General features: G+C 36.0%; 1 protein-coding gene across 4 annotated transcripts; it reads right to left on the bottom strand.

Annotated features, from left to right (window-relative positions):
- Nucleotides 1-12,056: 12,056 nt before the first annotated feature.
- BAZ2B (bromodomain adjacent to zinc finger domain 2B) lies at nt 12,057-154,478 on the bottom strand (the record flags this gene model as incomplete). Of its 4 annotated transcripts, none has more annotated exons than XM_080719844.1 (35): nt 12,057-12,210; nt 14,836-14,979; nt 15,234-15,499; nt 20,794-20,940; nt 26,533-26,668; nt 27,158-27,363; nt 29,970-30,130; nt 30,524-30,679; nt 30,860-31,133; nt 31,542-32,194; nt 37,146-37,290; nt 38,713-38,775; nt 43,322-43,565; nt 44,552-44,626; nt 45,981-46,195; nt 47,603-47,857; nt 51,782-51,922; nt 58,289-58,354; nt 59,884-59,928; nt 62,025-62,090; nt 63,754-63,819; nt 70,395-70,456; nt 70,567-70,659; nt 77,794-78,004; nt 94,426-94,527; nt 94,797-94,905; nt 95,996-96,056; nt 97,420-97,710; nt 100,127-100,733; nt 107,767-108,162; nt 108,685-108,882; nt 114,102-114,295; nt 115,061-115,228; nt 119,922-120,110; nt 154,334-154,478. In XM_080719844.1, the coding sequence occupies 35 exons, from the start codon at nt 154,476-154,478 to the stop codon at nt 12,057-12,059; spliced, it is 6,504 nt and encodes a 2,167-aa protein (XP_080575970.1). The 4 variants fall into 4 exon arrangements, with proteins under 4 accessions (XP_080575970.1, XP_080575972.1, XP_080575971.1 ...); XM_080719846.1 differs by lacking the exon at nt 94,426-94,527 and adding an exon at nt 59,614-59,640; XM_080719845.1 differs by lacking the exon at nt 119,922-120,110 and adding an exon at nt 59,614-59,640 and having other exon boundaries at nt 27,053-27,363.
- Nucleotides 154,479-251,040: the final 96,562 nt, after the last annotated feature.

Below are 251,040 nucleotides of genomic sequence, written 5' to 3'. Positions count from 1 at the left end.
TTTTAATTCTACTTTGAAACAGGATCTCACTAAGTTGTTGAGGTCCTTGCTAAACTGCTGAGTTTGCTAAACTTGCTAAACTGTGTATGGGAGTCATTAGCCCTCATGGCCACAGCGCTCTTCGGCGCAGAGTGAGAGGCCAGGGTGCACGTGGAACAGCAGAGCCTGCTTTCCGAGGTGAGGCTGTGGACCTCTGCCTTTGGAGGGAAGACAAAATTTATTGCCACTAGGTATTTGGGGTCCCAGCTTTTGCAAAAGACATGCTCTGCTTTCTTTCTCATATTAAAAAAAAAAAAAAATGGCCAGGTGTGGTGGCTCATGCTTGTAATCCCTGGGCTTGGGAGGCAGAGACAGGAGGATTGTGCAGGTTCGAAGTCAGCTGTGCTGGCTTAAGAGACCCTGTTTCCAAATAAAAGTATCAAAATAGGTCTGGAAGAACTCCGGGGGCGGTGGCACATGCTTGTAATCTCAGCGCTTGAGAGGCGTAGACAGGAGGATCACACTGGTTTGAGGCCAGACTCACTGGCTTAAGAGACCCTGTCTCCAAATAAAAATAGATATTAAAAAAAAAAGTCAGGTCTCCAGGAGTGTAGCCTGGAGGTAGAGGGGTTTACCCCAGTACCACCAAAAAAAAAAAAAGGAAAAAAGAAAAGAAAGTGAACATCTGTAGACAGCCTGCTCATAGTGACAGAGACCAGAGCCCAATGCACAGCAAGGCTGATGCCTGGGACTCTGAGGCCAGGATAGGAGCCTGCCAGGCAGATAGACAGGTGCTGGAGCCAGGGAGGCCGGAATTGGAGCCTTCCGTGAGGCAAGGCCAGTGTTGGGGTCTCTGTCCGAGACCGGGATCGGAGCCCGCCAAGGGGTGAGGCCGATGCTAGGGCCAGTGAGGCCGGGATCGGAGCCTACCATGAGGCTAGGCCAGTGCTTGGGCCTCCGAGGCTAGGATCAGAACCTGTCGAGGGGTTAGGCTAGTGCCGGGGCCACCGAGGCTGGGATCGGAGTCTGCCATGAGGCAATGTCGGTGCTGGGGCCCACGAGACCGGGATCGGAGCCTGCTGAGGGGTGAGGCCAGTGCCGGGGACAGTGAGGCCAGGATCGGAGCCCGCCATGAGGGAAGGCCGGTGCTGGGGCCTCCGAGGCCGGGATCGGAGCCTGCTGAGGGGTGAGGCCGGTGCTGGGGCCAACGAGGCCGGGATTGAGTCTGCCATGAGGCAAGGCCAGTGCTGGAGCCAGTGAGACCGGGATCAGAGTCTGCCGGGTGGCCAGGCCACTGCCGGGGCCTTCAAGAGTGGGATTGGAACTTGCAATGCGGCATACACAGAGAAGTATCACAGAAAATAAAAAATCAGATGCTTTCCCTAATATGCAAAAACAGGAAGAAATAGGTAATAGGAGGAGATCTAGTTGAAGAAAGGACCCTATAGAGGAGCAATTAAGGTGGCCAATCAGAGGGGATGGGATGGGGAGGATGAAATCTCTTTAAAACTCATGATGTATGTGAACAAATGTATCAAAATTAATCACCAATCAAGCATGGGATTGAGGGAGGGGGAGGGAATGGGATGGGGATTGGATAAAGGCTAATTGGATGATGTGTGCTTGTATATCCTCACAAATCCTGTATTCCATTGTGATGTATGACTACAATGCACCAATAAAAAATATATATATATATTTTAAAAAAGCAAGGGACACTTTCTCTTTTTTTATTTTTTATTTTTTGGTGGTACTGGGGGTGGAACCCAGAGGCTTTCTACCTCCGGGCTATACTCTCAGACCTATTTTATATTTTATTTGGAAACAGGGTCTCACTAAGTTGCTGAGGGCTGGCTTTGAACCTGTGTGATCCTCCTGTCTCAGCCTCCCAAGCGCGGGGATTACAAGCGTGCGTCACCACGCCTGGCTAAGGGACACTTTATTTAAAACCTTTCTATTTTCCCTTCACTCTTAACAAACAGTGAACATTATTTCTGGGCTGGGGATGGAATGCAGTGGCAAAGTGCTTGCCTAGCATGTGCAAGATCCTAAATTTCATACTTAGCATTGCAAGGAAAATGTAAAAAAGAAAAAAGCAGTGGATATTACCTAAAGTCCACTTCATGAGACTCAAAGCTCCATGAATACAGGTACTATTTTGTTCACCAGGGATTCTCAAATATCCAGCAAAGGCTTCAAACTGTATCTTTTGAATGATTAAATTAGATATCATGGCTTATTAATATAATTTATACAATCATTTTTATTTATTTTTATTTTTATTTTTTATTCTTTTAGCGTCACTGGGGATAGAACCTGGGGGTACTGTACCTCCAAGCTACACCCCCACCCCTATTTTATAGTATTTTTATTTTTTTGAAACAGTGTCTCAAAGAGTTGTGAAGGGCCTCCCTAAGTAGCTGAGGCTGTCTGCAAAACAACAATCCTCTGGTCTCCTCCTCCCAAATGATGGGATTACAAGTATATGCCACCATGCCGCAGCCATGATCATTTTTTATAACAACAACTGGATTATATGTGTCTACCAATAGAGATATTTCTTAGAATAAGACCTTACAAATGTATGCTAATATTTTCATACTGAAAATGAGAAATAAAAAATAAGAGGCACCACCTTGGCCTGGCTGCTCCAGCAGGGACTGCTAAGCACTGTGGGTATGATGGCCAGAACCTGTAGCAGCAGCAGGGGCAAGGGTACACAGTCCACCTTGCCCTCCAAAGACACAGAGCAGAGCTCCACGGTAAGTTAACTGCACTTCTCAGCAGGAAACTGCCAAGTGTGGCTGTGGGGACTCCTTCGGCAAGTAATAGACTTGCAAGGTCTGAGATTTTGCGGTCCACCCCTGAGGAGGTGGGGTGGGAGGCTGCTGCCCAACACAGCAGAGGTGCAGAAAAGGCTCATGGTGCTCAGAACACAGCAAACACATAGGCTCTGCAGAGATCACCCTGAGACAACCCTGTACACTTGCCACCAGTGTAGATGCAAAGAGAGATCCAGACCCTGGGTCTGAGGAAAGCACAGAGCCCTGCGCTTACACAGGGTCCTTTTCCAGTGACACCTACTGCCTGCATTGACAGAGGCATATGAACAAGACTTGTGGAGAGCTTAGAGAACCAAACATTCAGTAGGAAAGGTACCAGCTGTGTTCAGCACTTGCACTGACAGAGATAGACACCAGCTCAGGGTCCTAATCATTGCAGGAGACTAAAAAGTGGGGTGGCAGATTGACATCACTACTATAGGTTACTGAGCAAATGAGAATGCTTGGAATAAGCACAAAAACCTACTATAGCAAGTAGATGTTAAAAGGCTAAAAGTATCTGTGTAGACCCAGGAGGACTGCCAAGGCCAAGTCTACTTTTTACTTCTATATTTTCAGGATTTGTTGTTGTTTGGCTGATTGGTTATTTTGTTATTTTCTGTGTTTTTTTGTTTGCTTTTTTCTCCATTCCTCTTACAAGCTTCCTGCTTTTTCCCTATCTACTCTCTTTCCTCCAAACTTTTTTCTTTTTTCCTTTGTCTTATATTAAATTGATTTCATACCACTATACTGAAATACTCTACATTGACTACAAGAATCCTCATATATGTTCATAGCTCTCTTCTCTCTACCATATATGACCTTACTATAAACTCTCATTCAAATCAATTATATCATCTACTTTACTCGACTCCTCCACCCATCACTCCAGCTCCTACTCCCTTGCCCAACCTTCACCATTGAATACAACACAAATTCCCCTTGTATATATCAGTTGACACATCTAAATCCCTACTGCTGAGACTGATTCAACCAGAGAGGTAAGCCACCAGAAAGGACTGCCAGAAACTGAGGAAAAACTAACCACAGCCGACAGAAGGAAACACCCAACAGCCTATTGCAGTTTAAAAAAACATAGGTTACAAACTGTTTTGCTCACACCTCTGAGCCAACTCCCTATAAAGAAGGTGACAGAACAACTGACCTTAACACCTGAAACCCTCAATACCACCACTGCAATAGACAGAAAGAAACTCCAACTCAGTATTGATGATCTATGGGTAGAACAACAAGGGGTGATAGTAGACAGTTTTCAAGGTTGTATCAAAGGGTGATAAATACACATCAGAGAACATAGAATAACCATATAATATAGGGTATTCAGTTGTAAGGCATACCTGGTGGCGAATATCTACCTCTCTAACAAGATACTATTAAGAAAGAAAAAAAATAGACATAAGAAACTTACAGACTGAAAGAAAGCTATCATAAGCAACAAAGATATAAACTTAAGAAACCAGATATCATAAGAAAGAAGAATAGCAAGAAAACAACGAGCTCCCATAAACCCCACAACACAGAATGGCATAGATTGCCGGAAGGACAATTCAGAACTTTAATAGTAGAAATGATAAAAGACTTCTGAAAAGAATTCAGAGAGACAGAGAAAGAAAGAGAGAGAGAGAGAGAGAGAGAGAGAGAGAGAGAGAGAGAGAGAGAGAGATGAATGAAAAAAATGAAAAAAAAGAAAAAAAAATGAAGTAAAGAATCTGACACCTTGAATAGTAATAAAAAAGAAGCCTTAGAGGAAGTAAAGGATGCAGTCATTGAAGACATCAATAGAGACATCAGACAAGACCATATGGAAAAGAGAATCTCACTTTTAGAAGATGACCACTCAAAAAAAATGAATGCATAGTATATAATTTAGAAAAAACAATTTCAGCTGAGCAAGCTTATAATGCCAGGATTTGGGAGGCTGAGACAGAAGAATCACAGGTTTCCAGCCAGCCTTAGCTACTTTAGTGAGACCTCTGCAACTTAGTGAGACCCTGTTTTAAAATAAAGAAATGGGGCTGGGGGTGTAGCCCAGAGGTAGAATGCCCCTGGTTCCATCCCTAGTATCACACACACAAAAAGGAGGCCAGGTGTGGTAGCACACACTTGTAATCCCAGCATTCAGGAGTCAGAGACTGGAGGATCGTGGTTCACGGACAGCCTCAGCTACTTAGTAAGGCCCTTTACAACTTAGTGAGACCCTGTTTCAAAAACTAAAAAGACTAAGAAATAGGGATAGGAGTGAAGCTTGGAGGTAGAAGGCCCCTGCAATTCCATTCCCAGTACCGAAAAAAAAAGAAAAAGGAAAGAAAGGAAAGAAGGAAGGAAGGGAGAGAAAAAAAAGAACAATTCGACAACATAGATTGGACATTGAAGTGATATGGGCCAATTTTAAAAGAGCTAACCTAAGAATAACAGGCATAGTGAGGTAATAGAAGATTAAATCAAAGGAAATAGCAATCTTTTCCAAGAATATCACAAAAATTTTAAAACATAGAAAAAGAGGTCCACATACAGGCTCAGGAAACATATAAAATCCCCGTTAGACAAGATTAGAGGAAAGGTTCACCACATCACACAATAGGAAAATGGACTAACATAGAAGGCATGGACAGAATCTTAAAGGCAACAAAAGCAAAAGACCAAATGACATTTAAAGGCAAACCAATTAGAATCACTCCAAACTTCCCAAACCATGTCATGAAAGCCAGGAGGGCTTGGAGCAACATATTCCAAACTCTAAAGAATAAACAACTTGCATATCCAGGCATGGTGACACACACTGGTAATCCCAGTACTTGGGAGGCTGAGACAGGAGGATAGCAGGTTTGCAGTTAGTCTCAGCTACTTAGTGAGGCCCTCCTCAATTTAGTGAGACCTTGTTTCAAAATAAAGAATACAAAATAGGGGTGGGAGTTTAGCTTGGAGGAAGAATCAATCCCCAGTACTTCAAAAACAAAAAACAAAACAAAACCTTGCAGCCAAAAATTCCCTACCTAACAAAAATGTCTCTCAAATTTGACAGGGAAATAAAAATCTTTCATGACAAACAGAAGCTGAAAGAATTTATGTCTTGCAAAGTAGCACTAGAGAAAATATTCAGAGATTAGTTACAAAGAAGTAAGTAATAAATGCCAGAACCAGAGAAACAATAATTTCCTTTAAACAAAAAACTAAGCAAAGAATACTATCTCAAACAGAAGTTAAAACTCAAAATGTTAAAAATTAGAAATCATCTCTCAATAATCATGCCGAATATAAATAACCTCAACTCCCCAATAAAAAGACATAAGGTGGTAAAATGGATTAAAAACAAGAGTCCATCTATGTGCTGCCTTTAAGAAACACACCTTACAAGATACTCATAAACTAAAGATGAAGAGATAGAGCAAGGTAATCCATGCCAACAGCACTCAAAGACAAGCAGGAATAGCAACTATGATATCAGACAAATTAGACTTCAAGGCTAAACTTATCAGAAGAGACAAAGCAGGTCATTTTTTAACTAGTAAAAGAAACAATACAGCAAGAGAAAATAACAATAGTCAAAATTTATGCCCCTAATATAGGTACAGCCACTTTCATAAAACAAACTATTTGTGACATTAAGTCACACGTAGATCCCAATAAAATAATATTGGGAGAATTCAAAACTCCTCTCACATTGCTAGACCAATCTTCTAGACAAAAGGTCAGTAAAGATGCCTCAGATAAAAACACATACATAATATTCCTATTAGACACATACAGAATATTCCACCCAACTACAGTAGAGTTCACTTTTTTCTCAGCATCTCATGAAACCTTCTACAAAATAGACCACATCCTGTGTCACAAAGTGAGCACTAGAAAATTTAAAAGATGTGATATACTTACATATATCTTTTTAGACCAAAATGAAATGAAACTAAAAATCAACTACAAGAAGACTCAGAGTAACTACATAAAAACATGGAGACTGAACACTGAGCACTGCTGAATGAGGAATGGGTCATAGAAAAAGTAAGGGGTGAAATTAAGAAGTTCCTAGAAACAAATGAAATTAGAGACATAACATATCAAAACCTCTGAGACATGTTGAAGGCCATATTAAAAGGAAAATTCAGCAGGCATGGTGGCACATGCTTGTAATCCCTGAGCTTGGGAGGTGGAGACAGGAGGTTCCAAGGCAGCTTCACTGGCTTAAGAGACCCTGTTTCCAAATAAAAATGTAAAATAGGTCTGGGAGTATAGCCCGGACATAGAAAAGAAAAAAGAAAAAAAAAAAAAAAGAAAAGAAGGGAAACTTCCCAGCACTGAGTGACTACATAAAAAGAACAGAAAATCACCAAATAAATAACCTAACAACACACCCAAAAGCCTTTGAAAACAGGAACAGTCGAATTCCAAAGCCAGTAGAAGACAATAAATTATTGAAATCAGAGCAGAAATGAATGAAGTAAAGAATAAAAGCACAATATAGAAACTCAACAAAACCAAAGGCTGGTTTCTTGAAAAAATTGATAAGATATATAAATCACTAGCCAAGAAGTTAGAGAGAGAGAGAGAGAGAGAGAGAGAGAGAGAGAGAGAGAGAGAGAGAGATATCCAATCCAAATTATTACAAAGATAACAGATATTACCAATGACAGTGTAGAAATCCAGAGGATTATCAGAAATTACTTTGAAAATCTATACTCCAACAAAATGGAAAATCTGGAGGAAATTGACAACTTTCTAGATAAATATAACCTGCCTAACTGAGTCTAGAAGATATAGAAAATTTAAACCAACCAACAGCAGTCAAAGAGACTGAAGCAGCAATAAAGAGCATACCATCAAAGAAAAGCCCAGGACCAGATGGTTTCGCAAGTGAATTTTATAAAACCTTTATAGAAGAGCTAATCCCAATACTCCTCAATCTATTTTGTGAAATAGAAAGAAATGAGACTCTAACAAATACATTCTATGAAGCCAACATTACATTAATACCAAAACCAAATAAAGACAGTTTAGGAAAAGGAAACTATAAGTCTATATCCTTGATGAACTTAGACCCAAAACTGCTAAACAAAGTACTAGCAACATGCATTCAAAACCACATCAAGAAAATCATATACTATGACCAAGTAGGGTTCATCCCAGGGATGCCAGGGTGGTTCAACATACAAAAACATCTATGTAATTCATCACATAAACAGAACTGAAGACAAAAATAACATGATCATTTCAATAGATGCATTTGATGAAATCCAGCACACATTCAATCTAAGAGCATTACAGAGAATCAGAATAGGAGGAACATACCTCAACATCATACAGTCAATATATAAGTTGGGCCCATAGCCAACATCACATTAAACAGAGAAAAACTGTGAGAGCTCCTCTTAAAAAGAGGAACAAGACAAGGATGTCTGTTATCACCACTTCTTTTCAATATAGTACTTGAGACTCTAGCCAGAGAAATAAGGCAAGAGAAGGAAATCAAAGGAAGAAAAGAGGAAAAGAATAACTAAACTATCCTTATTTGCAGATGACATGATAATCTACTTAGAAGACCCAACAAATTCAACCAAAAGGCTTACAGAACTGATAAAAAAAATTCAGCAAAGCCAGGTGTGGTGGCACATGCTTGTAATTCCAGTATTCGGGAGGCTGAGACTGGAGGATTGCAGTTCGCGGACATCCTCAGCTACTTAGTGAGGCCCTTTGCAACTCAGTGAGACCCTGTTTCAAAATAAAGAATAAAAAATAGGGCAGGGGGGTATAGCTCAGAGGTCGAATGCCTCTGGGTTCCATCTCCAGAACTGCAAAAAAAAAAAAAAAAAATCAGCAAAGTATCTTAATACAAAATCAGTCTTAAAAATTCATCACTTTCCTGTATGCCAACCATAAAACCACTGAAAAAGAAATGAGAAAAACACTTCCATTCAGGATATCCCATGAAAAAATAAAATACTTAGGAATAAGCCTAACCAAGGAGGTAAAAAACCTCTACATAACTTGACAATGTATGGAAGAATTTATCTCTAGGCTTTTATTTAGCTCCAATGGTTTATATATCTGCCTTTAGAACAGTACTACACTGTTTCAATTATTGTAGCTTTATATGGTTTGAAATCAGAAAATATACATCTTCTAGCTTTGTTCTTCTTTGAGACTTTTTTGGGTATCTAGAGCCCATATTCCATATCAGGATAGATTTTTTTTCTGAAAAATAAATAAATAAATGTATGATAGTTTCACCTAAAAAAAAAAAAAAGAAAAAAAAATATTCTCTGGTAAGAAAGAAAGCAAAAAGAAATATTGAAATGTTATCTTTAAGTCATCAAAAGTTTGGTACCAGACAAATGAAACTGTTATGTGAGATTATCAATGTTAATATTGTATAAATTGCTATAATACTAGATGTCAACCACTAAGCCAAGCGTGGGAAGGAGGGATGGGGAGGGAATGGGGTGGGGATCGGGTAGGGGCTAACTGGGCGATGTGTGCATGTATGTCTACAAAAGTATCTTATTTATACCACTATGATGTATGAATACATTGCACCAATAAAAAATAAATTTAAAAAATAAAATAAAATAAAATAAAATAAAAAAAAATAAAAAAAAAAAAAAAAGAAAAATTATAAACCCCCCCCAAAAAATAAATTAAAGAAGACCTTTGGAGATAGAAGGTCTTCCATGCTCTTGGATACACAGAATAAATACCATCAAAATGGCCATTCTTTCAAAAGTGCTCTGCAGATTCTATAAAGCAAAGTAACCATCAAAAACTGTAACAGAGAGCTGACAGAATGGGAGAAAATTTTCACCAACTACTCCTCTAACATGTAGAATATACTGAGACTCAAGACTCACCTCTAAAATGACAAATAACCCAATCAAAAAATGGGCAAGTGAACTAAATAGATACCCCACAAAAGAAGAAATTCAAATGGCCAATAAATGCAGAAAAATGTTTAACATAATTAGCAGAGAGATGCAAATCAAAAACACCTTGAAATTTCACCTAATTCTAACTAGAATGGCATTCATTCAAAACACAAACAACAAATGCTGATGAAGATGCAGAGAAGTGGGAACTCTAATACACTGTTGGTGGGATTGCAGGTTAGTGCAATCACTTTGCAAAACAGTATGGAGGATCCTCAAAAGAATGAGAACGAACCTACGATATGATCCAGCGACACTTCTGTGTATCTACCCAAAAGAATGGAAACCAAACTAACAAACTAATACAAGTGTATCTATGTTTATGGCCGCACAATTCACAATTACCAAATGTCCATCAACAGATGAATGGATTATAAGAATATGGGATGTGTACACAATGGAATTTAAGTCAGCTATAAAGAAAAACAAAATTATGCCATTTGTAGGGAAATGGATGGAAATGTAGAACATTATGCTAAGTGAGATTAGACAGCCACAAAAAGTAAAACATCAGGATGTTCTCCCTAATATGTGAAAGCTAGAGAGAAAATGGGTCATAGGAGGAACTCTAGATGATGAGGAAAAAACACAGATAAGCAAATAAGTCATCCTAACTGAGGGGGATTTGGGGTGGGGGGAGAGAGAAATCCCCTAATGCACATGCTGTATATTCACAAACACTAAAATCAATCACTAGGTCAAACATGAGCAAGAGGGAGGGGGAGGGAACAGGGTGGGAAGCGGGGGAAGGACTAAGTGATGTGTGCATGTATGCCTCTATCATCTTGCACCTCGTTAAGATACATGACTATAATGTAGCAATAAAAAAATAAGATAAGGTTGAGAATTTACATCCTTTTGAAGCTCAGAGTCAACTTAAACCCATCCTCTTCTACCAGCCCAGGGCTCTGAAACACACTTCGCACACTACTCCTTTAGGACTCCATAAATAGAACAATTCAAATTAACTGGCTTTTAAAAAATTCATAGGTTCATTAAGAAAAACTAAAGAACTAGTTTGTAAAAGCTTTTATTGTATCCGTGCCACACATAGTACTGAAAAATAACACTCCTAAAAAAAGAATGCTACCTTTTCCACAACATTTTATTTTAAATAAAACTTCAAGTACTCTTACATAGGTACAAAAAAAATTCTGATCTATTTGCCTCCAACAGGCCACCACAACACACAGTAGATAAAACACAGTGGTTACAAATGTCTTTGAAGTTTATTTCTGAGGCAAGGCAAATGGGAGGGAAATGTCTCTATGAAAAAATACTGTGTGTGTAGGAAATTGTCACGATTTTCTTCCACATGGATACAAATGATTATACTTTAATTTAGGCCCTGGTGGCTTAAAATTATATAACAAAATAGAAAAATGGAAAACTAATATCCTCTACACCCTGTTTCAAAGGCAGGCACTACCAAGTTTAGGGAGACGCCACAGTGTTGGTAGAGGATCATTACTGTACAGGCGGTGTAGCTATTGTCACCTTCAGACTAAAAGAAAATGCTACAATCGTTCTAAGGCATAAACAATAATGTCTGCAAACAATATATACACATAATACATATTTAAAACAAGACTTAATATAAACAATAATGAACAGTATATACACGTCAATCTTTTTCACCGTCTTGAAATACAATTTAACTACACAAGTGATGCAGCAACATATATATATGTATATATAAATGTACTTGTAACTCTACAGTAAAGTTTATTTTTGGTGCTTTTATAGCACATCAGTGTAAACAGTTTAACTTGGCTTTGTTTTATATTTTAAAACATTCCTTGTTGTATTTTTCAAGATTTAAAGCAATTTTCTAGTTCTTCCTTTTCACAGAAAACGAAGATTCTGGATGTGGTTTAATCATAAATAATTCATAAAATTAAATACATTCACTAAAAAATAAACTACAAAGTAAAAAAATGAAAAATATATATTTATTGAAAGGGAAATGACAACCATTTCCCACATTAGAGCTCTGGTGTTGAATATTCAGTGCGATTTGATATATTTTAATTGCTATTGCACTATAACACCCTTTCCTCTGAAAATTCTTTGGGTGTGCTTCCCTGTTCTACCTAAATTAGCTGATAAATCACACAAACCAATAACCACGGGTCTTGGTTTTTGTAGGAGTGAAGCCTTTAAAAATGGTATCATTCTTCTGATACTTTTTTTTTTTGATACTTATTTTAAGGAAAAAAAAGTCATTATGTATGTGCCTTGCACGTTTATGTAAATATAGTTCACATTGCTGGTCTTATTTGTCTTTGTTTAAAAGGGAAAAAAAGAAATTATTATAACTTCAGCTCACTTTGAAAGTATCTGTCCACTTTTTTTCAAAATACTTTCTCATACTGTGGCCAGCTCTGCCTATATCAGAGTCATCTTCATTAAATGTTTCACAGTTGTCAAAAACAAGCCTGACATCTAGAGCAAAGGTTTCAAGGTTGGGATACCTGAAAGAAAAACAGAATTAGAGATTGGTTTTGTAAGCAAATAAAGTGGTGATAAAAGGTAAAATAAAAAGTAAAACTGAAAGGAAAAAGACTAGGATAACTGTGTTTAAACTGGTATAAAACATATGATACCCTCTTAAAAATGTAACATTTAAAAAATGTCACATATTCCAGATCATACTGGATTTACAGACAGGTTAAATGTGAAAAATCTAAAATCTAAAATCTGAAAAAACAGGTTTCTCTGAATATCAAGATATTTTTAATTAACTGACATTTCCCCCACATACCTCTTGTTTGGCCTATATCACAACTGTGTTGCAGGACGCTTCCTATTTGAAGTTAACTAATTCATTTGACCAACAGTATTACTTTTATACTCTATTACCACATTCAAAAGTGTAATGTAATCGAAATAATGCACATGCTTCTTATGCCCTATAAAAATCACACTTCTCCTGCAGCTTTTACATATATACCAGGACAGGCCGTTTGTTACATGTAAGCCCAGCTCCTTCTGGGCTAGTTCTATGTATATGAGAATATATGTAAATAATGAATGTGGGAGCTAGGTACATGCCTATAATCCCAGTATTTTAGAAGCTGAGACAGGAGGATTGCAGGTTTGAGACCAGCTTCGGCAACTCAGTGAGACCCCCAGCAACTTACATAGACTCTATTTTGAAAAAAAAAAAATTAAAGAGGACTGGGGAGTATCGTTCAGATATAAAATATACCTGGGTTTGACCCCTAGTACTACTACCACCACTACCAACAACAACAACAAACAAAACAAAACGAAACAAAACAGGGACCTCAGACTTTGTAGTCTTTTCAGTTATTCGGTGTTAATTTCTAAACCTATTTGGTTTGGGGATTTTGAGTAGTCAAGTCATTTCCCAGGAACTGGAGAGTCATGAAAATTAAAGTCAAGAGTTCAACACTGGTAAAGTCTTGGTGTGTAGGTGTTTCTGACCATGTTGATTATAAATTCCACTTAAAAAACAATCGGCTTTTGGTAGACATAAAACAAAAGACAGCTTGTCTCTAGACAATAGCTTCTGTTGTTTGCTTCATATTGGAAACAATAGTTTTAATAGTTTTAATGTTTTCCTGTATTGGGCAGGTTCCTTCTATAACTGAAAAGTAATAATAAAGCAGACAGAATTCTTAGATAGTTATTTCAGTCTCCCAAGAAATAAATTACTATAGTCATTGGATTAATTTAGTAAATCATGTGGCATATGTGAGAGGGACATTGACTATTATGAGGTAAGTTCTACTCAATTCTTCTAAAACAAAAATAAAACCTTATATAGTACAATAAAAACAATATAATTTAAATATATATTGTATATATTTATTATTTACTTAATCTCGCAATGTAAAGTCCCTTCATTGTACATACTTTTTGTGATTTCGCCTAAAATAATGGGCACTGATGGCATTAAGCTAAACTGATATATAGGAATAAAGAAAGCTGGGGGAGAATAGGGAAGGGAATAGACCCCTGGACCCTGCCCACATCTCTTGATGTGGGATGCCTTCCTATGGGCTTGTTATGCAAATGAGCAGCCTCATTCTTGTAGCTCCAAAGTGGGCAGATGTCCTGAAACATCAAAAGGATACTATCTAATAGGTGTTGCTCTCTGAGAGGAGTGGTCTACCAAATATCATTAACTGTAATCAGAAAAGCACTTTATTTTGGAGATAGGAGCTCAAGCAGCACATGGTAGAAAAAAGTAATCAATAATTATCTAATACAGTAAGTAAATTGATTTTAGTCCCTCCAACAATTCATAATAAAGCTTATTTATTTATTATTGGCACATTGTAATGATACATCTTAATGAGATACAAGATGCTAAAGGCACATATGCACACATCACTTACTTAGCCCTTCCCCAATGCCCACCCCATTCCCTCCTGGCTCCCTCCTTCTCTTGTTTGGCTTACTGGTTGACTTTGATATGTTTATGAACGTATATTATATACATTAGGGAATTTCCCTCTTCCCCCCTCCCATTCCCCTCAGTTAGGTCGCCTTATTTGCTCATCTATGGTTTCTCCTTTGTCTAGAGTTCTTCCTATGACCCTTTTTCTCCCTAGCTTCTGCATATTAGGGAGAGCATCTGATTTTTTACTTTTTGTGACAGACTAATCTCATTTAGTATAATGTTCTCCAGTTCCATCCATTTCCCCACAAATAATAAAGCTTTTTAATTTTTAAAATTTCCAATGATCTTCTCTTTAATACACTGCAACATCTGAAAACAGTAATTTTGTAATATCCACAGGAGGTGGTGCCAATACTCAATGCACAATGTGAGCTAGCTTATACGTCACCTACTTTGGGAGGGTCCCCTCTCACTTTTCCTTACCTCCAGATCTGGGGGGGGCTGCCCTTCAAACACAAAAAGTAGGTTTATCATACTGCTTTTAATTTCTTAAATAATTTTAACTGACTTATTTTCCATACCATATTACCCTAACCAAACACACACTCCTCTAAAGGTACAGCTTATATCTTTGCTGCTAACTAATATGTCTTTAGCTTACTAGAAAAGTGCCCAGCACATATCAGGCATTCAATAAATATTCATTGGACTGAAATGAATTACTTACTGTCCATTACTTAGTTTCTCTCTAATTGTAGAAAAATCCATAGGCTTCTTAATAACTTTCTTATAACCAGGTACAAGTTTCAAGTTTACAGGAAGTAGAAAAGGCCAAGCATCCTCATGAGTTTCCATTTCAGTCAGGATCATCCTGAAGAAAATAATGTTTGAGAGATTAGAATCTATACCTTAAAATTCTCTATATTCAAATTAACCTTCTGTTATAATATTTCAAAAAATAATGCAAATTTATTAAAAAGATGAAGGAATAGATTTACTTACACTTATATTTTACATCTTCCAATTTACACAAATTTCAGAAAGTAATTTTTCATATAGTAAAACATTTCTAAACAAATAAAAGGGATGTTATAAATACATTATACATGAAAATTGAAATAATACCCGCAAAGTGCTAGGTCCTTGGATTCATCTCTTTTAGGTTTTTTAACAGAAGCAAAATTTTCTTGTTTGGATAGGTTAATAGAACTGTTTTCCTCCATTTTCCTTTTTTTGAGGTCCTTGTTTCCTCTTTTTAGTGAACTACTAGTAGACGCAGAGTCTTCATCTTCAGTATCCCCTGTTAAAGTTGCTTTCTTGCTTTTCTTAGACTCACTGCTCTTTTTTCCTTTGACATGAAGTTTTTTGGCTTTTATTGTTTGACCACTTGCCTTTAATTTAAAAAAAAAACAGTAAAAGAGGCATTAAAAATAACTGTCTATCAATCTTGTATTATTTTAAGTTATAAAAACTAGACAGGCCAAACAAACAGCAAGAAATAGGAACTCCGATCTAGAAGGCTGATGATTCTTCTTTCATAATGTAAGGCTAACATCTAAAGAAAAAGGGAAGGTCTATTTATCTGAACAATTCTGATCCATCTCTAGTACTAAAGAACTTACCACCAGTATTCCTTTAGTCTAGATGATAAACTGAATGGGATTAAAGCTAACAAAAGGACTCTCTTTTAGAGTACAAAATAAGAACAAAGGTAAGTGTAAACACTAACACAGAACTTATTAATGAGAAAGTTGAAGAGGTGATAAAAAGCTAGGCTGAAATGTGAAAAAGAGCTCATGAAGAAAAGTCCTTTGTACGAGGCCATATCTACTAGAAATTTATTTATTTATTTATTTTCTGGGTAAAGAATTAAAAAAAAAACAAACATGGCAACACATTTCTGTAATCCCAGGACTTAGAAGGCTGAGATGGGAGGATCACAGGTTCAAAGCCAGCCTCAACAATTTGGTGAGATCCTTTCTCAAAATTAAAAATAAAAAGGGCTGGGCCGGGCATGGTGGTGCACGCTTGTAATCTCCGTGCTTAGGAGGCTGAGACAGGAGGACCACATGGGTTCGAAGCCAGCCTTAGCTACTTAGTGAAGCTTTCATCAACTTAGTGAGACCCTGTTTCCAAATAAAATATAAAAAAGGTCTGGGAGTATAGCCCGGAGGTAGAAAGCCTCTGGGTTCCACTCCCAGTACCACTAAAAAAAAAAGTGGGGGGGGCTAGGGGTTTAGTTTGGAGGTAGAATGGCCCTAGGGTCACTTCCCAGTACTAACATTAAATTAAATAAACAAATGTACTTGTGATAAAAAGAGAGTACTATAAACTTGTGCTTCAAAGCAATAGTGAAAGATGTGGGGAAAGTAAGTCTTCTTTAGAAAACAACATAGAAAGAGATGGAGTAAAGGACAGTATATCGGGGATAAAAATATAAATTTTAGATATGGCAGGTACTGCCATTTGTTGGGAAAAATATACATGGGGTTTTGTTTTTAATTTGTCAAATAAATAAAATGGGTCACATATGTGCTAAAGTCATCTAGCACTAGAACTACATAAAAATATCTTTATGTGGCCTTAGGCAATTTAATTACAAATTGCCAGTAGCATGAAGATTTTCTGCTTTCAATTTAGAAGTAGGGAAATAAATCTCTTTTGAGAGTTAATGTTATAATAAACATATCATAAAAGAGATAGATAAGGTCACTAATAATATATAATTTTTGTTTTGAATTTCCAAAATGGTACATTCCAAATTCTTTTAGAAAACTAATTTTAGCTAGGCATGAGAGGTGTCTTATGCCTGTTATCTCTACTCAGAGGCTGAGACAAGAATCAGGTTTGCAGCCAAGTCTTAGCAAGAGAGGCCTTCTGCAACTTAATGAGACTCTAAAAATAAAATAGGGCTGAGGGTATAGCTCAGAGGTAAAATGTCCCTGGGTTCAATACCCAGTACAAACAAACAAACAAGTAAATAAATAGAAAAAAAAAACTACTTTCTTACCCAGGTTGTTAAGAAATCTTAGACTATAGAAACTTATGTATAACCAGTATGGCAATAATTTAAAGTTGGCAACATTCCTGAAATTAATTTGGCTAAAAACATTTCTTTGGAGTATTTCATAGCAATTTCTTTGAGAATTTCATGACCTTTGCCAGCAATATTAGTAAAGCATTCTCTTAAACAGTTAAAATTATTTAGTTCTCCATTGGTAGGTTACAAGTATAGCCAAGAAGATATTTTAGTTCGCAAAATAATAAAGCAAACCATAAATTCAATACTTTCCCCATACCATATCAAAGAAGCACTACCCCTTGTCATTAGCTGAATGAACATATTACTTTTCTATTTAGTTTTTTATTCACTAAAATCTGATTATGCTGGGTTTCCATCTCACACTAAGCTATTAAGCATTCTAAAATCATTTAAAATCATTATGTTAGGAATGTTTAGCTGGGTGTGGTGGCGCACACTTGTAATCCCAGCATTCGGGAGGCTGAGACTGGAGGATTGCAGTTTCCGGACAGCCTCAGCTACTTAGTGAGTCCCTCTGCAACTCAGTGAGACCCTGTTTCAAAATAAAGAATAAAAAATAGGGCAAGGGGTATAGCTCGGAGGTTGAATGCCTCTGGGTTTCATCCCCAGATCCGCCCCCCCTCCAAAAAAAGAATGTTTAACATAATGAAGAAAAATTCATTTAATGATGACTAAATTAAGTAGATGGAATAGTTATATTATTTAAAAAGAACAACATTTTGTGTTGGATGTGGTGGTGCACGCTTGTAATCCCTGTGCTTGGGAGGTGGAGACAGGAGGATCACCCAGGTTTGAAGCCAGCCTCACTGACTTAAGAGACCCTGTTTCCAAATTTTTTTAAAAAAGTATAAAATAGGTCTGCGAGTATAGCCCGGAGGTAGAAGGGTTTCCAGGAACCCCAGTACCCCCCCCAAACACACACACGAACATTTCATGAGGAATAGCCCAAAACTTCTAGTTTCTATTTGCACTAAAGTATTGCTTGGGATAATTTTCTAACAAATTAATACAGTAAGAAAATATGAAATTAAAGTCAAGAGTCAAAGACTTTTGTGATGTTTCAAAAAAAGAAAATGAAATCTTTCTATTTCTTTAATAAATAGTGCTTATCAGTTCAAGGGTGGTCTACCATTGACCTATACACTAGCTGTATTTTATTTTTAATTTTTTGTGGTACTATGGATTGAACCCAGGGGCATTCCACCTCTGACCTAGACCCCTAGCTCTATTTTACTCTTTTTTAAAAAAATGTCTTAAGTTGTGAACAGCTCTCAATAAGTTGCTGAGGCTGTCTGTGAACCTGCAACACTTGGGATTACAAGTGTGCAATACCATACCCAGCTTCATTTCTTAATTTTGAAAAGGTCTCTCTAAATTAGCATTCACTGATTTTAAAACTGCAACTCTCCTGCCTCAGCCTCTCAGGCATATGCCATCGAGCTCAGCTAATTTATCCGTGTGTGTGTGTGTGTGTGTGTGTGTGTGTATACTAGAGATTTAAACCCAGGGGCCTTTTGCCTTTGAGCTACACCCCCAGCCCTATTTTATTTTTTTTATTTTAAAATAGAGTTTCATCCTGGTGTGGTGGTGCACGCTTGTAATCCCAGCATTTGGGAGGCTGAGACCTGGAGGATCGCGGTTCGCGGACAGCCTCAGCTACTTAGTGAGGTCCTCGGCAACTCAGTGAGACCCGGTTTCAAAATAAAGTATAAAAAATAGGGCAGGGGGTGTAGCTCGGAGGTCAAATGCCCCTGGGTTCCATCCCCAGACCTGCAAAAAAATAAAAATAAAAATAAAATAAATAAATAAAAAAACAGGGTTTCACTACGTTGCTGAAGACCTTGCTAAGTTGCTAAGGTTGGCCTCAAACTTGCAATTTTCCTATCTCAACCTCCCAAGCACTAAGATTATAGTTGTGTGCTACTGCGCCTGGCTTAAACACATACTTTTTAAGTACCTCATCTATTTGTTTTAGACACAGATCCTCCCTCTCTTTCATCTAGAGGCAAATTCATGGATTTCTATTTCAAATGTGACTGGACAGTGACCTAAAACAGATGCTTATTGCCATATGACCTAGTACTTCTATTTCTCATTATGTACCCACAAGAACAAAAAACACATGTTTATGTAAACACTTGTGTATGACTGTTCATGGCGGCATTATTCATAATAGCTGAAAGAAGGAAATAACTCATGAATGGATAAACAAAATGTAGTAAATCTATACAATGAAATATTTGACTGTAAAAAAAGAAAGTGTGCAAGAACATGGATGGATTATAAAAACATCGTACTAGCAGGGTGGCATGGTGCACACCTGTAGTCCCTGTATTTGGGAGGCTGAGTTAGGAGGATCACAGTTTCAAGGATGGCCTTAGCAACTTAGGAAGATACTCAGTAATCTAGTGAAATCCTGTCTCAAAAACAAACAAAAAAAAATTAAAAAATATCTGGAGGTGTATTTTGGAGGTAGAGTACCCCTGACTTCAATCTCAGTACCACAAAAACAAAACAAAACAAAACAAAACAAAAGCATTGTGTTAAGTGAAAGAAGACGTATAAGTTTGTATGTAATGACCAGAATAGACAAATCCATAGAAAGTAGGATAGTGGTTGCTGAAGGCTGGGGTGGTTGGGTGGGGGATTGCTATTAGTGAGCACAAAGGGTTCTTCTTAGGGTTATGAAATGTTTTAGAACTAGCAGTTATGATTGTATAACGTTGTGAATACATCAAAAACCATGAATTATTAAAAAAGTAATTTCTTATATTTTATTAAATTCTAGAAGCCTGGTGTGGTGGCACACACTTTGAAATCCCAGTACTTGGGAAGTTGAGACAGGAGGATAGTAGGTTCGAGGACAGCTTCAGCAACTAGTGAGACTTTCATCAATCTAGCAAGACCCTGTTTTAAATAAAATAAAACAGGGCTGGAGGTATAGCTCAGAATACCCCTGGGCCCAATCCCCAGTACCACCATCACCGCAAAAAAAAAAAAAAAAAAAAAACCAAAAAACAAAAAACTAGAATACAACAAGCTAAGCATCGAATTTATTGTTATCTTATATGCTTCTAATTTCCTCATAATTTTTATTTGAACACTGGAATTGTATATGATTGTGAGATTCATTGTGATAACATTTATATATGCACATGAAGCACATGACATTATTTGGTCTGTTTCACTCCCTTACTTAACTTTTTCCTCCTCTCCTCCCTCTCTTAACTCCCTTCTACTACACTACTGGACTCTCCTAATTTTCATGAGAGTTCTCTTCTTTTAAAAAGGTAAGTTTTGATCTGGGCGTAGTGGTGTACACTTGTAATCCCAGCACTTGGGAGGCTGAGAGGAGGATTGCACAGGTTCGAAGCCAGCCTCAGCTACTTAGTGAGGCTCTCAGCAACTTAGTGAGACCCTGTTTCCAAATAAAATATAAAATAGGTCTGGGAGTGTAGCCTGGAGGTAGAAAGCCCCTGGGTTCCACCCCCATTACCGCAAAAAAAAAAAAAAAAAAAAACCCACAAAAACAAAAAGGTAAGTTTTATGTTATGTGAATTATATATCAATAAAATAAAACTTGCCATAAAAGAATACATTTTGATCTGAGAATTAAAAAGTTAAGTTCTCCATCTGTCTTACCTTAGCTATGCAAGCTGGACAAAACCAGTCCCCATCTGGTATAGTTGTAATCTTGGGTCTATGACAATAGGTATGACATCCTTTGTCACAGCCATCACAAAGGAGAAGCAGTTCTTCATTATCTCCCTTTCGACAGATTTGGCAGTACTATAATATACGAAAAATCATTTAGAATTATCCCTCTGCTATAAATAATAGTTACTGGGATGTTAAACACACCATAATTCCTACTTTATTATTAGTAATGAACATTCCGCTTGCTAACAAATATACAATAGCCATACACATCTATGTATCTCTCGTTACACAGATATGGACCACATGACGGGGTGAGCAGTTCTATTTGGGGTAAATGCACATTTCAGGTACACTGCAAAGAACAAAGCTAGAGGTTGGATGCCTGCACACACTTTAGAAGCATGTACACATTACATATGAAATCATTAACATGACATCAGAGCACATAAAGCAATGAAAGCTTTAATACATGATGTTCTTAAAAATGTGTTTCAGCTTTTGCTTATCTTAGCATCCTCATGATATTCTGAGAAAAAAATAAGAGTTAGAGTAATTTTTAAGATCAAAATTAGGACATCTGTATTAGTATCATGATTATATATAATAATAGAAAAGATAGTCCTGGATGTTGATTAAATTATCCATCTTTTTTGTAATTGACTGAAAATTTTGTCTAAACCAAGCAATGTAGAAAATCAACCCAAATCAAACATGTGCCACAAGTATATAAAGTGGAACTTATAAAATAATTTCTAAGGAAAAATATAGACTGCAAAAAACTAAAAAAATTAAGGTCATGATTTTGTTTTCTAGAATAAAAGTACAATTATTTCTTCTCTATTTAAAAATGTATACTATTTCTAAGAACTGTAAGTCTGCAGAGAATTTTTCTATGCATACATATACTGTACAACAAGTTTAACAAAGGAAAAGGAAAAAGTTAGACAAAATATTCAAGATAGCTTTAGAAAAGAGCAAGCACTAGGGTTCTTGACATTTAGTTCATATTTCAATCACAGTAAGAACTGTCCTGCAGTTAATATTTTTAAAATGAACATATTTAAACTAGAATTCATTTATACGAATTTAAAGCTAAGTATAAATATAAAACCTTAGAAAAATAGTTTGGCTGTTCAAACTTAGTTCTTTTTTTTTCTTTTATGGTACTGGAAATTGAACCCAGGGACATTCTACCCCCAAGATATGCCCTAGCCCTTTATTTACATTAAAAAAATAATTTAATTTTGAAATAGAGTCTCACTAAGTTGTGAATACTGCTAAGTTGCTGAGGCTGGACTCAAACTTGTGATCTTCCTCTTTTAACCTCCCAAGTACTAGTATTACAGGTGTGTGCCTGGCTATCTTTTATTTTATTACAGCATTATCTCTTAGTCTGGCAAAATCCAAAATAGTTTTATATACCTTGATATATATGCCAATCAATGATGGTTTAAGAACCTTATCAAAATGGTAGATGCACACTATTCAAGTTAGCAAATATCAACACCTCTACTATAGATGTAATATTAAAATTGGCATGGCTACTAAGAGCAAAAGCAGTAGTTTCATATTCCAGACATAATTAGTCTATTTTATGAGTTTATTTAATACCACACTACTAAATATATTATGATGCAGTTATTTATTTCACCAAATAAGTTACATCTTTAAAACTATTGTGAAGCCAGGCATGGTGGCACATGCTTGTAATCCCCATGCTTGGGAGGCAGAGACAGGAGGATCACTCTGGTTCGAAGCCAGCCTCGTTGGCTTAGGAGACCCTGTTTCCAAATTAAAAAAAAAAAAAAAATATATATATATATATATATATATATATGTCTGGGAGTGTAACCCGGAGGTAGAAGGGTTTCCAGGAACCCCAATACCACCTAAATAAATAAATAAATAAATAAATAAATAAATAAAACGATTGTGAAAATACTAAGAAATAACATTTGTAAGTTTATATTTGTCCTATATAACCATATTTAAAAATCAGAATCATGAGCCTAAGTAAATTCTCACTGTTTTCTACAATGGATAACTAAAAATGCTGCAAAGTCTGTTTTACATCTCATATTTCTCACTTAAAAATGAAATTATTTTCTAGCCAGATGCAGTGGTGTATACCTATAATCCCAGTATTTGGGAGGTTCAACCAAAAAGATTGTAAGTCAAAGGCCAGACTCTGTAATTTACTGAGACCCTATCTCAAAATAAAAAATAAGAAGTCCTGGAATGAGCTTAGTGGTAAAGCTTCTGGGTTCACTTCTCAGTAACACACACACACACACACACACACACACACACACACACACACACACAAAATGACAAAATAAGATTATTTTTATTTTTAAACACATTTAAAGAAAAGGTGACATATCAAACTCATATTTATGGAAAAATCATAGTATCAGCTCACAATATATTAGAGAAAATGTATCAGTGTTTGATTCTGCTATAATAAAAATAGTGGATGTTACTGCCTATTATTTGACATCAACAACAGTATAAAACATGTTATGGGCAAAAAATTTTGTAAAGGCAAATAGCTCCCTCTCTCCTGGCAAGCTTAGTATCTGAGAGAATATTTCTAAAGGTATTGAGCACTTTAAGATTTTGTTTGGATTTATTATGAAGACTAATATAGGCACTGTTTCCTCTCCAATTAAAGGTTAAAAAGTGCTTGCTAATACTATTATTTTTTTCTTTTGCTCTACTGGGGATTGAACCCAGGGTCACTATACGACTGAGTTACACTCCCAGCTCTTTTAATTGGTAAGTTGCCCAGGTTGGCCTTCTGCTTCAGCCTCCTGAGTAGCTAGGATTAACCGTTGTATATATTATGCTTTTTGATAACTATAATCGTGTGTGTGTGTGTGTGTGTGTGTGTGTGTGTGTGTGTGTACGCACTATTGGGGACTGAACTCGGGGGTTTTCTGCCTCCAAGCTAGACTCGCAGCCCTATTTTATTTTTTACTTTGAAATAGAATCTTGCTAAATTGCTGAAGCTATTCTTGAACCTAAGATCCTCCTATTTCAGCCTCCCAGGTGTTGGGATTATAGGCCTGCACCACCACATCTAGCTTCTTGTTAATCTATGAATACAAAATTCTGCCTTCTTTTCAAGGTAGTTTCATAGCAAATAGTGTATTTTTTTTTTAAGGTTTGGGGATGAAACCCAGGGGCATTCGACCTCCGAGCTACACACCCTGCCCTATTTTTATTCTTTATTCTGAAATAGGGGGCCTCACTAAGTAGCTGAGGCTATCTGCAAACATGATTCTCTGGTCTCAGCCTCCCGAATGCTGGGATTACAAGCGTGTGCCACCATGCTCGGCTGCAAATAGTGTATTATTATTATCATTATTTGCTTTTCTTTCTTGTGGTTCTGGGGATAAAACCTGAGGTCTTTGTTTTGTCAAGAACTTTTCCATTGAACTATAGTCCCAGCCTGAAAATAATGTATTAGTAAACTTTTTAAAATGAAGATTATGAGGCTGGGCATAGTGGCGCATGTTTGTAATCCCCGCACCTGGGAGGCTGACACAGGAGGATCGTACAGGTTTGAAGCCAGCCTCAGCTACTTAGTGAGGTGCTCAGCAACTTAGTGAGACCCTGTTTCCAAATAAAATATAAGGAGAGAGTTAAATGATGATAAATGCATATTAATAACATGGGAAAGATTAATGAATCTGTGAAAACTGAAGGAAAGCTTTAGATTGCACAAATTAGGTATATTAATACCAAAACAAGTTTTAGAAGTTTTGGAGGATGTTTGTTAGGTTGACAGCAAAAGTGACCACATCATGATGACTGGATAAGAAAAAATAAGGTAACCTAATGGAGGGTGATTGAGGTCAATTCCCTAATGTACATGTACATTCACAAATGTATCAAAGTCAATCATTTAGCCAAACATGAGAAGGGGGGGAGGAAATGGGGAGGGAATTGGGGAAGGGCTAAATGAGTGATGTGCGCATGTGTGCCTCTACCATCCTGTACTCCATTAAGATGTATAACTACAATGCACCAATAAAAATATTTTAAAAAAGAAAAAATAACTGCAATTTTATTTTTATATAAAAATAAATCTTTTTGATAACTATACCCTAGATTTCACCAAATATACTTGTCTAAGGTAACTTTAAAGACTTGTTCTAATAATAACTTTCATAAGAAAAATGTTTTTACCTGGTATAGATGCTAACAGGTAAACTGAACAATACCTTAACACAGTTAATATTAATCTGGGTTGAGAAAACAGTAGATTTGAGCACACTGTAAACACTTCAGATTAAAATTTCATAGGCATTTTAGGAAGAAGTAAAAAAAAAACAAAGGAGGAACAAAAAAACAAATTTATTTTTTATAAAGTCTAAGTTCTTAAAGCATGGAAATAAAGATGAAGGAAGAATGGTAAATAAGGATCTCTTCTTTTCTTTGGGTAATGACTTTTTTTTTTTTTGGTGGTACTGGGGTTCCTGGAAGCCCTTCTTCCTCCGGGCTACACTCCCAGACCTATTTTATATTTTTGAAACAGGGTCTCTTATGCCAGCGCGGCTGGCTTCGAACCTGCGCGATCCTCCTGTCTCCGCCTCCCAAGCGCGGGGATTACAAGCGTGCGCCACCACGCCCGGCTTGGGTAATGACTTTTAAGTAAAGGAATTTCATTAACCACTTATAAAAACAAATTTTTTAAATTAATTAATTTATTTTTTTGGTGGTACTGGGGTTCCTGGAAACCCTTCTACCTCCGAGCTACACTCCCAGACCTATTTTATACTTTTTTATTTGGAAACAGGGTCTCTTAAGCCAGCACGGCTGGCTTCGAACCTGCGCGATCCTCCTGTCTCCGCCTCCTAATCACGGGGATTACGAAAGTGTGCCACCATGCCTGGCATAAAAACAAATTTTTTATGTTTGAATTTTAAAGAAAGTCTGTAATTTAAAAGTAAATGTTATAGTGATTAATAAAAGTCTACATATAATGAATACTCCTATATATAATACACAAAACACATAAAAAGGGGCACTGAACATGATTTAAATATATATATCTCTGGAATATGTGAACTATTGCTCTTTTTTGAATTCACAGCATTTTAGTGCTTGTCACAAAGTAGAGGCTCACTACATATTAATAAATAATTGGGCTTGTATGAAACAGGTAAAAAGCCAAGTTAAATCATTATAGAAAAGACTAAAACAATCTACTCTCAATGTAACATATCTGATGCAAATATATATGTGCATAGTCAAACTGTATTTTTTTGTATTTATTTCTCTGAGGATTTCTAAGCATTAAAAGTTATGAAACATAATAGAAAAATAAAACATGTTAGAAATTCAATAATGTTACAGGTAATGTTAGCAACTGGAATGTTTACAAGAGTAAAGGGGACTTCAAAATATTTAGCTTAAAAACTGCTACACAGCAAAATACAGGTAACAACTTTAGTTAGAATTATAAACAATATTCGAAGGAGGCAGAAGAAAGATTTAAATAATGAAAGATAACAAATTTGGCAGGTTCCTTCAAAAGAGCTCAAGATAAAGAGAAAAATATTAGATTACATTGTATTTAAGAATCATATAAACTCAAATATAGTATAAGTTATTGTGACAATAGATAATGTATAATTAAGAAAGATCTGGAGGTTGGAAAAAAAACAGGACAAAGTAACTTAGTTATAGTATTTCTTAAATAAAAACACTTACAACTTTCATAATTGATTTTTCCCATGCTATTGATTTCTGTAACTGCTGAATGCACAGAGCTACCTGTGCAGCACTGCGAGCTTCTGACAATGCCCTTCTCCATACCCTGAGCCCTGGAGCAATATCCTCTTCAATTCTGCATTGAAATATAGAAAAATTAAGTAGGTCATGTCCACATTTACAGTTACCGAATGTGAAACAATCATCACACTGAAAGCCAAGCAATGACAAAAACATATAACAGCCAATAAGTATAAAGTTTAAGCAACTAAATTTGATGTAGTGCACAGACTGTGGCTACGTGCCTCAAAGCTTAGTCACAACCAGGTAAATGTAAGATCACTTTGCAGGATTATCAATGCACATAACAAAAAAAATGTTTTTACAAAGCACCATGCAAATAGCATGATCCGTATGGATCACAGACATACAAGAAGATACATAGATAACAGGCAATAGAAAATAGGCTCCAATTAGCAAAGAAGCACAATAATTTTTCAAGTTAATCTCAATAACCTACCCGTCACCATCACCACTAATGGATGGTGCAGGAGCAGGGACAGTAACTGTGCCCACATTATCCAGTTTGATCTGAATGGTGGTACTTAAGGGGCTCTTCAGATACCTTCTTTCAATGTTCCGCTCCAAATCAGCCAGCCTGGTTACAGCTATATCTAGGGGGTTGTCATTCTTCCGATCTAGAGCATGTGCAACATTTCCTTCTTCTCCAGTAAGTTCTCCATCATGATCCTTGCATAATTTAGTAAATGACTTATGTTCAAAATATACCAAGTCCTCCCTTTCTGATGCAGGCTCTGGACACATCCAACCCTATATGCCAAGAGAATAATGTTGTTATGCTTTCTTCTTAAAATGCCCGGTAGGCTAGTTACCTTTACTTAAAATACAGCAGGAGACACCAGCAGACCTCAAGGACCTTTAGTAAGACTTTGTACCTTGTGTTTCCTAATGCTAGGTTAAAGCAAGAACAAAAAAAATTAAAACAGTTGTAAAAAAAAGTTCAAAGAAGAAAATTTGTCAACTTTTGATATTATGAAAGATATAATGAAAATCAGCAAGGTATTCCCAAAGATTTTGGTCTAACATATTAATGTTATGAGTAGATGGAAGTATCTCAGTGGCCTAGGAACTTGGCTCTTCCTTTCTGTTTTCATACCTTCCAGTACTTTTCGAAGAAAGGTCCCTGTACTCACCAGTTTTCCTTTAGTTGCAGGAGCTTAGCATAAACTGTTACCTTTGTCTGTATAGTTCTTCCCTGTTCTTCTTTGCCTACTTAATGTTATGGTCACAATTTCAGACTAACATGATCAATTGACTGACCTCTTCCTACCTCGAACCTGTGATCCTCCTGTTTCAGCCTCCCAAGTACTGTGATGATAGGTATGTGCTACCATTTCTGGTTCATATAATTCTATTTTCTTTTCTTTTTCTTTCTTTTGTGGTACTGGAGATGGAACCCAGGGGATTCTACCTCTGAGCTATAACCCACAGTCCTATTTTTTATTCTTTATTTTGAAACAGGGTGTCACTGAGTTGCAAAGGGCCTCACTAAGTAGCTGAGGCTGTCCACAGACCCCGATCCTCCTGTCTCAGCCTCCCAAATATGGGATTATAAGCATGTGCCACCATACCTGGCTTCTATTTTCTTTTTAAGAAGAAAATTAATAAGTACTCTAAAGATGTTAAAATAATGTTTTGTAATTATTTTCATCACTAGTTTTCTTAGCCTCTTTAAGACTTATATAATTACAACTCAATTCTTAGAACTAATACAAAAGAATTCAGTAGTAACTTATTAACAGAATGTTAAAATACCACACTCATTTATCTACCAAAGACACAGACAACAACATGTAAACAGCCAGAAATGTCATAAGGTCAATGGACCAAAATCTAAGTAGATCAGTAGAAAAAAGTTTCAAGCCCACACTGACCATAACTCTTAAAATCTTGACGATATGCTTTCCCCAACATAGAATCAATTAGATGGAAAAAATTGGAGGAAAACAAGAAATATTTGAACTGGCAAATAGTAACAAATGACCATGAGAGAGGACAAAAACAGATAATATGGAGCAGATATAAGAGGGTAGAAAGCAAAACATACTACATTTAGTGTAGGAGCAAAACCTTTTTGCCTGTAAGGGAATCACTGTCTAATAATTGGTCTTCATACTAAAAATCATGTCATCAAGGTAGTTGGAATTACACTCATTATTTTTAATTTAAGAAGGCAGTGAAATACATAACCTAAGAGATCCAACAAACATGCTTAAAAATTATGGCCCTGAATGGAATAATTTTCATTTCTCCAGTAAATTAACTTGTGTAGAAGAGTTCATTTATTGAAGATCCCACCAAATGAGGCATTTTTATACTGTATAATAGAACCAGGAGGAGGAGACATGTAGGATGTTAGCACAATAGTTTCAAAAAATGGTAGATTTTGATTCCCAATGTTGGTAATAATGTTTGCAGCAAGGGGATATTTTATTAGCTCGGGAAAACTACAATATGGGAGATCCTTAAAACTAATTATTAAACAAAATTTTAAATATTAGATAGTGTTTTACCATAGATTTCTCAATGAGTAAAATATGAAATATCAAGTCATATTGCATACAGACTAAACTGACTGAACCTTTGCAGTTCTCTACCTTTCATGCTTATCTATCATCCACTTATTTATTACACAGATAACCATTTTATTATCAATTAAGAAGACATTCACACTCCTCCTTGCAAGACCTAAAGCTATTGCATGAAGGTATAAGTTTCCTTTTGTCTATTCATTGGAAACTAGTGCTTATCATTGCCTGTGAAACAGCAACACACAATAGCTACATACATTTCTACTTTACATATATACATAGGGAATGTGTGAATGTGACTATGTATCATAATATAACATATATAACATTTGGATCTATATTGTTCTCCACATTTAAGACATTTAAGCTATATAGAGAAAAAGTCTGACATAATAACATGACATATATACAAGGGAGTTCCTGCTCTTCTATGAAACACTACAGCAGAGTTTGATAATATTTGTACTAAAGCATTTACATTTATCCTAGGAAAAACTATGACACTTTGTTTGAGATAAAGAACCCCAAATCAGAAATAATATTTGTGAATACCATCAAGGAGGTAGCAAGGTTTAGTAAAACCATGTAGAATCTTAAGTTGGCTCCAGACTAAATCCACTTACTTAGATGACCATTGGTAGGTTACTTACTTTGAGCTTGGTCTCTTACCTGTAAGATGAGAAAAGTTAACCTAGGATTGTTTTGAGAATTAAATGAAATAAAATGAAAAAATTCAGTATAGTAACTTGCATATACTAGGCATATAATAAGTATTAGTTACCTTTCATTCGCCCAAAACCAGATTTTATTCCAAGACAATTTTACCTTTACTTGCAAACTTGCGGATGCAACTCTCCTTTCTAGATCTTCTACCTGTTGAAGGATACTCAAATCCATCTCCATTGCTTGTTCTTCCACTGACCAGTTTTCCACAATGTCTCGAGTTACCTGGTTTTCTTCATTTTCATTTAATTCAATAATAGCAACTATATTTGAAAAGAAATTAATTTTAAAATCCATTTTATTCCCCCCCAACTCAGTGAGCTCTTCCAGAAAGTGAATAAAATTCCAGGGACATCACGTTTGAAATTATAAGTTAACATACATCATGTTATAAGTCAATAAACATGAACACATGGGTTCACATGCAGGCAGCTTACTCTTAAAAGAAGCAGTCTTTCTAAAAGACACAAGGCAATATGTATATATGTGCTAAAACTTATAAGAAAATAATACCAATTTAAGAAATGCAAATAGTTACTGGTGAGCAGAAGAAAAAATACTAGTAACAAACTTAGAATTAAAACATATTAAACTATGTCTTAGGATAAAATAATTCATTTTCATAAGTAAGCAAAGAAGCAGAAAATTTTACATACCATCCTTATTCTTGATACAGGCTTGCGTAATGTAATCCAAGTGTTTCTGAATTTGCTTTTGTAATGCTTTTTCTCTTATTCCTCTGAGATGTAGCACTTTGAGCAAAGTTTTTAGATCCTCTGGGTCAATAATTCTCCACCAACCAAACTGCATTTCTAGGTCAAGATAAATATGTAGCTCTTTTAGAAATATTTTGAATAGAAAATAATGGCCTCAAATAAACCTAAAAAATTATTAACTACATATAAAACCATGAGAGATTCAGTTCTCATATAGGAACCCATAATAATGAATAACAAACAGTAAGTGGCTAGAAGCCATCTCAATGTACCTACCCTCTGGAATAGGTTTTGGACTAGGAAAATCAACTGGTTTTGCTACTTCAATAGATGTAAGTTGAGTTGAAGAGGCCTTTTCATTCTGAGGTACTGGAGATTCACTTTTACTTGAAGCAACATTGGAAGTCAAGAATGAGTTACCATTTCCTTCGGATAATCCCAACCCTGATCCCAGACTAGGTAAAGGTGATGTAAATGGAATATTGGAAGTAAGAACACCAGTGGGCCACCCACAAAACTGAAGTCCCATCATAGACACTCCACTTTTCATCTGTTAAAAACAAAAAGTTTAAAAGGAAGATTAACCTAAGAAGTTAAGAAAAATGTTTAGAATCTGAAATTGTTGTAAATTTTGAAAAATATCATTTGTTCAACACAACAGAAAGAAAATGAAATACATCAGCAACAATGAGGATAAATGTCATGTTCTTATTTGATTCCAAAAGTAATTTCACTTTTAGATAAACTATAACAGCAATAAATTAATTAAAGTAAACTTAGACATAGAAATCAGTAGTTCTAATAAAGCTTGGGGTAGAAATTCTGACTTAGATTGTTTTTAGACTGTGGCAGGGATACTGTAACTATTTATAATAACTGACCCCCCTTGAGTGGAAATCTTTACGGGGGTCAGAATTTAATAAGTGTATCACAATGAGTTTAAGTTAGCAGTACTAACCTGAAGAGGTGATAAAGCAAATGGATTTAGACTGACAGGATTCTGAGAAGACGATGATCCAAGAAGAGGAGCTGGGGCAGGTGAAGGTGACTTAGATGGTGGCTGAGACTGAGGGGTCACCAAAGAGGCAGTTGACATATCGGCATGGGTAAGGGAAGTCTCATCACAGGGTGTTCTTGGCAGAAGGCTAAACCATTGCCTATTCTTTTCTGTCAGTGTTTTTAGCAACTGGTCATTGGGGAGAGGACTGTAGAACTTCCCTGGACCACTTGAACTGGTGTTAAAAAGATTAGCGTCTGTCTTTTCTATGTTGTTCTGTGTTGCTGTGGATGGAATGCTGCCCAGTGAGTGTTTCCCACTGTTCTGATAGGACAACGTGCACCCATTTGCACTAACATTTGGTTTGGGGGACACAACATCTGACTCAGGAGGCATCTTAGCTACTTCCAAAAGCTTGCTTAATTTGGAAAAAGAGCCAGGTTTCTGAAGAAACAGATTTGTGTTATCTTTTTCTTTAAGATCTTCCTTTTGTTCACAGTGGTCTGTATTTGAATAATTTAAAGTATCCCCAGAGGTCTCAAATATTTCTTCTTTGATTTGAGTGCTTTCTGCCTTTTTAAGTTTTTCTCTTTCTTTTGCAATTTCTTCTAGTCCTGCAAAATCAAAGAGTTATAAAAATCAGTTGCTCCTCATTATATTAATACTATAATTAAAAATTTAAATTTATCAAATTATATGCATATTTTAAAAAATTTCAGAATTACTTAGTACTCCCCATACTTTCATTTTTTATAGATTTTTTTTCACTCACTGGAAAATTAATGTGTATTCATTATAAGAGATTAAAATATAAAACGTGAAAAAGCCCTACTGAGCAGCAAAAATAGTGATTGATGGTTTTATAGAACATTTCAAGGAGTTCTCTATATAGCTTAGCCTAAATAAATGAAAAAGAGAAAAGGAGAATCTTATCATACACAAATGCCTAGACCTAGAATGTTTTACTAAATAGTACTTTGCAAACATCCGGAAGTGTCAATAAATATATAACTGTCTCGTAAATTTTAACAACTACAGGGTATTCACTGGACCACACCATAATTTAGATAACCAATCTACTGATAGACATTAATAGGTCTCAGTTATTCACTGCTAACAAGGTCTTAGTTATTCACTACAACTTAGCGAGACCCTTTGCAATCCAGTGAGACCCTATTTCAAAAATAAAAAGACTATAAAATAGGACTGGAGGTATAGCTCAGAGTTATAATGCCCCTGAGTTCCATCCCTGTGCTGGAAAAAAAATGGGTGAAATTTAGATGAATGAAGAAAAGGAAAATTATTATTATAATGGCCAGGATTTGGCAAAGCACAGTTTGCAAAGACACAAGAGTAGCAATTCACACGTGTTGAACAATAGTGAGCAGACTGGTCTAGATGAAAAAAATTTTTTTAAATTTTGGAGCAATACAGGGTGTTCAACCCAGGGCCTCATGCATGGTGGACGAGCATTGTACCAAGCAACATCCTCAAGTGCCAGCCCCTCCTTTTTTTTTTTTTTTTTTTTTGCCAGGGGCATTCTACCTCCAAGTTATAAGTTATACCCCAGTCCTTTTCATTTTTTTTTTTTTGAAACAGGGTCCCACTAGGTTGCTGAGAGTTTCTTTACATTGCTGAGGCTATCCTCAAATCTGCAATTCTCCTGTCTCAGTCTCAGGGTCTCACTGGATGGCAAAGGGTCTCGTTAAATTGTAGTGGGGTCACAGGCAAGTGGCACCATGCCCAGCTTCATCCTCAGCCCTTTTATTTTGAGACAGGGTCTTGCTAAACTTCCAAGAATGGTCTCTAATTCTTATTAGAGAACAGTGTGAAGATAACTGGAGGAGAGATTTGTGTACGCCTTGTATGTTGAGTACAGATATATTACAACATCTCACAGACAATAGGGTGTCATTCATGGTTTTGAAGTAGAGAGGTGATGACAGAACATAACAGAATGGGGGGGACTATATATAGAGAAGTTGAGGACAGTTATAATAATAAAAGTATATATTGATAAAGAACTAATTTCAGTAGTGTTGCAGAAATTTTGAAAGAAAAGTTGATGTCCTAGGTAACTTCAACTTTACATACACAGGTGACTGAGAATGATGTGGTTCTTAAACTGAAGAGTACTTAATTGGTCTGGGCCTAGGGCTCAGGTGGGACTTGTTCTGGTGATTCTAATTATAGCTAAGGTAAAGAGGCACTCACCTGGGCATTTATTTATCTGTTCTTAAGTTTTACCATGCTCTGCAACTTCAAGTGACTCTTAGTTATGTCAGTTTTAATTAATTTCTATACTAAAACTTTAATTCCATTCCAAAAGATTCTTCTTCTTGACTCTATTCAGTTTAAGGCATCACAATTTTCCTACTGAGGATTAAGTTATCCATTTTTTTTTTTTTTTTTTTTTTTTTTGGTGGTACAAAGGATGGAACCCAGGGGCATTCTACCTCCGAGCTCTATCCCCAGTCTGATATTTTATTCTTCATTTTGAAACAGGGTCTCACTAAGCTGCAGAAAGCCTCATTAAATGCCTGAGGCTAGCCATGAACCTGAAATCCTCCTTTCTCAGCTTCCCAAATACTGCGATTACAGGTGTGTGCCACCACATCTGACTTAAGTCATCAAATTTATCTCTGATTCCATTTTTACTATATTGTACTTCTTCCTTCCATCCCTCCCTCCTGAAGGGGGAGTTTATCTGAGCTACACCTCCAACCATATTTATTTTTTATTTTTTAATTTTGAAAAAGTGTCTCAGTAGGTTTCTGAGGCTGTCTTTGAACCTGTAATCCTCCTTGTCTCAGCCTTCTAACTACCGGGATTACAAATGTGCGCCACCATGCCTGCTTCATATGCAAAAATTCCTGATAGCAATTCTATCTTTAAAATCTCTCTTTCTGTGTTCCTTCTACCTCTGTTACACTTAGCTTTAGGCCCTCCCTATTTTTCAGCTGAGCTATTGAAATTGTTCCTCCAACCTTTCTTATTCCAATCCAATGTGACATTGCTGCCAGGTTATTTATTTTAGTGTAGTTAACTGTCTAAATTAGTCTCTGCTCTCAAAGAACTCACATTCAATGGTAGAAATGGCCATGTGTACTCCAAATTACAATGGAATATTAAGTAAATTAGAAAATATTTGCCTCCCTTGAGCCCTCGAGGCATTTTACTTTTATACCTTTGATGGCTCTGAGCTTAATCTCTAATTTTGGAGTCCTAATATTCACCAGAGTTGTCTTGGGGGCCACCTCTGCATTGGAAAGCACGTATATAGAACAGAGATCTTATTTGGCATGGCTGGGAGTTCCCCCAATAGACTGATCACAACAATTCTGTTCTTATTAAACACTGAGCTTAGCCGGGTGTGGTGGTGCACGCTTATAATCCCCGCGCTTGGGAGGCTGAGACAGGAGGATGGTGCAGGTTCGAAGCCTGCCTCAGCTGGCTTAAGAGACCCTGTTTCCAAATAAAATATAAAATAGGTCTGGGAGTGTAGCCTGGAGGTAGAAAGCCCCTGGGTTCTATCCCCAGTACCACCAAAACAAAAAACAAAAAACATTGAGCTTTTGCATATAGTTTTAACTACAAGGGTGATGCTAGCTGGGCATGATGGTACATGTCTATAATGCCAATACTTGTGAGGCTGAGACAGGAGGACTGTAGGTTTGAAGTCAGCCCCAGAAATTTAGCAAAGCTCCCAGCAACTTAGCAAGGCTTTTAGTAAATTAGTGAAACCCTGTTACCAAGTAAAAAAGTAAAATAGGGCTGGGGGTGTAGTTCGGGGGGAGAATGCCCCTGAGTTCAATCCCCAGCACCACAAAAAAATTTTTTTAATGTAGTTCTATTATTAAAACAAAAAGCTTAAAAATGACTAACTATAATTTCTTTTATGATCATCTACCTGATTATCCAATCCTCTCATAATGGACTATAAATTTCAACATAGCATGGATTGTGTTTCACGTAACTTTGTGTCTCTTTAGTGCCTATAATAGTGCTTAGCATATAGTGGGTATTCAAAAAATGTGTTGAAAGCAGTTTTTGCCTCTTAGTGCTATCATGGATAAACAGTCACATCCCAAAACTCATATGCACTGGCATAACACTTTTGGCCCCATCAAAATTTAGAGAATTGGAAATGCTCAGAACATAGAACACAGAGTTCGTGTGTGTGTGTGTGTGTGTGTGTGTGTGTGTGTGTGTGTGTGTGCGCTTTTTACTGGGGACTGAACTCAGGGATATTCTACTTCTGAGCTATACCCTCATCCCCCTCATGTTTTTTTTTTTTTCTTTTTGTTTTAAATAGGGTCCTACTAGATTGCTGAGAGCCTCACTTAAGTTGCTGAGGCTGGTTTAAACCTGTTATCCTCCTGTCTCAGCAGCCCAGGTACTGGGATTATAGGCATGTTTCCCCATGCCTGGCAAAAAAATTCAACTCCAGAAGGTTTATTGCATAAATATACAATATATTGTGATAATTAATGTAAGAGATAGGAAGCTAGCAAGATAATTACCTAAAAAATATCAAAGATTGGTGATAACACAAAATTCAAGAAAGAAAGAGATTTACAAGCCAGGCATGGCGGTGCACGCTTGTAATCCCAGCATTTGGGAGCCTGAGACAGGAGGATCATGGTTCACAGATAGCCTCAGGTACTTAGTGAGGCCCTTTGCAACTCAGAGAGACCCTGTTTAAAAATAAAGAATAAGCCGGGCGCGGTGGCGCACACTTGTAATCCTCGCGCTTGGGAGGCTGAGACAGGAGGATCCCACAGGTTTGGAGCCAGCCTCAGCTACTTAGTGAGGCTCTTAGCAACTTAGTGTGACCCTGTTTCCAAATAAAATATTAAAAAAAATAGTTCTGGGAGTATAGCCTAGAGGTAGAAAGCCCCCTTGGGCTCCACTCTCAGTACCACAAAAAACAAAAACAAAAACAAAAAAACCAAGAATAAAAAACAAATAAGGCTGGGGGTGTGCTTGGAGGTACAATGCACCTGGGTTCCATCCCCATCCCTAGTACTGAAAAAAAAAAAAAAAAAGAGAAGAGAAGAAGAGAAAAGGAAAGAAAAGAAAAGAAAGAGGTTTACAGGAGGTGATCTCAAATTTCAAATGTGAACAAGATTTTGAAAAGAATGAGGATTGTAATGAAAATCTTAAAGTGATGCAGATTATCTCCAGGGGTATTGCCAGGTGGATGTTTGTTGTAAAAGTACAAGAGTAAGCCACATGTTTAAAAGTTAGACAATATGAAGGAAGATAAATCTGGAGCAGTAATTAAATACAATATAAGTGAAAACCTTTGCCCACTACACACAAAAAAAGAATAGTTTGATGTCAGAAAGAGTAGCAGAAGAAAAATAATGGGCAAGGAAAAAAGACCTATCTGTGTAAAGGGCATTATGGGTTCAAACAGAATAGAAATCAAGGCTGTAAAATGTTTGTTTACTGGCAAAACACGTTTGATTATAAAAGCACAAAATATACTGAAGTAATGGGGTTTGAAAAATACAATGTCTGATTTAATACTGTATTTTTAAATAGATTACTAGTTCCTACCTTCACCACTTTCCATGCCTTCTACAAAAATCCCCCCACACTGGGGTAGAATCCAGTATCTGCGTCTGTAACGATCTTGGCCGAACATCATCGAACGTAATGAGTGAGAAGCATCAAAGAGCTTCCTTCTGTACTGACTTTGTTGCTGTTAAAAAGCAATATATATAATTAAGTTATGATGCTAAAGGCTTTAAAATTAACATATCGGTGACTTCAAACTTACTTGCCTTTAAACAGAATAAATTTCACTACTGGGAAAAGAGAGAAAAAGGGTTAAATACTATATGCTTCACTTCAGTTTTAGTAAGATTTATCAAGTCAAATTATTTTCAAGAAAAATTGAATATTTTTATTGCTATAGATTAAAATGATAAGTTTTACTTTGTCAAGTATCTTGTGGTAAACATAATCTTATGTATGTGATCAAGTATCTTATTGAGCTGAAGCAAACTGGCTCAATTCTATTGGTTAGAATATATAGCCAATAATACATATATAATTGACTAAGCCTATATTTGCCTATTTTTATATCCAAGCTGTGAACCTAGATGACATATGACTAAATTTTTGAGGTCTGTGAATTGAACATTGACATAATATACAGGAATATCAGAATATTATGATGTTTTATTCTTTCTTTTTTTTCTAGGGATTGAACCCAGGGGCATTCTACCTCCAAGCCATGCCCTCAGACTTATTTTTTTTCCCCTTTATTTTGAAATAGGGTCTCACTCAGTAGCTGAGGCTGGCCGCAAACATGTGATCCTCTTGTCTTAGCCTCCCAAATACTGGTATTACAAGTGTGTACCACCAATCCCAACTCCTCATAATACTTTTAAAGATTCAATTTTTTTTCTTTTTAAAAAAAGCTCCTCTTAGCCGGGCGTGGTGGCGCATACTTGTAATCCCCGCATTTGGGAGGCTGAGACCGGAGGATCGTGGTTCACGGACAGCCTCAGCTACTTAGTAAGGCCCTCCGCAACTCAGTGAGACCCTGTTTCAAAATAAAGAATAAAAAATTGGGCAGGGGGTGTAGCTCGGAGGTTGAATGCCTCTGGGTTCCATCCCCAGACCCCCCACACACACAAAAAAAACTCATCTTGAATTTCATTAGGATGTTACTTTTTAATAAGTACATAAATATGTATTGCTTAAAAGTCCAATGCAAATAAAATCCATAAATATTCAAATGTAAAATAAAACCTATGATGCTGAAACTATTTCTTTGACACTCAAGTACATTTTCTGAGTAATTAATTCTAAGATAAAACTATATTTTGATTGATACTTTGTATATACAAGGAGAGTTGAGAAATATAGGACCTTTATAGATTCTGTTTAGGTTCTATATCAGGATCTTAACCTTGGCATTAAAGTTTTAAGCTTTAATTGGAAATTGTTTCCACAGCTTTATATTTAAATTACAAAGACAAGTAAGCAAACAAACAAACAAAAAACCTTGTTTTTACTGAGCACTCAGAAAAATGAATCCTGTACAATATAGGGTTTTTTTTTTTTTAAAAAAAAACTGTTAAAAAAAGACGTAAATAATATGAAAAGTACTTACTTTACTCAGCTTTTCAATCTGTTTTTCTAGCTCTTCAACACTTGCTGTTTGGTCACCTTCATCCTATACATAACAAAATACAGTATCATTTATCTGTTTATAAGATTTATTCAATCAGCCTCCCTAATGAATGCCTCCTTTATGCAAAGCACTAGGAGAGGCACTGAGGAAATGAGTAAGACTCAGTTCTTGTTTCCTAAGTTAATAATTTGGTAGGAGACACATAAAACATGACTTTTTTTTTTTTTACGGAAGTACCTCAAAAGAGTAACATATTAAGAGCCATGGAATCTAGTTTGAATTTATACCAACAGAGGTTGTGTGGAAGGAGTCACGTTTAGCTACTAAAGTACTGTTAAGAATTTATGAATTGCCGGGTGTGGTGGTGCACGCTTGTAAACCCCCTCCACGCCCCCCCACCCCCGCGCGCGCTTGGGAGGCGGAGACAGGAGGATCGCGCTGGTTCGGAGCCAGCCTCTCTGGCTTAAGAGACTGTTTCCACATAAAAATGTTAAAAAATAGGTCTGGGAGTGTAGCCCGTGGGAGTGTAGCCCGGAGGTAGAAGGGCTTCCAGGAACCCCAGTACCACCAAAAAAAAAAAAAAAAAAGAATTTATGAATTAGAAGCCAGGCATGGTGGTGCATGATTATAATCCCAGTACTTGAGGCTGAGACAGGAGGATCGAGGGTTATGGCCAACCTTAGCTACTTAGTAAGGCCCTCCACAATTTAGTGAGACCCTATTTCAAAAATAAAGAATAAAAAATAATGTTGGGGGTGTAGCTCAGAGGTAGGATGCCTCTTGGTTCCATCCTCAGTACCACACAAAAAAAGAATTTATGAATTAGAGAAAAGAGCAGAGCATTCCAGAAAGTTGACATATCCTGACATGAAAAGTACATGAAACCATAAGGTGAGAGATGAAAAGGATGAGTCTGGAGTCATGTTGCGAAAGCTGTAAACTCCTGGCAGTGGATAGCAGTATCCTTTGATAAAAGTTAAATATCAACATTATGCTTTAAAAAGATTAAACTGGCAATAGTTGTAAGATGGCCTGGAGCAGAGAAAATACTAAGATTGGCAAAATTAACTATTAGATTAATGCGATGAATTAAGAGGTAGAGAGAGGGGGGGGCTTTCAAAAGTAAAATAGGCAAAAATGGGGAAAAAGTCAAATAGAAGTAAGAGATATTACATAGTTGTAAAACTGGTAGGTCTTGGTAATTCATGAATATAAAGCAGGGAAGGGCAAGGGAGATGAGAGAAGGAATACACTGTGATACTACGGTTTATTCTAGGAGACTGGAAAAATACTGGCACTATTAGTGGAAGGAGGTATTTTTAAAGTGAGATAAATTATATTTTGAGCACATTAGGGCTTTTAGATTAAAAATAATACCCTATATATTGTACTAGTTTTATAAATAGAAAGCTTGTATATGATTATATGAAAATTTTCATTATGTAAAGTAGAAATAAAAGAAAGACCTCCAAATTATGTTTTAGAGGGCTTCTTTGGATATAGGCAGATGACTGACATAGGCAGATGGCTGAACTTTTCTAATACTATTACGAACTATAATTTGTGATGACATTATCTGTAACACAGGATTTCTGTGTGGAATAAAAAGAATAGATTTGTAAGCAACTAAGAAAAATAAGATTTTTGTGAGGACGAAATAAGAGCTAAATAAGCAACAGAGTTCTTTAATCAGAAGATGTAGGTACATATTAGATTAAGTGTGTGTGTGTGTGTGTGTGTGTGTGTGTGTGTGTGCATGTATGTGTGTGTGTAGTGTGCCAGTACTCACAGCTACCTAGCAGGCTAAGGCAGAAGGAATACTTGAGCCTAGAAGTTTGAAGCCAGACTTTCCCTTAAAAAAAAAAAAAAAAGAAAAGAAAAGATTGCTGGACATGGTGGCACACCCTTGTAATCACCGCGCTTGGGAGGCGGAGACAAGAGGATCGCGCAGGATTGAAGCCAGCCGCGCTGGTTTAAGAGACCATATTTCCAAAAATAAAAAGGTATAAAATAGGTCTGGGAGTGTAGCCCGGAGGTAGAAGGGCTTCCAGGAACCCCAGTACCAGCAGAAAGAAAAAAAGAAAGAAAGAAAAAAGTACAGTCGGGTGCAGTGGCACATACCTATAATCCCAGCAACTCAGGATGCTGAGGCAGGAGGATTGCAGGTTTGAGGCCTGCCTCTGCACCTTAACAAGATCACACCTCAAAATAAAAAATAATAAAAGACCAGGGATGGGAACTTAGCTCAGTGGTATAGTATCTGTGGGTTCAATCCCTAGTATCACAAAACAACAACAACAATGAAAAACAAAACAACCCCCCCAAAGTACATTATAGGATAATATAAATTCTTGAATATGATAACAAAAGCACAATGAAAGCAAGTGGGACTACCTATCTAAAAAGCTCGACAAAGGCAAAGGCAACATCAAATTGAAAAGGCAACCTGCAGAATGGGGAGAAATATTTGCAAATCATATATTGGATGAGGACTTAATATCCAAAGTATATAAGGAATTCCTAACAACTTAAAAGCAAAACAAAACAAGACAAACAGCATCCTATAGCCTCATTCAAACAGTCCCCCCAGATAAACTCATTAACACCAGGCAAAGAATCTTAATAAACATTTCTCAAAGACATTCAAATGAGAAAGTTATATGAAAAGATGTCCAACATAACTAGAGAAATACAAATCAAAACCACAAAAATTTATCACATCATACCTTTACAATGGCTAGTATAAAGAAAAAGAGAAAAAGGAAGAAAAAAAGGAAAGGAAAAAAAGTGTTGGCAAGAACACGGAGAAACCCTTCTGCAGTGCTGGTAGGTATACAAAATGGGACAATCCCAATGGAAAACAGCATGAAGGTTCTTCACAAAAATAAACATTTAACTACTTGCAACATGATTCCACAATCCCACTACCTATTATTTATCCAGAAGAATGGCAATCAGGACATTTAAGAGATATTTGTGCTCTTGCGTTCTTCATAAGCATTACTTACAACAGTCAAAAAGTGGGAGCAAAATCCAAGTCCACTGACAGATATTTTGTATCTGTCAAATACACACATTAGAATATTATCCAGACTTTTTTTTTTAACAGTACTGGGGATTGAACCCAGGGGGATTCTACCTCCGAGCTTCACCCCCAGCCCTGATTTTTATCCTTTATTTTGAAATAGGGTCTCACTAAGTTGCTGAGACCCTAAGTAGCTGAGGATGGCAGTGAAGCTGTGACCCTCCTGTCTCAGCCTCCCAACTAAGGGGATTAAAAGCATGTGCCACCACACCTGGCTTATCCAGACTTTTTTTTTTTTTTTTTGGTGGTACTGGGGTTCCTGGAAGCCCTTCTACCTCCGGGCTACACTCCCACGGGCTACACTTTCAGACCTATTTTTTAACTTTTTTATGTGGAAACAGGGTCTCTTAAACCAGCGAGGCTGGCTCCGAACTAGCACGATCCTCCTGTCTCCGCCTCCCAAGCGCGGGGATTACAAGCATGCGCCACCACGCCCGGCTTATCCAGACTTTTAAAAAAGGAAATCTTGCTATACAGAACAATATGAGTAGCCGGGCGTGGTGGCGCACGCTTGTAATCCCCGCGCTTGGGAGGCAGAGACAGGAGGATCGCGCAGGTTCGAAGCCAGCCGCGCGTGCTGGCTTAAGGAGACCCTGTTTCCAAATAAAAAAAATGTAAAAATAGGTCTGGGAGTGTAGCCCGGAGGTAGAAGGGCTTCCAGGAACCCCAGTACCACCAAAAAAAAAAAAAAAAAAAAAAAAAAAGAACAAAATGAGTAAATCTTGAAGATATTATTTCAAGTAAAATACGACAATGATAGGCGCTCTACTGCTAAGCTATATCCCTATCCCATTAAAAAAATTTTTTTTGAGACAGTGTCTCTCTAAATTGCCAAGGCTGGCCTCAAATTTGTAATCCTCCTGCCTCAGTCTCCCCAGTTTCTGGGGTTATAGGCATGTGCCTCTCTGCACCACCCGACAGTACTTTTAAAGCCATGAGGTACTTAATTTACAAACAAAACACAGTATGTTAAATAAATGAGAGAGAATATTTGAAATTAAGAATCTGCATCGCTCTTTGGAGAATTCTCAATTACAGTTATAAGTTACTTAACAATGGAGATTTTACAAAGTGCATTATTAGGTGATTTCATTGTGTGAGCAGTATAGAATACGCTATGTAAAATGATTATAATGTCATTATGTTATATAATCTTATGGTACCAATATTATATATGCTGTCAGTTGTTGACCGAAATGTCATTATGTAGCAACCTGACTTTAAATGCAAGGAAAAACTTAACTTCTCTTAAGCAGTCTAAGTTGCTTTCTCTCTCTGTCTCTATCTCTATCTCTCTCTATATATATGCTATTCATTATTTGCTTAACCATCACAAAAAAATTTGATGAGCTAAATATAACATTCATTGTTCAGAGGAAGAAACTGAGGCAAATAAATGTCAAAGCTGAATTTGAATTCAAATCTATATGATTCCAAATTCTGTTATTTTTCCACATTCTATGCTTCTAGGTAGGTCTTAAACATCACCCTAAATTTGGTTACCTCATCTTCACAGATATCAGTCTTTTTTCCTTTTTTGTCATCTTTATCTTCTTCATCCTCATCATCCTCATCAGCCTGGTCGTCACTATCATCGTCATCATCATCATCAAAGTCACTGTCTCCTCCTTTTCTTCTTCGCTTGCGTCCTGGTGTAGGTGTGCCCAAGGGATGCTGTTCTTCACCAAGATCAATGCCACCCGAAGTGTCTCTTTTGCCTGTTTTCTTAGCATGGATGATTCTGAGCCTTTAAATGTTACAAAATAAATGATGGTATGGAATAAAAAGCTAGTCTCTATAGAGTTTAAAGTGAGTTTTAAGCAAAAATACTATTACTTTTCTCATAGTAATATATACCCATTGCAATAAAAATGAGAATTAAAGAAATTTAAGAAATGTTTCTATAAGTTATAGAATATATTAATTTTCAAAAGTTTTTTTTTTTACCTTTTAGTAATTGAAACACCTTTTAAAAACCATGAGAGCTGAAAAGATTAATTCTGACAATGACCAGGTGAACATTCCTGATTCCCACTTTATATGACTAAAAATAGAAAAATTATTTTGGTACTAGGGATTGTACCCAGGGACATTCTACCTTGAGCTACACTTCCAGTCCTATTTTACTCTTTATTTTGAATCAGAGCCTCACTAAGCTGCTGAGGGCCTGCCTCACTAATTGCTAAGGCTGGTCTTGAACCCAAGATTCTCCTGTTTCAGTCTTCCAAGTACTAGAATTATAGACATGAACCACCAAGCCCAGCTACTAAAAAATTTCATTTCAAATTACTGCAAAGAAATAATTCTCTTAAGAGAGAAGTGAAAATTTTTACCATAATATTTCTTGGCAATAAGATAATTTTTAATATTGAAAAGGTTTGGTTACAGTCTGTAAAAGCACATTTTAGTTAGAAAGTAAGAAAAATGGGGTAGTTCAAATTAGTTCTGATGTATGATAAAAGTTACCTGATAGAAACTGTAATTTTAAACAGTGTGATTGCTTGATTTCTCTAAAATTAAAAAATCAAATTTACTTTCTTTTAAGTTTGAAGCATATAAACTCAATAAATCTTATGTTTTGTCCATCACAAAGTCTGCCCTTATGCCATCTAAATTAAGCACTATCTTTCCTTTAGAAAAAGTGAAGTTTAAATTCAATCTTTGCAATTCATGTTTACTAGGAGTTTATACAAAAGAAAAATAATATGTAAGTTTTAATAAAACAGGACTTACTTGCGAAGTTTACCTTCGACTACCCACTTATCTCTCCTCAAGTTTGACATATAATCAATGTTCTTGTCAATTTCACTGTCAATATGAAAATTTATTAAAGATGTAAGTTAATCCACTTATGTAATATATTTAACATACAAATTAATGCATTTTTGGTAAATAAAAATGATACAATTGATATCATGTATATACATGCATATACATTTATATATGCATATACATTCATGTTGAAAAGTGATCATTTCTTCGGTGAATACAACATTAGTATTAGAAAATTCATTATGGTTTCTACTTTAAATAGAGAAAGAAATTTGCCCCAATTGCCTTATCAAAAAAGAATTCTGTTTTGGTTTCCATATATTTAAGATGTGATAATTTCCAAAATCAAAGCATAATAGCACATATGCAACTATGCACAGATGATATCTGAGTGTGTATATTAAATGTTTAGATGGAAACCAATATTATGACATCTGATGATGGTAATAAATGCAGAGTGGTGTCTTCTCCTTCTAAGGTAGAAAACACTAATGAACTGTTTATATTAAATTTGTATGTGTGTGTATCTTAAAAAATGCTAATCAGTATTACTATTTGTTATCATGCTCATGCTTAATAAAATTATTTCATGCAAAAATAAAAAAAATTATTAATATTGTATCATAGCTAAGATATATACAAAAAGCTTAAACCTGCAATGGTAGAAGTGTATGGCTCTGAATATTCAGATTGAGCCTTTTTTCTAAAAAGATAAAAGACTAACAGAAACATAATTAAAATATATGTAAAATTTAAGTATGAAGTAATCTATAAATTGATAAGGTAATTAACAGCAAGAATAAGATGAATATGGATTTGTTTGCAAATCTTGAAATGCTAGCATATTAGTATTCATATTTCATTATTACTAGAGAGTAGGATCTACTTTGACTCTTAAATGAGATTAAATACTTTTGATAAAAGTCTGAACTAATACACTGACAAACTAATAATAATTTAGGGTTACATTAGCATGTGGCTAGGTAAATTCTATGAATGACTACTAAGGAAAATCATCTAACCATCTGTCATCAGAGATATCAAGGAAAAAAAACCTCTACATATCTGTAATGGTGTTCGATTCCGGAATTATAGCAGAAAAATATTAAAAATTCCAGTATGTAAAAAATTAACAAAATAATCAGGCAAAAATAGATGACAAAACTATAGATTACATATATAGAGTATGATCCTTTTTTTTTTTCAGTAGACTGTAAAGAAGTACCTCAAAATAGTATTAGTGGCCATCTCTGAATGACAAAATTACAGAATTTAAGTTAACTTCTTGGTACTGGTTTTTAACTTTGTCTCTAAGCAAATTGTACTCCTTTATGATTAGACAAATTCTAAACAGAAAAGGGACACCAGAAAAACCTGGGCAGAGGCTTACCTCACCACGCTTTTGCTGCACGCCAGTTCATTGATGAGGAAAGCCAGGACTGAGGCTTTCTCTGCTGGAGTGTGAGCCTGAAAAGCTTTGGTCTTCAGGCTTTCAGTTATCTCAGTTTGTCCACAGTGGGCCTCCATAAAAATCTGCAAAATCTCAGACACATTGTCTCGGTTCACACCAACGTTCAGCAAGTGTTCTCCAAGAGCTGTTTTGGCCTATAAAAGTTTGGTGCTTTTGTCAGTATTTATTATAAACATTCATAACATAAAAAGTCAGATTTAAAACACTGGTTTATATGCTCTAGATATTACTGAAAAGACCTTCAGCTACCATTTGGAAGTGGAAATAAAAATAGGCAACAAATGATAGACAATTATTCAAGTGCTGGTGCTGTTTCTTCTTTCAACCCTTGGTTTAAAGTCAGGCAGGGAGGAAAGTATATATACTACAGGGTAGCAAAAATTTGAAATCATCTACAAAGCTTTCTTTGCAGAATATAGTCCCAAGTTTTCCTCAGGATGTACAGAAGCATTTATCTGTAATGGCAGGGTGGAGAGGTTTAAAAGCATAATTATTGTTGTTTAGCTCCATGGTGGTGTATGTTTTATTACCTTGTACATGAAATGAAGAGGGATATGAAGAAAAAACAAGTGCATCTGGAAGCTTCTTTATTTACAGTATTATCTGGAGTGAAGCTAACTCAAACATATTACCTTTAGTGGAACTAAGAGAAATCTTTACTTTTTGAGTATCCACTGAGCAAAAGAGTCTTAATGTGTTGGTCTCTATAGGCGCCTTGTTTATTCATAGTGATTAAGTGAGACAAAGTTAATTTCAGAGGGCACACAAAAGTTCTAATTGTTTAAGAATTACGAATTCTGTTTTGATGAATACTACTAGGCATTTCCTTAAATCAGCTTGGGAGCCAGACAAGTGGTACACACTTGTAATCCCAGGACCTGGGAGACTGACATACCAGGATCCCAAGTTTAAAGACGGCCTCAGGAAGTAGTGGGACTCTCAGCGATGTAGCAAGAGTCTGCTCCGAATAAGAAATAAAACCGGGCTGGGCGTGCAGCTCAAAGGTAGAATGCCTCTGGATTCAACCCCCAAACTCCCCCAAAACACATTTACTTTGGAATTTGTCTACAGCTAAAGAAAAAAAAAAGAGTAATTGAAGCCGGGCATGGTAGTGCACACTTGCGATCCCAGCATTCAGGGGCAGAGACCAGAGGATCACCGTTTGCAGACAGCCTCGGCTACTTAGCAAGGCCCCTGGCGACTCAGTGACATCCTGTTTCAAAAATAAAGACTAAGACTAAAAACTAGGGCGGGGGTGAAGCTCGGTGGTACAATGTCCCTGGGTTCCATCCCCGGTACCACACACACACACACACACACACACACACACACACGCACAGCAATTGAGAATGGTCTTATGATAAGCTTTATAGCCAGGTTTACATCAAGTGTAACCTAACATAAATCTACAAATAACTTTGACAGACATTATGAGGAATGAATTGAATAAGTCTACACAATCTTCTGCTAATATGTTTAATTATAAATGTACTGCAGCATAAATTAAAAACAACAATAACTTATGTACTGTTTTCTTTTACCTTGAATCCTGTAATTAGACCTGGATCACACACAGCAGCTGAGAGGAGCCTCACAAGCAAGTCTTGTACTTCGCCCATGCTGTCCCCTATATTTAGCAATCCCTCTTGAAGAACACTCAAGTTTGGAACATCAATATTCACATCAAAGCCCAAAACTTTACCAAAGTTTCGTAAGAACTGCACCACCATGAGACAGTCTGAAAATGTACTTCCAGAGAGAACAAGTCCTGGAATACGAGGCAGCTCTGGCAAAGGCTGAAACAAAATAAACAAATATGTGAGTAACATTTAAAATAACTTAAAAGATAAAAGGGTCATGATTTCTATCTTCTGAAGTAAGATAAGTTGCTATTTTTCTCTTATACTAGTGGTCTTCTCTTTGAGTTATAAATTTTTTACGGGCATTTCTATAGCCGCACAGTGTGCTGAACATAAGTAACTATCAGTAGATTTTACTTAATATGAACCTACATCTTTGAAAAAGAGACTGATTTTAATTTATGTACTGATAAAACATAAATTATGGGTTATTCTCTATTAGCGATTTCTCCCTGTGTGTGTGTGTGTGTGGGGGCTGCTTTTTTCTTCTTTCCCTGACTTAGAAACTATCATATAAACAACAACAAGAACAACAACAAAACATAAATTAAATAGCTGTAGTGGAAACTTAATAAGAAATAAAAATTTCAAAAGTACTTTAGCTGCTGGGCGTGGTGGCTAAAGTTTGTAATCCCAGCATTTGAGGCTAAGACAAGAGGATCATGGTTTGAGGACAGCTTCAGCTACTTAGCGAGGCCCTTTGTAACTCAGTGAGAGCCTGTTTCAAAATAAAGGATAAAAAATAGGGCTGGGGGTGTAGCTCAGAGGTAGAATGCCCCTGGGTCCCACCCCCAGTACTGTAAAAAAAAAAATGTACTTTAGCTTATACATAATTAGTAGGGGGCACATGCATTGGCAGCACATGCCTATAATCCCAGTACTTGGAAGGCTGAGACAGGAGGATCACAGGTTCGAGACCAGCCTCAGCAATTTAGCAAGACTCTCAGCAACCTATTGAGACCCTGTTTCCAAACAAAAAATAAATTAAAAAAAAAGGGTTAGAGATGTAGCTTGGAGGTAGGATGCCCGAGTTCAATACCCAGAACCACAAAAAATAAATAAATAAATAAAAAATTCACAATTATTTTGTAGGTCAGAAACTAACAGCATGTGTCATGGGCTTTGTAGTCGAAGAGAGTGGTATCACCATAGCTAATAAATAAAGATAAATGATTAGGGCCACATGACCAGAACTCATGACTCTAAACACAGCAAACCCACTTATAATGTAATCTAAGGTCTTTAGGTTGCCTGGTATTTAGTGAAATATTAAGAGGAGTTTTATTATTAAAGTTAGTAATCTAGCTGGGTGGGGTGGCACTGCCTGTAATCTAAGACAGAAGGACAGGTTTGAGATATGTAATAACTTAGTAAGACCTTGTTTCAGAATAAAAAATAAAAAGGATGGAGGTGAAGGACTCCAGGGTTCGATTCTCAGTGCTATACACACACACACACACACACACACACACACACACACACACACACACACACATTGAAATCTTCAGTTGTTACTTCTCAAATATGCTCACATAAGCCGGGCGTGGTGGCGCACGCTTGTAATCCCCACTCTTGGGAGGCAGAGATAGGAGGATCGCACAGGTTTGAAGCCAGCCTCACTGGCTTAAAGAGGCCCTGTTTCCAAATTTAAAAAGATAAAAAATAGGTCTGGGAGTGTAGCCCGGAGGTAGAAGGGATTCCAGGAACCCCAGTACCACCAATATATATATGCTCACATAATAACATTGTAATAATTATAGTATTAAATTACAGAAAAACTCAGCAAATAGGTAATATATATTTAAAAAAAAAAACCCTTGCCTATTGATGAGATTCAAAAAAAGTACTTTAGCTGGGAATGGTGGCACACACTTGTAACCTCAGCATTCGGGAGGCTGAGACCAGAGGATCGCGGTTTGCAAATAGCTTCAGCTACTTAGTGAGGTCCTTTGCAACTCAGCGAGAACTTGTTACAAAAATAAAAAGACTAAATAATAGGGCTGGGGATGTAGCTCGGAGGTACAATGCCCCCAGGTTCCTTCCCTGGTACCACCAAAAAAAAAAAAAAAAAGTACTTGAAATTTTAATTTTAATTGAGCCAGGACTGGTGGCACATGCCTATAATCCCACTACAGGCAGGCTGAGACAGGAGGATCAAAAATTCAATCTCAGCAATTTAAAGAGGCCCTAAAAAACCTAGCGAAATCCTGTTTCAAATTTTTTAAAAAAAGGGGTCTGGGGGTAGGAGAGCTCAGAGGTAGAATGCCCCTGGTTCAATCCTCAGTACCACACATGCGTGTGTGTGTGCATGCGCGCGCGCACACACACACAGAGGCACACACACAAATTAATTTGGAATGACTTATATTTTTATTTACCTGAATTGCATTAAATTTTTTCTCTAAACTTAATAAAGTAACTAAATACTTTTCTATTAATATTGTATGGAAACAAAGGACTGTGGATAATAGCTAATCTCAAACAAATATTTTATGCTCCATTTGAAAACCAGTTAATTCTGAGTCTTCCTTTCTCCTGAACCATATTACACATATATATTTCCATATAATTCTAAAAAATCTTATAACAAAGCTAATAAAATTATGGTTTAAAGTGGACTTATAATTTGGAGTATACATGGATTTAAGTTAAATTAAAATAAAAAAATAAGGTCTACTTGGGATTAAAAACACTTGTCCACTATAAATTTATTAGCAGTGTTAACTAAGTCACACATATATCCCTTCTCTACATAGGAATAAAACTAGTAAGTGTGCATTCACTGTTATTTAAAAGCACTGTGCTAAGTAAATAGAGTTTTAATATAACTCATTCTATTAGGGTATTAAAAGCTTGCTTTAAGCACACTGAATATGAGCTTTTATAGATTAAAGGATGATCATTATTTGCATAACAAATGAATATAGGTTATGAGAAAATACAGATGCTACTGACCATATATAATAACATGTTATGGGACAGTATTATGGAGATGATATGCATTATTGATATAATTTTCTAGTAGTATCATCGTCTTAACTATAGTCAAAACAAAATTGATTTTTCTACTCAAAAGTACATCATGTCATGCTGGCTGCCAAGAGTATTATGATCTTATTCAACTTCTACTTTTATATATTATAGCAATATTAATTGTCTATAAAACACCATAAAAGAGAAAACACACGAGGTGTGGCTGTTGGACACAATTTCTTGGTTTTCAGGATAGTAAACAGTATGGACTCTAACAAATTATTGCTTGAATACAAACTGCTACTTATTAGCTGTATGGACACTGGCAAATTTCTGAAATTCCATGTCTTAGTTTTCTCATCTGTAAACAGAAATAAATACTGACTCCACAGGATTGTGTTTAGGATTGCATGAAATCATACAATTAAACGAATCCATGTAAGCACTTAACCTAGTGCCTGGCATGTATACATGCTTAATATAGGTTAGCTACCATTACTAAGCACTGGAGAAAGTTACAGATGATGAATCCTAACTTAATATTATTATTATTTTTTGGTGGTACTGGGGTTCCTGGAAGCCCTTCTACCTCCGGGCTACACTCCCAGACCTATTTTTACATTTTATTTGGAAACAGGGTCTCCTAAGCCTGCGTGCGCAGCTGGCTTCGAACCTGCGCGATCCTCCTGTCTCTGCCTCCCAAGCGCGGGGATTACAAGCGTGCGCCACCATGCCTGGTGATAAATCCTAACTTAAATAAGTATCCATGGGGCATGGAGAGAAATTAGATCTTTCTATCCCTTAATATCTGGAAAGGACCAAAAGAAACACGGAAATATCATCTACTTCTATGGTCCTTCTTTGTAGATTTCTGGAGTATATCTAAAGTTAAAAAGGCTGGGAGCGCTCCATATGTATAATAAGAACTGTCCTTGTCAGCACAGGAACTGAAGAGGGGTTTACTGGTGGCTACCCAGGAGAGGCAAACTGACCTATGATTAGAGATGTACAGCTCTAGACAGAATTTAAAGCTTTCATAATGGCAGTCCTGTCAAAGGAATCTGTGAGAAAACTGGAAAAAATTAAACATCTTAATGAACTTGGTACCTTTTGGTCTGCTAAGCACATGTCTTCATTAGGCTTCTTTAGTTCCTTTGCCATTTCTAATTCTAATCTTCTTTGTTCTAGTTTACGCTCCTTATTTAATCTTTTCTCATCACGTTTTTCTTGCTTCAATCGTTCTTTTTCCTTAAAAATAAAATCATGAATACATAAGTTTCCTTAGTTATTGTAAATATTTGAAAATCCCATTTAAAACTTAAAAAATGATGAAAATGCTATTAATTCCACAAGCAAATTCAGGAATAAGTTTTGAATTACATAGAAACAAAGAGTTGTTTTGATTTTCAGTATTTTCACCTTTGAATTTCAAAATAATCTTCTGACTATTATATATAAAGTATATACAATAAAAGATAAATTTTAAAAACCTCAACTCTATACTTTTATTTCAGTATTAAATTAAATGCAGACTATTCTATTGTTAAAATATGGTCAGTCCTTTGACAGGTTTTGAGAATAAAATTTTTAATAATAAAAGCAAGTACATAAAATGTACATAGTCAACTACATATTTATGAAATAAAGTTAAGTAAGATCAGTAAAAAATTTTTGTGTGGCTACAGGAAGCAATAGAGGAGTCACAGCAAGAAATGGACGCAGTATTTATTTATTTATTTATTTATTTATTTATTTATTTATTTATTTATTTATTGTGGTACTGGGGTTCCTGGAAGCCCTTCTACCTCCGGGCTACACTCCCAGACCTGTTTTTACATTTTATTTGGAAACAGGGTCTCCTAAGCCAGCGCGCGTGGCTGGCTTCGAACCTGTGTGATCCTCCTGTCTCTGCCTCCCAAGCGCGGGGATTACAAGCGTACTCCACCACGCCCGGCTGGACGCAGCATTTATGATTTAGCAGAGGTAGTTTTGTTATTTCCTTTGAGGTACTAGGGACTGAACTTGAGGGTAACTTTGCCACTGAGCTACATCCCTAGCCCTTTTAACTTTTATTTTGAGAAAGGGTCTTAAGTTGTCAATGCTGGCCCTGAATTTATAATCCTTTTGTCTCCACCTCCAAGTGGCTAGGATTATTGGTGTTCACACTCATCTTAAAAGCAAATTTTTCAAAATGAATAGCTAGTCTTGAGATAGCATCTGTGATGAAATGAAAATTTTATTCAGCACCATAGACAGTATTTAAAAGAATGTAAAATGGCAACTCTGAAGGCAATTTCAAAAGCATTAAAATGTTTTGGTAATGCCAACAATATAGAAATAACTATCTTTTCTCCTTGTTTTTTAAAATATACTTATTGGTACATTATAGTCTCACATCATAATGTAAATCATGTTGACAGTGATGCATATAAAACTTTTTTCCTTGTTGTAAGGAGTAACAACATTCTCTCAGAAGAAATTTTCTATTATGATACCATTATCATTATTTTATTATCATGTATCAAATAGAATTGTCATTTATTTAAAGAATAAATATAAGTAGAATCAAAGGGCAATTCTTTTTTGGCATTATGGATTAAAGCCAGGGGCATCCTACCTCCCAGCTGTACCCCCCCATCCTATTTTATTTTTTATTTAGAAACAAGGCCTTACTAAGTTGCTGAGGCTAGCTTCAGACCTGCAATCCTCCTATCTCTGCCTCCCAAGAACAGGAATTAAAGGTGTGTGTCACCATGCCCAGCAATAATAAGACTTTCTATATCAAAATTTTATTAATATCTTAGTAGGTCATTAAAAGCTTCATTTCAAAGTTGAAAAAATATATTTAGATTATTTTAAACAGTCAAAAAGGCATAAGGTAAATATTTTAAATTAATTTTTGTACTCACTTGAAATGATTATTTGGGGGACTCTAAAAACATGAATGAAAACATAATAACAACTATATAAATACATTTAGTTTATCCTAGAGTTGTATATCCCAAAATCAAACACTGAATATAGCAGAATGACATTATTGTGAGGTTTACAACTTATAAGATTGTAAAACAGACCATTTTTTAAGAGACCATATTGCAAAGAGCCCATGGCATTTGGATTTTATGATTCTATTGGGTCTCTTAGGTGTTTGTTATGGGCATAATTAGAATCATACATTTCTTTTGACAGCAAATTGTATTCAAAAGGTTTACCTCAGGGTACAGAAAGAATAAAAGTTTAAGTAAGATTAATAATACAAACCATTTATAGAAGACATATAAAGAACAAAAATGATATTGTTTTATGGGTCATATCATCAACATGAGTAGGAGAATCAGATAAATTTTTCAGAAAGACTATTATTTTTATATTTAAATTTTGCATGTAAGTTATTATGAAAACTAAACTTAAAGGAAGAAATTATAACTCACATGACTGAAGGTACTTCTAATATTTATAGGTATAAAATAATATTTAAAAGAAATAAACTGCTAGTTATCAAAGTTCCGTAAAGCCGACCAAAGTATTATATGAAACATTTTGTACTCAAGAATAACTATCTTTAAATATTATGTAGGACAGCTACTATTATACAAATGTCTCCTAAATTGATACCAAAATTATTAATCCTCAAGTCAGATAATTAGAGACTTCAATATACTGCAATGAGTAACAATGCTTTCCAAAATCTATTTTATCAAATGACACGTAACATTCTATTAAAAGTTAATATAAAACAATTTTACATTTGTTCTCAAAAGCTTTAATTTTAAAATGAAGTACATTTGTGTAAGTACTCTTTCACTGCCTTTACTGTGTCTCCAACTGAAAAGTGGATTTGCTTAAAGTCTACATAGGCAATTCTGCTTTGTATTTTTATTTTTTTTTACTAAGTAACGACTGGTTTGAATACAAGATTATGAAATATTCTGAGGACTTGAGTCATTGGGGGACTATATGTTTTTCTCCTTTTCAAATCTAGTTTATTAGATGACTTGTGAAGCCTGAGCTACTGCCCCTATTTTATAGCTTTGTCTCCTGAAGTGCTGACATAGTCACTCTGTGATAGATGCATGTTTAGCAGTCTTTTGTACTTTACTGATTCTTTGGGAGTAAAATGTTCTTTCCTGTATTACTTAAACCACTCCTGTTTCTAGTTATAAGTCGTAATGAAAGCAGATGTTTTTCATATAACTTGAATTATCCTAGGAAATAAGCCTTTTTTACTTGTGAGGCTACACATTTTTAGTTATTACATTGTTATTATATATCTATAAATTATGCCCTTTTGAAATTAATATACAAGTAACCATTAAGATAATTTATATAAATCTGAATTCTTTTTATAAATTATAGATTTATATAAAGGAAGAACTATTAAAATTATATTTCTAAACTGGAGAGCCAATAGTAATTTGGGATTTTTTTTTAGTGAAAAAATAGCAAAGTAGTACCAAATAAAAAAGAAAGATCAGTACTATGTACATCAAGAATCATACAAGTAGTGTTTGTTTTACCTCTCTACTTTGATGGGTGTGGAGAATTTCTTAACATAATTTCAGATATTGTATTAAGTGGTATTATTGTATTAAGCTGTATATTGTATTAAGCTGTATTATTGTATTAAGCTGCCATACTGTCAGATCTTTAAAATTTTTTTTATTTTTATGTGGATCATATTGAAAATGGCATATATTCAGACTGTGCTTGGTGCACTCTCCTCCCCAACTTCCCTTTTCTCCCTCCCAACAATGAGTTGGGTCCAGGTTAACCAGGCTACATTCATATTTTTACACATATTCGAATATAGCTCCTCCATTAATCAACCTCAGCCTTCTTCCTCTCCTATCCTTCCATTCTAGCTTTGCTGAGGTTTCCTATTGTCAGTTTTTTTTTTTTTTTTTTTTTTTTTTTGGTGGTACTGGGGTTCCCGGAAACCCTTCTACCTCTGGGCTACACTCCCAGACCTATTTTATACTTTTTTAAATTTGGAAACAGGGTCTCTTAAGCCAGTGAGGCTGGCTTCGAATCTGCGCATTCCTCCTGTCTCTGCCTCCCAAGTGCGGGGATTACAAGTGTGCACCACCATGCCCTGCTTATTGTCAGATATTTTTAATAAATAAGGTAACAGCAATTTTTTAGCTACATAATTCTTTTAAAACTACTTGTAATATCTGCATTTTTGTTTACCCTACTTTCCTTTCTTTACAATTAAAGGTAAAAAGTAATTAAAGTTTAGAATCAAGAGTTATACATAGGCTATTTACAATTCTAAACTGTCCCTGGCTAAGTACCAGATAGTCTTCACTTTATAATAAGGCTTGTTCTTGTAATAGTTATTATTGACATTTTACTAGTTGCTACAGCATCTCATGCAGACCTTGAGAAAGCTCGGTCAGAGGACTTGCAAGGGCATAAATCCCCCATGAAACATGTCTAGCATTTCCTTCTTCAAAAAATTATTTTAGGATTATTTGGATCAATATGTATAATTGGAATTTTATGTATAAGCATTATAACTAAAATTGATGGGCAGCGGCTTGTGAAAGACTCAGGCAGCAAAGATTTTTCTCCCAAGGATAAAGTTTGGGCCAAAGATTAAGTTCAAACTGACCTTAGTTTGGGCCAACATATAAGATTAAGTTCAAGCTGGCCTTGAGATGAGACAAAGCATACTTTCTATGATTATTTAAATGTCTGGCACCCTGCCCTTAAGTCTGTTAAAGACTTTTTCTGTCCTCGAAGTTCCTATTTGCATGACTATAAAGATTGTAACAAATCCTGAAAGAGAGGAGTAAGAAAAAAGTAAGAGAGAAGCTGGAGAAGCTTCCATCAGAATAAAGTTTGAGAAGCTGCCATTCGGTCTCGTGTGTCAGTGTCTTCTCTCTCACGACCTCGACTCTCCTCTCACCGACACACGAACCTCGACTCTGGCTAGGGCTGGACCCCGGCAGCTAGTTATTGTCTTTTGCATGTTACATGACAATGAAGAAATGGACAAGTACATTTAAGAATGGTCTGTTTATACTGAAGCAGAAGTTTATGTAAAAGACTGAGCAAAAGTTTGGATTGTCTCTAAAAAGTATGTTTCATGACCCAGTAATCCCACTACTGAGTATATACACTACTGCGTTTACTGTGGCACTATTCACAACAGCCAAGAAATGGGAACAACTTGAGTCTCCATCAACCAAGGGATGGGTAGAGAAAATGTGGTACATACATACCATGGAATACTCTTCAGCCATAAAAAGAATGAAATCCTTTCATTTGTGACAACATGGGTGTCCTTGGAAATTACTGTTCCACTTTGAAAGAAACAGTTTGAGGAGGAGAAACAAGTTGGTGACAGAACCAGTCTGGAAATCTCGGTCTCTCAACTCTCCCAAACCCTGGTTAAAATGGCTACACCTATGCCAGGTGTGGTGGTGCACACTTGTAATCCCAGCATTTAGGAAACTGAGACAGGAGGATTGTGGTTTTTAGACAGCCTTAGCTACTTAGTGAGGCCTTTTGCAACTCAGGGAGAACCTGTTTCAAAATAAAGAAAGGTTACACCTAGCTGGGCATGGCGGTGCACACTTGTAATCCCACTCCTTGGGAGGCTGAGACAGAAGGATTACAGGCTGAAGACAGTCTCAGCAACTAGTGAGACTTCCATCAACCTAGTAAGATCCTGTTTCAAAATGAAAATAAAATAGGACTGGAAGTGTTGCTCAGAGGTAGATTATCCCTGGGTTCCATCCCTAGTGCCACATACACACAAAAATCTACCTCTCCCTACTCAACTGTTTAGTGCATAATACTTGCTTTTGGAACATTTATTTTAACCTTTAGCTGTTTTCTATTAAATTCCAATCATTTCATTTTGGCTTTCTGTAATAATCATTTTTTATAATCTGTTAAAAGTCTGTCTTATGGGAAATCCTCATGCCTAATTTTATACATAGAATGCTAAAGATTAACTCTATGGCTTAGAAGTCCATGATTAGAATGATTAGAGTTTGAATTAGGGTACCTAGGCCTCATCTAGGAATGCTATATTAGTTTTACTTTATCTAAGTCAATAATTAATAAACAATACATTAAAAAAAGATGATTAGCAAGTTATGGTGGCACACTTGTAATCCCAATACTTGGGACGTTGAAACAGGAGTACCAGGCTTGTGGCCAGCTTCAGCTACTTAGTGAGACCCTGTTTCAAAAAAAAAAAAAAAAAAAAAAAACGGGCTGGGGGTGTAGCTCAGAGGTAAAATGCCCCTGGGTTCAATCCCCATGAAAAAAAAAAAAAAGATTAAAATCTCACCCAGGAAAATTAATACATACATTGAAACCCTTCCACACAGTATGCAAGCTTGGGATCAGAGGCAATAAATGAGATCCTGAATTCTAGAGAAAAATAGAGTCAGGGCTAAAAAAAAAAAAAAAAAAAAAAAAAAGAAACCCTTCCTATATTATTTTCTAAAACTCAGATACTATTTTTAACCTTCAGCTTGTTTATGAAAGCAAATCAGGACAAACCCATACTCAAAAACATTTATCTTTAGTAGAGCCATGCTTCATGGAAAAATATTAATTGATGTGGTCATGTTTTTCCTAGAAACATCCACTTACTTCTGCTTTTTTACGAGCTTCCATAGCTTTCATAAGCATCATGTGTTGTCGCCTTCTCTCTCGTTCCTATTAGGCCAGATAAAATTAGAAAAATAACTCAACCACCAGTAACCGTTTGGTTTTCAAATGGAAAACAACAACAAAACAACAACAACAACAAAAAATAAACTCAGTATAGCATGTTTAGCATTTATAGACAAGTCACAGTAAATACTAAATATAAGACAAGAATGGCCAGTCTGTGCATGTTTTAGTTCAGGTTTAGAAAGCAAATACAAGAACAACCAAAAGCAAAAAGGTAAAGCAATGAACATGGAGACAGTGTAAACAGAAGCATACAAGATTTACTTATGGTCAGTTGTGATGCTCCTTCAAAAGCTGGCAGAACAAAAAGCATAATGGTTGGCTGGAACAGGTCAGTTACCTTACATCTGCTATTAGAAAAACCATAAATACTTACTATAGCCAATTGAACTAAAGGTTGCATTGTTTGTAAATTTTTTTATCAGGCAGAAATTGATCTATAATCAATTTCATATGATATTTTTAGAATTGGTTAGTTTTATTGTAAGTACAAAACTGTTTTGTAAATCCAATAAGCCACCAACAAATTAGAAGTTTTTTTTAAGCTTTGTGTCAATTTATAAAGTTAAACTAGTCTTACTTCATATACAAACACCAATGAAATGGGATATTCCTATTTACTGATGTCTCCACTTGATGCACTGTTTAAAGCTACAAAAGCTGCACCGTGGGCTAAAAGGTGTAATCTGAAACGTACAGTATGAAAATAAGGTAAGCACTAGCTTACTTTGGTAATTTTGTTTCATTTTAAAATATAAAATCACATACAAATAATATCTCTATTGATTTTTGAAATATATTTGGCCCTCCAAAATAGTTATTTCTAAAATTACTTCTAAAATTTGTCTATGAAATCAGAATCTTTTTCATATTCTCTCACCAAATAAATTCAAAATTCCCATTGTACATAATGGAATTTTTGCATCTAGAATGATGGGAGAATATGGGTCACAGTGTATCTACTTGTATAGTGATCTGACTTTCCTTGTGACATCAGTAATGTACTTTTTTGGAGAGTAGCCTTATTTAAGACTCACACAATTCAATGAAAAATCTTGGCGATGTATCATACTTCTTTATAGACAGACAAGCAGATGTATGCAATGCACTGTGCTGTAAAGCCATGCAGCAGTATGTAATATGACAGCAGCCAGTGCTACACTTTATGCATTGCTATGACAACCATATCACAACCAAATCACAATGCGGTGTTAGATGTACAAAAATAAACATACCCATACCATATCTAGTCTATGCCTCTCCAACTCCTGGTAGAAAGAGTTGGCACAACATTATGAAACAGAAATCACAGAGTCATAAAACCAATTTTTAACCCCCCAAAAGACACCAATACCAAAGCAAGGCAATAAACTATAAGATGAAGGAAAAACTTAGGCAGAAATTATATCAGAAATTTAAAAGAAAATATTTTGAAGATTTTCCCCAAAATAAGTTTAAGCAAAATTTTAAAAGGTACATTTCAACAGTTGCATAACTGTATGTATACAGACCTGATGCTTCAGAAGTACAGCTTGTTGTCTTCTCATTTCTTTTTCCTTAAAAATAAGAAACTTTTAATATAAATTTTAGAGAAGATTTAGAAAATGCTAAAAGTATAAAAGTTCCTTTTCTAAGATGCTACATAGTCTTCCTTTAGGTTGAACCATACAAAATTATCAATATTCAATCTATTTTTACTTATAAAGTGGGAATTCAGAAAGAAAAGTAGAAAAAGTTTAGGAAGACCAGTTTTGTAGAATATGAAGATGAGAAGGAAGAAGTAGAGGAGGGAGAAGGAAGATACTGGGGAATGAAATTGACCAAACTGTAGTATGTGCATGTACAGATATGTAACAATTAATCCTACTATTATGTATAGTCATAATGCACCAATAAAATATATAAATTAACTTAAAAAGGGCAACTCAATTTCATATGGTTCTACCTAATCTTTAACATTAAAATTATATGATATAGTAAACCCCTTCAATAGACATTTCAGCTCAAAATTCAATGAATAACTGAATGACATACTTCAACATTACATTCAATGAACTGACTAAATTTGTGAAGATGTCAGATGCAAATCACACGTGTGTTTTAAAAATTATTTTAACACAGTATGTTGTAACTCTTGAATCTAGCTGATTAGAACCCTCCCCACTCTGAATATAAACTCCTAATGCATTCTATAATTAACATCTTTTTCAATTCTATGAATAAAAGTGACAAAGAGTGTGGTGACTGGATTGAGATTTCCATACCCACCTACGGTTCACAGCAGCGTCCCAAGGGGCATAGGGCTTAATGCAAACAATTCTAGAAATGTCACCAATTTCACTATAAAAAAAGGTGAAATCTGAGATGGGTGGGCATGGTGGCACATGCCTGTACTTCAGTACTTGGGAGGCTGAGACAGAAGAATTGCAGGATTAAGGCCCAACTCTGTAACTTTGCAGGGTCTTCAGCAACATCGTGAGACCCTGTTTCAAATTTAAAAAGTAGGGGTTGGAGGTGTAGCTCAGAGGTAGACCATCTCTGGCTTCATCCCAAATACCATAAGAAAAAATAGATAAAATACGGATGAAATTAATATTATGAGTAGGCATTAAAAATCATGGCAGTCTAAAGAAAAAAGTAGGAGAGTCTATGTTGAAAAGATAAACAGTGTCTGGGGTACAGCTCAGAAGTAGAGCTTAGTATATGTGAAGTTCTGGGTTCAATCCCCAGCACCCTCTCCTACTTCCAAAAAAGAAAAAATAAGTTTCCTGGCTTTATAAGGTGTAGTTGTGATGGCTATTTCCAGCACCACCAGGTGCATACAGCTGCCCCATTTAAGAGTTCTGTTAAGGTAAGGGGTGGGTACGGAGCAAAGGGAACATATTTCTTATACTTCATGCCAGGAAATCAAAACCAAAGCACCTCCAAATAATTTAAGTTACAATAACAACAATAGCTAATGTTTATTGGTAGTAAATGGCAGCTGATAACTTTTTGTTTCTAGACCCTTTTCTTTCTTTCTTTTTTTTTTTTTTTTTTGGTGGTACTCGGGTTCCTGGAAGCCCTTCTACCTCCAGGCTACACTCCCAGACCTATTTTTACATTTTTATTTGGAAATAGGGTCTCCTAAGCTAGCATGCGCGGCTGGCTTCGAACCTGCGGGATCCTCCTGTCTCTGCCTCCCAAGTGCGGGGATTACAAGCGTGCGCCACCACGCCCGACTACCCTTTTCATTTATTAATAGATAAAACAGTTGCTGGACCTCAACAAAGAGAAAAGTTAGGAAGGGAGAATCAGATTTAGGACACAGTTTGAAATGTAAACATAAATGACACAGAAAATAGTTCTAAGGGACCATTCTTATCAAGCAAAACCATATACAGGTGTTATGTAATAATTTGTATTTGTGATTTGCTGTTGTCTTGTTTAAAGAGCTCAAAGCATTACATAAAACCTGTATAATGAAATAAAAATATACATAATATACATACAAATACATACATACAAAAGCACACATTTACACTAGGTATTTGCTAAATGTATTTTTAGGTAATCGTTTTAAGGAAAGTTGTTTTTTCATATAATTGATGTTGGTATAACAAATAGTTTTTATTTTTGGAAAATAAAAACTCTGATTCTCATCTAAACTAACCTTTATTCGTTTCTCGGCCTCCAATAATTTGGCATTTGCCGCTTCTTCCTTCTTTTTCTTTTTAGCCTGTGCATGCAAAACAGGTCTCAAAGTCATGCAACAGCACCACTACAACTTACAAATTATCTCAGACTTGAAATGAAGCTACATGCCTCACAAGGTACAAAACAATATGTAACATATATGTGGACAATTACATATTTTCTCCCAGATAACGTATTTAATACACTAATTTTATTTTTACCTAAACATTAGCATTAGGATATATCAAATATTCTTAAATTCATAAGAATGACAGCTATTCTTATCTTTTACATACTACTAAAAATCTGTAATGATTGTTTATCTGAAAAAATCACAGAAAAAATGATTTTGTGTCATGTATTGTTTTCTGACTTTAAAAGAAATATAATAAAAAATTTAGAAAAATATAGATTTAAGCCAATAAACAGAACTATTTGAAGAATTAATAAGTAACATTTAAAATGTACATGTTTACTTTATTTAAAATTTATTTTAATAATTGAAATTTTAGATAAAAATCCATTATTTGACTATGACCATTAAATATATGACACTAAATCTGATTTTCCCTATCTCTATATTGTAGTTAAATGTTCCTTATTTTGATAGAATAGAAACATGTGAATCTTCCATGAAGCACATTTTCCCTATTACACAGGCTGTCAAATGTGAGCTTCATAATCTTTAAGTCATCAGCTACCTAGTAGTTTTGTAACTAGTAGTGGTTGTTAACTTACTTTAACCTAGTATTTTTGATTTGGGAATTTTGAAATTAATGTGAAATAAATAATGGATTATGTATGTATTTCTAGAAGGATTAACAAAAAGAACCCTAACATAGAAAACTTCAGCTGTCTGGAGCCCTCAGGAAATAAACTGTTCTATAAAGCAACAGTTTCCTGAATAGCTGAGAGGTTATAATAATTTTAAACATTAAAACTTTATTTTCACTATGTTAGATGGAAATAATTTTGAGACATATGCCTGTTTAGACACAGAACACTAAACATAATTTGGCTTTTTCTTGATGACTCAGGGCAATTATTTTGAACATCAGTTATTATACTGCACAGTTTGATAGAGTAATGCCTTTGGGCTATTAAGGTGTTGAAAATTGCTTGCTATTCAACTAAAAGATTACAAACTCTTGCTAGGCTTTTGAGTTCTGGTATATGCTAGCTGGAGCTCTTCTGTATTTTTCCTTTGCTGCCTTTTTGTTATTTTTCAGTTGCCAACATATGTCTTCTATCCTTATTCTAGTCAGCTTGCAGAGAAGAGAGATATGCTGGAAACAAGCAAACCCCAGGAGTAGAAATGGTCCCGCATTTAAAATTTAAATTACTTTTAGGATGTTTACTTTTAGTTTGTTTCTAAATCAAAAGTAAATATCTGACTATAAGCCTTTATGACATTTCTAAGAGAAAAGAACAAGAGTTTTATTAGCACATGAACATTATGACAACTTTATAGGCCACTCACACATCTTCCTTTTTCTTGTGTCTCATTTCCTAGCTTTTTACTGCTGAGATGAGCTTGCTAAATAAAGTTCAGAGAAGTTCTACTCTATGTATGATGTTTGAATAGAATTTATGAGGGATATAATGATTTGTCTGGATAAAAAACATGCAGGCAAAATTTATATTTCTTTCAGACTTTATAATATATGAGTATATTACTTTAGTTATATTAAATTAAAAAATTCTACCTCTAGAATTTGCTGGGCTCGAAGTTCTTTTTCCATTCTGATTTGCTGTATTCTCTTAATTTTCTCCTATAGAAAAAATTATATTTATGATAACAAAATAAATATCTAGGTAAAAATATGTAACTGGAATCAAATTATTTAAGATATAAGCACAAAGTTATGAAAGGCTATCCAGGCTGGATACAAAAATTTAATTATTAGACGATCATATATATTTTATGTCTTAAATTTGTATGATTTTATACAATTCCTCATAATCTATCAAATATAAATGCTAAATGAATAGATAGAAGCCAGGTCAATAAAGCTGATTAAACTCATGCAGCCTGAGAATCTTAGTAAATATTTACAATTACAAATAACACTTAATTTGAAATAAACGCAGGGTAGAACAGTAGAAAAAAACAGTGGCTCAGCATCAGAAAATATAAGGCTCATTCTGGGTTAGTGTCATTTATTGAACAATCTTGAACATATAACTGTGCTTCTATAGAAAAAGAATGAGGAAGCCGGGCATGGTGGCGCACGCTTGTAATCCCTGCACTTGGGAGGTGGAGACAGGAGGATCGCGCTGGTTCGGAGCCAGCTTCGCTGGCTTAAGAGACCCTGTTTCCAAATAAAAATATAAAAATAGGTCTGGGAGTGTATCCCGGATGTAGAAGGGCTTCCAGGAACCTCAGTACCACCAAATAAATAAATAAATAAATAAATAAATAAATAAATAAATAAATAAGAAAAAGAATGAGGTGCTTGCCCTTTCTCATCTTTGTCACGATTAAATAAAAATGCTTTAAAAAGCATACAGTGATACTATATGTGTAGTAGATTAAAAGTAACTTACATTGTGAAATTTCTTATGACACATGTTGAATAATAAATATGACTCACCCCTCTTATTTTTTGCTTTGAAACATGGTCTTGTTAAGCTTGCTGAGATTTTCACCAAGTTGCTGAGGCTGGTCAGCAACTATCAGCCTGTCTCAATCTCCCAAGTACTGGAATTACAGGCTTTACAAATCTAAATTTAATGAACTGGCTTCTGTGTATGTTTTAATTAGCAAGTGAATAAATTTTGATAAGAACTTATATTGTGATTAAAAATTACTTTCTATTCTATACATACATTTTTTTTAGCAATTTTAAGTTCATAACTTCTTTTTAGAAGTCCTAAATGGCACTGATTAAAATTCATAATTTTCAAAAATGTATCTGAAATTTCCTACTTCAAATTATATTTGTCCTAGAATTTCTAGAGCAAACACATTTGATACTGCTGCATATTTCAATACCTCATTCAGTATTGAGACAATAGTTCTACCTTTTAAATCTATACTTTACTAAATATTTCTTTTCTGTACACTGATGTTATGGATTTCCTGTAGGGAGTCTAATGCATGATAATGAGCTTTTAGTAAGTACTGCTCTGATTTTAAAAAACTGATTACAGTCCACAAATTTGCTGTTAGTTATCCTCTCTTGGTGTTAAATATTTTTTTCAGCTTACCAAAACAAAAGATTCAAGTCACCCTTTCCTATCATTTCCAGGTCTTAAAGAAGACTATATTTAGTTCATAGTTGAAACATTTAATTGAATTAGCACTTGAGAACTAGGAAAAGCATAATGCCCTTTTCACTCATCAGATTTTACAGTGGTACCTTCAAATCAGCAAAAGTTATTCACTGCTCTCATATACAGAGAGATGGGGAGAGAATCGTGGGCTTAAATACATACAGTCTAAAGATTTATCTTAATCATCCAAGTAATTTACATGTACCATATATTTAGTAGTGATGTAAATATCATACAGATAAACACTATTTATAAATTATTATAATACAGGCTAACTTTATAATATTCAGTACCTATAGCCACTGAGATGGCCACTTTAAATACTTTATAGAATCTTGTTCATAAAAAATTACAGAAGATAAAATTATCTTCTTTTCATAAAAGTAAAAATGAGGTATCTAGACAGTAAATATTTTGCCTGAAGTTCAATAACTAGTAAATACTGAGCCTGGCTCAGATTCCAATACCTGAGTTCCTACTGCTTCATTAAAATATGTCTGCAACCTTCTAGAAAACTGCCTTAATGGTTCTGTAGTGGGGAGACAGGGTTAGGAGCATAGGTCAGTGGTAGAGTGCTTACCTAGCATGCAAAAGGCCCTGAGTTTACCCCTCAGCACTGTTAAAAAATAAAAAAGTGGAGGGGGCTCTCTGCCTATATTTCTGGCTTACTGGGGGAGAAAAAGCAATCCAAAGAATGCAAAACACATGCTATTATTTTATTCTTGATTTAATGCTGACTTTAAAATATATCCAGGAGTGGTGACACAAAGCTATAATATGATCTGCTCCAGAGGTGGAGGCAAGAGAATTACAAATACAAGCCCAGCCTCAGCAACGTGGCAAGACATCTTGCCTCATCGCAAAAAATAAACACATACATAAAATGGTCATTATATACCAGACGGTGTGAATGGGATTATTTTACACTTTGATTCACTTTGAAGGAAAGAGGAATATTCAGATGGTATTCTAAGACGGGTTCATTTGCAGTAATGTTGTCAAAAGCTTTGGAGCCTCGTGCTTTTTCAATGACCAGCAAAGATCATGTTGATTTAGGTTGCAATACTTTAATACTTTAGGATCATGAATCTGAATTTAAAGTACTAATGGGAGACAGGCATGGTGACACACTCCTATAATCCCAGTACTTGAGAGGTGGAGACAAAAAAATGATAGGTTCGAGGATAACCTCAGCAATGTAGTAAGACTGAGACTCTCAGCAACCTAACGTGACCCTGTTTCAACATAAAAAAATAAAAAGGGCTGGGAATGTTGCTCATTCTCAGGTAGAATGCCCCTGGGTTCAAGTTCCAGTATAAATAAGTAAATAAATAAATAATTTAATTAATAAAAATTCCTAATGGTGTCTGATGGATCTTTAGCCATTATGAAATAGAATAAACTAAACCTGCATAGTGTTGCACACCTATAATACCAGTACTTGAGTATAATACCTATAATACCAGTACTTAAGCCAGCGCGCGCGGCTGGCTTCGAACCTGTGCGATCCTCCTGTCTCTGCCTCCCAAGTGCAGGGATTACAAGCGTGCGCCACCACGCCCAGCCTAAAAATTATTTTTAAAGAATAGTTCTTGACTACCACTTCCTTTATGCTTTAATTTCCAGTATAAATAAATAAATAAATAAATAATGTAATTAATAAAAAATTCCTAATGGTATCTGATGGATCTTTAGCCATTATGAAATAGAATAAACTAACCCTGCATAGTGTTGCACACCAGTACTTGAGTGGCTGAAACAGGAGGATCACACCCTGCTTCAAAATAAAAAATAGAGCTGGGGAGTATAGCTTGGAGGTAGAACATCCCTGGGTTAAATCTCCAATACAAAAAAAAATAATAATAAGCTATTAAAAAAAGTATAAGAGAAAAAGTAATATTTTACTTAAAATGAGATATAAACTTATATACATATATACTATTCAGTAAATACTTATAATAAAATACATTCGTTAGCCACTTTTTTTGTTTGTAGTACAAGGAATTGACCCCAGAGGAATTCTACCTCTGAGCTATACCCCCCACCCTATTTTACTCTACCTGCCTGCCTGCCTGCCTGGCTTCCTTCCTTTCCTTCTTTCCTTCCTTACTGTCTTTCTTTACTTTTTTTGGTTCTAGGAATGGAACACAGGGGCATTCTACCTCTGAGTTCCACTCCCAGCCCTATTTTTTATTCTTTATTTTGAAACAGGGTTTCACTGAGTTGAAAAGGGCCTCAATAAGTAGCTGACACTGTTCGTGAACTGATCCTCCTGTCTCAGCCTCCCAAAAGCTGGGATTACAAGTATGTACCACCACACCAGGCTCCTTTTATTCCTTATTTTGAAACAGGGTTTCACTAAATTGCAAAGGGTCTTGCTAAAGTAGCTGAGGCTGGCCTGAACCTGTGATCCTCCTGACTCAGCCTCCCAAGTACTAGGATTACAGGTGTGTGCAATCATGCCCAGTTAGTCTACTTATTTTAAGTCAATCTTACAATCTTTGGCAGTCGCGATAAGCTATGAAAGGGATTCATGTTTACAATTTACTGCTCTAAGTTATGCTAAAATAATATGTGGTAGAGTTTAAAGTTTTATATGTATTTTTGTTTGGTGCCAGCATCATCATCTCATTTAATCCTCACATGTTGTAGTTATATTCCTTTACAATGGAAGAAATACAGACTTAGAAGTAATTACTCCAAAGTCATATTATTAAGTGGCAGGGCTCATATTTAATTCTAGGCTGCCTGAAACTAAACTCAAACTCATAGAACCCAGCTCTCTCTTCTCTAGTGTTTCTTCACTGTCGTCTTGCTGTAGACAGTGCTTGAATGAATCTTAGAGATAACCACATCAAATCAAGCCCCAGCCATTCACTTAGCAGCTGTTTACATACTGAAACAATGGATTCTGTTTCCCATTCAAAAATAACTGCTTATTCTTTAAAAATTATTTTTATTTATTTATTTATTTATTTGGGTGGTACTGGGGTTCCTGGAAGCCCTTCTACCTCCAGGCTACACTCCCAGACTTATTTTTACATTTTTATTTGGAAAAAGGGTCTCCTAAGCCAGCGCGCGTGGCTGGCTTCGAACCTGTGCGATCCTCCTGTCTCTGCCTCCCAAGTGCAGGGATTACAAGCGTGCGCCACCACGCCCAGCCTAAAAATTATTTTTAAAGAATAGTTCTTGACTACCACTTCCTTTCTGCTTTAATGTTATATCAATATGTAGATGTAGAGATTGGAGAGTAGATTATACACTTTAATCTTCTTTTTTTTTTTTTTTTTTTTTTGGTGATACAAGGGATGGAACCCAGGGGCCTTCTGTCTCTGGGCTACACTTCCAGACTTATTTTATATTTTATTTGGAAACAGGGTCTCACTAAGTTGCTGAGAGCCTCACTAAGTAGCTGAGGCTGACTTCAAACCTACGAGATCCTCCTGTCTCAGCCTCCCAAGTACTGGGATTACAAGCGTGCGCCACCATGCCCGGCTACACTTCAATTTAATGAGGCTGAATACCTTGTTATTTAATATTTTACATGTAAGGATTTTAAAAATTACTTCATTATTCAAACTTAATTTTGAAAACCTCAAAGGTGAGGGATATAGTAGATATAAGGCAACTCTGAATATGGTAAAATAAGATTCTTTTGTCTTTTTAAAATAGTTTTTAAGTAACCATAAAAACATTCAGAAACAAGGGCAAATCTTTTTCTATACAACTTGAATATGTGTGCATATAGAGCTGGGGATTTACTCTAGGGTCATTCTATTGCTGAGCAATACCCCAGCCCTATTTTTATTTTTTATTTTGAAACAGGGTCTCACTAAGTTGAATAGGGCTTCACTAAGTTGCTGAGGCTGGTCTCAAATCTGTGATCCTCTTGTCTCAGCTTCCAAAGTACTGGGATTATAGGCATGTGCCACTATGATTAACTCACTTTTTGAATGTTTTAGAACAACCAAATTTCCTTACTAAATTTGAAAGCTCAAGCCATTTAATTTAGTATACACTAATTTTAAAAGTCTGCTAACTGTCTAGGATGTCAACTTGTATTCAGAGTCTACCAAGACATTAAAATACTTAATACAAGTTCTCTGTTGGCAACCTTTCACACTCCCTGTTTTTCTTTTACTGTAGATTGAACCCAGGGGTACTCTACCACTGAGCTACATTCCAGCTCTTCTTTCTTTCTTCCTTTCCTTCTGAGACATGGTTTCAATGATATATATATATATATATATATATATATATATATATATATATATTTTTTTTTTTTTTTTTTTTGATGGTACTGGGGTTCCTGGCAACCATTCTACCTCCAGGCTACACTCCCCGACCTATTTTATATAGTTTTTAAATTTGGAAACAGGGTCCCTTAAGCTAGCGAGGCTACGCGATCCTCCCATCTCCGCTTCCCAAGCGCGGGGATTACAAACCTGCCCCACCACGTCTGACTGGTTTTGATAATTTACCTAGTCTGGCCTTAAACATGAAATCCTACTGTCTCTGCCAGGCTGGTAATCTTCTTCTTCTTCTTTTTTTTTTTTTTTTTTTTCTGGTGCTGGGGATTGAACCCAGAAGCATTCTACCTCCAAGCTATACCTCCCAGCCCAATATTTTAATCTTTATTTTGAAACAGGGTCTCACTAAGTTGCAGAAGGCCTCACTAAGTAGCTGAGGCTGGTCGCAAACCTGGATCCTCCTGTTTCAGCCTCCCAAGTACTGGGATTACAGGTGTGCACCACAATGCCTGGCTGGTAATCATTAAAAAAAAAACCTTGGAAGTAGAGTGGTAGAGTACTTGCTTAACATGTGAGGCTCTAGGTTCAATCCATAACATCACAAAACAAAACAAAAACATAACAAAAACATGGACACAGAAGACTTGACTTTAAATGAGGTAAGATTTTAACTAATGGAAGATGACTATGCTCTAAATAAAACAAAAAAACATTAATATTAAGTATATACTTTAAAAATCTAAATTAAAATCATGTACATTTACAAATAGATTCTTCGAATAAGGACCATGTTTTAAGTCAGTTCCAATGCACAAACATACCTGTTGTTTCATAATCTTTATCTGTTCTTTTTGCTTTCGTTTCTCCTCAGCAGCCATTATTGCTATGATAAGAAACCAAAACACAGATTATCATCAGATAAATAATAAAAAGACTCTTATTAATTCCCCCACACTTACTTTTCAAATTCATATCATCATTTAAATCACACACCTTGTTGTTTTTTAGCTTCTTTGGCAACGCGAGCCTGCTCCTGCTTCTGAAGTTTCCTTAAAAGCTTTATTTGTGCTGCTTGCCTGGCTATTTCTGAAAAACACAAAATTTCAAGAAATATTACTAACAACTTCATATAACTACTAAGCTAAAACTAAAAAAGTGGTATAGTATCATCATGAAGGATATGTTTTAAAAAATGCCTGAAGGTAGATGCCAAATAAAAAGAGTGGTGTAGTAGAAAATGTCATATTCATGTTCTCAGAAAGCGACAAAAGTATTTCATCAAACACAATCAAATAGAACTACATAAGATATTTCTCATAATCCTCATCAGAGGTTCATCTAAGTACATTTTTCCACATCTCAAATTACCACTTAGTAGGAAATAGCTGCTAATATGTAAGACTAGTAATTTAACAGTCTTAAAATAACAAAATACACAAAAAAGAGCAAGATCCTCCAATAAAAGACCCCCTGCCCTGCTGCCAAACTTGTATTTTAATTAGCTATGCTAATGGTTAAAATTTTTGAGTGAAATGATATTCTCAACTTGTGAGGGAGAATATAACTCCTAAAATAAAAAGAAAGCAAAATGTCAGTGAGTTTTAAGGACAAGGTACTTTCATGATTTATTAAGAATAAATGTATAAAGCTGAATGTAAAAAGCCAGTAATCAATGGCCCCAACTCTTCATTTCTCTCTCTATCCCCATCATTTGCAATGTGATGTTGCAGCAACTCCCATCAAGAGGTGGAAAGTTGATTCTGAATTCAGCAATGTTATCTTCTATGGTTAAGAGAATGTTAGCACCTGTAATAAGTATAGAGCTTGGAAATGTACTTGTACTCTTTCTATCTTGCTCTTGTGCTTTGCCTGTTATCATAGCAACATATTTGGGTTAGGCTGCTGGAAATTGAGACACATGGAACCAACTGACCCCACACATGTAAATGAGTCCAGCCAAGATGAGCAAAGCAGTTTAGCTAAACTCCAGCTGATTCCACAAGTGATTAATGCTTGGTGTTGTATGCTACTGAGGTTTGGTGGTTGTTATTATAATAATATTATCCAATATTATTATGGTGATATCTACAATGAATACAGAAATCATGTAGTGTCATTGCTTTTCTATGCTAGTAAACTTCATCTGAATGAATACTTCTTTTGGGAAGAGGGTAGGTGTACTGGAGACTAAACCCAGGAGCATTCACAATACCAGGTCTTTTTATTTTTTATTTTGAAAAAAGATTGTGGTAAACTGATGAGGTTGACCTTGAAGCTACAATTCTCCTGTCTCAGTCTCCCAAGTATTGGATTACAGGCATGCACAACTATGCCCAGTTTAGTCTGAATACTTTTAACTCTAAAAGTAGTATATTATATCAGCAAAAAAATCATTTGAGAAAGCATTTTACAGAAGACTTTATTTTGTACTTTGTAGCTGATAAGGAACATAAGGAATCTATTAACTATATTCATCAATAATAAATTTGCATAATTGTTCATACCTGAATAACTAAAGCCCTAGCACATTTCCACCCCTTATTTGATAAGGCACTATTGTCTTAAATGTTCATGAGCTTAATCTTAATTTAATCTTCACAACTTCTTTATAACACAAGCAACATTGTGTTATTGTGTCCAGCTTGCAAATAAAATACCTAATGCTCATAGAAGTAAAATAGCAAAGCCAGGATACAAACCTAGGTCTTTCTGAGTCCACAGTCTATATGCTACTACCTCTAAGAATCTTTAAGCAATATTTGAAGATCTTGAGGTTTTAGCCAAGAGCTTAACCCTATGTCTTTGTACTAAATGAAGCTAGTTACTAGGAATAATTTTCATTCATGAACATTTTATAAAAGGAGAGGGGATATAAAATGGTCCAATTTATCTAATAAGTTGGAAGTATAATGACATAAAACTGAAGCTTATGCTAAAAAACATCTCCCAATATTCTAATAATTTTCAATATTGAGGTATTATAGGCATTATCAAAAATCTCTGGTCACACAAAAAGATCTCTTGTATGCTAAATACTTTGGGGGGAAAAATCTTCTAAACTGGCCTCCAGAGCCAGCAACCTCTGATAAAAATGCCTGAAAAATACTATTCACAACTATAATAATGTCAGATAAATACTACTTTAGCATTTTTTTTTTTGGGTGGTGGTACTGGGCTATACTCCCAGACCCATTTTATATTTTATTTGGAAACAGGCTCTCACTAAGTTGCTGAGAGCCTCACTAAGTAGCTGAGGCTGGCTTCGAACCTGCGCGATCCTCCTGTCTCAGCCTCCCAAGAGCAGGGATTACAAGCACGCAGCACCATGCCCGGCCTACTTTAACATTTAAGAATTGAAAGTTTTTGCTAAATTCTGCTATAAAGGCAGAAGCCTTAAGATGTGAAGATGTGCTAAGTGATTAAGAAAATGTTTCCTAGGAAATGCAACATAAATATGGTCTTTTGTGTGTGTGTGTGTGTGTGGTACTGGGATTCCTGGAAGCCCTTCTACCTCCGGGATACACTCCCAGCCTATTTTATACTTTTTTATTTTTGGAAACAGAGTCTCTTATACCAGCATGGCTGGCTTTGAACCTGCGGGATCCTCCTGTCTCCGCCTCCCAGGCGCGGGGATTTCAATCCGGCGTGTTAAATATGGTCTTTTGCACCGTTAAATTCTTCTTTTAATAGAGATTTTACTGTGTGTGTGTGTGTGTGTGTGTATGTGTGTGTGTGTGTGTGTGTGTGCGCGCGCGCACGCGCGCGCGTGTTACTAGGGATTGAATCTATGGGCATTCTACCTTTGAGTTACACACTCAGTCCTATTTTTATGTTTTATTTTTATTTAAGTTGTGGAGGGCCTCCCTAAATTTCTAAGGCTGGCCATGAACCTGCAATCCTCTTATCTCAACCTCCTATGTTTGCAGATTATAGCTGTATACCACCATGCTCAGCTCCTGTCCTCATTCTGTCTCTGGCTCTTTCTGTCTCTCTCTTCTGGGGGTTAAACCAAGGGACACTCTATCTCTGAGCTACACCCCAGTCTTATTTTATTTTTTATTTTGAAACAAGATCTTGCTAAATTGCTGAGGCTTGACTCTAAACTTCAATCCTCCTATCTTAGCCTCCAAAGGACTGGGATTACAGGTGTGTGCCACCACACTCAGCTAAAACTTTAATTTCTAATAAATAAATTCTATAATAGATACAGATGCATTTTTGTGTGTGAGTATATCAGTCAATTTTAAGCCTCACACAAGTGCATAGTAATTTTCATTTTTGAACCCTTTGGGCAGAAAAACATGAAAAATTTCAAGTCATCTTTTCACTTAAGCAAGAAATATAAAATTTAATTAATCATTAAGGGTGATATTTTACGTTTCGAGCAGTTGAAAAAGAAAATGTAAAGATAAAAGGAAAAAAACCTAGAGATAACATGGAGTAAAGAGAATGAGTTAGAGACAAAGAAAAGTTCACCTAGGCGCCAAGATTAAGCTCCTTCTATATCATCTCATTTATTTGGGTATGGTTGCTGAATATGTAGTAATTAACATCTGAAATGTTAATTTGAAAAACATCTTTAATGGTTTAAAAATGTCTTATCTGTTTTACTTTCAAAGATAATTTTTGAAATAAAATTTCAAAGACTTATAGATCGCTTGCATATAACTCATTGCTTTAGTTTTAATATGAGTTTTAAAACATTTTAACATCTCTAAAATAAATATGTGCCTGACAATTGGCAGCACTTTTCCTAGAGGCATATAATAATGATGTGTTGTGCAGACTATATTATATCTCATGTTCTATGATATGAAGTAGACAGGAGCTGTTTCATATTTTAGAAAAATTAAGATAGTAACAGTATTGGTCCACTAAAAAGCAGGTTGATTTGTATAGACTGAAAGCCTCTATCATATTCAATCTTTGTCAGATTTTTATCTATATTCTGTTGGAAATTATATTTCTCATTTACAGTGTTTGAATATTCAAAACTTATACTTACCACACTGTTCTGAACCTTTCTTTAAATTAAGTACAGTTTTTTAGATTATTTGAGTCCTATTAAGATAATTCTAGAAACTTCTAGAATCCTCTCAGATAATCCTCCACAAACTGTTAGAAATAATCTTTTAGAAGTAAAGGGGAGAAGAATAAAGCGATTCATTTTTGCTTTCCTTTCTCCCCAAGAAAAAACATGTAAACTACACTCCCATATACTTGTAAATAAGGAAAATAATTATTTATTTACTGTTAAATATTTAATCTTTATGAATATGCTGAGAATGAGCACAATGTACAACAAGGTAAAAAGGATCATAACTTGCAAAGTACAGACCATTACAACAGGGGAGAACGATGTGATGGTCTAAACATAAGTTTGAAAACTGGAAGGAGGATAAAATATTCAGCAAAAGTAGAATGATTAGCTTCTATTTTGTTACAATAAAAATACAGTTAATTTTGCAAATTTAAAATTTCCTTTTCAATACTAATAATGATGCTTGTATTAGGGACAAAATATGAAGAGCTCATGTCTTAGCTATCAGTTAATTTCATTTTTTGTGTGTGGTACTGAGGATTGGACTCAGGAGCATTCTACCTCTCAGCTACACCCCTAGCCCATTTTGTTTTTGTTTAGAAATAGGATCTCACTAAGCTGCTTAGGGTCTGGCTAAACTTTTGAGACTGGATTCGAATCTGTGATCCTCCTGTGTCAGCCTCCCAAGTACTGGGATTACAGGAATGTGTTTCCACCCCAGGTACTATCATTTAATTTTTTGTTTGTTTGTTTGTGTATGTGGTACCAGGGATGAAACCCAGGGGCATTCTACCTCTGAGCTACATCCTCAGCCCAATTTTTTATTCTTTATTTTGAAACAGGGTCTCACTAAGTTGTGGAGGGCCTCATTAAGTAGCTGAGGCTAAAATAAATGAATGAATGAATAAATAAATAAATAAAGTAGTTGAGGCTGGCCATGAACCTGTGATCTTCTTTTCTAAGCCTTCCAAGTACTAGGATTATAAGCGTGCACCACCACACCTGGCTACAATATTAATTTTTAAAACTCATATATTTTTTGTTGTTAGCATTCATTAACAAGTTAGGAAAGCCGGGCGTGGTGGCACACGCTTGTAATCCCCGCGTTTGGGAGGCGGAGACAGGAGGATTGCTCAGGTTCGAAGCCAGCCTCGCTGGCTTAAGAGACCCTGTTTCCAAAAATAAAAAAGTCTGGGAGTGTAGCCCGGAGGTAGAAGGGCTTCCAGGAACCACAGTATCACCAAAAAAAAAAAAAAAAAAAAACCAAACAAGTTAAGAAAGATAAAATCTAACAAGAAACCAAATTAAGTACTGGTTATTTTAATGGTTACTTACAATTAATAAAAAAAGATTTAAAATATTGACTGACATATTACAACAGAAACAATCGTATAGAATATTAAGTTTTCTGTTAGGCTGTTTGTTAACTTACATACTATTGATATTACTGAACAAAGCAGGAATTGGTATAACCATTTTAAAGACAGTCTTTGCCCACTATCTACCAAAACAGAAAATATGTGTAGTATATGTGTGACACTTACTTGGAAATGTACTATATGCATTAATTACAATACTGTGATACCAAAGACTACTCATTAAAAAGAGACTGGTGAAGTAAGGTGGAGTGAAATGTGGCATCACTTACTAATCAGCAATTAAACTGTTGAGATTGATTCATAAGTGCAAATGCAGAAAAGTATTCAAGATAAAGTGGAAAAAAAGCAAGCTCAATAGTATGCACATTCTATGTCCATTTATTTTGGAAACCAATAAGAATATATATGTGTCTGAATATGTGTGCAGGTGTGTACACAATTGTGGAGAAATTAACAAAACCTATTAATGATTCCACTGAGGGGGGAGAAAGAGTGCCTTTCATTTTAAAGCATTTTGTTTCATAAGCTTTTTTAAAATGTTTGTTTTAAAAAATAAAAACGAAGCAGCATCAAAGCAGTCAATATTATGATAGTGTTTCGATTAAATAGAAATAACTATTTCAAGGCATTTCCTCTAGATTTTGGTGTTAAGCTACGGTGATTGTAAAAGATGCAGTAAAATTCTGTTAGTCTTGTAAGTATATTGTTATTATTAAACTTTTCTTTTTTTGCTATTGGAGACTGAACACCGAGGCATTCTATTTCCATACTATACCCTTTTTTGTTTTTATTTTTTGAAACAGGGTCTCACTAGGTTACTGAGAGTCTTGCTAAATTGCTGAAGCTGTCCTTAAACCTATGATCCTCCTGTCCCCACCTCCCAAGTACTGGGATTAAAGGAGTGCGCCACCATGTCCAGCTCTTATATCTTTATTTTAAATTGTCATATATTATGCACCAATAAAAACATAAAAATATTGTCATATATCTTTAGATATATGCTTATAAATATGTCATCTATACACATTGATATGTTCAGACAATCCTTAGGAAGCTTTACATTTTAACTAGTGACTCAAACTCCACAGCAGAATGATTTTATTTTACTCAGCCTTCTCTGTGCTACACATAGCATGACTTCATGTTGCTAATTATGTATAATTTTGAGAAACAAATATTATGCATAATTGACACAAAAGCATTTGAGGTTATTATGAGAACTTTGAGCTTAATAAAGGATACCTTCTGGTGATCTTAAAATGTATTTTAAAATAAATCTATTAAGTCAATATTTTGAAAATATATAATATATCCAGATGACAGGAGAACCCAAACTAAAATACTGGGGTTACTTACCAGTAATTGGAGTTCTCTGATTGAAAATTTACTCCACAGATCCACATATTTGGGAGTTATTCCAATGTACCACCTCAAGGAATCGGGAGCTGTTAAAAGGAGAATTTCCAGAAGGTTGGCACGACCTTAAGGCATGTGCCAAGTGCTGGTTGATTCCCTTTCTGTGCAAGCCTTAATAGCTTAACTCCTGCCTTTGTAATTCTAAACACACAGGTAGCATGTGTGTATAAGTATGGCTTTTAAAATTACCTAATCAAAGAACTCCAGTTACCAGTGGGACTCCTTATTTTCTCATTTTATTCTAACACAAATATCTACTTTTTAGAAATTGAGAGCTGTGTCAATCATTCCTAAGCCAAAATATAAGAAATGTGTTTAGTGCGTGGTCGAGTATGATTAGCACAGTGTTAGCTACATGGTGGTTAGGCACAGTATGTTTCTTACCTTGAGCTTGCAGTTTCCTTAGTAATTTGGCATCTGTGTTATCTAGAAATTCACCACTGCCAACATTTGGAGGTCGACCCTTCCGACGTTTCATCCTGGATTCCTCTCTTGCTCGCTGTCTCTCTGGATTTGGTGGTCTTCCTCTACGACTTTCCATTGCCCTGATACGAGGAATGACATCCTCTTCTTTCAAAAGACACCACTGCATTCCCTTTTAATTAACATTTATAGAAATAATATATTACAAAGACAATAAAAGTGAAGGGGAGATCAGTATGTCAGAAAATTCTAGGTAAATATTTTTGAAACTTTAGAGATTTTCTTTTCTTTTTTCTTTTTTATATTTTTTCTCTTTTTTAATTGGTGCACTGTAGACCTACATCTTAATGGGGTATAAGATGGTAGAGGCTTACACACACACATCACTCATTTAGCCCTTTTCCAATTCCAACCCCTTTCCCTCCTCCTCCCTCCTTCTCATGTAGAGACTTTATTTTTAAAATAAATTTATATTGCTCATGGCCTATGACATACTTTTATATCCTCAAATGACAAATTTTAATTAAAAGTATACGGAGATTTATGTCTGTATCTATCATACAGAGATATACCTTTATTTCTTCTTCTTTTTTATGGTACTGCAGATCAAACCCAGAGCTTTGCACATGCTAACTAAACAGCTCTACCACTGAGCTACACCTTTAACTCTTTTTTAGTTTATTTTGAGACAGGCTCTCACTAAGTTGCTGAGGCTAGCCTCCAATTTATGATCCTCAGGCCTCAGCCTCCTGAGAAGCTAGGACTATACAACCATGCCTGGCTTAGAGATTCTTGTATCTTAATCATTTCCTAATTATAATGACCATAAAGTTGGAAAATATTTGGAAATACTGCTTGTTTGTTAACCACCTATGGATTGTTTGTGTAGGTTATCAGTTTGACCGATATATTAGGCTACTCCAATAACACATGAATATTTCTCTTGATAGGGATATTATAGCTAATAAATGAAACCAAAAGAGTTAGAGTATCAGCATTTTGAGTACTTAATGAATTAATGAATTCAAGCATTGAATTTGAATGGACTTTCTAATATCAAAAACAGACACAATCAGACCAATGTTCATTTTCTAATGGTGGCTCACACTCTCACATGTAAAGTAATATTGCCTGTCCCAAATCAAACTTGGATTTAATCAAGCCTCTAGATTTAATTACTATAACCTTAAAGGAAAAGTAAGGTTAGAGATATATGTCAATCTAACTGTACAGCAAAATCTAGTCCATAGGTAATTTCACAGAGGCCTAGTATCTTCAAAAACTAAATTATGAGGCGTAAAAAAAAAACTGTTGGAAGATTAGATTAGTCTTAAAATATGTATTAAACAATCCTAATTTTTGTACCTTACTTGGATACTGATTCACATATATGATTAATGACTAATATTTGATATCAAGGACTTATTTATACTTAATGACAAGGATATGAGAAATAAGTCATTAGACAATTTTGTCATTGTGCAAACATCATAGAGGCACTGACACAGACTAGATGGTATAGCTAATTTACACCTAGGCTACATGATACATATATGGTACAGGCTGTTGATCTTAAGGACATGACAAAGAAATAGCATGAGATTAAATCAAGAACAAGAGAAAATGCTGCAGTGAAGGGTGCGGTAAATGTGAGTTGTATGAGGCTGTCAGTGACACAAAGGACACTGTTTTATAGTAAATTTCTTTTGCTAGTAAGTGACAGAGTACTCTACACAATGAAAATAGACTATAGTAAACAGTTACCAGTAGTATAGGCATATATTACTTTATCAAGTACTTAGCATACTTATATGTGCTATACTTTCATATGACTGGAAGTGCAAGTTTGTTTACAACAGAATCACCACAAACCCATGAGGAGTGAAGCATTCTGCTTTAATGTTATGATGGCTACAATGCAACTAGGTGATAGGAATTTTTCAGCTCCATTATAATCTATGTTATTGCTGCTAGTTAGGTGGTCAATCGTTGGTCAGAGCCTTGTTATTTGGCATATTACTATATTTTAAGATATGATAATAATATGTGGTTATATAGAAAATAAAAGTCCTTATCTTTTACCAAAGATATAAATTAAAACATTTACTGATGAAATAAGATTTGCTTCACACAAAAGACCCTGAAAATTATTCTTAAATGAAAAAAAGCAATATGGGAGGCATTTTAATACCTCGATTCAAAATTCCCTATAGAGGCCGGGCGTGGTGGCGCACGCTTGTAATCCCCGCGCTTGGGAGGCAGACACAGGAGGATCGCGCAGGTTCGAAGCCAGCTGCGCGCGCTGGCTTAGGAGACCCTGTTTCCAAATAAAAATGTAAAAATAGGTCTGTGAGTGTAGCCTGGAGGTAGAAGGGCTTCCAGGAACCCCAGTACCACCAAAAAAAAAAAAAAATTCCCTATAGAGCCACAGGTTTTTTTTTTTTTTATGCATGGTATTGACATAAAACAGACATGTAGACCAATGAAATAGAATAGAGAACCCAAAAATAAAAACAATGTTTTATAGGCATCACATTCTAAGCAAAGATGCCAAAAACATATTTGGTGACAAGACAGCCTCTTTAACAAATAGTTCACATAAATTAGACTGGGACTACACCACTCTCTTTCATCCTACACAAAAACCAACATAAAATGGACTAAAGACTTTAAAACCTCACACCTTGAAACTACTAGAAGAAAACATAGGAGAAATAAAAGAATTGCAAAATGAGATTGCATCAAATTAAAAAGCTTCTATCAGCCGAGCATGGTGGTGCACCCTTGTAATCCCAGCATTTGGGAGGCTGAGACCAGAGGATCGTGGTTCGAGGACAGCCTCAGCTACTTAGTGAGGCCCTCTGCAACTCAGTGAGACTCGGTTTCAAAATAAAGAATAAAAAACAGGGCAGGGGGTGTAGCTCAGAGGTCCAATGCCACTGGGTTTCATACCCAGACCCGCAAAAATAAATAAATGAATAAATAAGTAAAATAAAAATAAAAAGCTTCTATACACCAAAGAAAATAATCAATAGAGTGAAGACACAACATACAAAATGGGAAAAATGTTTGTCAGCTATTCATCTGACAGAGGATTAATAACCAGTATGTAATGAACTCAAAACAGTAAACAACAAAAGACTAAGTGATTGAAACAATAAATGGGCAACTATTTGAACACTTTTCAAAAAAAGTAGCACAAATAGCCAATAAATACATGGAAAAATACATGAAAAAATACTCAACATCTTTAGCCATTAGGGAAATATAAATCAAAACTTCACTAAAGCCGGGCGTGGTGGCGCATGTTTGTAATCCCCAGCATTTTGGAGGCTGAGACAGGAGGATCGCAGTTTGAGGACAACCTCAGCTACTTAGTGAGGCTCTCCACAACTTAGTGAGACCCTGTTTCAAAATAAAGAATAAAAAATAGGGCAGGGGGTGTAGCTCAGAGGTTGAATGGCCCTGGGTTCCATCTCCAGACCTGTGGTGGGGGGTGGTGGGGGTGGGAACAACTTCACTGAGATTTCATCTCATACCAGTCAGATGACTATTATAAAAAAACAAAACAAAACAAAAGAATAACAAATGCTCAAGAAGATGTGAAGAGAAAGGAACTCCTAGTAACTGCTGGTTGAAATGTTAATTACTACAACCATTATAGAAAACAGCATGAAAATAGCATGGGAAGGAGGAATAGGGAGGGACTGGGGTGGGAATTGCATAAGGGTTAATTGGGTGATGTGTACATGTATGTCTCCACCATCTTTTATTCCATTAAGATGTATGACTACAATGCACCAATAAAAATATGTAAAATGGTGAAAAAAAGAAAACAGTATGGAAGTTCTTCAAAAAACCAAAATATATCTACCATTTGATTCAGCAATCTACTTCTGAGTATGTACTTGAAGGAAATTAAGTCTGCACATGAAAGAGATGCCTCCATACTCAAGTTTACTGCAGCGCTATTCAATCAGCCATGACACCAATCTGCTTAGGTGCCCATCAACAGATAAATAAATTAAAAATATGCTATATAGCCAGGCATGGTGGCGCACGGTTATAATCCCTGTGCTTGGGAGGCAGAGACAGGAGGATCGTGCAGATTCAAAGCCAGCCTCTCTGGCTTAAGAGACCCTGTTTCCAAATAAAAATAATATAAAATAGGTCTGGGAGTGTAGCCCGGAGGTACAAGGGCTTCCAGAAACCCCAGTACCACCAAAATATATATATATGTATATGTATGTATATATATGCTAAATATACACAGTACAGTATTATTCTGCCATAAAGAAGAATGAAATAATATCATTTGCTGAAACATGGATAGAACTGGAGGTTATCATGTTAAGTGAAATTAGCTAGACACAAAAAGGTGTTACATGTTTTTGCTCAGATGTGGAAACTAAATAAAAATAACAGCACCAAAATAACAGAAAATAAAAGACAGACTCATAAGGAAATGGAAGAGGCTGAGGTGAGGGAGAGGATAAGAGAGGGTAGTATGGTGGGTGGATACAATCAAAACACAATATGTGCATGTATGAAAAGCTCTCAGTGAAACATCACTTTTATAATTAATATGAATAATAATTATAAATATAAAAAATAAATGAATACTGAAAAAAGGAATTTGTTTCAACAAATTGTGAAAGTTGGAGTATATGCAAAATAATATTGGTCATAATGATCATTACTAAAGCTGCTGTTGAGTACATGGTGTATATTATTCTATCTACTTTTGTAGATATTTGAGATTTCCCCTTACAATCCTCCTGATAGAGCACACACATCAGTAAAATGCTACTGTACTGTAACAATAATCCTGCTTAGTGAAGAAATAACCAGAATCTTGTTTTGATGCATCCTGCATATGTCAATCAAAACAAATATATTTTATTACCTTTTTAATAATTATCTTTCATGGATTATTATAATCCAGAATAATGTATGTAGATATAGAAAGTATACTTTTTACATATAAGAGTCTTATTATAGTATTATTATTGTTTTTGGTACTGGAGATTGAGCCCATTGATATTCTACCTCTAAGCTATACTCCCAGCCCTTTTTAAAATTTGAAATAAGATCTTGCTAGGTTTCTGAGGGTCTCACTAAATTGCTGAGACTGGCCTTGAGCCTGTCTCAGTCTCCCAAGTACTGGGATTACACGTGTGCACCATAATGCCAGCTTGTCTTACTATTTCTTACTTTAAGAGTTAATTCCTTTAGTGTGAGCATTAAAGACATTTTAAAACGTGCTTTTCTCTTAAAAGAACCTTAAAGTAGAAGTTTTTCATGAATCATTCGGAGAAATTTTGCAACTAAATAGGATAAAAAGGTTTTGAGTTATATTTTGAAATATGATTCCTCCCCTGAGGCAAGGAATCTATAAGAAGCTTTGTTAACTGGGTACAAAAAATCCAAATACTATTAATTGCTACCATAATAGAAAAGAGCCACAAACCCATATTCCAGGTAATGTGCATTGTTTCAAACTATTTGAATACATTACTTTTAAAAGCAACATTTGTGACAAGAAACAGACTAATAAAAGGATAAGTAAACAAATCTGCAATTCTGCATTCAGTTTTAAAGTATCTATTAATAAGAAAATTAATTGCTGACCAAAATTTAAAGTTTTTTTTCAAAATTTCTTTTCTTATCCAAATATAATTTTCTCATAGTTATGGTTTTATTTATCTAAAAAAATAAACCTGTAGCAAAAAAGGAATATATTTTGTGCCCAAAACTTACCAGGCAAATATAACGACATTATCACTTACATTTTTACCCTTCATGTTTAGGAGTTAAATAAATGCTTTCTAAGGGGATTGCACATATTAGGTTATATATGACATCTTTCAACTCCTGGATTTCAAAATAATGACAAAACCTCCATTTTCATTCATGTTCCTTCAAATGGCATTATTTCATTTTTCTGTATAGCAGAATACTATTCCACTGTGTATATATACCATATTTTTATACTTTTATTGGTCATTATAGTTTCACATCATTTGTAGTTCACAGTGATAGTAACATACATGCACACACCGCTTAGAAAACTTACATCATCTAAAGGTGAGCTGGAGAATCCCTTCCCCTAAAGGAACAGCATTTTTAAGAAAACCCACAGGCTAAAGACTATGTATTGTAATGGAGATGTTTCAAAGAACAGTAGTGAAGGCCGGGCGTGGTGGTGCACACTTGTAATCCCACCTCTTGGGAGGCTGAGACAAGAGGATTACACAGGTTCAAAGCCAGACTCAGCTACTTAGTGAGGCTCTCAGCAACTTAGTGAGACCCTGTTTCCAAATAAAGTATAAAATAAAGGTCTGGGAGTATAGCCCGGAGCCCCTGGGTTCCACCCCCAGTAACACACACACACACACACACGAGTAGTTGTGAACTGGAAAAAAGAGGGGTTAGGACAAGAAGTTGTCTAAATCACCCATATAAAAAATTTGAGGGTTTGGATTAGGGCATGGGAATTAGACCTGGATAGAGGGTGAACACATTTTGTGTTTTGTTTTGGAAGATTGGATATGAAGAAAGAAAGCCTGAATATAGACAAGAAAAGTGTTAAAATCCACAGTAACCTCTAAATAATATGATAAAAGTGAAATTGTGACATTTTCTTCCTGCACAAAGTTTCAGGATGGGGAAATATTTTGGGAAATTGGCAAATAAATCAGTTTTCTCAACTTTTTATGACTTAAGCAAGCAGAGCATTAAAGAAAATATTAATTTTGAATGAATTATTTAAATGTTTTCTGTATTCATACAGTTAAGAGAAGAGTTATTATGAAACTTAATTTCAAAATGACCTTCCTAATTCACCATTTATATTTATCTTCATTAATGACACCCCAAAGTATAGTTGTAACATTTCCTGCACAACTGGTCTGTTTTTACCTTTCTTGTGAACACTGAATTGCCTAACTGGGTTTTCCACATTCAACTGAAAGCTAGAGTCAATTTGTGGTTTAGCAGCAAGATGTTTAGGTCTGCATGGGCTGTGTTCTCAAGTCTCATTTCTGCTTCAATTTTATATCCTAGGTTGTCTTTTACTTTTGTTGCTCCCATTCTGTTTGATTGTATATACCTGTAAGCCAATACTTCGAAGGGAATACTATCTATAATATACGTGTAGTAAATTTATCCACTGAAAGTTAATTTGGTGAGTGATCTGTTTGCAGTTATTGATAATTTAAGTTTTAGTATCACTAGAAATTTACAGCAGCAGTTTTACCATGGATTTACAATCTTATGCCACTAAATGCTGACTTTACATGTATAACATTTGAGATGCCTAATATTTCTTTAAATGTTCTATGTTATGTAAATGAAGAGCTGAACTCTTTCCTCTACTATACTCATTCTTTCACAATCAGGACCTATATCTACCCACTTCTTGTCTCTGGCAGTAAAATAGCTGTGGTGGCAGTACAATAGCTGTGTTTTACATCTAGATTAAGGTTCTGATAATTTTAGGTCTGTTTATCAATTAGTGAATTTATTATTTTTTAAACTGACTGTGTGTGTGTGTGTGTGTGTGTGTGTGTGTGTGTGTGTGTGTGTGTGTGTCCTGGGATGGAACCCAGGGGCATTCGACCTCTGAGCTACACCCCCTGCCCTATTTTTTATTCTTTATTTTGAAACTGGGTATCACTGAGTTGCAGAGGGCCTCACTACATAGCTGAGGCTGTCCGCGCGATCCTCTGGTCTGTCTCCCAAATGCTGGGATTAAAAGCGTGCTCAGCACACCCAGCTCTTAAACTGACTTTTGACTAAATAATTTTCAGTAAATTTAAACACACATTAAGAATTCAGTAAATTTAACTACAGATTAAGTATTAAGATTGAAAGAAGAAAATTTTAAGTAGGCTTCAGTTTTTCAAAGTAACATACAATATTGGCACAGTAACCTATGCCTGTAATTCCAGGATTTGGGAGGCTGAAACAGGAGGATTGCAGGTTCAGGCCAGCCTCACCACCTCAGTGAGATGCTCAGCAACTTTAAACACCATGTTTTAAAATTAATAAATCAAAAGGGCTGGAGGTATAGCATGGGGAATAGAATGTCTCTGGGGGTTTAATCCCCAGTATCCCCCCAAAAGTAAAAATAACACAGACTACCAAGTTACCCTTGAGAGAAGTCTAAGGAAATTTTTAGGACAAGAGTCACACAAGAGCATTTTTTTTTTTTTTTTGCAGTGCAGGGGATTGAACCCAGGGATATTCTACCTTTGAGCTACACCCCCAGTCCTATTTTTTATTCTTTATTTTAAAACAGGGTCTCACAAAGTTGCAGAAAGCTTCATTAATTAGCTGAGGCTGGCCACGAACCTGCAATTCTCCTGTCTCAGCCTTCCAAGTACTGGGATAACAAACTTGCACCTACACTCCTAGTGAGTATCAAATATTTTTAACAGAATTTGACATCTTATATTTTAAGAAGAACATTAAAGTAAAAGAGAAAAGTCATAATTTTGTGGAATTTCCTTATACTAATTTAAAGCTTAGTATTATGTCTGCTACCAGTCTCTTTACAGTTCCAGAGGTAGGTTGAGTGCTGGATTATTATAAATTTAATGCCCCTAGGAATTGTTAATCCATCCTAGTCATGTAGCGTATTCATATGACATATTATTTTGAATATCACTTTAAAATATGTGAAATAATAATAGCTGTTTTGAGGGAGAGGGGTATCATCCATTAAAAACAGTTGAGAAAGAAAAAGATTGATTTGATACAACTGTCACCATAATGGTGACTATACTCTCCAGTTACTCACAGTAGGTTACCCGCTAAGAGTCATGACTTCCAATACTGCTCCTCGGTTCCACACTTTACTTGTACAGGGGGGTGGCCCTCCCATACAGACCTGACCTAGCCACACAAATCCTACCTGCTAGATGAGTGACATAAACTTCCAGGCTTATAAACTTCAGATAATGCTCTTTTGTGTTCTCAGTGTCCTAAGTGCCCACAGCTATGTTGCACTAGGCATGACAGTTAACAGCAAAGTTGAATTAGAACTCTGGTTGTTGGCTCTCAATCTTTTCTTCTTAATTTGAAATAAATACCAGCATTACAACAGTGCGAGAGATCGCAAGTTCCTTAACTTATTAAGAAGCCTTTTCTTACTTATTTTACTTAGGCAGTAACATACCTAGTATTAACCTCTCCAGATAATAAGCTTCTCTAAACCAGTCATAATTTCTATTTTCCTTTGTACACTTCAATCGCTATCTAAACACTAGTTTCTCCTCAAGCTCGAAATTCAATTTCTTTTCTGCAGTGAAATATATGTTCATAATTTTCTTTACGGAAAAATGCCTTAGGCAATATTTGCTTCAGGAAAAATGACTGCCACTTAAGTATAATTGCCATAAATATTTGTTGATCAAATGACTTAAAAAAGCTCTTTTCAGAAAGAACTACAGGCATTTCTATATTCAAATAAATTATGCCACTAAAAGCATACTTTTAAAAAATATACCATCTCAAATAGGAGAAAGTAACATTTTCTGATTTATTTTTAACTTGTTTCTTCTTTGCATCTTTCCTTTATTTTTGGACTGAGTGTAGCAGACATCAATAATTACTTTTGAACTTTAACAGGAAAGAGATGAACTTAATTGTAATGTTTATGCTTTAATACTTTGTCTTCTATAACACAAAAATGTATTTTTTGAGTTGATCAGCATACATTTCAAAATCTTTGTCATTAATAATTTACTATGAAACTTTCATATAGTCCTAAGAAAAGTGTGAATGACTTTTATATTTGTATCATATTTAGACAAACAAAAGTATTTATTTACCAAAATCTACTTAGCTCAACCTTTCCTGTAATTCTGACAATAAAATAAAAAAAGACAACATTAGGTTTGACAAGTTCTTTATAATGAAATGGAGCAGCAGTATTTAAAAAATCTATTTAGCTTTTACTCTTTTCAACGGGGCCTCCAAGGGGGCTACAACTGCTCAGAGAAGAACCAGTATAGCATGGATTTAGAGTGTTACAGTTGGTTTCATAAAGTCTATTGCACCTGAAGTTAAGGATTTTAGCAGAAGGTAGTAGAAAATGATATCTATCAAGAGATACTGACAAGTAGATGATTCTACAAATCTCTCACTATGTATGTGGACTGAAAGAAAGAATTGATAATGAATAGATTAAGGGGTTTGATTTTTCCATTTCTTTATTACTTTATTCACTTAATTTATAGGCTTCTCTTTTTTCCTTTTACAGTAATCACTAAATTGTTGTTCTTTAGTTAAAGATTAATTAATTTAATTTTTTTTTTTTGCAGTACTGGACATGGAAACCAGTGACATTCTACCTCCAAGTTACACCCCCAGCCCTATTTTTATTCTTTATTTTTTTAAACAGGGTCTCAATGAGTTGCAAAGGGCCTCACTAAGTAGAAGCTGAGGCTGTCCTTGAACCACTATCCTCCTGTCTCAGCCTCCCAAACGCTGGAATTACAAGCATGAGCCACCAGCCCGGTTTAATTTAATATTTACTTATTTATTTATTTATTTATTCATTTAGCGGGTCTGGGGATGAAACCCAGGGGCATTTGACCTCTAGAGCTATACCCCCTGACCTATTTTTTATTATTTCTTTGAAACAGGGTCTCACTAAGTTGCAGAGGGCCTAACTGAGTAGCTGAGGCTGCCTGTGAACCGCAATCCTCTGGTCTCAACCTCCTGAATGCTGGGATTACAAGCGAGTGCCACCACATTCAGCTTCAATTTATCTAAATTTTAATAAATATGAGGTCTCATACCTCTCATCTTATTGTACTATATCCAGAGTTAGACATTATCTTCAATGAATGTTTGTTGTTAATATATATATGATCACTATCATAATCTGAAAAATATCTTAAGCAATAATTATTAACTTTTCTTATCTTGTATAAGAATCAAGATGGATCAAAGAACTGAAAACTACACCAGAAACTGTGAAGCTACTAGAGGAGGGCTTAGGTAAAACATATAGGTACAGGTAGAAACTTCCTCAATAAGACCCCCAAAACTCAGGAAATTAAAATAGGAATTAATAAAATTATGATTTTAAACTAAAAAGGTTTTGTTCATCAAAGGAAAATATCAAGAAATCTAAAGAGAGAGCCTTTGGAATTGATGAAGAGCTTTGCCAGCTATTCCTATAATAGAGGATTAATATCTAGAATATACAAAGTATTTAAAAGACTTGACACTAAGCCGTGAGTGGTGGCACACACTTGTAATCCTAGCATTTGGGAGGCTGAGACAGGAAGATCGTGGTTCGCGGACAGCCTCAGCTGCTTAGTGAGGCTCTTTGCAACTCAGAGACAAATAAGTGACAAAATAAGGCTGGGGGTGTAACCCAGAGGTAGAATGCCCCTGAGTTCTATCCCCAGTGCCACAAAAAAATTAATAAACAAATAAAAAGACTTAACACTAAAAGCAACAACAAATAACCCTTTTTGGGTTATTTGGGGTTATTCTTTTTTAGAAATGGGCAATTGAACTAAATAGACACATTACAAATGAAGAACTATAAATAAATATATGTAGTGAGGGAGATGTAAATCTAAACTATGCTGAGGATCCATCTAACTAACCCCAATTAGAATGGCAATCATTAAGAAGCCAAATAACAATAAATGCTGGTGAGGATCTGAGGGAACAGAAATTCTTATATGCTGTTGGCATGATTGTCAGTAAGTACATCAGCTATGGAGATCATTGTGGAGATTCCTCAAAGAGCTGGGAATGGAACCACCATATGATACAACCATACCACTCCTGGGTATCTTTCCAAAGGGACTGAACATTATAATAATACATGCATATCCATGTTTATAGCATCACAACTCATAATAGCCGAATTATGGAACCATCCAACAAAAGATGAATGGATTACAAAATTATGGAATATACACACAATGGAATGCTACTCAGCAATGAAGAGCAAAATTTTGTTATTTGCAGAAAATGGATGGACCTGGAGAACATTATGTTGTGTGAGATTAGCCAGTCGCAGAAAAGCCATATGTTTTCTCTCATATGTGGAAGATAAGGAGTAATCGGGAAACAAGAAGGATGTTAGGTAAAAGATGAGATGCTCCAGTGGAGGGAGGGAGGTAGTCTAGAGGTAAATTGTGAGAAGGGAAGAGGAAGAATTAATGAGGGAATCATTTCCACTGACATTCTGTACATATGTGAGAATACCAATGTCAGTCTTAATATCATGTATTGCCCACCAAGTGCTGTGTGCATGTATTTCACTATTACTCTGAACTACATCACAATGTGAGACTACAATGCACCAATAAGAGTATAAAAATGAAAGAAAAAATTATTCATTTACTCAAAATAATGATTCTCCACTACAAATGTTACCTGCTACCAGAAACGATTTCCTAAATCTCATCAGTAAAATATAAAGAATACCACTGATACTATTATCTAAATTCTTTTTGTTCTTTTTTTTGCGCTACTATGGATGGAACCCAGAGGCACTGTACCTCTGAGCTACACCCCCAGCCCTATTTTTTAGTTGTTTTTTTTTCTTTTTTTTTGCGGGTCTAGGGATGGAACCCAGGGACATTTGACCTATGAGCTACACCCCCTGCCCTATATTTTTTTAATTTTTAATTTTGAAACCAGGTCTCACTGAGTTGCAGAGGGCCTCACTTAGTAGCTGAGGCTGTCCGCGAACCGCAATCCTTCGGTCTCAGCCTCCGGAATGCTGGGATTACAAGCATGCGCCATCATGCCCAGCGTAGTCATTTTTATTTTTAAAACAGGGTCTCACTGAGTTGTGAACGTACTTGCTAAGTAGCTTAGGCTGTCTGCGAACCGAGATCCTCCAGTCTCAGCCTCCTGAATGCTGGGATTACAAGCATGCGCTACCATACCTGGCTTTGAAATTCTTAAAGTAATACTAGAATTTGTAGAACTAATATTGGGTATTTTATTAGTATATTTTAGGAGAAAAATAAAAATATGATGGAGAAAATATTTCCAAGGAAAATATTTTATTTGGAGAGTGATTAAGAATGCTAATGAAGCCGGGCATGCTGGCGCATGCTTGTAATCCCAACATTTGGGAGGATGAGACTGGAAGATCACAGTTCGCAGACAGCCTCAGCTACTTAGTGAGGCCCTCCACAACTAAGTGAGACCCTGTTTCAAAATAAAGAATAAAAATTGGGCAGGGGATGTGGCTCGGAGGTCAAATGCCTCTGGGTTCCATCCCCAGACCAAAAAAAAAAAGAATGCTATTGAAGCCTGGCATGGTGGTGAACGCTTGTAATTCCCGCGCTTGGGAGGTGGAGACAGGAGGATGTGCAGGTTCGAAGTCAGCCGCGCTGGTTTAAGAGACCATGTTTCCAAATAAAAATATAAAATATAGGTCTGGGAGTGTAGCCTGGAGGTAGAATGGTTACCAGGAAACCCAGTACCACAAAAAAAATGCTAATGAATTAAGCTGGGATTGATGGCTCACACCTATAATCTCAAGAAATTTAGAAGGCTGAGGCAGAAGGATTGCAAGTTGAAGGTAAGGCAACTTAGTGAGACTTTGCCTCAAAATAAAACTTATTTTTTATAATTATTATTATTATTATTTGCAGTACTGAGGATTGAACCCAGGGGCATTCTACCTCCAAGCTACATTCCCAACCCTATTTTTTATTCTTTATTTTGAAACAGGGTCTAAGTTGAAGAGGGCTTCACTAAGTAGCTGTTCTTGAACCTGCAATCCTCTTGTTGCAGCCTCCCTAGTACTAGGATTACAAGTGTGTGCCACCGAGCCTGGCTTTTCAAAATAAAATTTTAAAGAACCTGGGTATAAAAAAAGAAAGGGCTGAGGATATAGCTCATTGATAGCGCATGGTAAAGTTCATTCTCAGTGCCACAAAAAACAAATGAACAAATAATTAGAATATTAGTAAATCTGCAAATACAGTATTTCTCTAGCTATACCCAAATAGACATATGAGGTTGAAACATTTGAAATCATTATGTACAATCTACATGCATTTGGAAACCCATGAATTCTTAGCTTTATTGGGTTACAAAGTACAAAAATATTACTTTTATCGAGGAAATTGATTTTTAAGTTAAATACTTTATACAAGCAAACTTTAGACAACAAAATGTGCAAGAATATATAAGGAGAAAGAAAAAAGAAGAAAAAAGATCCACTGCATCACCAACCATTATTTCTATTGTTAAAATTTTGACACATCTCCTTCTGGTCTTTTAATATACATAGTTTTATTTTAATAGCCATCAAACCATTAATACAATTCATATTAAGTTAGCATATTATAAGTACACATAATCATCACTATATGATAATACTGTGCTTATACCAAATTATATTTTACATCTTCAATAAAATTCAGGCTAACTCAAATTATTTTACATCATAGTTACTGTAACAAAACATATAACCTTTGTTAATTATCAGAGAAAATTATTATGTAATTATATACATTTCTAATTCACTATATGCTTATAAACACAAATCATACAATAGTAGAAATGTATATGGCTTTACAACTATAAGCATCTCTAACTAAAACACTTTCTTTGGATTACTTACCTTAAATGGTTGTTCTACAAAGTATCCTGAAATGAATCCAATTTGCTAATATTTTTAAAAAAGAGAAGTGCTCTCAACGTTGCTAATATTTTCTCCTAACACTGTTAAAATGTTGGCAGCTTAATATATTACAGTTTTAGTAATTCATCATATTTTGCTGATTGAAATTGATTTTAACAAGACAATATAAATTTGAATAACACTGATTACGTTCAATAAAAAGTGAATGAATGTCAAAGAACATTCTGTTTTGTGTACTGAGGCATTATAGATTAAATCTAATGAGCTCTGATAGAAAACTAAAAATCCTTTACGTATTGAATAGCAATTAGCTTTCCTCTTAGAGCAAAAATCTATTGAATTTGAAAGCATTAAAATATTTATAGCATAGATAAGACAAGAATCAGATAATATGAATCAAAGATTAAAATAAGAATACTTAAAAAATTATTGCCTTTTAATATGTTTTGTGATAGAACACTGATCTAGTATACATAGGATATGTAAAATAACACTTCAGTTCACAACATTTCTAAGAATCTGGTTGGTGGCATATTTACTCTAAGTCATTTATTTAAGTTTAATAAATGAAAAAAGTTCCACAATATATTTATATATGGAATATAAACCTTAGATAAATACATTTTGGCATTTTACAACTACCAGTAAAATGACAAGTAAATCTAAACAAAATTTATTTTTAAGTCACAAATAACAATGGAAAATAGGTTATACTATATATGCAAAAGAACATTTTTCAGAACCTTGAGTTCCTGTTTAGACTTTGTGATCTTGGAAAATTCCCTTAACCTTCTGAACTTGTAGAGTAAAGGAGGCTTTTTACCATTTCTATGCCTATAAAATTAAATGGCAGATAGTAGGAAAAGTCTTGCCTATTCACAAAGAAAATATTAATTGCCAGAAGAAATTTCTTTCTTTATATTATAATAGGCCAAAAGGGAGAAAAGTTCAATCAAGAAAGCAAATATCAACTTCAGCTGGCTGAGCATTTTAACCTTTTTAAAACATTTTTATGCATATGCTCTAATTTTAACCTTGTCATACTCCTATGAGGCAGAAATATAATTATTATTGCCTCTACTAGGAAGATAAGAAATGAAAGAAAAAGGGGGTCTTATTTTATTGTTGTTCAGAATCACAAAACTATTTCAAGGATAAACAAGTCTAGGTCTCATCACTCCTTAAACTAAGACTCCTTTCAAATGGAGTTGATAGCAGCTAAGGGGATAATAAGTATACCCAACTGAATGCAAGTACAGAACAAGGAGAAACCATTAAAAGCAACATCCAGGAATTGAGGTGTTTTGGGAGGGTTTCGGTTGTTGTTGACTGATGAGGCTGTATACCTAACCTTTAAGCTCAAAGGGGGCTGTGGTGAGGTATTCAGAAATGTGCATAGTTAATTTAAGACTCAGTTTCTACAAAAACACAGAAATTTCACTCAACTAATTTTACGGATTCTCACCCCAAAATTACAAAACTTGTAAAAACACATTATTTTGTGTGGTATAATCAGGTAGAATTTTAGTTTTTTCCTTCTAAAATTAGGATATACTATCCCTTTTTAGATTTATTTATAATAACATGGTTTTCCTATTCTAATTAGTTTTTAAATAACTGTTTTACCTTTTAGGGACTAATACTTCCCCCTACATTTCATATTAACATGCAGATAATTTTATACGGTAAAAATTATAAGATTATTGATTGAATTAATAAACAGAAAAAAATTCACTTAAATATATGAAAAATTCACTTATATGTCAAGGCTCCTTGTTACGGAAATGTGGTAAATTGAGGCCTTAATGAGTGCTTATCATAATATTATATGTATAGCTATGTGAATTAACTAACAATAGGCAATGCTCCAGATTGTAGTAAAATTTACTTCATTTAGGTTATGGTACTATTTTTTGGTTCAAAAACTATACTTTTTAAAAAGTGGATACCTGCGGTCCATCTCTGGCTTCATAGAAGTCACCCACTCTTATTTTTGCACTGAAGCTGAAATTGTCCCTTGAGATATCCATTATTCCATTTCTGCTGAGATACTGAAAAAATCACATATTTTTCCACTTCAGGTTTTAATAATTACAACCCAGCTTCGCTGTGTAGCTAGTTTTAGGATACTAATGTTTTTTGCATATTCTATCAAGGGGCTACAGATTTATTAGAAATCAATTTTAGGTTAAGTATATTAGACCCACACAAGAGACTATTTTGTATCAAGGAACTTCATCTGAGAAAGAAGTACACTTTTTCTTTACATGAGCACAATTAAAAGGCACCAAATACATGTTATTTGGTGAAAAGTATGTACCTTTAATACTTCCGGGTACTGCCTAAGTTTCTTTCCACATGGAGCATAATACGCTACTTCTCCTTGAAGGCGCCCTCCAAAGTTCCTTATTCTTGTCTCTCTCTGCCAGCTACATATAACAGAAATGAGAGTTAGTTACAACATACTTAATGTTAAGAAGGCTTCTGAAAATTAATAAAATATATAAAGTATATATGTCCTTTAGTATACATACAAAGTAAACATATACATAGTATGTACATATAAAGTATAATGAAAAATAAAGAAAATAAAAGAAAATCTCTAATTATACATATAGGTTAACTATTTAACCCAAATAGGTTTATTATTAAAGCTATTACCAGTACATTTCTAAAATTTGTACATTATTTTTAGATGCTTTTCATCTAAATGACAGAATTATTAGTTTTTCTCTCCAAAGAAAATAGAGTACAGCTTTCCTTTTATTTTGCTGTTAAAGAAATGGCTAAAGAAATAGGAGGAAAACATCAAATAGAGGCTAAAGAAAACCTGTTTAGTTGTTTTCTTTAAAAATATGAATTTTCAGATGCTAAAATATTTCAACAGCTGTTTCATATATTTAAGACAATTTAATTTATGTTATTAAAGTTTTTTGGCTAAATAACTTAGCTAAAAATTAATCAAACACTAAACTCTGCTACATTTTTTAGACATCCTAACTGAAATAACTGATTTCTTAGACATTTTATTAACAGGTATCAGTGTATATAGTTTTTTTTTTTTTTAAAAACCTCTGAAAAGCTGACAGTGAGAAAAGAAAACCTCTCTCTGCCAGGTGGGGCTCAAGTAACCTGCCAGTTACCATTTTAACCAAACTCTGCCCAAGTCTGTCCACGATGGCTTTTACTGTGCTGTAATTCTATCTCCACAAAATCTTCTGTCAGTCTTAACTATTTTTCTGCCCTTTGCCACATGACCTAACCTGATTCTTTTTCATTTATATTCCCATGTGGTTTCATGATCCCGGCCTGACTGTGCCATCCATACCTCCATAAAACCTTAGGCTTTATTTCAGTTTTCTGATATATCAACTTCTATGCCCTTTGCTCTGGCTCTTCTGCTCTAATACTATGCAGTATATACACTTCTTTTATTAATAGTGAAGAATAAAAAGTAAGTATACATAACACGAATAAGTACTTGAAGGAAAGCAAGAAGAAAAACCTTATCCCACATACCCATATTCCAGAGGAATTCGCAGCTCACGTTCATCCGTTACTCTTCTTCTTTTGGAAGTGGCTTTAAGAGAATTCAATAGGTTAATATAATAGATTAATCTATATAGATGATGATTTTATGACAGTTTAGAAACTTTTCTTTTAAAACTATATTTTAATTACTTAAATTACCAGTACATTTCTAAAATTTGTACATTATTTTTAGATGCTTTTCATCTAAATGACAGAATTATTAGTTTTTCTCTCCAAAGAAAATAGAGTATAGCTTTCCTTTTATTTTGCTGTTAAAGAAATGGCTAAAGAAATAGGAGGAAAACATCAGAGGCTAAAGAAAACCTGTTTAGTTGTTTTCTTTAAAAATATGAATTTTCAGATGCTAAAATATTTCAACAGCTGTTTCATATATTTAAGACAATTTAATTTCTATGTGCATATACATCCACAGTCAAAAACATTACATGATCTTTTAATTTATCTAAATCACATAAAAATAGTATTATAATTTCATGCTAATTTTCAAAGACAAAGATTAAGTTTTACAAATATAAATAAATACGTCTTAGCCAGGTGTGGTGGCACACGCTTGTAATCCCCATGCTTGGGAGGCTGAGACAGGAGGATCACACAGGTTCGAAGCCAGCCTCAGCTACTTAGTGAGGCTTTCAGCAACTTAGTGAGACCCTATTTCCAAATAAAGTATAAAATAGGTCTGGGAGTATAGCCTGGAGGTAGAAAGCCCCTGGGTTCCACTCTCAGTACCACCAATAAACACATAAATAAACACATAAATAAATAAATAAATAAATAAATAAATAAATAAATAAATATTAATTAGTATGATAGCCTTTTTTTGTGTACTAAGAGAAGGTAAAACTTGAAATTGCCAAAAAAAAAAAAAGAAAAAGAGTAAAATAAGTAAAACTAACGATACTTGACTATACTCACCTATATTTCTTACTGAATTAGAATAGAAACTAGTTTTGGAATGCTAAATATAGAAACTTTTAATAAAAACTTCTAAGTTTACAAAAAGTAAAAATGAAACAAAAGACATGGCATGCTAATTGAATGTTATTCACTAATAAAAATGGCACTGGCTATAAGTTGCCTGAGTGATCTTTTATAAAGTTCAAGAAAATCTAATTATTAATTAAATTCTACATACTGAAAGTACCAACAAATTACAAAAGCAGGAAAGGATTTAAAATCAAGAGCTATCATCAATCAGATTCTTAAATGAAAAGCACTGAAAAACATTTTTAAAGTTCAAGTAATGGGTCAGATCTTTGAAAAGACATGCTGACCTTTCTTAGCCAACCAAAAATCTAGCTGTCATGCTTGATTTCAATATGATTACCTCCAGAACACTATATAAGTTCGTGCTAGAGTTTGATTTTTAATTTACAATAATAAACTGTTGGTACCTGAGTGTGGGCTTGAAGTCACTGTGGATGAAGATGTGCCCAGAAAAGCAGGTGACTGGGACTCAGAACTCAAGACAGCAGGAGGAGAGCCTGGAGCTTTCCCCATGTGGAGGTTTCGAGGAGCTGAATGAGGCGGTAGACTGACAGGAGGGCTTTTGACAGAGGACGGTGTTTTATTCAGGTTCATTGAAGCTTTCTCTCCTTCAGTATCGCTGTCAGATTCATCATGGTCTTTATCATCATCTTCTTCTTCTGATCCTTCTGATTCAGACTCTGAATTACTATCAGATTCTGGGAAGAGAAAGAAGTACTTCTACATTATAACTAAATAATAACCAGTAATTTGCAGTATATAGCTAAACAAAATTGTTCAAAGGAACCAATATCTGTGGTTGAGAATTCAAACAATCAACTTTCCCAAAGAGTAAATGTAAAAATTACTATTTTTTAAAGTTATTTGAGAACAATGTATGCCAGCATATAAAGCTTCAAAATTCTTTTAAAATTATCAGTTTTATTCAACACTTGAAACAGTTCTTCTCACATGACATATTCACATAATGAGTTCTGCTTAATGGCTTCAAAATCACTTTTAACTTAATGGAGAAACTGAGGAAAAAATGGGAACATAATTGACTATCCAAATGAACAGATTCCAATGCTTAAGAAGCATATTAAGTCCAATGTGAGGAAGAAAAGTCTAGAACTATCAGCATGCTTTCATTTGAGCTCTTGAATAAAAGAAAGCAAGAGATTCTTGGTTTGTTTTTTTGCTTTTTGAACTGTAGCTTTTATAAATTGAGGTACAAGATTTCATTAGGTCTCATAAAGAAGGCTTATAGAAATAACTACGGTCTGACAATCATTTAAGTTTGTTCTAGTTTTGTATTCCTATGTATAAATATATCGACTCCTCCAGATAACTAAAATCTATTACTGGATTAAACTTGATGAACATAGGACTGACACTTGAACTGTATCATAAAGGTTCTTGGATCAATAGCACTGGGGAATTCTATTTGGAATGATATTACCTGCCTACATTGAGGTTTATTATAAAAGTTAGTTTTTAAAATTCGTGAATACTGATATTCACTATCATGCATTATATCTGTATAATAAAAAGAATTATTCTTACCCTGAGAAGCAGGGGTTTTATACATTGTAATCATAGTAAGATTCAATGTGATACAAACATACATGAGTAGTTTGTTCATTACTTATAGATACTTTATTTTGGAATTACTGCCGATTGAACCCAGGGGAATTCTGTCTCCAAGCTATACCTCCAGACCTATATTTTATTTTTAATTTTTAAACAGGGTCTCCCTAAGTTGTGGGGAGAGGGCCTATGTAGCTTAGGCTGGCCACGAACTGCAATATTCCTGTCTCAACCTCCCAAGTACTAGGATTACAAGCATGAAGCATCATGCCAGGCTTAAAGATGCTTTAAATTGTATAATTGACTATCTTTTCCTATTCATATTGGCTACTAGAAAATTTACAGTTCTGGCTGACTAGTAACAAATCTATAACATTCATGATATGCATTTTATCTTATTTATTTATTGGTACTGGAATAGAATCCAGGGGCATTTCACCTCTGAACCACACCCCCAGCCCTATTAATTTTTTAGGTCTTTTTATTTTTATTTATTTATTTATTTATTTTTTGCAGTACTAGAGATAGAATCCATGGGCATTCTACCTCTGAATGATACCTCCAGCCCTATTTTTTAGGCTTTTTATTTTTGAAACAGTCTGAGTTGCAAAAGGCCTTGCTAAGTAGCTCAGCTGTCTGCAAACCATGATCCTCCAGTCTTAGCCTCCTGAATGCTGGGATTACACGCGTGTGCCACCATGCCTGGCCTTTTATCTTTGTATTTAAAATTTAAGCTATCTTGTATTTTATGTTTGCAAAAATCTTTCCCTTCAAAAAACAAACAAGAGAAACTAAAAAGTAGGTAAAGATTAAATCAAGGAGTTACTACAGAATCCTTTATGTTATTTAAATACTATGTTACTGAGAGACATTCATAGAGATTTAGATTTTCTTTTACATTCTGAAGGATTATGACCACAATTTTACTGTTTTCCAAAATATCTAGTGAGTGTGTGTGTGAGTGTGTGTGTGTGTGTGTGTGTGTGTGTGTGTTGGGGGGGGTACTGGGTATTTAACCCAGGGACATTCTAATTCTGAGCTACACTCCCATCCCTATTTTATTTTTTATATTGAAGCAGGGTCTTCTCACTAACTTGCAGAGGGGCTTCCTAAATTGCTGAGGCTAGCCACAAACCTTGATTCTCCTGTCTCAGTCTTCCAAGTACTGGAATTATATGCGTGTGCCACCATCCCCAGCTTTAGTGATATATTTTAACAAGTGGCAGAAGAGATGAAAATTGAGACAAATAATTGGCCCTGAATTAAATGACAAGTAAGCAAACTGATGTAATTGTTTTTAGTTGTGCATTATTTATATTGACTTTAAAGTTTTTGGAATGTCCGATGTTGAACAAAATGAGACTTTAACTTAGAATTTCCAGTATCAATTACTCTTATATTTTATCAGTTCATTATTGAAATGCATAGCACTCTATGGAACACCATGAATGGCAATGACTTTAAGTCTGTGAATGCAGATCTATAACACGTTTTGGTTCACACTGCACTTACAAAAATACTATAAAATTTAAAAACAAAAATAACCTGATTGACTGTCATCAGATTCATCATCTTCATCATCTTCCTCGTCTTCTTCCTCATCATCTTCCTCTTCATCCTCATTGGAATCTTCAGAATCTTTACTACTGGGAATGTCTGAATCTGTTCCTCTAAATTGTTCCACCAAAGACTTTGTAGGATTGGGGTGATGCTGTGGTTTTAATGTGTTTACATTATTGCTAACTGCTTTTTCCTTGCCTTGGTTATGCAGTATGGATGAGGCAGAGGGCATGACAGGTGTCGGATTGCCAAGGGTTCTTCTCCCACTTGTACTCAAATTTACAGGTGAGGGAAAAGGGGTGCTACTTGTGGCCGCAATGTTTTCATTCATCTTACTTTGTATTTTAGTTTTGGTAGTAAGTGCTAGTGGAGCCTCTTGAATGACACTTTGAATAACTCCATTTGGTTGGTGATTACCTAAAAGTGCGTTTGTTAAGAATGGATTAGGGTGGTTGTTTTCTAATGTTTGTTTTGGATGTGCTGGTGAGCTAGAGGTTGGTTTGGGGTTTGACAAAGCTGCGATAACCTTCTTCAGGCTCTTAGATGACTCCTGTTTCTTTAACTGTGATGGAAATGTCTGCTTAAGCTGCTCCTGTTGAAACATAGGTTAAAACAAAATGTACAATAAAAACAAAGATTTACTTGTTTTTAATATCTGAAGACATCAGTTCACATATAAATTTAAATCATGACATAAAAGTTCTCTAAAAGGAATGGCCACAATAACTAATTGGCTACACCTACATATTTAAAATAAGTGTTCCCCTCAAAATATATATGCTTTCTAACTGTCCCTCTCTTTATTATTGCTCCCATTCTCATAATAATCCAAAGCTAAAGCTCTAAAAACATATTTTACTTTTCTGTTTTCTTTTTTTGACACAGGCCATATTAGCACATCTTTGGATTTTTTCATTAAACTACTGCTCAAATTTAAGCCATTCCATTATTTCTTCTCCTCCAACTCCCCAATTTATGCCAAACACCATTGCTGATTTTATCTTAGATTAAATTTTATTTTATTATATTAACTTCTTGGAGCAGTGCTGACTTGATAAACTATATGTGTTAGTTTAGTATTCAGATTACTTCATAATTAGGCTCTAATACATCTTTCCAGTAGAAGTGGACTATTTACTAAAGCCTGTCCATGTCACATTTTTACTGCTTCCCCACTTTCCTATATCTATTTGTTCTGCATGAAATACCCTCCTTTTCCAAATTCAAAACTGATAAAGTACTGTACATTCTTCAAGATCCAAGCAAGAAGCTTCCCATGCTTGTCGCAGCCAGAAGTACTTCCTCTACTGTTGAGCTCCTTTAACTCCTAATGTTCTATGCCATCGTACTTTAGTATATAGAGTATATGTCTGTATGCCTTAACCTTGTAAAGGAAGTTTACACTATTGATAAATCGATTCTGGTAGAAACACTGTTATTTATGAACTTCCAGAAACATTACATAGAGCCCTATGCTTGCTAGGTAATTAAAAAAAATTTAGGTTGTTGTGTATTTCTTGAGCGAGAAAAACTTCTTCAAAGCAAAATGTAAGATATTGGGAGCTGAGGGCTGCATCTCAGTGGTAGAGCACTTGCCTAGCATGTGCAAGCCCCTGAGGTTCAATCCTCAGCTCTGCCAAAAAGAAGAAGAAAAAGAAGCAGCTGTTGGTGACAATGGTAGCTGAACATCCTGTGGGATTTACTTTAGAGTGCCTTTAGCATATTAACATTTGAAAAACGTAAGCAGTTTAGAAAAAAATGACAAATATTTTGGAAAAAATTAATTTGTAAACCATGAAGCCAATAAAATTTAGATCTGTAAATAAGGAAACAAAAATATTTAGCTATTAGAATCTCCTTGAAAACAAAATCATGTAAATTTGATTATACTAATATAAATTAATTAATGGATAAAATGAATTGAATTATAATTACTACAATACTTTACGTTAATAAAAGTTAATTCTCAAAACATAAGGTAAAATTCTATATTGAAAATGATTACTTTACAATTAAAATTAGCAGTGTTGTCAGCATCAGACCCGGGTTTTAAACTCAAATCAGCAAAGATTTGTGATGGAATTTTTTTTTTTTTTACAGTATTGGGGATTGAACGAGGGGTATTCTGTCTCTGAGCTACAGCCCTAGCCCTGTTTTATTATTTCATTTTTTATTTTGAAGCAGGGTCTCACTACTTTACTGAAGCCTTGCTAAGTTGGTGAGGCTGGTTTTGAATCTGCAATCCACCTGTCTCAGCCTCCCAAGTACTGGGATTACAGCATATGCCACCATGTCCAGCTGTGATGGGAATTTTAAAAGTGTAAATGCAGATGGAATACCACATAAAATGGCATATTATATATTTTAAAGCACCAGTACTAAGAAATAATAAAGAAATTTCATCTTATGTAGCATTCTTACCATATTAATTTAGAAAATAAAGTTAAGACAACTTTATTTTTTATTTTTTATTTTGTGGTACTGGGGATAGAACCCAGGAGCTTTCTACTTATGGACTATACTCCCAGACCTAGTTTTATATTTTATTTGGAAACAAGGTCGCACTAAGTTATTGAAAGCCTCACTAAGTAGCTGAGGCTGGCTTCAAACCTGTGTGATCCTCCTGTCTCAGTCTCCCAATTATTGGGATTACAATTGTGTGCCACCACACTCAGCTAAGATAACTTTATAAATGAAGACTGCTACATTCATACCAAAAGCAGTATCTTACAAAGTGTTTAATTAGCATTCATTCAGTGAATAAAATATAGAAAATTATACTAAATACTTAAGTTTACCTTTCAAAAGGAATGCTATAAAATTTTCTTACATAAAATGGTTTCATATATAAGATTAATTTTGGGGGGGAGAAAAATTCAAGATATTTTCATCTTTTAGAACAGAATTGCAATATAATTATCTTATAGTCTTTTTTTTGTGTGTGTGGTTCTGCGGATGGAACCAGGGGCATTCTAACTCCGAGCTACACCCCCGGTCCTATTTTTCTTTTATTCTTTTTAGTTTTTGAAATGGGGGTCTCACTGAGTTGGGAAGGGCCTCGATAAGTAGCTGAGGCTGTCCAAGAACCACAATCCTCCAGTCTCCACCTCCCAAATACTGGGATTATAACCTTGTGCCACCACACCAGGCTCTTATACTGTGTGTGTGTGTGTGTGTGTGTGTGTGTGTGTGTGCGCGCGCGCGCGCATGTGTGGTACTAGAGGTGGAACCCAGGGGCTTTATACCCCCAGGCTGCACGCCCAGACCCATTTTATATTTTATTTGGAAACAGGGTCTCACTAAGTTGCTGAGAGTCTAAGTAGCAGAGGCTGGCTTCGAACCTACATGATCCTCCTGTCTCAGCCTCCCAAGTGCTGGGATTACAAGCGTGTGCCACCACGCCCGGCTCTTATACTCATTTTTATAGGTATAAATTTACTTTCCAAATACACAGGACTGAAAGCACCTCATGAAAACTAACCTTTTCCCTTTAGATTTATATTTTAATTGTATACCATTGTTGCTCACTATAATTCTAAAGAATTTCTTCCCATATGTTTATACCTATAGGTTTTCAAGAATAAGCAAAAGTGACTGCAATTTATCCCAAAGATGGTATCACTTACTCTTTTACAGCACATATCATCTTTTTTAATATCAAGGTGGGATGTTAAAAGTGGATGGATAGTTGAGACCTGTGTAGTAGCAAATCTCTTGCCGCTTTAAGATAACCATTTGGATGATAATAGTATAAGAAGAGATGGATTTAAAGATCTGTTCTGTCTGCAAGTTCTTGCTCCCCCATCCCCTACTGAAGCTTCTGCAGATTGCAAAAAATCCTTCAGATAAATCCTGATTAAGCCGGGCGTGGTGGCCCACGCTTGTAATCCCAGCATTTGGGAGGCTGAGACTGGAGGATCGCGGTTCGCAGACAGCCTCAGATACTTAGTGAGGCACTCTGCAACTCAGTGAGACCCGGTTTCAAAATTTAAAAAAAATTGGGTAGGGGGTGTAGCTCGAAGGTTGAATGCCCCTCGGTTCTATCCCTAGACCTGCCCAAAAAAAAAAAAAAAATATTAAGATCTATCAAATTCCATTACTGGTCTGTATCTGCATTTCATATATATATTGACTTGAATCTTATCTATAATGTAAAGGCACTGAAGCCAATGATAAAGTTAACAATCATAAAATAATAAGCTAGCCAGGGGTGGTGGCGCACGTTTGTAATCCCGGTACTCGGGATGTTGAGAGAGGAGGATCACACAGTTTTGAAGCCAGCCTTAGCTACTTAGTGAGGCTCTCAGCAACTTAGTGAAACCCAGTTTCCAGATAAATTATAAAATAGGCCTGAGGGTGTAGCCCAGACGTAGAAAGCCCCTGGTTTCTACCCTCTAGTACCACACACAAAATAAATAAATAAACTAATGAGGAAGGCAGACATATACATAGTAGATAGTGTGAAAAAATGATATCACAATAAAGCAAAATACTATATGTTAAGACTGCTATATATAGAAAGATAGCAGTTTTAAGAAAAGTATTTTTTAAATACTCTCTAACTCAAAAGAAGGTACTGATAAGCAGTAGATAACATCATTTAAAGTCTAATGTGAATGTCCATTCACATAAAATATTTTCCATTAACTTATCATTTCAAATAATTTATATTATACATTTTTATTGTATCCAGATAGCAAGAACATCATTTTTTTCATCTTTTTACTTGGTTTAAATCCCTTCTGTCTTTAACTTGCTTTATAATGATGCTTCACCGTACGTGGTTTGAGAAAGATAAAAAAGATTATATGTACAAAATAGAAGCTTGACTATATTTATTAAGCAAGTGTTTAATGACTTTATGATAAGTAGTCATATAAAATTCTTGTAAAAACATTTTTGAAACCCTTTGAAAAAATTAAAGAACATTTTGTAAAACAAATAACTATTGGTATGGCTTTGTAATTTATTTTGGGGGGCACTTTAGAGATTTAACCTCCAGGGCTTCATACATGCTAGGCAACTGCTCTGAGCCACATCTCTAGTCTTTTTTATTTATTCTGAGATACTTTCTCAATACATTGCCCTAGCTGGCCTCAAACCTAAGACCCCTGCCTCAACCTCCTGAGTCACTGGGATGACAGGCAAATGCCACTGTGCCAGGCTTAAATTCACTTAGCTCTTTTTTTCTTTTTGGTAATGAGGATGGAAACCAGGGGTATAGTACCTCTGAACTATATCCCCAGCCTTTTTTTTTTTTTTTTTTTTGGTGGTACTGGGGTTCCTGGAAGCCCTTCTACTGCCGGGCTATACTCCCAGACCTATTTTATAATTTGGAAACAGGGTCTCTTAAGCCAGCGAGGCTGGCTCCGAACCAGCGCGATCCTCCTGTCTCCGCCTCCCAATAGCGGGGATTACAAGCGTGCGCCACCACGCCCGGCATCCCCAGCCCTTTTTAATTTTTGTCTTGAAACAGTGTCTTGCTGTATTACTGTGATCAAACTTGTGATACTCCTAAGTAAGACTCCAAGGAACTGGAATTATGGGCATGCACAACCTCACCCAGATTAAATTCACTTATCTTAAAGTGAGATATCTTAATGAAAGGTTAAAACTCAAACAATGTAATTTTTAGTTTGTGTCACTGGTAGAAAGGTAATAGTATGATGTGGGAAACACTGTCCTGTGTTTGAGCAGTTCATTACAAGTTATATGCATGGTAGTCTGACACCGATGGACTAGATCACTGGTTTTGAAATCTGGCTACACTTTTCAGTGGTCTGGGAAGCTTCTTAAAAAATCCAGTAACTTTAGACTCTGACTTAATTGTTCTGGAAGGTGTCTTTCTTAAAGTTTTCCTAGTTATCCTAATGTGATTCTAATGGTTCAAGAACACACAGCCACAAAGTTACATTATCAAGTAAAGGCTGATTTGTTCAAGTTAGTTTTCTTTGACTCCAATTCTTAAATTCTTCATAATCAAAGTCAATGGACAAGAACATTGTGGTTTATTTTTTAAAACAGAAAAACAGCTTAACACAATTAAGAGTAACAGTTAAGAGTTAAGAGTTTGAATCCTAAACCTCTCACTAACCAGCAGTGTGATCTTGCAAGAGTTATTCTACTAATCTCAATTTTATCACCTGTAAATGGAGCTATTACTATTAACAGCAGTCACAGGTGTTATTATTCAATGAGAAAATTTATGTTTACCACTCAAAACAATGGCTGACAAATGGTAAATGCTCCACAAGTGTTATCTAACAATTAGGGCGCCTAAAATTGTAACCAAGAGATAGGATATTGTGGATAAACATAATAATTCTCTGGGCTGAGTCTAGAAAAACAACAGCAAGAAAAAAAATCTGAAGAGTGTTTCAGTGTTTATGTAAGTAGAAGTTACATATCATATAATTTACTAAGAACTACAAAGGCAAAAAAAAGTAATTTTTGAGAAAGGTTCTTTATGTTGCCCAAATTGGACTCAAACTCCGGGGCTCAAGCAATCCTCCTGTCCCAGACTCCTGAGTAGCTAGGACTATAGGTGTGTACTACAGAAATGATTGTATGGAGGGAGTTACTGGGGACTGAACCCAGGCACATTCTACATCTGACCTACACATCTACCCTTTTTTTATTTTTATTTTGAAACAGGGTATTGCTAGGTTACTGAGAGTCTCAATATGTGTTGCTGCAGCTGTCCTTAAATCTGTGATCTTTTAGTTTCAGTCTCCCAAGTACTAGGATTATAGGCATGTGCTACCATGCCTGGTAGGAGATGATTCTTTATAAATATTTTTTACACTTAAAATTTATAGATTCTAAGGCCGGAGATGATGGTGCACACTTGTAATCCCTGTGCTTAGGAGGCTGAGACAGGAGGATCACACAGGTTTGAAGCCAGCCTCAGCTACTGAGTGAGGCTCTCAGTAACTTAGTGAGACCCTGTTTCCAAATAAAATATAAAATAGATCTGGGAGTATAGCCTGGAGGTAGAAAGCCCCTGGGTTCCACCCCCAGTACACACACACACACACACACACACACACACACACACACACACATACACACACACACACATATATATATTCTAAGTCTACAGAGGTAAATTTATTAGCAGTTCATTTAAAAAAACTATATTCAAGAAAAAGACATCAGTCTTAAAGGTAGCTACAAAGATTGTCATATTGAACCATATTTGTCCCCTTAGTGTAAAACATTAGACTGGAGGATGGGGTGATGGAATTACATAATTGTGTTGTCAGAAAATTTTAAACAGATATATATGTGAAAAATAAATTTCTTTGCAATGTTAGGGAACAAACCCAGGACATCATGCATGCTAGACAAACACTATTGCTAAGATGTATCCCCAATCTAAAATCAGATCAGAGTATTTAATTTTTCTTATATACATATTTTATTCCTAGAGACTAAGAAAATATAAAAATGATAGAATTTCATTTAAATTTGTAGAGTAGCACTTTTTAAAAGCTTTTTATAGTACTAGGAATTATATCCAGGGTTTTGCACATGCTAAGCATACTCTACCAATGAGCTATACTCCTAGTCCTACTCTATCTTTTTATAATAATAAAATATTTTATAAGTAATTTTTAACTTACCCGTTTGGACCGTAGTTCACTGGTCAAAGAACTAGATTCTTCAGAGGTATTTTTATTCCCTGCTTTAAGAACATCAGGAGAAGGAACTATGAGTTTCATGTAAGTTTCCTTTTTGGCTTGATTTACCAAAGATAAAGGTTTCACATTGGACACCAATCCCGTAGACTGTATTACACTGGTGTGTTTATTCACAGATTCCTCCTTTGCCTGAGAGCTTTGGAAAATAAATGGAAGCTGCTGTGACAAAACCTGAGGCTGCTTCTGCTGGGATTGGAATGATGAGTGAGTCTGAGATTCAGACACAAGAGGTAATGGCTGGTGTACTCTTTTTTCCTGGGCTTTTTCAGTTGCTTTCTGTCCATCTGCTTTTGGGTCTGAAATACCATGTAATAGCACCTGGAAATAAAATACAAAAGACTATTCTAAACATCTCTTAAGAGCATCAAGCAACAAAACTTAGAGAAAAACTTAAATTTATTTATTTGTTTATTTATGGTACTGGGAATTTAAATCACAGGCATTCTACTTTTGCGCTATACCCCCAACCCCTTTTAAAATTTTATCTTTTGTTTTGAAACAGGGTCTAAGTTGGTGAGAGTCTCTGACTAAATTGCAGAAGCTGGTCTTGAACCTGCCATTATCCCGTCTCAGCCTCCCAATTCTGAGATTACAGGTGTGTGCCACCATGCTCACTTGGCTAAAAAATTTATCTTAAAAAGTTTTTCTAATGATTTATGAGAGATACACAGTATAATGCTCACTAAAAATACCAAATGTCCCTTTAAGAACAATGGTCCATCACCTATTAGTGTGAAAAAGTAGGAACTCAAGGTGGTTAACTTTAAAACTATAGACTTTGAAAGCCAAGATAAACCAGTTAATTCCTAAATATAAATAATGCCTGGAAACAAATGATACCTGGTTGTTACTTTTATGTTGTGCTTCACTCTCTGAATCAGAATCGTCATCTTCACTTTCTTCAATACTTTGATCTTCTTCTTCATCTTCTAGATCATCTGAATCACTACTACTAATGCCTTCACTTGAGGTGTCTGATGATGTGCCTGAATCACTATCACTGTTGCTAGAACTTTCCAAAGCTTTTTTCCTTGGTTTCTGGATAAAGATAAGGTATTTGATAAGACTTTAATTTTGAAAAAAAATTCAGGTTTCAGTAAAAAGGTATTATATATATATTACAGTACTGGGGATGGAACTCAGGCGCATTCTACCTCTGAGCTACACCCCCAGCCCTATTTTTTATTCTTTATTTTGAAACAGGGTCTCACTGAATTGCAAAGGGCCTCACTAATTAGCTGAGGCTGTCCGCAAACCATGATCCTCCTGTCTCAGCCTCCCAAATGCTGGGATTACAAGCGTGCGCCACCACGCCCGGCAAATGTATGCTATTTTACTTTTCAAATGATATTTTCACATTAAAAATGTTATTTTAGGAAAAAGCCATATGTTGTAACAAACTGATCAAATTAACTTATCTGACATGAACTCACTAATAAAATGCAAGCTGTCACATGTAGAATATTCAAAATAGCAACATAGTATATGTGTAGACTCATTTGACTGCTATGCTTCCAAATGTATGACATTTAAAAGAGTAATTTGCAAAATCATTACTCCAATTATGATACATATGTTGAAGTTATACACTTAACTTCAATATTTGTACTTAATGCAGATAGTGAGTAGCCAAATATTTATAATGTATCAAACACACCTTTTTAAGTACCTTTCCCATAACTGTGTGCAAGACAGAGTCCTTGGCCTTCATGAAACTTTCATTCTAGTTGTAAAGAAGATCAAATCAGTAGTAAAATACTTGGGCCAGGCATGGTGGTACATGTCAGTATTCCCAGTACTTGGGAGGCTGAGACAGGAGAATGGCAGGTTCACAGACAGCCCCAGTAACTTAGCAAGACCCTCTACAACTTAGTGAGACCCTGTTTCAAAAGCAAAATAGGGCTGGGGTGTAGCTTAGAGGCAGAATACCCCTGAGTTTAATCCCTAGTACCAAACAAACATCAAACAAACAAAAAATGGTGGGACTGCTTTAGTTAGCATCAAATAACTTTACTGTTTATATCTCATATAAAAAGATAAAAAATATAACGGAAGAGAAAGATTTATTTCTGGAAAAAGATAATCCAAAGCTGATAGAAAGGGATACTACGTTACCCAAAAGGGAAGATTTAGAAAACTGACAATAGTAAATAAAAAGTGGAAAAATGATGCGATAAATTATAAGTAACTTGATATATAATAACGGAAAAGTTAAAACTCTACTGATAGGGATTCTGAAAAAGAGAAATGTTGAAATGATGGAGCAAGAAGCCTAAATATAATCTGTAGGGGCTTAGGAACATTTCAATGACATTTGCCAATAGAACAAAATACTAAAAAAAAGTAGTATAAATTATAAAAAGTTTTGTTTTTCACAAATATACAGCCTTTCATGACTACTTGGTTTGGGGAATGAAAGATAGTAATACACTCCTATAAAGAGAAGCCAAATTGAAGCCACAGTTACACATTGCAAATCTCTATTTTTTTTGTTGTTGTTGTTCTTTCTTAAGATTGACTTAAATAAAATGCAAATGAATGAATGAAAGTCACTTCTGCTGTTACTGCTCAAAACTAGCTACCATAATGTCTTCTCCAGCTGGGCTTGGTGGTGCATCCTGAGACAGGAGGATCTTGGTTGGCAGAGAGCCTCAGCTACTTAGGAAGCTGTTTGCAACTCAGTGAGACCTGTTTCAAAATTTAAAAGACTATGAAAATAGGGCTGGAGGGTACAATGCTCCTGGGTTCCATCCCCAGTATTGAAAAAAAAAAAAAAAAAAGAAAAGAAAGCCTTCTCCACAGACACACTCTTCAATAAGTAGACTGATCATTACCATTGTTTCTTGAGAGACCTCTGCCCACTGAGCAAAGCAGAGAGGGGGGTGAGAAACTGAACTGGAGTAATGTGCAAACCACAAAATGAGAAAGACCATAAGGTAAAGATTAGAGGGAAATAATAATAATTTATAATTAGTAATATATACATATATATGTGTGTATATATACACACATACACACACACACACACACACACACACATATATATATATATATATATATATATATATAGAGAGAGAGAGAGAGAGAGAGAGAGAGAAAGAGAGAGAGAGAGCACACCATTTATTTACAGAGAAATAGACCCTTCTTTGCAACCAAAATCTGCTGTGGATTTCTAAGCATATATAATAAGACTATGAAAATCATAAGGAAAATAAACCAAAGTTAGCACTTTTAGTTTAGTAAGGACTAGGAGAAGGAAGAAGTGAGGAAATTACAGTGATTTTGCAGAGAAAAATGATTAAGGTATTTGAGAGCTCAATTAGTGTGTGTGTGCATGCATGCGTGCGTGCGTGTGTGTGTGTTTTACCAGGATTTGAACCCAGGAGCATTCTGCCTCAGAGCCTGACTTTGCTGAATAGGATCTTGCTAAGTTGCAGAGGCTGGTCTCAAACCTGTGATCCTCCTGTCTCAGCCTCCTGGGATTACAGGTGTATGTCAACAAGCCTGGCTGTGTAATTTTATATTTAAACATTGCATAGACTATATAAGATTCTTGGTATGGTTTAGATATGGAATGGCCTCCAGAAAAGTATGTGTGTTGGCAATACAGCAAGGTTCTGAGGCGAAGCAAGGCTGGAGGTGGGGGCAGTGCATGAGTGTCCTTGAGAAGTATACCTATCCCTGGTCATCTTCTTTCTTTCCTCCTCCTCCTCCTCCCCCCCTCTTTTTTCCTCCTCCTCCTCCTCCTCCTCCTCCTCCTCCTCCTCCTCCTCCTCCTCCTCCTCCAGACATTACTAGATTTTAGCATTACTCAAAAGAAGTAGGGTAGTACAAATTTTAAAAGCATGGACATTTAACTTTTAGAAATACATAGAGCAATATGCATAATGATACAATGCATAAAATTTGATCCAAAACATCTTGGAATGAATAAATTAGTTCCTTGGCATTAAAAACTGGGGCCTAAGCTGGGTGTTACATGCTTGTAATACCAGCATTTGGGAGGCTGAGACAAGAGGATCGTAGTTCGTGGACAGCCTCAGCTTCTTAGTGAGGCCCTCTACAACTTAGTGAGACCCTGTTTCAAATTAAGGAATAAAAAAAATATGGCAGGGGGTATAGCTCGGAGGTCGAATTTCCCTGGGCTCCATCCCTAGACTTGCCCAAAACAAAACAAAACAAACAACAAAAAAGCAGGGCGTAGGAGAAGTATATTATTCAAATTCTGAAGTTTTATAAAGTTCAGAACAATGCCATCTACAATCTCTGGCTATCCACAGCGTGCTATTCTTGCCGTGGTGTACCATATTCTAGTGCCTTGATAATAGAGCTGAGACAATGGGTAATCCAAACTTCTGACTCTTTAACTGGGAAAAAAAACAGGCTCTGAAAGTAGTTTTAGTATAAGAAGAGAAAGCTCTAATTATTACATTTGTTCCCAAAATGTTTGCAATCGATGCCAAGTCTTTAATTTAGAATAAGCCAAGACCTCTCACTTAAGAAGAGATTACAAATGAGGGCAGAGCAAATTCACTGATAGGAGTGATCTAATATAAAATGTTAGAACATGTCACTGTCACTGGTTGTATCTCAGCTTAGATAAATAAAACCTACTCTTAATGGTGACCTACATTTTATGAAACTGAGATATCAGCTGGGTGTAGTGGCACATGCTTGTAATCCTAGTACTTGGGAGGCTGAGACAGGAGGATCCAGGTTCGCGACCAACCTCAGCTACTTAGTGAGGCCCTCCGCAGCTTAGTGAGACCCTGTTTCAAAATAAAGAATAAAATCGGGCTGGGGATGTAGCTCAGAGGTAATATGCCCCTGGGTTCAATCTTTAGTACCCCAAAAAGAAAAAAGAAAGAAAGAAAAAATTGAGATATCAGTACCATATCATGGCATGATGTGGAAAGGAGAATCCAAAAGCTTGGAGTAATCAATGTTAGGGTGAATGTACCATGTGTGATCCACAAACCCACCACACACCTGGTACCAGTTTCTAGAATAGACAAGATCTAGCAAGAAGGCAGAAACCATACTAGCAATCCGAACAAAAAATGTAAACATAAAAAAATATTCACTACTAACAAAAGATTAAATGCTCAGAGAGATGGAGAAGCCATTAAATAATATAGAAATGGTAGATGTTGAGAAAAGCCGCTTTCTTTAGGACTGAAATGGAGTATTGAAGTAACAATAGCCTTGGAAAAGGGCCTTTCCTCCAACCTCCATTCATTCAAGGCTGAGTTTCAGACTTTGTTGGAGAGAATGTGGCTAATGCCCACTGGATGGCAGAGATATTCAATAAGATGTCACAGGTCAGACCTAGCCCACAGGAAACATTGCCTATGATGGTGCCAGAAAACATTTGGCTGAGAACCTGCCAGCTGGAAAGCCATTCACTAGTTACCCAGCAAATCTTGCTTATAAGCTGCTTGCTGAGGTGCCATGAACCTCACTAGATGGCTGCACCACTGAACCTCCTGACCACCACTAGCAGAGACGCCATCAGCCGGCAAAGAAGCCACTCGCTGGCAGTCACGGTATAAAAGAAAGACGAAAACACAAACAGGAGGAGAAATCCCTTCCTCTTCTAGGACCCTGTATTAACAAGGCTAACTTCTTACTAACTGGTAAAGCTGAAGAGGGTAAATTTCAAGCTCAGAGACAATAAATCAATAACTTGCCTAGTTGGAAATATAGATGAAATAAAACTGGTCATTATCAATAACTACTGAATATACATGATGGGTACACAAGATTATTCTGTCTACTTTGAATATCAAATATTCCATATTAAATTTTTTCTTATTTGTTGCTTTGTTTTGTGAAGCACAGGTTTTAGAGACAACCTGCTTGGCCTCACATCTTGGTTAGCCACTTATTGGCTAGGAAAGACTGAACTAGACATAATATGCAGAACAATTAGAGGAAAGCTAGCATATAATATGTTCTCAATAAGTTCTAATTATTGGGGCTCAATGGTGGATCACATGCTTAGCATGCAAAGTGCCCTGGGTTCAACATCTAGCACCCCAAAATAATTTTCCCATTATTACTATTTACATTATTTAGACGAATGCTGGAGATTTGATTTTAATTTTTCAAGATATAAAATATTAGTATTATACTATAAAACACATCTGCAAAAATAAGAGTAATACATAGAAATTAACCCATAGATTTTGGTGGCCTGACCTTTAAAATGTTTATATTACAAAGAAATCTGTATTTTCCTTCAAAGAATAACTTACCTTATCTTTGATTTTGTCAGCTCTAGCATCCAGAGGCTGGTTTTTGCTTTGTTCCTGATTACATTTTCGATTTCCTCCACCTGAGCTTATACTTTTAGTCTGTCCCATAGAACTTGAAGCAGTAGTGGATAATACAGACGTATTGACACCAATTACAGAGGATGTACTGTTTCCATTAATTGACCCATTTACACCTTGAAAATAAAAATGAACATGTTTTTAAAATGGAATATGATTCAGTCGCAAAAAGGAATAAAATAACAATATTTCTACAGAGGGAATAAATTAAAAGCTTTATCAGTGAAAGAAGCCAGGCAGAAAAGGTCACCTATCACATATTTTCATCTATATAAAATATTCACAAATAGATTTATCTCTAAAGATTTAATACCACAGACCTGTTCACTGTAAAATGGCTGATATTATATGAATCTCATTTCAATTAAGAACATTTACACAGATAATTAAATGTAAATATTTCCCATTTATAGCAAGTTCCCCCAAACAGTTATTCAAGTTAAAAAATAACAATAAGCCATCTAAAATGCTATTCTAACTTTAAAATAATATTCTAACAATAGTAACCAGAAATATTAATGATCATATGAAAGAAAAACAAAGTACTGGAATATTAGTTCTAACAAAGTTAATGCTTAACAACAGAAGTAACCAACTATATTGGGTTGCATGCAGGGAGGTAATGAGAGAAGGGGAAAAAAGCAATGGAATTGGGTTTATATTCTGACTAAAATACACCAAGATGTAAGCAGTATTTTCTTGAACAATTATTTAACATTGGCTGCAAAATAAGGATACTTCAAATCTCAAAGAATTATTGTAAGGATTAAGCAAGATGATGTAAAAGCACCTAGGGCAATGCTATAAAAATGTTATTAAACCTGAACTCTACAGAAAATCAGTCTTGGAATGGGAGATTTATAGTACTTCATTACAGGTACCTTTTTCTGGTCCATTTCGATTACTTTTTCCTGAATTCCTTGAGTGAAATGAAGAAGAATCATGATTCTGGGCTGGAGGAGCAAAGAGGGGTGGAATTCCCAATAATGGTGGAAAGAAGGGTGCCCCTGTACGAGTATGAACATCTGCCGTTCGCCACCATTCTGCACCTCAAAACCAAACAAACCAAACAAACATAAATATTTTAATTAATTTTCAAGGTTATATCATAACTTCTTTCTATATTTTATTTCTGAAAAAAATAAGTTTCTCCTTGGAATAGAACTGTTCAATATACATAGTTCTGATCATCTTTATAACTAAGCAGATAATCTGAACTTGTAGACTCAGCACTCTTCCCCTTATGCCAGTATTTAAGTATCTTTATTTAGTACTTTTCTAGATTCAAGATAAAAATAAGGGTATTTCACAGGTTAAAAATAAAATTGAAGCTGGGCATGGTAGCGCATGCTTATAATCCCCGCACCTGGGAGGCTGAGACAGGAGGATTGCACAGGTTTGAAGCCAGCCTCAGCTACTTAGTGAAACTCTCAGCAACTTAATGAGACCCTAATTCCAAATAAAGTATAAAATAGGTCTGGGAGTATAGCCCTGAGGTAGAAAAGCCCCTGGGTTCCACCCCCAGTACTTCAATAAATAAATACATAAATAAATACATAAATAATTGGAAACTTGAAACATAAAAGTATTTGAGTCTTTGATAATTTATATTTTTCTAAGTTAATAAATACATTTGTCTATATTAATTTATTTAAAACTAAAATTGAAGCTAGGTGTGGTGGCGCACGCTTGTAATCCCAGTACTTGGGAGGCTGAGGTAGGAAGATCCATTTTTGCAATCAGCCTCAGCTACTTGGTGAGGCCCTCCACTCCTGTTTCACAAAAAGAAAAAAGAAAAAAAAAGAAAGAATAAAAAATCGGTCTGGGGGTGTAACTCAGAGGTAGAATGGCCCTGGGTTCAATCCCCAGCACTACAAAACAAACAAACAAACAAACAAACAAACAAGAATTGAAGCTTACATTTACAATGTATATTAGAAATTTCCTCAAATTATATAAAATATAATTATGGTCCTGATAAATCAGGTGACCCAAATAATTCTATCAGACTAATATAATTCAGTATACTTCAAATGTATTTATGTATTAAAACATTCTATAGTCAAATGCATAAATATATCAAAATCAACAAGCCTTTTTGGTCTAGTAAGTTTCAAAGAAGATTTTAAAAACAAATACTTTCACAATAAAATACAGAAGATATTAAGATTCTCCCCTTAACATTAATAAAGGAATCTTAAAATTTGTTTATACACCTGCTTATAAATTATAGATGCCAATGATTGTTTTCTCAAAAAAACTAAATGTTATGAAATCATGGAATGAATGCAATTTAGATATTCAAACAGTAGTTCTTAGTTAAAAGTTTTAGAAAAGAAAGAAAGCCAATTTTTATAGAAGAAATTTTTCAAGGAAGAAAAAGATTAAATAACACTTAAAAATTATCCAAAGGCGAGTCTTGGATTATCCCATAGAAAATATGGGAATGATCTCCACCTGGCTAATCCACTAGATTAATAAATCAGTTATTATCTTTCAGGGCAATCTTCCAAAAGATATGGTATGTTTTTCTTTGTTACAATCACAAGAAAAATTAGAGAAAAAAACTACTACAATATAGTAAAGGTGGAACTCAAAATTGTCAGAGTATTGTATTATATGAGCTTTAAAGTTTCTCTAGAAATATTCTACTGTGATTTGGGTATAGAATGTCCCCTGGAAGAGCTTATATATTGGTAAAAATGCTCAGAGGTGATATAATTGAATCATGAGGATTCTAATATCATGAAAAACACATCATGGACAAATCCATTGTTGAGCTAATTTATTGAGTGGTAACACATGCAGGTAAGGAAGGTAAGTAACCAGGTTGTGGCCTTGAGATTATACATGTCCCTCACTCCATGCCCTTGGTCTCTCTCTCTGTTTCCCACTGATATACCCTGAGCTCCACAGATGTGGCCCAGCCTAACATGGACTAAAACCTCCATAACTGTGAGCAAATAAATGTTTCTTCTTTTAAGTTATACTTGTCAGGTAGTTTGGGTCACAAATGTGAGAATGTTTAATGAATATTAAAAATATAAGGTAAAGCCTAGCAATAGTGGCTCACACCTGTAATCCCAGCACTTGGGAGGCTAAGAAAAGAGGATCTCAAGTTCGAGTTAGGTCTCAGCAATTTAGCAAGATTCTCAGCAACTTGGTGAGACCCTATTTTAAAATAAAAACTAAAATAGAGCCGGGGGGTCTAGCTCAGAAGTAGAACATCTCTTGGATCCATCTTTAATACCAGAAAACAACAAAAACAACAACAACAACAACAACAGCAATCTACCCAAATTAAAGTAATATGCACCTTCACTATTTAATGGGGAAACAGGTTTAAAAAGAGGGCGAGATACATTCATGGTAGATGGCATTCTCAGATCTCTAAAAAACAGCATAAGCAGAAAACTTTAATTGCTATTCTGCAGTGCAGAAAAGTATTGCTAGTGAAATGGCACATGTGTATACTCAACCATGCTTGAATGACAGGAACTGAGCCAAGAATAACTATACAAAAAAATTAACCATTCATCCACTGTTTGGATGAAACAAGTGCATTTAGATAAGAAGATAAGGTATGTATTTGGGGTTTGTATCAACAGAATCAATTCTGATTGTTATTTGTAGGTTTGAAAACTAGATTTTACCTAACTGATAAAAAGGGACTAAGGTATTCCAAAGATATTCAATATCATTTAGCACAGTCTGTAATTAAAGACTTAAAGTTGAATATATAGATTTTTATAATTAATCCACATTGGTAAGGTTATTAAAGTACAATAAGATTCAAATATTTTAGATATACTCAAACTCAGAAAAAACATCAGAATCTACTTCATAATGTCAGTGGTAAATAAGTAGACAGTACAGACTAGATACAAAAAAGGAAACTGTGTGTTATAAATAAGCTGGCACCACAGAGGAAAATGCAAAACAAATAAACAGGAGCAATTAAATAAAAAGATGAAAATGGTAGAACTTCTGAATATAAACTTTACAAGGGTCTGATATTATTTCATAGAAACTAATATGATTTTCTTAAGCGATGAGCTTAATCATCTTCCAAATTTAGGAAAATAAAAACCAAATTTAGTCATTCACAAACTGGTTTGTTGGCAAAATGAAGAATATAAAATAAGAATTATATAAATCAGTACACGATCAATATCATAGCCTAATTAAAAAGGTAATAGCATAAAAGCAATAGTAATCATTTTAAATAAAAAATTATAATATTTCAGAAGATGTAGTGGATCTCAATTTGAAACTATTTAACAGTATTTTATGTTGTTCATACTTAAAAGAGCCAATAGTTAGAAAAATTTGTGGTATTGTAACATTAAAACATAATGACCAAATATTTTAAGTGTTTTTATTATACTAGGATCCATTAAATAATTTTGTGTTTGTAGATTTAATCTAAAGTAAAAATAGAAGTACATAATTTTTATTTGCTTACTTATTTTTTGATACTGAGGATTTAACCCAGGGGTGTTCTGCCTCTGAGTTATATACATCTTCAGCCTTAATTTTATTTATTTATTTTTTTTGAAACAAGGTCTTACAAAGTTGCAAAGACAGGCCTGGAACCTGTGAGCCTTCTGTCTCAGCCTCACACATACTGGAATTAAAGGCATGTGCCACCACACCTGGCTTGGCAGTGCATAAATTTTAAAACAAATTATTCTTCATTTAAAATTCCTAGTAATGTCTTCCTTCCATTTGTTTATGGAATGATTTAAAAAATTTCACAATTTGGTTACCCTTCAGGTGAAAGCCAGTTATAGAAATTATTTATTTTGTTAATGTACCAAATTATAACCTATATAAAATGAGTCTTCTCCAACCAAGAGTCATCTCTACTTCTTCGGTAATGAAATATCAAATTGCCAGACTGAGACTGAGAGTTCAGACAACTTGTTCAAGACCATAAGACTACCAAGAAGCAAAGCCAGATTTAAATTCAGGTCTACTTTTTTCTTAGATTAAGCTCTAATGTTTTATACCATTTTACATACATCAAAACATGCATCCTTTAATAAAATTTATAGTAAAATGAATAAATGGAAAATATGTTCAAGTTTTTATTTTAACATAAGAGAAATTTAAAGCATGTTTGTCTAAATTAAGCATTAGTGTCTTAATAAACATCAGTCCATTTGCTTTGTACCTGATATAACTATAATTATTTTGATCAAATATAAAAATTAGAAACTTAAGAGTTAAGCTTATTTTGCTTACAAATCAAAGAACCTAAAATAAAATTGTAGAAGTATTCATTGTAGGAACTGGACTTTAGTTTCATACTACATGTTAAATACTTTTTAAATAAAACAGAAATTCAATCAACACTTAACAATATATACATTTTTCTGTATGATATCTTTCAATAAAATGCATCAGAAAACTTGTCTTCATCATTAGGTTCTGTGGCAAATGCCTATTTATCCAGTCAAACGTCCCAATACTTAACTCCTATGCCACCCACCACCACAGTTTCTTTTTTCTTCCTTCCTTCCTTTCTTTCCATCTCTCTTTTTTTGTATGAGATAAGACTGAGCCAATCTTGCACAAGAGTCTTAATATACCAGGCATTAAATTTTTGAGTCTTCTTGCACAAGAGTCTTAATATACCAGGCATTAAATTTATGTTTAACAAATTTTTAAGCAAATTACTGCTTGAACATTTTCAAGCTTTCCTCCTTTCCGTGAACACTGTTTGTAACAGATGTTTACCTGGAAAAGATGCTAGTTGGGGATGTGCGGCTAAGGCTGTGGGAGTACCAAGTGTCCCCAAACCACCAAATTCTGAATGCCCTGAGCTGGCTGAATGTAGACCAAAGCCTGGGTGGCTGACCATTGGGAAGGCACTGGACACTGTGGACAGGTTAAACGGTTGATCCCCAGCTGCTCTGAATAAATGTCCTGGGAGGGAAAAAAACACACTTAAAGTTGCACTATAATGACAGATGAGATTCATCTCATTTCAGCATTCATAGTTAAAATTTACAAGAATTTATCTATTACATTTTTTATTTTACATTTTGTTCTGTATTTCTACTCTTCAAGCCTCACAGCATGAGATATTCCTAGAAACATAAAAATACTCTATAAAAGTAAAAATGGGTGTTATAACCTTATTTACTTTGAATTTGAGATTTGAAAACCAATATTTAAGTAAATAATTTGTATTCATTAAAATTGTGTGACCTGAGGAAATGAAGCTAACTGTTAATACACATACATTAATATGATATCAAATTTTTTGCTCATAAAAAGAAGAATAAAAGCATTCTACTAATCTAGGGTTAAAAAACCAATGAAGTAGGCCCCAAATCTGTTACCAAGTCATCAACTTATCATATACTTTAGGCAAAGAGATTCCAGTTTCCATGTGTCGGAATTGAAGCTCTGTTCTCTATTTAGTAACTTTTGTGGGAGAAAAGTATCTTGATACCAAAAAGAAAGTCCATTCTAGCCTAATGAAACCTTGTACAGGCTTGTGCACAGGAATTAATGAATAAACTTATTAAGGTATTTCTAAATGTATTTGCAGATGGTTAGCAATATAAGAATCATTTTAAGCTTCCATTTTTGTGCTTTTATTTGTGCATCATAGTCTCACATCATTATGTAAATCATGTTGACAATAACATACCTGCACTCTCTGGTAGTAATATAATAATCAACTCAAATGACTATGATTTTTCAATATCAACTTTTATTCTAAAGAAAATCTAGTACTAAGTGTCATAGTACCAAGCTAGAATATAATAAAAAACACAACTTTTTTTGTGTACTTTAGAGGAATTTGGCAGAAAATCTTTTAACACTAAAAATTTTTTAAAACACATTTAAAATCTTTTAAAACACATTTGCTTCCAGAGTATAATTAAGATTCCCTGGATTCCTACTATGAAAACAGAATATAAAACCCATACTCCAGGATATCTTAAGAATTTACTCTTTGAACCTTCCTAAACTGAGTCAAGAAGATATAGAAAATTGAAGTCAACCAATAGCAATCAAAGAGATTGAAACAGCAATAAAGAGCTTACCATAAAAGAAAAACCCAGGACCAGATGGTTTCTCAAGTGAATTTTATAAAACCTTTATAGAAGAGCTAATCCTGATACTCCTCAATCTATTTTGGAAAATAGAAATAAATGAGACTCTCCCAAATACATTCTATAAAGCCAACATCACATTAATACCAAAACCAAATAAAGACAGTTCAAGGAAGGAAAACTACAGGTCTATATCTTTGATGAACTTGGATGCAAAACTGCTAACCAAAAATACTAGCAACGCGCATTAAAAACCACATTAAGAAAATCATGCACCATGACCAGGGAGGGTTCATCCCATGGATGCAAGGCTGGTTCAACATATGAAAATCAATCCATGTAATTCATCACATAAACAGAATCAAAAGCCGGTGTGATGATGCATGCTTGTAATCCCAGAATTCTGGAGGCTGAGACTGGAGGATCAAGGTTCGGGGACAGCCTCAGATACTTAGTGAGGCCCTCCACAACTCAGTGAAACCCTGTTTTAAAACAAAGAATAAAAAATAGGGAAAGGGGTGTAGCTTGGAGGTAGAATACCCCTGGGTTCCATCCCCAATTCTATAAACAAACAAACAAACAAACAAACAAAAATACAGAACCAAAGACAAAAATCACATGATCATTTCAATAGATTCTAAAAATAAGCATTTGATAAAATCCAACATCCAACATCTATTTAGGATAAAGCAATGCAGAGAATCACAATAGAAGGAACATACCTCAACATCATAAAGACAATCTACAATAAGCCCACAGCCAACATCATTTTAAATGGGGAAACACTTAGAGAATTCCCCCTAAAAACAGGAACAACATAAGGATGTCCATTATCACCACTTCTCTTCAATATAGTATTTGAGACTCTAGCCAGAGCAATAAGGCAAGAAAAGGAAATTAAAGCAGTACAAATAAGAAAAGAAGTACTCAAATTTTCACTATTTGTAGATGACATGATACTATACATGGAAGACCCAACAAACGCAACCAAAAGGCTTCTAGAACTGATCAACAAATTCAGCAAAGTGTCTGGATACAAAATCAATCTTAAATAATCAGAAGCTTTTCTGTACAACAACCATGAATGCACTGAAAAAGAAATTCAGAAAACACTTCCACTCAGGATTTCCCACAAAAAGAGAAAATACTTAGTAATAAAACTTAACCAAGTAGGTAAAAAAAACCTCTACAAAGAAAATTATAAAACATTGAAAAAAGAAACCGAAGAAGATCTTAGAAGATGGAAAGATTGTCCATGTTCATGGATAGGCAGAATAAATATCATCAAAATGGCCATACTTCCAAAAGTGATCTACAGATTCAACCCAATACACATTAAATTACCAAGATCATTCCTCACAGACGTTGAAAAATCAGTCTTTAAATTCATTTAGAACAACAACAAAAAACAGAATATCCAAAGTAGTTCTCAGCAACAAAAATTATGCAGGAGGAATCATAGTACCTGACTTTAAACTATACTACAAAGCCATAGTAATAAAAACAGCATGGTACTTGCACAAAAACAGATACATAGACCAATGGAGCAGAACAGAAGACTCAGAAACAAATCCACACACTTATAGTCAATTGATTTTTTACAAAGGGGCCAAAAATATACACTGAAAAAAAAAGATAGCCTGTTCAACAAATGTTGTTGGCTAAACTGGTAAACAATATGCAGAAAAATAGAAATAAATCCCACTTTCTCATCCTGCACAAGAATCAATTCAAGATGGATCAAAGATTTGGAAATTAGACCAGAGACCTTGAAGCTCCTTGAAGAGGGCATAGGTCCAACACTGCAACACATAGGCACAGATAAAAACTTTCTCAACAAGACCCCAAAGGCACAACAAACTAAAAGGCAAATCAATTCATGGGATTAAATGAAACTGAAGAGTTTCTGTACAGCAAAGGAAACTGTCAAGAATCTCAACCGAGAGCCAAGAGAATGGGAGAAGATTTTTGCCACCTACTCCTTCTACAGAGGACTAATATCTAGAATATACAGAGAACTCAAGAAACTCAGCACCAAGAAAACAAATAACCCAATAAAAAAAATGGGAAAGTGAATTAAATAGACACTTCACGAAAAAAGAAATTCATTGGCAATGGAGAGATGCAAATCAAAACACCTTGAAATTTCACTTAACGCTAACTAGAATGTCATTCATTCAAAATACAAACAACAAATAATGCTGGCAAGAATGTGAAGTGGGAACTCTAAAACATTTTTGGTGGGATTGCAAATTAGTGCAACCACTTTGGAAAACAGTATGGAGGATCCTTAGAAGAATGGGAATGAATCTGATCTAGCAGTACTACTTTTGGGTATCTACCCAAAAGAAAGGAAATCAAACTACCAAACTAATGCATGAATGCCTATGTTCATACCTGCACAATTCACCATAGCCAAACTATTGAACCAGCCAAGATATCCATCAACAGATGAATGGATTACACAACTGTGGGATATGTACACAATGGAATTTTACTCAGCCATAAAGAAAAACACACTTATAGGGAAATGGATGGAACTGGAGGACATTATTCTAAGTGAGATCAGTCAATCACAAAAAAGAAGAAATCGGATGCTTTCCCTAATATGCAAAAGCTAGGGAGAAATGGGTAATAGGAGGAACTCTAGATGAAGAAGGAGATCCTATAAAGGAGCAAAACATACCAAAGGCATCACTAAGCCAGTCATAGGAAGGAGGGATGGGAAGGGAATGGGGTGGGTATTGGGTAAGGGCTAATTGGGTGATGTGCGCATGTATGTCTCCACAAGTCTTTTATTCCGTTAAGATGTATGACTACAATGCACCAATAAAAAAATTTTTTTAAAGACAAATAATTAGTACTTTCTGCACAATATCTGAACTGTAACAAATAATTACACAGTTGCCCTTTATGCCTGGCAATATTGTGAACAGCCAGGAATATTGTGGTTAAAGTCAAAAGCTGATTATTATACCATTACTTCTAAATAACCTTTACTTGAAACTACTTGTAACAATGGATTCTGAAGAGAATTCAATTTTAAAAATGATTGTGATATTCTGAAATTAAGATTTTATTTATCATGTGTCATGTTAGTGGTTATTGGTACTATCCTCTTATGAATGAACTGATAACATCATAATCAAGGATTTAAAATTTAGTAAATCCTGTTGCAGAAATTCCATTTTGGAGCTTCTTCTATAAATAACTCTTCAGGGAACCATTGTGAATATTAAAATTCAAAACAGAGCTTAAATAAAGTGCTATCATGTTCTATGTTAAAATCAGCACAAATTATAACTCATTAATATATAATTAATATATTAATACATTAATATATAAGTACATTAATATATTTATTTTGTAAATAAATATAAGCTGGGTGTGGTGGCGCATGCTTGTAATCCCAGCATTCCAGAGGCTGAGACAGGAGGATCACAGTTTGTGAACCGCCTCAGCTACTTCATGAGGCCCTTTGCAACACAGTGAGATGCTGTTTGAAAAAAAAAATAAAGAATAAAAATAGGGCTGGGGGTATAGCTCAGAGGTAGAACTCCTGGGTTCCATCCCTAGTGCCGCAATATTAGGGAATTTCCCTCTTCCCCCTCCCATTCCTCTCAGTTGGGTCGCATCATTTGCTTATTTATAGTTTCTCTTTCTTCATCTAGAGTTCCTTCTATGACCCATTTTCTCCCTAGCTTCCACATAATAGGAAGAACATCCGATTTCTTATTTTTTGTGACTGACTAATCTCACCTAGAATAATGTTCTCCAGTTCTATCCATTTATCTGTAAATGATGTATCTTGTTCTTCTTTATGATTGAGTTAAAATTCCATTGTGTGCCGGGTGTGGTGGTGCACACTTGTAATCCCTGCACTTGGGAGGCTGAGACAGGAGGGTCACACAGGTTCGAAGCCAGCCTCAGCTACTTAGTGAGGGTCTCAGTAACTTAGTGAGACCCTGTTTCCAAATAAAATATATAATAGGTCTGGGAGTATAGCCCTGGGTTCCACCCCCAGTACCTCCTACACACACAATCCATTGTGTACATATCCCAACAGAGGCATTCTACCTCCAAGCTACACCCCAATCCAATCTTGTTTCTTATTTGGAAATGGGATCTCACTAAATTGCTGAGAGCCTCGCTAAGTTGCAGGGGCTGGCTTTGAACCTGTGATTCTCCTGTCTCATCCTCCCAAGTACTGAGATTACAAGCATATGCCACCATGCTTGGCTCTGTCTTTATTTAAAGTGACAAGAACACTTTCTAGCTCCCTTTGCATGTATCATCAATCCCTAGATTTAATTTTTTAAATTATCACTTGGCCCTTCATTCTTCTTTGATTCCACTTTGCTCAATGCTAGATGTGATCACATAAAAGGTTACCACTTCCAAGATCTTAAACTCTTTAAGCATCACTGTTTAACCACAATTTTCACTTTATTTTTCCTCTCCACTCTTCTCCAAACCTCTCCAATCCTCTTCTCTCTTCTTTTTTCCTGCAGTGGGGATTGAACCAAAGGGTTCTCCACTGCTGAACTGCATCCTTAGCCCTTTTTATTTTTTATTTTGAGACAGAGCCTTGCTAAGTTGCCCAAACTAACTTTAATCTTGTGATCGCCCTGCCTTAGCCTCCGGAGGCACTAAGGTTGCAAGCACATACCATATGCCTGGTCAATTTCCACATTCCTATTTTATTTCTCCCCATGACTTCTGGTCTCTCTTAAGGTCACCACATGATACTACATACAGTCCCTCTCAATCCCATCAACATCTCACTTGTGTCAGAAGAAAAAAATAGCCAGGCATGGTGGCGCACACTTGTAATCCCCGTGCTTGGGAGGCAGAGACAGGAGGACTGCGCAGGTTCGAAAGCCATCCTCTCTGGCTTAAGAGACTCTGTTTCCAAATTTAAAAAATATATAAAAAATAGGTCTGGGAGTGTAGCCCAGAGGTAGAAGGGTTTCCAGGAACCCCAGTACCACCAAAAATAAATAAATAAATAAATAAAATATAAGGCTAAAATAACCAGGAGTCATTCTTTAAACAATTACAAATATAACATCTTTTCAATCCCTCACAAGACCACACACACACACACACACACACACACACACACACATACACACACCATCTACCTCACTTTTCCCTGCTCTAGTTGAAAAATCATTCATGTTAATGAAGGCTCTTGGGTAGTTAGAAACTAACTTGATGTCTATGCTGTGCCTTAATCTTTTTAAACAGTAGGTATGGCTTAAGGTTTGTTTTGTTCTTGCTGCTGAGAAATGAACCCAGGAGCATTCTATCTCCAAGCTATACTTCCGATCTTTTAAAGTTATTTATTTCAAAGTAGGGTCTCAGCATGTTGCTGAGGGTCTAACTTGCTGAGGCTAGCCTTGAACTTGTGATTCTCTTGTCTCAGGCTCCCAGGTACTAGTATTAAAGGAGTGTACTGCCCTTTCTGGAAGGGATGTTGTTTTGATTATATCTTTGATTCCATTGCCAGAACAATGAAGGTAGCCTTCAACTAACCTAAAATTTAAAGCTCCTGTTCACAAGGGAATTTTGATCATAGACTGGTGATGGCTTAGAAATCCTATAATCTTTTTTAAAAGTATATAAACATATTAATTTTAAAAGGCTATCTAATTATATGAAAGAAATGAAAGCAGATCAAATAGGCTCTATTAACTTTATGGCCATAAAACAAAATTATTTGAAAATTAGAATGTTCCACTTTGGGGAAAGTATATTTTTTTCTACACTAAAATAACTAATGCAGTAGATGCTCACAAATAAAGCCCATCTTGATAAAAAAAAATTAAGTTTTCTTCAGATAAAGTATTTGTAAACTGAGAAATTATATTGTAAAATGATAATACTTCTAGAAGACCACAATTATTTATTTTGTTAATATTAGCATTCAGTTCTTTTACAAATGCAAAATTTATTTTAGTTTATTTTTAATAGAAACATAATAATATGCACGTTTTGCATAATGAAATTTAATATACATTGGCAATGCCAAGGGTCTCAAATTATACATATACAAGTGATTAAAAGCAGTACACAAGAGTGGGCATGCTGGTGCATGCTTGTAATCCCAGTACTTGAGAGGCTGAGACAAGAGGATCACAGGTTCGTGGCCAGCCTCAGCTACTTAGTGAGGCCTTCCACAATTTAGTGCGACCCTGTTTCAAAATAAAGAATAAAATAGGGCTGACTGTGTAGCTTGGAGGTAGAATGCACCTGGGTTCAATCCCTATTACCATAAACAAATAAACAATCAAAAAAGCAGTACACAAAGTGCCATTATGTCAGTAACAAGGCAAGGTAATTATATGCCTTAATAATAATGAAAAATGTAATAAAGTTTCCCCCTCAGAATAAAATAGTATAAATATTGAACTAACAAAATAGTATAAATATTGAACTAATGCTTTAAACCTAAACTACCATGGAACAAAATTTCCTATCACTAAGGAAAAATAAAACACATTAAAACAAAATAATTGTAAGGAAAAGTACACTAAAGAATTTAATCTTTTTTAAAAATCAAGCATCTTATTATAACTTCACATGTTGCACTTTTGTTTTTAAAAATGTCTTTAGCTGGGCGTGGTGGCGCACGCTTGTAATCCCCGCGCTTGGGAGGCAGAGACAGGAGGATCGCGCAGGTTCAAAGCCAGCCGCGCGCACTGGCTTAGGAGACCCTGTTTCCAAATAAAAATGTAAAAATAGGTCTGGGAGTGTAGCGCGGAGATAGAAGGGCTTCCAGGAACCCCAGTACCACACACACAAAAAAAATGTCTTTAATCTTTCAATACTATGCAAACTTGTTACAACACATGTCTTCAAATATTTTTAAGTTCTTTAAAATTGTAAGCATATTTTACAGCACTGTAAAACCAGTTTGTAGTATACAATCTGCAAGGTATAGCTTAAACATCAACAATGGTAGTGTACTAAGCCAGGTGTGGTGCCACATGCTGGTCATCCCAGTATTTGGGAAGCTGAGACAAGAGGATCACAGATTCCAGGCAAGCCTCAGCAGTTTAGTGAGACACTATTTCAAGATAAAAAGTAAAATAGGGCTAGAGGTATATCTCATAGTTAGAGCTCCAGGAACCCTGCCCTCACGAGATTATATATATATATCTGTAGTAGTGCATTCAAGTAAAGATCTTATGAATATATTCAAATAAAGATCTTATAAGTACTTCAATAATACCAGTAATAACAGCATGTAACAAAGTGAGAATCATCAAAATTACTATAAAGAAATACTCATCTTACTGGCTCATATGTTAAAATTCTTAAATATATTAATGTTTAAATATTCTGAGACTCAAAATGTATAAATTGTGTTATTTTTGGTTTTTTGTTTGTTTGTTTGTTTGTTTTGGGGGTTTTTTGGTGGTACTGGGGGTGGAACCCAGAGGCTTTTTACCTCTGGGCTATACTCCCAGACCCATTTTTTTTTATATTTTTATTTGGAAACAGGGTCTCACTAAGTTGCTGAGAGCCTCACTAAGTAGCTGAGGCTGGCTTCGAACATATGCGATCCTCCTGTCTCAGCCTCCCAAGTGCGGGGATTACAAGTGTGTGCCACCACGCCCGGTGGAGCAATAAATTGTTATTTTGAACTTTGATTAAAGAACAATGAATTTTATGGTTAATGGTGATAAAACATTTCTCTTTAATCATTTCATATAGTCATATAATATTTTAAACCAGTTAAACTTTATATTTTAATATTTTAAAAGATGCATTGAATGGAAGTTATTTTTATTTATTTTGAAATTGTTAGACTCGAAAGAGTTGTAAAAATAGTACAACATTCCTTTATATACTCCACTAAATGCCTATTATGTTTACCGTTTTACATGACTAAATAAAAAATTTCAAAACCAAAACCTTAACCTTTGTTAATTAGCTAAAATATTCAGATTTAACCAGTTTTCTCACTCACATGACTTCTCTGTTTCATGGTCTAATCCAAGATATCTCACTACATTTAATTTTTGTATCTGATAAATTTTCTCCAAATGATGACAGTTTGTCTTGTCTTTCATCACTTTGACACACTGAAGAGTGCCAGTCAGTATTTAGTAGAATGTCCCACATTTGGGTTTGTCTGATGCTTTCTAATGATTAAAAGATGTTATACATTATTGAGAAAGATATCCAATGTGTCTATCTTCAAGCAAAATACCTATGAAGTTGCTATGACTCAGTAGTGGTGATGTTAATTTTGATCACTTGGTTAGTTGCTGTTTGCCAGGATTTTCCACTATCAAATTACAATTTCCTCTTTAAACAGGTTTTTGTTAAAAAACAAGATTTGAGAAAAATAAGAAATCAGATGCTCTCCTTAATATGCAAATGCTAAGGAGAAAATGGGTCATAGAAAGAATTCTAGATGAAGGGGATACTATAGATGAGCAAATAAGGTGTGGGGATGAGAAGGTGATGGGATGGGAAGGGGGAAAAAGGGAAATTCTCTAATGTTCATGATGTACATTAACAAACATATCAAAGTCAATCACTAAGCCAAACGTGAGAAGGAGGGAGGGAGAGGGAATGGGGCAGGAATTGGATAAGGGCTAACTGGGTGATGTGTGCATGTATACCTCCAATATCTTGTACTCCAATAAGATGTATGACTACAATCCACCAATAAAAAGTTAAAAAGATGTGAGAAGCAAAAGTAGCTTTGGAAACAAATGTTGCCACTTTATAACATTGATTATGGTGGATAAGTTTTTGATTCAATAGAAATGGTTTATCAATTTGGTATTTTTGTTTGTTTGTTTGGTACTGGCACTTAAACCCAGAGGAATCCTACCCCTGAGCTATACCTCCAGCTCTATTTTATTATTTTATTTTGAAACAGGGTCTCAATAGGTTGATGAAAGTCTTACTACTTGCTGAGGCTGTACTTGAACCTATGATCCTCTTGTCTCAGCCTCCCAAGTATTGGGATTACAAGTGTGTGCTACCTTTTCATAAATGATAAGAACATTTCCTCATTTATAATAAGAACTTCTATGAGATGTAATGAAAACATTAAGAGTTCACAGATTAAAATGCCTAAAACATATATCTTATTTATACTTATATATTCAAGTACAGCTATACTTTATTTTAATAAGGAAAAAGAAAATGACAAGTAAAATTCTAATTTAAAATTTTATGTAGCCTGCCATGGTGGCGCACGCTTGTATTCCCGTGCTTGGGAGGCTGAGACAGGAGGATCACGGTTCGCGGATGGCCTTAACTACTACTTAGTGAGGCCCTTTGCAACTCAGTGAGACCCTGTTTCCTCCTCCCTCCCTCCCTCCCTCCCTTCCTTCCTTCTTTCTTTTTGTGGTACTGAGGTTCCTGGCAGCCCTTCTACCTCTGGGCTACACTCCCAGACCTATTTTTTAATATTTTTATTTGGAAACAGGGTCTCTTAAGCCAGCGCGGCTGGCTTCGAACCTGCGTGATCCTCCTGTCTCAGCCTCCCAAGCACGGGGATTACAAGCGTGCGCCACCATGCCAGGCAAGACCCTATTTCAAAATAAAGAATAAAAAATAGGGATGAGGGTGTAGCTCAGAGGCAGAATGCCCCCTGGGTTCCATCCCCAGTGCTGCAAAAAAAAAAAAATTATGTTATACTTAATACTATGTTTCTATATACTTATATTTATGTTTCAGTAAGAAAATTTCATTTTTCCCATAATGAACAGAAACTACTAAAAATTAACTTTGAAAAGCATGCTGGGTTCATTAGTTTGCTAGGACTACCATAACAACATACCACAATTGGGTGGTTTGGAATGATAGAAATTCATGGTCTCACAGTTCTGTAAATTACAAATCTAAAATCAAGCTATTGACAGGGCTAGACTCTCTCTAAAGGCCCTGGAGAAGGATCTCTTCATGCTTTTTTCCTAGTTTCTGGGAATCTTAGACATTTTTCCTATGTCTTCACATGTGCTCCTCTATATGCAGATCTCTGTATCCAAATTTCCCCTCTTTATTAGGATACTAGTCAGATTAGGCCTTATCTACTGACCTAGGACCTATCTCCAAAGAAGGTCATCCTTGGCTTTTTTTTTTTTTTCTTTTGTTCTGGGAATTGAACCTAGGGCACTTTACTTCTGAGCCACACTCCCAGCCCTTTTTATTATTTATTTTGAAACAGGGTCTTGATAAGTTGCCGAGGCTTGAATCTGTCTCATTCTTATAAGTACTGGGAGAGTTGGTTTATTTTTAAGAGTACTTAATTGACTCAAACACATTTCCTTTCTTTAGTAATTTATTGCTAAATTTCCAAATTAAAACTAAAAATTTGTACTAATAAAACTTAGGTAAAATAGTATTTAAAAAATACTTCTTGTCTGGTAATAAAACCTCTCATTAAAGGAATTCACATAGGAAGAAAGGAATTAAAATTATCCTTATTCGCAGATGACATGATCCTTTATCTGGAAGACCCAAAGAACTCAACCAAAAGACTTCTGGACCTGATTGACAAATTCAGCAAAGTCGCAGGTTACAAAATCAACCTAAAGAAATCAGTGGCTTTTCTTTATGCCAACAACGAATCCACAATGAAAGAAATAAAAACAGCAATTCCATTCACTATAACCTCAAACCCAATAAAATACCTAGGAATAAACCTAACCAAAGATGTAAAAGACCTCTACAACAAAAACTATAAAACATTAAAGAAAGAAATTGAAGAAGACCTTGGAAGATGGAAAGATCTCCCGTGCTCATGGATAGGCAGAATAAATATCATCAAAATGGCCATTCTGCCAAAACTGATCTATAGGTTCAATGCAATTCCCATTAAAATACCAGTGGCATTCTTCAGAGACCTAGAAAAATCAATCATAAACTTCATATGGAGAAAGAAAAGACCTAGAATAGCCAAAGCAATTCTCAATAACAAGAAACACGCAGGAGGCATTACAATCCCAGACTTCAAACTATACTATAGAGCAATAGTAGTAAAAACAGCATGGTACTGGCACAAAAACAGATATACTGACCAGTGGATTAGAATAGAAGATACAGAAACAAACCCACACATCTTTAGTCAATTAATCTTTGACAAAGGGGCCAAACACATACGCTGGAGAAAAGACAGCCTTTTCAACAAGTGGTGCTGGGAGAACTGGCTAACCATTTGTAAAAAGATGAATCTAAACCCCTATATCTCACCTAACACAGGAATCAACTCAAGATGGATCAAAGACTTAGAAATTAGACCTGAGACGGTGAAGTTAGTAGAGGAGAGCATAGGTTCAACACTACAACATATTGGCACAGGCAGTAACTTTCTCAACAAAACCCCCAAAGCTCAGGAAATTAAAGCAAGAATAAACAAGTGGGATAACATCAAACTAAAAAGTTTCTTCTCATCAAAGGAAACTATTAATAACCTTAAGAGGAAGCCCACAGAATGGGAAAGGATCTTTACCAGCCACCATTCTGATAGGGGGCTAATATCCAGAGTATACAAAGAGCTCAAAAGACTCTACACTGGCAAAACAAACAACCCAATCAAGAAATGGGCTAATGACCTAAATAGACACTTCACAAAAGAAGAGATACAAAGGGCCAATGGATACATGAAAAGATGTTCTTCATCACTGACCATCAGGGAGATGCAAATCAAAACTACACTGAGATTCCATCTAATCCCAGTCAGAGTGGCAAGCATAAAGAAATCAAACAACAACAAATGCTGGCGAGGATGTGGGGAAAGAGGAACTCTTTTACACTGTTGGTGGGAGTGCAAACTAGTTCAGCCACTATGGAGATCTGTGTGGAGATTCCTAAGAAAGGTGGGAAAAGATCCACCATATGATCCAGCTATACCACTCCTGGGTATCTTTCCAAAGGGGTTGAATTCAGAGAAATATAGCAACATATGCATACCTATGTTCATAGCAGCACAATATGTAATAGCCAAAATATGGAACCAACCCAGATCACCATCAACAGATGAATGGATAGCAAAACTGTGGGAAATACACACAATGGAATTCTATTCAGCCATAAAGAAGAACAAAATTATGTCATTTGCAAGGAGATGGAAAACCCTGGAGAACATTATGTTAAGTGAGATCAGCCAAGCACAAAAGAGGAAGATACATATGTTTCCTCTAATATGCCCAACCTAGGAAACACAAAGAATACCAGTGGGACTCCAGTTATTGAAGGGGAAATACTAGCTAAGTTTGGATGGTAAGATAGGAGAGGAGGATGGTCGGTCTTGATTAACGAGGGTCTACACCTGAACATGTGTAAAAGTATGAATAAGTCATGGTTAACCTGGACAGCCATTGGTGGGAGGGGGGAAAGGAAAATGGGGGCGGGGGGGGAGGGCATCAAATATAGTGTAAATGTATACTATTTACGTTCAATAAAAAAATAAAAAAATAAAAAATAAAAAAATAAAAATAAAAAAAATAGTTTCTTATATATTCTATGGTAAGAGAAAACAGATATGATCCCTGCCCTTTAGACATAAAAGAAAGAACAAATAAAACAACACCAAATGTATAATTATACATTGCGAAGAAGGCTATGGAGGAAATTAATAGGTACAGGGATAGATAATATTGGTACAATTATCTAGGCACTATGATCACTGGAGTTGTCTCTAATTAAGGCCTGCATTAGCCAAGATTCTTCAGAGAAACAGAACCAATAGGATCCATTGATTTATTATAAGGAATTGGCTCATGAGATTATGGAGGCTGACCCAGGAAAGCCAGTGGTATAGTTCTGAGAGATGAAGAGAAAATAGTGTAAGTCCCAGTCAGAAGAGAAGACTGATGTCCTAGATCAAACAGAGCAAAGCAAATCCCTCTTTCTCCATCTTTTGTTCTATTCAGGCTGTCAAGGATTGAATGACACCTACCACGCTGGGAAGGGTGATTTGTTCTACTCAGTCCACAGATTCAGATGCTAATCTCATCTGGAAAACCCTTACAGACACATCAGAAATAATGTTTAATTGGGGCACTGTGTGTTCCAGTCAAGTGAACAAATAAAATCAGCTAGCACAATGTCTCAGGACATTTAACCTGCGAAAAAGCATGAGAAAGATTCAGTCTTAAGACAGTCTTTCAGACAGAGGGAGAACATATATGAGATCCTGAATCAGGGAAGGAAGTTTTGTATCTGAAGAAGTGAACAGTCAGAGAGGCACAAAGATAATGGGTCAGAATGAAAACTGTACCAGATAAATGTGAATAAGTAGGTGATTTCAGATAAAGGAGAGCGCGCAACACCATGTATCAAATAGATCTCTCTCTCTCTCTCTCTCTCTCTCTCTCTCTCTCTCTCTCTCTCTCTCTTGGATGAACCCTGGGGCATTCTACCTCCTAGCTACACCCCAGTCCTATTTTTTATTCTTTATTCTAAAATAAGGTCTCACTAAGTTGCAGAGGGCCTCACTAAGTAGCTTGAGGCTGTCCACAAATCTGCCATCCTCCTGTCTCAACGTTGACTACCAGGTACTCGGATTATAAGAGAGCGCCACCATGACTGGCTTCAGATAGATTTTTTTTTTTTTTTTTTTGGTGGTACTGGGGTTCCTGGAAACCCTTCTACCTCCAGGCTACACTCCCAGACACCTATTTTTTATATTTTTATTTGGAAACAGGGTCTCTTAAGCCAGCGAGGCTGGCTTCAAACCTGCACGATCCTCCTCTCTTCACCTCCCAAGTGCAGGGATTACAAGCGTGTGCCACCATGCCCAGCTTCAAATAGATTTAAATAAACAAAACAACCAACTCAATATGGCTAGGTGAAAAAGTTAGTATAATGACTCAGAACTCATTAATTTTGGGGAAGGCTCATTTTAGATGAAGAAGCTATATTGTTTATCAAGACCCAATTTTTTTTCTCTCTTCTCTTGATTCTACTCCTTAAGATGAGCCCTTCCTCCAGGTTTGTGGGGCAAGGAAACAGGGTATTCTACCTGACCAGCACCAATAAAAACACTAGAATCATTAGCTTCGAATAGTCTTGTCTTCTTATGTGCCCATTCCTTAACCAGTCACTCCTGTCTGGTAAATATAATGTTTGAATGGGCAAGGCTAGGTCACGTGCCACATGCCACTTCTATAGTTTTGGGTAAAAGTGTGTGTGTGTGTGTGTGTGTGTGTGTGTGTGTGTGTGTGTGTGTAAGAAGTGAACCCAGGGGCATTCTACTTCTGAGCTACATCCCCAGCCCTGTTTTATTTTCATTTTGAAACAGGGTCTCACTAAGTTGCAGAGGGGCTCACTAAATTGCTGAGGATGGCCACAAACCTGTGAGCCTCCTGCTTCAGCCTCCTAAGTAATTGAATTACTGGTATGTGTCACTACTCCAGGTTTAAGAATCTTTAAAAATAATAATTACTTTTGAGGGGACAGCTTCTGGTAGTGGTAGAGTAATGAAGTGGTCATAAGAATTCTACACAGAGGATAATTACAAAAACTGGGCTACAAAAAGAAAATGAACAAAAGCTAAATATACTGGAAGACATCCAAAAGCAGAAAAAAGCCAGAGTAGCCGGGCGTGGTGGCGCACGCTTGTAATCCCCGCGCTTGGTAGGCAGAGACAGGAGGATCGCGCAGATTCGAAGCCAGCCGCGCGCGCTGGCTTAGGAGACCCTGTTTCCAAATAAAAATGTAAAAATAGGTCTGGGAGTGTAGCCCGGAGGTAGAATGGCTTCCAGGAACCCCAGTACCACCAAAAAGAAGAAGAAGAAGAAGAAGAAGAAGAAGAAGAAGAAGAAGAAGAAGAAGAAGAAGAAGAAGAAGAAGAAGAAGAAGAAGAAGAGGAGAAAGAAGCCAGAGTAGAGTTTAATCTGCAAAATTGGTAACTAAAAGGAATAAGTGTAAATTTTTGCTACTTAAATCTCACAGCTTTAACTACAGAAAATAGCAGAATAAAATACAACAGGCTTATCAACTCAAGGTGCAAAAAAAAATTCAGAATTCAGGACTTAGCAAATTTCTAGAAATTTAAAGGAGAGAGATTTTGATAGGGAGTAAACCACAAGAAAAATAAAACCCAAATTCAGAGTTCAAACCATCCAAATGCCTATAAGTACACTGTGCATGAATTGGGAAGGACACCTGGAGTACTCTTAAATACTGGCATAGAATGTTGAGAAATCTACTGGTGAAAGGCAGAGCTACACACAGCACATCTTTTTAGTTCTTAATTAAGTGCTCTCCCTCACCACAATTAGCTCAGGCAATAGAAAGCCTGGTGTGTTACAGTGCAGAGCCCAAAGCTGGCAGAGCAGCTTGGTAGTTAGGAGATGATTTTTTTTTCTTTTGCACCAGAGGTTGAACCCAGGGACATTCTACCTCCATGCTACAACCTTTCCCCTTTTTAAATTTTTATTTTGAAACAGGGTCTCACTAAGTTGCTGAGAGTCTTGCTAAGTTGCTGAGGTGGGCCTTGAACCCCAAATCCTCCTGTCTCAGCCTCCCAAGTACTGTAATTAGAGGTGTGCACCAATATGACTGTCAGGGAGCAGTCTTAGAGGCAAGAAAACCATAGAGAGGAGACCCATTTCTGACTAACTACTTTGTTGATCAAAGATTTTGAAACAGGCACAGAGACTCACAGGATAAGTCTATGGGAAACATCAGAAGGTAGCCAAAACAAGCAATAACAACACAAAAGTCAGCACAAATATAATCAGCATATTTTCTGACCAGGATAAAACTAAACTGGACATTAATTTTTTTAAACTTAAATGTTTAATTCTTGACTTCTAAACAACCATGAATCAGAAAAATTAACAAAGTGACAGATACAATATTTTAACTGAAATAAGAAAATAAGAGCATACAAAAATGTATGGATTATAGCTACCTGAATACTTAAAAGGGAAATTTATAGCATAGCATTAAATGCTTATATTTTAAAAAAAGAACAAAGGTCCCAAAAAATTATGTAAGCTTCCCCTTTAAAAGCTAGGAAAAAAGAACAGGAAATCACATCCACGAAAAACAGAGGAAAGCAATAAAGATGAATGGCAAGCTGAGCATGTGGCACATGCTTGTAATCCCAGTATTTGGGAGGCTAAGACAGGAAGATTTGCAGGTTTGAGGACAGCTTCAGCAAGCAGTGAGACTCTCATCAACCTGGTGAGATCCTGTTTCCAAATAAAAATAAAATAGGGCTGAGGGTGTTGCTTGAAAGTAGAATGCTCCTGGGTTAAAAACCTAGTACCAACAAAAATAAATAGAAAGGTAAATGGCAGAAGCTAAACATGATAGTGCACACCTAACCCCAGTACTTGGGAGTCTTAAGACAGGAAGATTGCAGGTTTAAAGTCAACATGTGGTAACTTAGTAATACCTGTTTCAAAATAAACATAAAATAGGTCTGGGATGAAGCTCCTGGGTTCAATACCCTGTACCACACAATAAATAGGTAAATAAACAAATAAGTTTTTAAAGAGATGCGCTGAGTCAGTGAAGCAGAAAACAAAAAATTGAGAAGACTCAATGAAACTGATAGCTCATTGTTCAAAAAGATCAATAAAACCAATAAATTTCTATTTGTTCAAAAAAGAAAAAAAGAAAAATTATAAATATCAGCAATGAAAAAAAACATCACCACAAACAATATAGGCATTAACAGGATAAGGAATAGTTATAACAACTTGGGGCCCATAAATTGAATGACCTATATAAAAATTAACATATTCCTTGAAAGACACAATCCAATCTTCCTTTCATTCAAAGAAAAAGATTATCTGAATAGTTCCAAAATGTTATGTGTGTGCACACACGTGTGCATTATGTGTATGTATGTGCATGCATATTGTTTTTTGTGCATGATGGTAGAAACTGAATCCAGGGCCTCACACATGCTAGGCAAGTGATCTGCTACTAACCCATAATCTCAGCCTACTATACCTATATTTTAAAAGTGAACTAAAGCCAGCCATGGTGGCACATTCCTATAATCCCAGTGACTATTGAGGCTGAAACAGGAGTACAAGTTGAGGCCAGCCTTGATAAGTTAGCAAGAGCTGTCTCAAAATAAAAAAAAAAAAGAAGAGCTGGGGATATAGTTCAGTGGTAGAGTCTCCTGAATGAATCCCCAGTACTGTAAAAAATAAACAAAATAGGAGAATTCATTGTTTAATGTTTTAGAAGAACAAATTAAACAAACAAAAACTCTAAAGTTACAAATCACTTCATTGTTGGATTCTGCAATACATTTAGGGGAGAAGTAATACCAATTCCACATTTTATACCTCAAAAAATATGATGCAGGAATCTTCCTAACAAATAGCATGAAAAGGAAACTAAAGACCAATAGCCTTGATAAATACCAGTGAATACTTATATAATTTTTTTGTGTGTATGGTACTGGCGATGGAACCTAGGGGGCTTCTACCTCTGGGCTACATTCCTAGACGTATTTTTTTTAATATTTTACTTGGAAATAGGGTCTCACTAAGTTGCTAAGAGCCTCACTAAGTAGCCAAGGCTGACTTCGAACCTGTGCGATCTTCCTGTTTCAACCTCCTAAATACAGGGATTATAAGCATGCGCCACCATGCCCGGCTATATAATATAATTTTAACAAATCAATAAACACAATATTTTAGGAAGATAATACATCATGGTCCAGTGGAAATAATCCCTAAAAGGCAACACTGGCTTAACAATTTAAAAAGCAATCAATGTAGAGCCGGGCGTGGTGCCACACGCTTGTAATCCCAGCATTTGGGAGGCTGAGACAGGAGCATCGTGGTTTGCGGACAGCCTCAGCTACTTAATGAGGCCCTCCGCAACTTAGTGAGACCCAGTTTTAAATGAAAGAATAAAAACTAGGGCAGGGGGTGTAGCTCGGAGGTTGAATGCCCCCAGGCCCCATCCCTAGACCTGCAAAACAAACAAACAGACAGAAAGTAATCAATGTAATTTGCCATATTAGCCAATTAAAAATGAAAGGCCATATCATTATCTCAATAGTTACTGATAAAGCGTGTCACAAAATTCAATACCAAATTAAACCAAAACAAAGTAAATGAAACACCTTTCAGCACAGTAGCAGTAGGACGTCCTCAATCTGATAAAAGGCATTTATGAGAAATATACATTATACTTACTGATAAGAAAAATGAGCACTTTTCCCCAAGGCTCAGAAACCAGGCAAGGATATGTGATAATATTCTGTTCAACACTATACTAAACAATGCAATTTCATTGAAACAAAGAAGAGAAATAAAAAAGTACACAGAATGGGAGGAAAGACAACCTAATAAAAAACTGGGCCAACTGGGTATGGAGGCACATGCTTGTAATCCTAGCATTCAAGAGGTGGAGACCGGAGGATCACAGTTCGTGGACAGCCTCAGCTACTTAGTGGGGCCCTTTGCAACTCAGTGAGACCCTGTTTCAAAAGTAAAAAGACTAACTAAAAACATAGGGCTGGGAGTGTAGCTCGGAGGTACAATGCCCCTGGGTTCCATCCCCGATACAATACACACACACACACACACACACACACACACACTGGGTTAAATATTTGAATAGACATAAAAGAAAGTATATGAAAGGCAATAAGTACATGAAAATTTGTTCAATAGCGTCTTAGGAGAACTACAAGTTAAAACTAAAATGAGATGACTCTTTACCCATTAGAACAGATAAAATTTTTTTTAAATATATAAGAATGAGCAAAGACATGGAGTAACTAGAACTCTCATATACTGCTGGTGGGTGATAATGTTAAAACCACTTTGTAAAAACATCTGTCAGTTCTTATCAAGTTAAACATATGCTTACTATATTTTCTTGAACTCCCACTCCCAGAAAGTTACCCAAGTGATAGAATCACCTGGAAACACAAGACTTGTAACTTGAATACTCAGAACTGCCTCAAACTGAAATACTGTAATGTCCATCAAGTTGTGACACAGCCATATGATGAAATTAGTGAGATAAAGAAATGAGTAATTAATACAATGAGGGTATGAATACGTTTCAAAGGAACTATTAACAAAGTCAGCCACAAACCACCGTAGCTGGCTTGTGTAATCCCAGCATTTCGGGGTCTGAAACAGGAAGCACACACGTACAATCCAAGCATTTCGAAGGCTGAGACAGGAGGACTGCAGTTTGCAGCCAGCCTCAGCTACGTAGTAAGGCCCTTTGCAACTCAGTGAGACCTTGTTTCAAAATAAAGAATACAAAGAAAGAATTCAGGCATAAAAGAACATTGACTATATCATCCATTTTACATAAAATTCCAGAAAGAGGCAAAACCATAGTGCTAGAGAACAGATCTGTGATTGCCACGGTGAGAATGGAAGGAGGACTCTAATCAAAAGGGAACAAGGCAACTTGGGGGGATTATAAAAATGTTCCATAACCTTGGAGTTAAAGAACTGTATACACTTGTAAAAATTAATTGCAGAAAGTGCTTAAACTGATACATTTTATTGTATATAAATTACAACTAAATTAAAAAAAAAACTGGAAATGAGGAGGGGGTTGCAAAATTGACTCATTCTGTTATGAGCCGATTAGGTTAAAGCTGGGCGAGCGTGAAAATGAGGATGAGTGGGGAGGAGCCGTGGTGATGCAGGTGGCAGAAGTCAGTGTGGAGCAGGGTAATCGTTAGCAGAGACCAAAAGAAGTGTGCAGAATCAAGCTTTATTTTTAAAGCAGAATCAATAGGATTTTTTTTTTTTTTTGGTAGTACTGGGGTTCCCGGAAGCCCTTCTACCTTTGGGCTACACTCCCAGACCTATTTTTACATTTTTTATTTGGAAACAGGGTCTCCTAAGCCAGCGCGCGCGGCTGACTTCGAACCTGCGCGATCCTCCTGTCTCTGCCTCCCAAGCGCGGGGATTACAAGCGTGCGCCACCACGCCTGGCAGAATCAATAGGATTTTAATATGAGAATGGAAGAGAAAATAAAGACATCTAGAGATTGCCTTCCTAAATGAGGAAGAATGTAACAGAAACAGGTTTTGGGGAAAAACAAAATGTTTAATTTTTGATATGTTAAATTTGTTAAGTTTGATCCAGCTATATCACTCCTGGGTATCTTTCCAAAGGGGCCAAATGAAAAGAACTGCAGTACTATACATATACCCAAGTTGACAGCAGCACAAGTCACAATAGCCAAATTATGGAACTTACCTAGGTATCCATCAACAGATGAATGGCTTACAAAATTATGGCCACACATACAACAGAATTCTACTCAGCAATAAAGAATAAAAATCTTATGTCATTTGCAAGAAAATTGAATGACTTGGAAAATGTTAAGTGTGATTAGCCAGGCACAAAAAGTAAAGGGTCACTTGTTTTCTCTCATATGCATAAGCTAGGGAGTAACTGGGATACCAGAGGGACTCCAGAGAACCAAAGAGAACACAATGGAGCCAGGGAGCTCATCTAGGGCAAGGGGAGGAGGAAGAGTGAAGTTCACTAATGGAATTACTACCACTGACTATGTGTACATATGGGAAAATACCCATGTCAGTCTCAGCACTCTGTTTTGGGAAGGGGTGAGATGGGAAGCTGGAGGGGAGCTTCCCAGTGCTGTGTTCATGTGTGTCACTGTAAACACGATTTACATTATGGTGTGAGATTGTAATGCACCAATAACAGCATATTTTTAAAAATCTTGTTATGTTTGAAAAGTCTATGAAACATCTATGCAAAAGGTGAATATGTAGGATTTCTGAGAGAAAGTTTGGGCAGATAGGTGTATTTAAACAGACAAGAACTTCCGGGAAGATGGCGACTGAGAAAAGCGGGGCTTAAGAGCCTCGCTAACAACCAATCTCCATTACCACAAAATCAGCGCCTTTCATAGCCAGAAAACACCATCACCAGAGAAACAAAAAAATCACCAGACTCCAGAGAGAAAGCGGTCTAAGAACAGAGCTCAGAGCCACAGAGGAGATACACCGGCCTCACGCCCAAGTACGCGGCAGCAGCGCCATACTGCCGACGGCAGCGGCAAATTCACCGGACGGCTACAGCAAGCCGAGGTGAGCGAATGCGGAACAGCCAGGCGGGATCTTTCGAACAGGGAACATCTAAAGCTCCCAGTGGCTGAGCTCAGCACACGCTGCAAGAACTCAGAGTGGAATTCAAAACCAAGAAGAAATAAGCCAGCCTCATGGCCGAGGGCTTAGCAGCAACGCCATATTGCCACAGACGGCAGCAGCAGCGAATTCAACAAGTCCAGTACAGCTACATCTGCGAACTCAAGAACAGTGAGTCAAATTGCGGGCCACAGAGGAGAAATCCCAGTACTGTACTTCCTGGGACTTGACCCAGTGGGGGAGTGGCGGTGGCAGAGATATCACACCATAGGAGAACGTGCAACCTGGCACCCCCCACAGACTAAAGCAGCCTCTATCGACTCCCTGGGTCGGAGACTCTGTGATACAACCCAGTAAAGGAGTAGTGGGGTCTGAGATACTACAGACTCAAGATCCAGAGCACCTTAAGTGAACTCATAGTGACCCAAGGGAAGAACGCAGAGAAGGCACAAACTTCCGAAATAATGGGAAAGAGGAATAATACAGGAGCAATGAATGCCCACAACCCCACAACATCAAAACCTGATAAAACAGAAAATCAGAGATTTCTAGAAGATCAAATCAGGAAAATAACTGTAGAAATAATAGAGGTGCTTCGAAAAGAACTCAGAGAGAGCCAAAAAGAGATAAAGGATGCAATTAATGAAGTAAAGGCCTCAATTCAAAGCACAAACAACCGATTAGAACACATGGAGAACAGAATCTCGCTCTTAGAAGATGATCATTCCAAAAATGAACGCATAGTTTCTAATCTAGGAAAAAATATCCGACAGCAGGAATCTGATATTGAAGAAATATGGGCCCATTTTAAGAGAGCTAACCTAAGAATAATTGGAATAGAGGAGGGAAAAGAAAGTGAAACCAAAGGGATCAACAATCTCTTCAAGGAAGTAATAGCAGAAAATTTTCCAAACATAGAGCAAGAGGTTGATACACAGGTCCAGGAAACTTATAGAACTCCCTTTAGACAGGATCGGAGAAGAGGATCCCCACGCCACATAATTGTCAAAATGACCAATGTGGAAGCCAAGCAGAGAATCTTAAAGGCAACAAAAACAAAGGGCCAAGTGACATTCAGAGGCAAACCAATTAGAATCACTCCAGACTTCCCAAACCAAGTCATGAGAGCCAGAAGGGCTTGGAGTAACATATTCCAAACTCTGAAAGAAAACAACTTCCAGCCAAAAATTTCCTACCCAGCAAAACTTTCTATCAAATTAGATGGAGAAATAAGAAGCTTCCATGACAAACAGAAACTGAAGGAATTTATGTCTTCAAAACCAGCGCTAGAGAAAATACTCAAAGAGATTAACTACAAAGAAGAAATAGGTAACACACACCAGAACCAGAGAAACAAGATTTTCCATCCAACAGACAACTAAGATTGGTTATCTGTGGAGATTCATTATTTATGTTAGTCTTTTACCTATCTCTAAATGGTATTGTTTGCCTTCATTGTTGTTAATTTTTAGGATTTCTAGTTGGAATATCAATATACCTTCAGATATAGCATTTGAAAATATTTTATCCCATTCTATTAGTAACTTTTAACTCTGTTTACATTGTCTTTGGATATACAAAATTTTTTTTTTTAGGGAGTTTGTATACTCTTCTGTTGCCTGTGCCATTGAAATCACATCCAAGAAATCACTGCCAATTTCAATGTTGTGAGGTTTTATACCCATATTTTCTCCTAAAAGTTTATAGTCTTAAGATTTATATTTAGGTCTTTTATCTATTTTGAGTTAATACTTGTATATGGGATTAGGTAAGGGTCCAATTTTATTCTTTTCCATGTAATTATTATTTTTCAACAATATTTAGTTAAAAGATTATTATTTCCACCACCAAATGTTCGTGGAAACCTTGTCAAAAATAACTTGATAATATAGGGAAGAATTTAGCTCTAGGCTTGTATTTAACTCCAATGGTTTATATATCTGCCTTTATAACAGTACTACACTGTTTCAATTATTGTAGCTTTATATGGTTTGAAATCAGAAAATATATATCTTCTAGCTTTGTTCTTTTTCAAGATCGTTTTGGGTATCTAGAATCCATATTCCATATTAGGATAGATTTTTTTTTCCTGAAAAATAAATATATAAATATATGATAGTTTCACCTAAAAAAAATAGAAAAAAAATATTCTCTGGTAAGAAAGAAAGTAAAAGAAATAGTGAAATGTTATCTTTAAGTCATCAAAAGCTTGGTATCAGACAAATGAAACTGTTATGTGAGATTATCATTTTTAATTTTGGATAATTTGCTATAATACTAGATGTCAACCACTAAGCCAAGCATGGGAAGGAGGGATGGGGAGGGAATGGGGTGGGGATCAGGTGGGGGCTGACTGGGCGATGTGTGCATGTATGTCTACAAAAGTTTGTATCCCACTATGATGTATGAATACAGTGCACCAATAAAATAAATTTTAAAAAATAAAATAAAATAAAAAATAAAAATAAATAAACAGTCAAGAGACAAAGACCTCAGGAAAAAAAGCCCTGGGAACTACACATAAATAAAAGAATCTGCAAAAAAAAAAAAAAAAACAACAAGAAGCCCCCAGAACCAAAACCACTAAAATGCTGAAGACAGAGAGAAAAGAAATGCTATTATGCAAACTAAGAGGAAATCTTTTAAGATTGGGGAGTCACTTTCTGCTGAGAGATTGAGGAAAATAGGAAAAAAAAAAAAAGTATCAGTGGTAGAAACTGGGTCTGGTGACATATGCCTGTAATCCCAGCACTTGGGAGGCTGAGAAAGGAGGGTCACAGGTTTGAGGCAAGGCCCTTAAGCAACTTAGTGAGACTCTGTTTCAAAAAAGAAAAAAAGGAGAAAACGGGAAAAAAGCATATATCCCTACTCTTCTTGTAAGTTGAGTTGTGAAAATTTTAGAGGAAAATAGAGCAACAGCCAGAAGAGTATTTGCGGTAAAAGTAGAGATTTTGGTATGTACCATTTTTTAAGATGTGCAGCATAGAGCGTGCATGATTTTATACCAAAGATCCAGTCAATAAGAATTAATAATGCTGTAGAGAAGTCCTTAAAAGATCCTTTATAATCTTTAAAGAGGAAATAATATGTATTTGCTATTATCTGTGAGAGGTAAGAGCATTATCACCTTGAGTTTAGTCTGTATTGTTCTTAGTTTAATTTATATTATTACATAGAATGGCACAGTAAAGGAAATTTGTAATAAACATACATAAACTGTTAGATGAACATACTATCTTATTGTTGTTCTTGTTTTCTACTGGGGATTGAACCTAGGGTCATTTTACCTCTGAGCTACATACACCCCCAGCCCTAATTTTTTTCTATTTTTTATTTTGATAAAGGGTCTTGCTAAGTTGCAGAGGCTGCTCTTGATCCTGCGATCATCCAATCTCAGCCTCTGTAATCCCACTAGGATTACTGGCATGTGCTACCACGCCTAGCCACACCATCGTTTTAGAGAAAATAACTATTTGGATGGGAATAAAGCCCATACACATGTATTTTAAAAATTGATCACAATATGAAAATGCATAGAGATGGCAGTGGGGAGGTTATAACCAGATGAGCTCAAATGGGTGGCTAACTGGTCTATTCAACGTTTACTTCAACTTCCTTAGCATGCCTTCCTATAATGTAAAAACCTATATTTACCAGTTTCTCTTATATCCAGGGTTCGGGAGGTCATTTAGATTCTGCCAATCAGTTGTACTGGAAAGAATTAAAAATAAATAATCTAGGTGATGGAGAGCACGTAAAGCATCTCTTTAGCTGATTCAGATCTAGTAGGCTACACAGAATAGCCCAAGCACCAGTTGTTTCAGAGATTTCTTTCTTTTTTCTTTATTTATTTGCAGTGTTAGGGATTAAATGGGCATTTTTAAAAAGACAATTTAGGAAGCTAATAGCTTATAAAAAGCCTAAAAGGCAATTCAACGAAATATTACTTCATATTCATTATTTAAAAAAATAAGAAAAGAAGTCTGACAATGCTATATGTCCAGAAGGAGCCGGAACTCAAACACACAGCTGGCAGAAAATAGACTGGGGCAACTGGTGAAGTTGAAGACAAGCTTCAGAAATGTCTGCTTATGTTTACATAGATACCATTATGTATAATAACATCCTAACAGCATTGTTTGTAGAAACAATGGCATAAAAGCTGAAAATAATTCACAACATTCACCAACAGCAGCATGGATATGAAAATATTCGCACAGTTCATTCACAGGCAACACTCAAATAGATAACTTACTCTTTCACCCTTGAAAACTTATTTCTAGCCAGGCAGGGTGGCGCATGCCTGTAATCCCAGTATTTTGGAGGCTGAGACAGGAGGATCTCAGGTTCAAGACCAGCCTCAGCAATGCACAAGGCTCTCAGCAACTTAGCAAGACCCTGTTTCTAAATAAAATTAAAATATGACGATGGGTGTAGTCTAGAGGAAGAATGCCCCTGGGTTCCTAGTCTTCCTCCACATTTCTTATTATGTTACCCGTCAGTGGGATACCCAACTCATGTCAGGGCTTCTCTCTCTTTAAACACTAAACATCTCCTTGCCCAAATTCAGTCTCTAAATCCTATAAGAACCACTCTCGTAATATCTCTAGAACCTTGTTTCATTTATTTATTTATTTATTTATTTATTTATTTATTTATTTATTCATTCATTTATTTTAGGTACTCAGGACAGAACCCAGGAGCATTCTACCTCTGAGTTACACCCCCAGCCCTATTTTTTATTCTTTATTTTGAAACAGGGTCTCACTGACTTGCAAAGGGCCTCACTAAGTAGCTGAGGCTGGCCGAGAATCCGGATCCTCCTGTCTCCGGATCCTGCTGTCTAGCCATACCTGGCTAGAACCTTGTTTCTTATTCCATCTCCAATACTCCTTAGTTTGGGCTGTTCATCATTTCTCATCTGAATAAATATAAGTACTTAAAAGTAAATACTTAAGCCGGGCGTGATGGCGCATGCTTGTAATCCCTGCATTTGGAGGCTGAGAAAGGAGGATCGCACAGGTTTGAAGCCAGCCTCAGCTACTAAGTGAGGCTCTCAACAACTTAGACCTGGTTTCAAAATAAAATATAAAAATATAAAATATTCAAAATAAAATATAAAAGTATAAAATATAAAAATATAAAATATAAAAATAGTAGAAAGCTTCTGGGTTCCACTCCTAGTACCACAAAAAAAAGTAAATACTTAAATTTAAGTATATCTATAATGTCTTCTGTGCCGCTAGTTCATCCTCATTGTAAATTGATGCTTCACATCCTATTGTTTGAGCTATTTTTTGGAAATCAACGTGTCCATATAAATTGTTTTTTGGGTGATGTACAAATAAAAATAATGGTTACAACTATCTACTATTATGTCAGGTATTATCTCATTTATCCCTATGTTACAAAGCAGGTGTTGTTGTACCCACTTTATGAATGAGGTAACTGAGCCTTAGAAAAAGGTACTTTATGACTGGGCATGGCGGTGCATGCTTGTAATCCAAGCACTTGGGAAGCTGGGACAGGAGGATCACACAGGTTCGAATCCAGCCTCAGCTACCTAGTAAGGCTCTCAGGAACTTAGTGAGACCCTGTTTCCAAATAAAGTATAAAATAGGTCTGGGAGGATAGCCCAGAGGTAGTAAAGCCCCTGGGTTCCACCCCCCCAATACCACAAAAAAAAAAAAGAAAAGGAAAAGGGTACTTTATCTAAATTGACATAGATAATAAGTAAATGAGCCCAGATTTTATTTTAGGGCCTTTTGATGGCAAAGTCCTTGCTTCTAATCATTGCATTATTCTGCATGAATCTCTAAGCATGTCAACATGAAGTTCTAAATGATCTGGTCTCAGCCTGCTCCCCAGCTTGACCTCCTTCCTGTCCCTGTGTTGTACTCAGCTATGTTGCATATCACCAATCCAATTCTTTTTTCTCTATGAATAGAACCCCCTTTTATTTTTATTTTTTTGGTGGTGGTACTGGGGTTCCTGGAAGCCCTTCTACCTCCGGGCTACATTCCCAGACCTATTTTTTATATTTTTATTTGGAAAAAAGGTCTCTTAAGCCAGCGCAGCTGATTTCGAATCTGCGTGATCCTCCTGTCTCCGCCTCCCAAACGCGGGGATTACAAGTGTTCGCCACCACACCCAGCAAGAACCTCCTTTTAAAAAAAAAAAATTAACATAGTAATATGTTACTGAACATAGTAATATGTTCATAAAAATGAACATAGTAAAATGTTCAGCTAAAACTATTCTTCCTGGCCTTCCTCAAAGCTGAGATTATCACTCACACAGAAAGATTTAAGTGAAAATCTAGGTGGGGGTCCTGGGAAAGTTCTTTATTCTTTTTAACTTACTTTATACTTTTATTGGTGTTTTATATTCTCACATCATAATGTAAATCAAAGTGTTAGTGACCTACATACATACAGCACTTGGTGGGCTTTGTCCTCTCTGCGCTCCCCTTTCTATACACAGGATATTAAGATTGACAGTTGTGTTCTCATATATGTATAAAATCTCGATGGAGTGGGAGGAGGGAGAGGACACCAAGTACAGACTGAATGTATGCCATTTTCAATATGACCCACATAAAAATAGAAAAAAAAAACTTTATAAGGGTGGTGGGTAGTATAGGAGATAAATTCCTTCAGTTTCTGTTTGTCATGGAAGCTTCTTATTTCTCTATCTAATTTGATAGAAAGTTTTGCTGGGTAGGAAATTTTTGGCTGGAAGTTGTTTTCTTTCAGAGTTTGGAATATGTTACTCCAAGCCCTTCTGGCTCTCATGACTTGGTTTGGGAAGTCTGGAGTGATTCTAATTGGTTTGCCTCTGAATGTCACTTGGCCCTTTGTTTTTGTTGCCTTTAAGATTCTCTGCTTGGCTTCCACATTGGTCATTTTGACAATTATGTGGCGTGGGGATCCTCTTCTCCGATCCTGTCTAAAGGAAGTTCTATAAGTTTCCTGGACCTGTGTATCAACCTCTTGCTCTATGTTTGGAAAATTTTCTGCTATTACTTCCTTGAAGAGATTGTTGATCCCTTTGGTTTCACTTTCTTTTCCCTCCTCTATTCCAATTATTCTTAGGTTAGCTCTCTTAAAATGGGCCCATATTTCTTCAATGTCAGATTCCTGCTGTCGGATATTTTTTCCTAGATTAGAAACTATGCGTTCATTTTTGGAATGATCATCTTCTAAGAGCGAGATTCTGTTCTCCATGTGTTCTAATCGGTTGTTTGTGCTTTGAATTGAGGCCTTTACTTCATTAATTGCATCCTTTATCTCTTTTTGGCTCTCTCTGAGTTCTTTTCGAAGCACCTCTATTATTTCTACAGTTATTTTCCTGATTTGATCTTCTAGAAATCTCTGATTTTCTGTTTTATCAGGTTTTGATGTTGTGGGGTTGTGGGCATTCATTGCTCCTGTATTATTCCTCTTTCCCATTATTTTGGAAGTTTGTACCTTCTCTGGGTTCTTCCCTTGGGTCACTATGACTTCACTTAAGGTGTTCTGGATCTCGAGTCAGTAGTATCTCAGACCCCACCACTCCTTTACTGGGTTGTATCACAGAGTCTCCGACCCAGAGAGTCGATAGAGGCTGCTTTAGACTGTGGGTGTGCCAGGTTGCACGTTCTCCTATGGTGTGATATCTCTGCCACTGCCACTCCCCCACTGGGTCAAGTCCCAGGGAGTATAGTACTGGGATTTCTCCTCTGTGGCCCGCAATTGACTCAATGTTCTTGAGTACGCAGATGTAGCTGTACTGGGCTTGGTGAATTCGCTGCTGTTGCCGCAGGTGGCAATATGGCACTGCTGTTACGCCCTCGGCCATGAGGCTGGCGTATTTCTTCTTGGTTTTGAGTTCCACTCTGAATCCCTGCAGCGTGTGCTGAGCTCAGCCACTGGGAGCTTTAGATGCTCCCTGCACCGAGAAATCCCGCCTGGCTGTTCCGCAGCGGCTCACCTCGGCTTACTGTAGCCGTCAGGTGAACTCGCCGCTGCCGCCGGCAGTATGGCGCTGCTGCTGCGTCCTCGGGCGTGAGGCCGGTGTATCTCCTCTGTGGCTCTGAGCTCTGTTCTCAGTTCGCTTTCTCTCTGGAGCCTGGTGATTTTTTTGTTTCTCTGGTGATGGTGTTTTCTGGCTATGGAAGGCGCTGATTTTGTGGTAATGGAGATTGGTTGTTAGCGGGGCTCTTAAGCCCCGCTTTTCTCGGTCACCATCTTCCCGGAAGTCCCAAAACGTTTCTTAATTGGAAGCATTAGTCTTCTAATAAGACTGATAAAACCCATATAAGCAAATAGCCATAGATTAATTGAAATTTTTATGCCAGTTACTGTGGTAAAATTAAAAGTGTGTTGGAAGAAGCATCTTCCAAGGACCCTAAGAATCCCTGCATGTTATTGCTGGATATGCCAAGGATGCAAGATCTGACTACTCTCTTACTGGGGTAGTATCAGGATTATACTTGTAGTAAGCAATTTTAATGGATGAGGGAACATCTTCCCCCAAAGAGTGGCCTTTCTTTCATTTACAATTAAAGTAGTGGATTCCTCAAGTGCAGTATTTTTCAGCTGTGACTCAAACCCATTGCATCATAGGATTCACATTAGCCCTGTGGAACTCAAGGAACTCTGCCAACGTAATGCTCTAGTTGTTTGCCATGCCATAAGAAACAAAAATCTCTGATCTGGGAGTCTCATGACTTTGGCTGGCATCTATAACAGCTATAGGCTAATTTGTAAGTAGTAACAATCTCAGACCTTGACAAGGTATTGATTCAATAACAAATAGCTAATCATTCAGGGTTTGAAAGCAAGCTCCCACTATATCCTTTATAGCTTGGAGGAATTTCTACAGACATGTCATTGATTAAGGTGATAGAGAAAGAACTGCTTCTTTAAAATAACTTTAAAGCAACAGAATGACCTCAAAGGGCCCATGAAAAAACTATTGAGGTTTTAGCATTTTAAAGATGAAATTTCTGTTTTGCTGTTTCTACGTATCAATAAAATTGAGATCAAATTGTTTAAGATAAATGAATTGGGCTCATTTTGACTTTATGGTTTTATTTTTGAATGGAGATATTATCAGATGCATTGGCTCAAAACAATGAATCAAACAAGAGAAGACTCTCTCATGGGACTATAATTTTAAAAGGAAAGTATAATAGACTAAGTTATGAAGAAAACTGGGCATATTCCTCAGTAGCCTAATGTGTTACAAGGAAACGAAAGGATTTATTTTATTTTCAATTTTTGTGGTACTGGGGAGGACCCAGGGGCATTGTATCTCAAAGCTATTTTTTATTATTTATTTTGAAACAGGGTCTCACTAAGTTGCAGAGGGCCTCACCAACTTGCTGGGGCTGGCCTTCAACTTGCGAATCTCTTGTCTCCGCCCTACTGGGATTACAAGCATGCACCATCGTGCTTGATGACAGTCTTTATTTTAAACATAAAACACTGTAAAAGTTAAGGTAACCGGGCGTAGTGGTGCACGCTTGTAATCCCTGCACTTGGGAGATGGAGACAGGAGGATCGTGCTGGCTTAGGAGACCCTGTTTCCAAATAAAAAAAATATTTAAAAAATTAGGGCTGGGAGTGTAGCCCGGAGGTAGAAGGGCTTCCAGGAACCCCAGTACCGCCAAAAAAAAAAAAAAAAAAAAAAAAAGTTAAGGTAAACAATTCATTACCTAGAAAGTAAAAAAAAAAAAAAAAAAAAAAAAAAAAAAAAAATTTCATGCTGTAGGTACTTAAAATATAATGTATTGATAAGTGATGTTTCTGAATAAAAAAATGAACTATATTTTCATTCAATGTAAGCATCTCAATGTAAAACTTCTACACCCTTTGTAAATAGCACGGAAATAATTTTTTGGTGGGGGGCATACTGAGTTAATATTAAACCCAGAAACATTCTACTTCCAAGCTATATACCCAGCCCTTTTCATTTTATATTAGAAAGACTGATTAAGTTATCATTTTTAGAAAATACTCCCTTTCTAAAAGAGAATGTTTATGATATTATTCAGCAATTCAGTATATCCCACATCTTCTGCAACTCACAACAACCATGAACATACAAAGAAAAGTGCCCAAGATCTTGGTAATCAAAATCATTAGAAATTTTGGTGATATTAATTCAGTAGTATGGAAAACATGTGTCCAGAAAATTCGTGATTCTGTATTCAAAGATGCTACTGAAACCTTTAACATAAAAAAAGACATTTCTTATTAGGAGTGGTGGCATATGCCTATAATCTGAGTTCTTGGGAGGTTGAAATAGGGGGATCACAGGTTTTAGGCCAGTATCAGCAAATTAATCAAACCCTGTTTCAAAATAAAAAATTTTAAAAAAAGGGGTGCGGGTGTAGGGTGTATGTAGTTCAGACGTGAGTTTAATTCCTAAAACTCCCTCCCAAAAAGACACTTCTCTAGAAACACTATATATGTTGAAGACTGATTGAGAAATGAATAATACCAAGTAAGGAAACAGATTAGAATAGGAGCTAACAACAAAGAGGAAAAAGAATGATTAAAAAAAAAACAGGAAACAATAATTATAAAAGTACAACCATGTACAATTATTTGCTAACGTGAAAAGCAAATTGTGGCATTGCTATTTTTTACCACAGCATACATCATCAATTGATCTTACTGTCCAGATATCATTTTATATATAAGGAAAATGTGGACAAAGTTGCTAAAACTACTTGATGAAGATTGTACAGGGCAGAAGAAAAAAAGAATTATATTTATTTTTTAAAATGTGCTACCTTAGTAATTTTTAATCACTAAAAATATTTTAGAAAAATGTTCTATGATAAATACAATAACAAAATGACATCCTTCTTGTTATTCTATTGATTAGAAAAATAAAAATAACTAAAAATATATTTGACTATTTGCTGGGGTATTTTTGAAAGTTAACAGTCCATATCTATGTAATTCATTTATACCAAATTACAAATATAATTTCCAAAAAAGTAAAATATCATTTATTCCAATTTATGAAATCATCTATAAGATAAAGAACATTTAAGATTAAAATGCTTTCTATAATAAAGAAATAAAACAAGTTTAAGCTCTTTTTTTTTTAGATGTGTTTTACCAAACCTCAATAAAAGGGCAAAGAATGATCTGGCGGAATACTAATGATACCTTCTACATAATCATAATCAAAATTAAGAATATTGAGCCAGGCTTGGTGGCACATGCTTGTAACCACAGTACTTGGGAGGCTGAGATAGGAGGATCGCACAGGTTCAAAGCCAGCCTCCCCTGCGTAGTGAGGCTCTCAGCAGCTTAGTGAGACCCTGTTTCCAAATAAAGTATAAAATAGGTCTGGGAGTATAGCCCAGAGGTAGAAAAGCCCCTGGGTTCCAGCCCCAGTACCACACACACAAAAAAAAGAATATTTTCACTTCTGAAGTAAAGCTCTCTTTTAGCAATATAAACTTTGTTCATGCTTAAGAGAAACCTCTTATGCTCTAAACTTTTTTGCATCAAGTGAGCGATCTGCCATAGTATACATAGAACTCATCTGCGGTAGTAGTACACATCTGTGAGCCATTGGAGCTGAAGTACGTGAAGGTCATTTCAAATACCGGAAGCAACTTCAGGGCAAAGGGGCCATAGCACTGCTACCACTACCAAGGACTCCTTTGTATTTCTTCACTGCTTCATGAGCCTATTACTTTAACACTTTATGCTTACTAATCTCTTAATAAAACAGTAAGATAAGCTATAAAGATTAAGCCTCAAAGAGAATTTCTAAAAAGTGAGTAAAGCATGTATTAGCCAAAGCTCCCCCAGTAAAAAACCTAGAAATAGCAAAAAGAGCAGATGTTTAACCTAAACATTATTCAACAGGTCAATGAAGGGCATGAGAGGCTTTATTCAGAGCTAAAATACTATGCACATTCTTAAAAGGATGGCACTCTAAAATAGAGTTAAAGGGCACTCACCACATGGGTTGATTGTAGAGCTAAGTGAAGCAGCTCCCGTGGAAAGGCCACCTTTTGAAACTGCTGAAGCCACAGAAGGTGTAGAAGATGAAGTTGGTGTGGTAGAGGAGGCTGTTGAGGATGGCAACCGTTCTCCAGACTCCATATCTATGGGAGAAGGAGAAAATGTTGATTCTCAGTGTTAGAATTATTCAAAAGAATTAAACCTATTTAAACTTGATAAATTTGCTTACTTTAATTCTTCAAAAACATAAAATGTGAAAAAATACTGCTGTAGCTTAAAAACGGTATGTTCTCACTGAAACTCATGTTAAAGCATGCCAGGCATGGTTGCGCACGCTTGTAATCCCCACACTTGGGAGGCAGAGACAGGAGGATCGCACAGGTTCGAAGCCAGCCGCGCGCACTGGCTTAGGAGACTCTGTTTCCAAATAAAAATGTAAAACTAGGTCTGGGAGTGTAGCCTGGAGGTAGAAGGGCTTCCAGGAACCCCAGTACCACCACCCAAAAAAAAAAAAAAAGTTAATTCCTCAGTATGTTAATGTTTGGAGGCTGGGCTTTTAAGAGGTGATTGAAACCTTAAGAGGGACTAGAGCCTTTTTTGGGGGACTGGGCAAAAATGAGTTTGAATTTTCTTGGAATGGATTAGTTCTTTGCAGAGTGACTGGGTACAAAGAAAAGCTACTTTACATGGTTAGCTCTTATGATCTTGAACTTCACTGCCTGCAGAACTGTGAATTAATTAAACTTCTTTTCTTTATAAATCATCCAGTCTTTGGTATTCTGTTATGGCAATAGAAAATGAACTAATACAAATACCAATTTATGAAATGAGTTTCTGTATATATGTATTTATTTATTCAAAGACAGGGTCTCTTCCAATTGGGTTTCAAACTTCTGGGCCCAAATGATACTCCTACCTACTCCCAAGTAACTGGGACTATCACCAGATTAAAATAAACTTAATTTTAAGTGTACCAAATCCTTTTTTAATAGATTTGTACAGTTTTCTTGTACCTCCAAATTAGCAGTGTTTTCAATTAGTAATTTCAAACAAATGATGCTACAAACTTAGGAAAATTAAAATGCTATATTTTTATTCTTCATGAAATATCTTGTCATGATTCAATTGCAACATAATTCATATACATATATATATTAAAGAATCAAGAAAATATCACATTTGAATAAACTGCATCTTTTCTTTTAAATCTTGGTATCAGTATAATTTTCAGTCTTAACGTGTCCAAGAAAATGGCCCATCAATCCCTAATATAGTCTCTTATATGTATGCCTCCACCATCTTGTACTCCATTAAGATGTATGACTACAGTGCACCAATAAAAAATTTTTTAAATATAGTCTGACCACTCCATCTCCTCCCCCACCCCCCACACAAAGGCAAATACATGTTTTGGAATTTTGTTTTTGGTTTTGTTTCTCTGTGTGTGTAGTATTGGGGATGAAAACCAGGGGCACTCTACCTCTGAGCCAAACCTCAATTTTATTTTATTTCTTATTTTGAAACAAGGTCTCACTAAATTGCCCAGGTTGGCCTCAACCCTATAATCCTTCTATTATAGCCTCCTAAGTACTGGGATTACAGGCATTAAGTTTCTATTATGACTTCAAAAGAGCCTTAGTGTGACCCATTTGTAATGATCAAAATTAAGTATCTTTATTAATTTGCTTAGCTGTTATGTATGCAATCTTACATTGATTTTACTAAAATAATGCATGTTGATATTAGAAATCCAGAATATAGCCAGGCACAGTGGTACATGTATGTAATCCCAGCAATTTGGGAAGCTAAGGCAGAATGATTTCAAGTTGTGTGTGTGTGTGTGTGTATGTTTTGGTGGTACTGGGGTTCCTGGAAGCCCTTCTACCTCCGGACTATACTCCCAGACCTATCTTTTTTATATTTTTTTTATTTGGAAACAGGGTCTCTTAAGCCAGAGAGGCTGGCTTTCAAACCTGGGCAATCCTCTTGTTTCTGCCTCCCAAGCACAGGGATTATTACAAGCATGCGCCACCACACCAGGCTTGATTTCAAGTTTGAGAACATTGTAGGCAAATTAGTGAGACCTTGTCTCAAAAAAAAAAAAAAAAAACAACGAAAGAAAAGAAATGTGGATATATCTCAGTGGTAGAGTACCATTGGGCTCAATCCCTAGTACATAGAACAGATTCATTGAAACCTTGTGTGTGTGTGTGTGTGTGTGTGTGTGTGTGTGTGTGTGTGCGTGTGCGTGTGTGTGTGTGTTAACAGATATAACATATACTGTACATATCTATTTTATATATATTTTATATGTATACAATGTAACATCAAGTGAAATATAAGGATTAGGAACAATATCAGAGATATACTACTTCTTTGGGCTTAGGAGAACTACTAATAGAGTTTTATAAGTACATTATTTTCAAAAAGTACAGACAAAGGCTTTTATGTAATTCTTTCTTTAGATAACTTTCAGGCAAGCACTTGGGCACATAATACTTTAAGATTTCAAACTGAACAAAAATTTCTTTATTAAAGGACTGTGAGAATTAGGAGATGAGGCAGAAATACCTTATACTACAGATAAAATTATTCTCTTAATATGGTATGTTCAAAGAAAAATTATTCACAAAAATGTTATTTTATCTACATTTTCAGAAAAAATTATTTCAATTAATTTAGTATATTATTATTTAAAATATGAATGCAGAGCCAGGCGTGGTGGCGCACGCTTGTAATCCCCGCACTCGGGAAGCTGAGACAGGAGGATTGCACGGGTTCGAAGCCAGCCTCACCTACTTAGTGAGGCTTTCAGCAACTTCGTGAGACACTGTTTCCAAATAAAATATATTTTAAAAAAAGGTCTGGGAGTATAGCCTGGAGGTAGAAAGCCTCTGTGTTCCACCCCCAGTACCACCAATAAATAAATAAATAAATAAATAAATAAATAAAATATGAATGCATAAAATTGATTTCTTTTGTTACTTGACATATCCTAACAACCACTGTAAACAGTGAACTAATTACATCCTCAACCAGAAGCCAACTGGCGACCCAGTGCTCTGTGCTCCAGTTTGTGATCTAGAGAAGTCCCAGTGTCCTAAATACTAGTTTCCTTATCTAAAAATGATGAGATTAAATTAAACTAGCTCTCAAGTCTCTATCAGAGTTGGGTAAACTTGGTGTTTAAAAACAACCTCCCCAAAGCAAGCAAAACTTATATTAATCAAAAATTATTTATTTATTTATTTATTCATGCAGAACTAGGGATTGAATGTAGGGTATTCTAACTCTGATCTAACTCCTAATACTATTTGTTATTCTTTATTTTGAAACAGGATCTCACTAAATTGCAGAAGGTCTCATTAAGTAGCTGAGGCTGGCCGTGAACCTATGATCCTCCTGTCTAGTTCCCAAATACTGGGATTATAAGTGTGCACCACCATGCCTGGTTTGATCAAATATTAAATAATTTCATTTCATTTCTTCTTACTCTTCCTTTTATTGGCCTTGATTCTACCTCTAAATGTGTATCCTGCTAAATTATATATTTCTGCTAAGTCTTTTAAAAATTTACTCTTGTCTTATTTATACCTCAAGAGACCTGATGAGAAAATAATCCAAGTGTAAAGCACTGGTTTTCAGACTGCTTAGTAAATCATCTACTCAGGGAATGTCCTTTTCCATTCAAAGGATTAAGTATTCCTTTGCATGAGATATCTGTGGGGAAGAGATGCTATCCTAACACATATGAAATAGATATATAAGAATATTAAGTAGCCCGGGAGTGGTGGCGCACGCTTGTAATCCCTGTGCTTGGGAGGCGGAGACAGGAGGATCATGCAGGATCGAAGTCAGCCTCGCTGGCTTAAGAGACCCTGTTTCCAAATAAAAATATAAAAAACTGGGTCTGGGAGTGTAGCCCATTTCCAGGAACCCCAGTACCACCAAAAAAAAAAAAAAAGGATCTGAACAAGATTTAATGTCTAGAAATCAACTAAATCATGGGTATAGTCTATGAATTTTAATATAGACTAGACTATAGACTAGACTTAGAAATTTCTAACAAAAATACAAAGGTTAGAAAGGTAAAAATACAGACAATGTATGGTTAACTGAACCTTTCATCTACAAAAGTGAAGGGCTCCAAAGAACAAGGAAAAGATACAAAGCTTTGTTTAACTAAAAAACACAAATAAAATTTAAGGCCAGGTGTGGTGACACAAGTCTATAATCTCAGTATTTGGGAAGCTGAGACAGGAGGATCTCAGAACAGGCCAGCCTCAACAAACTGGCAAGGCCCTCAGCAATTTAGTGAGACATTGTTTCAAATTTTTAAAAGATAAAAATAAAATGGGGCGGGAGGTGTAGCTCAAATGCAGAATGCCCCCATTCCCCCTAGAAGGCATCTTCATGATTCTGCATTCCAAATGATCCTAACAGGTTCAGTCAATCGCCTACTAGGGGGACTATTCCCTTTTCAAAATATTCTCATGGATGCTTTCTTCTGTCTTCTGTCTGTCTGTCTGTCTGTCTGTCTGTCTTTGTCCTAGGGATTGAAACCAGGGGCATTCTACCCACAAGCTATACCCCCAGCCCTTTTTATAGTTTTATTTGTAAACAGGGTCTTTCTAAGTGCTGAGGCTGACTTAAAACCTGTGATCCTTCTCTCAGTCTCCCAAGTATTAGGACTACAGGTGTGGGCCACCATACCCATACTCTTTTGTTTCTATCTTTTTTTTTTTTAAGAGTATAATAAGAAAGAATAAGAATGGGCCAAGCATGGTGGTGCATGCTTGTAATCCCAGCATTCAGGAGGGGGAGAACAGAGGATCATGGTCTGCAGTCAGCCTCAGCTACTTAGCGAGGTCCCAACTCAGTGAGATCCTGAAATAAAATAAAATAAAAAAGACTAAAAACTAGGGCTGGGGTGTAGCTCAGATGTACAATACCTCTGGGTATAAAATAACTATGGAATAGAATGTTTGCCTCTACTGAATTAACAATAAGGAAAATACTCATAGTGGGGGTGGAGGGTAACGAAATGACAGGGGTCATACCAACACATTCAATTCAAATTCAGAACGACAGGATTTTTATTCTATCTTGTCAATTTTTACATTTGTAGAACTCTCTCTTAATCGGCCCCAAATCTAAGTTTTGACACATTGAGCACTCAGCATTGAATCATGATTTGATTTTTGAGACAATATGCAACCACTAACTTCACAAAAACAATAGCAACATTGACACAACAAATAATCCTTTCAATTCTCAGAATATAAGCCACTAGGGATAAATAATCAAACTATTATATTTCAAAGTCATGTTAAATATTCTCTCTATGGTTATACTTTTAATTGGATACAAAATAAGGGTCTACTCATTACATTTTATTCCAACATTCAAGGACAATGTTTAATATTGAACAATGTTTAATGTTCAATGTTCAATAGACAAGTAATTTTGATAAACTAAAAAGCAATGTACCAAAGGCAATACATAAATACCCACTGTTCCAAAGGAGATTCGTTAACCCCAGGCAGAAAATTAAATTAATTAAAACTGAGTAGAATTTCAACTGCTCAAGAGTGATCACACACCATCATTCTAGAAAGTTCTATTGTACAGTGCTGATCTAAATGATAACACTCTTCCCTCAGACATCGAACTCTTCTTGCTTAGTGAGGAAGCTGTTATACACTGAATAACTAGACTGCTAGCACTCTCGAAGCATGAGTTGTCAGCTATAGGGCAGGTACTACCTCATTAAAGTTTTCTGAGTCAGCAGTTAACTCTGAAGAAACTGAAACTGGGAGGCTGCAATGTTTTCTTCACTGATATATTTACCATGATCCAAGTACTGTGAGTTCATGAAATGAATTGGAGGTTATGTGGGTGTGTTTAGCTTAGTCATAGTCAAACTATTCACTTGGAAGACAACCTCAAGTAGCTCATTACACCGTCACTTCCCAAATGTCTCTACCAAATATCCCTCATTCAAATAAGCTTTGTTATATTTGCAACATTTTAGGTCCAGTCATTACTGGTAGAAAAAGACCACAACACATACCTGCTATAAGTTCTCAACAAATTTAGAGAGAAACAATTTAACAAAGAGGAAAGGTGCATTACAGAAAAAAATAGAGACAGGAAACTTTTTGCCTGGGTTTCCTTCTGTCCTTCCATTACACTGATGACACTGTGTATAGGGAACACATCTCCAAGAGTTAAAAAAATGAAAAAAAGAGTTAAGAGCTGGGCGCAGTGGTACATACCTGTAATTCCAGTGCTTGGGAGGCTGAGGCTGTAGCTTAGAGGTAGAATGTCCCTAGGTTCAATCTCCAGTACAAAAACAAAGCAAAACAAAAACAAAAAAGCCTAGTATTCCACTATTCTTTTATAATAGAAATTACAGCAGAATTCCAAAAGAACGTACTACTCAGTAGGCAAAACAAAAATAAATAATATACAGGAAACACTGGCTATTGACCCTGAAATTTGAATTCCTTTCTATTTATTAAAATTTTTTTAGTCCTAATTATATCAATATGTTAAAAATTGTGAGTCATAATCCATTACAGGTCATGGATTACATCCACATAATTGAATGATTTAAAAATGAAATATGAGTTGCTGCGGATGAAGTCTGGAGAACATTCGTTTATTTGATTTTCCAGTAATGTATAATTTTTATAGGGAAGCATAGAAGGATTTTTTTAAATCCTAATCATACTAGCTACTATTTTATGATTACATATATATGTATATTACTACAAATATAGTAATTACTGTGTGTATGCATATATATATATGTATATGTATATGTATACAAACACATCCACATCCACGACTATATGTATGACTGTGTCAACATATACATACAGCACCACACTAGCAAAATCCAAGACTTGTATATGTAGTCCATGTGAAAGCAGCTGTATAAAAATTCTTATATAAATTTATATAGGGTTCAGGGACATATATTCTTAAACTTCAAAAAAAAACATGGGATGTTAAAGGTGGGCACTTGGAATGCTATCTAAATGCTAGTGTTTTCCTCTGCATACTCACTTAATTAAAGATACCAAAGTTAAGCAGGGCTAGTAAAACATCCTTGTAATTCCAGCACTTGGGAGGCTGAGACAGGAGGATCATGGGTTCAAGGACAGCGTCAGCACGCAGGGAGACTCTCATCAACCTAGCCAGACCCTGTTTTAAAATAAAAATTAAAAAATAGGTATTAAAAAATACCTCTACTCAGAGGTAGAATGCTCTTGAGTTCAATCTCCACTACCACAAAAAAAAGAAAGGAAACTAAAATTATTTCATCTAGATACTGTGATACTAATTATACAAAGTTCAACTATTCATGAAAATATTTAATATGTAATTTTTTCATAAAGTATTTATTAAACCATTATAAATCACAGATGCTTAAAATATAATGAATGAGTCACCTAAGGGTTTATATAGTAGGTTGGAGCAATGATGAAAAGCATCAAAGCCAAATTCAACAGATTCTGACTTGAGAGAAATTCACCTAAGTGACAGTCATCTTGGTACCAGGTATTGTAAGATTGGTATAGATTCAGAAAAGTGGCCTTTTTGGGGGGTTGGGCATTCAGTATATGAGAAAGTAGAAATTAGAAAAATAAGTTAGATAAGGGAAAGGATATTGCATCTATTTTTTTACTTTGTTAACAACTAGGGTTAGCTATACTAAAAGATAGTTTTCTCATTCTAAAAAAATAAAACTGCTTAATTTGAAAAATAAAATGCTTTTGAAAATAAACTGTCATATTAGAATTCAATATTAAATACAGATTAAATATTCTTTTATATTTCAGATTTTATTTATTTATTTATTTATTTATTTATTTATTTATTTATTTTTGTGGTACTGGGGTTCCTGGAAGCCCTTCTACCTTCGGGCTATGCTCCCAGACCTATTTTTTATATTTTTATTTGGAAACGGTCTCTTAAGCCAGCGCGGCTGGCTTCAAACCTGTGTGATCCTCCTGTCTCTGCTTTCCAAGCGCGGGGATTACAAGCCTGCACCACCATGCCCGGCGCTATTTTATTTTTTAATGATTACATTTATCTGTGCTTTCAAATTTTAAGAGCTAAAGAAACCACATTGTAGTAGCTCATATTGCAGTAAAGTAGGAAAAACAGAAATAGGTTTCTAAAACTATATATAAGCTTTAATCCAAGAAGAAATACTTCTTTAAAATTAATGCTACTAGCCAGGCATAGTGGCACATGTCTATGATTCTAGTACTTGAGAGGCTAAGACAGGAAGATCACAGATTCATGTCCAGCCTCAGCAAATTAGTGAGACCCTGCTATTTATACCACTTGACACATAATTCTGGTTTTCCTTTCAATATACAGATACTATATTCTTTCATATACAAAACTAAGAGTCAGTTTATTCATAAAACTGTATCTGACTAATCCTAGGTCAAAACTTCACATCTTTGAATTATAGAGCACCTTAGCTTCTACCCAGGAAGCTACTAATTACATTGACTTTTTACTGCTCTGTATTTGTTTTATGAATTCACTGTGTTAGTCAGCACACAACTAGTATGTCTGCTGAGCCTTAGTTTCTGAATCAGTATAATGGGGTTAATTACATTTACTTCAAAGAGTTATCCTAAAGAGAGGGCCTAGCACACTTCCTCCCAGGTAATATGCTCTTCTGAGTTTGGCCATAAGAACAGAGAAGAAAATACCTTTGCTTTCCCCAAACTAAAGATACAAGGATGGGAAAGCAGCTCAATAAAAGTTAACAGTATTTCAAGAAGTATAAAATGTCAAGAGGATTTGCAATTTCAAGCACACTTCTTTCACAGATAAATCTGAATTGATGTTTAAGAGAATATTAGGCTACCCCCTATCAATCTATTTCTGTTTTAGACAGTAACATACTTTTAAGTTTTGCTTTTAAAGAACATCGACATTTTTATTTTAGTTTTTAGATAATCAAAACATGTAAACTGCTTTTTCCCAAGTAGTTAATACATAAATGTCATAGCCTTCCATTATTCAAAAAATTAATTTTGTTCAGACTGGAACTTTCTTTTTGTTTCAGTAATTTCAGGACCAAGTCTCTCCCCCCTCCTTTTTTTTTTTTTTTTTTTTTTTTTGTCGTACAGAGGATAGAACACAGGGGTGTTCTACCTCTAAACTATACCCCCAGCCCTATTTATTTTTAGAAACAGGGTCTTACTAAGTGCTGAGGGTCTTACTAAATTGCTGAGGCTGGTCTTGAACCTGTGACCTCCTGTCTTAGCCTGGGATTACAGGTATAAGCCACCATATCTGGTTCCTCCATTTTTTTTAATATACTTTTATTGGTGGGTTGTAATCACACATCATAGTGAAGTTCAGACTGAAGGATTTCCCCTATTTGACACTGGTAAACTCCACATACCCACAAACAACTACAATTCCACTTATCATTCTCTAACTATAAAATTTAGTCAACTGATGTATTAACTTATTCTTTCAAATATGCCCTGTTCATTTTCCTCAAAATTTGTTTTCTGAATTGCATACATGTTTTCATGTCTTTTGATATTGACATGTCTAAATAGTCATAAAATATCTCTAAATATTCATACAATATTCCTTGATTTGGAAGAATCAAGATCATCCATAAAAAGCTCAGAGATTATAATACAAAATCCAAAGTATTTATCCCAAACCCATCCTAACATGGCCCACATTAAATACATGAAAACCTAATTTAACAGTTAAATATGGTGATATAATGAACAGAGCTACAAGCCAAAATTTTTAGTGTAAAAAAAAAGTATAAACTCAACAATAAAGTCATTCTAGAAATGAACATTGGAATAATAAAAATTACTTACAAATATCTTGCAAATTACCAAAATGAATATAGTCTAGTGATAAAACCACATAATATACCTACTAAAACTATAAAACTGTCAGTATTTAAAATAATTATCTAAATACTTCAAATGTTCAAAAGTTAAGAATGTTTGGATTTCTAATTAAACATAAAGACTTACCCCATGACCTAGTAATCCTATTTCTAGGTATGATTCTACTCCTACTCTAGGATATATGCCCCAAAGAAATGAACACAGCTGGGGATGGCGCATGCTTGTAACCCCAGCATTGAGGAGGCGGAGACAGGAGGACTGCAGTTCACAAACAGTCTCAAGCTACTTAGTGAGGCCCTTTCCAACTCAGTGAGACCCTGTTTCTAAACTAAAAAATAAAATAAAATAAAATAAAATAAAATAAAGCTGAGAGTGTAGCTCAGAGGTAGAATGGCCCTGGGTTTCATTCCCAGTTCCGCAAAAAAAAAAAAAAAGAAAGAAAACATGTCTATACAAAAACTTGTACATGAATGTTCATAGCTACTATTCAAGATAGCCAAAAGGTAGAAATAATACAAATGGCTATGGTTCAATTTGTGTAAAATGTCCATAAAAGACAAATCTACGGCAACCAGAAATAGTTACAGATAGAGAAGAAAGTGGGAAATGATTGTGATTGGGTACTGAGCTACTTTTTGGGATGATGAAACATTTTAATTGATTGTAGTGATGATTGCCTAATTCTGTAAATACACTAAAAATGGAATTAAATATTTTATTTTATTTTTTGTGGTACTGGGGGTGGAACCCAGAGGCTTTCTACCTCCGGGCTATACTCCCAGACCTTTTTTTTTTTTGGAAATAGGGTCTCACTAAGTTGCTGAGAGCCTCACTAAGTAGCTGAGGCTGGCTTTGAACCTGTGCGATCCTCCTGTTTCAGCCTCCCAAGCGCGGGGATTACAAGTGTGCGCCACCACGCCCGGCGTCTGAATTAAATATTTTAATCAGCAAATTGTATGGTATGATTTATGGTGCATGAATTATATCTCCATAAAGCTGTTTCTATTGAAGCTGTTCCATTATTTAAAAAAAAAAGAGTATTTGACTCTTTCCCTGACAGAATCCTATTTGAATCAAATTTTCTATTGATTTCTGCTTCTAGATTCTATAGTCACAAGTCCCTAGTATTACTTTTCACATGTAATATGAGATAAAAGACAAGAAATCATTCTTTTATGTATATAATTTTTTATCTTCATGTTGTATATTTTTTAAAACTTGCTAAAGCTACATTAATTTATTTTGGGGACTAACGTGTTTATGTAACATTGTAAGTACCTAAGTGCCAAGTTAGGTGGCACAGGCCTTTAATTCCAGCTATTCACAGGGCTGAAGGAGAATCATAAGTTCAAGGCCAACCTAGGTATTTAGAGACCCTGTCTCAAAATTAAAAATAAAAAAGGTCTGAGGATAGAGCTCAGGGGGAGTGTTTCTGGGTTCAATCCTCAGCCTGTCTGTGTCTCTCCCCTTCTCTCTGTTCCTGTCTCTCTCAGTACTTGTCAGACTTGTTTCACAATCTCATTCCCGTAGTCATATGACTGACCACATATTTTATAAGAGGATTTAATAGAGATAAATACGCCTAAGATTCTAAGTCACAAAAACTGTTCACTCTCTTTTACTGATTCTGCTCCCTAAACATTTTTCTATTCCTACCATCATCTAAACATCATCCTAAATCAGTTCTTCTTGGAAATACTGTCATAACCTCCTAAGAAGTCTCAGCTTCTCTTTCCTCCACACAGCCTACAGTAACCTTATTTTAAAAAAAAAAACAAATTAAAAAGATGTAATCCTTTTTAATACAAAAATATAATCCTGCCACTCTCTTACTTAAACCTTTCAGTATCTCCCAGTCACTCATAAGATAAAATCCCAGGTCCTTGCTAAATATAAAAAGCTCTTCTTAATAGGCTTCTGACTTCCTCTTTGGTCTTCTTTCCCACTCTCTTCTTTATTGAATAACTAAACTTCTTGTCATTCCCAAATATGTTACCATCACCCCTGCATACTGATCTCATATAATACCATCTCTCTGGGGAGCCATTCTAGTTCATGAGGAAGCATAGTTATTTTTCATGATACTCTTGTATATTTCCTAATTAAAGCACTTATAACATTGGACTACATGGCAAATTTTGGTTTGGATATCTGGCTTCCTACCACATTGTTTAATGTTTCAGAAGTAGACTATAATCTTCCTCACAGCCTTGTAACAAAAGTTTTGAATGAAAATGCATGATAATCATTAAAATTTATATTCAAAAAACATATCTAAGTCAAACACTAAGCCAAACATGAGAAGGAGCGGGGAGGGAAAGGGGTGGGAAGTGGGGAAGGGCTAGATAAGTGCATGTATGCCTCTACCATCTTGTACCCCATTAAGATGTCTGACTACAATACACCAATAAAAAATAAATAGATATGCAACTTTGCAATTTGAAAAACAGACAAACAAAAAAAAAAAGCATACAGATATATTCTCATTTTACCCTAACAAAAATCATGGGGCTGGGCATGGTGGCTCATGCTTATAATCCCTGTGCTTGGGAGGCTGAGACAGGATCGTACAGGTTCAAAGCCAACCTCAGCTACTTAGTGAGGCTCTCAGCAACTTAGTGAGACCCTATTTCCAAATAAAATATAAAATAGGTCTGAGAGTATAGCCTGGAGGTAGAAAGCCTCTGGGTTTCACCTCCAGTACCACCAAAAAAAAAAAAAATCATGAGCGGTAAGTCAGGTATTATTATTCCAATTTTACAGATGAGGAATTCTTAATTCATGTTCAGTTTAGCAGTGTTGCTACTGACAGCAAAAATGACCAACCAATGGAAGCAGCTGGTTTCGATGCCCTTTTCATTATCTGAACCATCCAAGCCAAATCAGCCAGGTTGGCTATACCCTTGTACTAAACACATAACTCACAATGCTTGCAAGTGTGCTAAGCCCAAAGAAAAGGTTCGTCGCTGTTTTGGTGAGAAGTTGAAAGATGATTCTAAATTCTTGAAATCTGGTGATGATGCCATAATTGATATGGTTCTAGGCAGCCCATATGTGTTGAAAACTTCTCTGACTGTCCTCCCCGGGGCCATTTTGCTGTTCAGGATATGAGACAGACAGCTGCTCTGAGTATCATCAAAGCAGTAGAACAGAAGGCTGCTAGAGCTGGCGAGGTCACCAAGTCTGCCCAGAAAGCTCAGAAGGCTAGATGAATATTATCTCTAACACCTGCCACCCCAGTCTTAATGAGTGGTAGAGGAAGTGTCTCAAAACTGTTTGTCACAATAGGCCATTTAAATCTAATAGTAAAACACTGGTTAATGAGAATAGTGTATCATAAAACCTTCAAAAGTAAAGGAGAATATTTTGTAGGCCATTTTTTTTTTGGTGTCTGTGGCAGTTTTATTAGTTTTTAAAGTCAATAACAACTTGAGTAGAAATCTGTCACAGAATTCTGAGACCTTTTAAAACAAAGTTTAATAAAAATAAATAAATATTAGCCAGTTAGGTTTAAACATTTCTTTTAATCTATCACTACAAACTCAACAATATTAAAAGACCTGTAAGAGGAAATATGAATCTGGTAATCATTATCCTAAAAATTTTGAATAAACTTTCCTATGTATCTACTTGATACTATCGATTTTTCATTCTTATGTTTATGATTTAATCGTTTACTTACCACTTGTATAAGATGTTGGCTTTCCTTGAAAATTCTTTTTTCTTTTTTGTTCCTTTTTGTTTATAGTTGAACTCAGGGGTGGTCGACCTCTGAGCTCTCCTCTCATCCCTATTTTATTTTTTAGTTTGAAACAGGGTCTCATTAAGTTGCTGAGTCTAGCTGAGAACTTGCGATCTTCCTGTCTTTAGCCTCCCAAGTACTGGGGGCTGGTGATAATTCTTTTCATACCCTAGTGCTTACTCCAATGTTTCTGGTTACTCAGTTGGATGCCTACTTCCTTGTTAAAATTAGTACAAAGTAATCTTAATCCTGTATTCCAAATACTTAAGGTGTTAACCTAATCCCACTATCATAAAAGTTAAAAAAAATTCTTTATTTGTCTATTGAAGCAGTCTTCACTTTTTCATGACTATCAACTCATTTGATAGATTCTTTGTAATTGTCTATAATTTTGTACTTAGAAGCAACAAATTTGTCATTACATATGTTTTCTTATCTATCTAAAAGACTGAATTTATTTTAGGTGATTGTAGATAGTCTAAGTAAATCACATAAAGGATTAAGAAAAACATATGTAATAAACAACCCCATCTCATTTTCAAATCCCCAAATTAAAAAACGACATAAACTCTAGTCACAGGTACATGTGTGCCTGTGATCCCAGGACTTGGAAGGCTGCATCAGGAGGATTGCCAAAATTTAGTGAGACCATGTTTCAAAATAAAAAAATAATGATTTATAAAGGCTGAGGGTGTAGCTCAGATGTAAAGCTCCTCTAGGTTTAATTCCTAGTTTTTTTTTAAAAATGAGGAAATTAAAAGTTTTTAGAAGTATGCTTCAAACTATATTGGTTTTTCCAACTAGGTAAACAGATGTTTGAATTAAAAATAATAACAGTAGCCAGGCGTAGTGGTGCAGGCTTGTAATCCCCGCCCTTGGGAGGCTGAGACAGGAGTATTGTGCAGGTTCAAAGCCAGCTTCAGCTATTTAGTGAGGCTCTCAGCAACTTAGTGAGAACCTGTTTCCAAATAAAGTATAAAATAGGTTTTGGAGTATAGCCCAGAGGTAGAAAGCCCCTAGGTTCCACCCCCAGTACCACCAAAAATAAATAATAATAATAATAATAATAATAATAATAATAATAATAATATAATAACAGTATATATTTAATTTCTATTACAGGATATAACACAACCTCATAAGTCAATATTTCAACCACTCAGGTTTAGTAACTTCTATGAAATGAAAACTGGCTTTGATATTTCTTTACTCTCTTTAATTTTTCTATTTCATTTAGCTTTGGGTTCAAAATAACTCTTTAATTTTTTGACAATTCAGTATTGACACAATAAAAATGTTTGAACTATAAAAAACTTTTTTAAATGCCTAAACTATCTTATCTAGTTATTTAATTTATATTAGAAGGTTATTCAGTATTTTGTCCACTATATCTCTGTGCTCAGTAGACCATTAAAATTTTGCTTTTAACCTAGTGGAAATTTATTTCTCAAAAGATTTCTCCAAGTATAATCTATAGCTCACTGGACTCAAATCCATTTAAGGCAACTGGCCTCAGAGCTGCCTTGCTCCCCCAGCCCCCATCAACTTCATGAGCTATGTTAAGTTTCTAAAAATTACTAGCTATTTCAAACTCCCTATGCATCAAATATTCTCATGAACACCCCTTGATGAGAAATCTAAAGAAAATTTCTAATTAGTCTTCCTTTTATTTTCAAAAGTTATTCTCTGATGTCCTAAACAATATTCTCATCAGGATGACCCATTATATCTGCTAGTATTGTCTAGTTCCTGATTAAATCTATAAGTATATTCATTATTATTTGCGGTATTATATATCTCTCCAAGGGAAATTTCTAATTAGGTCAAAAAGTTTCCTTATTCCAATATTGCTTAGAACCCAATTTCCTGGGTCCTAAGATCTGATCAAGTTAGTGAAATAAGCTGTGCCTCTTGGCTAAAGTCATCATCCATTGGCTAAAGTCATCTATGAAAAGACGGGCAAATGTTGTTCTTCTAATTCACTCTGAACTCCAGAAGTTAATACTTTAAAAAAAAGTTACCATAAAAATGGCAATAGGAATGCCCATAGACCTCTCCCTCAGAATTAATATATATGAAATGTTAACATATATGATGGAAAATAAATTAACATAAAATAACTAAAAAGAATATATTGGAAATATTTTCCAGTTACATATAATTGAGTGGTTTTACTCTAGAATTCTATAAAGACAAATGAAAAGTAAAGTCTTAAAAATGGGCAGAAATATACTGTTATACAAATTAATTGTGGAATATCAATACTTCTCATAACTGTCTCTAAAGAATGAGCTATCCAAATTCAATGACTATGTTCTATAAAATATTATAGCAAAAGTGGGATTACATAGAACCAGAAAGTTTATTTAATTTTTTAAATTTACTTTAAGCAGTAGCTCTTTACATACACACGTTTTTACATAAAACACATATGACTTCCTGTCCCTGTTAAAAAATAAAATATCTGGTATGTGCTAAAACCAGTATCATTCAGCCTAATCTTTTATATACTTTATATATTATCACAGAATAAAATTAATCCTTGATTCAGCTGCATTAATTAAAATAGTTTTAATAAAAATAAAAATTATTTTATAAAAATGTTTGGTTTCCTCAAAAAGCTAAATATAACCTAGACATGATGGTGAACACCTTTAAAATCAGCTACACAGGAGGCCGAGGGAAGTGGATCAAGGCCATCCTCAGCAATTCAGCAAGCCACTATCTCAAAATAAAAGGGCTAGAGATGTAGTGCAATGGTAGAGCACCTGCCTGGCCTGTGTGCTATCACGGGTTTAATCCGAATACTGAAAAAATCAGTAACACATGAATTGAAAGCAGAGACTTGAAAAGATACTTAGCAGAGGCTTAAAAAGATGTCCATCGGACAAGTGTGGTGGTGCACGCTTGTAATCCCCGCGCTTGGGAGGCGGACACGGGAGGATCGCGCGGGTTCGAAGCCAGCAGTGCTGGCTTAAGAGACCCTGTTCCCAAATAAAAATATAAAAAAGGTCTGGAAGTGTATCCTGGAGGTAGAAGGGTTCCCAGGAACCCCAGTACCCCCCCCCCAAAAAAATGTCCATCAACAGATAAATGGAAAAATGTGATATACATATTTGTGGTGTGTGTGTATGTGTGTGTGCACACACTCAATTGAGTCACAAAAATCAATGAGATTCTGAAACATGGTTGAACCTTGTAAACTTTATGATAAGTAAAATATGCCTGCCTCCCCCCCAAAATGACAAAAATTATAGGATCCTACTTATTAGGAATGTAAAGGAACAGAAATAGATTAGAGGTTACCAGAGCTGGAAGGTGGGAGAAATGAAAAGTTATTGCTTAATGATTACAAAGTTTCTATTTCGGTGATGAAAAAAATTGAAAAAAGTAGTGATGGTTGTACAGTATTGTAAACATAATTATTACGACTCTATTTTACACATTAAAATGGTTAAAATTGGGGCTGGGGAGAACAATTCATTGGTAGAGTACCTACCTAATGTGTGCAAGTCCCTGGGTTTATCTCCAATACAAAAAAAAAAAAAAAAGGCAGCTTTATGTTATATATATATGTATTTTTACCACAACTCTAAAATATGTAATATATAAAAAACCCTTGAATTGTATACTTTACATGAATGTGCTAAATAATGTGAATTATATCTCAATAATGCTTTATAAAAAACAACTAGCCAGGCGTGGTGGCGCACGCTTGTAATCCCCGCGCTTGGGAGGCGGAGACAGGAGGATCGCGCAGGTTCAAAGCCAGCCGCGATGGCTTAAGAGACCCTGTTTCAAAATATAAGATAGGTCTGGGAGTGTAGCCCGGAGGTAGAAGGGCTTCCTTGAACCCCCGTACCACCAAAACAAAACAAAACAAACAAACAACAACAAAAAAAGAAACTAATGCTTGAAGTCCTTAAATGCTTAAATATCTAGCTCTGGTTCCCTTTCCTTAAAAGAGCCTCCACGCCAGGCGTGGTGGTGCACTCTTGTAATCCCTGCGCTTGGGAGGCTGAAACAGGAGGATCACACGGGTTCGAAGCCAGTCTCAGCTACTCAGTGAGGCTCTCAGCTACTTGGTGAGATTCTGTTTCTAAATAAAATATAAAATAGTTCTGGGAGTGTAGCCCAGGGGTAGAAAGTCCCTGGATTCCACCCCCAGTACCACCAAAAAAAGAAATAAAAGAGCCTCCACTAGTCATGCTAGCAACCACTACCTTACTGTCAACTCATACAATTTTACTTATTTATATCACTCACTTAGTTATTAATCTTATCCTCCTGTTGACATATCTGATGTTTTAAAATTACTGTGATGCAGTTAATACTTTATTATGTTTTGCTTACAAAACTAGATTAGTTTCTTAAATTATCAAATCAATACCCATACTTAATATTTGTACTTTGCCAAAAAATTAGCAGTAGCTCAGATGACAGATTAGAACTCAGTAAATCCCTACCTCTTTAACAAAAAAAATTCAATTTTATTCTTGCACAAATACATTAAGTAACATTTTCTGTAAGAAATGTTAAGAGAAAACATTTCAGAAAAATTAGTCAGAATACTTATTCTCTGGGCATTCCAAATTCCAAGGATGAAACAGATTTAGGTTAGTAGAATTATTTAAAAATTGACACTAATGAGATACTTTGAGAAATTTGATGTCATTTCCCTCCTTGATTAAATCAAAGAAAAGTCACTGTCCAAATAAAAGTATATTTTTAAAAAGATGAGTAATACACAAACATTTGTTATATCTACTAATGTTTTCTATGCCTAAGTAGAAATATTCAAGATATAAAATCCTAATCCTGAAAGAATTAAAATGAAAAATTAGATGAATAATTAGTTATAATAAAAATGTATATTTTGGAGGTCAATCAAGATTGTTATTGACTTAAATAACTTGTTTAATGTTCATTTGACCTTAAGATAGAATATACTTAAGTCTTTAGGATATGATAATAAGATAGAAAACTTCAGAGAAAAGAATAGGAAGGATGAATACATTTTGTTTTTTTTTTTAAACCAGCATAAAATGTTGACAAATGCATCACACAGCAGAGTTAAAGTCATATAGAATAGAAACATAAGCCTAAGAATAAAATTTCTTCCCATTCACATAGTATATGTGAATATACTTTAAAGTGAGCTTTAAAGTGAGCTTTTAGACTCAAGACTAATCTATAGAAGAGACTGATCTATTAATTAATTAGCTAATTAATTAATTTTAGTGCTGGGGATTGAACCCAGGGGCATTCTACCTCCAAAGTACACCCCAGTTCTTATTCTTATTCTTTACGTATTTTTATTTTTAAAACAAGGTCTTGCTAAGTTTCTGAGGGTCTCACTTAATTGCTGAGGCAGGCCTCGTGTGTGTGTGTGTGTGTGTGTGTGTGTGTGTGTGTGTGTGTGTGTTTAACTGGCACTTTTAAAATATGTAATATATTTTTGTAGAAATATTGCTTAAATGCAGTTCATCTGAATAACTTATTTTTAAGTGTATGTTTAAAAAACATATCACAAATGTGGCCAGGCATGGTAATCCCAGCATTCAGGAGGCAGAGACTGGAGCATAAAGGTTCACAGACAGCCAGCCTCAGCTGCTCCTTAGCGAGGTCCTTCACAACTCAGTGAGACCCTGTTTCAAAAAAACTAAAAAAATAGGACAGCGGGTGTAGCTCAGAGATACAATGCCCCTGGGTTCCATCCCCAGTACCCCCCCACACACACACACACAAATATATATATATATATATATATATATATATATATATATATTCACAAATGTAAACAGTATTATATTAACTGACATTAAGATTAAGAAATAATTGTATTTTGATCCAGAAGGCAAAAGGTTTAAGTTTTTCAAATATGGCATTATTACATCAATAGTAAATCTGTTGCAAAGAAAAACACTATTTCCATTTCCTACTGAAGTAGAACTACATTCAGTTCTATAATTAAAATACCCACTGGCCTCTTGGAGAGTATTACTTCTCCAGTTAGAAAAACATCTATTTAGCAATTCGCTTGCCCACAAAAGAGCCAAAAAGGGGAAGGAAACAAAAGATCGTCTCCAAGCTGACAAAACATGAGTTAAAACTCATTCTTTAAGGTACTTATACGCTTACTCTATGAGGTTTTATACCTCACATACAATTCCCAAAGTCGGAGCAGGTTGAAGCATATTAGGAAGAGATAATATGGTGATAGCTAAAATTTTAAAACATTTATTAAGCACATACATGGGAATGCATGTCAGGAGTGGTAAGAGTCTCTGAGAGTAAGTAGTACTGGAAGTTTTATAGTAATTCAGGGCCAACAAATGGGTTGGGGCTCCATGATCAAGAATTTACAAACCTAACATCCCAAGGATATCACAAGAACAAAAATTAATGTTCAAAATGACAACACAAACAAAAGTTGAAAAATACATTTAATATTATATACTTTGGAGAGGGTACTGGAGATTGAACCCAGGCGCTCTCTACCGCTGAGCTATACCCCAGTCCTAATTTATTATTTTATTATCTTATTTTATTTTGAAGGAGGTTCTCAAATTAACCTGTGATCCTCCTGTCTCAGCCTCCCAAGCTTATCATATACCTTTTAGATATGGAGCATTATCAATGAAATTTAAATATATGGATTTGAAGCCAGTATTTTTTAGGCTTACCTAGCATATCAATGACTTTAGGCACTGACTAATTTCCATCACACTGTTTCTCCAAATCTAAAGTGAGAATACTATTTAACTTACAGTACTATGTAAAAGCAGTGAGGTACAACTCTTGATTACAATAGTCCCTAAAATACTTTGAACACTTGACTATATAGAATAGTTCGTTGAGATAAAATATTTCATAATTTTTTTGTACTAGGGATTGAAGCTAGGGGCATTCTACCTCCAAACTATATCCTCAGCCCTATTTTATTTTTTATTTTGAAACAGGGTCTCACTAAGTTACAGAGGATCTCAGTAAATTGCTGAGGCTGGCTTTGAACCTGTGATCCTTCTGTCTCATTCTCCCAAGTACAGGAATTACAGGTGTCTGCCACCTCACCCATCTTTAACTTGCTAAATCTTATTACTTTTAAGATGGTTGGATCTTATTCTAGTAAGTAGATATATAAAGCAGACAAAGATTCACTTAAATATTATATGGAATGCCCTTGAATTTCACTATTATCTCTTTACTGTATAAATCCAATTCTTTCTTCAATCTCAATTTAGATTGTTACCTGCTCTGTAAAGATTCCCTATATCTCCACTTGCACATCTATTAGACATTTCAGTCTATGACATCCCAAAGTCCTGATTCTCCATCTCCCATCTCAAACCTGTTCCAACTGAGAACTTTCCCCATCAAAGTTGATGGCACCAGCATCCTTTTAATTGTTCACCAAAAACCTTACTCATTTTTTTCTTCACATTTTCCTCTATCTCACACCCAGTTCATCAAGTAATCGTTTTATCTTACAAACATCCAGAAATTAACTTCTACCAAGTTACTACTTTCTATTACTTAGATTACTGTAAGAACCTTCTAGCTGATGGTCCATACCTCACCACAATCTTTTCTCAATATGGTAAGAGCGATCCTTTGTTTCACTTGTATTAAATACACAAACCAGCCAGGCATGCTGGAACACACCTATAATTCCAGTACTTGGGAAACTGAGACAAGAGGACTCCCAGTTTGAGGTTAGTGAGCAGTAATTTAGCAAAGCCATGTTTCAAAATTAAAGAATAAAAAGGGCTGGGGGTTTAGTTTAGAGAATGCCCTTGAGTTCAATCCCTAGTACCACACACACCCTCACACCAAATATACAGAAAGTCTTGCAAAGGGCCAGGCATGTGATGCATGCCTGTGATCCCAGTAATCAGGAGGCTGAGAGAGGAAGGATCACAGGTATGAGGACAGCCTCAGCAATTTAGAGAGGCCCTAAGCAACATAGTGGGACCCTATTTCTTTTTTCTTTTTTTTTTTTTTTCAGGTCTGGGGATGGAACCCAGGGGCATTCGACCTCAGAGCATAGCCGCTGCCCTATTTTTTATTCTTTATTTTGAAACCAGCTCTCACCTGAGTTGCAGAGGGCCTCACTAAGTAGCTGAGGTTGTCTGCAAACCACAATCCTGGGGTCTCAGCCTCCCGAATGTTGGGATTACAAGCGTGTGCCACCACGCCCGGCTAGTGGGACACTATTTCAAAAACAGAAACAGAAAATAGAGCTGGGGGCATAGCTCAGAGGTAGAATGCTCTTGGGTTCAATCCCTGGTAATACACACACCCACAAAGAGTCTTAGAAGGGCTCCTCCCAATCCCTAGAGTGGTCTATAAGGCCCTATATGAATCACCCTCCCACCGAGATTACCTTTGAAAATACCTCCCTTCTACTCTCCCTCCACTCTACTGCCAAACACAATGGCCTCCACTGATTCCTCAGGACACACCTGTCATGTTCCTGCCTCCTGCTCTCTGCCAAAGGCATCTGTTTACATAGCTAACTTTTCTGGTCTTGGCTCAAAATCCTTCTTTGTGGGTATTTCCTCAGTCCATGAACTCCATCACCATAGTACATTTTTTATCCTGTTCCTTTATTTTTTCATAACACTTATCTCCTTCTACTTTATGTATTGTTTACTTCCATCTCTACTCTATGTTCCACAAAGGTAGAGACCTTTGAGAGCTGTATTTACTGATATTTCCCATAGACCTAGAAAAGCACACAAAAAATGCAAATTAAATACGTAAATAAAACAATACATTGGATATCTCTCCTTTGTGCCACATTTAGCATGGTGTGCTGACTGCTATGGTGTTAGTTATTCTATTGTACTGTAACAGCTTGTTAGTTTTCTACCTCTTCCAACAGACTGTCAAACTTTTTCAGTCAAGAGATTTCTTGTAATGAAATACAAGCCTGACACTTAACAGTCACTCCCTAATGTTTGATAAATTAATGAAAAATTAAACCATCTAAATTAAAGGTGCAAGCATTTCTACTATTTCCAAAATAAAAACACAATGTTCCTTAAAGATATGACACCAGGGACTGAGTTCAGGATTCTAGATTCTATCAGTGTTTTTAGTCTGACTCTGGCTGAAGGATGTTTATCACGTTATTTAAATTCTCTACAACTATTTCCTTACCAACAAAATGAAAGTAATTCCAGTTCTTGTGAAGCTAAGACATGAGGATCATAAGTTTGAGGACAGCCTCAACAATTTAATAAAGACCCTGTTTCAAAATAAAATAAATAAAAAGGGATTGGGGGTTTCCCTCAGAGGTAAAATACTCATGACTTCAATCCCCAGTACAGGAAAAAAAAAAAAAAAAAAGCCAGATCTGATGGTGTATGCCCGTAATCCCAGTACTTGGGAGGCTGAGACAGGAGATTGCAGATTCAAGAGACAGCCTCAGCAAGCAGTGAGACTCTTAGCAACCTGGCGAGACCCTGTTTCAGGTGGTGCACACTTGTAATCCCAGTACTTGGGAGACTGAGACAGGAAGATCTCAGATTTGCAGCTGGCCTCAGCTACTTAGTGAGGCCCTCAGTAACTTAGTAAGAGCCGGTTTCAAAATAAAGAATAAAAAATAGGGCTGGGGTTATAGGTCAGAGGCAGAAGCCTCCTGGGTTCAATCCCCACTACTATATAAAAAAAAAAGTAATGGTACCTACCCTTGATGTGATGATATTATTTGTGTGAATATTAAGTGATAGAATTAGTGGTTTGCATATATAATTATTGTTCAACAAATGACATCTACTACTTGTTATTACAAATTAAAACAGAGGTGCTTTTATAATTTTTACTTTCATAACTTGACTAAATCTAGAATAGTCACCAAACATATTTTTCAGATCTCCTTAGCACCAATAATTTATATTAAAATATCTGAGTCACCTAAAATAACGCTGAATATGCATTTTGCAGAAGAAAGTACATTAATACTTTGAACAGAAAAGAATTCTATTACATTATCCCAGAACACTTTTAAATGTTTTTAGATATTACAGTCTATAATCTTCAGTAACTGCTTTCAATTTTCAATAATTTTAAAATGTAGTTTCTGATATAACCCAAATACTTAATTTTGGAGGTTAAGAATTAAACATAGTACTATTTAGATCACCTATATTCCCTCTACTTTAGCAATCTCATTTTCAAAAATAAGACTTTGAGAAAAAGTTAAATAATTTTAAGTATATGACTATTAAACAACATCTAAACTTTCCATTTCACATTTTAGTCATGGATCCAACAATATGAATATATTCCTTGGGTATGTTATATTAAAGTCTGAGCACAAATGAGAGTTATGTTCAAATTAAAAGGCCAATGTAACTGTTTATTTTAAAGTTATATTTTTTCTATTATTTCTTTATGACTCCTAATGTTTTCTTATCTGCAGAGTGAATTCTTCATTTTATAAAGTACTTGTGAAATTTATTTTCTTTATAATTTGTACCATCATAAGGAAATAAACACATCAGTTTACCTAAACACTGAAATGGTTAGTGGACAGGAAAACTAAGGTAAGCAGTTTAAACGATTGTCCCCAGACCACAGATGGAGTGACTATCAGCTTTAGGATTAAAACTAAGAAGCTAATTATTCCCTTCTTATATTCTGAATACTTGACATTGTTTTTATATCATGAGGATTTCTTAACTAATTTAAGAACAATAATCTAATATAACAAAATAATAATCAACATATCATGACAATATATGTAAACAGAATTATAAAATATATTAAACAAAATTAAACTTAGTTTAGCCAAGTAGTCTCTGTAAAATTCATCTCATTTACTATGTAAGTTATTTTTAAAATTTTGCTTAGAGTGCCAAGAAAGTGGCAGCTTAATATAATTTATAATTTCCATGCCTTCTAATACAGGTAATTTCTTTAACCCAAATCTATAGTAAGTATAGGAGATGGTAGAATTTCAGATACCAAACAGAAATACTTTTGCATTAAAAAAAATCCTCCAAACTTAAAACATTAGTTTCTACTCTAATTGTAAACTTCAACTCCAAGATATATTTGTAAGAAATCTATCAATGAAAAGACAATACCAAAGAAGTAAAGAAAATAGCAAACACTCTTGCATTTACAGGAGAAAAAGACAGTATAACATGAGCAGCTTACTGTGGAGAGTGGGTTTAATCAGGAAGTAGCCATTATCCTTTCGATTCAGAGCAGTGACAGCACTCCAAAACAACAAGCCGTGGTGTTTTTCAGTTAAAAGGCATGAAAGAATACCTACTATTGTGCCCTAGCCTTGCTGACCCCAAAGGTCACCATACGTCTTTGAGCAAAAGCTATAATGAAAACATAATCTAAGTCAGCATTTACAATGCTCTGTTTCTTGAAACACCTAAAATCCACCTAACACAACCTCTCTCTCTCAGTTACTCACAAAACATGGCTGTCTTATTCAGAGATTAGCAATTATTGTAATGAGATACTGTCGGAGAGGGTCAAATAGTACTTCCTGCAGTTTACACATCTTGATTTCCTGGTAAACAAACTGAAAGGCAGGTGGAGCACTTAGATCACCAGTAACAGTGAACGCTCACGTGACAAAACTAAGCCAGGTAAGGCTGACGTCTCAAGTAATCCTTCTTTTCTTAATTTTATCAACGCCAAGAACCGACAATGAGAATTCGGTTTCTTCCTTTTTAAAGGAGGGTTTATTCCTGGCATGCATAAACTCACAATTTAAATAAGGAGTGCTTGAAAGCTGACATGGTTTAAAAAGCAGGTTTCTAAAGTCGAGTTGGCAAATAGACTGTAAAAATAAGACAATACTAATAAAATTTTAAGAGACAAATAAAGGTATTTGCTTTAAACCCTGCTAAAGAAAAGCCTTTAAATTTCAACTGCTTCACAAAAGTAGATAAAGAAAATTTCTGAGTCAAAATAAAAGACCAAAATGAAAATTTTTAGTCAAAGCATACCTGCAAAATAAGACTACTTTATAATTTATGTAGTAGCCTTTGAAAAAAAAGCATAAAATACACAGTTTACATAACTTGAAGTTATTCCTTCATCATTTTAAACTTGTATTTCAAAAAGAAAATAAAACTTATTTAAACTGTGGATATTTAAAAACCAAAACAAAACATTGTTAGCTTTAAAATTACATTTCCTTGTCCTTAGATTTTTCCCCCCAAAACTGCTCTTTTTATTTTCCTTTCTCTAAAATTTCTAATATAGTTGAATGCAGGTTGATTTAAATTAAGTTATGGATAGAAAACAAAAACCCAACTCTATCACAATGATAAACTAAGTCACTACTTTTAGAATATTTAGATAATTTTTTAAAATTTAGATAATTTTTTAAAAAAACCCAACTCTATCACAATGATAAACTAAGTCACTACTTTTAGAATATTTAGATAATTTTTTAAAATTTAGATAATTTTATAAAATTTTAAAAATTATTTAAAATTTTTATAAAATTTACATTTATCTTTAAAATTCCCTATTTGCCAAGTCCATAAATCTATGTCCTATTATGAACACAGTATGCTATAATTTTAATGCAAAGAGCTCTCAAAGACCCTTTTTACAACAATATGTAATCTTTTCAAAACATTAAAATCATATATTTAAATTAGGTTTATATTAACAGTTTGCAAAATAAAATCCTAATGCACTAAAATAGGAAATGGGGTGGGAATTGGGTAAGAACTAATTGAGTGATGTGTGCATGTATGCCTCTACCATTTTGTACTCCATTAAAATGTATTACTACAATGTGCCAATAAAAAATAAAAAAAGAAAATAGAATAATACAGAATGATAATAAAATCAGTGACAACATAAAGAACACCCAAGCAGATAAGGTGGTGCCCAAGGTACAGAATCTCAGAGCAGGTCTCGTCACAAACACCTAATGTGTCACTTCAGAGAAGCTTGTATTCAGTACTGAAGCCCATTAACACAAGTCACTAACATTGTTCATCACCACCTTTACTACAGTGACACATAAAATAGTGATTTTCAGAAAACCATGATGAGTTAATAGTTTCAATTGAATATCTTGGTCAAATTAAATACTTTAAATATCTTAGAGTTATCTGAAATACAAAACATAGTCCTTATTTCCATTATAGAAAATTTTAAATATAATTCCTACTATATAGGTACCTTGACTAATTTATATGATAAAACAAAAAAAAATTAACTAGAAAACTAATTCAATTATTTCAGACACTCCTGACTATCTTTGTTTCCCATGGTGGGTCAAATTTAGAGGACTATGAAGAAAAATATAAGGAGGTACAGAAAACAAATTTGATATTGTTTAATTCAAGGCTTGACAAGTTTTGGTATTATGAATTTGTAGTTCAATCAAAAAGCAAGAGTAATATATACAGCAAGCTTTGAGTTAGAAAAAGACAATTTCTCTGAGTTGGCAGATGAGAAAAAGGCCCCTTTCTCTCCTCTCTGGTAGAAGTCAACCCAACTGGTTCTCTCAGGCACTGTCCTGCAGAGGACAGCTCGGCACAACTAACCATATCGTAGGGAGAGATTCTATTATAGCAAAAAAAAAAAAAAAAAAAAAATCAGGAAGGATCCAGAAAATTCAAGATTCCAGAGAGATTAGTACTCCAATCACTTAAAAAATATGTGCAAAACAGCTGGATATGCAGTACACATTTGTAATCCCAGTATTTAGGAGTCTGAGGCAGGATTATTGAAGGTTCATATCTCAGCAACTTAGTGAGATCCTCTTTCAAAATAAAAAATAAAAAGGGGCTCAGGGGTAGAATACCCTGTGTTCAGCTTTTAGTACCAAAAAATAAGAGTAAGAGAAAAATAAGAAGTGAGAATGATGAAACACAAGATAAAACTGGAAGAGAGGAACACTTATAAGGTCTTGCACAAGCTATGACATGGGTAGTTCAGCTCTGAGCCTCCTAGCAATCAAAAGAAAGTAGACAGCAAGATTAAACTGCGAAATTTTCATTCTCCACATTATCTTTCTTTCTTTCTTTCTTTCTTTCTTTCTTTCTTTCTTTGTTTATTTATTATTTTTGGTGGTACTGGGGTTCCTGGAAACCCTTCTACCTCCGGGCTACACTCCCAGACCCATTTTTCTATTTTTATTTGGAAACAGGGTCTCTGAAGCCAGCACAGCTGGCTTCAAACCTGCTCGACCCTCCTGTCTCCGCCTCCCAAGCGTGGGGATTACAAGCGTGTGCCACCCCGCCCAGCTCCACATTATTTTACAAACAAGCTGCAAAGGTTTTGCTAGTATTCTCAACAATTAAACACTGCACCATATGATTGTCTTCTTGGCATCTTTATAGGAATTAGAATAACAAATTTCCCTAAAAGAGGAAACATCCCCAAGTCAACATGAAATTTTCTCTCTTCCCTTCTTTTCCCCTCTACTGGGGCATGAACCCAGGGGTAATCAATCAATTACAAACCTACATTTTCAATATTTTAAAAATTTGAAACAAGATCTTACTAAGTTACTCAGTCCAGACTCAAGACTTGTGATTCTCTTACCTCAGCCTCCTGAGTGGCTGGTATTATAGGCCTGTGCCGCCGCCCAGTTCAAAGTCTCTTTTAACATTTTTTTAGTGCAAGTCGATCATAACATAAAGACTACCTGAAAATAAGCTATCTAGCCAGGAATTCTACAATTTAATCTGATCTGAATCTATAAATATATAACAGAAATTCCCAAAATCTTTTGTTAAATTCACATCCATTTTCATATTTCAAATTCATATTCTTTTTTCTAAATTCAAGTTCTTCTGTGACATGAGTAAATAGACAAACAAGGAATAGTTGGCTCTACACAAGGCAAAAGAAAATATACTAGCAGATAGGTCCAGACACTTAGAAAGGACCCCTCTTTTTTATTAAAATAATTCTTTTCATTGGTAACTTTCTATGATCCTGCTCAGGTCCACAGCCTGGGAACCAATCTATGATAATTTTTATTCTACCTCATTTGGTCATTTCTAATTATGGTTGAGAAATCCAACTCTGTCTTCTCATTCATGTTTGCTAATTTTAGAGCATCTAAATTTTGTGTTATTGGTAGGGAGAAGACAGTAAAATTAAAATTAAGGGAAATTCCGATGTCTCAATGTATTATAAGAAAAAATAAAGTCTACTATGGTAGCATGTCAACTGACAGAAATCTGGATTATACACTATAAGAGAGAGAGAGAGAGAGAGAGAGAGAGAGACAGACAGACAGACAGACAGACAGACAGACAGTATTTTACTGGGGATTAAACCAAGGGGCAGTCTACCTCTGAGCCATACCTCAGTCCTATTTTTTTATTCTTTATTTTGAAACTGGGTCTCATTGAATTGCCAAGGCTGCCCTCAAACCTGCAATCCTCGTGTCTCAGTATTAGGGATTACAGGTGTGTACCACAAACCTGGCTGAACACTATAAAAATTCAATAATGCTTCTCTGATTTTCAAGTGAGGTAACAGCAAATCAAATCTTCATTTTAGTTGGGTGGAAATCTTCTCTGTCTCTCTAAAATGCTCAGTTTATGTGCTCCTGCCTAACAGAATATTTTTATGTCATTTCTCCTTGCTTCCCTAACTCCATTATCAGTGTAGGTCCCATCACTTCCAGGATGTCCCTTTAACAGAGCCTGGATATTTGGGCCCATAAAACCTTCTTTCTCTACATGATTTCTATATTAATCTATAATTATTTGGAAGCTTCTCCTTTACTATATTTTGGAAATTCTTCTTTTATATTACCACTATGAATAATAAAAAAAACTTGACATGTAGCAAATACTCTCAGTACAAATATACTTAATAATGATGCATTAGTAAACTGCTGTTCATATTGAGGACAGCTCATGTTTGTTCAACACAGACAAGATATTTATTTAGATTACATCAAGTGAACCAGAAAGCCAGTTTTTACCATATAGGTAATTTCTGCATGGTATGTTATCAGCTCATATTTAATCAAACCTTTAATTATTTGACTTTAAAGCTTGTCAAAATAATTTCAACTGTAAGGACAACTCTGAGAATACTACCAAAAACCAAATTTTATAAACCAGTCAGACTTGAAAAGTAACTAAAATTAAATAAAAACTGTGTCCCATACTATTTGATCTACATTTAAGCTCATAAGAATTATGCAGCCTATTACTTTATTACCATTAAATGAACACTTCCATTGTGTAATCATTGAAATTTACTATTTCTGAATTACCTGTTTTATGAAAACTCAAACTTTAGTAATCTCAGTATACCATTTTTTTGCTATTGCAAAAAGGAGCAGTCTTTAGATCTGGCATATGTATGCTTGCTTAGCTTTTTTTTTTTTTTTTCAAGAAGAAGAACCACTCTTAACATTTAAAAATATGTTAGAAAGCATATGCTTAAGTAGCTCATATTAATTATCAGCCTAAGTCAATCAAGATTACATTCTATTCACTGAAAAAGCTATAGGATGATCAACATGATTACATTATTAGCTACTTTTTAATTGTTTACTTTGGAGAACAAAAGTAGGAAACATATCTATAATACAAATTAAAAAGGCTTTTGAACAAATTTCACAACAAAAGAATATAATTCAAATTTCTTACTTTACCTTAAAAACAAATTAAAAAAGGTAAACCAAAGACAGCTAAATGTATATATTTGCAATAATTCCAACATAATAGATACACACAGTCTGTGTGGATACAATATTCATTTTGCTGCAGAAGAACAGACATTGCATAACAATGAGATTTGCTAATGAAATCAACCATCAACCTGAAATACATATGTATTAAACCAAGACCTCAGTGTCATTTTCTTTTTGCATCGTTTGTTCTTTCTTTTATTTTTTCTTGACCTTTTCAGTATTTTTGTCCTTTAGATTTAAGAACTTATTGGTAAAGCAAAATTAAGGCTCTAATATGATAGAGCACTGCTTTTTATTCATCACATTTATTTTTAATGTAAATTCCAATTGTTCTGCTTCTATCAGCAGTATTAATGTACCTTAAAAAGAAATCAATAGATGCTACCAGAAGAAACAAAGGAGGTTTCTTTCTATAGGCAATTGTTGGATCAGATCCAAAAAATTTTATCAATATTTGACATGAATTTCACATGAAAACTTTTACTTCAAGGTGCTTATTTAATTAAAAAAATAAGAATATAATAATAATCTTAAAGTCACTTTGTTATAATTCCTCCAGCACTTTCTACCCTTGACAATTATTAAATGAAATAAGGCAGGACTGATATAATAACTATCAACATAAAATTATTCTAATCCTTTTAAATGAAATTGTAAGTTTTTTTTAAAAAATGTTTTACTGCCTTGATCTGCAAAATGTTGATTACCAATTTCCACTGGTCAATAGTAAATAAGCCTGAGAAATTTCTTAAAGATTTATGATTCATTTATAATTTTCTATAAAAGTACAAGACTATCAAAGTATTTAATAGTATATGTTTTAAAGGTTAAGGAATAGCCTCCCCTAGAATTGATTTACATCCTTTTGAGTATAAGCTATTTAACTATAGAGCTAACTATCCTACTGGTTGCCCATTTACACAAATTGGGTTTTCAATTCACCTGTGTTACAGATAAATTAGCAGCCTAATCTCTATGGTATTTAATTGCTACTAATTCATGATAATAACAGCTGTAATGAGAAAAATAAAGCAGTACTTACACCAACTAAAATAGTCAGATTAAGTTTCCTATTTTTTATAATACATTAATGTCTAGCTTAACACAATATCCTGCTATAATAACAAGACGTATATAAACTCTGGTTCTATTTTGAAAGGTAAGCCAAGTAGTTAGATATTCTGTATTTAATTAAACTCTGTGAGAGTTGCCCCTGACAGTCTCATAGTTATGGAGGCCATTATAAACTCCTTGGGCCAGAAATGTAATGCAGTGCTCTCGCCTAGCACTTGCTTTGCAAGCCTGAGGCTGTGGTTCTACCACCAATACCACAAAAATATGTAGGAAGTAAGTAAATAAAAGGAGGATGGCTTTATTTATTTATTGTGTGTGGTACTAGGGATTGAACCCAGGGGCATTCTACCTCTGAGCTATACCCCCAACCTTATTTTATTTTTATTTTTATTTTTATTTTTATTTTATTATTATTATTATTATTCATTTATTTATTTATTTATTTATTTATTTTTTGGTGGTACTGGGGTTCCTGGAAGCCCTTCTACTTCCGGGCGACACTCCCAGACCTATTTTTACATTTTTATTTGGAAACAGGGTCTCCTAAGCCAGTGCGCGCAGCTGGCTTCAAACCTGTGCGATCCTCCTGTCTCTGCCTCCCAAGTGCGGGGATTACAAGCGTGCACCACCACGCCCGGCCTTATTTTTATTTTTGAAATGAGATCTCGCTAAGCTGATGAGTCTCGCTACTCGCTGAGGCTGTCCTTGAACCTGGGATCCTTCCGTCTCAGTCTCCCAAGTACTAGATTACAATCATGTATCACCATGCCCTTGAAGGATGACTCTAAACAAAACAAAAACAAAAACAAAAACAAAAACAAAAACAAAATCACATAATCCCAGAGCAATCATTAATCCATAACCACTGTGTTTCACTAAAAGCCAGAAAATTCTATTAAAATAGCGAAAAGATAAATCAGGCTATAGAGAAACAGACTACTTAAACAAATGTCTAGCTGGGAATGGTAGAACATATCTGTAATCACAAATACTTAAGAGGCGAAGGAAGAAGAATCCAAAATAGAAACCAGCCTTGGCAACTGAGTGAGACCCTGTTTAAAAAAAAGAAAAAATAAATAAAATAAAGAAGGATGAGGATGTAACTCAGTGGTAGAACACCTCTGGATTCAATCCTGAATAGTACCCCAAGCCCCTAAAAAAGCCAACGGCAATACCAGAAAACTTTCACTACGTTCACTAAGGCAAAAGACACAATCCTAAAATTGGAAGGTCATTAGTTTTTTAGTTTTTTGCTACCCAAAGTGGGGTCCACATACCAGCAACATTGAAATTATTCATTAGAAACACAAAATCTCAGGCCCCAGCCCAAAGCTACTGAATCAGAATCTCAAAACTTCTTCAGTGTACTCAACAATCTAAACAATGCTTCAGTGTACACAACACTGAAATAATTCATTAGAAACACAAAATCTAGCCAGGTGTGGTGGCGCACACTTGTAATCCCAACGCTTGGGACGTTTAGACAGGAAGATTGCACAGGTCCAAAGCCAGCCTCAGCTACTGAGTGAGGCTCTCAGCAAATTAGTGAGACCCTGTTTCTAAATAAAACATAAAATAGATCTGGGTGTATAGTAAGGAGGTAGAAAAGCCCCTGGGTTCTACCCCCAGTACCACAAGAAAAAAAAAAAAAAAAACAACACAAAATCTCAGGCCCCAGACCAAAGCCAATGAATCAGGATCTTTCGCACATTAAAGTTTAAGAAGCTAACACCTCAAAAATTCTTCAGTGTACTCAACAATCTATATATACCAATCCCAGTAGTTTATGATATTCTAACAACTCCTCAAATATCCCTATTAAAATACAGAATACTTGCGCCGGGCGTGGTGGCGCACGCTTGTAATCCCCGCACTTGGGAGGCGGAGACAGGAGGATCACGCTGGTTCGAAGCCAGCGGTGCTGGCTTAAGAGACCCTGTTTCAAAAATATAAAATAGGTCTGGGAGTGTCGCCCGGAGGTAGAAGGGCTTCCAGGAACCCCAGTACCACCAAAAAGTACAGAATATTTGCTGGCCACAGTGGCACATGCTTGTAATCCCATCTACACAGGAGGGTGAAGGAGGAGGATCACAATTCAAGGCCAGCTTTGGCAACTTATAGCAAGACCCTGTTTCAAAATAAGAGTGGGAATGTAGCTCAATGGCAAAGTATTCCTGGGTCCAATCCCCAGTTTTAAGGTAAAAACAAATAAATGAACAAAACCAGAATATTCAGTAAATAAGGAGTTTATTTGTTGTACTTGAAGACAATTACCTACATTTGCTTAATCACTAAAATCTCATTTATCTGGACTGAGAACTTGAAATCTGAGGTAACGGAGTAAAAGGACAGGAAATAGTACCTTTTCTTCTAAGAGTTTAGAAATTTTTAAAATATATAAAACTGAAGCCGGGCGTGGTGGCACATACTTATAATCCCCGCGCTTGGCAGGAGGAGACAGGAGGATCGCGCAGGTTCGAAGCCAGTCATGCTGGTTTAAGAGACCCTGTTTCCAAATAAAAATATCAAAAGTAGGTCTGGGAGTGTAGCCCGGAGGTAGAAGGGCTTCCAGGAACCCAGTACCACCAATAAATAAATAAATAAATAAATAAATAAATAAATAAATAACATAAAACTGAAAAGCTGGGCATGGTGGTGCACACTTGTAATCTCTGCATTCAGGAGGCAGAAGGAATGAGGTTCACTGACAGCCTCAACTACTTGGTGAAGCTCTTTGCAATTCAGTAAGACCCTGTTACAAAATAAAGAATAAAAAATAGGGCTGGGGGTATAGCTTGGTGGTAGAATGCCCCTGGGTTCAATTCCCAGTAACACACACACACATACACACACACACACACACACACACACACACACACACACTGAAGTATTTGTATTCTCTATCTTCAATTAAATTATTTTATTTAATTTTTTGGTGGTGGTACTGGGGTTCCTGGAAGCCCTTCTACCTCTGGGCTACACTCCCAGACCTAGTTTTTTATATTTTTATTTGGAAACAGGGTCTCCTAAGCCAGCGTGGCTGGCTTCGAACCTGCGCGATCCTCCTGTCTCTGCCTCCCAAGTACGATGATTACAAGCGTGCGCCACCATGCCTGGCAATTAAATTATTTTACTTAATTATAAAATGATGTATATGACACTATATAAAGTGTTACAAAGACTAATAGATGTGCAAAGTACACAAATGTCTTTGAAAAAATAAATTAAAGGATCATACTAAGTGCCATTATTAGTGGTATAAGTAAAGATAATGGGAGAATAAATTGATGCCACAAAAGGCTTCATAAAAAGGTGACATTTGAAGTAGGCCTTGAAAAATATGTAAGAGTTTGAATGGCAAAAGATGTCTAGATAAAAAAGATAGGAAAAGAGTTATCCCAAGTGGCAAGAAAACATATATGCTGAGACTCGGAAGCTGAAAAGCACTGAATGTATTCAGCAAAGAGCTGAGATGGCTTGCACTCTCCCTCATAACTAGAATCATTTGCTCACTTTATACCAGTAACACCCATAAAACTCAAATGCTTATATCCTTGTAAGCCTTATAAGGACATTATGTGATTCCAAGGCCTAAGCTGCTAATGGCCTCACTAAATTGCAGAGGCTGGCTTCAAACTTGTAATCCTCCTCACTCAGCCTCCCAAGCACTGGGATTATAGGCATGCGCCACTGTGCTGGTTTATTGTGACATATTTTATGGTGAAATACTATGCAGTCGTTAAAGTGAATGAATTAGAGCTATACATATTAACAGAGGTATATTTTTAATATCAACACAATTTTTATCATTTTACTTAGGACAGACTAATCCTATAGGTAACAACGGAGTAAACCCTTTGACTAAGGAAGAAAAATGAATATGTTATGAAAGATTAATGAAGCAAACCTCTGAAGAAGGTGGAAGATGATAAAAATAAAAAGGCATAAAAAAGTGTCAGGTTTAATGAGGAAATGAAACATTTTTTTCTCCACAGTAATGGGTGAGGAGATAAAAGGGAAAAAATGAATTAATAGTTTTTTTTTTACTTTTTATTTGAAAAACCTATATATTTAGAGGTAGTTGCAAGAACAGTACAACAAAGTCACATGTAGCTATCACCCAGTTTCCCATACTTACACCTTGTATAATGCTGTAAGGCATAAAATCAGAAGCAAAACTTCACTACAAATGCACGTGCATGAGTTCATGTAGTAGTGTATATTCGTGTAATCAATACTACAACCAAGATACAGCACCGTAAAGAGCTCATGCTACTCCTTTATTTATGGTATTGTGTGAGTGTGTGATGTGTGCGCACGCGTGTGTTACTGTGGATTGAACCCAGGAGCATTCTAACTCTGAGCTACACCCCCAGCCCTATTTCATTTTTTATTTTGAAACAGAGACTCACTAAATTTCGGAGAAGCTAAGTTGATGAGGTTAACCTCGAATCTGTGATCCTCCTATCTCAGCCTCCCAAGTACTGAGATCATAAGCATGTACCACCACCACGACCGGCTACGCTACTCCTTCATAGGCACGCTCACGCCCCCTTTCTCCACCATTCCTAATCTCTAACCACCCTTAATTTGGTCTCTTTATAATGGTATCGTTTTGAGATATTATAGAAATGGAATCACATAATACCCTTTTTAGATTGGCTTTTTTCACTTGGTTAAATGCCCGTGACATCCATCTAAGTTGTTGCATATATTGATAGTTAAAACCTTTTTTATTAATAAGTAGTATTCCCTAGTATGGATGTACCATTTTATGTTTAACCATTTTGGGGGTTATTTCCAGTTTGGGCTATTACAAATAAAATTACTATTAACAAGTACAGTTTCCATGTGGAAATAACTTTCATTTTCCTGGGATAAACACCTAGGGGTGAGGTTGCTGGGTCATACAGTAAGTATGTGTTCAGATTTTTTTTTAATAAACTATAAAACTACTTCTTGTGACTGTACCATTTGATATTGCTACCAGCAATGTAATACAGTCCAATTTTTCTACATCCTTGTAAAAATTTGGTATTGTCACTTTTTTTTAAATTTTAGCTGTTAAGATAAGTGTGTACTTAACTATCATTTTTGCATTTTTCCTGAAGGCTAGTGATTGAACATCTTTTTATGGGCTTTTCATTTCAACTCTATAATGAAATAGTTCGTGTCTTTTGCCCATTTTCTAAGTGGACTGTTTGCATTTTTACTATTGCGTTTTTCAAGATTATTTTTTAACAGCTCAAATATAAGCCCTTTGGGAAAAAATGTGGTATCTAAATATTTCCTTTTGTAAAAAAGTATTTTCAATTTTTTAAAAAGTCCAATGTTTCTTTTCCTTTTTGTATCATAAATAAAACAGATTGTCATTTATGTTTTCTTCTAAAAGTTTTAGAGTTTTACAGTTAAATCTGTAATCAAAATGGGTCAGAACTAAAGGAAAAGAAACTGATAAATCTTTTCATCCATACGCCTTCAACTACTTAGTCAATTTCATCATTTACTGGGTATACACTTAAAGTACTAGGCATTTCACATAGTTACAAGGTATAGGATATATAGGGAGGTGAAAAACACAAATACAGATTTTTATTTTAAAATGTCTTGATAGCCGGGCGTGGTGGTGGCGCACGCTTGTAATCCCTGCGCTTGGGAGGCGGAGACAGGAGGATCACACTGGTTCGTAGCCAGCCCCTCTGGTTTAAGAGACTCAGTTTCCAAATTAAAAAATATAAAATAGGTCTGGGAGTGTAGCCCAGAGATATAAGGGCTTCCAGGAACCCCAGTACCGCCAAAAATAAATAAATAAATAAATAAATAAATAAATAAATAAATAAAATGTCTTGATAGATTTATACATGACTGTACCCAGGAAGATCTTCAGAGTGTTGTTGCAGATTACATTTGCTCTAAACTTTTAAGAAAAGGAAATTAGTCTGCTCATAGGATAAGGCTGGGTCAGGAAGATGAAACAGCAGTGACCAAAGGCAAAAGGACCATACATTCATTGCCTGCTTTAATAAAATACAAATGGAGCTGGATATAGTAGTTCATGTTCGTAATCTCAGTACTTGAGAGGCTCAGACAAGAGGACTATACCTTTGAGGACAGCCTTAACAATGTAATGAAACTCTCAGCAACCTTGTAAGACTCTTTCAAAATAAATAATAAAGAGGGGCTGAAAGTATAGCTCAGGACAGACTGATCCTGGGTTCAATCCCCAGCACCATACACGCATATGCAAAAAGTACAAATCAGGAGAGTTGTGGTAGTGCACACCTGTAATCTTAGTACTTAGGAGGCTGAGACAGGAGGATCGCAGGTTCAAAGACAGTCTCAGCAAAAAGTGAGACTCTCATCACTCTAGTACTTGTTTCAAAATAAAAATTTAAAAATATGGCTGGGAGTAGCCAGTCGTGGTGGTGGTTTTTAAATTAGAGATCATTAAGTATGGGAGATTGAGACATAATTTTAGGTGTAGGCTAGGAACAGATTGTGAAAGAGTTCATCTGCCCTATAAATGAGATTAATTCTATAATGATTGAAAGCTAGTAAAGGATTTTAGGTATGTGAATAGCCTGGCTAAGTTTGTGATGTCTATTAAACCATCACTGAGTGGATTGCAAACATGGGCACAGCAAGACTAGAAGCAGAGACATCACTTGACCAACTAGCGCGACAGCCAAGGGGAGATGAGATGCAAAGCCTCTACCAAGGGTTAGGCATCGCCAATAGAGAAGAAAGAAGAGATCTGAGAAGCATTCGGAAAGAGAGAGAAGAAATGCAGTCTTTACTAAAAAGGCAGAGAGAGAGAGAGAGAGAGAGAGAGAGAGAGGGAGGGAGGGAGGGAGGGGAGAGAGGAGAGAGAGAGAAGAAGAGAAGGGGAGGGGAGGGGAGGGGAGGGGAGGGGAGAGGAGAGGAGAGGAGAGGAGAGGAGAGGAGAGGAGAGGAGAGGAGAGGAGAGGAGAGGAGAGGAGAGGAGAGGAGAGGAGAGGAGAGAGAGAGAGAGAGAGAGAGAGAGAGAGAGAGGTATCGCCTGGAGGAAAATAGAGAAGTTCTGAAACAGTAATTGTGAGAGATCCTTTTAACAAACCCATAGTTAATCTATATGACTGTCTAATACAGCCTTTGCCAAAGCATGAAAAATACCAGTCCCATAAGATACTCTTTGAAGGAAGGCTAAAATAAGTTGGAGATTCACAAAACACATTATCACATTAGAAGATGCTCAAAAGGTTTTGTTTTTTTTTTTTTTTTTTTTTTTTTTTTGGTGGTACTGGGGTTCCTGGAAGCCCTTCTACCTCCGGGCTACACTCCCAGACCTATTTTTGCATTTTTATTTGGAAACAGGGTCTCCTAAGCCAGCGCGCGGGGCTAGCTTCGAACCTGCGCGATCCTCCTGTCTCTGCCTCCCAAGCGCGGGGATTACAAGCGTGCGCCACCACGCCCGGCTCAAAAGGTTTTTTTTAAAAAAAACGATTTCACTTTCTTTAACAATAATCCTCTGTCTTCCAAAGTTACCTAACCGTGGAAGCTTCTTATGTAATATTCCATACAATAAATGCTCTATCAAAACGACTTTGGGAACCACTGATGTTACAACAATGTGGGCTTTAGTTAAGCTTACAAAGCATAATTTTTCCAATCTTCTCTTTATTTGTTTGTGCTTCTGGGGATTGAAGCCAGGGGTGTTCTACCTTTGAGCTACACCCTCAGCCTAATTTTATTTTTTTATTTGGAAACAAAGTCTCCCCTAAGTTGCTGAGACTAGTTTTGAACCTGTGATTCTCCTGTCACAGCCTCCCAATTACTGGAATTGCAGGCATGAGCCACCAAGCCCAAACAATCTTCTCTTAAAAAAGACTTCCATGTGGGTTTATATTAAGTCTGTCTGGATTCATTACTCTTGCTCATCACTCACACGACTCTAGCGATGCTGGTTTCCTGTAAGGCCAAACACGATCTCCCTCAGTGTGCTGGCTTTTGCTGCTTTCTTGTGAAGAGTTCTCACACATATATCTGCATGGCTTGCACCCTACTCCTTAAGATCCCTGCTAAGTTGTCATCTTATTAGAGAGGCTTTTGAGGCCAACTTTATAATAATTGTTAACTTACACCCCGGCACTTGTGACCCTTAGTTTGCTTTATTTTTTTCTTCATAATGTCGGTTGCCATCTAACATACTAACTCTTAATTTACTTGTCTCTCTCTCCTATAAAATGGAAGCTGTATTAGTGCAGTCTTTGTTTTGTCTGGTACATTAGACTTAACACTTATGTATAAATAGGCACCTGCTAATTAGTTGTTGAATAATTTAGTGATCATCAGTTAATCTCTATCCAAATATATTTATTTCATATTAAAGTAGATAATAGCTACCAGTCAACATAAACATCTATAGGAATAGTAATAATAATTTCTTTGTGATATTGTAGTTCATATTTTTCATATTCTATATAAAATATGACCAGATTATTATTATTATTATTATTATCATCATTAACAACAACAACAAGAAATTTACTTCAGGATTTTGGAAGCTTTCAGCTCTAACTTTCCAAATTTTCCTCTTAATAAAAAACAATTAAAACTTATTGTATAATTTTATCTTCAGAAAATGCATAGAGAGCATTTTAGTATAACTATTGTTATAAATTTCTAAAACAAATATTTTTTCACACTCAAGTGTTTTCACTCTTTCAAATCAATTGAGAAATATTTCTGATACTGCGGAATGCACGTTCCTGTTAAAAGCTTGCTTCCTTCTCAAAGTAGGCAATAAAACATATTAATGTTTCTTTGTAATGAAACACCTCAATTTGTACTAAAACGTGATGACTACTATTTATCTACTTTAGGTGAATAAAAGCTGAGGACGATTTATTAGAGCATAGAAAAGGCTCCTGAATACTAGAAGGTCACAGCCTATGAGCAGAGCTGCTGGCAAAACATCTAGGTGCTCCAAAGCTACCATTTTTCTTCCTTGACAAAGACTCCATCTGCCACTGAGCCATTTACAGCCTCCAAGTCGGAATACCAATGATTTCCAACCATTCTGAAAGCTCGCTTTCACCTTGACATCACCTCTGTAATACATCTACAGCAGAGATGATACATATATCCCCAACTATGAGCATGACGCCCATGCTTTATTCACCTGATAGGTATGTAAGCTGCCCTCTAATGCAACATTTTTATTCAGGCTGAGTGACAAGAGTTCTAAAGTGTATGGATTTCCTACATTTCCTGTTGCATTACTCATATACCTTAAATCAGATATATTCATAAAACTTTAAATCCTAAAGCCACCGTATAAAGTGGTTCTCAATGGTTTAATAACAAAGAAAACAAAATTATATCATATTCCATTTAATACAAAGATTATTTTTTTGAAATAGTGGGGATAAAACCCAAGGCCTCTCAATGCTAGGTAAGTGTTCTACCACTGAACGACATCCACAGTCCTTCAAAATTGTTTTTATAAAACATTTTCCTTAGAAATTGAAAACATTAAAACAATGAAGAAATATTGACAAAATTGCTAGTTTTGTATTCTAATCACTGTTGTTAATATTGTTAACAAGTAAAAAGAACTTCTCTCACAGTAAAAAAAACCAAAGAAGTTTTCACTTATATTGCTTTTCATATTTTTGTTTAATAAAGACTTAGAAATAGATGCTAATTACCAAGAACTACTACTTCTATCCCTTTTAAACAAAAGTTGTATAATCCTTGGCCTTTAGTATTTGTACTAAGGAAAATAAAATTTATTTAAAATATTTCTTTTACCTGAAAGTAATTAATTAGGTATATCAACATGCAAAATATTATGGGGAATACAAAAGAATTTAAAACAAGATTCTTGCAGGGCATGGTGGTACATGCTTGTAATCCCAGAATTCAGGAGGGTGATATAGGAGGATCACGGTTCCCAGACTACTTAATGAGGCCCTTTGTAACTCAATGAGACCCTGTTTCAAAATTAAGAATAAAAAATAGGGCTGGGAATATAGCTCAAAGGTAGAATGTCCCTAGGTTCCATCCCCAGTTCTGCAAAAAATAAAGTAAAATAAAATAAGATTCTTGGCCTTGAGTTAGTGGAATATATAAGTGGAAAAGCATCTAAAATGACAAGGCACTTTACAGTGAAAAGAAGGGTTACACAAGAAAGAATTCTGGAATTAGGGGTCAGAAGACCTAAAGTCTATTTACCTTTCTGCCCTGAAACCTTCAAGCACTTTTAATTCCAAGCAAACCACTTATTCAAATGTAAAATGAAATGACTAGAATAAGTGGCATCTAAAGTCTTTTCCTGCTCTAGCATTTTATGATAATAGGACACCGTGTGTCTAGATGTCGAATGATTACAGACACTACATGACCCCAGATTTTGCAAACCGTACCCCCTTTAGGCTAGTACTAAGCAGAAAATGAGCTCTGAGTTCAGTCTTGAAGGAGGTACAACATTTGAATATACAGAAAGAGGTATAAAAGAATTTTCCAGAAAATGAGAATAGTATAAACAAAGGTGTGAAAAAAGAAATCATGATTTCAGATATGTTAATGTGGCAATGTTATCCACAATGAGTAAGAAGAGGAGACATGATACTGGATACTGAGAAACTAGTAAGTAAACTAATACAACTATCTAAGCATGAACTGAATAGGATAGTGATGGGAATGAAAGAAAAACAAAGGATGTAAAAGATATTCAAGGCAGATCACAGGCGCGTTTAAGTTTTGGTTATCTGGAGCCAGAGGAGAGAGAGTAATCCAAAGTGAAGCCAAGAGTTCATATCTTGATGTGGGAAATGGTGATACTGTGAAAAGAAACAAGCCTGATATGTGATCCTCTTCTAAAACAATATAAGAAAAATAGAATACATTAAAAAGAAAGTAACCTAATGTTCAGGAAAGAAAACTGGACTCAGAAACTAATACCAGAGTCTGCCTTAAAGTAGCTATTTAATACAGTGTAGGTCGCTCTAAAGTTTGGTTTTTCCAAAGTAAGAATATCTAAAATGCATTTTAAGATTTGTTTCATCATTTTATACATATGTATATATATAATTATTGATCATAATTTCCCACAAGCTTGAAGTTACAGAGGAAACCTTTTGATAGAGTCTAATACTGACTGATTTAAGGGTTAATATTTTTATATATATGAAAAGTTGAGAAATACAAAGTACTTTATTTGGAGAAAATAAGAACAATTATATTCACCCAACAGATGCAAGAAATAACACAGTTGCCACTAAACTAAAGAAGAAATAGAAATTTCACAATGAACCTCACTTTTATGATCCTGTGTTGTCCATTAGCAAGTGATTCATTAGCAATCCTTTAGTAAGAACTAGGAGAAAACCTGGTGTGGTGGTAGGATCCCAGAACACCTGTGATTCCAGAATTTAGGAGGATCACAGGTTCAGGACAAACACCCAGTAACTCAGTGAAACACTTTCAAAATAATTTTTTAAAAGGGGGATTGGGCCTGTAGTTCAGAGGTACAATGTCCCTAAATTCAATCTCCAGAATCAGTCTGTCTGTCTGTCTGTCTGTCTCTCTCTCTCTCACACACATACACACACACACACACACACACACACACACACACATGCACGCACACGCACACTTAAGGAAAAGCTGAGATATAGTTTCCATATTTATATCAAAACGTTATTGGTGAGATAAAATGAATGCATGTAAAACAATTAAGATTTGCCTTTTAATGTTGACCAAGCTACATATCAACGAAATAATTACTTAACATCATTTCTAAGTAGAGGTGAATCTAAACTGCAATCTGAAAAACTCTAATTTGAAAACAGTGGTTGCCAGGCATGGTGGCGCACATGTAATCCCTGCGCTTGGGAGGCTGAGACAGGAGGATCACACAGGTTCAAAGCCAGCCTCAGCTACTTAGTGAGGCTCTCAGCAACTTAGTGAGACCCTGTTTCCAAATAAAATATAAAAAAGGTCTGGGAGTATAGCCCGGAGGTAGAAAGCCTCTGGGTTCCACCCCCAGTACCACAAAATAAAAAAAGAAAAGAAAAGAAAAAAAAGAAAACAGTGGTTAACAGAAGAAAAATTTACTAAAGGGTTTTATTTTCTTTAACAAAAGAGTCCACAGTCAAATTAAAACTCTTCATATTTCACACTGTTAATCTCACATGTCTTCTCATAATTTCAAGTAAAAATTTTATGTTTATTCCTGTGACATAATGCCAAATATACAGAGGATTAATAAAGTCCATTTCTGGGGTGGGGGGATGTATAATGACAATAAAGGAAATCAATTTTCTGTTTAAGAACATTAAATTAGAGCTAGGTGTGGTGGCCCACACTTATAATCCCAGTATTTGGGAAGCTAAAAAGGGAGGATTGCAGGTTCACAACCATCCTCAGCTACTCAGTGAGGCCCCTCTCAATTTACTGGGACCCTGTTTCAAAATAAAAATACAACATAGGTCTGGGAGCATAGTTTGGAGGTATAATGCCTCTGGGTTCAACTCCTAGTAACCGGGGGGAAAAAAAAAAAAAGATCATCAAATTACAATTTGAATCATATGCTTAAACTATTTTATTCCCAAAGTAAAATTTTTGTGGTACTGGGGTTCCTGGAAACCCTTCTACTTCCAGGCTACACTCCCGGATCTATTTTTTATATTTTTATTTGGAAACAAGGTCTCTTAAGCCAGCACAGCTGGCTTCGAACCTGCGTAATCCTCCTGTCTCTCTCTGCCTCCCAAGTGCCGGATTACAAGCGTGCGCCACCACGCCTGGCCCAAAAGTAATTTTAAAATTAGAAAAAAAAAATTTAATTTTTATAGGAAAGTAAATTTATGTGTATGTGTGTGAGGGTACTGGGTAATTAAATCCAGGTCGTTCTCCTCTGTGCTACATCCCTAGTCCTATTTTATATTTTATTTTGAAACTGGGTCTCACTAAGTTACTACATGCTGGCCTCAGATCTGTAATTCTCCTGTCTCAGCATCACAAGTACTGTGATTACAGGCATGTACCACCATGCCTAGACATAAGAAAGTAAATTGAACAAATATACAAAAAGGGAAAGAATTAACTTCTAGTAATTTGCTTTATTTCTTTCATTTTAAAAGTATGCTGATAATAAAATCATATGCCAGAGTTTAATACTCTTAATTCCAGAGTATTTACTTACAGTTAACATAAAGATATAATTAAATTGGCAGGTGCTAGCCAGGCATGGTGGTGCACATATGTAATCGCAGCATTCGAGAGGCTGAGACCCAGAGGATCGCGGTTTCCCGACAGCCTCAGCTACTTAGTGAGGCCCTCTGTAACTCAGTGAGACCCGGTTTCAAAATAAAGAATAAAAAATAGGGCAGGGGATGTAGCTCAGAGGTCGAATGTCCCTGGGTTCCATCCCCAGATCCCCCCCCCAAAAAAAATTGGCAGGTGCTATACGTGTTCAAACATGGTAAATTCTTATTCTTTGGGGAAAATATTGTTATGTATGAATAGGCTTTGATCTCCAAGATAACTTCTTTCTTATTAAAATATACTTTTACGCCAGGCCTGGTGGCGCACGCTTGTAATCCCTGCGCTTGGGAGGCAGAGACAGGAGGATCGCGCAGGTTCAAAGCCAGCCGCGCTAGCTTAAGAGACCTTGTTTCCAAATAAAAATATAAAAAATAAGTCTGGGAGTGTAACCCGGAGGTACTAGGGCTTCCAGAAACCCCAGTACCACCAAAAAAAAAAAAAAAAAAAAAAAAACCAAAAAAAAACACAACTTTTGCCTGATGTGGTGGTATGTGCCTAAACTCCCAGTATCTGGGAGGCTAAGACAGGAGAGGAGGAACACAGGTTCAAGATGAGCTACAGCACCTTACCAAGATCCTGTTTAAAAATAAAAATAAGCCAGTGTGGTGGCTCATACCTATAATACCAGTACTTGAGAGGCAGAAACAGAGGAATTGCAGGTTTAAAGCCAGCCTCAGATCTTAGCATAACCCTATTTCAAAATAACTGTGTTCAATTCTCAGCACTGAATAAAAATTAATAATAATAATAATAATAATAATAATAATAATATAGGAGGAGGAAGAATAGAAAATAGGGTTGGGGTACAGCTGGGAGGATAGCTCAGAGGAAGAATGTTCCTGGGTCCAATCCCCAGTTACAAACACACACACACACACACACACCCTACACTTTTATTTTATTTGAAAGATACTGAACAATAATAAACCTTCTCTATTTTAGTAAATAAATTCAAGATTCAGATGGAAAAACTATCAATACAGTATGTAAAATAAAATATATAAAATGAATTACAAATGCTTAGTGTATGAAAATGAAAATATAATTTGAAATAATGAATCTAGCTCTCTTTAAAGATAAGAACTTTTCTTTCCATTATTAACATTCAACTAAAATAAAACAAATAATTTTCCCACCTTTCATAGCAAAACCCTTACTAAGAAGTAGTCTGAAGCCACTGCAATTGTGTGGCTGACTCCTTAGTCAGTGTTAACTATATCAATATGGCAAGGCATAAGTGATGTGTTGCTGTTATAGTGACTTGGTAATTAGTACCCAAGTCTTCATATCTTTAAATGACACATTAGAAAAGAATGCTTAACAAAGCCAAATCATGGTATGTATAAAAATATACTGTATAGAAATTTGTTGAACATATGAGTGACTATTAATACACATTAAAAACCCATTCAATCAAGCAACTACCTATTGCAAACAAGTTTGAGCACTTATGTTCCAGTACTGTGAATAGACATGTGAGTAAGGAAGTTTGGTCCACAAAGAGTTCACAATCAAATAGCTTAAGTGGACATGTCTCAGAGTTTCACAAAGTGCTTCAAGGTGTTCATATGATTTTTATTTGGTTGTTTATATATTGGTACTGGATAGTAAAACCAGGGGCATTTTACCTCTGAGCTACAGTCCTTTTTAGTATGTATGTATGTATGTATGTATGTATGTATGTATTTTTGCAGCACTGGGTATTGAATCCAGGGGCATTCTACCTCTGAGCTACACCCGCATCCCAAATTTTTTTTTTTTTTTTTGAGACAGGGTTTCACTAAATTGCAGAGGGCCTCTCTAAGTACTTGAGGCTGGCAGAGGACCTGTGATCCTCTTGTCTCAGCTGTTCAAGTACTGGAACTGTAAGTGTGGACCACCACACCCAGCCTGTTCATATTTTTACATCAGGTAACAATGTATTTAAATTTCCATTTTAATAATAAAAAGACAGTGCATTATTTAGTAAGAAAAAAAGAACAGGCTGAGAACTATAAATGTGTATCATACATGGTAGTGAGTGGGAATCAGGTTAGAATGTCCAGTAACATCTATACATGTGAACACTGATATTAGTTGACATGATGTTTTTAATGCTTTTACATTTTTAAATCTGTTAAAGAATACAAGCATGAGGTGCACTGGCAGAGAAATGAAAGCCAGTGAAGGACATAAAATGACAACTCAGCAAATTCACTCCAAGAAGATATTTACTAAATCCCTCAATTGCATTTATCTGATCGGTTCATTCAGAGCACATCAAGATGTCTTTATTACTTCAAAACCCAATGTTTAAAAGAGAGAATGTCATGATAGTTTCATATGAAAATTAAAATGATGTAATTATCTCTTTTCTGAATAACAAAAAAATGATAAAATAAACTATTTTATGAACTTCAAATATTAGCATATCAAAGCAGTTATTTTAAATTCATTTTAATGTTTTCAGACAGTAAAATTTTGACCTATGCTTAATAAAACAAAATAAAAATGTAATTTTGAAATGTTACTATCACAATAGTGAAGAGTTGAAAGTAACACAAATCCATTAATGGATGAATAAACAAAATGTGGCAAATAAACACAAACACAGGAATAGTACTCAGTCTTAAAAAAGTAATTCTGAGCTGGGTGTGGTTTCACACATCTATAATCCCAGTACTTGGGAGGCTAACACAGGAGGATCACAGGTTCGAGGACAGCCTCAACAAGTAGTAAGACTCATCAATCTAGCAAGACCCTGTTTCAAAAAAAAATAAAATAGGGCTGGGGGTGTGACTAGAAAATATGATGTCTCTGGGTTCAATCCCCAATGCCAAAATTAAAAATATAAAAAATAAATAAAAAATAAAAATAAATGAGCTGAGGGTATAGCTCAGAGGTTGAATGCCTCCAATTCCTAGGCTTAAGTGGCCCTCCTGCCTGCCTCATCCTCTCAATAGCTGGGATTATAGATCTATACCACACACCTGTTTCAATTCCTTTTTATATTTTTATAATCATACTCCTTAGCCTAAAACTAATTAGCCAAATTTGCTATAAAGGCTTTCATCAAATTAAATTTTTTTCCAGAAAAAAAAAAAAAAAAGAGGGCCTGGAACCCAGAGCCTCCAACATGCTATGCAATTGCTCTACCACTGTGCTGTATCCCCAGCACCACAATCAATACTTTTAACAATTTTTTCTTCTTCCTACTTCATATAAGCTCACAAATCTGGAGGCTAAATGATGAGAGAAACCAGAAGGGTAAAAGAGCAACATGGACACTCCAATGTACTATGCAGTTATAAACCCATAGTAAGTTGAAAACAGGTTATGTGGAAAATGCATTTGCTATACTTAGCCTACAGCCTATCAAAGTTTAGCAACACAGTGTACTGCAGAATGCGAATTATCTGCCCTCGGCTGTCAGAGCTGCTGGGAGCTGCTGGGAGCTGCCGTTACCTAGCATCACGATAGTATCACTGGTCCAGGAAAAGATCAAAATTCAGAATTCAGCTGGGTGTGGTGGTACATGCTCATAATCTCAGCACTTGAGGGGCTGAGACAGGAAGGTCACAGGTGTGAGGCCAGCCTTAGCTACTTAGTGAGGTCATCCAAAACATAGTGAGATACTGTTTTTAAATAAAAATATATAGCGGGCATGGTGGCGCACACTTGTAATCCTCGCGTTTGGGAGGCGGAGACAGGAGGATTGCGCAGGTTCGAAGCCAGCCCCGCTGGCTTAGGAGACCCTGTTTCCAAATAAAAAAATATATAAAATAGGTCTGGGAGTGTAGCCCAGAGGTAGAAGGGCTTCCAGGAACCCCAGTACCACCAAAATAAATAAATAAATAATAAAAATAAATAAATAAAAATAGGGCTGGGAGTGTAGGTCAGAGGTAAGAATACACCTGGGTTCAATCGATAGTACTGTAAAGATACATAAATAAATAAATCAGAATGTAAAGTGTAGTTTTACTGAATGTGTATCACTTTTTCACCACTGGAAAGCTGAAAAACTATAATCAGAAACTGGTTTTAGTAACAAACAACATAATGTTTTTTCAGCCTCACTTATAAGGGAAATTCAATGTTCCCATGTATATTAAGTCATACAGAGCTTGTTTTTTGTTTTGTTTTGTTTTTTGTTGTTGTTTTTTTGTTGTTGTTGTTGTTCTCTGTGCATCTAGAAATCATAAACTCTTTCAAGCCAGGTAAGGTGGCAAATGCCTATAATCTTAATACTTAGGAGGCTGAAATAGGAGGATCACAGTTTCAAAGCCAGCTTCATCAACTTGGCAACACTCTCAACCACCTAGCAAGATTTCCTTCCTTTCTACCTTTTTTCTTTCCCTTTCCTTTGCCCGCCCTTCCTTCCTTCCTTCCTTCCTTTCCTTATTTCTTTCTTCTTCTTTTGTGGTACTGAGAATTGAACCCAGAAGTATTCTATCTCCAAGCTACACCCCAGACTGAATTTGTTTCTTATTTGAAAACAAGGTTTCACTAGGTTGCTGGGAGCCTCACTAAATTGCTGAGGTTGTCCTTGAAACTGTGATCCTCCTATCTCAGCCTCCCAAGTACTAGGATTACAAGAGAGTGTCACATGCCCAGCTAAGACTCTGTTTTAAAACAAAAAATAAGAAAAGTACTGAGGGTTGGGCATGGTGGTGCACACTTGTAATCCCATCATTCAGGAGGCTGAGACCGGAGGATCACAGTTCGCAGACAGCCTAAGCTATTTATTGAGGCCCTCCGCAACTTAGTGAGACCCTGTTTCAAAATAAAGAATAAAAAAATAGGGAATGGGGTAGAGCTCAGAGGTCGAATGCCCCTGGGTTCCACCCCCAGACCTGGAAAAAAAAAAGTACTGAGGGTGTAGATTAGAGGTAGAATGCCTTGGGTTCAATCCTCAGCACTATATTTAAAAAAAAAAAAAAAAAAAAAAACAAGCCAAGTATGGTGGCGCACACTTGTAATCCCAGCATTCGGGAGGCTGAGACCTGAGAATTGCAGCTCACAGACAGCCTCAGCTACTTAGTGAGGCCCTCTACAACTCAGAAACCCTGTTTAAAAAATAATTAATAAAAAATAGGGATGGGGTGTAGCTCGGAGGTAGAATGCCCCTGGGTCCCATCCCCAGTATGGCAAAACAAACAAACAAAATACACTTTCAAATGGCTTTTGCAGTAATAGCATCCCTATTAAAATTACCTACACTCAGTTAGGCATGGTGGTGTATGCCTGTAATCCCAGTACTTAGAAGGCTAGACAGGAGGACCACAGTCTGATAACAGCCTCAGCTACAGTAGTGAGACCCTGTTTCAAAATAAAAAAATAAAAAGAGTCTGGAGATGTAGCTCAGAGGTAGAATGCCTTTGGTTCAATACCTAGTATCACATTAATTAATTAATTAAAGTACAATTGCCTACACTGTACTCCAAAAACCAAGCTGGAAAATCTTCATAGACTTAAGTATTTTGAGTGAGGCCTTTCTTATTTCTACAGATCATATCCTGTTTTCTATATTCAAATGATATACTATATACATCTCTATTGTGAGATCTAGCAGACCTATCACATCCTCCTTATGAGGCTTTTTCCATTAGACTATGAGCTCCCTAGAAGAGAAACAGTGCATTTTCCACTTTTATAAATTTAGTAAGTCAAAAGGAACACAATGTTTATTGACTCAAAAAATAACCAATAACCATGAATTTCCCTTTAAGATAATAAAAATTTCCTAAATATATTAGGAAGGGCATATAACTTAAGGAAAAAAGAGTAGAATGCTGCCAAAAATATAAATTCTTACAAAGTATAAAAAAGTAATAATGTTTTAATGCCATTACTGAATTAGACACATTTTCTTCCTTAAAAGCCTCCAATATAAGGAAACTTGAATATGAAACAAACTCAAATTAAACACTGGGTGAGGGGGACATAAAAACTAACCAGCCATAAAACCTTCCAGTAGCTTTTCTTAACATAGGAAGAAAGCAATATCTACTTTTCTTTTTTCCTTTTTGCAGTGTTGGGAATCGAACCCAGGGCCTCTGCATCCCATATCCATAGCTTTATTGCTACTTTTGATGACATCCACCTACCTCTATCCTCCCTATTCACACTGTTCCAGCCTCACGGGCCCTGGGATCTTCACACGCTGGCTCCTTCTGGTTCATTTCTCAAGTGTCACCTTATCTCGGAAGCCTTCCCAGACTTTCATATTCTGTTGCTCTAAGTTCTTCCCCTCCCCTGCCCCTGTGTTCAACTCATATTTTCCTTCCCTACTCCTTTGAAGATCTTATCAATATTTTAAAACATTTATTTATGTATTACTTCATTTCTAGAAAGTGAGCTTAATAACAAAAGAAACTGTCCTATTGACCACAGAATCCCCAATACATAGAAAGTGAAAGCACATAAATCAGCATTCTGTAAATATTTATTGAATGAATAAATGCATGATGAGTGATAGAATATGAGCACACAATATATTGATTAAATGAATGAACAGCTCATAATTCCCACCAAAGAAATTTTTGTCAAGCAGCATCTTTTAGAGCAAACAATTTCCTTTTTGACATCTTGCATCATGTGACTTGATCGATACTCTGAGGTATATAAAAACAAAGATAAGACAGAGATTGGCAATATATAAACTGGTCAAAGATTCTCTCATAAAATAATCTCAGAGTACAAATCGTATCTTGGTCCATTTTATGCAACTATAACAAGATAGTATAAACTGGGTAAGTTCTAAGTGATGTAAGTTTTTATTTGGCTGGAGGCTGGAAGTATAAGATTGAAGGGCCACATCTAGAGAGGGCCTTCTGTCTGCATAACATGGTGAAAGGCATCACATGGAGAGCAAGTACCTGAGTGGGGACAGAGGGAAGATGGAAAAATTCTCCATCAAGTAAAAAGCACTTTAATAAATTCATGAGGGCATAAGGCAGCACCCCGTAACATTACCACTCCCCTTTTTGATACTGGAGACTGAAGCCAGGAGCATTCTATCACCAAGCTGCACCCTCAGCCCAACTTTATTTTTTATTTTTGAAGCAAGGTTTTGCTAAGTTGCCCCATGCTGGCCTTGAAAGTGTGATCCTCTGGTGTTACCCTCCCAGGTACTGGGATTACAGGTATGTACTACTTTCAGCCCCCACTACTTAATCACCTTTAAAGTTCCACCTCCTAATAATGTCACAATAACTCAATTTCAACAAGAGTTTGGGAGGGGACATTCAAATCATAGTATAATGGCTTATACTAGAATTTTTTTCTTCCATAGTGTTGTTTCTTTCAAACACCTAGCAAGTATGTGTTCTAAATATGCATGCTATGTCTTGAACACAAAGTAATTTTATATTCTTTGAGTGCACTGTAATAGGAATACCATGGCCTTTGACTAGAGAAATACAAATTTGAATTCTTGCCATGACCCTTACTAATTGTCAACTTGAAGCAGTTATTTAATGTCAATAAGTCTAATAAAATGATAGTTGGAAATTATCCGGAACCTAAGTAGCCTTCAGTTAACTCTCCTTCAGAGGACAGGAATTGAAAGGTAGATGTATGAATACAATGCGCCAATTAAAAAATTTTAAAAAGAATGGTAGAAGTCACAAGAGCAAATCAAATATGTATGAGTTTACCTATCTACTAAAAAGGCAATAGATCAAAGGCAAAACAAACAACTAATACAACTCTGACTACCTTTGCAATGGATAAAAATATTTCTCTTAAATACAGTATGCATTAAGTAATCATTTGTTGAAATAATACAATAAAAAATTTCAGGTCACAGAAATGTCAAGCTTATTCCTTATACATTTCCTAGATCCGTATTTGTAATAAATGAGGTGGTGCTGATGTTAAAGCCAGATAGTCCTGATTTATAATCCTTGTTTTACCTTTTATTCATTGTACAACCTTGAGCAAGTTACTTAACATTGATAAGTCTTAAATAAAATTAGGTTATTGGGGGCAGAGGGTTTAGCTCAATTCTAGCATAAATATTTAGAATGCAGGGGGACCTAGGTTCAGTACCCAGCACCCCCTTTTCCATAAAAATGGGTTATTTACAATTTAAATATATTTTAAATATTTTCCCATTGTTGTGAGGGTGAAGAAGATAAAGTTTTTATTTTGGTCCAGTATGGCTTATATCTTGTTTACTTAAATCATAATCTTTTGTTTACTTAAATCATAATCTTTGCTCTCTGTATTCTAGTCATATTGGCTTTTTATTTTTTCCTTCAAGGTGGTGTGTTTCCATCGTATTTACCTATGTAGCTATGTTTACTGAAGTTCGTTTGTTTCTTGTTTTGTTTTGTTTTTTCCGATACTGGGGATTGAACCCACGGGCATTTTAGGTCAATTGAGATTATCCAATTTGAGGAACAGAAAGAAAAAATAATAAGGAAAAATGAATAGAGCCCATGTAACCTGTGGGACACTCTCAAGTGGACCAACACATTTATTACAGATGTGTAAAAATGGGAAGAGACAGAGAAAGAAGCAGAAATAATATTTAAAGAAATAACAGCTAAAAACTTTCCAAATTTGAGGAAAGTCATGAATCTACATACTTTGAACAAAGTCAACAAATTTCATGTAGGATAAACTCAAAGAGAACCACATCAAGACACATTATTTATAATCAACTGTTTTAACTCAAACAGAAAATCTTGAAAGCAGCAAGAGAGAAGCAACTTACATATAAGGGATCTCTAAAAAGATTAACAGCAAATTTCTCACCTAAAGTCACGAAGGGCAAAGGCAATGGAGAACATGTTTAAAGTATTTAAGGCAAAACAACAATAGAAAATAAAAACCAAGAATTAGACCTATATCTAAAAAAAATATACCTTTCAAAGGAGAAATTAAAGCAACACTAGATTAATGAAGCGAATAGTATTAAAAACACCTAGTATCATGACCCTTCCCTGAAAAAAAAAAAAAAAAACAGCATAGTAAAAAAGTAAAGACACAGGCTGCATAGGAAATGTCAGTGTTTGAACCCTGAACTTCCTGATTGTCATGTGACCCTGGGAAAACTGCCTGACTTCTCTAGAGTTCCATTTTCCCACCTGTAAAATGGGTATAATGATGCCACCGCCTCAGGAAGTTGTTAAAAGGATTAAATAGGTTAAAACCATAAACTCATGAAAGGGTGCCTGACACATAATTAAACACTCCAAATGTAGACTAGTGCTTATTATTATTATCATCATCACTTTTACTGGGGTTCTAGAAATGTTTTTATTTCTTTGAATTTCCCATATTTTTGTGAAAGACACACTGAATACTCACAGATGACACAATAAACACATATACATACACATACACACACATATATATATATATATATATATATATATATATATATATATATATATATATGCACCAGGGATACTCTACCACTGAGCTATACTCCCAGATATTTTATTTTTTATTTTGAGACAGGGCCTGGCTAAGTTTTGAAAGCTGTCCTTGATTTTGTGATCCTCCTATCTCAGTCTCACAGGCATGTGCTACCATGCCCAGCACAATAATGAATTTTTATTTGCTGGAGAAGTATGGATTAGTAAAATCATGAAAATTTATTATAGGTGTATAAATTATATTGGGCTCAATGTTCTGTCACTTCTTTTAACAAATCCTGTTTTATATGAGGTGCCGAGTAACAAAAGTGATGGGATACTTTTCTGAAGATTGTCTCTGAGAGAGATGCTTATCATTTTTTGGTAATAGTTTTATGCTTTTTATATAAAAAAATTCTCAAATTATTATCATGTAAAGCATGATTTCAACAATTCCTTGATAATAAATATAAAGTCAGTGTACATATTCCTTATAATATTTATTTTTTATTTTAATTTTTTATTGGTGCACTGTATTCATACATCATAGTGGGATACAAAAAAACTTTTGTAGACATACATGCACACATCACCCAGTCAGCCCCCACCCGATCCCCACCTTATTCCCTCTCCATCCTTCCTTCCCATGCTTGACTTAGTGGTTGACATCTAGTATTAGAGCAATTTATCCAATATTAAAAATGATATTCTCACATAACAGTTTCATTTGTCTGATACCAAGCTTTTGATAACTTAAAAATAACATTTCAATATTTCTTTTTGCTTTCTTTCTTACCAGAGAATATTTTTTTCATTTTTTTCTTTTTCTTTTTTTTAGGTGAAACTATCATATATTTATATATTTATTTTTCAGAAAAAATCTATCCTAATATGGAATATGGACTCTAGATACCCAAAACGATCTCGAAAAAGACCAAAGCTAGAAGATATAGATTTTCTGATTTCAAACCATATAAAGCTACAATAATTGAAACAGTGTAGTACTGTTATAAAGGCAGATATATAAACCATTGGAGTTAAATACAAGCCTAGAGATAAATTCTTCCATATATTGTCAAGTTATTTTTGACAAGGTTTCCACGAACATTTGGTGGAGGAAATAATAATCTTTTAACTAAATATTGTTGAAAAATAATAATTACACAAAAATCAATAAAATTGGACCCTTACCTAATCCCATATACAAATATTAACTCAAAATAGATGAAGACCTAAATATAAATCTTAAGACTATAAACTTTTAGAAGAAAATCTTGGTCATAAAACCTCACAACATTGAAATTGGCAGTGATTTCTTGGATATGATTACAATGGCACAGGCAAAAGAAGAGTATACAAACTCCCTAAAAAATAAAAAAATATTGTATATGCAATGACGATGTAAACAGAGTTAAAAGTTACTGATAGAATGGGATAAAATATTTCCAAATGCTATATCTGAAGGTATATTAATATTCCAACTAGAAATCCTAAAAATTAACAACAATAAAAGCAAACAATACAATTTAGAGATAGGTAAAAGACTAACATGAATAATGAATCTCCACAGATAACCAATCTTAGTTGTCTGTTGGATGGAAAATCTTGTTTCTCTGGTTCTGGTGTGTGTTACCTATTCTTTGTAGTTAATCTCTTTGAGTATTTTCTCTAGCGCTGGTTTGAAGACATAAATTCCTTCAGTTTCTGTTTGTCATGGAAGCTTCTTATTTCTCCATCTAATTTGATAGAAAGTTTTGCTGGGTAGGAAATTTTTGGCTGGAAGTTGTTTTCTTTCAGAGTTTGGAATATGTTACTCCAAGCCCTTCTGACTCTCATGACTTGGTTTGGAAAGTCTGGAGTGATTCTAATTGGTTTGCCTCTGAATGTCACTTGGCCTTTTGTTTTTCTTGCCTTTAAGATTCTCTGCTTGGCTTCCACATTGGTCATTTTGACAATTATGTGGCGTGGGGATCCTCTTCTCTCATCCTGTCTAAAAGGAGTTCTATAAGTTTCCTAGACCTGTGTATCGACCTCTTGCTCTATGTTTGGAAAATTTTCTGCTATTACTTCCTTGAAGAGATTGATGATCCCTTTGGTTTCACCTTCTTTTCCCTCCTCTATTCCAATTATTCTTAGGTTAGCTCTCTTAAAATGGACCCATATTTCTTCAATGTCAGATTCCTGCTGTTGGAGATTTTTTTCTAAATTAGAAACTATGTGTTCATTTTTGGATTGATCATCTTCTAAGAGCGAGATTCTATTCTCTATGTGGTCTAATCGGTTGTTTGTGCTTTGACTTGAGGCCTTCATTAATTGCATCCTTTATATCTTTTTTACTCTCTCTGAATTCTTTTCGAAACACCTCTATTATTTCTACAGTTATTTTCCTGATTTGATCTTCTAGAAATCTCTGAATTTCTGTTTTATTGGGTTCTGATGTTGTGGGGTTGTGGGCATTCATTGCTCCAGTGTTATTCCTCTTTCCCATGATTTCAGAAGTTTGTGCCTTCTCTGGGTTCTTCACTTGGGTCACTATGACTTCACTTAAGGTGCTCTCAGTCTCGAGTCTGTGGTATCTCAGACCCCACTACTCCTTTACTGGGTTGTATCACAGAGTCTCAGACCCAGGGAGTCAATAGAGGCTGCTTTAGACTATGGGGGGTGCCAGGTTGGGTGTTCTCCTATGGTGTGATATCTCTGCCACTGCCACTCCCCCACTGGGTCAAGTCCCTGGGAGTGCAGTACTGGGATTTCTCCTCTGGGGCCCGCAATTTGACTCACTGTTGTTGAGTATGCAGATGGAGCGGTAGTGGACTCGGTGAATTTGCTGCTGCTGCTGCCAGTGGCAATATGGCGCCGCTGCCACGCTCTCAGCCGTGAGGCTAGTGTATTTCTTCTCTGGTTTGAGCTCCGCTCTGAGTCCCTGCAGCTTGTGCTGGGCCCAGCCAGCCACTGGGAGCTTTAGATGCTCCCTGTGCCGAAAAATCTGCCGAATCCCACCCGACTGTTCTGCAGCGGCTCACCTCGGCTCGCTGTCCGCCGCTCCTCTCTGGAACCTGGTGGGCTGTTGAGTGCGTTGGTCTGTAGCCGTAGCCATCCGGTGAACTCGCCGCTGCCGCCTGCAGTAAGGCACTGCTGTCGCGTCCTCGGCCATGCGGCCAGCATATCTCCTCTGTGTCTCTGAGCTCAGTTCTGAGTCCCCCTCCTCTCTGGGGCTGGTGTGCAAGGAAAGATGGCGCCTGACACTCCGCAGCTCCGGTCGCAGCACTGCAGTCTGTTTTCTTTCTGGTATCCCGTTTTTCCAGCCCTCTTTTTCTCTGTCCCTTGTAATTACATTTTTTTTGTTTCTCTGGTGATGGTGTTTTCTGGCTATGAAAGGCACTGATTTTGTGGTAATAGAGATTGGTTGTTAGCGGGGCTCTTAAGCCCCGCTTTTCTTGGTCGCCATCTTCCCGGAAGTCCTAATATTTCTTTGAATCTAGACTCAGATCCACACATTGGAATTAGCTCATGGGATTTTCAAGTCTCTTCCATCTCAACCCAATGCCAATCTTTGCTCTCCTTCCTCCCTTTCTTTCCTTCCTTCATGTAAAGATTGAACCCAGGTCCTCACACATACTAAGAATGTACTCTTATCACTGCAGTAAAACCCTCATCTCTTTCCCTAGGAATTAGGTCCTTTGTCTTTTAGAGTTTCCCAAAGCTTTTTCCAAATAGCATGTGCTCACTCTTGTGTCTGTCTCACTTTTTGATAATTCTCACATTTCTAACTTTTTCATTATTATATCTGTTATGGTGATCAGCGATATTTGATGTTACTATTGTAACTGTTGGGGGCACAATGAACTATGCTCATAATAGACAGCAAACTCTGTGTGTGTGTGTACACACATAGGTTTGTGTGTTCATTACTGGGGATAGGACCCAGAGGTACTCTGCCACTATGCTCTATCCCCAGATATTTATTTATTTATTTATTTATTTATTTTTGCAGTATTGGGGAGGGAACCAAGGGGAAATATACCTCCGAGCTACACCCCCAGCCCTATTTTTTAGTCTTTTTATTTTTTAAAACAGGGTCTCACTGAGTTGCAGAGGGCCTCGCTAAGTATCTGAGGCTGTCTGTAAACCAGGATCCTCCTGTCTCTGCCTCCAGAATGCTGGGAATACAAGCATGTACTACCATGCCTGGCCATTATTTTATATTTTATTTTGAGATAGAGTCTCGCTAAGGTGCTAAGGCTGGCCTCAAAGTTGTAATCCTCTTATTTCAGTCTCCCAAGTAGCTGAGATTACACATGTGCACCCAGTTTAGAGAGCAAACTTAATTAGTAAGTGTTATGTGTGTTCTGACAACTTCACCAACAAGCTTTTTCTGTTTCTTCCCTCTTCTCTGGACTCCCTATTCCTGAAACACAATCATATTGAAATTAGACCACTTAATAACCCTACCATGTTCTCAAGTGAAAGGAAGAGTTCAACATCTCTAGTTTTAAAAGAAAAGCTAGAAGTGATTAGGCTTAGGGAGGAAGGTGTGTGGGAAGCAAAGACAATCTAAAAGGCTTCTTGCACTAGTTAGACAAGTTGTAAACACAAAAGAAAGTTTTCTAAGAAAATAAAACTGCTACTCCAGTAAACACATGAATGATAAAAAAGTTAAACAGCCTTACTACTGATATGGAGAAAGGGGTGATGGTCTGGATAGATCCAACCAGCCCCAACATCCCCTCAAACCAAAACTAATCCAGAGCCAGGAGCTGACTATCATCAATTCTTTGAAGACTGAGAGAGATAAGGTAGCTGCAGAAGAAAAGACTCAAACTAGCAGAGGTTGGTTCATGACACCATCTCTATAATACAAAAGTACAATGTGAAACAGCATGTAAGGAAGCTACAATGAGTTTGTCAGAAGAAGATAACTGAAGAGAGTGGACATGCTGAGCACAGGTTTTATTTGTGTGTGTGGTACATTGAGACACTCTACCTCTAAGCTTCACTCCCAGCCCTATTTTATTTTTATTTTGAAACAGAGTCTCTCTAGGTTGATCGGTTGATGAGTTCACTACTTGCTGAGGCTGTTCTTGAATGTGGAATCCTCCTGTCTCAGTCTCCCAAGTACTGAGATTTACAGGTACGTGCCACTATACCTAGCTTAAAAACATATTTTTAGTGTGGACAAAACTGCCTTATATTATAAGGCTGTGGGAGAAAGATTGCAAGTTTCATACTAGACCGGGAAATTTAGTGAGATCATATTTCAAAATAAAATTTAAGCAGGGTGTGATGGCACACGCTTGTAATCCCCACACTTGGGAGGCAGAGACTGGAGGATCGCACTGGTTCGAAGCCAGCCTCGCTGGCTTAAGAGACCCTGTTTCCAAATAAAAATATAAAATAGGTCTGGGAGTGTAGCCCAGAGGTAGAAGGGTTTCCAGGAACCCCAGTACCACCAAAAATAAATAAATATAAATAACTAAATTAAATTAAATTATTTAAAAAGTCTTGGGATAGCTCAGTGGTTGAAGGCTTGTTTGCCTAGCATTCATGAGGCCTTGGTTTCAATCCTCAATAACACAAAAAAGAAAAGCAAAATTTAAAAATGTTCATATAAGGAAAAACCAGGAATATCTGTATTAGTTAGAATTTTTGGTAATGCTCATGACATGCTTAGTTACACTTTTGATACTACTATACAACAAAAAAAGGTTTCCATTTTTGTCAAAAACTCTTCACACCTTTTCTTTGTATATTTATAGAAAAAGAACAGAAAATCAGATATCATAATTTTAGAAGAATGTACAACCATTTTCTCATCTCTAAACAATCTCTGCAGATCATAATTGTATTTTATCTACTGCTGACTGGCATTTCTATAAAGGTACATCTCACAGTAGAAGTGTGCATTGCTATTGTACAAAGTATGAGAGGAAAAGAATTTACTAGCCAGATTAAATTTCAAAAACCTTAATGTAGAAAATATTTGCCTACTGTAGGTGATGGAACTCTGTGTTCATTACAATAAGAAAACATGAAACCAAGGTAGACATTGAGGTTTTCTTTTATATCCTCTCATACTTCTATAATTGGTCCTAGTTTCTGTTTTTCTTTTTTAGGTAGGCATATTATACAGAGGCTTATTTAGAATTTTAAGATAAATAAGAATCTATCATTAAACCAAGTGATTTGTAATATTGCGTGCTTTCACTTGTTCAAACGAAGTTTAACTTGATTCTGTACAACAGGCAACAGTTATAGCTGCAACCACTCACAAGAACACTAGTCGTGCTTTTAGCACTATAAATTGTTAAAACAGTCAACTTTTTTTTTTTTTTTTTTTTTGGTGGTACTGGGGTTCCTGGAAGCCCTTCTACCTCCGGGCTACACTCCCAGACCTATTTTTTTATATTTTTTTTATTTGGAAACAGGGTCTCTTAAGCCAGCGCGGCTGGCTTCAAACCTGTGCGTCGAACCTGCGCGAACCTCCTGTCTCCGCCTCCCAAGCGCGGGGATTACAAGTGTGCACCACCACGCCCGGCAAAAACAGTCAACTTTTTAAGGAAACAAAGTAAAAAGGTTTCTTTTACCAAATATGCATTTAGGACTAGCAATGAAAAAATGGATATATATTAAGTAATTAAAATGGTTGCTACATGCTAATTGTAAAAATATTGTTCAAAATATTTGGACTTTAGAAAATAAAGTTTATGACAAATTTTATAACTACTATATTGATATTTTCAAATTTTTATCCTTTTAGATAAAAATTTGTTGTTGGATTCCATAAATTACAGAAATTCCTAAGTAGATTTTTGCTTCAGGCTTGATCATTATTATTATATTTTGCCAAAGATACTTTTAAATTGGCTATAACTCTACTTTTAGTATTAGAAAAGTAAAAAAATAAAGGTCAGATATTGGAAATGATTGATTTTTATACTTTTCAAATAATGATTTAACTACCACTTAGAACACAATGGGAAAGACATTTGGCCTTTGCAAGTCTCAATTTAGTCATCTGTAAAAAGTACTAAAGTGGAGCCAGGCAAGGTGGCGCACGCTTGAATTCCCAGCATTTGGGAAGCTGAGACCGGAGGATCGCAGTTCACGGACAGCCTCAGCTACTTAGGCCCTCAGCAACTTAGTGAGACCCTGTTTCAAAAGAAAGAATTAAAAAAAAAAAAAAGGGCAGGGGGTGAAACTCGGAGGTCGAGTGCCCCTGGGTTCCATCCCCAGACCCGCAAAAAAATAAATAAAATAGTAATGTGTGTTCAAAAATGTTAAAGGTTCAAACAGAAACCATCTACTATCTTAAGAAGCAGTGAATAAATAATAATTGGATTTGTTCTTCCTTTACTAATCTCAAAATACATTTATTAAAATATTAAATAAAAATAAAAAATATTAACATTATAAATATTAAAGGAACACATCACTAGATACCTAGTACTGACCACACTTCTTAGTTTATAAGAAGTTTATATAGCTTGCTCATTTCCATAAATTTTACATTTCAACACAATTTTTTTTTTTTTTTTTTTTTTTGCGGTACCAGGGATGGAACCCAGGGTATTGTACCTCCAAGCTACACTTGCAGCCCTATTTTTTAGTCTTTTAAAAATTTTAAAACAGGGTCTGAGTTGCAAAGGGCCTCAGTAGCTGAGGCTGTCTGCAAACTGTGATCCTCAGGTCTCTACCTCCTGAATGCTGGAATTACAAACATGTGCCACCATATCCAGCTACGTTTTAACACTATTGGACTAAATATCTGAATGTCTCTATAGATATGTTCTTTCAAATCTACAAGACTATTTGCTCTTTCTAGATTATATTTTTGACTCATAGTCCAAAATCTAGCCCAGCTAGCCATGGTGGCATACACCTGTAAATCCAATACATAGTAGGATGAGACAAAGTGAACCACAAGTTTAAAGTCAGCCTCAACAACCTAGCAAGAACTCTAACAACTTATCAAGACCCTGTTTCAAGATAAAAAATAAAATAAGGGTGAGGGTATAGTTCTGAGGTCAAAGCCTCCCTGGCTTCAAGCCCCAGTTCAAAGAAAGAAAGGAAGGGAAGAAAGGAGGAAGGGAGGGAGGGAGAAAGAGAGAGAGAGAAAGAAAGACCTAGCCCAGACATTTCCTTCCTTCCTCTGCAAAAGTTCCTAGACTCATTCCCCTAAACAGAGTTAATCATTCCTTTCTTTATTTTTCTCCTAAAACTCAAACCATCAAAAGTGGCAGCAGAAGCTGGGCGTGATGGTGCACGCTTGTAATCCCCGCATTTGGGAGGTGGAGACAGGAGGATCACACAGGTTCAAAGCCAGCCTCCCTGGCTTAAGAGACCCTGTTTCCAAATAAAAAATATAAAAATAGGTCTGGGAGTGTAGCCCGGAGGTAGAAGGGTTCCATCCCCAGTACCACCAAAAACTAAAAAAGTTGCAGCAGAAAGAGGGAGGAGGAAGGGAATAGGATGGGAATTGGGTAAGGGCTAAAGTGGTGTGCATATATGCCTCTAAAATCTTGTAATCCATTAAGATGTATGACTACAATGCGCCAATAGAAAAAAAAAAAAGAAAAAAGTGGCAGCAGAATTCAAATGAATACCAAAAATATAAAATTAAATTAAGGACATTTTAATAACAGCATATGCTCTCTTTGTCAAACTATCTTGATTGAAGGTTAGTTTAGAATGAGTGACAAGTATAAAAGCCAGTAGCTTACACAAAACAGAAGTTTATCTCTGCCATGTCAAAGAAGTCTAGATGAAAATAACCCAAAACATCATGAACTTTTTCCATTCTAGAGAATGGTTTCCACTCATGGTCTAATTATCACACCCACATTTTGGCCAGATGTGAAGGAAAAAAAGAGAGAGCACATGGGTTCCTTTAAGGATACTTTCTGAACACTGCAAATGCTCTCTTTGCTTTTACATGTGACTACATCTGTCTGTAAGGGAATTGAAGTGATGTTTCTATTCCAGGTAGAGATACCCTAAGGGAAGAAATGAACACGGGGGAAAAGTCAGTGTTAGGGGGCAATTATCAAATACACCTGGCTATTTTATCTGTAGGTACACCTGACTCTTAAATTTATAGTTTAACACTGTTATTTCTTACAGTGGGTACACTATATAATTATATGATAATTATGTATCAATCTCAGTTACTAAGTTAAGTATTTATACTGTATAGAAAAATTTATAAAATTTAAGTAATTTTAATAATAAACTAACCAGCCCAGCATGGTGGCACATGCCTATAATCTCAGTACTTAGGAGGCTGAGATAGGAGGATCACAGATTCAAGACCAGCTGCACCAACTTAACAAGATTTTCAGCAACCAAGCAAGACTCAATTTTAAAATCAAAAATAAAAAGGGCTGGGGGTATAGCTCAGAGGTAAAATGCCCCAGAGTTCAATCCCCAATACCACCAAAAAATAAAATAAAATAACCAGAGAGAAAAAAGGAATTTTAATAGAAATATAAAAGATCACTGTAATTAAAGATTGCTTTGTGAAAGATTAAGTATATAGTTAAATACTAGTAAAAATATTTAAAAATAAAATTGCCACAATAGCCACTATATTAATGAAATTATATATAAACAAAAGTGCATGTAATTAACACTGTATAAATACTCTCAGAGAAAAAGGTTTTGAAGAGAACCTGTAAATTATTTTGTTATGCTTGCTAATAAATGCTGTTCAGAAACTGTGGTGTGTGTGTGTGTGTGTGTGTGTGTGTGTGTGTGTGTGTGTGTCATTGGGGACTGAACCCAGAGGCATTCTACCTCTGAGCTATAATCCCAGCCCTATTTTACTTTTTATTTTGAAACAGGGGCTCACTAAATTGCAGAGGGCCTCACAGGATTGCTGAGGCTGGCTGCAAACCTGAGATCCTCCTGTCTCAGCCTCACAAGTACTGGATTTACAGGGATGTGTCCCTGAAACAGGCTTGTTCAGAGACTTTTAATCAAACAAGAGATGATTTATTTGCAGGTCTGGGGATGGAACCCAGGGGAATTTGACCTCTAAGCTGTACCCCCTGCCCTATTTTTTTATTCTTTATTTTGAAACTGGGTCTCACTGAGTTGTGGAGGGCCTCACTAAGTAGCTGAGGCTGTCCGTGAACTGCGATCCTCAGGTCTCAGCCTCCTGAAGAGTCAGAAGTATTTAGAATGTGTCATCCTCTGTAGTAAATGCTTTATGAACATTATTTCATTTAATATTCACGACACTCCTGAGATATGAATATTATTCATACTTTATAGAAGAAAAATCTGAATTTTACATGAAATATTGACACAAGATTACAGTTGCTGCAAAACAGCAGAGTACAACTTAAAATTCAAACTCTTTAGACCTGGGTTTTCTTGTTCATTTTAAAAGAGAACTGTGGTACAGCCTGAACTATTTTAAAGTACATTTTAACATCTTAAGAGTTTGGCATTCTAGTGAGATTAGCCCTCTTCCCCAAATAAAGGGATATTATATTAATAGATCTAATTGACCTCTTTGCTGGATGTCGGTAAAGTTATCACTAATCTCTTTAAGGTAGAAAGTAGAAAATCATTTATTAAAACTAGTACATGAAAGGGCAACAATGTGTAAGTATCATAAATTTGGAAATTATGCTTGATGTCATGCCCCTTGATGTATCTGTAAAGGAGCAAGCAATAAAGGTATATGAGCAAAAGAAAGGTAATGAACATTATAAGTCCTTTTAAATATATGTAATGTTTCATTTTACAGGTATAGATACTCAAGTACAAAGTCACATAAATAGCAACCTGTGTTATCAACACTTGAATTACATCTTGTTCTACAAACTGCTCCTTTTTATCCTCCCACTTTCTATGGTTCAATTATGGATATTCATCTATCAATATTCTCTTTTCAATTGTGTGTGTGTGTGTGTGTGTGTGTGTGTGTGTTACTGTGTATTGAAATCAGGGCATTCTAACTCTAAGCTATAACTCCAGCTCTTTTTAGTGTTTTATTTTGAAACAGGGTCTGGCTAGGTTGCTGAGAGTCTCACTATGTTGCTGAGGCTGGAGTCAAACCTATAATCCTCCTGTTTCAGCTTCCCAAATACTGGGATTATAGGCATGTTCCATCACACTTTACCTCATTTCAGTTTAATATAGGAAAATCAAAGATAGAGATTAATATAGCATTTTCTACGGAATACATGATTACCAACCAAACTAAAGACACTTGTTAATTTAGCATTTTCTGGGGTATTTATAATTACCAACAAACCGTTATTAAATATAGTAGGAAGATGTATGTTAAACTAATTATCCAAAATATAAGAAAGTATACTTACCAGCAATATAGGACTAATAAAAAGTAACCTTTACCAAACTATTATGGAGGGAGACTCACTTTCAATTATGATGATTATGGAAGACTTCGGAGAGAGAACATAAGAAGGGAGGTTTGTCATTAAAAGAAATTTTTTTGAAAGTATTAAGAGGTAAAAGAATATTCTGTGTAAAGGTAATGGTATGATTCTAAGTATGAAGCCAAAAATGTATACTTAAGGTAGAATATGTAAGTCCACACTGGGTAGAATATAAGGTCCTTGTTCTTAACTATTAGGATGTATGGCTAGTAAATAGTTTGGAGCCAAACTGAGGAAGGATCTTGAATACTAATTTAGAAAGTCTGAATTTGATCTAATAGGAAATAGAAAGTTACCAAATGTCTTCAAGTAGAGAAATAAAAGGAGCAGAGAACTACTTTCATATGATTAAACAGAGTCATCTATAAGTTTCAATGGAATAGATGATGACCAGGAAGAAGGAAGCTTTATTCATTTGCTTTTTCAGTCTTTTTTTGGGTGTGGGGGCCACTAGGAAATGACCTTGTACATGCTAGGCAAGCACTCTATCATGGACCTACTTTCTTAGCCCTTTTTGTATTTTACTTTTGACATGGGGCACAGCTAAATTGCCCCGGATGGCCTTGAAATAGAGATCCTTTTGCTTCAGCATCCTGAGTAGCTGGTATTACAGGCAGGGACCACCACATCCAGCTCCCATTAAAAAGTTTCAACATTTTTAACTGGGCACAATGGCCCATACCTAACCCTAAGACAGAAGGATTGCAGGTTTATGGACTCCTCTTGGCAACTTTTTTTTTTTTTTTTTTTTGCGGGTCTGGGGATGGAACCCACAGGCATTTGACCTCCAAGCTACAGCCCCTGCCCAATTTTTTATTCTTTATTTGGAAACACGGTATCACTGAGTTACAAAGGGCCTCACTAAGTAGCTGAGGCTGTCCATGAACTGCGATCCTCCGGTCTAAGCCTCCTGAATGCTGGGATTACAAGCATGCACCACCACGCCCGGCTTCCACTTGACAACTTAGTGAGACCTTGTTTCAAAATAAAAATTAAAAAGCGCTGTGAGTGTACCTCAGGGGAAGATCTTCCTGGGTTCAAGTCCCAGTACCAAAAAAAAAAAAGTTTTAGCTGGGCATGGTGGCACACACTTGTAATCCCCACGCTTGGGAGGCTGAGACAGGAGGATGGCACAGGTTCAAAGCCAGCCTCAGCTACTTAGTGAGGCTTTCAGCAACTTAGTGAGACCCTGTTTCCAAATAAAATATAAAATAGGTCTGGGAGTATAGCCTGGAGGTAGAAAGCCTCTGTTCCACCCCCAGTAAAAAAAAAAAAAAAAAAAAAAAAAGCTTTAATATGTGAATTGGGACATATAAGAAAAATATTCTCCTGGCTTCTGAAAAAATTTAGTTAAATACGCACAATTTTATTGATTGAAGAAGACTAAGACAAAAACATTAAACCAAATACAGGACAGAGCACCAGAAGCCATGGATCCCCACCATGCGTGTCACCAATCTTTCCTCCTACAAGGCACTTAAAAAATTAGAGAGAGGGAAGTACTTCTTCACACAGCACCATCTTCTGAATGTTAAAAAAATAAAATAAAATAGACCTCTCTCCTCTACATCTTCTGTTATCAAAATAGAATCAAGGGCAGATCCACAGCCACCTTGTCTCCTGATTGTGAACCTGAATTCACCCTCCTGGAGACAGGGTCTCCTGCTGAGCAGGCATAAAGCACTTGAGAGTCCACATACTATACATGCCGGGTACTATAATGAAGCACAGATCCAAGTAACATTTACATACTAGAGTCCCCGTGTTACCTACCCCAAAACAGGACCATTTCACAGAACATATACAGGCCATAAAACCCAAACAACTAAGGTACTGGAAACACAAATATACTTATGCCCAAAGAGTTCTGTATCATACAGCAATAAAAAACTGTAATAAAAAACATTGTTGCCATTTGAAATCAAAATAAAGCTATCTAGATAAGCCCAATAAGAGGTTATTTCAGGCACAGAAATTGTCAAAATGAGAAAAAAATTATAAATGTTAACTACAGCATATAACATGTCATCCCAAGTCGACCCATAATTGAAGTACTGGCTTAACATATCACAATGTGACATTTTCCTTAATAAATAAAAGTTCTTGAAAAGACAAAGTTGCATATTGGGACAGAGAGCTGTTTTTCTTTATATCATCCTAGCTTTCAGCATATTATCATTCCCACTTTTTCTGTCCACAACCAAAAGGCCTTCCAAGCCAAAAGGATCATTCTTTGTAAAAAGACGAAATAGCTGACCTATACTGTATACATGTGGGACAACCTGTTTTGTTTAACTAGTTTCCCCCATAAAGCAAAGACAAAATGTTTCAATATTTTCTGTGGATTGTGACATACAAGAAAAATATTCTCCTGACTTCTGAAAAATTTTGAGAGGAAAAATATGTGTAAAAAAATATGAGTATATTAGATACCCACTGTAGCTTCTGCTCTGAAACAGTCTAATATTACCCTCTCTAGCCACAACATTCTTCTCTTTTAATTTTTTGTATGTCATCTCATCACAAAAAAAGTTTATATCTCTGACTAGTCCCTTGACCTATTTTCTTTGAATATACCAATCCTTTCCTGGAATCACTTTACTCTAGGACCTATGGTCAATACTTGAAATACTCTCTCACTAGTACCGTCAACCTGAATCAATGTTGACATCTACTCTCTCTTCTAAACTCAAGGGGCTGGAGAAAGCCTCACAAATCTGACACCATTACAAAGTAAAGGTTCCTATTATCAATCACTTAAAAGCATCTCAAATGAACACGTCCTAGTCTTTAACTTATTTGACACCAAATAACATTAAATATCTTTCTGAAATTTTTAGATTTAGAACAGTTGCAATTAAATCGTTTCTTAAAATGACCCTAAATAACCTATAGCAGTCAACATTTTGAAATTAAAAACTATAAACCAGGTGTCATGGCACATGCTTATAATCCCAATACTTGGAAGGTAGAGACAGGAGGATCGCAGGTTCACAGTCAGCCTCAGCTACTTAGTAATGCTCTCTATAACTTAGTAAGACCCTGTTTCAAAACAAAGAATTTAAAAAATAGGACTGGGGTGTGGGCTTGGAGGTAGAATGCCCCTGGGTTCAATCCCCAATACCTCCCAAATGTGTGTGTGTGTGTGTGTGTGTGTGTGTAAATTTCTTTGATTGTTAATTTCTTTCATTATTAAGCAGTAGATTCTAAATAGAAGGTTACTACAGAAATATGTTAATATTTTGTTGTAACATATTCAATGAAGGCAATAAAATTCCAATTAAGAAAAACAGGCTGAAGATATAGCTCAGGCTAGAGGTATAACTCGGAGGTACAGCATTTGCCTAGCATGCAAGAGGCCAGGGTTTGTTTGATCCCAGCAACATTAAAAAAAAAAAAAAAAAAAAAGGAACAATGAGAACTACAAATCAGAGAGAGCTAAAAATGTCCCCTCAGGAAAATGAATAAACTGTAAGCATTAGTAAACTAAATGATCATGCTGAAGCCTTTAAAAATATGAGAAAGTTCTCTGTGCAAAATTTAATCTTAATAAACCAGATTTCAAAAATATTTAAACATAAATAGAAAGATTATCTATACGAGGATTTATGCTTTTGCTAATTATTGCTTCAATACTTAATGCATAATGAGAACAAGGTTAATTAAAGAAGTAGGTTAAGAGTAAATAATTTACTCAAAACTTAGTCTTTTGTTACTTAGGATTTTTCAAAAATGCTATTAAATCTCATGACTATAATTCACAGTTAGAATTTTATAAGAAGAAGAGCCAGGCATGGTGGCACACACTTGTAATCCCAGCATTTGGGAGGCTAAGAAAGGAGGATCGCAGTTGGCAGACAGCCTCAGCTACTTAGTGAGGCTCTCAGCAACTTAGTGAGACCCTGTTTCCAAATAAATTATAAAATAGGGCTGAGGGTATGGCCCAGAGGTAGAAAGCTCCTGGGTTCCACCCCCTAGTACCACAAAAAAAAAAAAAAAAAAAAAAAGGAACAGATTTTTAAAAAAAATAGGGCTAGGGGTGTAGCTGAGAGGTAGAATGCCCCTGGGTTCTAGCCCCAGTACAAAAAAAAAAAAAAAAAAAATTTATTAGAGGGCTGGCCACAGCCCAGTGGTAAAGTATGTGCTTCCTATGTGTGAGGCCCTGGGTTCAATCTCCAGTATCAAAAAAAAAAAAAACTAAATAAGTAAATAAGTGAATAAATAAATTTCACAATATGGATGCAGGCCTTGGAAAAAGTTTACCTTATAGTAACATATTTCTTTACATACAATGGAAATGAACACTTTAAATAAATTTAAAGAGGAACAATATCAACTTTACAAACAACTGTGTATTTGGAATACTCTTTATAAATCATTTAAATATCAATGGAAACTGTAAGCAAGAAGCCTAATTTTTTTTTCAAGGCTATGTTTTCATAATCATTCCTTAATAACTCTCCCAAGTAATTTTGCTTTTATATTTCTTCCTAATATAGAGTCACCTTATATTTTTGTCATTTTTTCCAGAAAAAACATAAACTGAAAAAGCTGATGTACAGAGTATGATTCACACTAAAACATGCTAATATAATTAAGCATGTAATTTCACTTATGAATTTTTATTTTATATGTTTTTAAAATTCTTTAAAGGAATATATATATTTTATTTATTTATTTACTTATTTTTATTTATTTATTTATTTTTTGGTGGTACTGGGGATCCTCAAAACCCTTCTACCTCTGGGCTACACTCCCAGACCTATTTTTATACTTATTTTAAAAATTTGGAAGCAGGGTCTCTTAAGCCAGCGAGACTGGCTTCAAACCTGCGCGATCCTCCTGTCTCTGCCTCCCAAGTGCGGAGATTACAAGTGTGTGCCACCACGCCCGGCTAAAGGAATATTTTTAAGTAATTCAATAATTAACTAGAAGTATGAAACATGATTCATTAAAAATATAAACGTTCAACTGGTTGGTGAAAGAAACAATAAAAGTTATAAATGTAGTTATAAAATTATAAATAAAATATAAGTTATAAATATCTTCTACCTCAATTCTTATTGTCAGAGAAAACAGATCATCATTAAAAGCTGAACTAGTGTTTTAATCTTACTGTAATCGGTGCGGTCAATCTTGGGACATCACTGTTCAGAAATCTGCAACCGAAAAATAGAATTGGCCATCAGCTGAATCATATTTGAGAAAGTAAGTTCAAAAACTAAAAGTGTGTCCTGATGTGTCCTATTTAAACTAAAGTATCAGGAAGCATAATTGACATGACACAAATTTGTAAAACAGAGCTGGAGTTTGTCTATAGATCAATATTCATGGTAGTATGACAGCTTATATTTTGTTTGTAATAGGTAGTACCCCAAACTTTAATATAGCATAACATTTTAACAATGAACTTCAAGACATTTGGGTTGCACACTTTATTTATTTCCAAATATTAACTATGAAAATTTATCTTAAATGCATCACAAATAGAAGACAAGTATTGCTCCTAAATACTCTCTATGATTGGCACCCTCAGCTTAGGGCCAAAATGTTATTTACTCAATATAACAGCAATTGCCACATGCTAGTCCTTATAAATAGAGACAAAACTATCAAAGATCAAAAATGTCACTGGGAAGAATCCAATATAGACTACAAACCCAAAGGAAACTATAAATTAAGCTATTTTCTAAGCTATTAATTATTATTATTATTATTATTATTATTATTAATATCACTGCAAAATCTGACCTTTTAAAATTTTATTAGCAAGGCCTAGTAGACGATGAGCTCTTAAGTGTTTAGTGTTAAAAAGTAACACATTGACCAGCTATGTGGGTACAGGTCTCAACAGTTGGGTGGCTGAGACAAGAGGATCATAGGTTTGTTGCCAGCCTCAGCAAGTTAGGCCCTCTGCAACTTGGTGAGACCTCGTTTCAAAATAAAAAAATAAAATAGAGGTGGGGGTATATCTCGGAGGTAGAATGTCCCTAGGTTCAATTCCCAGTACCACCAGAAAAAAGTAGAAATATTATTTATTATATACTCTGGGGAAAGGGAATTTAGAGAGGATACATGACTTATCCACACACAAAAATGAATTTTTTTGGATTCTCTCGTACCTCATACTTTCCAACTAATGTACGCCGTCAACTATTCTTCCTTACTCTGTCCTTAATTAACAACACTTGTCACTGCTAATTATTCTACTATTTGTACTGGGGTTCCTGGAAGCCCTTCTACCTCCAGGCTACTCTCCCAGACCTATTTTTACATTTTTATTTGGAAACAGGGTCTCCTAAGCCAGCGCGCACTTCTGGCTTCGAACCTGCGCCATCCTCCTGTCTCTGCCTCCCAAGTGCGGAGATTTACAAGCGTGCACTACCACGCCTGGCTACTTCTATTCTTAATACAGTAGAAAAATAAATCAGATCATATCATTCCTTTACTCAAAACTGAACAATGTTTTTTGTGTGTGAGTGGTTTGGTTTGGATTGCAGTGCTAGGGATCAAACTCAAGACCTCACACATTCTAGGCAAGTACTCTACGCCTGAGCTACATTCCTAGCTCTCACAACTGCACAGTGGTTTTACCATCACTTGGAATAAACCCCACAATACTTACCATGGCTTATTAGGACCTCTGTTAGTGGGACCCCTGACTACCTCTCCTGCCACTCTCTCTCTACTGTGCTCCAGTCAAAATGGCCTTGAGAATCCCCAAACATATCAAATATGTCCCATTTCAGGGTCTTAACATTTGTTGTTCTCTTTGCCTGGTGCAATTATTCTTCATATCTTAATGAAGTTTTAAACTTTCTCTCACTTCAATGAGGTCTTAAATCATGAGACCTTCCTTTACTAGTAGACAGTGTTAGCTAAAAGCTCCAGGCAGGAAGGTCACAGGAACACCACATTACTACCTTGAACACAGTAACTGCTCAATAACTAGAGAACAAATACAGAATTCTTAATATTCTGGGTATGGTGGCACATGCCTGTAATCCCAGTACTTAGGTGGCTGAGACAGGAGGAATGCTGGTTTATGATCAGCTTAGCCACTTAATAAGACCCTTAGTACCTAGCAAGATCCTGTCTCCAAATAAAAAATACCGAAGTGTTGGGGTGTAGCTTGGAGGTAGAAAGTCACTGGGTTCAATCCCCAGTACCAAACATACATACACACACACACACACACACACACACACACACACATACACACACACACACACACACACAGAGAAACACACACACACAGAGACACACACACACACACACACACACACACACACACACACACACACTTCTTACTATATCTAGCACCATGCCCAGAACTGAGAGGACCCAAACTATAAATAAAAACACTACAATTGCTACCTATTCAAGGAAAATTGGCCATAACAACTTGATGTACTTAAATACACACACACACACACACACACACACACACACACACACACACACATTTTTGCGGTACCAGGGATGGAACTCAGGAGCATTCTACTTCTGAGCTACACCTCCAGCCTTATTTTTTTATTCTTTATTTAGAAACAGGGTCTCACTGAGTTGCAAAGGGCCTCACTAAGTAGGTAAGTCTGTCTGTGAACCACAATCCTCCTGTCTCAGCCTCCCAAATGCTGCGAATATATATACATATTTGCAACACTGGGGAATGATCCCAAAGGCTCATATAAGCTGGATAAGTGCTCTACTATTAAACTATATCTCAAGACCTTTTCATTTTATTTTATTTTGTGAATTTTGAGAAAGGGTCTTGCTAAATTGCCCAGGCTGGCCTCAAACCTGAGATCCTGCCACCTTAGCCTCACAAGCAGCTAGGATTACAGGCATGCACCACTGCACTGGGCAACTTGATGTACATTTTCAAAGACCATGGCAGGAAGCTTTTAAAAAATAGGCAAGCAGAGGGTGGTGGGAAAGAAGACTTGCAGAGGGAAGCTGGGTCTGGTAGAACACACCTGTAATCCCAAGGAACTGAGAGGCTGAAGCAGGAGGACTGACAAGTTCAAGGCAAGGCCAGCCTGCACAATTCAGGGCTTTTTAGGTCCAAGAAGTAGGAAAATGGAAAATACACTAATTAAAGGCAACTTAGTAAAGATTTCCAAGATGGGGAATGTGTAAAGCAACTTTAAATGATGTAGAGAGGAGTCAGAGAAGATAAACCTGGAAACAAATTTTTTCTAAACTAGGTTATACCAAACAAATCGGATCAGACAGTGGTTACACGAAACGTATTACTGTAATTTCTGTGTCCAAAAACTGCCTTCAAGGAAGTATTTACTTGCCTAGCATTATGCACTCCACTTTAATCCATACAAAGTAAAAAAGTCTTGTGATGATAAAAGAGCCAGTTCAAGAAATCTTGTGAAGGAAATGACTATACTTTCTATAATTCAAAAAAGACATTAAAATTTTATAGTCACATTCAAACTATTTCCATAACTAGATAAAAGAGATAAAAGAAAAATTTTTGTTTTGCTTTTTAGTTTTTACAAAGTGTAAGATAATTAAAAGCCAGATATGGTGGAACACATTTGTAATCCCAATACTTGTGTGGCTGAGACAGGAGGATCACAGGCTTGAGGACAGCCTCTGCAAGTATGACTCTCACCAACTTAATCAAGATTGAGACCCTGTTTCAAAATAAAGATGAATAAGGCTGGGGTATATATAGCTCAGAAGCAGAATCCTCTGGGTTCAATCCCCAGTACCAAAAAAGTTTTTAAAAAGACACTTAAGACTAAGTCTATAGTTAAAAATATATTTAATACCCTAAAATTCACCGTATATAAAAAAGTAGAGGCATTCCTTCCTTATGGTAGCAATTTTTACACATGACTTACTAGGTACTTTGTGGTTGCATGAGGGGGAAAAAAAACATGTGAAATTGAAAGGACTGAAGGAGATAAAGCCAGATAAATATTAAAGCATCTCATAAAATTTCTAAGTAGCGTTTACAAGTAAAAGGTAATGCTTTAAAATCATGTCAAAACTAGGAAATCTATTCAAATTACACATATAAAAACTAATGTTACATTTTATGAAAACATAATTCAGCTAATGTATTGGTTATGTGCTATTTCTCTACAAATCACCAGTTTAGTAAATACAGATAGAGAATCTCAATTGTATTTACCCTGAGGAAATACCCACCAGTGTTTCCCACCGATTGATGTGGGAAAAGAAGTCATGACATTCAATCCGGGCTACTTTTCCAGCAATTAGCATGTATTATATTTATTTTTACTCTTACTCTGCCTCCAACAGAGAAAGTCCTTATGTAATCAATTTTAGTATGCTCAAGTCTTAACCTTTACTTGACAACATTATATAAGTTTCAATATTTACAAAGTAAGGATATTTATCTCTACCTAAAGCACTAGAAAAATTCAAAGAATTAAGTGAATGCTTACCTGCTTTCTTTACCTCTCAATCTCAATATAGAAATAAATGCTAATTAATCTTAAATTCATTTAAAGTAATAGTCATTGCATTTTCTGTTTTATGCTTTTTTTAAAATTTGGATAAAACCCAGAGGCATCCTACTTCTGAGCTATACCTCTAGCCCTATTTTATTTTTATTTGGAAACAGGGTCTCAAAAATTGTTTAAAGCCTAAGTTGCCAAGCTGGCTTGGAACCAGCTAACTGCCTGTCTCAGCCTCCCAAGAACTAGAATTGCAGTCCTATACCACCATACCTGGCTTGGTTTTGTTTGTTTGTTTGTTTGTTTAATGGAAGAGAGAGCCTGTTCAGTTTTTTTATATATATAGAGAGAGAGAGGTGGAAATTTGGAATTACTTTCTAACAGAACAAGTCATTTTATTTTATATTTTTATGTGGAACATATTGAAAATGGCATACATTCAGTCTTCCCTGGTGCCCCCTCCACCCCACTTCCCCTTCCCCCCTCCCAACAATGAGTGTCCAGGTTAACCATGCTACATTCATACTTTTACACATATAAGAATGTAGCTTCTCCATTAATCAACCTCAGCCTTCTTTCTCTCCTACATACCTGGTTTGTTTTATATTCTTTTTAATGTGTGGCAATACAGTAAAGAAAATCAGGGTTGGGATATAGTTTCTGCCTAGCATATGCAAGACCCTTGGGTTCAATTCCTAGCACCATACACACAAAAAGTGTTTAATTATTTTCAAAAATTACATATGAAAAATAATTTCATAAATCATATGCTACTTGTAGGGTGATTCAAGTGTTGCAGTCTTGTATTATGAAATGGAAAAAAGGTCATAGGTTTTTTTTTAAGATTTAAAGAAGTTTATTAAAAAGATAGAAATACAGAAAATAGAAATACAGCTCCATGCCAAAATGGCATGAGGGGGTGACTCGAAATGAATACACCCTCATAGGTTTTTTTATGTCCTCCTTTCCCTTTTTTTTTTTTTTTTTTTTTTTTTTTGGTGCTGGAGGTTGAACCCAGAATCTCACTGCACATGCTAAACATGAACTCTACTATGGAACTAGACTACAAGCCCTATAGTCCTCTTAAAAGCAATGTTTGTTGGGGCAGAGAAAAAACACAAAGAGAGCTATATACTAGGGAAATTACTTACAATGTGATTTATTTGGTGCTATATGATGGAACTTTCTGTAATGAGGAAAATGTTAGGTATCTATATTGTACAGTACATAGCTAAGCCTTAATGTGGCATATTGTAATATGGCTAGTATGAATGAGAAATTGTGGGGTGTGTGTGTGTGTGTGTGTGTGTGTGTGTTACTAGGGATTGAACACAGCGGCATTCTACCTCTGAGGTACATCTCTAGCTTTGTTTTATTTATATTTTAAAATAGGGTTGGCCGGGCGTGGTGGCACACACTTGTAATCCCTGCGCTTGGGAGGCAGAGACAGGAGGATCGCGCAGGTTCGAAGCCAGCCGCGTGCGCTGGCTTATGAGACCCTGTTTCCAAATAAAAAAGTATAAAAAATAGGTCTGGGAGTGTAGCCCGAAGGTAGAAGGGCTTCCAGGAACCCCAGTACCACCAAAAAAAAAATAAAAATAAAAATAAAATAGGGTCTTGCTAGGTTACAGGGTGCTGGCCTAAATATTTACCATATTAGATGTACAACTATGTACTTTTTTTTCTTATAATGGTGGGGATTGAACCCAGAGCTTGGGGCATGCTACACAATTGCTTTAAGATTGAGCTATATCCCCAAGCCCCACAACTATGCATTTCTGAAACCATATAAGGATTGAACTATAAAATGACGTTCCTAAATATTGGAACTCGGTGTGTTGTTTAGCAACATGCTGGGTTCAATCCCAGCACCACCAGGGGAAAAAAATTCAATTTTTTAACAACTAAGGATAAAAACATTCTCAATTCTAGCCAGGCATGGTGGCACACGCTTGTAATCCCCGTGCTTGGGAGGTAGAGACAGGAGGACTGCGCAGTTTCGAAGCCAGCGCCGTGCAGTGGCTTAGGAGACCCTGTTTCCAAATAAAAATGTAAAAATGGGTCTGGGAGTGTGGCCCAGAGATAGAAGGACTTCCAGGAACCCCAGTACCACCAAAAGAAAAAAACATTCTCAATTCTATTTGGTAGAATATATTCATTTCAGTAAAGTTATTTTATTAAAGAATCCTTAATGTATAATAACGCTTATAAAGGGAATAGTATTGGGTTTTGCAGAACTGAGCATTCTGTCACCTGGTATTTAAGTTTCTATTTGCTTTATTCTGTTCACCTGGGTAGACTCTGCTTTAACTTCATTTACTTATGTACTATAGAGGACTAAAATTCAATAGAACAAATTAAATGGATTTTATGAACAGTTTTAATATCCTTGAGAAATTCATTACCAATTATTTTCTCTTTCTTGTTTAATGTTTTAAGGAGAAAAGGTGAATAGCTTTTAATAGCAAGACAGAGTTTTAACCAAGCATTTAACATGGTACATAAAAAAGAAGTAGGCCATCTCCTTTAAAGCAAGAATAAAAATAGAAGATACTGAGGCTGGGGCTAGAGCTCAGTAGTAGAAGCAAACACATATGAGGCTCTGGGTTCAATTTCAAGCACCAAAATAATAAAGCCAGACCGGACGTGTTGGCACACGCTTGTAATCCCAGCATTTGAGAAGCTGAGACAGGAGGATCACAGGTTCGCAGACAGCCTCAGCTACTTAGTGAGGTCCTTTGCAACTCAGTGAGACTCTGTTTCAAAATAAAGAATAAAAAATAGGGCTAGGGCTGTAGCTCGAAGGTAGAATGCCCCTGGGTTCCATCCCCAGTACAAAAACAAACAAACAAATAAATAAATAAATAAATAGTAGATGACAATATAAAACATTAATAGAAGTTTTGTTAATACCGTCCCAAACAGTTTTGTCAAGTTACAAATGCACCAATTTAAATATTTAATCCGACAAAGCAGACAGCAGATCATTTCCTGATCTGTACAAACACCATGATGGTATACAGATTAAAAGTTGTTGCTCTTGCCTAATTTCATAAGAAATATTTCAGGCAGAATATATTTAACAGAGTTCACTTGAGCAAAGAACAAAAAAAAAATTTTTTTTTTTTTTTGGTGGTACTAGGGATTGAATCTGGGGGCATTCTACCTCTGAGCTATACCACCAGCCTGATTTTTATTCTTTATTTTGAAACAGGGTCTCACTAAATAGCAGAAGGCTTCACTACGTAGCTGAGGCTGGCCGTGAACCTGTGATCTCCTGTTTTAGCCTCCCAAGTACTGGATTACTTTTTCTTTCTTTCTTTTTTTTTTTTTTTTTTTTTTTTTGTGGTACTGGGGGTTGAAACCAGAGGCATTCTACCTCAGAGCTACACCCCTAGCCCTATTTTTTTTTTCTTTATTCTTTATTTTCAAAAAGATCCTCACTAAATAGCTGGGGCTGGCCAGGAACTAGGATCTCAGGTCTCAACCTCCCAAGTACTGGGATCACAAGCACAAGCCAACACACCCTGTTTAGAACAAATTGTAAAGAAGGCTGCACTCAGAACCAGTGTAGACAATTCAGTTGCAGTGAACCTTGTATAGGCCAAAAGCTACTGATCTGGTCTACATTTGATTGGTAGGAGTAGAAGCCCCTACTTGAAGATAGTTGGCAGATTCTGATTGGTAAAATCTCTAGTTTCATCCTTCTGTTTACACTGGGCTTTGGTGTGCTTGGTAGGAACTTAAAAGTGCTAGAGTCACCCCAGCCTAATGGCTTCCTAATTTAAAAATAAAACATTAACACATCCAAGGTAGAGAAAAAGAAAAAAAGTTGAATAGATAAGGATTCCAAATGTGTGTGTGTGTGTGTGTGTGTGTGTGTGTGTGTGTGTGGCATTGGAGGTTGAACCTAGAGTTTTTCTACTGCTAAGCTATTTCCCCAGCTCTACTATATTATTTTTATTTTGAAACAGGGTTTCACTAAATTGCTAAGGCTGGTCTCAAACCTGTGATCCTCCTGTCTCAGCATCCTAAGTACTGGGATTACAGGCCTGGGCCACCACACCCAGCTCTAAGGATTCTAGTATTGCTCTAAGCAGTATATATGTATATCACACTCATGGAATGTTTCTTGCCCTTAATTTTAACTGCCTGTCTAAGCAGGGTATGTAGTAAAGCACCAGATTTGCTTTCCTGGTGTGTTTTGTTTATTTTATTTTGTGTGTGTGTGTGTGTGTGTGTGTGTGTGTGTGTGTGTGTGTGGTACTGGAAATAGAACTCAAGGGCATTCTCCCTCCGAGATATCCCCAGTACTTTTTCATTATTATATTTTATTTTTTGTAGTACTTTTTGTTTTGAAACAGTCTTGTTAGGTTGCTGAGAGTTGAGCCTGTGATCCCATGGTCTTAGCCTCAAAAGTACTGGGATTATAGCCGGGCGTGGTGGCGCACCCTTGTAATCCCTGTGCTTGGGAGGCAGAGACAGGAGGATCTCAAGTTTGAAGCCAACCTCTCTGGCTTAAAAAATCCTGTTTCCAAATAAAAAATATAAAAATAGGTCTGGGAGTGTAGCCCAGAGTTAGAAGGGTTTCCAGGAACCCCAGTACAAAAAAAATTAAAAAAAAAAAATACTGGGATTACAAGCATACACCATCAAGCCCAGCAGAAGGCAATATTCCATGATTCTTGCTATTGCAAATTAATCTCTGCTAAATTACAATAAAATTGATAAAAGGGATAAAGCCTCTTACCTATGACACTGACAACTGACTGACTCCCTCAAATAAAGTGTTAATTGGAAGAAACCAAGTCCAATATATTTACCAATTGAAAGACATCAATTTTACTTTGGCTATTCAGAACTTTTATCAACAAAAGCAAGAAAATCAATGCCATGATTCTATATACTGGGAACTATTTGGCTTGATGACCTCATCAGGCTTTCTGGTAGGACCAGATATTGGCATAATAAGAGGTCCCTATTCTGTTTGTTGGGGGTAGTTGAGATTGAACCCAGGGACATTCTACCTTTGTGCTACACCCCTAGCCCTATTTTATGTCTTGTTTTAAGCAGGATTACTTGTTCCCAGCCAGCTTCAGCTATTTAGTAAGGCTCTATGCAATTTAGTGAGACCCTGTTTCAAAATGAAGGATAAAGCCAGGCGCGGTGGCACACACTTGTAATCCCCGCACTTGGTAGGCTGAGACAGGAGAATTGCACAGATTTGAAGCCAGCCTCAGCTACTTAGTGAGGCTCTCAGCAACTTAGTAAGACCCTGTTTCCAAATAAATTATAAAAAAAATAGGTCTGGGAGTATAACCAGAGGTAGAAAGTCCCCAGTACCACCAAAAAAAAAAAAAAAAAAAAAAAGGATAAAAATAAAAAATAGGGCTGGGCGGTGTCGCTCAGAGGTAGAATGTCATTGGGATCAATCCCCAGTACAGCAGAAAAAATACAAATATAAAAATAAATATGAAACAAACCCAAAAGCAAAATAAAAAATGGATTTGCCATCTCTTTAAAATTGTAGTGAGAACCAATCTCCATTACCACAAAATCAGCGCCTTTCATAGCCAGAAAACACCATCACCAGTGAAACAAAAAATCACCAGGCTCCAGAGAGAAAGCGGACTGAGAAAAGAGCCACAGAGGAGATAACCGGCCTATCGCCTGAGGACGCGGCAGACGGGGCGGCAGCAGCGCCATACTGCCAGCGAATTCACGGGACGGCTACAGCAAGCCGAGGTGAGACACTGCGGAACAGCCAGGCGGGATTTCTCGGCGCAGAGAGCATCTAAAGCTCCGAGTGGCTGAGCTCAGCACACGCTGCAGGGATTCAGAGTGGAACTCAAAACCAAGAAGAAATATGCCAGCCTCACGGCTGAGGGCATAGCAGCGGCGCCATATTGCCACCGGCGGCAGCAGCAGCAAATTCACAGAGACCAGGACAGCTACATCTGCGTACTCAAGAACAGTGAGTCAAATTGCGGGCCACAGAGGAGAAATCCCAGTACTGTACTCCCTGGGACTTGACCCAGTGGAAGACTGGCGGTGGCAGAAATATCACACCATAGGAGAACGTGCAACCTGGCACCCTCCACAGTCTAAAGCAGCCTCTATCGACTCTCTGGGTCGGAGACTCTGCGATACAACCCAGTAAAGGAGTAGTGGGGTCTGAGATACTACAGACTCGAGATCCAGAACACCTTAAGTGAAGTCATAGTGACCCAAGGGAAGAACCCAAACAAACTTCCGAAATCATGGGAAAGAGGAATAATACTGGAGCAATGAATGCCCACAACCCCACAACATCAGAACCCAATAAAACAGAAATTCAGAGATTTCTAGAAGATCAAATCAGGAAAATAACTGTAGAAATAATAGAGGTGCTTCGAAAAGAACTCAGAGAGAGTAAAAAAGATATAAAGGATGCAATTAATGAAGTAAAGGCCTCAATTCAAAGCACAAACAACTGATTAGACCACATGGAGAACAGAATCTCGCTCTTAGAAGATGATCGTTCCAAAAATGAACGCATAGTTTCTAATCTAGGAAAAAATATCCGACAGCAGGAATCTGATATTGAAGAAATATGGGCCCATTTTAAGAGAGCTAACCTAAGAATAATTGGAATAGAGGAGGGAAAAGAAAGTGAAACCAAAGGGATCAACAATCTCTTCAAGGAAGTAATAGCAGAAAATTTTCCAGACATAGAGCAAGAGGTCGATACACAGGTCCAGGAAACTTATAGAACTCCCTTTAGACAGGATCGGAGAAGAGGATCCCCACGCCACATAATTGTCAAAATGACCAATGTGGAAGCCAAGCAGAGAATCTTAAAGGCAACAAAAACAAAGGGCCAAGTGACATTCAGAGGCAAACCAATTAGAATCACTCCAGACTTCCCAAACCAAGTCATGAGAGCCAGAAGGGCTTGGAGTAACATATTCCAAACTCTGAAAGAAAACAACTTCCAGCCAAAAATTTTCTACCCAGCAAAACTTTCTATCAAAATAGATGGAGAAATAAGAAGCTTCCATGATAAACAGAAACTGAAGGAATTTATGTCTTCAAAACCAGCACTAGAGAAAATACTCAAAGAGATTAACTACAAAGAAGAAATAGGTAACACACACCAGAACCAGAGAAACAAGATTTTCCATCCAACAGACAACTAAGATTGGTTATCTGTGGAGATTCATTATTTATGTTAGTCTTTTACCTATCTCTTAATGGTATTGTTTGCCTTTATTGTTGCTAATTTTTAGGATTTCTAGTTGGAATATTAATATACCTCCAGATATAGCATTTGGAAATATTTTATCCCATTCTATTAGTAACTTTTAACTCTGTTTACATTGTCTTTGGATATACAATATTTTTTTTTATTTTTTAGGGAGTTTGTATACTCTTCTGTTGCCTGTGCCATTGAAATCATATCCAAGAAATCACTTCCAATTTCAATGTTGTGAGGTTTTATGACCAAGATTTTCTTCCAAAAGTTTATAGTCTTAAGATTTATATTTAGGTCTTTTATCTATTTTGAGTTAATACTTGTATATGGGATTAGGTAAAGGTCCAATTTTATTCTTTTCCATGTAATTATTATTTTTCAACAATATTTAGTTAAAAGATTATTATTTCCACCACCAAATGTTCGTGGAAACCTTGTCAAAAATAACTTGACAATATAGGGAAGAATTTAGCTCTAGGCTTTTATTTAACTCCAATGGTTTATATATCTGCCTTTAGAACAGTACTACACTGTTTCAATTATTGTAGCTTTATATGGTTTGAAATCAGAAAATATATATCTTCTAGCTTTGTTCTTTTTCAAGATCGTTTTGGGTATCTAGAGTCCATATTCCATATTAGGATAGATTTTTTTTTCTGAAAAATAAATATATAAATATATGATAGTTTCACCTAAAAAAATAGAAAAAAAATATTCTCTGGTAAGAAAGTAAAAAGAAATATTGAAATGTTATCTTTAAGTCATCAAAAGCTTGGTATCAGACAAATGAAACTGTTATGTGAGATGATCATTTTTAATTTTGGATAAATTGCTATAATGCTAGATGTCAACCACTAAGCCAAGCATGGGAGGGAGGGATGGGGAGGGAATGGGGTGGGGGTCGGGTGGGGGCTGACTGGGCGATGTGTGCATGTATGTCTACAAAAGTTTGTATCCCACTATGATGTATGAATACAGTGCACCAATAAAAAATTTAAAAAAATAAAAATAAAAATAAAATTGTTGAGATAATTTATCAGGATTTTAATTATTTGTCACCATGACGTAATAAAAATGTATTTGTTATCTGTATCCATTCCAGGTAATTTCCTGAGTGAGTGTCTACTGTTATGGGCAACAAGCCTTCTTTTGAGTTCATGCTAATGAAATAATTTAGGGTGGAGCCCTCTAGACAGAGTCAGGTAGTGGCTAGTGAATAGAAAGTCAGCAATTAAAGAGTTAGAACCTTTAGTTCCACCCACCAACCTCATGGAATTCGGGAAGGGACTCGTAACTATAAAGACTCCCATTCTTGGGCCCTTCCCAAGCATTGGGCACACTGCTCTTCATCTGGGTGTTCATCTTTATCTTTATAAAAACTGATAAACATAAATAAATGCCTTCCTGAGTTCCATGCAAATTATTGAACCAAGAAGAGGATTATGGGAACCTCCAATCTATAGCTTATTGGTCAGAAGTTAGCAAGTGGCATCTGAAGTTGGATCAGTCTTGTGGGACTGAGCCCTTCATTTATGGGATTTGGGAGTCAACAACATTAACTCCAAGTACATGGTATTCAGATTTGAATTAAATCACAGGAAACTCAACTGGTGTCCAGAGAGCTGAAGGATTGCTTAGTGAGAGAAAATATATGGTGTTAGAAATGTTATGAGTGTAGGGAGTTCATTTTTCTCAGCCACATTCTTTATATAACTCATTATCAGTAGCACTACTTCAAGTAAAACCAGGTAACTTTTTTTTTTTTTTTTTTTTTTTTTGGTGGTACTGGGGTTCCTGGAAGCCCTTCTATCTCCGGGCTACACTTTCCCCAGACCTATTTTTACATTTTTATTTGGAAACAGGGTCTCCTAAGCCAGCGCGCGCGGCTAGCTTCGAACCTGCGCGATCCTCCTGTCTCTGCCTCCCAAGCGCGGGGATTACAAGCGTGCGCCACCACGCCCAGCACCAGGTAACATTTTTAAAGCACCTCTTGTATTAGCAATTTCCAAATTATTAAAATGTATCAATTAATAATTCTGTGATATTAATAGTGAAATAATAATTTTCACTAGTTAATTTCCTTTCTGCAAGAAAAAAATAAGAAACTGGCATTCTCTCAAAATGTACCATATTCTTAGCTGGGTGTGGTAGCGTACACCTATAATCCCAGTTCTCAAGGACAGTTTCAGATACTCTCATCAACCTAGTGAGAATCTGTTTCCAAATAAAAATAAAATAGGTCTGGCGGTATATCTCAGGTAGAAAGCCTCTGGGTTCAATCCCCAGTACTAAAACAAAACAAAACAAAACAAAAAACATCATATTCTCCATTTGCAACACCTGTCTTTATTGTCCTGAGTGATTGAAAGCCCCCTAAAAAATTGTAATTCCCATAGGAAGATTCACAAAACTTTTAGAATATTAGCAAAAGCCTTATTACACGAAGTTTAATTGAGTCCTGATGACAGTTTCATTGTTTTGCTGCTGAGAAAAACCATGCAAACAAAGCACAACTGGCTTTTAGACTTAGTAAATTTAAAACAAGAAAAATTTTAAGTACACACAGCAGCCTATTTTTCCAAACTTTACCACTCCATCTTTCAACACTAATTAGCACTTCTCAAAAATCTTGACTTGCTTGTTTATGGGTTTCCTCTTTAGAGCCATAAATGGGCATCCAGTAGAGGAAGAAGGCTGGTAGCATTGCCAACTGGTGTTGAAACATTTTTGAGGTTATATTCGAAAATGAACTAATAATGTGGGTGAAGTAATACAATGAATAAAGTTTCATTTGAAATAATTATTCATTGTTATAGCTATATCTTTATTTCTTTAACTACAAATTCCTTAGAGAATTCAATTCAAATTGTAGTAATAAACAGACAGGGCTTCAGGTTAAGCCTTTAGGGATTATTATTCACTAAATGAAAGCACATATTTGAAGATGAAAGGTTTTAGATTTTATATCAAATTAGAATCCATCTTAGTCTTTCAACAAATGCTAAATCAACAAGGCAATTTTTCACTCATAAAATTATCTTTTAAAATACAAGCAAACAACAACAAAAAAGCCTCACTTGGGCAATCAATCAAGTCAACATGAGCTCATAGTTTAGAAATTGTTTATTTACCATAGCCAAGAAGATAAAATTATACTATTCAAACCCAAACCTTCAAAAAACTATTTAAGATAATGGGAGTGAAGACTAGTAAAGCAATTATGCAATCTAACCATATCCAGTTCAAAGAAATGACTAACGCAATTATCACTTCATCACTAATAACAAGACTAGATTTTAGATCATTTATACTTTTTTGTTTAAAAAACTTTGTTATGAATATTTAGGGATATTAAGTAATGATTAGTCCTCTGTGCTTTTTTTTTCCCCCCTTAGAACTCTTAGAATGATTTCATCATAAATAAGAAATTTGGTTTAACGTTTTCTGGTTTCACAAGGAACTGTATAGAAGCCTGGTCCTTTCTTAGAATTTTGCTAACTATTCATTATGTACTCAGACAATATATCAGTATTTCACTTTGCTATACCATAATTATTAACTTCACAGGGATACTGTAAAGTTTGGTTAATTATACTCATAAATTTTTTGAGGTACACAGATGAAAGAGAGATGTAAGGCATATACACAATTAATTGTTATGTACTTAACCTAAAATGCTACTTAAAAACATCTAACAGCCAGGGTCAGTGGTACATGCCTACAATCCCGGTATTTGGAGGTTAAGGCAGAAGGAACACGAGTTCGAGGCCAGCCCCAGAAACCTAGTGAAACTCTATCTCAATATAAAACATGAAAAGGGGAGGGGGCAGGGGCTGAGGAGCTAAGCATGGTGTATCCTGTAATCCCAGTACTGAGATCCCAGGCTGAGACAGGGGGATGGCAGTTTCAAAGAGAGCTTCAGCAACTTAGCAGACTCTCAGCAACTTAGTGAGACCCTATTAAAAAAAGAAAAAAAAAAAAAGCTGGGGATGGTGGCATATGCCTGTAATCCCTATACTTGGGAGGATCGGAGATTAAAGGATAGCCTCAGCAAGCAGTGAGACTCATATCAACCTAGCAAGACCCTGTTTCCAAATAAGAAATAAAATTGGGCTGGGGGTGTACCTGAAAGGTAAGATACCTCTGGGTTCAATCCCCAGTTACCAACAACAACAACAAAAAAAAAATTGGTGGTAGCCAGGCATAGTGGTACACACCTGTAATCCCAATACTTAAGAGGCTGAGACAGAGTTGAGACCCTGTATCAAAAGAAAAAAAAAAAATAGGGCTAGGGTATAGCTCAGAGGTTGAAAGCCCTGAGTTTAATCCCCAGTACCATAAGAAAAAAAAAAAAAAGGCCCTGCGGATATAACTTGGAGGTAGAATATGCCTGGATTAAATCCCTAGTACCAGAGAAAAAGGGGGGAGGGGTTGGGATGTAGCTCAGTGATAAAATGTCCCTGGGTTCAATCCCCAATACTATAAGGAAAATCTAATAACATGGATGAACCTTTAAAATGTTATGCTGTGAAATAAACCACTCATAAAATATAAATATAGATGGGTATGGTGGCATATAACTATAATCCTAGTACTTGGGAAGCTAAAACAGGAGGGTCATAGATTTAAGGCCAGCCTCAGCAACTTGGGAAGACCCTGTTTAAAAAAGGGGGGAGAGGAAATGGAGGTGTAGCTCAAAGATAGTATGCCCCTGGATTCAATCTCCAGTACTAAAAAAAGGGTTGAAGTCTGATGGGTTCAGAGATTGAGTTTGGGACAATGAAAAAAAATTCTGGAGATGGATGGTGGTAATGGCTCCACAATGATGTGAATGTATTTAACACGACTTAATATACATTAAAATGACCACAGTGGCTAGTTTAATGTTACATATATGTTATCAGACTAAAAACATTAACATGTGTATATAAGTCATAAACCAGTTGTAAAACTTTCCTATTCCCAATCCATTCATTAAACATTAATCAAAATTTTCTTCTCTATTTCATTGTGAAAACATATATTGAGTGTTTTCTATATGACAACTACTGGCTAGACCATGGAATATAGCAGTGAACAAGGCAAATCTCTGTCTTGACTGTATTAATCTCTGTCTTACCAGTGTAGTAGTGGAAACCTACAGGACAACAACAACAAAGAAATGTTATGCTTTCTTACAGTGATAAGTACTCCCCTGAAGAGCAAGAAGGTAGAATAATGGTAAAATAATAATAATAATAATAATAATAGTAATAATAAAACAAAAAGGGAGAGATGTCGGGGCCCACTCGGCAGGACCGAGGTGGCACCCAGGCTTGTTGCCAGCGTGGACTCAAGATGGCGCCTGGGCTTGCAGCCAAGTCACGAGGCTCACGAGGCTGGCGCTGCCCTGAGCCTGCGCAGTGAGCCCTATCAGGCGCCTTACGGATGATTAGTGACGCAGCGCCTCGTGCTACCACCTGCCCGCCCAGGAGAAGGTTAAAAGCGCGCATGCCCTAGCGGGCGGGAGCTAAGAGGATTTCTGGGGAGAGGGAGGAGAAGATGGAGAAGATCTACGGGAACTGTATAAGAACCTGGGGTAATAAAACTGCTTGAGGAAGATCGTGTAAGAGTCGTCACTGCGCACGACAGGTGTGGATGCAACATTTACGAATAACTTTTTAAAGAAATTCTGCTATGAAGGATGGTATAGAAATGTCACTCTACCCAGGCACCGTGCTGCATACATGTAATCTCAGTTATTCTGTAGAATGAGGCAGGAAGTCTGTTTGAGGCCAGCCTCAGAAAATTAATGAAACCCTGTCTCAAAAAAATAAAAAGGGTTGGGGATGTAACTCAGTGGTAGAGTGCTCCTGGGCTCAGTCCCTAGTACTGAAAAAGGAGGAAGAGAAAGAGGAGGGGGGGAGGGGGAGAGGGAGAGAGGGAGAGAGGGGAGGGGGAGGATAGGCACGGTGGTACAGACCTTTAATTCCAATATTTAGGAGACTAAGACAGAAGGATTGTAGATCATCTTCAGTAACTTAGTGAGGCTTTCAGCAATTTATCGAGAACCTATTTCAAAATAAAAAGGGCTAAAGGTGTAGCTCAGAGATAGAAAGCCCCTGGGTTCAATTCCCAGTACCAAACAAACAAACAAACAAACAAAGGTGGGAGAGATAGTACAGCACTTTCATATGCTGATGAGATGACCTAGAGAGAGAAAAAATGATGGAAAAAATGCAGAAGCAAAATTAATGATTACTAAGCATCTAATAAATGTATAAATCTGTCCTTGCTGCTGAAAATGCAAAGATAATTCATTAACATAAGACATGTGACTAATTAAAGGATTATACAGAAACTATCTGAAAATTATGGGAGAAATCCCACATATAAACAACTAAACATTCATTAGAAACAATATTATTTTATAATATAAGCTTTCATGTTGAAAATATTATGCAAAGCAATGTTAACGTATCTTCTGATGTGACAGCAGAGCCCTTCCAAACTATTTGTATGCTGCTGCACAGTATAAAAATAATGCCATGCACAGCTCTTATTTGATTACACACAGTGGGATTTAAATAGTATCAACATTACACAAAGTGTAATGCCAGCAATTTTAAAAACCATCTACACTGTACCTTTGCTTTTCCCTCCTTTGTATTGACCCATTTCCATGTCTGGATTTTCAGCATTCCTCTCTTCTGTAATTTATCAAGTACTCAAAACAGGAAGCCATTCATATATCAATCATTTATACAAATCATCATTTCCAGAGTTTCCTTTCCTCTGTTTATTATTTTGCCCATGTTCTCTTGCCTCCTTGAAAACTTTAAAATTTTGAAAATTTTAAAGATTATTATTTCATATTAGTATAAATTAACTGAAACACACATTTGCATTTTAAACTTTTTCCCTCTAAGATCCTTTTTTTTCATGTATCTTTATATCATGCCCTGTTCTAAAATAATAGGCGAGATAATTTATTAAGGTATATAATAAGGTACAATAGAAATTGAGAGGGAGAAAAGACAAAACCAATAATAGGTATCAAAGTGTATGCCATGAGCCAGGCGTGGTGGTGTACGCTTTTAATCCCAGTGCTTGGGAGGCTGAGACAGGAGGATTGCACAGGTTCGAAGCCAGCCTCAGCTGGTTTAAGAGACCCTGTTTCCAAATAAAATATAAATTAGGTCTGGGAGTGTAGCCCGGAGGTAGAAGGCCCCTGGGTTCCATCCCCAGTACCACCAAAAAAATAAATAAATTTTAAAAAATGTATGCCATGAGACCCTTTAACCTGGGGACCAAATATAGGCTTTTGAGTTTCTTAGGAATCAGTTGAAAAAAGAAATGACTGCCATGTGCAACTTTTATTTTTATATCATTCACAGTACTTGTAAAGTAAAAATATATCATTTTCTTGAAGACAGCACATAACTTTGTTACTGCAACTCAAAAGAAATCTGTTCTACTGAGTCGTCAAAAATGTTCTAGCAATACACACAATGATGAGTTTTGCAGGCCTGTTTATTTAAGTTGTGTCAGAATGGTCAATGGTATAGAGCTTGAGTACTACAGCAACAAGAACAATATGGATCAAGAATGTCACGCATTAAGGATAAGATTTGAAATATCCAGAACAGTAGTCTACATATTTCAGGTATTTCTGCCAGAAAATATTACAATTTTTAAAATCACAATTTTTTAGGTAACATTCAACATTTTAAACATTATGAAAAGTACAATTCAGTGTTTTCAGTATACTGATGATGTTGTACAACCATCTCTAATTACAGAACATTTTATCACCTCCCTCAAGAAATACCAAGCCAATTAAAGTCACTCCCCTTCCTTGTACTACCTCTGATAAATTCAGTTCCTCCTCACCCATCAGATGTATTGCTGTGTTAACATCTGATGTTCACAGAATGCCATCCATCCATCCATCCATTTATCCATGAATCTATCCACCCATGCACCTATCTACCCAATCTATCTAGATAGAAGAAATTCATATGGCCAATAAATGTATGAAAAGATGCTCAACATCTTTAGCAATCAGAGATGCAAATCAAAACTACCCTGAGATTTCACCTAACTTCAATTAGAATGGCAATCATTAAAAACACAAACAATGACAAATGCTGGTAAGGATGTGGCGAAGTGGGAACTCTAATACATTGTTGGTGGGATTGCAAATTAGTGCAAGTACTTTAGAAAACAGTATGGAGGATCCTCAGAAGAATGGGAACCAACCTTCATAGGATCCAGCAATACCACTTTTTGATATCTACCCAAAAGAATGGAAAACTAACTACCAAACTAATGCACGCATACCTATGTTCATAGCCACACAATTCATAATTGGCCAAACTATGGAACCACAGATGAATAGATTACGAAACTACGGGATATGTATACAACAGAATTTTACTCAGCCATAAAGAAGAACAAATTTATGTCATTTGTGGCAAAATGTACGGAACTGGAGAACATTTAGCTAAGTGAAATTAGTCAGTCAAAAAAAGTAAAAAATTGAATGTTCTTCCTAATATGCAGAAGCTAGGGAGAAAAAAGGTGATAGGAGGAACTCTACATGAGGAAGGAGAAAACATATATGAGCAAATAAGAGGACCTAACTGTGGGGGATGGGAGGGAGGAAGAAGGACATTCCCTAATGTATATGACATACATTTACAAATATATCAAAGTCAATCACTAAGCCAAACATGAGAAGGAAGGAGGGGAGAGGGATTGGTGTGGGAATCGAGGAAAGGTGATGTGTGCATGTATACCTCTACCATCTTGTATTCCATTAAGATGTATGACTACAATGCACCAATAAAAATTTTAAAAAAAAGAAAAGAAAAAGAAAAAATAAGGCTGGAGATGTAGCTAAAAGGTAGGATACCCCTGAGTTCATTTCCGCATACCACCAAAAATAAATATATATATATATATATATATATATATAGAGAGAGAGAGAGAGAGAGAGAGAGAGAGAGAGAGAGATTGATCATTTTCTACAGTTAATTTCTTGAGAAAAATTTTATTTTCTACCTTAATCCAAACAAGCTAGATCAACATATTAAAATACAAAAGAAGTTCCATAATAAAATAAGCCTGTGTATAACATGTGACACAGCAGGTTTTAAAAACATATGTGTTGCTGGGTTTGGTGGCGCACACTTGTAATCCCCGCGCTTGGGAGGCAGAGACAGGAGGATCGCGCAGGTTCGAAGCCAGCCTCGCTGGCTTAAGAGACCCTGTTTCCAAATAAAAATATAAAATAGGTCTGGGAGTATAGCCCGGAGGTAGAAGGGTTTCCAGGAACCCCAATACCATGAACAAAATAAAAATAAAAATAAAAAATAAAAACATATGTGTTAAACTAAGTTGTATGAATTATCTGTCCCTCATTTTCCTCTTAGATGTAACATCAGTGTATGAAGAATAATTTTCTTTTCTTTTCTTTTTGGCAATACTAAGGATTGAACCCAGGAGCTCTCTACCACTAAGTTTTTCATTTGTTTGTTAGGTTAAAAACTGTATGGAGGATTGAACTCAGGGGCATTCTACCATTCTACCTCTGTGCTACACCCCTAGCCCTTTTTTACTTCTTATATTGAAACAGGGTCTAATTTCCTAAGGACCTCTATAAATTGCTGAGGTTCGTCTCAAACCTATAATCCTCGTGTCTCAGACTCCCAAGTACTAGGACTACAACTGTGTTCCACCAAGTCCAGCCTTTTTTTTTTTTTAAATGGGATTTCCTTAAATTGATCGCCTGGATTCAAACTAAGGACCCTAAATCTAGGGATTAGGCATGAGCTACCCCACCCAGCTGACAGCTGTTTGGTTTAAAAATTAAAATGTTCTTACTTAGAAATCCATTTCAGTTTGAAAAATGTGAAGTTTCATTCTAACACGCACGTGCGCGTATGAGTGTGTGTTACTAGGGACTGAAACAAGGGCATATATCCCCGAGATATAACCCTAGCCCTATTTTATTCTTTATTTTGAAACAGGGTCTCACTAGATTGCAGAGGACCTGACAAGTTGCTGAAGTTGGCCGGAAATCCTCCTGTCTCAGCCTCCCAAGTACTGGGGATGGAACCCAGGGGCATTCTACCTCTGAGCAACACCTCCAGCCCTATTTTTTATTCTTTATTTTGAAACAGGGTCTCACTGAGTTGCAGACGGCCTCACTAAGTAGCTGAGGCTGGCCGAGGAGAACACGAATCCTCCTGTCTCAGCCTCCGCTGGATTACAAACTTGAGACACCACGCCCTGCTCATTCTAGTACTTTTAATGAGATTTCATTATGTAGAAAAAGAGAAAGGAAAAAAACAGAGCATACTCAATTTGGAAAATCTCCCCTGTAGCTAGGAGAGTGACTACTAGCTTTTCCTGCCATTTTTGTCTCTAAAATCTCTCCTCCTCTCCTCTCCTCTCCTCTCCTCTCCTCTCCTCTCCTCTCCTCTCCTCTCCTCTCCTCTCCTCTCTCCTCCTCTCCTCTCCCCTCCCCTCCCCTCCTCTCCTTTTCTCCCTTCCTCTCTCCCTCTCTCTCTCCTCATCCAGAAAGTTTCTGGCCTCTAACTTCCATCTTCCAATGCCAGTTTAGCCTCCTGCAGCTTGGATAAGTGAAAGAATCTTAATATCCCATAAAATGCTAGGCATATTTCTATCACTGAGTAAACTTATGGTTAGGATTTTCTTTTTATCAATTTATTTCCTTCTTTCAAATCCAAGTTCCTTAAAAGTAAAGATTATGTCTGAAATTGATGAGATTCAGGATATGCCATCCCAAAATAAGGTACCTTAGCATGCTAAATACTTTAAGCTGAATGAATTGGGACAAATATCACTGCAGGAAGTTCAGGCATGAACCTTTGACTGATAGAAGGAAAACCATTTTCCTCCTCTACAATATATAATAAATGTTTGTAGCAAAATAAAAAAATAAATAAATATTTGGCCCTTGTCCCTGGTTCCTGGCTCAAAGCTCCAAAAATCCCTGGAATTTATTGTCTTTTGTATTTGACTAGAAGACTCATGAGGCAGAAGGGCTAGAAGCTTCATGATGGGGACTGTTCTACAGAAAACAAAACCCCAAGATCAGATGATTAGAACTGACCTCCAGAATAGGAAGAGGGGCTAGACATTGGGCTTATGATTGGTTTATTGGGTTATGTTAGGCATCTTCGTGCCTAACACGATGAAATCTACATAAAAACCCTAAATTATGGATTTGGGAAGTCTTCTCCCTCAGCACTTTCCTACATCCTATGATCTAGCATATAACTGAACATGAAGAGAGCTATGGAATTTCTAGCTAATAGTTGGCCACTCAAGAACACAAGTAGTATGGAAGCCCAATTTGAAACTGGCAAGTGCTCAACTGAGGGTGGTTGTGTGGAGCTGAGACCGTAACCTGTGGGGCTATACTAAATTTGAATCGTTCAGTTTGGAAATGAGTTAAATTGATGGAGATCAAGTTGGTGTTTGAGAATTGGACAATTTGCTGCATGGGGGTGGGGTGGGGAAGAGCCACAATACTAAATACATTTATTTTGTATGAATTAATAAATGAGTGAAAAATTAACAAAGAGTGAAATATTTAAACCACTCATATTTACTTTATGCTTGTATCTTTCTTTTATTTTTGGTGGTGATACTAGGGATTTAGCCAAGGGGCATTATACCTCCAGCCCTTTCTATTTTTTGTTTTGAAACAAGGTCTTGCTAGGTTACTGAGAATTTCACTATGTTGTTGAGGCTATCCTTGAACCTTTGATCATCCTGTCTCAGGCTCCCAAATACTGGGATTACATGCTTTTACCACCATGCCCACCTATTCACTGATTTATTCATTCATTCATTTTGTGGTGCTGAGGTATCCATATACAAAGTCTAGTAAATACTAGACAAACAACACTTTACCACAAGCTATAGTCCCAGTTCTTTCTTTCCTTCCTTCTTCCTTCTCTTCCTCTCTCCCTTCCTTCCTTTCCTTTCTTTTTTCTGTCATCAGAAATTGAACCCAGGGTCTCCAGGCGTGAAGGCGCACGCTTGTAATCCCAGCGCTGGGGAGGCTGAGACAGGAGGATCGCACAGGTTCAAAGCCAGTCTCAGCTACTGAGTGAGGCTCTCAGCAACTTAGTGAGACCCTGTTTCCAAATAAAGTATAAAGTAGGTCTGGGAGTATAACCCTGAGATAGAAATGCCCCTGGGTTCCACCCCCAGTACCACACACATACACACACAAAAAGAAATTGAACCCAGGGTCTCTTATATGCTAAGTGCTCTACCACTAAGCTACATTCCAGCCCTCCCTTTTTATTATTGATTGATTGATTGATTGATTGATTGTTTGGTACTAAGAATGAACCCAGGGACATTCTACCTCAAAGCTACACTCCCAAGCCCTAATTTTTTTTTTAAACTGGGCCTTGCTAGGTTGAGGTTTTTTTTTTTAAATAGGGCCTTGCTATGTTGCTGAGGTTGTCCTTAAAACTACAATTTTCCTGTCTCAGCCTCCCAAGTGCTGGGATTATGGGCGTGTGCCACCACCCCAGGCTCCTCCCTTTTATTTTGAGACAGGGTCTCATAAGTTACCCAAATTGGCCTCAATTTTACAATCTTCTTGCCCCTTTTTGTGTGACAGGGATAGAGACACATACTATCTGACTTGGCAGCCCAATTTATTTCTTGATTATCATTTATATGGATTTATTTATTTTTGTGGTACTGGGGATTGAACCCATGGGCATTCTACCTCTGAGCTACACCCTACCCAGCCCTATTTTATTTTTATTTTGAAACAAGGTCTCACTAGGTTAATAAGGGACTTACTATTTGCTGAGGCTATCTCAAACCTGTGATCCTCTAATCTCAGCCTCCTAAATACTGGGATTACAGCTGTATGCCAACAGGCTTAGCTTACATTGGTTTTTAAAACCTTGAAACAATTGTTTTCATTTACATTTTTCTACAAAATTATCCATATTACCTTAACACTTCAAATTTATTGAGATAGTTGATCATTTTATGTTTCTGTCTTTTAGGTTCATGTATTTTAGAATTATTTCTTTTCTTTTTTGTGTGTGGAACTGGAGATTGATCACATAAACATTCTACCTCCAAGCTGTACCCCAACTTTTTTTATATACTTTATTTTGAAACAAGGTCTCACTAACTTGCGGAGAACCTCTTTGAGTAGCTGAGGCAGGTCATGAACCTTCAATCTGTCTCAACCTCCCAAGTACTGGGATTACAAGCATATGCCACCATGCCTGGCCTCTTGGAATTATTTCTTAATTCGTGTGTGTGTGTGTGTGTGTGTTTGTGTGTGTGTGTGTGTGTGTGTATTAAACTCAGGAACATTCTACCTCTGAGCTACACCTCCAGCGCCTTTATAAATTTTTTATTTAGAAACAGAGTCAAAGGCAGAGGCTAAGACAGAGTCTAAATTGCTGGAAGCCTTGCTAAGTTGCTGAGGCTAGCTTCAAACCTGAGATTCTCCTGTCTCACCCTCCCAGGTACTGGGATTACAGGTATGCACCACCACACTTACCTTTTTTCTTAATAATTCTTAAGGAAACTCCTTTATCATTAATGTCTGTCTTCCCTGGTAATATACCTTACTCTGATATCTACTTTCTCTAAAATTCATACAACCAATAGTTTCCCTTCATTAGCATTTGCAGAGCATATCTTTTATATCCTTTTACTTTTAATCTGTACTGTGTATATATTTAAAATAGGGTTTTGGTTTAGGGTTTTTTTGGCAGTACTAGGGATGGAACACATGGCATTCTACCTCCAAGCTACACCTCCAGCCCCAATTTTTATTCTTTATTTTGAAACAGTGTCTCATTGACTTGCAAAGGGCCTCACTAAGTAGCTGAGGCTGTCCCTGAACCTGGAACATACTGTCTCAGCCTCCCAAATGCTGGGATTACAAGCATGTGCCACCACACCCAGCTAAAATAGGTTTCTTTTTTACAGTATATAGTTGGGTCTTTCATTTTTATCCAATCTTACAATGTCCTCCTCTTAGTTGGGGTATTTAGATAATTTACATTCAATATAATTATTGATATCGTTGAATTAAAATCTACCATACTGCTAATTCTTTTCTATTAAATGTAGTCTCAGGATTTTTGTTACTTTTTTTCATTTCCTGTTTTTTAAAATTTATTATTCATTTCTTTTTATTTTATTGTATTTATTTTTTATTAATTTTTTATTGGTGCATTGTAGTCAGACATCTTAATGGGTTACAAGATGGCACATAAACAAGGAAAGGAAAAGATGAAAAGGCTCATTTTATAAAGCATGTATAATGGGGAGGGTAATGGAGATGGAACCCAGGGCACTCTACCTAGGAGATATACCTCAAGCCTCTTTTATTTTGAAACAGGGTCTCACTAAGTTACTGAGGCTGGCCTCAAACTGCAACCCTCCTGTCTCTGCCCTCCAAGCTAGTATAACTGTGAAGTCAAAATCAATTTCAGCTGCAAAATCTTAATAAAGCAAATTTGGCAGAAAATTAAAATACTATTAACATG

This window comes from Muscardinus avellanarius (assembly GCF_963383645.1).
Source record: "Muscardinus avellanarius genome assembly, chromosome: 2".
In the NCBI taxonomy this organism is placed as follows: Eukaryota; Metazoa; Chordata; class Mammalia; order Rodentia; family Gliridae; genus Muscardinus; species Muscardinus avellanarius.
Note: the sequence above shows the minus strand (reverse complement) of the source record. Positions and strands in the feature narration are given on the sequence as shown.